This window comes from Hemicordylus capensis, chromosome 9 (assembly GCF_027244095.1).
Source record: "Hemicordylus capensis ecotype Gifberg chromosome 9, rHemCap1.1.pri, whole genome shotgun sequence".
Classification (NCBI taxonomy): domain Eukaryota; kingdom Metazoa; phylum Chordata; class Lepidosauria; order Squamata; family Cordylidae; genus Hemicordylus; species Hemicordylus capensis.
Window position 1 is genome coordinate 6751551 of NC_069665.1, and position 268441 is coordinate 7019991.

The 268441-nt window shown below is 46.5% G+C and overlaps 2 protein-coding genes and 2 long non-coding RNA genes across 5 annotated transcripts; 3 read left to right on the forward strand and 1 right to left on the reverse strand.

Annotated features, from left to right (window-relative positions):
* Positions 1–1983: 1983 nt before the first annotated feature.
* On the reverse strand, positions 1984–217972 carry NECAB2 (N-terminal EF-hand calcium binding protein 2). The gene is made up of 13 exons (XM_053271119.1): positions 217619–217972; positions 181744–181768; positions 140350–140458; positions 103735–103760; positions 95755–95852; positions 39826–39962; positions 32013–32131; positions 30523–30602; positions 17887–17943; positions 11704–11816; positions 10440–10517; positions 6491–6582; positions 1984–5148 (listed from the first exon to the last, which is right to left on the reverse strand). The coding sequence occupies exons 1-13, from the start codon at positions 217853–217855 to the stop codon at positions 5120–5122; spliced, it is 1200 nt and encodes a 399-aa protein (XP_053127094.1). The 5' UTR covers positions 217856–217972; the 3' UTR covers positions 1984–5119.
* On the forward strand, positions 7798–11912 carry LOC128334368 (uncharacterized). Its single transcript, XR_008311271.1, has 2 exons — positions 7798–9333; positions 9974–11912. It is a non-coding gene; the product is annotated as an uncharacterized LOC128334368 (long non-coding RNA).
* Positions 119177–136345, forward strand: LOC128334367 (uncharacterized). The gene is made up of 3 exons (XR_008311270.1): positions 119177–119365; positions 124466–124691; positions 135620–136345. It is a non-coding gene; the product is annotated as an uncharacterized LOC128334367 (long non-coding RNA).
* Positions 188221–195118, forward strand: LOC128334365 (nascent polypeptide-associated complex subunit alpha, muscle-specific form-like). Of its 2 annotated transcripts, none has more exons than XM_053271117.1 (5): positions 188221–188412; positions 189377–190060; positions 191616–191741; positions 192035–193533; positions 194373–195118. In XM_053271117.1, the coding sequence occupies exons 1-4, from the start codon at positions 188406–188408 to the stop codon at positions 193465–193467; spliced, it is 2250 nt and encodes a 749-aa protein (XP_053127092.1). In that variant the 5' UTR covers positions 188221–188405; the 3' UTR covers positions 193468–193533; positions 194373–195118. The 2 variants fall into 2 exon arrangements, with proteins under 2 accessions (XP_053127092.1, XP_053127093.1); XM_053271118.1 differs by having other exon boundaries at positions 192038–193533.
* Positions 217973–268441: the final 50469 nt, after the last annotated feature.

The following is a 268441-nucleotide window of genomic DNA, read 5'->3' on the forward strand; positions in this document are numbered from 1 at the left end:
GACTCTAAGTAGGGGGCATCTTTCCTTTGACTGAGAGATTCTTTTCTGGCGGTACTGAATAATGCGTAATAACAAAGTTGTATTTTTCGTTTGTATCGCGGCATTTTTTGATATGCTTTTAACCCATTTTTCCTTCTTACCACCAAAAAGAAAATGACAACCCTGTAGAGAATACTAGACTTTTGTTGGAAAGGACCCCAGAGACCTTCAGCCCAACTTAGTGCACGTAGTAGTACAGAAATCCCACTGCTACAGCATCTCAGACAGATGGCCACCCAGCCTCTGTTTGTTTGAAACCCTTTAGTAAACTAGAACAGGGTAACTTTTTCAGTTCTGTACCTAATAGGATTGACACTTGACTGGGGATTTGTGGGGCGGGGACCTCCTGATTTTGTGACCACCTAGTTAGAGGAGTTCTGAGTATGTGTATAGTTGGATTTTTGTGTGTGGAGGAGAGTAGAAGTTGAGAGAGCATCTTTTCCCACCTAATGCACATGTTGAAACTGTGTAGCCAGCGCATGGGCACTAGGGTGCTAGGTGTTTGAACTGGGTTTCACAACAGAACTGTATATGCTGCTGCATGAAATAGCTGAGGTGTGCGTGTGTTTTAATGGCTGCTCCGGCAGGCTGCACGGAGCCAAAGGTTCATATTACGGGGATCAAGGTGAGTCCAGCCCAGGCCTGCTCAACTTAGGCTCCCCAGCTGTTTTTGGACTACAACTCCCATAATCCCCAGCCACAGTGGCCAGTAGCCAGGGATTATGGGAGTTGTAGGCCAACACCTACAACATGGAGGAGGGCCCAAGTTGAGCAGCCCTGGCCTGGCCCATGCCTTCTGGGGTGGCAAAACTCTACTGCTGTTCCCAGGTTTTCCCAGCAATGCTCATGGAAAGGGCCCAGAGCCACCTCTCAAGAACTTGTTGCCTCCTTCCAGTCCTGGATCCCACTGAACCCTCCCAGGTGTCCTTCAGCGGTCTTCCCTCTCTCCAGGTCTTTTCCTCATTTTTCCAACCCAGCCCCTTATCTCTTGGCTTAAGAGAGAATTTAGACAGAGGGGTGGATTCAGACAACCACCAGAAAGTAATTTGAAGGGGACTGAAAGTTCCTCGGGAGAGCAAAGCTACTTCCAGAGGTGCACTTAAGTAAGTTTGGAGGCCCCGCTCCCACTACATGTTAAGCATCATACCCCACACACCCCATGACAAACACAGTATTTCTAAAACGTGGGGTATAATTTATACAGTAGCAGAAACATTTCAACACGCAACTTAACATATCCCCATCCCACATTTTTCTTTCCCCACTCCCTGCTCTGTCTCTCAAAAGCACCCGGCACAGGTCATAATCACACTCGGCCGCGTGGTGCAGTGCAGGCCAGCTGCAACCACACCACCCGCGACAGTCCAAAGAGGATTTGGGGGCCCCCAGGGGGTGTTGAGGCCCTGGACTTCAGCCCCAAAGTCCAGGGCTAAGAGTGCCAATGGCTACTTCCGTGTCCTCCAACCTGCCATGTTGAGTTGTCAGTGTCTGGTTCCCTTTGCCACCCGAAACTCCTGGGTGGCAGAGAGACCCACACATTGGCAACCCCACATTGGCAGGTTGCACCACCAGATGAATGTGTCCCTCAACCTGGGAGTGAAACCTCCACAGGGACCTCTGGTTCCCTCAGACTTACTTTCTGGTGGTCATCTGAACTCACCCAGAGAAAACTTTTCTAACTCACCACTTTAATCTCACTGTAGACAGTACAATGGATTAAAGGACGATTCGCCAAATCTATCTTGGTGCCCTCTTCAGATAGGCCACCTGGGCAACTGCCCGCCTCATCCACCCCTAAGACCAGCCCTGCTAACGAGTATTTACTAAACTTTCTGGTGAATTGTGAACCACCTGCCTTTCATGCTTTCCAAAATCCACAGCTTGTGGTAACTCATAGTCTGAATACAGGTGAGAACAAATGGAAGAGCAGCTCTTGACACAAGGTCAGTTTTCTGTTTTTTTAAATTTTATTTGGTTATTCGCACTTAGTCATAATTATACAGTAGCATATTTTCCTCTTTTGTTTCTTAATTGCTTACATGTTGGCTAATACGGACGTCCTGCAGAGTGCTACGCTGTCGAGCTAGGTAATCTTGTTTCTAAAACAGTACAGGTAAACTATCAAAGGTTACAGTCAAAAGTGAAGAGAAGCAAGCCAGCTTCCTGAAGAAAGAGGTTTTTGTTTTGCGTTTGGCTGCTTCTGTCCCAGTTTAGAAAAAAAGAAATCTAAGAAAGAAAATGCACAGAACTTGGTAAAGTAACAGTGCTACTTCCTACAGCAAAAAAAGGCATTTCTAAGTACATCAAGGCTTAAGTTTTTTTTTTAATTCATGCACTGGCGTTCAAGTGAAGGAAACGGAGAAGAACCAAAAGGGTGGTGGGGAAGAGAGGTACTGGAGGAAAATAATTTGAAATGAGGAGTTCAGTGGGCATACTTACCCTGTGCCCATGACGATTGCTAACCATGGTGTTATCTGCACCAAGGCTGCACAACTTCAGCCCTCCAGTTGGCAGGATTACAAATCCCATAATCCTTGACCTGGCCACTGGCTGGGGTTGATGGGAGCTGTAGTCCCCCATTTGGAGGGCTAAAGATGTGCAGATCTGATCTACACTAATGGTTTTGGCAAATTCCTGGAACTCAGGGGGCAGGTGGTGGCGGTGAAATCCTCAAGGGGGCACTCAAAGCTGGGTCCCCAGGCCATTGTGGCTTGGAGTTGTTACAGCTGGGAACCCAAGTTCGAGAAACCCTGCCCTATATCATCACTCACTGACCTACAATTGCCAGGATAATTTGGAGGCTGCTATGGCAGTTAATGGTACAAAAGAGAGATGCTGGGGTCTTCTCCACCCCTTGAGGTATTGGTATCCTGTGCAACTGCCAGCTACTGTAATGGCATCTTTATACAGTTATTTTCCTGGCAGAGGAAAATGTTGTTGTTCTCCTCTCCTCTCCCTGCAGCATTTCGCAGCTGCTGCTTGTGGGTGAACAGTTCTGTGCCAACTCTGAGTATAAAGGTGCTCTGGGGAGCGGGGGGAGATACACTTGCTGCTTTGTGAGGAGACTTCGGTGGGCGTCTATGCTACCAGTGGTGACTGGGCCTGCTGCTCAGGACTAGATCTGGTCCTTCCACGAAGCCTTCAAGTGGGGCCCAAAGGCCATGGTCTTCTCTTGCTGCTGCCCCCCAACTGGTATCCAGAAGCTTCCTCTCTCTGAACATGGAGGTTCTATCCAGCCATGGATGAGCCTATGTTATAGAGCTTTTGGCTGGCCAGAAGGTGTGGGGAAATGATTTTTAAACAAGCAACAACAACCCCCCGCCCCCACAAGCCTGGATGTGGAGCTAGGGTTGGGAGCAAATGTGCAAAAAGTGCATAGCTATTGTCAACATGCAAGAGTTCTTAGGCCAATTGAAGTGTCCTAGCTTCTTAAAACCATCTTGGGAACTCTGGTGGGGCGAAACTGCTGAGAATGGTTAGAGGGTCTCTTACCCTCTCATGGAACAACAGTTCCCACATTTGGAGGGGGGAGAATTTATTTCGCTTAGTGTGATGTTTCACCCTGGGATTGGCAATCTCCCACTCTTTCCTGCTCGATAAAACCACAAGTGCCATCTTTACCTCTCTGGTCTGCAGCTCTTTAAAGAGTGAGTATATATTATTTATTTATTTAATCTGTCTGTAGGACTGTCCAAAACGCAAGTCTCTTGGTAGAAAAGAAAGTGGGTAGGTTGTGTGGCTGGTGCTGGGTGAGCCCCATGTGCGGAAATGGGTGTGAAGTCTGCACATAGGCACACTCCAGTAGGCATGGCTTTTCCCCTCAGATTGCTCAGGGAGGAGTCCATGCTTGATACGGGGGAAAGTGCTTTTCTTTAAGCTTTAGTTGCCATGACGGGGCATTTAATTTGAACAGTAGAGGGCAGTGCGGGCTAAGGGGCAGCGAGAGGTACCTTGAAAAGGGTCATTACCTGTGATACCCCTACTGACTGGCCAAAGATGCACTTTTGAACGTGGTGAGCCTCTTTATTTAGCAGGGGGAGAGTAACTGGCCCTATCCGTCCCCAGCAGAGTACCTCCAGTGACTGCCTATCTTATGTTCCTTTTTAGATTGGGAGCCCTTTGGGGACAGGGAGCCATCTTATTTATTTGTTGTTTCTCTGTGTAAACTGCTTTGGAAACTTTTGTTGAAAAGTGGTATATAGTGGTTGTTACTGCTGGCACTTGCAAGTCACCGTGAGCAGCAGCTGTGGCGCCAGCTCTCCCCTAGCCTCTGTGCATGCATGGAGGCCATTTCTGTGGCCAATATGGTGTTGCCTGACCACGCAAATGGTCTGCGCATGCACAGAGGCCAGGTGAGTGCTGGTGCTGGTGCTTGCGGTGGCTTGTAGGTCCCAGCAGTGTCGCAGGTAATAGTTTTTTAAAGGTACCTCTTGCCCCCCACCCAATCTGAAAATGTAACACACAACTCCACTTGGGGCACCTTTCCCTTTACCCACAGAAGTAAAGGAACAACTCGTACAACTCATGGCAGCAAACCTGCTCAGTATTGCACTAGGCCCTGAGCTCGATAACTGACCCAACAGGAACCCCAGAATCGTCCCTTTGTTTTGCTTGGGCTCTGTCTGCAGTACTACAGTGGGACTGTAGGCCTATCCAGGCGTTATATTGCATGCACTCGCACATATGTTGGTGTGGATGACTCTACCCGTGTTGTTCGTCTTAAAAGTGGAACTGGGCGCAAAGGCATGGCACAGATTGGGGCTGCTGTCCCTCGGTTCAGCATAATAAGGTATGGAAAACTGTACACGCCGATGAGCCTCAACCAAATGTGCAGATAGGGCTTGTGTTTCTGGTAGGACCAGCAGGAGGTTGTGCTAGAGGTTTGGTTCTGATCGATTGTGTTCCTTCACTTCAAAGAGCAAGCAGATCACACTTCTGGAGAGAAATGTGTTCAAAAAGACAACACCTGTAACAAAGTGGTTAGAAAAGACAGGAGTTTTGTTCTCTGCAAACCACAGAAAGGACTGAGCGCGTCTGGAGGAGAGAGTGGCCTTCACTCCGCTGTCCCATCTTCTGCTGGTCAGTCTCTGTTGAGGGTGCACCAGGCAGCTGCCGGGAAAAGAAAAGGAAGAAGCGGTAGTGTGTGTGTGTGTGTGTGTGGTCCTTCTCCACCCCAAGGAGGGAAGAGCAAAGGCTCTTCCAGGAAGTGGTGTGTTCCACGATGATAGAGAAAATGAGAAATCCACACGATGCACAAGGATGTGGAATAATAGTCTTATGTGTGGATTGCCAGCACCATCTGCTGGCAATCGGGACCAATCCATAAATGAATTAGTTTTTAGTCTAATTTCCATATGGAAAGTACCTTTATGCGATCGCCTTGCATTCTGTGTATGTCCATCCATGTCTCTCCCCTAACAACTTCATATTGCTTGCATCGATTTGCACCAAATTTGGTGTGATGTTGTGCCACACAGGGGTAACTGCATGACATTGTTTGTGATATCATGTGCCCTTATCCAAGATGGTGGCCGCATAGAAGGTAGGTGGATCAGTTCTTACCTGAACTGTTCGCTTCCCCCCTCCCCCAAGGTAGAACGAAAGGAGTTTTAAAAGGCAGTTTATTCATGGATTGCCACTGATTCCCAGCAGGTGCCACTAAGAATATTGCACAATCTCCTTGTCCATGTGTGGATTTCTCATAATTTGGGCTGAAATTGGAATGTATCACATTCTGGATAAACCCTGAGAAGTGTGAGTAATTTTTCTGCCCATCAACTAACCCCTGGATTTTTATTTTTCCCATCCCATCTCTGCAGCTGTTTATTGAAGACAAAGTGTGTATATGCGTGAGAGACAATTAAAATGTGGAATCTAACATGGCAGTCTGCTTGCTCACTCAAGGCAGTGGCCGACTGCCTCTTTTATCCCGTCAGCTTGTAGGAGGAACCCAGGCATAAGAGAGCTTGCCTTTGGCCAGTTAGATCATCTCTTTATGGGCTCCCTGAGCCTGGAGTTCAGCTGGGAAAGAGTGGGACACTTTCATTTAATTCAGTGACATCTGATTCTGTTCTGCTTTTTGTAATCTACCCCAATAAGGACAAGAATGCTAAATAAACTTTAGCAGGAAAAATGGAGGCAAGGCAGTTTCTGAAATATGAAGGAAGCGGGGGTTGATGAAACCAGACCGCATAGCAACTGACAGTTCACTTTCTCTGGAACTGCTTCAGTACATGGCCATGAACAAACTCCTATGCAATGCTTGCCACAGTGAGCAAGAGTGCCCAACCTGGGGGCCTCCAGATGTTGCTGAACTACAACTCCCATCATCCGCAGTTACAATTTATTGTGGCAGGGGGTGATGGGAGTTCAGCAGCATCTGCAGGACCACCGGTTGGGAACCCTGATCTGCAGTACACTCATGCCCCCAGTGCATGCCCTGGATTTATACCTGGCACTGACACAGTGGAGACGGCTTCCGGCTGAGTCAGCGTGTCCACTTTCACATGCCGGAAGCTCTTGCAAGCCGGACTCTGCAAGTGCCTGTGGAAGAAAGAGGAGGAGAGTGGATCATGCTATGGGAGAAAGATACGACTAATATTTATAAACCACTTTTCAACAGAAGTCCCCAAAGCAATTCACATAGAGAAATAAAAATAAATTAAATGGCTCCCTGTCCCCAAAGGGCTCACAGTCTAAAAAAGAAGCACAAGAGAGACACCAGCAACAGCCACTGCAGGGATGCTGTGCTGGGGGGTGGATAGGGCCAGTTGTTCTCCCCCTGCTAAATAAAGAGAACCACCACTTTAAAAAGGTGTCTCTTTGCTCAGTTATTAGGGGAGTTTAGATTGCTTTAATAAGTTAGTCTTCAAATTTTCCAGTGCATTTCAGAAACCAGTGTGGCCCCTTCAGGTCCTACTCTGCACTTCTTTAAACAAAATTGAATTTGATCTGCTCTAGAGTTAGTGGCGTCACCTTAAGTGGTGCAGCAGGCAAGTGCTTGACTAACAAGCAGAAGGTTGCCAGTTTGAATCCCTGCTGGTACTTATATCGGGGATCAGTGATATAGGAAGATGCTGAAAGTTGCTGAATCTCATACTGCATGGGAGATGGCAATGGTCAACCCCTCCTCTGTTCTACCAAGGACAACCACAGGGCTCTGGGGGCGCCAGGAGTCGAAACTGACTTGACAGCACACACTTTAGAGTCAGTGGACTGACTTACTAGTTGGACAAGAAGACACTCTATACAAAGTGGGGCCATCTCTGTATGGTTCTTGCACTTGATGTAACATGTTTATAGCTGCTCATTGACCATAACAAAGCTACTCCCTGAATTTTAATCTTCCAGTCTTCTTGCCTGCAAGTGCAAAGGCATTGGGGCAGCTGGGGAATACGCCCTACTAATACTGATGATCGCCAGCACGCTGTGCAGCATGACAGCTCCACAGGGCTGTGCCTGGGGCTGCTGTGCAGACAGGATGCAGCCCGATGCTGTTATGAATGGGGAGTTGTGCTAGGTGGGCTCACACAGTCTTTCCCATGTGTGACAATGGGTGGGGGCGGGGGGGAGAGAAATGGTGCAAGTACCTAGCTGCTGCTCTTAACAGTTTTGAGGCTGTGCTCTGACTCCACAGCAGTCTCAGGATGCAGCACTCATGCGCTTTACTGGGTTTGCGTGAGAACGTAATAAGACCAGGGCCGAGTGACTGAGCATATGCGGGTGGGGGGGGGGGGGCTTAACATTTCATATGTAAAACACAGACGCAAGCATACACAATGTGACATTCTTGCATTCCAAACTTGAATTCCAAAACTGAATTCTCTGGCAATAAAAATCTCATTTGAAGGAAGACCCTTGGACTCCCAACACTTAACTCAAAGTTGGATGGCATCCACTGTGTAGGTTATATTTAAACAATCCATTATATATGTTGGATAATTGGTGGACCATGCAGTAATACTTCCTAATGATCTACAGCTACCAGATTTTGCATGAACAATCCTGCCACTGAAATTAGCTGAATGCACGACTATTTACACTAGAATATGCTGGGGTGGGGAGGAATGTTTTCTCTAATTTTTTTCATGTGCAGAATAAGTTTTGTTCTGAGCAGCAGTAACAAGGTAGTGTGTGCGCACCTGCATTTAGAATGAGACTTTTCCTGATTTGACCTGAGCGGGATATAAAATTAACTGAGTGGACATCAGAAAATGTCTGAGTGTGCACACCTTAGAAACAGGGGTGTGGGCGGGAAGGTTGAAATATAATTTGCTTGTATTCTTTTTTAGACGAAATCCTCAAGATAACAAGCAGATTTTAACTGTCATTGTTCTCAACAGATGTTCACTACTCAATCAGATCAGTAATTCCCAAACCACATCATGCCCCAAAGCAGCAGATCTTTCTCAGATTCACATTTACCATATATAGCCATTACTGAATAAAATGAAACATGTTTGAAGTTCAATCGTACAAATTTCAAACAGTTCTTTTACTTCCTTTTTGCAAGCACATTAATTAAAAAAACAACAACCCACCTGATTACCTATATTTAAAGTCATTTTGCATAGATTGTACTGATATACGAACTATGCAAAATGACCTTGCCTAATCACCTACTAGTTGAATATTATTGGACAGAAACCCAGCTATGATAGTTGCTCCCATCTTTAAACTGACAGAAAAACACTTTGTGAAGCATACAAGTGCATTGCTTTGCTTCTGCCACAAAAACAGGAATACCATGAAGAAAAATGGGCATGATTTAGCAAAACTTGTACACTCTGTTCACTGAAATTCTTTGTGTTTACCATTTTTGTTTGGTTAAATATAAAATTCAGTTAGATTTGTAGAGCCTTGCATTTGTGTTAAACTGTGCTGACATTGCAACTTTTATGTGGTAAACTACCTAGCGATGTGAGTTTGGGGCAATATACAATTATAATAAACTAATAAACTGTTGTTCTTGGCCCCTGTTTTTAAAATGTTGGGTCTTGTTCATAACTCTGCACTATGCCCTCTGCTGCCTTCTCTTCAACGGCCTGCTCCTCCAACAGCTGCACTTGATGCCCGTAGAGTGTTGTAAGACGGCTCATAGAGCAGGACTTCTGCAGTTCTCCATCGAGGAGAGCTGCGTCGGCATATCTTCAGAACAGGCCCTGTGCTCAGGTGGGAAGCTCTGCTGAGCGGCCGGGCACAAGGCCAAGGGCCTAAAGGAGCAGAGGGTGCCCAGCGCAACAGATGGCGGAAGAAGTGTGCAGATGGAAGGCTCTCCAGTGAGCCATCTTCCAGGTGAGATTTTTGGCACAGGATCTAAGCGCAGGGAGAGATGTGGCTTTGCTTTCTTTTTCAAGGAGCGAACTTGCAGCGGCTCCCTCAGCTATGTTGAGCCGGATGTCCTCCTGCCAAGTCGAATGATGGGTGTACCTACCAGAACATTTAAATGCTTGAACTGTGGATCTTACTTCCTGCAAGGAATGAATCTAAATGGGGGTTGGGGCAGGACAGCATTTGGCACCCTAGTTCAGATGCCAAAATGTCTTAGGCTTGGCCCTTCATCTCTTGCTTTTAATTAAAAGTATGAACATTTACTGCTAAACTTGAGAGAGAGATCTAAATCTAGGTTCACCAGACCAGAATGGTTAAAACGGATGTTTGGTCTGTGGCGAGGAGAAATTGGTTCTTAAATCCTTTCTGATATTCACTATGCTGAACATGTATATGTGAGAGTATAAAAAATGATGCAGCTTATGCTGTGACTATATTAGTGAGATATTCTAACATTTATTTAAACTGGAAAATAATCAGGTTTTGTAAAAAAATGAAGGGCTTGCTTTTCCTTCCCTGATGTTGCTCACATTCACCCCAGTATATCTAACAGTTGGCAAATATCAGCAAGGCTAACTTCTTTTCCCTTCCACCCCCTCAAAAGGTTTGTGGTGCCATAGGGAACAGCTGACTCAGACCACGTGGCGAACAGCTACAGACTGGAGCATCTGCATGAGAGCCAACTTCAGCTAGCCACCATGGCATGGCTTGTAGGTCCGGACTGAGGCCAGGTTGCCCTTCACAACGATGCCTAGGAAGCTGCCTTCTACCAAGTCCGACTCTTGGTCCATCTAGCTCAGCATTGCCTACTCAGACTGGCAGCAGCTTCTCCCAGGTTGCAGGCAGGAGTCTCCCTCAGCCCTATCGGGAGATGCCAGGGAGGGAACTTGGAGCCTTCTGCATGCAAACATGAAGATGCTCTTCCACTGCGCTACAGCCCCATCCCTTAAGGGGAATCTCTTACAGTGTTCTCATGTTGTCTCCCATTCAAATGCAAACACGGGCAGACCCTGCTTAGTGAAGGGGACAATTTGTGCTTGCTGGTGCACAACAAGACCAGCTCTCCTTACCTCTTCCAGTCCTCCTCGGTCTCCCAGAACTCATAGACAATGAATGTGACTCCATCCGGAAGCCTCACCGCAGTTACGCTGCAAGAAAGAGAAGCAAGTGGGCAATGGTCAAAAGCAAAAACAGTTGTTGAGAACAGAAGGGATTGTACATGGGCATGGGCATGATCTTCCATCAGGCTGTATCAGGAGGGCTCTTTGTCCTACATAGGAAGCTGCCTTATACTTCAGACACCAGATGCATCTGTAGCAACTGATTATGGATGCTATGCCCCTTGAATTTCTGCCTGAACATGTAATAGAGCAGATGGCATTGGGGGGGAAGGTGTAAATTAGATAGGTGTGGTATCTCCTATCCCTTGCCGGAGATGCACCTGAACAATTTTTGCCTCCACAGTCCACTGTAGAACTGGAAGCTCAAGAAAAGTAGGGGGTATGTGAAATCTGGTGCAATCCTAGCCTAATGTGCGAGATTGAACAAAGTTGCTCTTGTTTACATATGCAGAAAAACAAACGGGGTGCACGCACAACGAGGCAGAAAAAGCAAAAAGAAATCGTGCACACTGCTGAATGAGGGAAAACCAAACTAGAAAAAAACTGGAAAAGCACGAGCTGGACTGTAACCTAGGAACCTGTGTGGTGATGATGCCAAATGATACCCATAGGCAAAATGCATCTACCACCTCTCTTGTGAGCAAGAGGAGGCCCCCCCCAGAGGCAAGTCACATGACTGACTCCCCAAGCCGCGCACCCACCCTGGCTTCCTTCAGTTGTATTCATCCTCCAAAATTGATGTGGGTGTTAAGACCTGGAGCTACCAGAACAGCAGGTCTTTCTCTAGTACCGTCAAATGACTTGCATCCTCCACAATTTACAAAACCTTAAAAAAAATAATTTTGGATGATGTGCTGTTGTGGCACAGCTTTACTATGCTTACCACTCATTTAAGATTTCTTTACTTCATGAGCTGAGTTTCAGTGGGGGGGGCATTTTAAAATCTTGTCTCTGGGCCCCCTCCAACCTCGCTATGCTCCTGAATAAAGGTATATGTTTGAAAAAGTACCAAAATGAGTTGCTGTCAGGAAACATGCACCTATGGCGAGTTTTCCTATGTATGCCATTGTTTGTAGCTGTGGTTGTTTCTATATGTTAGGCAACAATCCAGTTCCAGCAGGATGATTCCAAAGGATGCCCTAAAAAATGAGGTTCTGAAAACTTTCTGCCCCTCCGCCCCCCCCTGCAGAAGAAAAACCGAAGTCCCACTTACTGGAAGCAGTCCTGTTCTCCTGCCACATTCTTCAAGTACTGTTTAAGTGAGCCACAAAACTCCCCCAGGTGCTTCTGGGAAACAGTCATCTCATTCCGTACCAAAAGAAGATACTGAAGAAAACAAAAGAGAAGAGAATGTAGCTAAACCTTGACATGGACAGGTTTTGTTTTGTTTTTTAATTAAAAAACGAACTAGTAAAAATGCCACTACCACTGCCGTAAATACCAGTGTCCATTGGGCTGTTAGGTTGCACATGCCTCCCCATGCCACTCTTGTGGGGTTTCCGTATGCCAAGAAGACTGATCAGACATTTGGTTGGATACATCTATGGGCTGGTCTTGAGGTAGCAAGCATGATTTGTCATGCCCTCTCTTCTGCTGTTGCTCCCTTGCACCTGGGATTTCGAGGCATCTTGCCTCTCAGGCTGGTGGTGGTCTATAGCCACCAGACTAGTAGCCATTGATAGACTAGTCCATGAATTTGTCTAAATCCCTTTTAAATCCAAGCTAGTGACCATCACCACAGCCCATGGCAGAGAATTCCATAGATTGATTATGTGCAGTCTGAAACAGTACTTCCATTTGTTGTATCCTAAAATTGTCTGGCCTTTCACTTTCATGGGATGACCCCTGGTTCTAGTGTTGAGAGAGAGAGAGAGAGAGAGAGAGAGATTCTCTCTCTCTCTCTCTCTCTCTCTCTCCACTCTCTCTACTCCATGCCTAATCGCCAGCATTTTGTTTTAAGAGAGATCTCTTTTCCATCTTCCTCACAAAGGTGGATGGAGTCTGAGCCTTCATGGATGAGCCCCAAACACTTTTCCCCAGCTGTGAGACAATGGGAAAAGAAACACTTCTGCAGAGAGAAGGCGAGTTATTTTAAGGCCCCGTTCTTCATACTCCAGTTGCTTTTTAATCACAAGTGACAGGATCTGATTAGAAAAGCAATCTCCCAGCTTAACCTTGCTTGCATCTGAAAGCAAACAGCAGTACCGGCAATGTGCTTTGAGGGCAATAAATACAGCTTCAAAGCACATCCGTTAGCAATATGATGGATCGGTTAATATGGGATACAAGTCAGGGCCGTAAGATACTCCTGGGGTGGAGGAGAGGTAAGGCAGAGAAAGGGACAGTTCTTAAGTCGCCCTCTGTGTGTTTCTGTCCCAGGGGGCGAGGGAACCCTGAGGAGGCTTCAAATCCAGCTGTTTAATTAGGGGCAGCTCCGGAACAATGAGTTTGTGGGGAATAAAGGAGTGGTTACCTTAAGTGGCACAGCGGGGAAATGCTTGACTAACAAGAAGAAGGCTGCCGGTTCGAATCCCCGTGGGCAGCAGCGATATAGGAAGATGCTGGAAAGCATAATCTCACACTGTGCGGGAGGAGGCAATGGTAAACCCCTCCTGTATTCTACCAAAGAAAACCACAGGACCCTGTGGGTGCCACGAGTCTAAACTGACTTGATGGAACACCTTACCTTGATGGAACACCTTACCTTTAAAGAATGGTGAGGATTTTTTCTATACATTAACTATGTTCAGAGGTAAGGTAATTAATGCTCTTTGTTTATTTAGCTTGTTAAGCAAGCTTGCTTGACATTTTAAAACTTATTCAAAAAATGGGCCATATTCCTCCTGGAAAATACTGCCTTTTTTGGATGTACAGATGCCTGTACACTCGCACAAACTTCTGTGTGAATGACTGTACCTGTTTCACTTAGAAATCGAACCTGTATAAAAGCCCTCAAATGCATGCTACAGATACGACAAATATTTATATACCGCTTTTTAACAACAAATCTCAAAGCAGTTTATGATAAAAAAAAAATAAAATGGCTCCCTGTCCCCAAAGGGCTCACTATCTAAAAAGAAGCATGAGATAGACACCAGCAACAGTCACTGGAGGTACTGTGCTGGAGGTGGATAGGGCCAGTTGCTCTCCCCCTGCTAAATACAGAGAATCACCACTTTAAAAAGGTGCCTCTTTGCTCAGTTTGCAGGGGACAAATAGGAAACATCTGTGTACTGCGGTACCTGTGTTCAATATAATATGTAAATAACTGGACCTATGTACAGTGTACAAGTTTTGAACATAACATGTGAATGGGGCTATCCCAGCCCAGTTCCTGGCCAGGAAGGAAGCTGAGGTGTTGGTCTGGCTCCTGAGAGGTAGGGTACCTCTCTATCTGGCTGCACCTGCTTCTGCTGCTTGTTTTGGGGTAGAGGAATGAGAAAGTGAGGCTTCCTTAAACAACGGAGGCCTTTAAAAAGAATTACTTCAAGCTATAGGCCCATAATATTCTATGACTGTATTGTCCGACACTTTGTTGTAAAGTTCCAGTCTGGTGGTTAGGGGACTGGGAAATAATTTTGGGAAATAATAAGCATCCACTACCCCATGGAGGCCTCCCGATATATAACAGCCCAGGTTTAGCAAAGTTTACCACTATAATTAATTTCCCTACCAGAAATCTGAACAGGAAGTGTGCATGGGTTTCCAGATGGCAATAAACTGCAGAGTGTTCACAGCTTTCATGCAGATTCCAAGCATGATCTCACGCCCCATACACATGCTGCGGCAAGTTTCTGAAATACTTCCCACCACGCTTTTACCTTCTGTACTTACACTGAGCAGGGACCTTGCATGCTTTTTGCAGCGCCACCTGCTGGCCAACTCTTGCATTGTGAAAAGAACCCACCTTGTTGCATTACGACTTCTGTGATGACTGGGGAAAGGAGTGGGTTCTCAGATCCCCTGCTAACTGGGCAAAGAGGCACCTTTTACCGTGGCGATTCTCTTTATTTAGCAGGGGGAGAGTAACTGGCCCCATCCACCCCCAGCACAGTACTTCCAGTGACTGTTGCTGGTGTGTGTCTTATGTTTCTTTTTAGAATGTGAGCCCTATGGGGACAGGGAGCCATCTTATTTGTAGGGGTGTGCACCGGACCGCGGACCTGCGGCTCGGCACTGGGGTGGGGGGGTCCATTAAGGGCAGGGGGGGCTTTACTCACCCCTCCCGCGCTTTGCTGCTTCGGCGCCATAATTACTTTAAAAAATGCGCCGCAGTATCATTTGCCGCTCCGGGGCTCCTTCTTGACTGCAAAATCGGGCGGCAGGATACTTCCCTGCCGCCCCCAAAGCCCCCTCAAGCCATTTGAGCGCTTTAAATCTCGCCCCGGACCGAGTGCTAAAGCGCTCGGGCGGGCGGCGGGGAGATGTCCGTCCGTCCGCCCGCCCCCTTCCCTGCCTTCTGCGAAGTGCAGGGAGCCTTCTGCGCGCGCGTGCGCAGACACTTCGCAGAAGGCAGGGAAGGGGGCGGGCGGACGGACGGACATCTCCCCGCCGCCCGCCCGAGCGCTTTAGCACTCGGTCCGGGGCGAGATTTAAAGCGCTCAAATGGCTTGAGGGGGCTTTGGGGGCGGCAGGGAAGTATCCTGCCGCCCGATTTTGCAGTCAAGAAGGAGCCCCGGAGCGGCAAATGATACTGCGGCGCATTTTTTAAAGTAATTATGGCGCCGAAGCAGCAAAGCGCGGGAGGGGTGAGTAAAGCCCCCCCCCCGCCCTTAATGGACCCCCCCACCCTAACCCTCCCGAACTAAAACCACCCCTTGTCCGGACCGGTTCGGAGGCCAGTAGAATGGCCTCCGAACCGATCCGTGCACACTACTACTTATTTGTTTGTTGTTTCTCTTTGTAAACCACCCTGAGCCATTTTTGGAAGGGCGGTATAGAAATCAAATTATTATTATTATTATTATTGTTATTGTTATTAACGTAAGAGCTGGGCAGCAAGTAGGAGCACAAAAACCATGCAAGGTCCCTGCTTGGCATGAATACGGAAGATATGATTGTACTAGGAAGGAGTGTGGAAGCTTGCAGCTGCATACGTATGGGGGAGTGAGATCATGCTTGGCACTTGCATGAAAGCTTGAAATCCCACCGTTTATTGCCATTTGGAAAGACCCTATTTTAGAATTTATAAGAGTACTGTATAATACTTTGATCTCCAGCTCAGCATTAAACATTGGTAACTTGAAACATTATTCTGTGTCTGCAGGCAGCACACCCATGGGGCTATTATGTGTGCCTTCCAGGCCTGCTCAACTTCAGCCCTCCTGCAGATGTTGGCCTACAATTCCCATAATCCCTGGCTACTGGCCACTGTGACTGGGGATTATGGGAGTTGTAGTCCAAAAACAGCTGGGGGGGGGGCAAAGTTGATCAGGCCTGCTTTAGACCATGCTCTGGGACACCGTGAAGGGACAGGGACTTGTCTCTGGAGTTTCAAAAGTTAGCAGGAATGTATCCCCTTGTCAGCAACTCTGGGGTTAATTCACAGCCCTGGTCTTTTCTAGCTTGCATCCTTCATGCAACAGCGCAGAGATGACAGCAAGAGCACAACCTCAAGGCTAATATTTTCAAATGCACCTGAGCTCTGCCATGAGGAACAAGTGTAGAGCCCGTGGCAGGCAAAGCCCAAGTTCTCAGGCTTTTGTGTGTGTTCAAGACTTAATCAAGTGTGTGACAAACATCACCTTATTTGCCTTGGTCTGCACGGCAGAGCTAAGCAGGACCCAGCCTGTCAACCTCATGACTGGGATACTTCTACACCAAGCTTTTCTTCTCTGACAGGCCCAGAGAAAAGAAAGGAGAAGGGGAAAAAAGAAAACCACTTCCCATACAGACTAGTGATTATTATACTCTCTGCTTAAAAAAAAAAAAATGTAAATTTTTGCGATATACAATCCAGTTCAGCATTGCTGAGTTTGAGCTGAATTCTACTAAACTTCCTTGATTTCTAGAAACTGAAATGGTTCTCTGCAGTTGTCCAGCACACACACACCCATGTGCCATCTTATATTAAAATGAACACAATCATGGTCATTCACACACACACAAATATGTATGAGTATACCTCAGTGTTCCCTGTAACAGGGATTTCCAGAAGCTGTTGACCACCGTTCCCATCACTCTCCGCTGCAATGGCCTTTGGCTGGGGATTATGGGAGTTGTAGTCAGCAACATCTAAGAATCCTGATTACAGGGAACACTGATGTACTACAGACATCTGTAGTTCGCTCATCCCAGCATAATGTCTGCATTACGTAATGTCTGCATTAAGAGAATGTCTTCTTCGCCATGAGCCCCACTGCCTGTTAAGATCATCCAGAGAGGTTTGCCTGCGGCTGCCACCAACCCATTTGGCAGCTACTTGGGTACAGAGCTTCTCCATTGCTGCTCCTGGACTTTGGAATGCACACTCTGTTGAAATAAGAGCCTCTCCATCTCTGGACACTTTTTAAAAGGTGCCAAAGACACATTTATTCACCCACACTTTGAATTCGATCTATGGTTTTAAATTTTAATGTTGGTTTTAAATGATTTAAATGTTTATTTATTTAAACTATTGACACCCCACCCCTCCAGTGCCCTCCTGCTTGGGGCAGCTCACAACAAGAAGACAGACACAAGATACAATAAAAGTAATAATATTAACTAAATTAAACAAAAAAAGGTTGTCAGATTAAAAACCACAATCATTATTAGGTTCAAATTAATCTTGTTTTAAAAGCTAAAAACTGAAAATTATAAAAAGCTTATAATAAAAGCATGTTTGTTATAAGCTTATTATAAAACCACGTTTAAATGATTTTAATTGTTTCATTGATTTAGTTTGGATTTTAATTGTTAATTGATTTTAATGGCTTTTATTTTGTTGTAAACCATTTTTGGAAGGGCGGTATATAAATTAAATAAACAAACAAAATACAGCTATGCTCCACATTAGAAGTCCATCCTTGTGCCATGGATGGGCAAGTGGGCCATCTCTCTCTCTCTCTAGTCTCTGGGCAGGCAGGATTTGACCCTGGATGTAAGGATGAAGGAGCAGCCTCCCCTCCAGCTCCTCAGGAAGTTCTTCCTTTTTTAAGGGAACCGCTCAATGACCATCTGGCTGAGGCAACGTTTCATGTGGATAAAGTGGGGACAGCGTGTGACAAACAACCTAGGAACCCACTGGAGGGGGACACTCATTAAGCTCTCCTCCTGGCTGACACAAAGCAGAGATGACCTTTCGAGTCACATTTGCAGCAGATGGAGGCTGAGATGAATGCAGGAAAAAGATGCCCTTCCCTGTTTCGTCTATTTGCATATGCAAATCTAGTACAGTCTAGGTGCAAGTACTCACCGCACAGGCTGTGTTTTCGCTGTCTGACAATCGTTGGTGCAGGTCGAACCAAAGAGTCTGTCGAGAAGGAAACGGATAGAAGTTAAAAATGGTGGTAAACAAAAGTGGGGGAAATTAAGCAGAGAAAGAGCCCATCAGAAACTCTTGTAGAACAAAACAAAGCAGAATATACAAGAAGCACAAAGTATGTTTCACACATGCAATATTTATTCAACATTTGCTAAGGCATAACAGTTAGATTTTACTGTATTTTCCATCGAGTACTGTTCAGGAGGAGAGCTGGTCTTGTGATAGTGAGCATGGCTTATACCCTTTGCTAAGTAGAGTTTGCCATAGTTTGAATTTAGGTGGGTGTCTACATGTGAGTGGTATTTGCTGTGAGTTATTTTCTTAGTGGGTGAGCCCATAGCTCAGTGAAAAAGAAGGTCCCAGCTCTGTGTAGAATATCTGTTTGCATGCAGAAGGTCCCAGGTTTAATCCTTGGCATGATCTTCAGGTAAGGCTGGGAGAGACCCCTGCCTAAAACCTTGGAGAGGGGCTGCCAGTCAGTATACCAAGCTAGACAGACCAAGGGTCTGACTCAGTATAAGGCAGCTTCCTATCTTCCTAAGATACCGTAGGACCAAGGAAATGGAGGTCTGCAATTTCCCCACCTTTTTGTTTATCTTTGTTTGCTTTGCCCTAATTTTAATCCATCCATCCCTTCACAAAGAAAACAGATGCAGGAAGAGAGTCAAAGGCGGGCTCTCCCCTTGAGGAAACTCAAAATGCTGCTAGCCAGAGAAGAAAAATGAACTAGTCTTTCATGAAGGCCTTCGGTATATTTTTAACTTGTTGCTAAGGATCCCATGACGTGACACTTCTCGCTGGAATGTTGAGCTGGCTTGCTTTCCAGTGGGCTGCGCTCCAATTTTGCCATACTTCTGCTTCCTCTCATCACACGTGGACGCCGAATGTGCCATGCTACTGCGTAACTCGAATCAATAACTTCATTAGCGGCTCCTGCAAAGATTCTCACTTCTCCTGTGGCTTCCAGATAGATAATGCCTTCATTGGCTGCGTGGTGCGAGTTGGAAGGAGGGAAATTATGATGTCCGACGGAGAGCGCCCTCCACTTTCCCCTGCCAATGAATTTCTTGGGCTAGTGTTAATATTTGAAAGAGGAAGGTTGGCATTTTCTTGATGGGGGGAAAGTTTCAGGTGGAGCTTTTTACAGGGTCATTGTGAGGAGAGAATACCAAAGCATTGTCCAGTGTTCCCTCTAAGGAGTGCGCACGTGTACACGCTCATGTTTTTTCAATGTCCGCTCAGTTGATTTTAGATCCCGCTCAGGCTGGATCAGGAAGGTCCCACTCTGAATGCATGTGAGCACACACTGCTTTGATACTCCTGCCCAGAACACAACTCATTCCGCACACAGATGGGGGGAAAAAAATAGAGAGAACACTGGTCCTAACTACTAACTGGGCAAAGAGGCACCTCTTTAAACTGATGATTCTCTTTTTTGAGCAGGGGGAGAGCAACTGGCCCTATCCATCCCCTGCACAGCATCCCTCCTGTGGCTGTATTGCAGCGCTTATGTCGCATCTGCTTAGTAACAAACATATAAGTTGAAGAATTAATAATAATAAAATAGGGTGCAGTTCCAAAAGACCTTGAAGAGCACCTCAACACCATAGGGGCCACAGAAATCACCACCAACCAATTACAAAAAGCAGCTTTACTGGGAACAGCCTATATTCTGCGATGATATCTATAACAAGTGACAATAAAATTCTGGCATCCCAGGTCCTTGGGAAGGACTCGATGTCTGGATAAAACAAACCAGTCAATAACACCTGTCTGACTGTGTAAATAAATAATAATAATACAATTTCCATACCGCCCTTCCAAAAATGGCTCACGGCAGTTTACACAGAGAAATAATAAACAAATAAGATGGCTCCCTGTCCCCAAAGGGCTCCCAATCTAAAAAGAAACATAAGATACACGACCAGCAACAGTCACTAGAGGGATGCTGTGCTGGGAGTGGATAGGGCCAGTTACTCTCCCCCTGCTAAATAAAGAGAATCACCACATTAAAAAGGTGCCTCTTTGCCAAGTTAGCAGGGGTGACCTAGAATGGGGAGGAGGCAAGCACATGGGCATTTGCAAATCTCAACACAGCCCCAGTCCCCCACAATATGTATGTATGTATGTATGTATGTATGTATGTATGTATGTATGTATGTATGTATGTATGAAAAAGTCCTGCCAGATCAGGGCCACCCAGACCAGCATCCTGCCTCACCAGGGCTGGATCTAGGGTTTTTGGCACCCTAGGCGAAGTTTGACTTTGGTGCCCCCCGCCGGCTGAGAAGTGCAGAGTCCCGGCTTTTATTTGAGCTGTGCAGGTGCTCATTTGTGAGGCCAAAGGACCAGCCCCTGAGGACGACCAGCAAATAACTAGCCTGCGCTGGTTTGAGGATACAGTGGGAGAGAGTTCCAAGTCTATGATGGGGGCAAAACTCCAACACTCCAGAGATGAAGAGATGCTGCTGGGAATTTGGAAATCCCATCCGAGACCCTTTCTTCTGGGGAATGAATGCTGAGGCGGGCAATTTGTCTTCAAGAGAGGAGGTGCAGCTTATGAGACTAGCTGTTTATTGGGGGCTGAGGTGCAATGAGCAAATAGGTCTGTGTGTTTCAGGGTGCAGAATGTGAGGGCCCTTTGGGGATCAGGGGCAGTTTTACACATTACATTCTCCCACCACTGTGCACTGGAGGACCGCTGGTCTTGTGGTAGGAAGCATGAATCGTCCCCTTTGCTAAGCAGGGTCCACCCTGGCTTGTATTTGAATGAGAGACGTGTGAACACTGTAAGATATTTCCCTTAGGGGATGGAGCTGCTCTGGGAAGAGCACCTGAATGCTTGCATGCAGAAGGCTCCAAGTTCCCTCCCAGGCAGTATCTCCAGATAGGGCTGAGAGAGACTCCCACTTGCAACCTTGGAAAAGCTGCTGCCAGTCTGTGTAGACAATACTGAGCGAGATGGACCAACCGTCTGACCCGGTAGAGGGCAGCTTCCTATGTTCAGTCCTTCATGGGTGCAATACAAGAGAAAGAATCATTGGCCGTGCTATATTCTGGCACTGTTTCTGTGCACCCCAAGAATGGGTGACTGCCCCATGCAGCATGTACCTGGGAAGTCCCCAATTGGGGGAAGAAGGAACCCGCCCCTTCTTGTTGTTGCTGTTCCAGGACAACAAGCCCCCTCGGATCCTGATGGAAATAGTGACCACGGCTAGTAGCCATTGATAGTCCTATCCTCCATGAATTTGTCTAACCCCCTTTAAAAACCATCTGGACAGGTGGCCATCACCACATCCAGTGTCAGGCATCAGCATCAGCATCAGCCAGCATGGTGTAGTGGTTTGAGTGCTGGACTAGGACCAGGGAGACCTGAGTTCAAAATCCTCACTCAGCCATGCTACTTGCTGGGTGACTCTGGGCCAGTCACTCCTCTCTCAGCCTAACCTATTTCACAGGGTTGTTGTGAGGAGAAACCTAAGTATATAGTGCACCGCTCTGGGCTCCTTGGAGGAAGAGCGGGATATAAAATGTTTTTTTAAAAAGCAAATTCCAAACAACAACATGCTGTTGCAGCTCCTCAAGGCTGCTTTTGCTGTCAGCCAACTTTAAAAAAATAAAATAAATCAGGTTTTCCTTCTAGCTAGATCCAAACTTCCTCTTTCCCCATCCTTGGCACACACACATGCCAGAAATGGTACTTGCATTGTCTGTCTTTTAAAAAACTACACTCAGGCCTTTCTGCTAAAATATCTGAGATGTTCAGTTCAGTTCAGTTCATGACGATCTTTGATCAAACATACAGATCTCAGACCCAGATGAAAAGAACCTTAAGGGTGAATATTAATTCAGCTATATAAAAACACACACACAAGCTATGACATAAAAGTAAAATAAGATAAAATTAAATTAAAAAACCAAATCAATCATTTCTAACACACCATGTGTGGATCTTAATCACAGCCTATCTAGAACTCATGTTAATTAAGTCCCTCCCTGAGGGAGGGAGGGAGGGAGGGCCATGATAAACCACACACCCCACCCCATGACAAACACAGTATTTCTAAAACGTGGGGTATATTTATGCAGTAGCAGAAACATTTCAACACGCAATGTAACATCTCCCCATCCCACATTTTTCTTTCCCCACTCCCTGCTCTGTCTCTCAAGAGCACCCGGCACAGGTCATAATCACACTCGGCCGCCTGGTGCAGTGCAGGCCAGCTGCAACCACACCACCCGCGACAGTCCAAAGAGGATTTGGGGGCCCCCAGGGGGTGTTGAGGCCCTGGACTTCAGCCCCCAAAGTCCAGGGCTAAGAGTGCCACTGGGTGCAAGGGGCCCCAATTTGTGTTGGAATAAATCGAGTTGAGGGGGGATAGTATTGTTATTGGTTTAAATGGTTTCTGTTTTTAATTGTAAACCACCCTGAGTCAGTTCGGAAGGGCGGTCTAAAAATAGAATGAATGAATGAATAAATAAATAAATAAACAAATAACCAATAGTACCATTTCCAAAGTGTGTCTGGGGCGTTTGCCCCATCACAGGTGCTGTGGTGACTCTCCTTGGTGTATTACACAAATAGAGGTCTTAGAAGTGCTTGGATGTGTCTTTACATTGGTGAAATGTTGGAGAATATGCAGCAAGCCTCTTTTGACGGTCCTACTTTAGGCTTCCATAAAAAGAGGCTCAAGCTATCCTACTTCGGACACATGATGCGAAGACCCAGCTCCCTGGAGAAGTCCATAATGCTGGGGAAAGTCGAAGGAAAGAGAAGAGGAAGACCAGAAGCAAGGTGGATGGACTCGATGACAACAGCAATGAAGGCACCACTGAGAGACCTTAAAGGCCAAATTGAAGACAGATCATCCTGGAGAGAATCTATCGATGTGGTCGCTAAGAGTCAACTTGATAGCACTTATGCATTCATTCATTCATTCATTCATTCATTTATTTTTTACATTTTATATCCCACTCTTCCTCCAAAGAGCCCAGAGCAGTGCACTATATACTTAGGTTTCTCCTCACAAGAACCCTGTGAAGCAGGTTAGGCTGAGAGAGGAGTGACTGGCCCAAAGTCACCCAGCAAGTCTCATGGCTGAATGGGGATTTGAACTCAGGTCTCCCCGGTCCTAGTCCAGCACTCTAACCACTACACCACACTGGCCCACTCACTCACTCACTCACTCAATCAATCAATCATTTATGGCTTCCAATCACCCATGGAATGACTTGACACTTGCATTAACGGAATGAATGGAATTAACACTTGCATTCATTTGGTTCCTATGTGGGAAAAGCACGGCCATGAAAATGCTGTGCACTGCCACAGCTGGGGTTGTCCAGTACCATCCAGGGTTTCCAATTCTAACCGGGGCATCTGCTTGGCTTGTTGCCAGAAGGCGCAAAGGTCTTGCATGAAAAGGATGTCGTTCCAAAAATAACGCCGAGGGAGGCACATATTCTCCAAAGCCCACCACGGTTGAGAGTTTGTTTTCTTTTTCAAAAACAACATCAACACACATATCCTGTTGTCTAGGCAACCTCTTTCCAAAAATATTGTCAGAATGATCATTATTTTTATAGAGGTGCCCCCCAAGTTGTTATGACAACATGAAAGGAATAAATGTGAGATTCCAGGATATGAATATTCCAAGAGAGGCTCTGCATTGCAACAATGAGTTGTTTGCAGTGCTTGAAAATTGGAGATCCCTGACCAGAGCTGGTGTCCAGAACTCCAGTGTAGACACCCTACTATATAAAAACAGGTATCAGCATCCTGACGAATGGTGTGCTTATGCAAGGGTACTGCACTTCCTCTAGGAGGCCACACCGGCCTGGAGATTGCATTCCAGGCTAGTTTTGCACTGGTACAAAGTCTTTGCACTTGGTCAACAAACTGCAAAATCTGTGGTGCACCTCCTGCTGGGAAACCTTTTCCTCCACCCACTTACGTTGCAGGGAATGTTTGCACAAGGTTGCAATACTGCGATGTCTGGACTGTGCACAGCTATGAGGTTTTCTTTGCTCTGTGAACATAGGAAGCTGCCAAATACTGAATCAGACTGTTGATCCATCTAGATCAGGATTGTCTACCCGGACTGGCAGCGGCTTCTCCAAGGTTGCAGGCAGGAGTCTCTCTCAGCCCTACCTTGGAGATGCCAGGAAGGGAACTGGGAACTTTCTGAATGCAAGCTTGTGGGTGCTCTTCCCAGGATGGCTCCTTCCTCTAGGGGTGATATCTTACAGTGCTCACATGTAGTCTCCCATTCAAATGCAAACCAGAGTAGACTCTGCTTAGCATAGGGGACCAACACCTCACTGATGAAAACATATCAAATGCTACTATGACCAAGATAAATATTTATATACAGCTTTTTAGCAAAGTTCTCAGTAAGGTTTACACACACACACACACACACACACACACACACACACACACACACACACCAGTGGTGGCTGGTGGTTCCTGGGACTGGGGGAGCACTAGGCAGGGCAAGTGATGGGTGGAGCCACAGGTAGTGAAAGGTGAAGCCAGTTGTGAGTAGCTGCGGAGGTGGAGCCAGGACTAGAGGTGTGCCTTAGCAATAACTGGCAAAATTGTAGCTACTGAGTGAGATCAAAATATAAACACACACACAATCACACCAATCTCAGTTGCTCATCTGCAGAGATACAGAGAAATATGGAAAGCATCAGCTGCTTTAGAGTGCTTAACAGGACTACAGTAGTGTGTAGATTTGTATCTAACATGACAGGATCAAACACAAGTGCACAAGGAAAAGAACTGTACACAAGCCACAAGCAAAGCATAGACCAGCTACAAAAGGCTGCTTCTGTGGAGAGCAAATGCATAGTGGAGTCACTTCAGTATGCAATGAATACTACTAGTACTAAATTAAAAACCAAGAAAGAACTCTGAGTCAGAGTGGTACAGTGCTTAGTTTGCTGGACTAGGCTGGGGAAATCCACGTTCAAATCCCCATTCAGCCATGAAACTCATTGGGTAACTCTGGGACAGTCACTTATCTCTCAGCAAAACCTTCCTCCTAGGGCTGTTGGGAGGATCAATGTAATCATGTGCACCACACTGGTCTTCTTGGAGGAAGCACATTATACATGCAAAAATAAATTAATCTATATAAACCACAGGTAAAGCAGAGACCAGCTACAAAAGTGAAGAAGCAATAGCTATTTCAAAAATGTATACATAAATAATAGAAAAATCACAGGTTTTTCAATTATGCTTGCTGCAGATACTGATTAATGGTTATGAGGCATAACTTGGACACTCAGACTGGGAGGGAAGTGCAGAAGCAATGGATTACCTCTAGCTCAGAAAGTAAAGGGTTAACGTCAGAAGGGAGAGGGGAAATTGATATGTTAATCAACTCCTGAATTCCAGCACATATACTGCCTTCCTTCTCCTTCTGTAAACACTTGCAACCGGCCTCCCGCTTTATTTTTAATATAGCTGTGTTTTGTTTATTTTATCAGGATGGTTTTCTTGGAATTTTAGTACTGTTTTTAATTTGTAGTTAACTACCCTGGGGTCTTCAGATGAAATGGGTATAAAACAGGAATAAAATAAAATAAACCCAGCCTTTTCATCCAGCATGATTAGTGTTTACTATGTTTTTCCTATTTTATGTAAGCTTAAAGTAAAGTTTTAGTTGCAGTCATGACCTATCCAGAGTCAATCTGGATTCTTCAGAAGCAGCTCGGCTAATAGGAAGAAGAGAAAAGATGATGCAATTGGGGCCAATTAGGAAAGTCACTCCACAATCACCCCACCTGTCATCTGGTCCGTCTAGAGACCATGGATTCTCAACGCTGGGTCCCCAGATGTCATTGGACTTCAACTCCCATAATCCGCAGCCCCAGTGGCCTTTGGTTGGGAATTATGGGAGTTGAAGTCCAATAACATCTGGGGACCCAACGTTGAGAATCCCTGGTCTAGACTATAAAAGTGACATATCTAGGTGCCCAAGTTAGGAGAATCACCCCACCTGTAAGGTGCTGCATGCATAAAGAACACCACACAAGTCACTGACCATGGAAATATACAGGGTAAAGAATTCTGCCAATTTCCTGTTGCTATTTGTGATAACTAAATTTCAGAGTAAATGCGCCTGGGCACAGGTGTTCCATAATTCACTGCATCCACTCCATGTAAACTCTTCGCTGGAAGGCTAATTCAAAAGGGAACATGAAGACAGACAATGACAAGAGCATTTCACTAGATGCTGGGATGCCAGGAGTTCAAGTGATCTCTGCTGGGATGAGTTGCTCATATCCTAGCCAAGGACAGGTCCAGTACCTTCCGCTTAATTCTGCAACAAACTGCATTTAATCTTATTGCGTAAAGTATCAACTTTCTTTTTTTTTGCCACCACAGCAGAAATGGCCCCACGTGGTGAACCAACGTTGCACCAAAAAGAATAAAAATATGTTGTGTTTTGACCTATGCAGTTGTTTGATAAAACCGAAGGCCATAGCACACAGCAGCAGACAAACAGAACCAGAGAAAGGTTCACGGGAGCAGAACAGGACCATGGACAGATCACAGGGTAAGAGCAGGCTGGGTAGGTGGCACCTTCAAGCAAGAAGCTAGGATGGCCCTATCCAACCCCAGCACAGCATCCCTCCAGTGGCTGTTGCTGGTGTCTACCTTACGTTTCTTTTTAGATTGTGAGCCCTTTGGGGACAGGAGACCATCTTATTTATGTATTATTTATTTTTTCTGTGTAAACTGCTTTGAGAATTTTGTTGAAGAGTGGTCTATAAATATTTGTTGTAGTAGTAGGATGTTGCTCCAACAATGGTCAAGCACAGATGGCCTAAATAGCCCTACCTTCAGACTGATACCCCAGCTCCACCCCTTCAGCAAGAATTGTTGGCGCTTATAGGAAAAACGTGCCCTGTTTTTTCAAATGCTGATTTGTTTTTCAAATTCTGGCTCCAGCAGTGCTGGGAAAGCTCAGAAGAAATTTCTGAGAGTTCTGAAGATGCCACATAGCCTTGGAGGAGGACAGTACTACCTCCTAAGAACATGTTAGTAAAGGCTTCTGGTGCTCCTCCTTCCTTTGGTGGTAACGTCTAAAGTTCCCTTTGGAGCTGGATTATGTGCCCAGCCTTTCCCATCTTCTGTGCCTTCAGCTTCTCCTCTGAGAGCAGAGGGTTTGATTCCCAGACCATGACAGAGATGCAATCACAGATCTCTCCTTCTCTCTTCTTCTTGTGCCCTATCTAGGACATCTTTATCCATTAAAGTTGCTGGCACCATTGAAGATGGAAGCCCTTTTCTTGGAAAGGAAGCAAAATGGCACAAATTCTAACCATGGGACCCCTTTCTTTTGCATGAATGCATGGGTGAGTGAATGAATGAATGAATGAATGAGCTAACCCTTGTAAAATACCATTGACTGGGCAAGAGAAACACGATAAACATTTCGCTCCGCCATGCCCACCCCAAGGCCTCTGATGTTTGCCCAGACACAATCAGATAGACAGCAGCCTCGAGGATATAACCCAGATGAAATGGATTTCATGGCACGGTGGCTCTCAGGGACTTGGAGCAGCTGCAGCAAGCAAGCAGGCTTAGGAAACATACTGAAGAAAATAACACAGGAATAAGGCTGCGTTAGAAGCTTTGACGAGCGGAAATGCAAGCTGGCCTTTTGTTGCCTCCTCTATTATGAATATGAATACGACAAATATTAATATACCGCTTTTCAACAAAAGTTCCCAAAGTGGTTTACAAAGAAAGAAAGAAAGAAGGAATAAGCAAGCAAGTTCCCTGTCCCTAAAGGGCTCACAGTCTTAAAGGCAGCTTCCCCTTGCTACAAGACAGTGGGCGTTTTCATCTAGACTGCAATGTGTGTGGGGGTGGGTGGGGAGGGGGGTACAGACAGGGAACAGGGGAAGGAGGAGTCCCCTTACCCCTCACTAGCCCCTCCCAGCAAGTCAACTCTCTATATGTCTTACAAGACCCTTCATGGCCTTTGCAATCTAGACCAGGCATTCTCAATGTTGGGTCCCTAGATGTTATTCAACTCCCATAATCCTCAACCAGAGGCCACTGGGGCTGGGGACTATAGGAGTTGGAGTCCAATAACATCTGGGGACCCAACATTGAGAATCCCTGGTCTAGAATACAGTCAGAACCAGAAACCCCCATTTCAGGGACATGAACCAACCTCCCTCAGCCATTAAGGAGCAGCTGTATTCCTTTGTCAGATCTAGGCAGTTAAAATATATATTTGCTGATGCTCTTTGATAGGAGTAAGGATTAAAAGGCTACAAGTAATAGTTAATTAAATGAGCACTTCCCTGTGGAAAAGCATTCCATGGAACTACTACAGATTGGGGCGGGGGCGGAATACTGGAGTATTTTTCCTCCCCCCACTTTCTCATATATCATTAAGAGCATGCACCCCATGTGTTCTATTCCTCGTCAATCAATCTACTTCCCCATCTGTGTCACAGGAACTTCAATGAACAGTCCTCTGCTCTTTGCAGCTGTGATATTGTTTCCTCCCTGAGTATCAGGGCTAAGGAATTTATGGCATAACTGCTTTGCACCAGATCAACATCAAGATATACAGCAGAGAATCTGCTTCTTTAATGCAGCTAAAAACGAGGCAATATTTGATAGGCACATTAAATGTCCTGACTGTAGGAACAGGGATAGCCATAAAAGCCAACTTCAATAACTGGTGGAAGAAGCCCTGAGGTAGGGAAAAGTATATACTTTGAGGGGGAAGGCTCTGAAATAGCTCATTTAAATTACAGATTTAAAATACCATTGAGGCAAACCATATTTCTTTTACGTGCAATAAATCACAGTTTCATTACCCCGTCGATACACATAAAAAAGAAGGGAGCAGCTGAATTAAGCTCTTTTAAGATCTCAGAAGGGAATGGAATAGAACAGAGTTGCAAACCAACAAAGTGCATGCCGATGCAGATGTGCAAAGGTGACTTGTCTGCATTGCGGGAATGTTGCACCCGCACATGTGGAGGGGGAGGAGCAAATTTCAATGCTTTGTTCTGCCTCTGAAAGTGCCCTCATCACCTGTAGGGCACTCCCAGATGGGAATTTATTCCAACATGAATGCAAATTGCAGCGAGAGATTATCCAAGGCATCCAGGTGATGTCAAAGGTTGTTGCACAATTTCTTAGCGCCATCTACTGGCTGACTGCTGACAATTCATGAAAAATCCATGCTAAAAAGTCCCTCTGAAATACCACTTTTAAAATATTATTTAAAAGGGATAGAAAGGTGGCTAGGAAAAGTCTGCTTTCCCCTTTCTCCTTTTGTTATTTTTCAGCTTAAAATCACCCTCTGCAGATTGCTTTTTCAGCTGGGCGCTTTCCAGATGGAGCCTGTGAGCTCTACAGCGGTAAAATGCCTCAGCTTGGCAGCATTGCATGGTAAACACAAATAAAGGGGGGAGGCTGTTTGATGCGCAAAGCCACCAGGAGGAGAAGCAGTCTCTTCTAGCTTGTGCAAACCTCCAAAGCCCTCCTGCAGCAGGAAAATACAGCTATTTTCCTGCAACGCACATGCAGCGTTGTAGCACTCAAACGCAAAGATAAAACCCGGAAGAAGGCATCGGAAATGTGAACGGCCCTTTGCTGACAGCGCAGGGGCTGCGATGTCAAAAGACAGGCAGTACGGAAGCACACTTAGCAGTCACGTGGTGACAAGGTTGTAGCGTGCAATCTGGAAAGTTCCCTGGAGTTGAACATGGGAGTACTTTCTCCTGTATGCGAAAGAGCAGCTTGGGGTGGATGATGTGGAGCTGAAAAGGGACTGGAGAGGAAAAGGTTAAGCAGCTCCCTCCATATTCCCTCTCCCCTCCCGAACTTGCATCCTGCCCAGGGCTACTTTGGGTGACAAAAGCTGGCGGAAGGAATTCAGAATCTTGCAGAGCATGCCATTTTTATTATCTTTTCTTGTTTACACAGTCAGACAGGTGTTGTTGTTAATCATCATCTGACTGTGTAAACAATCATCATCATCATCATCATCATCATCATCATCATCATCATCATCATCATCCCAGGTCCTTGGGAAGGACTCGATGTCTGGATAAAACAAACCAGTCAATAACATCTGTCTGACTGTGTAAACAAGAAATAATAATAATTTCAATTTCTATACCACCCTTCCAAAAATGGCTCAGGGCAGTTCGCACAGAGGAATAACAAACAAATAAGATGGCTCCCTGTCCCCAAAGGGCTAAAAAGAAACATCAGATAGATACTAGCAACAGTCATTGGAGGGGTACTGTGCTGTCGGTGGAGAGGGCCAGTTACTCTCCCCCTGCTAAATAAAGAGAATCACCATGTTAAAAGGTGCCTCTTTGCCAAGTTTTGAGCCTGACGCAAAGTGATTTGCTGCAGAGCACCCAAACACCCCCCCCCACACCCAAAGCCTGGATTTTTGCAGTTCACTCCATATTAAGAATAAATAATTGGCCAAGCCTTGAAACCCCTGAAGTTACACTTTGTCAAGACAGCACTTTCAAAACAGAGGCCTTCTGAAACCCTCCTCCTACCTTGTTCTCCAGTCTTCCAATCAGCTCTGCTAACCTGTTGATCTGAGCTTCTAAGTTCTCCTCCTTGGTGTCTGAAGAAGCTGTCGCAAAGAAATAGAATCATGGGGTGCAGAAAAGGATATCAACCCAGTTCAGGCAACAGCAAGCCTGTCATTGCAAGTAGGGATGATGCAGCAACCAGGGGCCCGTGACTAGGGAGTCATGAGGGAGAGGCCCATGGGGCACAGGCCCCCAATGAATTGCCCCGGGTCCCAAATCTCTTGAGCCACCTCCTTCCTTCATGACCTCTTCCAGAAAAGAAATGCAGCCATGGAGGCACCAGCATAGAGCAGGGAGAGAGCTCCGAGCCTGGCTCTCAGCGGATTCCATCTTCAGAGATGCTCGGATATCATACAGTATTAGAGACTTTTAAAATAATTATGATTCAGGGGCGGGGGGGATGATTGAGTTTGATTATCAAAAGAGGGGTCGTGGTCCCAGGATCTTTTAAGTGCCTAGCAACGCCCCTGGCAGAAATGTTTCACAGCATTTGGGAATCCCCCTTACGGTCAACCTAGGTGCCACTTTAGTTGCAGTTTTGAACTGCATGTCTGGGACCAGCCTTAGCAGGGCCTGAACTGGATGGGAATGGGTTATTTATTTGTTTGTTGCATATCTGTACTGCCTTTCTATCAAGGCAGCATATATACACACCCAGGGCAGCTTGCAATTATTTAACAAGAGTAAAATAAAATTTTTGAGACTCAGGGGGATTAACCCTTTCCCCTGTGCTACTTTGCCACTGAAAGATGTTTGTTTGTTTGGTTGGTTATTTATGACTGATCCTTTATTAAGTTCCCCCCAAAAGGGCAACTACCTCCCAAAGATGCTTCAGCCAAATCACAGCTAGAAACTCTTCACCCTTTATCCAAAATTCAAACTGCCAACTGTCTCAAAACTGCTTCTCTGCCCCCCTCTCAGTCGCTGGAGGGTATTGCCTTCCATACCTTTTCGTCACAGTATTACATTCCAAAAGGTGGAGAGAGAACCTCAGCTATCAGGAGAACCTTCCATCGTTAGTTTCCCATAATGATTTATCAGCCATCAACCCAGATGACAACTAGTGAGCCACCATAAGAACATTCTGCTCAGGAGGACCACTGGTATTGCATTATTGCATTATTGTGTACACTGCTCAGTATTGTCCACACTGACTGGCAGCAGCTCTCCACGGTTTCAGGCAGGAGTCTTTCCCAGGCCTGCCTGAAGATGCTGCCAGGGACAGAACCTTCTGCATGCATAGCGGGTTCTCTACCACAGAGCTGTGGTCTCCCCCCGCCACACACACACACACACACACACACACACACACACACACAGTCATCTTTGTGCAGAGGCCATGGTAACCTTCTCTCTCTCTCTCTCTCTCTCTCTCCCAGTTTTAGTGATATGCATCATACGAACGCCAGCCAAGCAAACGATGGTGTCCCAGGAGCTATAGCAACACTTACCAGTTTGGAAGCTTTTCCTGCGTTCTTTGGCCATAATTCTGTTATTGGCGGGGTAACTAGGCACCGGGTTGTCGTACCAAGTGTCCACGGCGCTGTGGCCAGATTTGCTTTGGAAGTGTCTGTAACCAGAGAGGGATAAACAAAGGAGCGGGAAAAGACGGGGGAGTTAATATTTGATGTTATTTCTCCCCAGAGACACACATGGGCAGTCATTCTGACTAACACTGCTGCACTTGCACAATTAATAAAGTGCAGGAAGATTGTGCAGAGGCATTCGGGGCTGTAGTGAGGGGCTGTAGCATAGTGAACATGGGTGGCCTCCCCTCTCACTCCCACCCCCCAGTCCTCCCCCCCTCCAGCTGTTCCCCTACTGCCAATGCTGCCTCCAGAACCCGGGCAGGCTCTCCTTCCATTGGGAGTGCAAGCTTCACAGAAGTGTGTGTGTGTGCCCTCCTTCCATTGGCCAGGAGCCCGGTTGATGGAAGGATGGGCGGGTCTGGAAGCTGGTGGCGGCCGGCGGTGGCGGCAGCAGTGGGAGACCCGGCCAGGGAGAGGGGGGAGCTTGCCGGCTCCTCCCGGATGCCCAGAGGTGCCCAGGTGCTTTTTTAAAACCCATCTGCCCGGTTATAGCTCCGCCCCGGCTGCATTAGAGCATGAGGGATTTCAGGACTCTGCTCTCGCACAAAGAGTTCCCTGCAAAAACATGCACAGCAGCGGGCCACAGCTCGCCCACCTTGTGGTCCAAATGCAAGCAGGTCTGCACGAGCAGCACACTGGGCTAGAGCACAAGCGCCAAACTTGTATTTATATTTATTTCTTTATTGTTACATTTATATACCGCCTTTCATTTACACAAAAATTCAAACAAGGCTATTAAAAAAATACACAATTAAAATACAAGCTAAAATATAAAAACATAGATCTGACTAAAAAAGTTTAAAATAAAAAGCATAAAAACTGTACAAAATACAAAGAAGCAGCAGTAGAGTCAATCATATAAAAGCCTGGGTAAAAAGCCAAGATTTAACACACTTTCTAAAAACTGTGATGGAGAGCGAGGAGCGAATAGCCACCGGGAGAGCATTCCAGAGTCTGGGGGCAGCAACAGAGAAGGCCCTGTCCCGTGTGCACAACAGCCAAGCCTCCCTCATTGTCGAAACGCAGAGCAGAGCCCCCTCAAATGACCTCATCAAGCGGGAGCAGGCGGTCTCTCAGGTATCCCGGGCCATAACTGTTAAGACTTTAAAGGTCAAAACCAGCACCTTGAATTGGACCTGGAAACAAACTGGTAGCCAGTGCAGCTCTTTCGAAATGTGCTTGAAGTGATCCCAGTGGGCAGCTCCAGATAAAACCCTACCTGCCACATTTTGCACTAGCTGCAGTTTCCGGATATTCTTCAAGGGCAGCCCCACATAGAGCACATTACAGTAATCCAGCCGTGACGTAACTAAGGTGTGGGTGATTGTGGCCAGATCTGTCTTCTCGAGAAAGGGGCGCACTAGCCGAAGCCGTGCAAAGGCACCCCTGGCCACCGCCTCCATCTGGGTTTCCAAAAGCAGAGCCGGGTCCAGCAATACCCCCAAGCCGAGTACTTAGCACAACTAGCAAGCACCACCGCCCTGGTGTGTCACTCAGGATGCCAGCCCGGCTTCCTCAACAGTTCTTCTTGAAAAGGTAAACGGATGCTGCCATGAGCTCAGCAGCTTCCACAAACAGAGTAGTGGTCCAGGCACAGAGGCTGGAATTGAGCAGAACCCCCCACCCCACTTTCAGGGCCAGCAATTCTTCTTGTTGCTTTTGTTTCCCTGTCTGTGAGAAACTTACCACAAGGCGTAAGTCACGTCTGAAGTGACATCACGGGCTGGGACGGGCCTTTCCTGGGGAAAGGCACCACCTCCTGTGGCAGATTATTCAGGAACCAGCTGGTCAGAAAAATGCCTCCCTCCCCACCATGGCCATCAGAGCAGCCCTCCGAGGCCCACCAGACCCTCTCAAGCCTTTCCAAGGAGTATCTAAACACCTCACACTCCTCAGACGAGGAGGCTGTTGGCAACCTTCCTTGCTTGCTGCCCCTTGAGTTACTTTCAAGCTTACAAGGGCCGGTTTTGGGAGGGTAGTGTGGTGTATTGGTTAGTGTTGGACTAGGACTGGGGAGACCCAAGCTCAAATCCCCATTCAGCCATAATACTCGCTGGGCGACTCTCTCAGCCTAGCCTACCTCACAGGGTTGTTGTGAGGCGAAACATAACTATGCCCGCCATTAACTGGGCTCCTTGAAAGAAGAGCAAGATAGAAATGTAAACAAATAATAAACAGACCACTAAAATTAAACACCTTGGGACCCTGATCAAGGGGTCAGCGCTTGGTGCTAAGATGAAATCCTCAATCTGTTTGGATAGTTCAGCTAATAGAGATGACCAAAGCTCATCCATGCTGATGGTAACCACTCCCTGATGAAAGAAGCCTGCTCCCAGTTCTACCTTGAGCTTGGCTACCAACTTGCAGTTGCCTGGAGACACTCAGCAAAGCGGTGTGTTCAGGGGCATAACGAGGCTGGAGTGGGCCCAGAGACAAAATTTTAAAATGGGCCCCTCGCTGAGACACACACACACTCACTTCACATGTGACTTGCCTCTGGGGGGGCCCTCGAGGTGTGGGGGCCCCCAGGCAGCCGCCTCCCCTTGCCTAATGGTAGTTACGCCCCTGGGTGTGTTACCTGCCGTTCAGCACCATTAACTGTCAAGGGAACAATTTCCTGTCTCCCCTTGTCACTGTGATAAGCCCTTGACATCCGCGGAAGATTTATGCATGGAAGATGGAAAACGGAGCTGTCGAATAAGCTCAAAAATAGGAACAAGGTGGAAGGAGGAACGAGAAAAATATGGTAAAAAGGGGGCCAAGTGGATGCTTCATAATTTCACAGCCAGTCAGTGAATAAGGCCCTGCCAATATGCTGGAGGCTTGGCGAAAACAGCATGTCGTTCAGTGCTGCAAAGAGTGGGCTGGGAAGGATCTCTGCTCTCCAAGAAGCCCCCCCTGCAGGAAACCCCACACCAGCAGAACAGAGGCAATGATTTGCTCCTTCCTTGTTATTCAGAGCATCACAGAATGCAACTAGGAACCAAGCGACCCTGAATTCTCTCGTTTGCAGACCCATGAGCAGAGAGAGAAATGTTTAGTTGCTCTATCAGACAACTGATTTCTTCTGGGTGAGTTTTTCTCTTCTGCTAATCTGCAACCCCACCACTGTGTTAAACACTTTTACTTTCAAACACAAGCTCATTAGGGGGATTTTCACTCTGGCATCTCAACTCAGGGTGAAAGCTTTAGCTGGCATCTAAACTGCCATCAACCTCAACACATATACCGGTCTGGAGAGATAAGGATACCTAGTATGGGAGTGGCTGGTGTGGACTGCAAGCTCAGCAATCCTTTTGTCATTCAGCACAGGGGTCTAACCAGCTCTGCTATCCTGTTCTGATGATTCCCAGACAACCAAGCAGATTACAGGGCTCCCGCTTCATGAAAGCATCCACTCAAATTCACAAGTTCCTACAGCCAGGGGCCATCACCGAGAAGACAGCTCATTGGTGGGGGTGTGCATGGAACTTGCTCGAATCGATTTGAATTTGAATCGATTTGAATTTGAAACCAATTAACAGAGTTGAGATTCACTCAAATCAATCTGAATTTGCTGAAAGCCAAATTGAATTTGGTCAAATTCAAACGAAATTGATTCGACTTTGGGCAAATTCGAATCGATCTGAGCAAATCTCCACACTGTTCAATGGTTTCAAATTTGAAAAGATTCAGATTGTTGAGTGAAATTCATGCACATCTCTACTTATTAGATGTGGAGCACCCACACTTTGAAAGGCAGATATAGCATGCCCATTACAGTCTGGTGGCATTCCAACAAAGGAGTCACTCAGCAAGTACTTTCTGTTATTGATAGCAGGGGATCCCAGCTCTGGGTTTCCAGATGCTGTTGGACTGCCACTGCCTTCATCCCAGCCACAATGGCCAAAGGCAAAACAAGACCTCATCAGATGTGAAGGGAAGTAGTTGTTCTAGTGGGGAGAACTTTATGATGCATTGTTAACTTCATTGTGAGGAGTGACAGTTTGTGAAAACTTAAAGCTGAGGAGGTGAACACATTTGTACAGTCTAATTCAGTTTATTGGAGGGGCTCTCAAACCTGGCTCCCGAGATGTTGCGGGACTTCGACTCTCGTAATCCTCCAGCCCCACTGGATTATGGGAATTGAAGACCAACAACATCTGGGGACCCAAGTTTGAGAAACCCTGATTTATTGACTGGGCCACTGATGAAGACTAGGGATGTGCACGAACTGAGGTTCATGCACTGGTTAGGACGAGGTCTGAACCAGTTCAGCACCGCAGGGAGGGGAGTGGCGAGTGGGATCTTTTAACCAAAACGAGAGCAGGTCCTTACCTGTTCTCTGCCACTGCAGGCATCTTCCTGCTACGATGGTACTGTCCCCAAGTTCAGCAGCTATTCACAAAGCACCGAACCAGTGCATGTGGCGCCAGACCGGTGCATGAACTTCTGTTCATGCACATGCCTGATGAAGACCAGGGAAGATAACCCTAACTGGCCAAGAGTTTACTGCTGGCAAAGAGTCTACTTATTTGGACAAGAACTTGCTACCATATATATAAGTAACTGCGCGCACACACACACACTTCTTCTGTTGTTGCAAACCTGGGGAGTATTAACTGATATTTTAAAAATCATCATCATCATCATCATCAACATAGCAATACCAGGTGATAGCAGAATAGAAGAAAAAGAAATAGAAAAAATCACCAAATACAAAGATCTACAAATTGAAATTGAAAGGCTGTGGCAGAAAAAGACTAAAATAATCCCAGTGGTCATTGGCACCCTAGGTGCAAAAAAGACCTTGAAGAGCACCTCAACACCATAGGGGCCACAGAAATCACCATCAGCCAATTACAAAAAGCAACTTTACTGGGAACAGCCTATATTCTGCGACGATATCTATAATAATAACAGCAACAAAATTGATAATAAAATTCAGCATTCCCAGGTCCTTGGGAAGGACTCGATGTCTGGATAAAACAAACCAGTCAATAACACCTGTCTGACTGTGTAAACAAGAAATAATAAATAATAATAATAATTTGATTTATATACCGTCCTTCCAAAAATGGCTTAGGGCGGTTTACATAGAGACATAATAAATAAATAAGATGGATCCCTGTCCCCAAAGGGCTCTAAAAAGAAATATAAGAGAGAGACCAGCAACAGCCACTGGAGGGATGCTGTGCTGGGGGTGGATGGAGCCAGTTACTCTCCCCCTGCTAAATAAAGAGAATCACCATGTTAAAAGGTGCCTCTTTGCCAAGTTAGCAGTTATTCAAACTACCATTTGAATAAATACTCTTGTTTATTAAGGCTATAACTTTGACCTAATTTTTAAATTTTTGCTTATTGTACTGGGCCAGTTTCCCATTGTTTTTGGTTCTGTAACATGGCTCATGTATTCTCTGATGTTCTCCCTCCTCATCAGTGCAATGTCTGTATGGGAGTTCTGAGCTTGGTACCCCTCCACCTCAGCATCTCCTCTCCCTCTGAGCACAGGGCAGCAGGCTGTCTCTTGCTTTGATGGTGTTTTTAGAAACCACTGCCCATTTGCTAAAGATGAAACTGCTGCATTGAAGACGCAGTCCTCCAGAAGTTATGGCCACACTTGCAAAGGAGTGAGTTGATGCATCTTTCCCCACCTGCAATGCAGGGAGCTCTATCCTGCTGCCCTGTTAAGTAATTCTCATGAATATACATTGTCTGCCAGTATCCGGAGGCTGATGCAAAAATCAAAAGCCTGCCAGCAGCAGCAACAGAGCAGGAACAGAGAGGGAAGAAGAAATCTAGGAAGAAACCCACTTGACTTTCTTACAGTAGAGTCCTTCTTGATGCCGTTCCTTTGTTTTTGCCAAAGAAAAGGAAGAAGCAGAAGATCAAGTTCTGAACTTCTATTGCTGTTTTGATTAGAACTGCAATGTTTGATCAATTGGGTTAATGGAAAAATGTTTGACCTAATTAATTTCGCCCTGATTAATCAAGCAGCAGGTTTTGTATTTTAAAAATGTTTATTTTTAAAAATACAAATGCTAATAGAAACTGCAGCTCTTAAGTATCATAACGGAAGAGGCATTCACCTTCTCTGATACTCATGGGAACATAGGAAGCTGCCTTATACTGAGTCAGACCAGACAATACTAGCTCAATATCGTCTACCCAGACTGGCAGCGGTTTCTCCAAGGTTGCAGGCAGAAGTTTCTCTCAGCCCTATCTTGGAGATGCTGCCAGGGAGGGAACTTGGAACCTTCTGCATGCAAAGCTGGAGTGAATGTACTAAAATGAATGACAGGGAATGCCCACTGGAAAGCCCTGGTTCCTTCCAAAGGACCATAGGAACGCAGGGAATTTCTGAATGGCCAATGGCCATTTGGAAAGTCAATGCATTCCATGGCCAGCTGGAACATAGTAAGCTACCTTCTGATGGTAGATGGAGTTAGTCCATCTAGCTCAGGATTGTTTAACTCCGACTGGCAGCGGCTTCTCCACAGTTACAGGCAGGAGTCTCTCTCTCAGCCCTACCTGGAGATGCTGCCAGGGAGCACGAGCGGAGCCAGGCCAGCCACAGCCCATGTCCGGCCACAGTGGCAGCCCCACTCGTCCCATCCCCTGTTCCTGATGCCAGATGCGGGTGTGTGTGTGTGTGTGGTCTAGCTCCCGAATGGAGTCCTCCATTCAGATGCAAACCAGGGCAGACCCTGCAGAGCAAAAAGGTCAATTCATGCTTGCTACAAGAAGACCAGCACTCCTCATTCAAAAGACCCCTGGATCCAGGAAAGCAGTCTGCTGGGATACTGCTGGGTGCCAGAATATGTTTGTGGATAATAATTTTGAACAATATTTGAAAGACTTTGGTGTCATTCCCCCCACCCAGGAGACATGTCATAATATCTAGCTTCAATGTGCTTTCTTGTACTGTATTTACCCGAATTGAACATGACTCCAAATTTAAGAGGATCGCTTTAAAAAATATAAAACTTATACCTTCATTTATTCAAAAGGAATAGGACTCTCAATTTGATGACCTCCTGATTTCTAATATTTAAAAACTTGGAAAAACTTAGTCTTAGATTCAGGTAAATACAGTAATTTCAACCCCTTGCTTCTAGTCCTGCCCTCAGGAGCAACAGAGAAGGTCCATGCTTCCTTCTAGGAGACAACCCTTCAGATAGTTGTGGATTGCTGTGTCATATCCCCCCTTAATCTTCTCTTCTATGAAACACACCCAGCTCTTACAACCTTTCCTCACAGGCCTCAGTTTCCAGTCCCTTCACCTTCCTCTGTTGCCTTCCTCTGAACCTGTTCCAGTTTATCAATTGCCTCCTTAAAATGCAAAGTCCAGAACGGACAGTATTCCGAGTGAGCCCTGACCACCACAGAATAGAGTGGAATGATTGTGTTTCGTAACCTGGACACTAGGCCTCTGTTAATGCAGCCTAAGATTGCATTCGCCTTTTTAGCAGCTGCACCACACTGCTGGCTTATGGTCAACATGTTGTCCACTAGGACCCCCAGGTGCCTTTCACAGGTCCTGCGGCTTATGCTTGAACAGCCTCTCCCAGAACAGACAGCATGTTGCACACAGCTTTTCCTAGCAGGACAAAGGCTGTATTAAAAGTGACAGCAAGGTGCCGAACAGATTAAATTTACTGTGGGATGGATTAAGGGCCCGATAAATGTAACTCACCTTATCTGACTAGTCTGCTCATCAATAGCATCGACGGCACTTTCCACTGAGCTGAGCAAGGACTGGATTTGATTCGCTGTCTCCTTCAACAGGAAACGGGTCACAAATTGATCTACGTTTGTTCCTCTTTCATACACCTGAAGAAGACATCAAAAACAGTTCTCTGAAAAATGACAAGTTCCTTGAATGAACATAACCAGCTGGAAAATTCTTCTTCCCTGATCTCAGGGGTTCTCAAACTTGAGTCCCCAGAGGCGGATGGACTTCAACTGCCATCATCCCAGGTACATTTATCATACACCAGGAGCCCCTGGTGGCGCAGTGGTAAAACTGCCGCCCTGTAACCAGAAGGTTACAAGTTCGATCCTGACCAGGGGCTCAAGGTTGACTCAGCCTTCCATCCTTCCGAGGTTGGTAAAATGAGGACCCAGAAATGTTGGGGGCAATATGCTAAATCATTGTAAACCGCTTAGAGAGCTCCGGCTATAGAGCAGTATATAAATGTAAGTTCTATTGCTATTTATTTATTTCATTTCATTTTTGTATATAATTGCATGTCACCACTTTGAGAACTTTTATTGGTAAGCAGTATATAAATATCCACAGCAGCAGCAGTAGAAGATGCCAGTTGATCACCTTTTACAAATGGCAACCCTCTTATTTTGCAGCAATCTTCCCAATCCTTGAGATTTTGGCATCCAGGACAGACACCAGGTGTGGTTAGGAGCTTGGAAGAATATCTTAGATTTTCTCTCCTGCTGCCAAGAGATCTGAACCCTTTCTTTCCCCCCTCCAGGGATTGATTCACTGGCTCAGCTGTGTGTGTGTGTGTGTATATCTGACATTTAAAAAGATATATACTGTGCATTCTGCCTTGCAAAGCCAGATTCATCAGACGGCAAGGCCAATGACTCTCCACAAGCTTTCAAGACTTGGTTACCCTGGCAACATTGTCCAATTGAGTTAAAGTTGTGATGGACATCTGCCTCTTCCTGAATTTCCGCGCTCTGTTGAGAAATGATTGTCAAAGCCCAGCACTACTTGATAGCAGCTGGGTCTTTTGCAGGATGCTAGGAAACGTATGTACGATATAAAGTTTAACTACAAAATATCGTGGTTGACAGCCGCAATAAAGATTCTGTTTCTGTTTCCAGTCTGTATGATACAAAGAACTTTTGCACAGGTGCTGCACTGTATTCCTAGCAATGAGACTTCAGCCGTGCGCTCTGGAAAGTTATGTTTGCTGCGCTGCGTGAAAGAAGATATGAACACTTGCAATGAAGTGGTGTGCAGAGCTGCCCTCCTGAAATCTGTGAGTGCAGAACTGTAATAGTGTAACCCGACACAGTAAAATAACTATTCATTATCATCATTATCATCAATAGGAATGAGGACTGCTAGCAGCAGAATGTCTCGATGGAACGATCCCCTGGAAGACGAGCTGAAATCTTGCTCCTGAAGCCACCTCTCTCTCACCACCAGTGCTCACACCCATTCATAAGGGGGTGGGGTGGGGCCAGCTGCCACTGCTCCCCTCTGCAAACTTCTTTGGCCAGTTGGATCTCCAGTGTTCAGTTCACAGTACCTTGTCTTAGTTCTGCCAGTTCCCTTCCTACTTCGTGGCCTGGCCAGTTCTCCCTTACGTACTCCACTATACAGAAGTGCTCCTAGGTAATTTTGGAGCCTGGACCTAAAGGCCTTTGGAGATACACACACACACACACACACACACACACACACACACACACACACACACACACACACCCAACACACACACCTTGCTGCAAGTTAAGCATCATCCCCTACACACACACACACATCGTGATACACACAGTCATTTTAACACATCGCTTATTGAGGGCACAAACCGCAACAGAACTCACAATAATGTAAGCGTATAAAAGGTATATTTATGCAAATATGCATGAGCAGAAACATTTCAACTTAACATATTCCCATCCCACATCTTTCTTCCCCCACTTCCCCCACCCGCTCTGTCCCAGCACAACACGGGCCGGTGTCATGGCGACCGCACCATCTAGGACAGACTACAGATGTTCTGGGGGCCGGCAGGGGGTATGGAGGCCCTGGAAGTCCACCTGGAAGTCCAAAAGGAAGAGCGCCTCTGCCATTATATATCTCTCCCATTCAGCCAGCTGTTTTGAGACACTGCTGGCCCATTTGGCGGAGAGCCGGTCTTGCAGTAGGAATCAGGAGCCAGCATGGTGTAGTGGCTAGAGTGCTGGACTAGGACCGGGGAGACCCGAGTTCAAATCCCCATTCAGCCATGAAACTAGCTGGGTGACTCTGGGCCAGTCACTTCTCTCTCGGCCTAACCTATTTCACGGGGTTGTTGTGAAAGAGAAACTCAAGTATGTAGTACACCGCTCTGGGCTCCATGGAGGAAGAGTGGGATATAAATGTAAAAATCATCATCATCATCATCATCATCATAATTTCCCTTTTGCTAAGCAGCATTTGCCTTGATTAGCATTTGGATGGGTGATGGCTGTAAGGTATTCCCCTAAGGGGATGTGTTCAGAGCTCAGTGGTAGTGCATCTGCTTTGCATGCAGGAGGTCTCAGGTTCGATCTCTGGCTTTTCCCGGTAGGGCTGAGAAAGATTCCCGAAGCGCTGCTGCCAGTCTCAGTCAGTGTAGACAAAACTGAGCTAAAAGGACCAGTGGTGAGCTAGATGGACCAGAAAGGCAGCTTTCTGTGTTCCTAAACTGATCTCAGCTTAGCTTCTTTACATCTTTGACTTGGCACGCTGACTTACCAATACCTAAGCAAGCACATATATCTGCCCTATTGCCGGATTCTCCAGAGACCCTGATCCTGCAGGGGGTGTGGCAGGACATGGGGCACTTTTACAGTGGCATCTGAAGGCATTCCCTGTCCTTCATTTTAGTACATGCCCTGGAGTTTACATGATCAGATGCATGGTGTCAGCCTAATGGACTAGGAACATAGGAAGCTACTTGATACCAAGCTCTCCAAGGTTTCAGGCAGGAGTCTGAAACCTTTCCAAGCCCTACCCGGAGATGCTGCCAGGGACCGAAATTGGGACCTTCTGCGTGCAAAGCAGATGCTCTTCCACTGATCTACAGCTCCATCCCTGAATTGTCCCCCCATGTAATAGTGCCTTCCTGTGTAGCCCCACTTCCTCATGGGTGATCTGAAGGCTGAATTCAAAGGATAGTTCCTCATTCTCTGGAAATGAGCTACGAACACTGCGTCAGTCATGGTGTAAGCCCAATGCTGGATGGCTTTCATGTCCAATCCACCTGCAGGCCATTAGAATGCTGCTCTGGTCCCTTGTCAATTAACATGGCCCATGGAGACCACCAGGGAATCAGCACGCAGCATGATGTCATCTTGTGTTTTGTTTGTCTAGACTGAGCATCTTTGCAGGGGGGCAGGGGCCTGTTTTATATTTCCTGACTATACATTGCATATTGCTTGCAGGGATGTGCGGACCTGTTTGAATTCGAACCAGTTTGACAACGAACAGGCCTGGTTCAAGGGCTTGATGTTGAGCCGGCCTCAAACCCAACCTGCCCTGGTTCAGCTTGAGATCGAGCCGGACACCCCTGGCCAGTTCAGGGGTTCTAACTGTTAATTTAAAAAATAACTCACCACCTCTGGGGGTGCTGCCGTGGCCATGGGGGGGTGTCTCCAGAGGTTCCCCTCCCCCGCCAGCCTCCCCCAGTATCATGACAGCCCAGTTTGGGTGGTTTTCGGCCTGTTCTGGGCCTTTGTGTAGTTGCAGCAGCCATTTTGGAGGTCACCGCACATGCGTAAAGGACAACTGCATGACCCAGAGGCATCCCCGGAGGCGGTGAGTTAAAAATAAACAAATTAACCCCTGAACCGGCTTGAACCCGAACTGAACCAGGGGGTGTTCAGGGATGCACAAAACCAGTTTGCCCAGTTCAGTTCGAGTCCAGTTCAGACTTGAATCAAACTGGGCAACAACAACAACAATATCTAAGATGCAATGCTGACATACAATTGCCCATTTGCACACTGTACTTCTTATTCAGGGGAACTTCCCTGACTTGGTGCTAAAGCCTGATGCGACAGGGAAGCAGGAACAGTGCACATAATATAGGTGTGTCCTGCTTTGAAAAATGTCTATCCTCCTTCAAATGGTATAGATGAAAAGAATGAGTTGCATCGCTAGCTGCAAGGACAGAAGGATCAAGGCTAAGGACTGCTGCAATCTCCCAACTGCTTGTGATTCTCTTGGTCAGGGCCAGAGGGCTCACCAGGGCACATCAGTCTACCTGGAACACTGATTTGTGCAGCGTGGTGATTGGCTGATTGGTCAACCATCTCTTGGAAGGTTTTGCAGAATTTAAAGCACTAATTCCTTCCTATATGTGTATGTGTGTGAACATACATACATACATACAGTTGATTAACAAACATAATAATGTGCAAAATGTTTTGGCTTCAGCCTTCTTCAGTTGCGCTGATATTAAATGAAAGGCAGGCCTGTACAAAATTGGACCAGTAAAACTGGAAATGGTCTGATTTTACCCCGACAGGAGGGGTTCGGAGAGAGTCTGAATTTGAACTTGCATAGCCCAGTTTGATTCAGACTTTTCTGACCCCATCTGGAAAAAAATGGAGTTTCCCCGAGCTCAAAATGGCAGCAAGTTCCTGCTCTTCAAAAAAAGAAAAGGTTTTTGGGAGGGGGGGGGGGGTTTAAGCAGCTGATGGGGAACAAACACATTTCCTGCCCTCTATCTGCCCGCCTGTGCATATCTCCTTGTTTAGGAAGTTTTGTAAAGTTTTTATCATCCTGTTTTGACTCATGAGCAGATGGTTTCCGGGATTCACCTGTGATTCTTTGGTGTTACATCACTTCTCCTTCAATTCTTTGAAGTCACATCACTTTCCCTGCAGCTCTCTGGTGTTAGGTTACTTTTGGGTTCACAGGGAGTAACCACAGTTAATTCTTTAAAAAATGTTTTGTTTGTCCAACCCCGACCCCAGACTCGACTCTAATCCCAGTTCCGGTATTTAGAAGGGTCCAAAGTACCCCAAACCAACATTTGTGGGGTTGGATCAGGTTGGGTTGGACCCGATCCTGACTTTTGTGTTCAGGCACAGCCCTAAAGAAATGTCCAGTAGCTTTAGTAACTGTTATAGAAATTTAAAAGCTCCCTTCTCTATATATATGGAGAGAAGGAGAGAGAGCAAGTTATGAATGAGTCTTTGGTTACTTAAATATACAAGCATCTCTTCACAAAAGAAGAGATGCGTCTATGCTCAATTGTCACAAGAACCCCAAGGTACATTAGGCTGAGAGAGCATAATTGCTTCAAGGTTACCCCAAGAGTTTCATGGCTTAGCAGGGATTTGAAAATCCATTCAAATTGGCAGCTGTGAGCTTATAAAAACAGCACCAGAAGACAAGCACAATGCAAGCTATTTATTGGCCAAACACCATCTGGTGCAGATATGTTTTACATTGCTTCATAAATAAAGGGAGATCTCACATCTAATACTTCCAAGCATCGCGACTTCCAAAGCTTTTTGGGGTTTTTAAAAATCTGTGGTTTGGATGTGCTGGGCTTTAATCTTAGTTTAATGAGCTCCCAGATTTTAACCCACTTTCCTGCTGCTCTGCTTCCCTACCCTTGTTTGAACTATTTTATTGTGATTTTTAGTACTGCTTTGTTTTTAATGTTGTCTTATTGTGATTTACTATGGCTGCAGGAGTGTGCTGAGGGGGTGGGATAGAAATATTTTAAATACATAAATATTGGCTGACATCCAGAGCACTGAAACACTTGTGGGATGAGCAAATTTGTGGTAGTGCGTTTGCTGAGTTGCACTGAGAAAACCACCCAGACCCAGAAGTTTGGGGCGGTCTAATAATAGATATAGATATATAGAAGATATAGGTATGATATGATATGATATAATATATAAAATGGAGTTTTATATATAAAATAAAATAAAATAAAATATAAAAAATGGAGTTTAGCACAAGAGCGCTATTGTGCAAAAGTTCCCCTTAAAACAAATGAGGCATGCTTGCAGCAATGTTACAGACATGTACTGTGGTGTTTTTGGTTAACCCATTCCTTGATCCAGGCCAGAGGGGTTTTGAATGGGGGTTTAGTTATGTGTATTCCAGTCCTGGAGTAGAGGTGGGGTTAACAAACAGCCAGCAATTCCAAACCAAATCAGCCTGAACCAGCTTCCCAGTTCCAGTCAAATCAAGTCCAAATAGATAGGCCAAATCGATTTGGAAGCAGTTCACCTCTGAAGTCCCCCCACCCCATAGCAGTAATTCCTGAAAAGACTACAATTCCCAAGAAATCCTATGCCTTTCCCAAGACTTCAGCTTTAAAAAAAATCCACTTCTTGGACTCTATTGGAAGCAGAAGTGACATGTCACAGCCCTTGCCTCCTCAGATGTGGGAGCACCCAGGCCCTCTTGCAGCCTGGACAGGCTAAGTACAGGAAAGGGGAGAAGGGCAAAGATTCCTTGGCTCCAAACTGAAGCCACTGCTATTTGCTATACTCCAGGAGTCAGACCCACACATCTTGGCCCTCGGTACCCTCTTAGGTGACAAATGTTCATAGTGATTTTTGGCCATGTCTACCCCCACCTCAGAGATGGAGAAAAGGTGATAGCATTGTTGCACTTACAGCTTTCTGTGTATTCTCACCCCTGCTTCTTCTTCCCCACCCCCAAATGATTAGGGTAAAATTGTTGTCATTTTTGCAAAGAGGTATAGTATTTTATTTTTTATTTAAAAAAAAACAACACTTTTCAAAGTTTTTAGGAACATAGGAAACTGCCATATACTGAGTCAGAACACTGGTCCATCTAGCTCAGTATTGTTTTCACAGACTGGCAGCGGCTTCTCCAAGGTTGCAGGCAGGAATCTCTCTCAGCCCTATCTTGGAGATGTGAGGGAGGGAACCTGGAACCAAGATGCTCTTCCCAGAGCGGCCCCACTCCCACAAGGGGAATATCTTACAGTGCTCACATGTAGCATCCCATTCAAATGCAACCAGGGTGGACCCTGCTTAGCAAAAGGGACAATTTACACTTGCTACCACAAGACCAGCTCTCCTCTAATGCACCATTGGACATTTGACTCCTGCATTCTGATGGCCAGGACAATAAAAGCCTAATAATAACCCACCAATAGCTGAAAGTCTTGCAATGTGATCACCTCTTTCCCATTTCTAGGGGTGTAGACATTTTCCAAAATCATAATGAGCATAATGGTGGGTGGTACCAACCACCCCAGTTGGTTCATAGATTGTTATGAACTGAGCCAAACTGAAGCTGCTTCCTAATTCGAATCAAGGGCCACCTTGGAGGCAGGCTCCGAATCGAATCTGTTAATCTTTGCACACCCCTACTAAAATAACTAAAATCCACTACACTTTTACAGCAAAAGCAAATTGAGCATTTAACAGATTTTGTCTATTGATCTACAGGCTAGAAACAGTTCAAAGGAAATGTGTTCCTCACTCAGTGTTTCAGATGCATTCAGAGCGTCAGGTCATTCGCCACCATCAGTGGATACAGTACATACACAATCTTCCCAGTCTTGGTTTAATTGCTCAGTGCTCACCAATCTACAGGCCATCCATCACCTCTAATTGCCTTGGTTTCTTCCACCTTCCTTGCATGAGTTTGGAGGTCTCCTGCAAGGTCACGTCAAATCCTTTTTACAGAACTATGAGAAAAAATGTTTTCTGTTCCTATGCATTTCGGAGACTGAGGAATACAGCTTTCCCTTTTCATTTATTCTTGCCTTTAGAGCAAAATGGCAGAGGTAACAACACTTGCAGCAGAACTCCATGCATGCTTATTTGAAAGTAAATTCCAGTAGATTCACTCGGGCTTATTCCCAGGTAAGCATGCATAAAATTCCAGGCTGAAATCTTTAAATGCACTCTATGTCATAATCTGTCGTATTCAAGTTGAGTCTTTCTCCACTTGTGCTCCAGTCATCTACTTTGCCGCTTCAGCCCCCGTAGATCTTCCATAAACCAAGGGGCCAGTTTTGAAATGGTTTGGAGAGGATGCTTAGGAACCATCATGGTGACTGCCATGGTGAATTGGCTATTCCAATTCTCCACCAGGGCATCAACAGGATCACTGGCAGAGCCAACACCAAATCCTTCCAAGTCTTCTTGGAATCCTATTGGATCCAATAACCGTTTTGGGCAGACGATTCTAATAGGCCCCTCGCCCCTGCATATGTGGCATGTGATTGTTAGTTCAGTCAACGGCCCATGTTATCTTGAATTGTCAGTTTTATCGAACTTTGTGGGAGAGATATAGAACTCCTTTTTTAACAGCATACCCCAGTTGTTCTGAGCAGTTCTATCTGGAATTACTTTTGACGGACCGTTGGATGCAGTATCTTATAACGTGGCGAAGTTTTGTTTTTCATTCTGGCTAACAAGACTAGGATAAGAAATGTTGAGCAGCGAGATATGGGGTTGGATTGAATTAAATTTTAGATTATTACAATGCATGGAGGGCTCTGTTTTATGTAACAGATGAACTCGGGTGTAAGGGTTCTGTTTTATGTTTCAACAGTTTATTATTTTATTTGACCAAGTTTGCTTTTATGTAAAGCTCACTTTTATGTTAAGTTTTTGTACTTTGTGTTTTGCTGGTCAAATGACCGTAACAATAAAGATTTGTAAGTCCAACCTTAACCAGATGGTGGTCCATGCATGACAGTGGGGAAATCACAGGGGTCCCCACCCACAGAACACTACCCTGATCCGAGTAAAAGACCAGATCAAGCGTGTGACCTGCAACGTATGTCAGTCCAGAGACTAGTTGGGATAGGCCCATAGTTGTCATGGCTGCTATGAACTCCTGAGCCACCCCGGACAAATTGGTCCCGAAGTGAATACTGATGTCTCCCAGCACCCAAAGTCTGGGAGAATCCAACGCCAGCCCCGTCAGGGATTCTGTTGGGCAGTGGGGTAATCGGTACACCAACAGAAGTCCCAGTCTATCCCTGGTCCCCAAACTTAAGTACACACATTCAATATGATCAGATACTTCAACAGGGATCCTGGTAAGGGAGATGTTATAGACCACAGTCACTCCACCTCCCCGCCCACGTCCCCTTATCTGCTCCTCTACAGAGTATCCTGGAAGGAGAAGCTGGGACCAGACTGGGCCACAACCCTCTCCCAACCAAGTCCCTATGATGTGCATCAAGTCAGCCCCTCTATGCATAATCCGATCATGGATGAGTTCTAATTTATTCTGGACTGACCTGGTGTTACAAAGGAGCAAGGTGAGGCCCTGTGGGTGGTTGGCAGTGCCCCCTGAGGTCAAAGAGCTGCCTGGACAGCCGGAAGGGCAAAGAGCTATTCCATTTTTGATTTCCCTTTCTATGGAACGGCCTGCTGTCCTGCCAACGTTACTTCTTCTATGCCCCCCCCCACCACCACCAGAATAGCTGCCCCATAGTCAATGGACACATCTCCTGTCTCCCCATCTCCAGGCAGACCCAAACACATTAAAGACTAACTTAACCCAAGACTCAGTAACGAAAGCTGGCTAGACAGCTGCTACAGCTCCTAAAATAGCCATAAAGGGAAATATTGTGCCCCAGCCCTCAGTCCCACACCAAAGGCTGGCCCCCTTTGGCGGCTGACTTTAGTGGCCACCTACAGGCCAGCCGTGCCACCAGCCACAGCCACCTTCCTTATAAACCTCCAGAACCTCTCTTCTCATGGGGGACTCTGGGCAGGGCTGGTGTAGTCAGTCAGTGCCCACAGGTGTTAGTGGTCAAGCACTCAGGAAGGGAGAACCCCAGTTAGGCTGAGGTGATCTTCAAGCTGTCCCAGGCAGCAAACAAAGGGTGGGGTGGTGTGGGGTGGGGTGGTGTGGGGCAGCCTGCTGTAAATCTCCTGGCAGTCTGGCAAAGGAGATGCACTGGCAAAAGTCAAGGCCTCTCACTCACCCCCTCCGGTCTTCTCAGATGCTGCCAGAAACATTGATAAAGTTTTAAAAGGGTAACCAATGGTCTCACTTCTGAGTCAAGTTGTGCCGAACTGTGCTGTTAATTAATTGGTTGCATTAACCGGCTCAAAAGTTTTTGATGGTCTAAAAAGGTGCCCTCAATTAATCAGGCAACACGTTTCACCAAAACGGTTTGATACAAGTCGTAATAGTCCGAAGTTGCTGGCTCACCCTGCCTTATTTTCTACACTGATTGGCAGCTGCTCTTCAACATTTTAGACAGGACATCCCAGGCTTACTTGAAGGTGCTGCTGCCGGGGATTGAACCTGGGACCTTCTGTATGCAAAGTGAGTGCTCGGCCTCTGAGCTACAGCCCTTTCCCCAACAGTCATGCAGTGTTAGTATGGATGTCAGCCAGTCCTGTATCCCTACCACAGCCCCTCAGAAGTCAAGGGCAGCAAGGCGGTGGAGAGCTGGAGTCCTCTGAAAAGGCACAACCGCCATGGATGGAGAGGTTTCACACAAAAAGGACCGCAAGGCTGGAAGAGGGGCTTTGTGTTTGGAGCGCCAGCTCTTTTTAATAACGAAACTAAGATAATAACAGGGTATGGCGATATCACTCATTATAATTTATTTGAACACACGCACGGGCAATCTGAATAATCAAAGTTCCATACATGCAAATTGCTTTGGGTTTATGACAGAGAAGATTAACGAAGGTCCGTTGTTATGGCAACCCATGGAGGCTCACGGATTTCAGAAGAAGCAAGGGCAAGTCTCCCACCTTTCTATTTAAAACAGGGCCCAAAAAGAAAGGAAGGAATTGCAACGCATACCAAGAAGTGCCTACACAGTCAAATTAATTCAGGAAGCGAAATGCACATCCTGTTCATTCTTCCTATTTTGCCACAAGATCTAACCTTAGATAACTATTACAATGTTGTTGCTGTTGACAACAATAAATTAAACCACCACCACAAGAAATAAATAATAAACATGGCTGGAGGTGGCAAGGTTAACCAGCCGTCCCTCCCTGCCAGAGGGAAGAATGCTCAAGAAGGCAGCCTTTTGTTGGCTTTTGATAAGAAAAGAAAACACCTGGCGGGCGGGGAATCCACACATCTGCTGAGCAGAGCTTGTTGAGATTGACTAGGTTGAGATTTGGATCAGGAAGAGGAGGGAAGAAAATGACACAGTCCCAAAAAGCCAAGGGGGGAAAGGAGGGGGGATTCCTAAAGACGCTGAATAAGTGTTATTCAATTCTTTATCCAGTTATTGCCCAATGCATTTCAAACTGAAAATGCTTTTCTCAGAGACAGTTGTACACTGTAGTATCTTTTGGGGGGATTTTATCTCACACCAGCAGGACAGACACAGATATTCTTGCTGATTATTTTTTTTAGCTCGAAACGCATCAGGCAATAATTGAATAAACAATTGAATAACATTTGTTCAGCATTTTTGGGAATTCCCTCCCACTAGAGATGTGCCCCAAACCGGCCAGACTGGTTCGGTTGAAATCACCAGATTTGAGCCAACTCAGCCTAGCTCGGTTTTGGTTCCAGTCGAACCAGACTCAGACTGGTTCGGGGTCTACTGGTAAAGGGGAATCCAGTGAGGCAAATGTGGTCACACAAATGGACCTCTGTGCATGTGTGGAGGTCACTAAAATGGTCCCCGCATGTGCACAGAGGCCCAAACCGGGCTGAAGACCTGAATCAGGCCACACTTTGGGGAGGCCAGTGAGGGTGGGGGGAAGCCTATTGGTTTACGAATATCTTTTTAATATATATTTCTATATACAAAGTTCATTTGAAATACATTTCCTGGCTATTCCTATTCCTGTTAATAGAAAAACACACACTTTATTTATTTATTTAAGTTTAGTTTTTAAGTGGTTTTTTAATTTCTATTTTGGGGGTGTATTTTTGTTGAAATTTTTATAAGGTTCACTGTATGTTTATTAAACTACTCTATTTTTGAAGACGAAAAGTGACTAATATATCTATAGAAGCTAGAAATAGAACATAGACGGTCATGAGACATTCAGATCCGAGTTTCAGGTTCCCCCTTTGGGTGGGGCTCCCAGCAATTGGAAAACTGTGAAGTAAGTGGTGTGATTGTTTTCAGGGAGGTTTCTAACACTTGATTAGCCTGTTGTACTTCAGGGGATTTAGCCTTTCAGGGGCCAACTAGCAAAGCCTAGAGAAAATTACAGTTGTTAAAAATATATACAAAGATAGCAGCAATTTAATGGAAAGGTCATTCCCTGATATTTGAAGCTTTAGAGTGTTTATGCCAATGAAGCAAGTCTGCTCTAACACTTGGCATTAAATCTCAAGGCTACAAATTCTCCATGATTTGTGTTTTCCAGAACTTCCCCATTTACCAGAGAGCTCCTTATGGATATTTAATTAACAAAACTTGTTTGCAAGCAGACGTTAACTGGAGAAACGGTGGCTCGTGCCTCTTAGAGTTGGCTCAAAACAAACTTGCTCCAAAAAGTTCTCTTCTGTGAGTGCTGATGTGGGATATTCTCTAGATATTCTATGCAAATATCCTGAAGTTTCAATATTTCATGAGACAATCTTTTTACAGTATTTGACAGCATATTTGGCAGAGCTGCTGCTGCAGCACAGAAAAGTTAATTGACTCAGGAAGGCCGTCGGTTGAATCTTGTCCCCGCAAGGAGGGGCGACACTTTCATGAGGCAAGGTGAGACAGTCACCTCTGGTGGCAGATTCCTGGGGCACCGTCATGTAGTAATCTCCCCCTCTCGTCCAATGACCATAGCAGCTCATTGGGACTGATTTGCCCCTTGCAAGGAGCACCTCCTTACACATCCTTTGGAAACATGAAGAGCCACAAGAGGGCTGCTGCAAACTTTCCCACTGCCACTCTTTGGACTGATTTGACCCTTGCAATGAGTACTCCTTGCAAAGCTTGCAAGAAGCATGCAGAGAGAAGAGGTGGCAGCTGGCAACTGTCCCTCCCCCCCCCCCTGTCATGACACTTTCAAAGCTGGCAAAGGTTGGTTTTGATAGGGGACTGGCCCCCACCAGGGTAGCACTGGGTGCCTTGCCTGGCCCCACTTCATTGTGGGTCACCGCGGCTGCTACGAACTCACTCGGAGACATAGGCAAGTCTCCCACTCAGCTACACGAGGATAAGAATATTGACCTAAAGATAACAAGTCAAATCTTTATCGTTACGGTCATTTGACAATATCGTGAGCATAAAGTGCTTCCAACCATCTGAAAATGCTGAAATAAGAGCCTCCCCATCTCATGACTTTTTAAAAGTCCCTAAGGACTCATTTTTTCACCCAAGCTTTTTAACTTGACTGTGGTTTTCAATGGCTTTAAGGTTTCCATTTTAATTTGTTTTATGTTGCAAATTGCCCAGAGAGGGAAGTTAGTGGTGGTCTACAAATCTGAGAAACAAACAAAAAGTGCTATATTGGTAATGATCAGTGACATATGCTAAATATTATAGCGTTTGACAGCTCAGGACATTTCTGAATGCAATATTTGGGACATAAGATGCTGCGGCAATTCTTTGTGCTCTTTTCTTTTCGCCAGTCTACGACTGTAAGAACAGTATTCATTCATTCAACTCATTCATTCATTTCAAGTGTTATGCCCACCAAAATCAAAACAGAGCCAGCATGGTGTGGTGGTTAAAATGCTAGACCAGGGCGGAGGAGACCCGAGTTCAAATTTGTGCTCAGCCATGAAACTCACTGAGGCTGTTTGAGCAGCCAGGCCTGGCCTTGGCTGCCCATGAGAACCACCGGGGTCCACACAGATCCCAACGGTGCCGTGGCGCCAAACCCAGTGCCAAAGCCCGGCTCTTAGTCAAGGTTGAGGGCACAGTTGCGCCCTTAACCCAGCTGCTGGGATCGTGTGTCAGTGTGGGCTACTTATAGCTTACGCTGACACAGGGACAAGAGTCTAGAGCAGGGATTCTCAACGTTGAGTCCCCAGATGTTATTGGACTTCAACTCCCATAATCCCCAGCCCCAGTGGCCTTTGGTTGGGGATTATGGGAGTTGAAGTCCAATAACATCTGGGGACCCAGTGATGAGAATCCCTGGTCTGGAGCATCTGACCCCTAGGGGAATCTCCCAGTGCATCACATTCAGCGGTCAGTGCTCTGCGGGATACTTGGAGGCTGGGATAACCTCAGAGCGATCCTCACTGTGTGGAGCAGCGTAGATCATGTGGGAGCACACTCCGCCCTCCCACCAAGCACAGGATGATCTTCTGCAGGGAAGGCAAGGGTTGTGAAACCTTCCCTCGGCCGCCTGCCCACCCAGGAGGTCATATGAATGGCCCCACTGAGTGACTCAGTCACTTATCCCTCAGCCTAACCTACCTCACAGGGTTGTTGTGAGAGGAATCGTAACCATGTACACTGCTCTGGGCTCCAGAGGAATAGCAAGATATAAATGTATGTATGTATGTATGTATGTATGTATGTATGTATGAATAAATAAGTAAATAAATGAATAAATGAGGAAACGCCAACCAGCCTAAACTACATCTAGCATTGCATCAGCATGCAACGAAGTCCTGACAGCTGCTTGGGGAGATTTCCCTACATTTCAAATATTTGCACATACTCATTTTAGCTACACTCCACAGTGATCAACAGATGTTAACCAGAAACTGCCTTTCATAGATGCCGCTTCTTGTTGCAGCTGCTTCACTTCTAACACCCAGCTCTGCAGAGCGATCTGTATCTCACAACTGGCACGGTGTCTTTCCGCCTCAACCTTCACTTTGAGTTATTTTCTCTGACATGAACAAGGCCCGCGCAATATTGCAAAGAGAAGGATTGTTACTTTGAAGCCATCGTGAGGATAAACAACCCATCCTTTTTCGCTTTGTAGAAGCATGGAGGAATATGCTGCTGCCACCGGCAATTAGATGCTTCATGCCAAGCAAGGTCTTGGTGAGTGCCTGTCACCTGCAAGGCATTTTGCATGAAGCTAGCCTTAGCTACCTTCAGAGACAGCTCATTTGAGATCATACGGATATTTCCAAGCATTCACTTGGATGTGCTGTGAGTCATAGTTTGGAGCAAGGTTGGAGGTGGGCCGTAGCTCAGTCATAGACCCCCTGCTTTGCATGGAGAAGATCCAAGCTTCGTTTGAAGCACCTCCACGTAGAGCTGGGAAGGACTCTTGCCTGAAACCTTGGAGAGCTGCTGCCGGTCAATGCAGACAATACTAGGCTAGATGGACCAAGGGTCTGACTCAGTATGAAGCAGCTTCCTATGTTCCGATGGAGCAAGGCAAAAGGTAGAGAGGAAGACGGCGAGATCAGAGCAGAGTTCTCACAGAGGTAAATAAACCCATGCCTGGATGGTACCCCTGGTAACTGAGCAAACAGGCACCTTTTGAAGTGGTGATTCTCTTGTACTTAGCACGGGGAGAGCAACCGGCCCAACCCAGCCCCAGCACAACATCCCTTTGTTGGATGGTTGTTGCTGGTGTCTACCTTGTGTTGCCTTTTAGACTTCTGGGTCAGAGAGTCATCTTATTTACTCATTTTTCTATGTCAACTGCTTCGAGAACTTCTGTTAAGATGTGGTATATCAATATTCACAGTCATACTACTTCACATTCCGGGTAGAGACTCATAGGACCGAATGGCCCTCCACCCCCGTAAAACTCCTTGCACATAGAAAACTAACTTGTCAGGGAGAAGGCTAAGCTAGAACCCTTGCTGCTCCCTAGCTTTCCATGCACAAGTAATTTGCTTTTAGTACAGAGTCACATTCAGCTGTGAACTCTAACCCTTGTGCTGTTTAAAGCAGGGCTGTGGTTGCACTCCCGTTGCTGTTGAACTACAGCTCCCATGATCCCCAGTGTCGCTGGGGATGATGGGAGCTGTAGTTCAACAACAGCTGGAGAGCCAAAGTAGCCAAACCCTGGTCTAAAGGTGTTGCCCACTCAGACAACAGCAGGCCTAGGGATGTGTGAACTGGCTTGACCACCAGCCAGTTCGCCATTGAACTGGTCCGGCTCAAGGGCTTACCTTCGAGTCGGACCGGGCCCGGTTCAGTTCAAGGTTGAGCTGAACCCAAAATGGCCACCACAAGTGCAGAGAGGCCTAGAATGGGCTGGAAACGGCCTGAACGAGGCCATTTTGAGACCGGGGGGAGCTGGTGGTGGAGGGGGAACCACCAGAGGCCACAGCTGCAGCCCCCAGAGGTGCTGAGTGTTACATTTTTTTTAAAAAAAACTTTAGTACCCCCGAACCGGTTTGAATTCTAGCCAAGCCAGCGGGGGTCTGTGCGGGAGGGCAAAACCAAAGAGGCCCAGTACTGTCTGAGTCTGGTTTGGACTCAACAAAACCAGGCAAACCGGTTTTGTGCGCAGGGGTGGCCCATCTGAACAGCTACATTTTCTCCAGCTTTCTGAAGCGCAGTAGAGAAGGAGCCTGGAGGGTGTTCTTGGAGCCCGATAAAGGAGCAATGATGAGGTGGAGAGCTGGTCTGGTGGCAGCGCGTCTCCTTGGCTAAGCAGGGTCCACTTAGGCTTGCATTTGGATGGGTGATGACATGTGAGCATGGTGGCATGGTCAGAGAGTCCCCTGAAGACAGAGCTGCTCGGCTTCAGCCCTCCTGCAGATGCTGGCCTACAACTCCCACCATCCCTGTTGATTGGCCACTGTGGCTGTGGATGCTGGGAGCTGTAGTCCAAAGACAGCTGGAGGGCTGGAGTTGAGCAGCCCTGCCTTAAGGGATAGGTCTGTAGATCAGTGGTATAGTATGTGCTTTACATGGAGAAGGTCCCGGCTTCAGTCCCTGGCAGCATCTCCAGGTAGGGTGGGAAAGACTCCTGACTGAAACCTTGGAGAAGCCACTGCCAGTCTGTGTAGACAATACTGAGCTAGATGGACCTACCGTGTTTCCCCGAAAGCAAGACAGTGTCTTATATTAATTTTAGCCCCCAAAAATGCACTAGGGCAATTAGCGGTACATCAGAAATTACTGCTAGGTCTTACTTTCGGGGAAACAGTATATTTATTTATTTATTTTATTTAGCATATTTCTACACTGCCCCAAACACAAGTTCTCTGGGCAGTTCACAAGACAATAAAAACAACCAATAAAAAGATCAACACACCTCAACAATTAAAATGTGAAAAGTTAAACCCATTAAAACACAATTAAAACACAATTAAAACAATGTCTAATTAAAAGCCTGGGTGAACAAATGCGTCTTGACTGCCCTTTTAAAAGTTGTAAGAGATGGGGACGCTCTTATTTCAGCAGGAAGTGTGTTCCAAATCCTCAGGGCAGCAGTGGAGAAGGCCCATCCCTGAGTAGCCACCAGACGAGCCGGTGGCAACTGCAGACGAACCTCTCCAGATGATCTCAATGGGAGATACAATTCATAGCAAAGAAGACGTTCTCTTAAATACCCAGGGCCCAAGCTGTTTAGGGCTTTATAGGTTATAACCGAAACCTTTTACTTTGCCTGGAAACTTAACAGCAGCCAGTGTAGATCTTTTAAGATAGGAGTGATATACTCCTACGCACACAGAAGTCTACAACTAGACTGTAAGGCTGTGGATTGCAAGAGGGGGAAAAACAAAGCTTTTCAGGAGCTTATTCAACCCATCCCTCTATTAAGGTTCCGACATACGGGATTTCCAAACAGACAGCACCTCCTCATGCAAGACTCCCTCCTTTGAAGACACATGAAAAATGTTTGCAAGCAAGACCAATATGCTGGGAAAATCCATCTGACTAAAAACCCACAATCCTCTGAAATCACATCACTGTGGGCACGATTATCAGGTGTGACTTGCAGCAATGAATCCTCTGTATGAACAAGCCAGAAAGGAAATAGAATTATCTCTGCTACAGAGAGCACCATACATATAGCCAAAGAAGCTACCCAGGGACAGAGCACATTTCTTGCATAGGCAGGCTCATATCTGGAAATGAAAGAAAAGAAAAATCTCCACCTGATCGTCTATGATTTTCCTTTCCCTTGTCATTGATGGAAACGCTGTGTGTGCATGAGAGGAGTAGCAAATCTACAGACACCAGTCCGTACTGACTGCAAGCACCTATGGTGGGGAAGGGGAGGTAACAGTGCACCTTTCTCATTACTTCTCCATAAGGCTAGTTCACATGACCATTTGGAGGTGGGTTGCAGGGTTGGAGAGCTCCTACTGCATTACCAGCACATGGCCAGAACCTCGGTGGAACATAGGAAGCTGCCATATACTGAGTCAGACGATTGGTCCATCTAGCTCAGTATGGTCTTCACAGACTGGCAGCGGCTTCTCCAAGCTTGCAGGCAGGAATCTCTCTCAGCCCTACCTTGGAGATGCTGCCAGGGAGGGAACTTGGAACCTTCTGCTCTTCCCAGAGTGGCTCCATCCCCTAAGAAGGGGAATCTCTTACAGTGCTCACACTTCTAGTCTCCCATTCATCTGCAACCAGGGCAGACCCTGCTTAGCTAAGGGGACAAGTCATGCTTGCAACCACAAGACCAGCTCTCTACTCCAACACACAGCTAAGCCAGTCCATTGTTGAAATTGGGAACTGCAGGCCTCAGCCCGCCATGAAGAATCCTCAGCAGCCTCGCATGCCTTCCCAGCATGCTTTGTACAGCAGGCTGGAAAGCTTCATGATGTCAGTGGCTGCCCTCAAGTTGGCCATGCAGGAGCGCATATATATATATATATATATATATATATATATATATATATATATATATATATCACACACACACACACACACACACACACAACATATACATACACATAAACACACTAGCTGGGCCAGGCACAGAACATCTGCGCCTCCGGCCAGCCCACCCACCACCATTTTTTCCTCCCCCCTGCTGGTACGCCTGGCTTTTTGGCCAGCCAGCCACTTCTCTCCCCGACCACCTGCTTCTTGCCCCCCCCCCGCTTTCTGGCCGGCCAGCCTGCTACCTCTCCCCGCACCCACTTATCGCTCCGCCATGCTTTTTGGTGGGCGGGCGGGCCAGCTGGCCCGCCTCCTCTCCCCCGCCTGCTTCTTCTCCGCCCCATCCCTGTGTTTTCTGGTTGGCGGGCTGGCCAGAAAGCCGGCCTGCCACCTCTTCCCACCTGCCCGCCCACTCCTGGTAGTCACTGCCAACTCCCGCCGGCCAGGCCAAGTCGGCCTGCTGCCGCCTTCTCCTCCTGGTGGCTGGGCCGCCTGTGGGTGGCTGGGCTGCCCGCCTGCTGCCGCCTCCTGTTCCCGTCGTCGGGCCCAGCCCGCCAGCATCCCTATTTTCTCCCCCATCCCCATCGCTAATGCTATCCAGCAGCTGCTCGCAAACTCTCGTGAGAGCTGCCACACATGAGATTAGTGACGGGAACGTCTAAGAGAAATAAATATATAGGAGATAGATTGTCTCTGCTCTGTTGGGCTTTATTGTTGCATTGGTGTGGTTCTATTCAAGACTGCTTTATAATAGTTCAATTATGCTTCATGTGCTTGTTCTTCTATTTCTGCTAAGCTGCACTGTGGAGCTGGATCGCTGGAGAGGCAGGGCATAAATATTTGAAATAAACAAGCCACCAAATTGGGACGTATTATCAGGACTTTGGCTGGCTACTATGCAGTTCCCGAGCAACCGATTCTACCCCTCACAGCACTAGAGCATAAAGCCCTGTCCATGGTGCTGAACCTCTAATCCTTTCTCAGAAATATATATTAGGGGTGTGCAATTCGGATTTTCGGTGTTTTGATTCGGATCTGAACTGAAACACCCCCGTTCTGTTTTGTATCCGAATATGGCCCGTCCGAATCACCCCTGATTCGATTCGGATCTGAATTAATCCGAATCCGAATTGATTTGGATTAAAAAAAGGGTCCTGGGGCCAAAAAAGTGGGGTGGGGTGGTAGTGCCTAATGGGTGGAAGCTACCACCCAAATTGCAGAGGGATTGAGCAGAGGGCTGATTTTTGGTGAATTTTTGAAGTTTTAGTGTCTTTGGGTCAGATTGGGGGATCTGGGCCAAAAGAGTGGGGTGGGGTGGTATTGCCCAATGGGTTGAGGCTACCACCCCAATTTCAGAGTGATTGGGCAGAGGGCTGATTTTTGGTGAATTGTTGAAGTTTATGCGTCTTTAAGGTTTTTCCCCACTAGGTATAATGGAGGGTGTATCGCTTCATGTCGGGGGGAAAGGGGTGGCCCAGAGCTGTGTGGGGTTGGTGGTAGTGCAGGGTAGGGGCAAGGAAGCTACCAGATTTTTTTCAAAGGATTTGGGCAGAGGGCTGAATTTTGGTGCATTATTGAAATTTACGCGTCTTTAAGGTTTTTCCTCATAAGCTATAACGGAGCTTTCAGCAGCCCCATAAGTGCACTTGGGGGGTGCTGGGGTGGCCCAGAGCGAGTGGTGGTGTAGTGCACATAGGGTGCCAACCACCCCCATGGGTTTCTAACCCATGGGGTACAGGGTTCTGTTGTTTCTGAGGTATTCTGAGTGTGGTTTCTATGATAGCAAATGAGATTTTCAATGAGACACCATGAATCCACTCTAATTTGCTATCATAGAATCCACACTCAGAATACCTGAGAAACAACAGAACCCTGTTCCCCATGGGTTAGAAACCCATGGGGGTGGTTGGCACCCTATGTGCACTACACCACCACTCGCTCTGGGCCACCCCAGCAACCCCCAAGTGCACTTATGGGGCTGCTGAAAGCTCCATTATAGCTTATGAGGAAAAACCTTAAAGACGCGTAAACTTCAACAATTCACCAAAAATCAGCCCTCTGCCCAAATCCTTTGAAAAAAATCTGGTAGCTTCCTTGCCCCTACCCTGCACTACCACCAACCCCACACAGCTCTGGGCCACCCCTTTCCCCCCGACATGAAGCGATACACCCTCCATTATACCTAATGGGAAAAAACCTTAAAGATGCGTAAACTTCAACAATTCACCAAAAATCAGCCCTTTGCCCAATCACTCTGCAATTGGGGTGGTAGCCTCCACCCATTAGGCACTACCACCCCACCCTTCTGCCCCAGATCCCACATTATGCCCCCAATCTGACCCAAAGACACTAAAACTTCAGAAATTCACCAAAAATCAGCCCTCTGCTCAATCCCTCTGCAATTGGGGTGGTAGCCTCCACCCATTAGGCACTACCACCCCACCCCATTCTTTTGGCCCTGGGACCCGAAATTCAAGTAGACATCACATCAGACTTTTTTGCATTGAAGTCAATGGGAGGCAAAAAGGCAGGAAATTCAAGTAGATGTCGTTCTGAAAATGGAGGGGGAAGAAGAAGGCACTTTTTGGGGCACAAAATGGAGGTCCGAAACACCGAATATTTCAGATCCGAAACAGGGGTGATTCGGTTCGGATCAAAAAATTTTCGGAAATCGTCGGGGGTGATTCGGTTCGGCTCTGAATCACCCGAAATTGGCCGTTTCGGGTACAGATCATTCTGTACCCGAAACGTTTCGCACATCCCTAATATATATGCGATAAACAGATTATGACCCCATCAGGAAAGAATGCTTTCTTCACATACAGAAAAAAGAAATTTTCCAGGTTTCCTTTTCCTTTTTGGCAGGTTGGGGGGTGGGGAGTACAGATTAGGAGACTGCCGAGAAAATCAAAGCAAAAAGTACATGGTCACAATGTTGCTAAAATAGGCTTATTTTTACAACATGCAGCTGTCCCAAAAGATGCAGCTTTTGGGACAGAGAAGGAAACGGAGAACAAAAAGGTTTGTGCACTACCACACAAAACAATCTTTGAAAGAGATTTTTCTGCACAAGGTCACACAACATATGCTTGGGACAGTGTTCTAGAGCACAATGAAGAAGCAAAATGATCCAACTTCTGGTTCTACATACACTGTCCATAAAATCTGGAATATTGGGGTCTGAAAAATTGAGGTTTTGCTGTATTGGGTAGATGCACAGCACTCTCCATTTTTGTGAGTTCACATAGTCATGCAAATGTGGGTAGTCCAGCTTATATCCTGTGAGAACCAGCCTACTGTCTTTCATGTACAGCACTCAGAATGCATTTTGAGAGAGGTTCTCCTTCTGGTCTACACCATACTACTGTGCCCAGCTGTACAATGGATTCTAGAATTACTAGGGCTGTTTTGTGGTAGCCACAGTGGAACAAAGAGCTAAATTATCAAAAAGAGCTGAAAAATAACTGAGAATGAAATCGCTCCTCAGAGTAATTCATGCACAATTCAGACATTTCCAGTATGTTGCACTTCATGCTAATTATGCTCCTCGTTGCAACTCCCTGTCAAACAGAAATTGCTTTTTACACTAGGAGGAAGGGATGGAGTTCTAAGACCACCAAATGTGCAGCTGCATAAACTAGGCCTGGGGTAGGAGTCCACTGTCTACACTGCAGTTTCCCCTGTGGTCGACAGGTCACCTGAATGCGTCATGGCAAACTCAGGAGACTTCAAGCTTTTGGCATATTCTTTCCACTTCTTAATGAAAAGCCTCTTTGACAACTGCCTCCTCACCTTGAAGATTGGTTTTCTTGTAAATTAACTCCTTGACGTTTTCGCAAATCCTTTGTTTACTAACTAGAGAGATAATGAGATTGTTCACAGCCACACAATTGAGTGGGAGGGGTGGGGGGCGGAAAGCTAGTTAAACTCACCTCCCCCCCCAGATGAGTGATCATATGTTTCTGGGAGCACAGACTGCACTCCCAGACGATCCATGCTGCGTGGCATAGCATGGATCTCAGGATGACATGTCCCAGCTTCCAGATTCCCACAATGCATCATACAACATGTGCAATGCATTTGGGACTCCCCCAAGAGACAGGCACTCTAGATGTCCATCTCTGTGTCCTCTGGGGCTGAACATAGCCCCAGCGAACACACAATCCTAGAGCCCGAGTTAAGGGCTTGCTTGAGGCCTCGACCCCGATTAAGAGCCAGGTTAAAAAGCAGGGCTAGGTGGCGCTTCCCCACTGGGATCGGGCCCAATCCCGGCAGTTCTCACACACGGCCCAACCCAGGCTGGGCTTCCCCAGCCTGAGTTAGGCTATGCGTGAGAAGAACGGCCTCAATAACTAACTGGCTTGTATCTAAAAAAGAACAAAACAAAACATATCTTACACTACAGTCAGGGGTCGCTGAACATAGACATCAGAAAAAAGGAATAGAATGGCTCCCTTCCCCCAAAGCACACACAATCTAAAAAGAAATGTAACGTAGGCACCAGCAACAATCACTGGAAGGATGCCAGGTGCTGGGGTTTAATAGGGACAGTTGCTCTCCCCACTAATAAATATAAGAACGCCATCACTTTCTTATATCTGCCCACTAAGTAAATATACCTGCCAGCTAAGGATAACAGCTGACATCCAGACTAAGCAAGTCAAAAGTACTACTCAGGACAAGAGTTACTCCAAAGTTACTTGAAAAATAACTTAATTTCAAAGTTATTGAAATTAAGTTACTCTTAATTTCAGTGGTGCTTCCATCAAGCAATTTAGTCAGGATGTCAGCCAATATTCCATGCAACTGTGGCTGACCAGCTCCAGACCCTCTGGGAGGAAACAGACTATCTAGAGCAGGGGTTCTCAACCTTGGGTCCCCAGATGTTGCTGGAGTTCAACTCCCATAATCCCCAACCAAAGACCACTGGGGCTGGGGATTATGGGAGATGAAGTCCAACAACATCTGGGGACCCAAGGTTGAGAATCCCTGATCTAGAGCCTTGTCAATCAGGCTCCAGGCCCGGCTTTGGAACAGAAACTGCTTTGGTCACCTTGTGGGATAACCTATGGAGAGAGAGAGAGAGAGAGAGAGAGAGAGAGAGAGAGAGAGAGAGAGGGAATGCAATCTTGTTAATTCTCTTGGATCTCTCAGCAGCTTTCGATACCATTGACCATGGTATCCTTTTGGATAGGCTGGCCGAGTTGGGTGTGGGAGGCACTGCTTGGAGGTAGTTCCACTCCCACCTCATGGCCCCTTCTCAGAAGGTGGTGCTGGGGGACTACTGCTCAACCCCTTGGCAGTTATGCTGTGGGGTTCCGCAGGGTTCCATTCTTTCCCCTATGCTCTTTAACATCTACATGTTAAACAGAGAACAATTTGTTATCGGGCAGCTAGCAAATAAAGTTTATTATTAATTATTATTAATTGTTATTAATAATAATGAATTATTATTAGTCACCCACAAGACGTCTTTGGGACAAGAGATGTGTTAGTCTTTAAGCTGCCACTAGACCATTGGGAGTTGCCTATTAAGCTCACGCCCATTAAGCATCAGCACATTCAAAAGGCATGGAAGCCGGGTCTCTCTTGACTGACAGAACAAAACCAGAAGCTGAAATGGGATGAAGCCAAGGCTGTGTTTTAAAGCAACAACAGTAAAGATTGCATTTCAAGTACCCAAATTTCTTCATATTCTTCTCTTAGCAGCCCTAATTTCAGCCTTGTTAGGTAGATGAGTATGAGCATCCAGGTTAAAATATGGCTTTTCCTAAGGCATTTTGGGGTGTGGCAAAGGCTGATGTAGGCTGGCTGGTCAGCTTTTCATTTCCCTGTTTATGTGAGTCTCATTGGCTTTTATGATTGTATCATTTTATACGGATGTCCTTTCTGAGTTGCCTTAGATAGTTTTGAAGGAGAAATGTGGGATAGAAATCTTTTAAAATAAGCAAACAAGTGATCATCCCTAAACTGCAGGGGTTCTCAAACGTGGGTCCTCAGATGTTGCGACAACTACAACTACAACTCCCATCATCCCCTGCCACAATGGCTCTATTAGATCCTCCACCTAACAAAACAGGACTTGCTGGAAGGGATGAATAAAGAAAAGAAGATGTCTATAATTTCCCATAACGCTGAAAAACTCAAGAAAGCACCTCCGTATGTGTGCACGTGCATGCACACCCCCCTACACTGATTTATGCCTTAATCGCTGGATGTTACATGTTTACCCTTTTCACCAAACCCATACAGTTCATTCCTTTAATCCCTGGCTATAGCATTTAGATGCTAGAACAGTATTTACATAAATATATAAAAATGTGGGGGTTGCTGTATTAACTGGAGGCATGCCACTTTGGCTCTGAGTACATGGTTTAATTACAAACAAGTTGCAGTTAAAATCCCACAGCCTCTCACATTAGGATAGCATTTAACTGAGACCAGAGGATGCCAGGAGCGGCCTCCCCACCTTCTAAAACAAAATGTCACACACTTCTTACTTTTTGTTTCACAGCGGGCAACGAACAACCCTTGTTGGGTTTGTGAAACACTTACAAAAACCAGCAGTTGGAAGTAACAGGAACTCTAGGGCACAGCTGCAGAACTTCAGCTTCCTGCAGACGTTGGACTACAATTCCCATCATCTCTGTATATTGGACAATGTGGCTGGAGGGCGGAGTTATGCAGCCCTGCTTGAGGGGGCAAGGTGTGTTGTCTTCAAGCAAGACAACTTGTGCAGACTTCCCTTGCCTTCGGATGGCAATTGTTCAGGTTGAAGCAAGCAGCTTCTGAGAAAAGAGGCATTCCCTATGAAAAGAAGCATTCTCTCTTTCGGAAAAGTGAAGGGGGCATCTTCTAAGATGGTGCCTGCCATAAGGCTGCGATCCTAAAAACACATTGAGGAGAAAATCTCACTGAACACAGTGGGACTTACTTCTGAGTCAATATGCATTTATTTTATTTATTTGGCACATTTAGTACAGTACCTGAACGAGCTGGGGTGGTCAGTACAATTTGATGGGACAAATGCTCATAGTGCTTTGGAGAAGGTCTTCAGCCCTAGAGATGGAAAACAGGTAATAGCACTGCAATACTTCGGCGTATCACCATGCTTTCATCATACTGACCATCAGTCCTGCAGCACTGAAATTTGCAATAGTGGTTTACAAGCTTTGGATTTAAAAAACCCCAAACACAACTACTATAAATTTATCTCGATGCTGTCCGAGGAATTGAAATGAAAATTGGCAGGAATGTTCTCCAATGCTTACTCCATGAAGAGAGTGCCACAATTTGTCCATTGTTACTCTAACCCCAACTCTTTTCTCTGTGCAAAAATGACTGCAATTTTACCCTCATTGTTTGAGGGTAGGGATAAAGAAGGAAAAAGCTGTAAGTGCAACATTGCTATTGCCTACTTTCCATTTCTTGGGGGATAGACGTCACCAGAAATCACTCTGAACATTCGTCCTGAGATGGTATCAATGGCCAAAATATGTGTGTCAGGCTCATCGACTATTAGGATTGTGTTGGGAAGTTGCAGCTCTGCTAAAAATGTGATGTGTCAAACTGGCCAAAGTAAATGTTACAGAACTGAAACCTCTGGAAAATCTCCTTGAATCTCTCCTTTGATTCCTATACGCCATTTCCCCTTTAGTTGCTGGGTCAAGGGCCCAGTATTCTACTTTTTACACTGCCCTGACCTTCTGTTTATATCGCTGCGTTATCAGATCCGACATATTAAAAATGTTCCAGTGTGGAACAATGTAGTACATTGCTTCCCAATGCTCTTTAGTGCACATAACAACAACACACAACCCATTTAAAAAAAAAAAAAGAATAAGAATGATACCGCTACATCTTGCAGAGCAGCAAGTCTGAGCTCTGGGGAAATGAAACTGACGAACGAATGGAACATATGAGAGAAAGAGAGATTCATTAAAAGCTCGCTTCTACTAATAAAGCAAGCTGCTTGCCAGCATTCGCAAAGAGAGGCAAACAGAGAGAGCTTCATGTTGAAACAAGAGAGTTTGGGTGTCTAATATTTGTATCAGGATTCTCAAATGTGGCGCCCCAGATGTTCTTGGAATACAACTCCCATCACCTCTGCCAGCCACCATGGACAATGCTGCTATTTCAGAGAGGAAAGGGGCATCCATAGTTGCAAAATAAGGTTGCCCTATGGAAGTAAACAAAAGCTACAACTCAGCATTTATAGCATTTTGGAACACTCTAAAGTATTGCAATGCTGTCACCTATTTTCAATCTCTAGGGCTGCTTAAGTCCTTCTCAAAAATGCTTCCCAACATTATGCAGATGAAACCCTCTTTGAGAGCCGTTTGCTGAGCAGAGATATAAATGCTAGCCTGTATCGGGACAGAGTCACCATTGAATGGGGCAGGGGGAGATAGAGGCCCCTCAGGCTCCAGTGCCCAGGGGCCAACTGGGGCCCTCTCCCCCTAGGCACCCCGTTGCTCCCCAGAGTACCTAGCTGGTGAATGAAGCACTCATAGGCTGGGAAAGGCAGGCAGCATGTCTTTGCCCTGATGCCTACCATGCCCCTTGCTGTTAGCATGCTGGCGTGCTTCTGACGCCAGCACAAGGGGCCAGCTGGCATTGGGACATGGATATGCCTCCGGTCAGCCTCTCCCAGCCGGTAAATACTTGGTTTGCTGGCTGGGTGCTTCCTTTTTCTTCCTCGCTCGCAAGAAGGGAAGCACCCAATCCGCAAACAAGAGCTCACCGGCTGGAAGAAAGGCCAGCAGGAGACACATCTGTGCCTTGATACCGAGCATAGTCCACACATTGGCTTCAGGGGCATAGGCAGGGGTAGAGGGGGCATTTTTCAAGGCTGGAGGTCCCACGGCTTCTTCCATCTTTGGGGCCCCCTGGCATGCCTGCCTGCATGAACCAATAAACAGCACAAATAAATGAACATAAATGCATCTGCAGGAAAAACACAAGAACAACCTGCTGGCCCAGACCATCCTGCCTCCGTGAGTGCTGCAGCAATGCACAAGAGGCAATTTCCATTCCCCACCAGCAACTGGTATTCAGAGGAATACTGCCTCTAGAGTAATTTAGCCATCATGCCCAATAGCCAACAGCAGACTTCTTTCCTGGAACCACAGAAAGCCAAAGTTAGGAGGGACCTTGGAGGTCTTCTAGATCAACTCCCTGCTCAGTACAGGAAACTGCAACAGCATCTCTGACAGCGCAGCCACTGTTTGAAAACTTCCGGAGAAAGAGAGCCCACCCCTTCATGGGACAGACTGTTTCACTGTCCAACAGCTCCTACCGTTAGGAAGTTCTTCCTGACGTCTAGCCTAAATCTGCTTCTTTGTAATTCCAACCAACTGATTCTAGTCTTGTCTCTGGGAGCAGTAGAGCAAATTCTGCTCCTTCTTCCACGTGACAGCCCTTCAGATAGTTGAAGGCAGCTATCATATGTCCCCTTAGGGCCCTTTTGAACATAACGTGAAACCGCAGGTTGACGAACCAGAGGTTAGTTCTTGAACCCGGGAATCTGAAGTTAGTTCTTGAACCCGCAGACGATCTCCCAACCCGGGTTGGACAACCTCCAGTTTCAGGGCAGAGGAGCCCTTCCCTTGTCCTGGTCCACTGAGGCTGCATCCCAGAAAGCTCCGTAGAGTTTGCATAGCCAGATTGCAGGCAAGGCGTCAGCATCTGAGCACCGTGGCAGCTGTTGCCTACGATCTTCAGAAGGGGCGTGCCCAGCGTGCCCATGCTTTTTCAGCATTGACTGCCCACCCCCGGCAGGGAAAGGACATTAAAAATCCTTCTAAATGGCATTTAAACCCTTTCCCTCACACCACTTGCACTGCTGCCCTTGCAAGAGCCCTGCAGCCAAACAGTCTCGCACAAGCAGAATTACTGGTTATGGGGGGATGGGGAGGGGCACTATTTTTCTGTTACTCCAGGAAGGGGTCGTGATGACTTCCTAGAATATGTGTATGAGGGCGGGCAAAGGATTCTGTGATATGGTCCACCGTGACACAGGATGCTCTTGTGATGGCAGACTCGGTCAAAGCAGTCCAGGAACCCCCCAAACACTCCTGACCCCGTGAAAAGCTTTCCGGCCAGGGATTAGCCCTCTCATGAGAGGGCCAGTCTGCTGGGGAGGACCAGAGGCTCTATGAACTTGGGGGCTCCGACAACCAGGTTGCCCAGTTTATGGTGTCACCAGGACTCCCTGTGCTTGTGAAAATACTTCTTCGTCATTTGATTTATATGTGCATACAGATCTGCACATGCACACACTGAACACAGATTGTACGCCTGTCAAACGTAATATATGAATCTCTATTGATTCCCATATGCTCCCATGTGTGAACATAACATGCAAATCCCTAATCCCGTGTTCCCAGTAAGGTAGCTAATACTATTATCAAAGTCAGATTTTTTAAATTTGCATGCTTATTTTTCTGATCGTGTTGATTCTGATAGATATTTCTGGTAATGTTACTACCTTGCTGCATTATTGCTACTTTCTGTTTGTGAAACAAAATAAAAGTGCTTTGTTGGTGCTTTCCCCCCACTTCCTAAAATTATTTTTTAAAATGTAGAACGGATTAAAAAGTAGCAAACAAATATACAATCTCGTCAGAGGCAAAAAAATAAAAAATAAAAAGGCAGAATAAAAGGTATCAATAACTAGGCAGTTAAGAATTAATTGCACTTGTCACAATTAGCAAAGTTTAAAAAGCCAAAATGAGGAATTCCCACTACCGATTCCATGAGAATTATTCACAAATCTTAATAGCTAAAATGCAAATTTTGCAACAGACTAGGTTATACGAGGCTGAACATCTATATTAGTTGAGGCTGAGAGATAGTGGGTTAAAGGTAAAGTTGTGCTGTCGACTCGTTGTTGACTTCTGGCGACAACAGAGTCCTATGGTTGTCTTTGGTTGTCAACAGGAGGGGTTGACCATTGCCTCCTCCCACACAGTATGAGATGATGCCTTTCAGCATCTTCTTATATCGCTGCTGCCCGATAGAGGTGTTTCCCATAGTCTGGGTTACTTAATGCCAAAACTGAAGAGCTTTGAACAGAGCATTACTTGGTTCACACCTCTCAGTTCCTACACTACAAGGTCACCTTGTTAGCATTGAGTTTTCATGCTCATGGATGGGATGCTTGAAACGTTTTGCCTAAAGAAACCCTCTTTTTTCTTTTGTTTTTTAAAAATCTCAGAAGTTCCTCTTCTGGGCATGAATATTTGGATGCCCAGCCAGATCTTAGCATGTGGAACAGCTTCCTAAAGATGGAGCTTGAACATAGAACATAGGGACATTGGAAGCTGCCTTGTACTGAGTCTGACCATTTGTCCATCTAGCTAAGCATTGCCTACACTGATGGGTAGCAATTCTCTGCCACAAGATGTGGTGACAGCCAACAACCTGGATATATCTAAGAGGGGTTTGGATAACTTCATGGAGGAGTGGTCTATCAACGGCTACTAGTCTGAAGGCTACAGGCCACCTCCAGCTTCAGAGGCAGGATGCCTCTGAGTACCAGTTGCAGGGGAGCAACAGCAGGAGAGAGGGCATGCCCTCAACTCCTGCCTGTAGGCTTCCAGTGGCATCTTGTGGGCCACTGTGTGAAACAGGATGCTGGACTAGATGGGCCTCCTTGGGCCTGATCCAGCCGGGCTGATCTTACGTTCTTAATGGCTCTCCAAGATTTCAGGCAGGCGTCTCTCCCAGCCCTACCTGGAGATGCTGCCAGGGAGTAACCTGGGACCTTCTGCATGCAAAGCAGATGCTCTGCCACTGAGTTACGGGCCCCACCTGTGGCTTCCCGCTCCCCCAGTTGGGTGTGGGGCATGCATTTCCATTTCAACTATGTATGACTGTAATTTCCATGCTTAATTGTGGAGATCAATAGATCATTAACATCACATTAATGAGGGCAGAAAAATAAGTGTTGACCAGAAGAGAAATATAGTAGGTTGGAGACATGCATTATTTTATGGGGAGTTATACTATTGATTTCCATCCTGTCTGCATTTTAATGTGAGAAAGTTCACCCAAATAGCACTTACATTTACTTACATTTAAAATTAATAAAATTAATGTACTAATAACGAAGATAATTTAGATCAGATGTCATTTCCAAAGTAAGTTTCTGTGTGCGCATGCATTTGTGCATGCAGAAGCAGCTTTTATAATTGCAATTAAGGCAGATAATAAGAAATTGAAAAATCTTGGCAGGATCAGCTGATGCTGTTGAAAAATAAGCTGCTATTGATGGAGACACAGTTGGGAATTAAACAGAAAAGTGAGTCCCCCTGCCTTGGAGGATGGCAAAGACAAAGCCTCATAGACATAAGTCAAGTGAATAATCAATATATGTATAATTCTTAGTAGGGATGCTTATCGATTTATGTTCCGCTTTGGGGGTTCTGAATAACCAAGCACTTACACCTTAGTAATCCACCATTCTGAAATCCATTTTTATTTCTGAACTTTGTAGAGACCTTCTGCTTCCCATGCAGAAGGTTCCCGGTCCAATCCCTGGCAGCTAGCTAGGGATGTGCACGGACAGGTTTGGAGGCCCTTTTATGGGCCTCCGAACCGGTTCGAACCTTGCCCGGCTCGTGGGTTTTATGGTGGGGGTGGGAGTGGCTTTAACGTGCACAGTCACAACAGTTGCAGCTACTACTTCCGGTTACTTCCAGAATCCGGATAATATTGGAGCAGGGCGACAGGGAGGTACGCTGCCGCCCCAACGGACTTTCAGGGAAACGTGCACCAGCGGGGGAAATGCAGCGGGGGGAGGGAATGCATCCTCCCCTACCCTTAAAGCCACCACCTGCCGTCGAACCGGCCCCCACCGGTTCCATGCACATCCCTACTGGCAGCATCTCCAGGTAGGGCTGGGGGAGACACCTGCCTGTAACTTTGGAAAGCCACTGCCAGTCTGCGTAGACAAGGCTGAGCTAGCTGGACCAAGGGTCTGACTCAGTATAAGGCAGCGTCCTATGTTCTAGAAAGTCCCCTCCAACTCCATGATTCCAAGAAATTTACAATTTCTTAAATGCTGCTCCAATTTTTGAACGACTTTCTGTTGCAGAAATGCGTTTTAACAATCAATATACTAAGACGCACCATGACCCGTGTGCAAATATGGGTTTTCATAATCCCCTGTTTCTGAATCTCTGTCAGGAGGTGTCTCACATTGTTAATGACCTGCACTTTGCAAAACAAGTTAAGATGACAATTACCGAAAATGTTTCAACCCTGGGTCTTATTAACAAATTTGTCAGCCTGTCCTAGGGAGATTTAATGAGGTCTGCTCAGATTAATTCTGCTCTGAATAGTTATTTCCTGCTTAGTTGGGTTTTTTTTTGTTTTTGTTTAAAGAAGTTAAAATATTTATGCCAGAGGCTGTACATCAAAATTGTTGGTCAATTGAGTCATTGTATAACAGAAAATTGAGGAGGGATGCATTTGGTTTTTTGTTCTATTCAGTCATTAGTTCAAGGCTAAGAAAATACTGTTTATAGCTTTAGCTGATGCCAATAAGACTGTAGAAAAAACCTTGGCAGGCAAGCATTGCTATATTTTGTGAACCGATTACCGCCCCCCCCAAAAAAAAACCCCCCACAAAAAACCATGAGCATGGTAGTTGTTTCGTAAAGACAAAACTTTATAGTAGGAATGTGCAGAATGTTCCAATTCTGAAACATTCTAGGTGAATTTGTTAAAAATCACCCCTTTGTCCAATTTCTTTGAAATTTGGGTGGTAGCTTCCTTTCACCCATTAGGCACTACCACCCACCCCATTCTTTTGCCCCCAGAACCCCTTTCTGGGGTGATTTGGAGGTGAAGATTCAGACTCAAAACAAATTGGGGGTGATTCAATTTGGGTACCAATCAAATAAAAAAGATCAATTTGTGTGCATCCCTAGTTTTCACTGGGAAAAATAAAAAATGGACTCCAGGTTGGGATCAAGTCTGATCCCAACATCCTGAAGGGTCCAAAAGACCCAAAGCCTGTATCTGTGGTTCCGATTAGAATCAAACCTGATCAGCTCCGAATTTTGCAATCGTGCACAGCCCTACTTGAAGGGCTCCCAGGGGTACTCAGAACCCTCCTTCCTCCCCACACTCATCTGAGGATCACTGGCTTGAAGCCAAGGAACCACTCTGAGAACCTTGGTTGAAGAGCAGTATATAAATATGCAATATAGTAGTAGTAGTAGTAAGTATGTGTCCACTGCAGTAGGGGAGGAGGAGGATGAAGTCCCTCCTCCTCTGCTCATGATTGGCTGGCTACCTGCTGAAGCTCAGCATACTCCTCCCCTCAGCCTGACTGACAGGCTTCAGATACTTAGCACTGAGTACTTCCATTGAAATTAATGGAACAAGATATTGTCCCTGGATTGCTGCAATGCACTTTACATGGAGCTGCCCATGAAGAATATTTAGACACTTCAGTTGAAAATGGGACATTTCAATGGGAATACTCATGAGTAACTCAAATCATCTTTATTACGGACTTAGACCAACCTAAGTACAAAGCATAAAAAGGGTTTGAAGGGCCAAATGTTTATAAGGTATAAAAGGCATAGAGGCATTAGGAGGCACCCCAAGACCTGAGGTTCCAGAAACCCAGTGACTTGGAATTCCAGGATCTGGGTAAGGACTATCATCCTGTAAAAAAACTATGTAGCTGTGGAAGCTAAAAACCATTGGATTTTATAGATTTTAGATAGTCTTCTTTGTGGCTATCTAAAAGCTAGAAAAGCTATAGCTCTGTAAAAGTAGTAAAAACTGCTAACGCTATAAACTTGTCCCATTAATTTCAATGGGAATACTAATGAGTAGCTAAGTCTGAATGTAAGCCATTGACTGGAGTAGTCTATCTCATAACCATAAACACACACACACTATTGCGGGGGGGGGGGCTAAGCTAAAGGTTTGTACGTGGCAGGGGTACACTTTTTCAAAATAGGTCAAGAACTCCTGCACTACTCCCGCATAACAAGGCACATGGTTTAGGCATGTGCATTTGCCTATTTGCTCAGGAGAGAAGAGGAAATCCACTCATACAATCACAATTTAACTTCTGGAGACCCTCGGGAAGAAATTAGAAGAGTGAGAACTCTAGCAGTCCACACGAACACACATTCACCAAAGCATTCCCAAGCAGCAAGAATAGGGACTGTGCTCTGGGCTGACATATGGAAAATAGGACAGGTCTTCCATACCTTTGGCAGATGCATGGAAAAGGGAGTTGCCACAGGTGCAGCTTGTAATGCAGAGGAAAGAGAAGCTGCACCTGCTGAAATTCCCTCTTCTGTGCATTCCTTAAAGGAATAGGAGATCTGTCCTCTTTTCCATATGGCAGCCCTAGACAGTGACTGATCAGGGGCAGGAAGGAACAAGAAAATAAGGGCAGCCATTGGAGCTATTGAAATGAGCCCTTCCCACCAGTTCACACCACCAGTAAATGTTTGCCTGACTAAAAATACTCTGCACCTTTTCATACCACAAAGCTGCTCCCACAAGAGAGTCCCCATAAGGAAATGAGAAAGGCCACAATCCTCCGTTAAAATACAGGGGTCTGTGTATACTGTCAGCAAGAGGTGCTACTATGACCTAGGCATCTGGATGCAGATCTCAGAGGCTTTAGCCTGCATTTGCTAAGTCTTTTTAGCATTCAGAATTCCAGGCAATTAAAAATGTTCCCTGACAAGAGTTTAAAGCTTCAGCACAGTTGAGGAGGAATACCCTGGAGACATTTGATGAGAATCGGATCAAACAGCAGCACCCATCTGGAGCTAATGTAGGCATTTTTTTTTTTTGGTCCTCTAAGCTGTGACAATCTAAGCATCAATTTAGGTGGTTTTCACACATATTCAGAGGCTAAGGATGATGGGAGTTGTAGTCCAACAACATCTGGGGACTGAAGTTTGAGAAACTCTGTGTTATATGATGATGCCTGAAGGCGAATCAGAGGGAAGTCCATACTTTCCCCTCTCGCTCTGTCACCTTATGGGTAAAAATTAGAACTAAAAATGCATACAGTGGGGAAGAAATCAGCCCTATTCAGACGTTGGCCACAAAAACATGTATGTGTGTATGGACCTCTGAATGCAGATACAACATGTCTGCATTCGCACGTAATGCGGAACCTTAGTTGAAGGGGCCAGCGGTTCTGCGAGCGTTATGTGCAAATGCAAGCAATTGGAGGTAAGTGTGGCAGCAAAACTGAGGGTGCAGATTTGGAACTTGAATCGGAACCCTCGGGTTGTAGTGAGTTTTGTCACTGCAACCCGAGTTTGGACACGGCCTGCGGTATGTCCGTATGTCCGAATGTGAAACCGCAAGCTGTATCCCCTCCCCCAACTCTGGGATGATTGGCTGTGTGGGCTGTCCTTGAGTCAGGAAGGAAGCCCACACAGCCAGTTCCCCCTCCTCTCTGCAGTCTTGGAGACTGTACTGCACAGAGGATGCTCTCTGTTACATCCAAATTAGGATGGGAGAGCCGGGGGAGGGAGCACAGAGCTGTGGGTCCATTGAACCCGCAGTTCCGCATTATGTGTGATTGAGGCCATTATGTTGTACCTGCATTCAGAGGTCTATACACACACATACATGTTTTTGTGTGAAGTCAATCTGACAGGCCTCTCAAATACAGGTTACAGATAGGGAGTGTACTTCTGTACACTTCTGTACACCTGTGTTCAACATTGCATGCAAATAACTATACCTGTGAATGGATCTGTATACAGATTGTAGAAGTTGAATAATGGGGCTATATTTTGCCCCATTTGTAGGCCTCCTCCGTTGCTGAAAAGGGGTATTCCTCTTTTTTTCTACAACAGGCTTGGGATTTGGAGGTATTTTTGCTTTAGCCCTCAGCTCCATATAGATGACCACAAGTGGTTCCCCCATCAGGAGATATCCAGATATCAACTGCTCAGCATATAATCAGTATCAAGCTGATGAGAATACAATTAAGGAGCTGATAGAGGAGGCATATTAACACATGAAAGAGCTTTTGTCTTTCTTGGGAAAAGTGTACATAAAGGAAAATGCAAGAGACACCTGGCTCCCAAGGAATGTTTCTGCTGAATTTCTTCAACAAATAAGAATCTTTTTTAAAATATGCCAGAAATCCTTTTCTTAGAAAAGTCTGGGGAGCTGAGACATTTGTCAGGTCTTTTCTCTTTGTAGAGATGTTTCAGGATTGTTTTCAGAAGTATGAAAAAGTTCACTTTCTCTCTGCCTCCTTTTCTTTCTTTCTTTCTTTCTTTCTTTCTTTCTTTCTTATAGAAGAACTAATTTCCATGTACCAAGTGCCCTCTGTGCATCTTCTGCAAACACACCTAGAATCAAGGAGGGATCATAATAATCACTCCTGATGTTATAGGTATTTGAAAAGAGGCTTGGATGGCAAAGGTTATGTCACCTTCATTGAAAATCAAGAGGCAGCAGGGCAGAGAGAGGCAAAAGTTCAGATTCCAACAACAACAATAACAAAAGGTGCTTCTTTAATAGAAAATATCAACTCCCAATGCATGTTGAGCTCAAGTGCTCTTTGCTGGGGATGCGAAGGATGAGGTGGAGGATTATTTTCCCCCCATCACACAGGCTCAAATTACACAGCTGCGGTCTCACAATCAGTTGTGGTTAAATCGGATTCAATCCTGGCTATCTATCTTGGTTAAATGCTGGGTAACCGGAGTAGTTTGTCCAGGATTGCCCTGAGATTCTGCATTCTCACAATCAGCTCTCACAATCTGCTCTAACCCAGATTAACGTTTTTGACCAGGATCCTTGCAATGGTGTGGATGCAGCCAATAAATATATGAAGTGAGATTCCAGCCAAGGTCTTCCTATCTCAGACCATTCTCAGCTTCAAAAAAGGTTCAACTTATTTTTGTGGGACTTGTATCCACGTAGGTGCTCATAAAATTGTAGCCATTAGCATGACACAAACAGGCCAGTAGCATCCTGGTACAAAAAATTGTACAAAAATTTGTCTAAAATCTGATCTACAGTGAGGGAAATAAGTATTTGATCCCCTGCTGATTTTGTCCGTTTGCCCTCTGACACAGAAATGACCAGGCTATAATTGGAATGGTAGGTTTATTGTAGCTGTGAGAGACAGAATAACAACAAACAAACCCTCAAAAGCCCAGTGCCCAAAAGTCAGCGATGGATTTGCATTGTAGTGAGGGAAATAAGTATTCGATCCCCTATCAACCAGCAAGATTTCAGGCTCCCAGGTGTCTTTTCACTATATGCAGGTCACGAGCTGAGATGAGGAACACCCTCTGTAAGGGAGTGCTCCTAATCCCAGTTTGTTACAGTACCAGTGTATCTTCACTTGGAAGCAAGTCTCGCTGTGTTCAATGAGCTTTATTTTCATACCTCACTGAAGCTTCACTTTCACAGGAACATTGTAGGAGGAGAGCTGGTCTTATGGTAGAAAGCTTGAATTGTCCCCTTTGCTAACCAGGGTCCACCCTGGTTTGCATTTGAATGGGAGACTACATGTGTGAGCACTGTAAGATATTCCCTTTAGGGGACTGGGCCGCTCTGGGCAGAAGGTTCCAGGATTCCTCCCTGGCATCTCCATGATAGGGCTGAGAGAGATTCCTGCGGGTAACCTTGGAGAAGCCGCTGCCAGTCTGTGTCGACCAGGGATTCTCAGCGTTGGGTCCCCAGATGTTATTGGACTTCAACTCCCATAATCCCCAGCCCCAGTGGCCTTTGGTTGGGGATTATGGGAATTGAAGTCCAATAACATCTGAGGACCCAATGTTGAGAATCCCTGGTGTAGACAATACTGAGCTAGATGCACCAAGGGTCTGGCTCAACATAAGGCAGCTTCCTATGTCTTTATGCTCTCTTAGTCCATCTAGCTCAGTATTGTCTATGCTGACTGGCAGCAGCTTCTCCAAGGTTTCAGACAGGAGTCTCTCCCAGCCCTTCCTGGAGATGCTGCCAGGAATTGAACCTGAGACCTTCTGTATGCAAAGCAGATGCTCTACCACTGAGTTACAGCCCCATCCCGTAAGACATTGGTGGGCAATCTTGGCTTTATTGTGGTTGTTTGGGATGATGGGGGTTGTAGTTCAGCAACAGCTGGAGGGCCAAGATCGCCCACCCTGCCCTAAGGGGGATATCTTACTGCGCTCACATGTAGGCTCCCATCCAAATGAAAACCAGGACAGACTCTGCTTAGCAAAGGGGACAATCATGCTCACTACTGCGGGACCAGGTCTCCTCCCTTCCTGTGTGCACCTTAGGAGGAGCCTCCATACGTTGTTGAGCAAGAAGGTCCTGGGAAGATCCTGGCTGCCCATAAATGCCTGATATGGCAACAGCATCAGCATGTCCACACAAGTCCATGGGGCACCTTTTCATGTAGCAATCCTCGCACAGAGGCTATATCCTTATTCTCTAATACAGGAGTAGACAAACATGGCTCTCCATTTGTTGTTGAACTACAACTCCCATGTTCCCCAGCCACAGTTTATTGTGGTTGGGGATGATGGGAGTTGCAGTTCAACAACCAATGGAGAGCAATCTTTGCCTGCCCCTGCTCTAACACATGAATATTCTGCTTCTAGTTTTTCTCTTGCCGATTAATTTAAAGATAGGACTTCACACCAGAAAAGGGAGGTATTGATTTTATCTAAGGGGGTGCATATTGTCTACCAAAGAACATGTTTTGCTGTATAGATGGATGCTGCTCTGCTGAGCAAGCCATTTGAGGCCCGGTCAGCAGTTTTTGGACGCCAGCAATACAGTGACAGCAATACCACGTAGACATCTGCAATGGTTTTATCCAGCTGTCTACGCAACTTGACTTCTCGCAGCCACTGCTGCTGCTATAAACAATCTGCAAGTCCAGATACAAGAACATAAAAAGCTGCTTTATGGTCCATCTAACTCAGTTTTGTCTAATCCAACTTGCAGCCTCTAAGGCAGGGGTGGGGAACCTTTGCCCTCCAGCTGTTTTTGAACTACAACTCCCAGCTGGGGATGGTGGGAGTTGTAGTTCAAAAACAGCTGGAGGGCAAAGGTTCCCTATCCCTGCTCTAAGGTTTTGGGCATTTTCCAGCCCACCTTAGAGATGCTGCCAGGACTGAATGTGCAACCTTCTGCATGAAAGGCAGATACTCTGTCATAAGCTACAGCCCCCTCCCCATAATGATAATTTATAGGAACAAAGGTAGCTGCCTCATACAAGGATCTGACCCTTGGTCGACCTTGCTCAGTTTTGTCTACACTAAATGGCAGCAGCTTTCAAGGATTTCGGAGAGAAATGTTTTCCAACCCTCCTTGAAGATAATGCCAGAGATTGAACCTGAGACCTTCTGTAGGCAAAGCAGATGCTCTTCCACTGAGCTACATCAGAGCATCAGAACTACTGATGCTCTGATGGAGCTACAGCCCCATCCCCAAAGGAACCACATGTGATCAGAGAGCACTCTTTCTCAACTGATAAATTTCCTCAACAGATCTGGCCACAGTTACCCATACCAGAACCAGCAGATCAAAATCATCTCCTGAGTCCCCACCCTGCACAATAAGTATCTCCTTCTTGTTTGGATCAAATCTCAGTTCGTTATCCCTCATCCAGCCCATCACCACCTCCTGGCAGGCATTTAAGGTAGTTATGCCTTCACCTGATGATATTGACATAGAGAAAGATCATGAATAGATTGGGCTGTCATCGACATACTGATAACACACTGCACTAAATCTCCTGATGATCTCTCCCAGTGGCTACTTGTAGATGTTAAAAAGCACTGGAAACAATGTGGAGCCCTGAAGGATACCATATAAAAGTTCACATTTTGAAGAGCAACTGTCTCCAAGGGACACCATCTGGAATCTTCCTGAAAGGTACGAGTGGAACCACTGCAAACCAGTGCCTCCCACCCCTAACCCTCTCAGATGCTCTAGAAGGATACTATGGTCACAGAGGTGCACCTAGGTAATTTTGGAGCTTGGACCTAAAGGCCCTTGGAGGGCCCGCCACCCCTGCTTCAAGTTAAGCATCACCCTACACACACACACACACACACACACACACACACACACACACACACACCGTGACACACACAATATTTTTAACGCGTGGGTTCTTGAGGGCACAAACAGCAACTGAACTCGCAAGAACGTAAGAATATAAAACAGGTATATTTATGCAAATATGCATTAGCAGAAACATTTCAACACGTCACAACATATTCCCATCCTGTAGATTTCTTTCCCCTTTCTATAAACAGAGGCTTGGCTGGGCCAACCAGCACAGGTCACGGTCATGCTCAGCTGCCCAGCACAGCACAGCGCAGGTAGGTGACGCAGTTACCACACCATCCGGGACAGACGAAAGAGGATTTGGGGACCCCCAGGGACTGTCGAGAGATCCCAAAGGACCAACAGATCCACACTCCCTCTGTCAGCTCCTAATTGGAGATCATCCATCAGGCCGAACAAGGCAGTCTCCAGCCCATAGCTCGCCCGGAAGCCAGTTTGAAATGGGTCTAGATCATCAGTTTTCTCCAAGACTCTCTGGAGTTGGGAGGCCACCACCCTCTCAATTACCTTGCCCAGCCATGTAAAGTTGGAGACTTACCTAGAATTAAATTCCTATATATGTATTATGTCATAAATTATGTTATATTATATTCAAATATAGAAAGATATTTCCCTTGGGTGATGGGACCGTAGCTCAATAGTAGAGCATCTGCTCACACACAGAAGGTTCCAGGTTCAGTCCCTGGCGGTATCTGCAGGTAGGGCTGGGAAAGATCCCTGGCTGAAACTTTGGCAAGTCATAGGAACATAGGAAGCTGCCATATACTGCCATGTACCCCTGCTAACTTGGCAAAGAGGCACCTTTTAATGTGCTGATTCTCTTTACTTAGCAGAGGGAGAGTAACTGGCCCTATCCATCCCCAGCACAGGACCTCCAGTGACTGTTGCTGGTGTCTATCTTATGTTTCTTTTTAGATTGTGAGCCCTTTGGGGACAGGGATCCATCTGATTTGTTTATTATTTCTCTGTGTGAACCGCCCTGAGCCATTTTTGGAAGAGTGGTATAGAAACCGAATGAATGAATACATACATACTGAGTCAGAGCATTTGTCCATCTAGCTCAGTATTGTCTTCACAAGCTGGCAGCGGCTTCTCCAAGGTTGCGGGCAGGAATCTCTCTCAGCCCTATCTTGGAGATGCTGCCAGGGAGGGAACTTGAAACCTAGATGCTCTTCCCAGAGCGGATCCACCCTCGAAGAGGACTATCTTACAGTGCTCACACATGTAGTCTCCCATTCAAATGCAAACCAGGGCAGACCATGCTTAGCAATGGGGACATTCATGCTTGTGATCACAAGACCAGTCACTGCCAGTCAGTGTAGACAATACACTGGACCAAGGGTCTGACTTGGTGTAACGTGGCTTCCTATGTTCAAACAGAGCAGCAGACCTGATAAATGATTGAGCCTGGACACAGATAACCTTTGCCAGTGCTTTCTTGTATTATCAAACAGCTTTGGTGCAAGAAGTGGCAGGCCAGGTCTATTAAGGAAACTGAAATATCCACAGCCTGTCCTACTTGTTCATCATGAATATTTATGCATCCTTCGGGCGGGTTCCCCAAAGCACTCTCCTCTTGAAATATAGATGAGTGAGGTGTAGGAGGCCAGAATCAATTGGGCCTGTAAAACTTGGACACTGCTCTTGAAGGAATCAAGAGCTGCTAAGACCAATCGCATTGAGAATCTACTGACATGCCATCCTCCTCCCAGAGCTGGTATGGAGATTTCGGAGCTATGAAGCATATCTGGCTCTAGAATCCTTTGGCTCTGTTGAGTACTGGGCTTGGAGGCACAGGACACATTCACACATAATGTGGAAACATGGGTCCAATGGACCCATGGTTCCGCTCGCCACCAGCCCCCCGTCCAAATTCGGACGTAATGGAAAGTTACCTCTCTGCAGTCAGCAAGACAGCAGAGATGAGTGGAAACTGGCTGCGCAGGCTTCCTTTTTGCTTGAAGGACAGCCCACACAGCCAATCATGGAGGGAGAGAGGGAGGAACTTCCTCCCTCAACTCCAGTCTGACCAAATGCAGCTTCCAGTGCTGAATTCAAATATAATGGCAGAAAAATGGAACCCTGGTTATAAGCAGTGAAACTCACTACAAACCAAGGGTTCAAATTGGAATCTGCCGAGGGAAACCTTAGGTCACTGGACGAGTGGGACCGGAGTTTCATACATTCTGACCTAATGGTAGGGAAAACTCTGCCCTGTGCAACTCCGGTTCCACGTTACATGTGAATGAGGCCACAATCTCTTGCAACAGAAAGATTTATCCCCAGCATAGTGTTCATTTTCTCTCATAGGTTTCAAGATTTACCCATCCAGAGCGTTGATTCCCTCCTCCCTTTGTTAGTACAGTTGTTTCCAGGTTGGGTCAGCTGGCTGGCAAAGGAAAGCAGATGGCTGATGGCGGTAGTTAGCAGGGGACACAGAGCATCTGGCTGGATGGGCGGGTGAGTGGCTGAGGAGGGCCAGAGGCTGGCTGGGGGGTAGGTTGTGGCAGAGGCATGGTGGCAGTGGTGGGCGGGGCTTCAGCAGTGGTGGCCTGCTGCTTGAAAAAGCCCCCCCCCAATTCAGCATCTATGGTGTTATAAAAAGTGGGGTGGGTGCAGCTCAAATCTTGCACATAGGGCCCTTCAGGGATTTTTAGACTCCTGGGTTTATCAATGGGGATGGGATGGATGTTCTGGGACATTCTGAAAACATGCTCAAAGCCAATTCAAGCTTTCCCTGAGTGGGAGAATTTGGTGGAGGAACACATGTGACGATCATGTTAACTTCTCAGGGATTGCGCAGGAAATACCAAGGAGGAGACAGGAGCCCTGGACCGTCTGGCTGAGATTTCTCCCTGCCAGGAATATTCTGTTATCTAGAGTATCACATTTACTATATTTAACAGCAATGCTGGTTAAGCACAGAAGGTCTTTAGCTACAACATAGTCTTCTCAGAGGGGACATAACATTTAAAAACCTGCTCTCTGAAGGCACTTGGTGTGAAAATGAGTTATTTTAGAGCCTGCTCAGCAGATCAGAAGGGGGAGAAATATATAAATAAGATGAAGCAAAGTAATCTGCCAAAGTGAATACAGTTTGATGAACTATTTTATCCCTACCTATTTGAACAATGGAGGTCTCATCAGTCTGGGGAAAGTGCTCAGCTTGGCAAAACCAGCACCTGGGTCTCATAAAGTAATCTTCAGGCTGTTCAGAGGATAGGAACATAGGAAGCTGCCTCACACCAAGTCAGAGCATTTGTCCATCTAGCGCAATATTGTCTACACTGACTGGCAGCAGCCCTCTGAGGTTTCAGACAGGAGTCTCACCCAATATGGACGTGCAAATAGGTTTGATGTTGAACGTGTTGGTTTGACTGTTTGGGGTCGAGCTGAACCATCCCTTGTCGAATCACAATTTCTTAAAAAAAAATTTTTTTTACACTCACAGTGGAGGTTCCCCTCCCCACACTGGCCTCCCTTATTCCAGAAGTTGGCAGTTCATTTTTCGGCCTTCCCCGCTCGGCGCGGTGGCCATTTTGAAGGGCACAAATCACATTTCAAGCCACACTTCATTGGTTGTATTCTATCATAGGGAAGTCAAATCAGAGTGAGGACAATGCTACCTGCCCTCACTCTGGAAAGACTTGCAGGATTAAAAAAAAGGGGGGGGGGGTTCTTAGCAGTAGTAGAGGCTGTAATTTCACTACCACCTAATGGCACAGCGGGAAATGACTTGCCTAGCACGCATGAGGTTGCTGGTTCAAATCCCCACTGGTACCTATATTGGGCAGCAGCGATATAGGAAGATGCTGAAAGGCATCATCTCATACTGTGCGAGAGGAGGCAATGGTAAACTCCTCCTGTATTCTACCAAAGACAGCCAGAGGGCTCTGTGGTCGCCAGGAGTCGAAACTGACTCCACAGCACACTTTAAGTGGTGAAAACAAGTTGCTTCTCTCTTCAGCCCACCCTGAAAATCACCAAAGCAGTGCCCTTATTAGCAGCCTACAAACAGGGTAGAGAAGAATGGAAGATAAATTTAGGACCGGCCCTGTGAGAAAGAGATTTATGTCCTCATCTGCTGTGTGTGGAAGTGAAATTGAATTTTGGAAGAGAAGGGGGGGGAATGCATAGTGATAGTAGCATTCCCACTGAAATAAGCACATGTAATAAAGACAAGTTTACCAGCCTAGCAATTTTGATTTCAGAAACCAATGACCGAGGGTGACACTACCAGAGGCATGATGAGGATATTACAGAGGTACCATCACATGGCTTCCTGATATTGATTTTTGAGACTTCTGCGGCAGAATCAAGAGCGGAAAACGGCAGGTATCAGGAAGCACTTTCAACTCAACATGCAAACTTTCCAAATGGGTCAAGCATCCCTGGGTTAACTTGCATTTTTCAGAGATAGGAAAATAGGAAGCAGCCTTATACTGAGTCAGGCTCTCAGTCCATCTAGCTCAGTACTGTCTACACTGACTGGCAGTGGCTCTCTGTGGTTTCAGGCAGGAGTCTTTCCTGCCTGGGAGTCTTTTCCTTTACCTGGGATGTTCTGCATGCAAAGCAGATGTTCTGCCACTGAGCTATGGATGTTCCTTCTGAGTCAGACTCTTGGTACATCTAAGTAACTATCATCTACACCAGCATTCTCAACATTGGGTCCCAGATGTTACTGGACCAACTCCCATAATCCCCAGCCAAAAGCCACTGAGGCTGGGGATTATGGGAGTTGAGGTCCAATCTGGGTCCAATCTGATTGAGGTCCCAAATCTGGGGACCCAACATTGAGAATCCCTAACACTCTTCTGCAATCGTGCTGTCAAATTCCCAGTTTTGAGGATTTTCTCCCGCTCTTGTATAGCCTTCTCAATAGCATAGAGTGGGACTTCAGGCAATAAAATGTGTGTGCACAGACAAGGAAAACACACTGGGGTGTGCTGTAGCAGTGCACGCTAGGTGCATGAATTAAACTTGCACACCATGGTCCTTAGTTCTCCCCCTCATTGAATTCTCACCCCATCACCAGAGGCTTCCATGGAAAAAGAGGCGAAGGGGCAGACCACGTTGCACCCAATGCCTAGTTTTCACCGAAGTGGTAAATGTGTGTCTGGGAGGACCCATCTGCAGGTGGGAGATGACAACTGAAGTGGTCCAGTGGTCCAACTTGGGGAGAATTGGGTCTACCAGGTTTGTTATCCAGAGAGCTGATTGCTGTTTCAATTCACTTCATTTCCCCATCTTTCTTGTGCTAATGGAAACAGATGTCCCCTGCTTGAATGCAATTATGCTTTGGAAGAAGACCACTGGCTCCATGGCTGCCCAGTTCAATTATTCAGTGGCTTGCCATCCCAACTGCAGTCTTAAAGGCAATACAAAGCCACTGGAAAGACATCAGGTGGCTTTCAGGTCTTCTTGTGGCAAATACCCTTTCGATAACCCATTACTCCTCAGACGCCTGGGAGCCTCTCTGTTCCAAGATGCCCTGAATATCTCCATGGCATCCTTCACTTTGCAGCTTTCATGTCACAACTGAAGATGTTAGACATCAGCAGGAAAGCTTCTCTCCAGCCACTAAAGCAATTAGGCAAACGGCATGGGTTACGTTAAGACCATGCATTTCTTCTTCAGCAGAGATTTTATTGGAACATGGTTAAATAAGTGGCTTATTTTTAGATCTTTTCTCTGCAAATGAGTGGGGGGGGGACACTGCGGGATGAACTAGCCCCAAGAAAACACACACTGACTGCAAAATTAAGTTTGCTTCAAATTCAATCAATCCTAGGGCTGCTTCAGCTCCTCACAACACAAAAAAGAAAATATCTGCAGAGCAGGTTTTGACATTTAGTTAGGATGCACCCCCACCCTTTCCAAAGAATGTATAAGTTATAACAGCATATTTCTCTGGATAACTTTCTGATTTAGAAACTGAGGTAGTAATGCTGTCAGTCTTGATAAAATGAGGGGCAGGTGCTTTTGCAGACAATAAAATACAGCAATAAGGAAAATATAGCAATTTCAGACTGCTTGGTTTAGCTGCTGTGATGAAGGTTTTCTGAGCAGTTCTTGCCATATCTTAGGAGGAAACAGGTGAAACCAGATGTGATGTTAATCATCTTGCCTTCCGTGTGTGTGTTTTTCTCCTGAAACAGCAGCTCAGAGTGTGTGTGTGTGTGTGTGTGTGTGTGTGTGTGTGTGTGTGTGTGTAGATAAATCATCATTTGATGGGTTTTCTTCCCAATTTTTAATACCTCTGAGATATCATAAAGCTGAATCGTTTATATTAAGCAGCTCATTTGCGACAATGAATGACAAAGGGATCTGAGTTCTATTCCACCTTAGAAGATCACTTGGTATACTTTCCAGAGTTTGAGATTTGCTCCAGTCACCTAACTCCAGAACCTTACGGTTCTGAAATACTGAAAAGCGTTTGCACTGACACACCATAATCCTGATCTGGTGTTATACAAAAGGCGATCTAAGTAAAGGTAAAGGTAAAGTTATGCCATTGAGTCGGTGCTGAGTTATACCATTGAGTCCTGGTGACCACAGAGCCCTGTGGTTGTCTTTGGTAGCATACAGGAGGGGTTGACCATTGTCTCCTCCCATGCAGTCTGAGATGATGCCTTTCAGTATCTTCCTCTATCACTGCTGCCCGATAGAGGTGTTTCCTATAGTCTGACTGGCATGCAAACTGGCTGGGAATGGAGGATGTGCAGGCACCCTGTGTCCATCAAGGCAGGTGTGCACCCTCCGTTCCCAGCTGGTTTGTGGACAAGTGTGGGCAGGCAGTAGGAGCACTGCCAAGAAAAACGCCGATGGTGAGCGGGGGGTGGTGGTGTGTGCACTGCCACTGAGGTTAAGATGCACTCCTCCTGGCTGCTTTTCCGCTCCAACAGGCAGCTTCCTGCAATTCCTTTTCAGGGAAAGGAAAATGGCTGAGTGTCAATTACAAATCTCTTGTATAGTGTCTAGTCGCACTGTTAGATTCTGAGTGTGAATTATATTTCCCTCCAGCATAAACAAAGAATAGAAATGGAAAGCGCATCAATTTTCATGAAGAGAACAAGAGAAAATGTCATGCTTCTTGATGCAGAGATTTCTCTGTAACATTTAACAAGCAATTTCACATCAAGGTGTTTCATTCCCAGCAACTAGAGATGACAAAACTTACTTGCCACTGTAAGAGAGTGGTCAAAGAGAAATTAACGTGGGCAGAAGCATAAGTCATAACGTCAGTTCACGTTGCTTGAGAAGTGATGCCTGCTAAGATCTGGTGCTGAACCAAATTTGGGGGACATTTTCAAATAAATTCTTCCCACTTGGACTCCCCAAATGTCCATTTATTGTCTCCTCATCTGAAGGTGTAACAAGAACGAAATGAAGCAAGTTTATTCTTTAACATTGCTTCTTTAAAAAGAGTTATGCATTGTTTAATGTAAGTACCAAGTGTTGAAACTTTTTTTTTAAGTGTCTCATGAGATTGAGTCTCAAAATCAAAACTTGAAAATGTTCACAATCCTAAAAGAGTCACATACTATCCTAAAGTTTTGTCACATTTAAAATTTGTGTGAATTTTTGTTTCAGCTCTAAGGTATCATGTACATTTTGTTTGGCCTTGCAGAAATTTATTTGTTGAAAATATTTATATCTTGTCCCTCTAGTGCTAATGGCACAGTGGGGCCATTAGCTTGAATAGCAAGCTAGAGGTCGCCAGTTTGAATCCCCGCTGGTACACCTATACTGGGCAGCAGTGATCTAGGAAGATGCTGAAAGGCATCATCTCATACTGTGCAGGAGGAGGCAATGGTCAACCCTCCTGTATTCTACCAAAGACAACCGCAGGACTCTGTTGTCTCCAGGATTCAACATTGACTCAACAACACACTTTACCTTTACCGTCCAGTGCAATACTGCTTGGGGTGGCTCACAACAATAAAACAGCAGTTACTGAAGATTTTTGGTGAGCTCAGATAGTTAGATTGGTAGCCAAATGTTCAAACTTGATGAAGATTCACTGATAGTTCCAGTTCATCAATGCCTTTCTTAAAATATAGTGCCCAGGACCGGAATCAGTATTACAGGTGAGGTCTAAGCTTACTCCTTCATAAAGTAAAATGATCACTTCTTATAACTGGGACGTAGGAACATAGGAAGCTGCCATATACTGAGTCAGACCATTGGTCTGTCTAGCTCAGTATTGTCTTCACAGACTGGCAGCAGCTTCTCCAAGGTTGCGGGCAGGAATCTTCCTCAGCCCTATCTTGGAGATGCCGCCAGGGAGGGAACTTGGACCCTTCTGATCTTCCCAGAGCGGCTCCATCCCCTTAGGGGAATATCTTCCAGTGCTCACATGTGCAATCTCCCATTCAAATGCAACCAGGGAGGACCCTGCTTAACTAAGGGGACAAGTCATGCTTGCTACCACAAGACTAGCTCTCTTCTCTTCACATGTAACACGAAACTAGAGGTCCCTTCACCTCCAGTTTCGCTAACCAAATGTCCAAATATCAAAATGCGGCAAATTACAGTTAAAGGAGGAAATGGACCTGTGGTTTCCCTCTCTAAACTCCATTTGTCATCTTCAGTTATCACTTGCTTTTATTATCCCAACCTACGGATTGGTGGTGCCCACATTACATCCGAACACTGGCACCACTGTTAGCCTTCTCCACAACCAGAGATGAGGGAGGAAGCTCCTCCCTCACGCTGACTGCTATTGGCTATGTGGGCTGTCCTTCAGGAAAGAAAGAAGCCTGCGCAGCCAGCTCCCCCCACCTCTCTGCAGTCTCGCTGACTGCAGAGAGGATGCTCTCCAGAACATCCGAATGTGGACAGGAGAGCCAGGGGTAGGGGGCAAAGAACCACAGGTCCATTGGCAAGGCAGCCTATGCTTTGAGATATTACACAGATCTTTGGTATTTTTTCCATATGACACATAATTAATCTATGGAATTCTCTGCCACAGGATGTGATGGCGGCCACCAGCTTGGATGGCTTTAAAAGGGGCTTGGACAAATTCATGGTCTATCAGTGGCTACTTGTTTGGTGGCAATAGGCCACCTCCAACTCTAAATACCACTTGCAGGGAAGCAACAGCAGGAGAGAGGGCATGCCCTTACCTCTTGCCTGCGGGCTTCCCAGAGGCATCATGGTGGGCCACGGTGTGAAACAGGATGCTGGACTAGACAGGCCTTGGGCCTGATGCAGCAACAACACTCTCCTTATGTCCTGATCCATCTTTTATCAGCAGTGAGATGGACTTTGCAAAGGGCTGTGGGTCTGTGTGAAAAGCGGGGGCTTTCAGGGTCTTCAGTAGCCTTTTGTGGAGTGGAAGCAGCAAAATTATGAACCCCGGAGTGTGGGCAAGTGTAGTCCCCATCCAAGTTAGCATCCTTGACCCCCTTTTCATGCACCCCTGAATCCTGCTGAATCCCAGCAGAGCTAAGATGGAGTATTTAAGACACTTCACTGTCCTAGGCGGGACACAGTTCAGCCCTGTTGCTACCTCCCTCTGACAGGCATGTCGTTAAAGCCAGAAGACAGGAAAAGTGCCTTCAGAGTCACAAGCTGTCAATTGCTTTCCGTTCCTCAAAAATGGATCAATCGCAAGGGAGCCTGTCAAAAGCCACAGCTTCCCCTGTGGGAGAGGCTCATTATCTTCCCTCCAAAGCTAAGACTCAGGCTCACAGTTTGCTTTAGCAAGGGAAGGTTCCCGAGGAGCACAGGAAGGCTGTTGTGCCAACTGTTGCTGCAAGAGACTGGTCTTCCCTGATGCATCTGGCATTTCTCCATCAATCCTATCATTTGGCCCTGCACATTTGGCTTTTGGTTTGTCAAGGAGCAGCCATGGGTAGGCATGGGGTTATGAAATAGCAGCTGCAGGATAGGGACCATGGTAAGGGTGGAAGGAAGCTTTAACGCGTTCTCTCTCTCTCTCTCTCCAACAAGGTCCTGGTCCAAACCAGGGGGCCCATGGCGAGATATGCCTCAAGAGTCTTCTGACAGATTGATGTCATTAACTTTGCGCAAAGACATGGTAAAAATAACCCCCTTTCAATCTAATATACGTTTTTAGCCAAAGGGTATCATTTTTGACAATTTAATTAGCATCAGCTGAACACTCACTTAACGGATGCTCTTCTTCAGAACCCCCTAAGAACCATCGCTTCTTGTCTTGCACAGGAACACGGCACAGATGGCGCCACAGAAGGACCATAAACGGAGTAATTGTCACTTGGCGCCCACCACATTCAGGCAGATTTTATTTAAAATACCACCAATGATGAATAAACACAACAGGCAAGCAGGGGCGTAACTATAATAGGGCAAGGGGAGACAGTTGTCTGGGGGCCCACTGCCTTGGGGGTCCCCCCCAGAGGCAAGTCACATGCCTGACTCCCCCAGCCGCGCAGCCGCCCGGGCTTCCTTCAGCTGTATTCATCCTCCGAAGTTGATGTGAGTGTTAAGACCTGGAGCTACCAGAACAGCATGTCTCTCTCTAGTACCATTAAATGACTGGCATCGTCCACAATTTACAAACCTGTTAAAAATAATTTAGGATGATGTTGTATTGTGGCACATAGGATATATATATATATGCTTTTTGTTACCACTATTCAGCCTCATTTAAGATTTCTGTACTTCATGAGCTGAGCTTCAGTGGGGTGGGGGCATTTTAAGATCGTGTCTCTGGGCCCTCTCCAACCTTGCTACGCCCCTGCGAGCGAGCCAACATCAAAGCAATTTATCCCCGGATGCTTGAGGAACTCTCATTCTCTAAGATTCTGTGCTGGCAGCATTGGGCAATGAGGCCACCTGCCTGCAAGGCTCATAGGAAAGACCAGCCCTGCATGCAGAGGCGTATCTAGAGAAAATAGCGCCTAGGGCAAGCACTGAAATTGCGTCCCCTGTCCAAACATCTGACACCCATCTTTCAGATAACTTTACCATAATATCAGCTGAAAAGTTTCCCCCTCCCCTCGCTGGCCTCTAGGGCCTTGCAGGGACAATCTGAGCATGTGCGGTGGCCATTTTAAAAAATAACTGGTTTTTTTAATGGCCGCTGAAAACAAAATGGCCACCGTGCATGCTCAAATGGCCTCTGTGAGGCCTGGCATGGCCTAGGGCCTCACAGAAGCCATTTGAGCATGCACAGTGACCATTTTGTTTTTGTTGGCAATTTAAAAAATAATAATTTTTAAAAATGGTGCCCCCCTTCAAGTGGTGCCCGGGGCACATGCCCTGCCTGCCCTACCCTAGATACGCCCCTGCCTGCATGGGCACCTACTGGACATTTTCCAGGGTGGGGGAAGCTCCTGATGGTGGCCCTTGGGCCTCTACCCCATTGTGAATGGGCGTGTGTGCTTGCATGTGCCCTCTAACCACACTTCCCTGGGTCAACGTCAGATGTGGGGAGGTATGGCCAGTGTTGGGAAGAGAGGCAGCTCTGTCCTTCTCATAGGAACATAGGAAGCTGCCATATACTGAGTCAGACCATTGGTCTATCTAGCTCAGTTTTGTCTTCACAGACTGGCAGCGGCTTCTCCAAGGTTGCAGGCAGGAATCTCTCTCAGCCCTATCTTGGAGATGCTGCCAGGGAGGGAACTTGGAACCTAGATGCTCTTCCCAGAGCACCTCCATCCCTGCAGGAGAATATCTTACAGAGCTCACACATAAAGTCTCCTATTCATATGCAAACAGGGTGGACCCTGCTTAGCTAAAGGGACAAATCATGCTTGCTACCACAAGACCGGCTCTCCCTAGCCTCTCAGCAGCCTGTGCTTCATTCAATGCCGACTCTGAGATTTTTTTTGGCAGAGAAAAAAGCTCCAGGACAGCACTGAACGAAGTGCTGCCTGCTGAGGATCAGGAAAGGGGAGGAAGCGCCCCTCTTTCTGATCCTGGCCACACCCTCTGCATCAACCTCAGATGCAGGAAGGCATGACCAGTATCGGGGAAAGGGGCAGTTCTGTCCCTCTCCTGATCCTCGGAAGCACTGACTGCCGAGGTTGGGGAGAGGGATGGAGCTGTTCCTCTTTCCAGTACTGACTGGATGCAGGGGGGCAACTGATCCCCTCGACCCCATGTGGATGCCTATGCAGTCTGGGGTGCCAGATACTCTGGAGGGCCCAGGGGAAGCCTGGGAGGGAAATCTGGGAGGGAACAGCTAGGGGCCTGCACGGAACCGCTGGGTTCTTTGAATCCATCCGCTCGATTACAGCTCCCCGCCTGTTCAGCATTGTCTGTATCCGGGAGGCACAACTCTAATGCCCCAGTGGGCTGGAACCAACCACAACTTGGTGTGTGTGTGTGTGTGATGGGGGGGGGGGGAGATCAATTTCCAGCACATTAAAATTGATTATTACAAATATTAATGAAAGTGAGGGGCCAGAGGCTGAAAATTTTATTTAAAATCTTCAGGGGGAAAGGGAAAGAGCGACAGACTCTGGCCCAGGGGCAGGGGATGCCTGGTCTCAAGTGGCCAACTGCATCGTGCTATGGTGGCTCGTCAGCAAGACGACCAAGAGCCCTTCATGGCTCCTGCTGTTGCGGCAGGAGAGTCCTACCTGCGGGTCAGGGAAAAGGTCTCTCTGGGCCAGATCCACCCCCTGGGACCTCTATTGTGCAGGCCTGGTCTACACTAACTGGCAGCGGCTTCTCCCAGGTTCCAGGCAGGAGTCTCTCCCAGCCCTACCTGGAGATGCTGTCAGGGATTGATTCTGGGGCATTCTCTGTGCAGTGCAGAGGCTCTACCTTGGAGCTACGCCCTCCCTGTCAACTAAGGGGAACACCGTATTTACCCAAATAGAAGATGACCCTGGATTTAAGACAAGCTTCCTAAAAAGCAGAGGTTAAAGACAGATTATTCATGTATTCACTTGAAAGGAACAGCACTCTGAATTTAAGACAGCCCCCCAATTTCTAACGTCAATGAACTTGGAAAAAATCTAGTCGTGGAGTCAGGAAAATTCAGTACCTAACAGCGCTCACATGTAGTCACCCATCTAAATACAAACCAAGGTGGATCCTGCTTAACAAAGGGGACCATTCAAGTTCAAATATGATTAGTATTTATATACGACTATATTTATATACTGCTTTTCAACAAAAGTTCCCAAAGCAGTTTAGATAGACAGATATAAATAAATAAATAAATAAATAAATAAAATTATTGTTCCTGCAAGACCAGCTCTCCTCCTCCTATTTGACAGAGTGAATTCCTACATATTCATACATTCACAGCGAATGTGCATAAATAAGCAGCCTCAGGAGAGGATTTGCCGTATAGTCCAGCCCATGAGCATCGACTCCAAATGATATCAGGGAATACATAGAGCATCCAGCCTGCAGTGGGGTGTTTCATAGTTGGCTTGACCAGCATGCATTTCTACACTTGAAAGTCAAGCACAGTCACTGGTGCATGACCTGGAAGTTATGCATATTGACCAGACAAGTTGCAGTTGCTTGTTCATCCTCTCAGTATGTGTATATTCACCATTATGTTTGGTAAATGTGCACATTGCCCAGGGTTTTTTTGGCCAATGTACAACTTTAGCTACGTTTTCCAATCAGCATGATGTATTTAAATCAGAAAGGTCCCTTGTGAAAAGAATGTGAGACTCTTGCTCTGCAGTTACAATATACACAGTCCACAAAGAGCTTCCCCTCTGGGTCTAGATTCTATGAAAAGAAAGGAACCCATACAAATTAGACTCACCCCATTTCAGGAATGGAGCTTTTTACGTGGCAAAGGACTGAACATATGCAACCTATGGAACTTTCTCTTTCACCTACCCACCAACACAACAACAATAGATCTCACTAAATCGGAAAGCAATTACAGCCCCACACTTTGTTTAGCTTGTAGACTTTAGTGCCTAATTACTGCAGATCGTTTACAAGCTTCCCCCACAGAAAATAATTGCCACATGTCTCCTTATAAGAAACAAATGATCAGCATTCTCTTAAAGGCACAAAATATAAACACCAATTAAAAATGGTTATACAAGCCCTTCACAAGAAAAACAGCCCTGTAGTGAAGATTTTAATAGAAGGAATCCAATATGCCTTTTTTAGAACTTAGCTGCACCTGTGCTTGCTTGAAAATTAAAAAAGAAGAGGGAAAGTAGCGTTTAGAGAGGATTTTCCTTCTAATGGGTTGGTGAAACCTCTTTAGCGATACCCGAGGCAGCGGTTGTGCAGAAACGCAGCTGCACTCAAGGGCACGTCAACATTTTCTTTTAAAGCAAAAAGCAATTTATTTCTTCAAGGATAAGAGAGAGAAAAAGAGGGGCAGAAATGCACTGCAATCACTAATGACAGCCTAGGTCAGTGCAGAAAGTATGCTTCCCGCCATGAGAGAAAGGGCCAAAGGATCTTCCTTTTAGACTGTTTTTGCCATCATTACAATTCCTCTCTGTTTTACAAGAAATCCCAGTCCCAGTTAGTGCCGGAGTCAGATCTGGATAATGGCTCATTTTCATTTTTCAAAAGAAGAGTTGCTATGGCTTTTGTTTCCCACCATGCCTCTGTGTAACATGTCATCCGAGATCAACATAGGAATGTAGGAAGCTGCCATATACTGAGTCAGACCACTGGTCCATCTAGTTCAGTATTGTTTACACTGACTGGCAGCTGTTCTCCAAGGTTTCAGGCAGGAGCCTCTCCCAGCCCTACCTGGAGGTGCTAAGAAGTGAACCTGGGACCTTCTGCTTGCCAGCAGATGCTCTACCACTGAGTAACGGCCCCTCCCCTAAGGGGAATATCTTACAGCAGACAATGCTCACATGTAGTCACCCATCCAAATGAAAACCAAGGTGGACCCTGCTTAGCAAAGGGGACCATTCATGCTTGCTACCACAAAACCAGCTTTCCTGCTTTTACACTTGACTTCCTTTTTTCTTTGAAGACAAAAACGATCTGCACCACAGTTGGTTAAAACCAGAAATATGAATACAATTAATATTTATATACCATACAATGAATATTTATATACTGCATTTCAACAAAAGTTCCTAAAGCAGTTTACAAAGATAATGAATGAATGAATGAATGAATGAATGAATAGCTCCCTGCCCCCAAAGGGCTCACAATCTAAAAAAAGAAACATAAGACAGACACCAGCAATAGCCACGGGAGGGATGATGAGCTAGGGATGGATAGGGCCAGTTGCTCTCCCCCTGCTAAATAAAGAGAATCACCACTTTCAAAAGGTGCCTCTTTGCTCAGTTAGCAGAAATACCCTTTTCTCATGTTTTGACTTTTTCTGTTTATTTCCAACCTCATGATGAGATATTTTTTACAACTACAAAGCTCTTTCTCACTTGATGAACTTGGGTTGCTTTCAACAAAGGCATTGCTTGCTGCCTTTGTTTGGATTTACAACCTTTTGTCTTAGATCATGATCCAAAGCAATAATGATTCCTACACAGAGTAGAAGGTTGGACTAATGACCTAAAAGGTCTCTTCTAAAAGAGACTCCAAAATTCTATAATTCCGCAGCAGAAATTAGTATTTGAAATGTTTATATATCACTTTTTAACACAAACTTCCTCAAAATGGTTTACATACCAAAAGGGATGGGAAAATGGCTCTCTGTCCCAAAGAGGCTCAGAAGCTAAAAGAGGCACAAAGGAAACCTCAGCAACAGTCACTGCAGGAATGCTCTGTTGGGCTGAATAGTGTCTGTTATCTCTCCCTGCTAAATATAAGACAACTACCACTTTCTTGCCTTGGCAACGACCTATAAGATCTCTCCATCTCCAGGGGGATGCTGCTGGAGCAACATCCCCCATCGCTATACCTGGCTCCTGCAGTTTCTCATTAGCTCTGATGGTGGTCCTGACTGGTTGCTCTGGGAGCTGTCCAGGGTCTGACCATCCTTAGCCCTTTGCCATAGAGCAGCATGTGACACAGCATACAACAACCCACCCTTTCAGACTTAACAATGTTTCTCATTTGATTTCAGAGATGATATTTAAAAATATTTCTATTTGGAATACCCGCTGGAGAATTTTCACTCTATGTCTATGGAAATGCATCCGAGAGCCACAAATTCCAGAATTATTCAATGAACAGCAAACTAACTGCACTACAAATATATAGACTCTATAGTGACCACTCACCCGCTTGGTATAATCCATTGCCTTCAGAATGGAGAGATTGAGTGTTTCCAGTGAAGCCAGAACATCTTCATAATCTCCCATGTGGTCAGTGAAATAATCTGGATACCCAACGACATCGCAGGATTCAGGGTAGGGGAGAAGGGAGAGGAAAATAAAATGGAAAAGAGAATATATGAGATAGTCATTTGTTTGCTTCAAGCTTGCTGCAAAAGACGATCTGAAATATTTAATTATTTACTTATTATTTATTAAAAATATTTACATCCCACCCCTCCAGCACGTTACTGCTCAGGGCAGCTCACAAACAAACAAAACAATACAAATTTAATAAAATTCAGTTAAAAACTGGACCCATTTAAAGTCAGATTTACAGATTAAAAATTTACTGGAACAGATAAAGAATAAAAAACAACAACAACCCAGAAAGCCTCTCTGAAAAGATGGGTTTTAAACTGTTTCTTAAGAACCCAGAGGGAGGAAATGTGGTGAAGCTCATCTGGGAGAGCATACCAAAACTGAGGGGCCATAACCAAAAGGGCCCTTTCTCTAGTCCCCACCAACCAAATCTCAGTCAATGGAGGCGCTGTGAGCATTCATTCATTCATTCATTCAATTTTTATACCGCTCTTCCAAATAGCTCAGGGCGGTTTACAATTAAAACAAAACCACTAAAATCAGTTAAGAATTAAAACAAAATTAGAAACAGTACAACAATAAATACAATTTAAAACATCATAAAACAAAATTAAACTAACACAACAATTAAAAACCCTGAAAACTAGGTTAAAAGCATTAAAGCCTATTACAACTATTTAAAACCCTGGAAGGCCAGGCCAAACAGAGAGGTTTTAAGGGCTCTCCTGAAAGCCAGGGCTTCAGATGTAGAACGGGGGGCCCTAGCAGATTCATATGGGCAAATGCAGGCTGACAGATACCCCAGCCCCAAGCCCTGTAGGGCTTCACAGGTCAAAACCAGCACTTTGCTGTACAGTTCGACAGATTTTCTGCTACCAAGTGACCGAGCAGGGCAATTATCTGTTCTTTAACAACATTGGATCCCAGCTTTCATTAGCTGGAGGGGTTGTGAATATTTGAAGAAACAATTCTTCAAATAATGGCAAATTGTCTTCTTGGAACATTAAAGAAAAAAAGCAGGGGAGGGGGTATTTACCAGGGTGCAGTGCTAGTAATTTGTTCATATTTATGTGTTTATACATATTTACTCCATTTCATTCAAGGTGCTGGTTTCCACTTTTAAAGCCCAAGCTGGTCCAAAGACACTTCCTGATATCTTGCACTACCTTCTGCTATTTGAAAAGAGAGGCTGCCTTGCCCAGTCTCCTTAGCAGGGCAGTGATGCCAGACAAACACAAAAGAGAAAAGAGAAGAGCAGGAGATGAGGGTTTTGGCTCACTGTCCAGAGTCCCACTGCTTAGAACATAGGGGCTTTCCCTTCATTGAGACATCAGAGGTGCAAGGGTCATGTTCGCAATGGTAGGAAAATTCAGGCCAACTGTTGGCCCAAATGCACAAATGAAGGGTCCTTATCATCCCGTTCCTGATGAAGGGCTCATAAGACTATTAGTGCCACATTGGCAAGGATATCAGCAGGGAACTGCTCAGACAAATGGGACTAGAAACAACTCACTGGACTAGAACAGGACCATGGACAGATCAGTCAGTAAGAACAGGCTGGATATATGACAGGCAAGAAGCTAGGATGTTGCTCCGGCAATGGTCTAGCACTGAGCATGTAAACTGTTCTGCCCCCCAGACTGATACCTCCAGCCAGGGACATAGCCACCACTGAATGTGGGGTGGAACAAATTTCCTCTGGATGCTGGTATCAAAAAGGGACTGCCTGTTCGAAGTTTGCATGCAAGCTCCAAGCATGATAGCGTTCTCCATACACATGCTGTGGCAAGCTTCTGTGCTCCTTCTTAGCAGGGTCTTATCCTTTCCATGCAGGCTGAGCAAGAGCCTTGCATCATTTTCATAGCGTCACCTGCTGGACAGCTCTGACATTCTGAGAAGCAGCCATTCTTTTTCCCTGTCACCACAAAACATGAAATTTTTAAAAAGGGTGAGTCCTTCTCCGAATGCAAGAGCTGGCTGGCAAGTGGCTCTGCGAAAACTATACTGCCGTACCTTACAGAGGATAAGATCATGCTAGGTAGGAGTGCAGAAGCTTGCAGGATGTGTGTACAGAAAGTAAGATTGCACACAGAACTTGCAGAAATCCTTTCCACATCCCACCGTTTCTTGCCACCTGGGAAGACTTAGAGCCACTCAGCTGAGCAGCTTTGGAGTATCTTGACTGCAGTGCTGTCCTTGGGGGTGGGGGTGGGGGAGAAAGCAGGGCAAGCATCCAAGCCCCACGCCTTTCCCTGCCAGTGGAAGTGCAGAGATTCCTGCAGCTACCAGCACCAGGGAAGGCACCTCAAAGGGGCAGAGGAGCTGATCCCCACCATTCCACCTTTGCTGCCTGGGATGCACTCCTGCCAGGAGCCAGTCCAGGTCTCCACCCAAGAGAGAAACTTGGCTGCGGCATGCAGTGAAGCTCGCACCCAGCACCATTGCCACAGCGCAGTGCCGCATGGCCCTGGCAGCACAGAGAAGGAACCTGAGGGCTCCAGGGATGGAGAGGAGAGGAGTGCAGCCCAGACAGAGCTGCCACCATATGCAGCTGAGCATGGCCTGCCACAGGTCGGTCAAGGCAGAAGGCAGCCACGGGCCTACTGCGGCAAGTGGGAGCCACCATCTGGGGTGGCAGCAGTGGGGAAAAGGAGATCCCAGGCCAGAATCTCTGCACTGCCACCAGTTCTCACCAGGACCCCTCTCCATGGTCCTGAACCCTGCACCCCACTAGAGATGCCTCTGCTTAAGGGGGCTAGGTTTGCTTTCCTTTAAAAAATGCAGAGCTTCGTGCTACCGCCATCTCTTTTTTAAAAAAGCAGCTATTCATATTGAATTGACATTTCTTACAGAACTCTTCTATAAATAACCTCAAGAGACAAGACCATTAATTAGCTTTCCTGGGCTTAATTAAAATGCCATATATCTCTCTGAGTAGCGGGAGGATGAAGGGAGCGATAGCAACAACCGGAGAAGCAGCAAAGTGACATCCGTCCGTGGTGATCTACAGCAGCTTGCCACCGATAAAAACCCAGCGCCTTCATTTTCGGCAGTGGCAGATCTTTCCCCACCATACAAGGGAGTGGGAAACAAATCACTTTATTGAGTCGGCTTTTAAGCGAGAAATGGATAAAGTAAATCCTTTTTCCAGAGAGGATAAAGCAAAACCTATTGCACAGTCCATAAATCTCATGAATAAAAACAAGATTGCAATTTTGACAAGGGTTAGTGATGAAAAGCCGTACATTGAAAGGGGATTAAATTGTAATTTTGATTAAAAGCCTTTGCAAACACAAGGCATATGTTTGCTCTTCAGCCAGCTGGAGATTTGTGGTACCTGTAAATAAGTATTCAGGATGGTCTGTGCTGATGGTGCCATGAGTGCAGCATCACCAAATGTGACTCCTGTTGTTGGGCACTAGGGATGTGCAAAATATTCAAACAAATCGATTCAACTCAAAACTGCTTGCACATTCGAATCGATTCATATTTGCCTGAACTTGAATCAAATTCAAGTGAATCAAATTTTGATTCAAGCTCAGGTGAATTCATATCAATTTGAACAAATCCCATTCTGTGCAAGCAGTTTCGAACAGAACCAATTTGAATTTGGTTCAAATCGATTCGGTCGAATGTTTTGCACATTCCTATTGGGCACTATCAGATTGGTTCACACGTGCATGTGCATCGCATGAACATTGTCAGCTAAATGTGCGAACAGACTAACACATTTTTCATGCCTGTTCGCATATATTCGTGTCTGCACAGCAGACGACATTGGATGCTGTAAAACCTATTTGTGATGGCTCTCCCATGCACACGTGCATATCAGGAAAGGAAGGAAATTGTGTGTAAAGCAGTCCACACAGGGCCACTGTGCAAGCATGTCTGGGAGGTGCACCAAACTCTTGTGCTTGTATACATTAACAGGGTTTTGCAGTGCAGAGGGGCAATTTGGGTGATCATCCCCTCACGCACAATTAAAGGACGTGCCAAGAATGCATCAGCACATCTTTGAGTGATGTCGGGGTGGGTGCGTTTTAGACAGGACTCAAGTCTTATCACGTCTAATAGGTGCAGCAGGCCAACATTCATCTGAATGGGCCTGATATCTTTTCCTCAGAAAAACCCTTTGCTGCCATGTTATTCTTGGAGGTCTCAGAAGATATGCAAACATTACTAAAGGGCACAACTTCAGAAGCACAAGAGGATGCAAGGGCCTGGAATGCACGCTTTCCTGCATTATTTCTGATTTATGCTTGTGTTGCCTACAAAGACTTTATGTATGTTCTTTGTTGGTCATTATTGATAGAAGTTATACAGCCTTGAATAGGTTCCGCTTTAAATTGACCTGTTCTTAGCTACTTCACTGATGGAGCTGCATCCACATTTTTGGTATTTCACATGGTTTTTCTTTGGTTATACTGATGATTCATCAGCATGATTCATCTCTGAGGCTTTAGAGGAATGAAGTTCTGATCAGCCTTGACCACTGCTTAGAGAATGGGATGATAAATCTCCTGAAGGAGTTCTGGAGTTTCAATACCCAACATTTGCCTCATGCATTTTTGTGTATTAAGTCTCTGCCTCCTTCAGATCTTAAGGTTTATAGTCTTTCGACTGAGACATTTGGATAATGCACTGAAAACTTCATAAATTGTGTAGTAGTAGATTTTTATTTGCATTTAGTCATCAGACCATAGCAAAACAAATGGAATAAATCCAATAAAACAATTTAAAATTTTGTTTATGCAGGCCCAGACAAAAACTTAAAAACTAGTACAAATACAAAAATAAAATAAAATCCAATTACATACATGCAAAATAGCATAAGGGTCCAAATGAAAATGAACCATAACTTAAAATTCGGAACCCCTCTAACAAGCAACAACATTTTCCTTCAACAACTCCTCTCTAACACTAATTACTGTGGACAGAAAATGTAATATATGTGCTGATGCCTTGAGAATAACTTTGTGTGGGCTATCTGGCTGTTCTGACTGACCTCCTGGTACTTGTAGATGGAATTACTAGCTGGTGGAGATAAACACATTAGTGCTCTGCAGATGTTTGTGTTGCAGTTTTGGGTCAAGGGTGTATTTTTAGGAAAGCTCATAAACATTTGAAGATAAAGTACACTTGTGTTATCTCTTCCCACTTGCCCACAATTCTGATGTCCTAGTTACAGGCTGACCTTATAAAAATTAATTTTACTTTGGCTCCCTTCTTCTTCTTAGCAGACCGAACAGGAGCAGCTAAAGAGATTGTGGTGCCCGAGGTGAGGCAGCAAATGCTGCCTTGCTCCATGCCCCTGGTGGGGCCAGCCCCATTCCAAACTGGCTCCTTGCAACTCTGAAAGTTACATGGTGGGGGGAGCTTGGCAGCAGCCTCCTCTTCTCTCCTTGTGCTTCATGCAAGCATTGTGCGGAGTGTGAGAAGAGGCACTCCTTGCAAAGTTTGCAAGGGTCTGATCAGTCCCAAAGACCTGTTTTGATGGCAGTAGCAGAGGGCATCTTGCCACCCTGCTGGCGCACCCATAATCTGCCACTTGAAGCAACTTTCTCACCATGCCTCATGAAAGGGCCGCCCAGACTGAGAAGCTTCATGTAACCTGTCTGTGATGGTAAAATCCTCTTCCCCCTTCTCCGTGGGAATGAAGAGAGGCACCATTAAAAGGTACAGGCACACAGCCTATAATACAACCACATTTCAAGCCTAGTAAATCTCACCCAGAAACAAGGGACCCCATGCTGTCAAGTTCCCGGCCACTGAAGATTCACCAGGGCTTGGAAGCTCAGGATGGTTCAGGGGAAGGGCAGCTAAAATGGGACCGTTAAGGATTCAACCTTGTTGGAGATGTGACTCCATAGTAGTAGTAACTTTATTACGGTCCTTAGGCCAGCCTAACATTTATAAATGTGACTCCATAGGCATCGACTCTTAACACCCAGACTTCCTAGTGACCACTAGGGACATTATTAATTAATTAATTGATTTGATTTGTATACCGCCCTTCCAAAATGGCTCATTAGGTGTAGAGTTAGAAAACTGAGGACTCCCTCTTCTTTTTGTATCTCTGCTGTCAGCCTCTTGTGATTGGTAGACTGAGGGGCCATTCATGCAACCTACCGGGTGGGTGGGCGGGGCAGGGAGAAGGCTCCCCAAACCTTGCCTTTGCCCCAGTTGTGTTGTTGGTGGGAGTGCACTGCGTGCTCCCACATGAGTGCACTGCGTGCTCCTGCAACGCGGAGCAGGGAGGATTGATCTGAGGCCGGGACTCATTGTCCCAGCCTCTGTGAAACCCACAAAGCAGCATGGGCATTCTAGATGATTGCCTCTGTGTGTGTGGCCAGGCTGGAAGCAGCCCATGCTCACACACAAGCAAGTAGCCGCTGCGGGGTAAGGGAGCACTTGATTCCTTAACCTTGGCTAACAGGCAGGGTAAAATAGTAGGGCTAGGCAGTGCTGCTCCACCAGGATCGGGCCCAATCCCAGCGGTTCCCATGAACAGCTGCACCCGGGCTGGGTGTCCCTAGGCCAGGCTAGGCTGCACGTGAGGACAGCCTCTGATGCTCTTAGGACACTCCCTTCTTCTGTGCTCTCTCGGTTCTGTTCTTCCTTCCACCATGAGGTAGCTAATACAGGATGCAGGCTTTCTATCTAACTTTGTAAATTCTTAAAATAAACCTTTACTTGTTTTTGACCGTAAGCAATTGCCTCCAGATCTCCTCCCTGAGCTCTGTTCTCCTCAGACTGGGTTTCTCTCCCCTACAAACCATGGATTATCTTAAAAGACTCTGGACTATCTATCATTTCTGCTGTTGTTGTTTTTTACTGGATTTGGACACATACCCTCCAACATTTCACAGATGAAAACAGGCACACCCTTACAGTATAACACTCCAGTTCTCATTCCAAGGTTGCTGTCATCTTTATAGTATATGCAATGAATCTATGGTCTCTGTGTGTGTATATATATATATGTGTGTGTGTGTGTGTGTATAGAGCTTAATATTTTTATTGTCTTTTATTGTATGTTTTAATTTTGTAAACCGCCTTGGGGTTGTCTTTTAACGAAAGGCAGTATATAAATGCAACAATAAAAAAAAAAAAAATATAATTGTCTCTGTGAGACCCGCTGTGGCTGGGGGTGATGGGAGTTGTAGTCCAGCAATATCTGAAGGCCCATGGTGGGACCCCCTGACTAGAAACAACCCATTTCCCCTCCATTCACTAGCTACCTGCTGGGGAGAACAAAAATGTCCCTACTGGATACAAACATGCCAATGCTACTTCTGTATTTACCCAAATAGAAGACAACTCTGAATTTAAGATGACTCCCTTAAAGATACAGGTAAAATAGAGGTTGTACTTGTATTTACCCAAAAGGGAGAGGACCCTGATGGATCCCCACCCCCAAGGAGAGCTGGTCTTGTGGTATCAAGCATGACTTGTCCCCTTAGCTAAGCAGGGTCTGCCCTGGTTGCATATGAAAGGGAGACTTGATGTGTGAACACTGTAAGATATTCCCCTCAGGGGATGGAGCCGCTCTGGGAAGAGCATCTAGGTTCCAAGTTCTTTCCCTGGCAGCATCTCTAAAATAGGGCTGAGAGAGATTCCTGCCTGCAACCTTGGAGAAGCCGCTACCAGTCTGTGTAGACAATACTTAGCTAGATGGACTAATGGTCTGACTCGGTATAGGGCAGCTTCCTATGTTCCTTTGCCTACAAAGAAGTAGGGGGAAAACCTTTTCTTGGATTCAGGCAAATGCAGTGAAATCAAAGAAAGCTGAGGATGGAATGAGTTGAACAGAATGTTTCGAGCAAGCAAAAGAGAAATACTCACCACATAATTCCTTAGTATCCACGTTGCTTTAAAATGAGGAAAAGAAAGACATGGGAAAAATTAGAGGAGAGAAATCAGAGGAGAGGGAAAGTGAGGATTTCATTGTGGAACATGTGGAGCAGAAAGAGGCCATTGTCAGCATTCAAAGGTGTCCTACTACTGTTCTCACTAAAACATGCATTTCAAAAGTCACACACCAGGCCTTTGTCAACGCAGGTGTTCCTAAACCTATTGCAATTAAATATCATGAATTATACTCAGCACACAGTATAATTTGCGATCTTATGTAACCATGTAAAGAAAGGTAAGCACTTGTGTTGTAAAACCTCATGCACACAGATAATCTCTGACACAATTTTGCTGGGTAAACAAATAGCACTTCGGGGGCCCTGACAGCACCCACCCTATAATCTGGTTGAGCTAGAAAACAAAACGGGCTGGGGAGAGGCAGGGAAAGAAGCAATTTATTTGCCACACCCATAGTGGGCTGGCCATATGGCCAATGTCCAGAACTGAAGGTCCCAACTGGGTCTTGGATTTCGACCTCTATGTTTTCAGGGACCTCTTGCTGGAGCTTGTGGTTGCCCCAATCCCTCCCTCATACTCAGTGTTGTTCTAGCAGGCAAACACAAACTTGTGGATGCCTCCACCATGGCCACCCCAAGCACAACACTACAACAAGAACACACCACACAGAGACGAGCAGTGTTCCCTCTAACAGGGATTCCCAGCTGTTGTTGACTACACCTCCCAGAATCCCCAGCTGCAATGGCTTTTGCTTGGAGAGGAGAGCTGGTCTTGTGGTAGCAAGCATGACATATCCCCATAGCTAAGCAGGGTCTGCCCTGGTTGCATATGAATGGGAGACTTGATGTGTGAGCACTGCAAGATATTCCCCTCAGGGGATGAAGCCGCTCTGGGAAGAGCAGAAGGTTTCAAGTTCCCTCCCTGGCTTCTCCAAGATAGGGCTGAGAGAGATTCCTGCCTGCAACCTTGGAGAAGCCAATGCCAGTCTGTGAAGACAATACTGAGCTAGATAGACCAATGGTCTGACTCAGTACATGGCAGTTTCCTATGTTCCTATGTTCCTATGATTACATTTGCTTGGGGGTTACATTTGCTGGGAAATGTAGTTCTTCCAAAAGCCTTAGGATGGACTATATTTCCCAGTACTCTGCATGTGCCTTGCTGCGCACCTTGCAAAACATAACTGGGGCTTCCCCACAACTTCCAGTCTCTTTAAGGGCCTTTTGTGAACCTGTGCAGAACAGTCCACTCTGCAGGGAGGTAAGCCCAGTTAATCACCATCTACCTATGGGGCCAGTGGCAATGTGCAGATAATTCTGGTTTGATGCTTCCCCGCCGAATCATTGTACAGTACTACTAGCATGCCCCAATTATTTCAGAAAGGGTGCATTTACATGCTGAACTTTGGAAGACGCTAATTCCTCCGTGGCTAAAAGAGGGGTTTCTCAGCTTCACAACTCTGTTATGGGCACGTAAGGTAAAGGTAAAGTGTGCCATCAAGTCGGTGTCGACTTTTGGTGCCCACAGAGCCCTGTGGTTGTCTTTGGTAGAATACAGGAGGAGTTTACCATTGCCTCCTCCCACACAGTATGAAATGATGCCTTTCAGCATCTTCCTAGATCGCTGCTGTCCAATACAGGTGTTCTTCATAGCCTGGGGAAGATACCAGCGGGGATTTGAACTGGTAACCTCTGGCTTGTTAATCATGTCATTTCCCCACTGTGCCATTAGGTGGCTACTTTATGGGCATGTAGGAGTGCCTAATTTTATCCTCCGCCCATGCACACTCTTGTACATTAGTCACATCTCCATGTATTCAGGCAGACGTCCATTGGTTGCACTAACTAGCCTATTTGTCATCGGGAGCCTCCCAATCTTATTGCAACTGCTGCCTTAGCCTCGGAAGGCAATAAAAAAATACTCTCCTAATAGAATTTTTTTGAAACCAATTTTATTGATACGCCAGGGAGCTGTTTGATTAACTCAAACTCATTCTTGATCTGCTTGACCTGTCAGCTTAAGTGGGTTATGGAGGAAGAGTAATTTAAAACCGTTCCTCATTGGAATTAGTTAGCCCGTTTCGTAACTGCAGAAAGCATACTTTGGGCTTTGAGATGGCTCTTGTGGGACAGATGGATGCCTGAAGGCTCACCCATGTCAAAAGTCCCATGCTTACGGCAAGTTGCACATCAGAGGAAGGGACAGACTGCTGTTGTGCCTCTCTATCAGTACCAGCCAGTGATGCAGTCACAAATTCAGAAGTGCAGGCACACTCCAGGAATCTCCCCTACTCACTGAGCAAAGGGGCACTGTCCATCCCCAGAACAACAGAGAGAGCAACTGGCCCTGTCCATCCCCAGAACAACATCCCACCCAGTAGCTGTTGCTGGTGTCTTATCTTATGGGTTTTTTAAAGATTGTGAACCCTTTGTGGACAGGGAGCCATTTTCTCTTCCCTCCCTCCTTTGTAAACTGCTTTGGGAACTTTTGTGGGAAAGTAGTATATAAATATTCATTGAATTCTTATGTCAGCCCCTGTAGCTGGACCCACCATGACAGCCAAGCCCCATAGCCATGCCAACCCCAATGACAACATCCCCACTTAGATATATGCAGTCTTGGGGTGTTCTGTTACAAGAAGTCAAGGATAATGTAGCAAACTAGAGAATGTGATGAAATGAATTTATTTATTTATTTATTCATTTATTTATTTATTTAATTTTGACATATTTTTATAATGCCCCAAACTTACGTCTCTGGGCGGTTTACAACATGGTTGAATGACAGGGAATGCCCACTGAAATGCACATGTTCCTCCCAAATGGCCATAGGAATGCACAGAATTTCTGAATGGCTGTTGGAAATTAAATGCATTCCATGGCCATTTGGAAGGAACATGTGCATTTCAGTGGGCATTCCTTGTCATTCATTTTAGGATGTCCTGACATTACTCCACCATAGGATTTGCATGCTGATGGTCCCAGGTTCAATCCCTGGCACCATCTCCAGGTGGAGCTGAGACAGACTCCTACTTGAAACCATGGACAGTCAGTACCAATCAGTGTAGACAATACTGAGCTAAATGGATCAAGGGTCTGACTCAGACCCTTAGTCCATATGTCGAACGCAGTATAAGGCAGCTTCCTATGTTCCTAAGACAGGTAGCATGGTAAGAAAATCAACTGTAGTCTGATATTCAATTACATAACAAACTGTAGGAATAGCAAGAGCAGGACATGATTTCCACGTAGAAAGCCAAGGGTTTTGCATCCCTGCTGAGTCCCAGGATGGGAAAATGATCCAGTACTGCCCATCCCTGCAGCACTATACAACTGGAAGCAGCCCAAAACCAGAACTGGATGAGACCACTTAGGAACACAGGAAACTGCCATGTACTGAGTCAGACCATTGGTCCATCTAGCTCAGTATTGTCTTCACAGACTGGCAGCGGCTCTCCAAGGTTGCAGGCAGGAGTCTCTCTCAGCCCTGCCTTGGAGATCCCAGGGAGGGAACTTGGAAGTTTCTACATGAAAACATGCAGGTGCTCTTCCCAGAGTTGACCCATCCCCTGAGGGCTCACACTTCTGGTCTCCCATTCCTATGCAGCCAGGGCAAACCCTGCTTAGCAAAGGGGACAAGTTATGCTTGTTACCACAAAACCAGCTCTCTTCCTTGGAGGAGGCCAATGCCACAGTTAACAGCAGCACATGAAGACCATGGAAGGGCAGTAAGACCTAACATACACTCCAAGATCACCACTCTGGAAAAATAAAACCTGCTAATTGCACAGTTGACTCCCCTGCGTAGCAGCCCAAAGTGTAAAGTGTAATCAGCGAGATCCAGCTGAAGTCCAGCATGTACCTGAGCTATACATTCATCTGGTGGCAGAGACTTTCTGGGGCAGCAACACTTCTCACAAAGGACATCGATTGCCTCCTCATCATGTAAAACAGGGCTGTGCAATTTCAGCCCTTCAACAGTATTTAGACTACAATTCCCATCATCCCCAGCCTCCATGGCCAATGGTAAGGGAAGAGGGGAGCTGCAGTCCAGCATCTGCAGGACGGCCAAGCTGTGCAGCCCTGATGTAAAAGAATCCCCTGCATGTAAAAAGGTAGCGTGTCGGGAGCAGGGGTGCACCTAGGCAATTGTGGCCGCCTGGACCGCTTCTGCTGTGAGCCCCCCACCATGAGGCCCCTCTGAAACAAACTCTGGGGGGCCTCCTGCTGCACCAAACCTCCAGGTTTTTCAGCCACCACGTGGCCGAGGGGTGACTGCCGGGGGTTGAGCCAAGCAGTCCTCCCCCACTGACGCAACCGCTGGGCCTGTCCCGGATGACACGGGCTTGCGATGACCTCTCTCATCTGTGCAGGTGCGCCTTGCAGTTAGCAAGAGCCAATGGGCCGACTGCTCCGCGGTTGCTCCGGCCACCTGCTGGGTGAGGGAGGACTGCTTGGCTCACCCCCTGGCAGCCACCCTTTGGCCGTGCAGTGGCTGAAATAAAATTTTAAAAACCCTGGAGGTTTGGTGTGGTGGGGCAACAGCGGGGCAGGCGCGGGGTGGTTGCAGTAGCCCCACTGGGCATTTGCAGCCCCCCCGGACCTTGAAGGCCATGGACCCGGGCCCCAACGTCCGGGGGTTAGTGCGCCTATGGTAGGGAGGTTCAAGTTCAGTCTTTTTTCCTGATGTGCAATATTTTTGTGTGTGCAGAGTTAGGGTTAGTTTTAGAAGTGTGATTCCCTATTGGTAGTCTGAAGCAGGGTTCTCAGGCCCGGGTCCCCAGACAGTGTTGGTCAACGGCCATCATGGCTGGGGATGATGGGAGCTGTAGTCCAACCACATCTGGGGACCCAAGCCTGGAGATTCCTAACCTAGAGGCCTAGAAGAGTGTTCCAGTTGCTTGAAGAGCGACTCCTCACTTATTTTTGTGTGTGGGAGGAGAGGAAAGACACTTGGCGGGGGCGGGGGGAGAGAAATATATTAATAAATAAATAAATAATAATAGCACTTAGCAATAGCAATAGCACTTACATTTATATACCGCTCTATAGCCAGAGCTCTCTAAGCGGTTTACAATAATTTTAGCATATTGCCCCCAACATTCTGGGTACTCATTTTACCGACCTCGGAAGGATGGAAGGCTGAGTCAACCTTGAGCCCCTGGTCAGGATCGAACTTGTAACCGTCTGGTTACAGGGCGGCAGTTTTACCACTGCGCCACCTGGGGCTCTTCATAATATAATAAAATAATAATAATAATAATAGTTGTTGTTGTTTTGTTTTGTTTTGTTTTGTTTTATTTGTTAGCCACCCCATAACAAATTGGTCTGTTTTGTTTTCCACCATGACCTTACAGTTCCTCTGCAAAAAAGGCATGGAGAAGAGAAGGTGGCAAGGGGCACATATCTACCAATTGTCCCACTCCAACCTTGCTATGCCCCTGGACAGAAAGTACTATAAGCCATCCGATGCATTATGCAGGTTGGCTAGTTTTAGGCTTGCATGGCCTACTCTCCCCACCACAGTTCCCATGGTCCACTGATGTGGTTTAGATTTCCAAAGCAAATTCCGGTTGCTTAGTGGTTACAGCAGAGGAGCTCACCTGTGCTCAGCTTGCTTCAGAACGTAAGCACCCCTTTGCTGCCCCAGAGCACAGACCATCTAATCCAGTCTCCCTTGCAAAAATCCCAGCACCTGGCAAGCACTAGATGGTTCACTGAAGATTGGCCCAACAGTTGATCTTCTGCCCTTCCTTGAACTATACGATCCGGAGAGCAGAAATCTGCAGTGACTCTCTGGACACAGCTTCTACTCCAGAGATATAGCTCACCTGTGAGTCTCCTTTCTCAAACTGAATTCAGTATCACCTCTTCTTCACCTTTTCGGGATAAAATCAGCAAACTGTTTCACATGGATTTTGGATAAGTTGGGGTTTCTTATCAGCGGGCTAAGCGGCTAGCTTTGCCTTTGGATTTGCTTGTCATATTTTTACAGAGTTTTCATCCCGATAAGGTTTCCAAGGCAGCAGGTGATTGACAGTTCTCCCTTGCAGAACCAAAGGGGCTCTGATTCATACAACTGTTTTTTGAAGCCCCAAAGCTACATCATTTTGTCATTGTTTGGGCTGGTTTTTTAACATCTCTCCTGAACCTGGCCTGGCTACTGAGCCCTGCCAATCCTTCGCAGGGCTACCGAGAGTTAATTTCCATGAGCATATTTTATTTTCAGATTAAAGAAGCCATTGAAATGCTAAACATGCAGATACAAAGCTTCCTAAATGCAGTCTAGCCCCCTTTCACAGGGAACAGTTCAAAGCACTTCAGGAGGAAGCAATTGCTTGATCAGAATGTACAAGGAGGCCGACACAGGCAGAAAGCTACTTTCTGGAGAGCAAAAGCCATTCAAAGTGGATGCAGAAATTACAAGGCCTTCACTGAAAATTCACCAGAGTTAATTAATTGGCTTTTTGGTCAGAGGGGGCCACCTGGCCTTTCTGGAGGGATGTGGGATGAGCCTGCACAAGCCTAATGATATTTTCATTTGCCACTGGGTTAGATGACGCCAAGAACCTCTCTGAGCTGGCTTTCTGAGGCATGAAACGGGTTGTTTCTCAGGTGCATAGAGACAGGGTCAAATGTTCCTGGGCTGCTGTAGACCCACAGGGCTGCCAGGGTGTCCCTTCCCTCCAGTAGCTGTTGCTGGTGTCTATCTTATGTTTCTTTTTAAGATTGTGAACCCTTTGGGGACAGGGAGCCATCTTATTTATTTATGTATATCTATGTAAACCTCTTTGGGAACTTCTGTTGAAAAAGTAAAGTTGTGCCGTCAAGTTGGTGTCGACTCCTGGCGACCACAGAGCCCCGTGGTTGTCTTTGGGAGAATACAGGAGGGGGTTTACCATTGCCGTCTCCTGTGCAGTCTGAGATGATGCCTTTCAGCACCTTCCTGTATCGCTGCTGCCCGATATAGGAGTTTGGGAAACATACCAGCGGAGATCTGAACCAACTGCCTCCTGCTCTCTAGGCAAGTTTTTGTATTTTCTTAACATGATGCTGAGCTTTTCACCATTCATAACCTCCTTTGACTGCCTGTTGCATCACTTATGAAGTCTGCAGCAGCAAATGTTACACAGCTCCTGTCTCGGGTGCTACCAAAGTGTTGAGCCCTTGACCAAGGCATTTCAGAGCTCAAGCTGTCAACAGATTGCATTAAGAAGCAGAAGCCCACGGGCATACACAGCAAAGGCGGGGGGGGGGTGCGGCGGCTCCAAAAAAATGTTCAAGATGATGAAAACACATCAAAGTCTCTTTAAATCAAGTGCATCTCATGCAAATTATGTCCCCAAGGAGTGTTCAAAATGCCAGTCAACACCTGATCAGCTGCAGCTAATAAGCTTCCTCTGCTGAAAAGTTTCATAGCAGCAGCCCGCACTGCAGGGAAGGCTGGCTTTCTCTCTTTGGCAAAGAGAGCACTTCCACCAAGGCTGCTCTCTGGTGTGTAGACTCAGTGCCATGTTTCATGTGGCATCCAAGCAGAGGGGGCAATAACTAGGGAATGTCAACACCTGATGCATGTTGCCAGCAGATACGCAACTGGGACTTGCATCAAAGGTTCCAGGGCCATCAAAATGCTCAAGGGCTTGACGCTGGTGCAGCCATTTGATAAAGGAGCTCCTCGACAGGCACTTAGCAGGGATAAAATGGTTGAAGGGGGGCGGAAAGGAGGTAAAATAGGGATGAAGTATGTGTGCGGGGTCGGGGTGGGGGGGTGGGGAGAGCGTCATCATTGCAGTAGATTCTGCCACTGGCAGAAACAACAAAGAGAGAGCCAGCGTGGTGTAGTGGTTAGAGTGCTGGACTAAGACCGGGGAGACTCGAGTTCAAATCCCCATTCAGCCATGATGCTAACTGGGTGACTCTGGGCCAGTCACTTCTCTCTCAGCCTAGCCTACTTCACAGGGTTGTTGTGAAAGAGAAATTTAAGTATGTAGTACACCGCTCTGGGCTCCTTGGAGGAAGAGCGGGATAGAAAATGTAAACAACAACAACAACAACAACAGAGTTGTCCTGTTTCCAGTGTCACTGGCTCCATGACTTTGTGTGCACATTTCTGCAGTCCTGAATTGTTGCAGACCTCTCTTGCTGTGCCCATCTTGACATCCCATCCTTGTGCAGATTGACAAGCGGGGGACCATAAGATGTAGTGGGAAACAGGCTTTCTCCAATGTGGTCCTCTCCCTTTAAATGCATTGAAGCCAGGGATGCAGCATCCCTGTTGCCAGGCAATGGCAGGAAGAGTGCAGAGATGGCAGAGGGCAGGGCATCAGCACTGAGACACAGCCAGTGACAACTGGGGGCCACCCTAGAACCCACGCAGCTCTGGGCTGCTCTGAGCCAGCCTCTCAATGGTAGTGGGTGGAGCTTGAGCACGAAACCCAGGTTACAGCCAGCAGAATTTAGACGACACAATGCCACCTTCAAATCTGAGGTTTCAGCAGCAAAACACATAGGAACATAGGAAGCTGCCATATACTGAGTCAGACCATTGGTCTATCTAGCTCAGTATTGTCTTCACAGACTGGCAGTGGCTTCTCCAAAGTTGCAGGCAGGAATCTCTCTCAGCCCTATCTTGGAGATGCTGCCAGGGAGGGAACTTGAAACCTTCTGCTCTTCCCAGAGAGGCTTCATCCCCTAAGGGGAATATCTTGCAGTGCTCACACATCAAGTCTCCCATTCAGATGCAAACAGGGCAGACCTTGCTTAGCTATGGGGACAAGTCATGCTTGCTACCACAAGACCAGCTCCCCTCTCACACTACACACTACAAACTCAGGTGTGGGAGTCGAAAACTGAGCCACAGTTGGGTGACGAAACTGCGATTTCACACATTCAGACGACCACAAACTTGGACTTCTGGCACGTTTGCCCCATGTTGGTGTTACACCAAAGGCAACCTCTCTGTAATGCTAGTTCTTTTTCTTCAGATTCTGATTGAGAGAGTCTGTGCCTGATTGACCAGCATGTCTAACTAAGAGATTGATTTGCTGATTTACAACAGTAGCTGACCTTCACAGAGCTTTTTCTGGAGTACTCCAGTCTAGCTTAGATCTACCAGCTCCTAATGAAGGCAAATGGAATTTCTCTGTTTAGGATGGAAGTATAGATTTTTCTTTTGGTGCACCAGAAGTTCATTTCTTTGCATGCCAATAAAATGTTTAACTGCATTCTCTTCCTATGCCAACTTCTCCCTCCCTCCAAGACACAGTTTACACAGAGGATCTATCTGATTTGCAATCAAAGTTGAAGGTCAAACGTCTGCTGTGCCTTTGCAGGGTTCTGTGATGAGAAACATTGGCCGAAAAAGCTCCCCCAACAAAATATGCACATTTTTTGTGGGGGGCGAGGGAGAGGCCTCTCAACATATTGCAGCTGTGAAGAACTTCCTTAGAAGAGCTTTATAAACTATGTTTCACAGGGGCATAGGATGACACAGAGGAGAGCTGGTCTTGTGGTAGTGAGCATGAACTGTCCCTTTTGCTAAGCAAGGTCTATCTTGGTTTGCATTTACATGTGAGTGCTGTACGAGATTCCCCTTAGGGGATGGGATCCTAGCTCAATAGTAGAGCACCTCCTTGCATGCAGAAGATCCCAAGTTCCCTCCCTGGCAGCATCTCCAAGGCAGGGTTGAGATAAACTGCTGCCTGAAACCTTGGAGAGAAGTTGCCAGTCAATGTCGAAGATATGGACCAAGGGTCTGACTCAGTAAAAGGCAGTTTCCTATGTCCGCATGTTTGTGTCTTACTTTCAGTGGGAGAAAACTGAGCACAGCTTCACTTTCATTGGAAAACCTATGATAATTAAAAGTGGCTGGATCATGCCCCATCTTTTACTCGCCATGAACACATCTTGGGGACAGAATTAAGTAGGGGTGTGCATTTTGGAACTTTCTTGTTTCGATTTGAATCCGAATTGAAACATCCCCGTTTTGTTTTGTACCCAAATTTTCTGAATCCGAATCAGCCCTGTTTTGTAGCCAAATTTTCCGAATCCGAATCAATTAGGATTTTTAAAAAGGGTCCCAGGGCAAAAAGAGTGGGTGGTGGTGGTAGTGTCCAAATGGGTGGAAGCTACCACCCAAATTTCAAAGGAATTAGGCAAAGGGCTGATTTTTGTGTGTGGATTTTTTAAAGTTTACACATCTTTAAGAATTTTCCCATAGGGAATAATGGGGATTCCAGCAAATGTATCGCTTCAAATCAAGGGGAAAGGGATGACCCAGAGCAGAGTGTGGTGGGTAGTAGTGCCCAATGGGGACAAGGAAACTTCCAGAATTATTTCAAAGGAATTGGGCAAAGGACTGATCTTTTGTGATTTGATGAAGTTTACGTGTCTTTAAGATTTCTCCCATGGGGAATAATGGAGGTTTCAGCAGGCCCATAATTCCACTTGGGGGGCACTGAGGTTGCCCAGAGCGAGGGGTTGTGTAGTGCACATAGGGTGCCAACCACCCCCACCCCCACAACCCTGTGGGGTACTGGTTTTTGTTGTTTCTGAGGTGTTCACTGTAGATTCTCTGGTAGCATATGAGATTTTCAGTGAAAAACAAGAATCCACTCTCATATGCTACCAGAGAATCTACACTCAGAACACCACAGAAACAGCAGAACCCAGCACCCCATAGGTTAGCAACCCTTCCCCTGGCCAATGTGGGGTCAGTAAAGAGTGGGAAGAAGCAAAAGAGCCAGTGGGGAACAAGGAGGGAATTGTCAGCAGGTCAGCCCATGAGTTAGGTCACTGATCAGAAGTCTGGAAGGGTGGGAAATTCAAAGAGATGTCAAACACAAAATGGAGACTGACTCAGAGATCACCACAAAATGGAGGTCCGAAACAACAAAACGTTTTGTAGCCAAAACAGGGACGTTTTGTTTTGTATACAAAACTTTTGGATCTGGAAAATGGGTGTTTTGTTTTGTCTACAAAACACCCGAAACAGGCTGTTTTGGGTACAAAACATTTTGTATCCGAAACGTTCCGCACATCCCTAGAATTAAGTGCCTTTTTCTTCTTGCTTGGAGCACAGTATCAAAATATCCTGCTTGCTTCTCCCACCCTCCTTCCTTCCTCCATGTGAGTCGATGAGCTCCAAAGGCAGGTAATATGTTTTAGTAAATTGTTTGTTAGACCACATGAGGGAGAGCATTTCCCCTTCTGCTGGATTTGTTCTTCAGAAATTATTTCCCCTGTCTCCTCACTGCAGAGTCCTGGGGCATGAAATCCAGGAGTTTTACAAAAAATGCCATCAGAAGCAGAATACGGTTCAGCTCTTTCCCAGGGACTAGCTTCAGACTAAGCATCCAGGCGCATGAAATTGAAGCACTGCAGCTCTTTATAAAAGCAGCCCATGTATAAGCTCAGTGACCAGGAATATTATATGACAAGGTATGGGGGGGAGAGACTTGCTAGTGCAGGAGGAGAATCCCAGGGGCACAAACCTCAGATTTCTTTCAAGGCACTATAACATGATTGTGTCAGGCTGCTTTATGGACCATTAGTCCGTCTAACTTTGTACCACTTACTCTGACCTACGAGAGCTCTCCAGGGTCTTCGGCAGAGAGAGGTCTTTCCCGGTCTGCCTACCTGGGATCCATTTAAAACTGAAGGTGGCAGGAACTTCCTGAATGTTTTACCCTAGGGGTACCCTAGGAATATAGGAAGTTGCCTTCTATCACGTCAGACCACCGGTCCATCTATTGCTGACACTGACTGGCAGCAGCTCTCCAAGGTTTTGAAGAGTCTTTCCCAGGCCTACCTGGAGATGCTGCCAGGGATTGAACCCGGGACCTTATGCATGCAAACAGATGCTCTTCCACTGAGCTATGGCCCCTTCCCTTAAGGGAATATCTTACAGTAGACAATACTCACATATAGTCAATCGTCCATTCAAATGTAAACCAAGGCAAACCCTACTTAGCAAAGGAGACAATTCATGCTTGCTACCACAAGACCAACTTTCTACTCCAGGGTTTCTTAACCTTGGGCCCCAGATGATGATGATGATGATGATAATGATGATGATGATGATGATTTACATTTTATATCCCGCTCTTCCTCCAAGGAACCCAAAGCAGTGTACTACATACTTAGGTTTCTCCTCACAACAACCCTGTGAAGTAGGTTAGGCTGAGAGAGAAGTGACTGGCCCAGAGTCACCCAGCTAGCATCACGGCTGAATGGGGATTTGAACTCGGGCCTCCCTGGTCCTAATCCAACACTCTAACCACTATACCTGGGATGATGTTGTTGGACTAAAACTCCCATCATCCCCAGATATGGCCTTTGTGGTTGAAGATGATGAGCGTTGTAGTCCAACAACATCTGGGGGCCTAAGGTTAAGAAACCCTGTTCTACTCCATTGTGGGGATGATGGGCAGTATATAAATCTGCTAAATCAATCAATCTGGGGACCCAAGTATGATAACCCCTGTATTACCCAAATCAAAGCACATGGATGTGTCAAACTCTAGTTATCAAGCAAATGGCTTGGATATGAGATTAGAGCTTTTTTCAGTATTTTGGCATTTAACTGATATCAATCAGCCCAAATGAATGAAGTTGATATAACGTTTTCTAACATTTCTACGTCTTCTAAAAAATGCTGTCAAAGGTTGTTTGCTGCTGCAGGTCAGCTAACTGTAAGAACTTTGGATGTCCAGTGTGGACAGAGAGAATAACACCTTGCTGCCAGAAATTTGGAGAGGTTCTGCCCAACCAGAGAGTATTTGACAACAAACTTTGCACAGGAGTATTTCAAGAATTGTATGTGCAAGTCCTTTCCAGCTCTTCAAGACAGTGGGCAAGAATTCACTAATGGATGGCAAAGGCAGTTCCAGATATCCTCACTCTCCAAGGCTGGGTTCAGACATAGCATGGAATTGTGGGTCCAATGGGCCGCGGTTCCACACCCCTTCCCCATCCATATTTGGACATCGAGGAGAGGGACTTCTCTGCCTTCTGTGAGACTGCAGAGAGGCGGAGGGAGCTGGCTGTTCGGGCTTCCTTCGTGGCAGAAGGACAGCCCGCACCGCCAACCAGGCCAGAGTGAGGGAGGAGCTTATTCCCTCAACTCCCGTCTGATCAGGCCCAGACTACAGTTCCAGCGTTTGAACATAGCGCTGGCACCACAGAAATGCGGGTTTGTAGCAGCAAAACTCCATTCTGACCAAAGGTTCAGAGTGGAGTTTGTCAAGGGAAACTACAGGCTGATTTCCCCTGCAAATTCCATTTTCCAAAGTTTGGACGTTTGGGTTAGGAAACCAGAGGAGAAGGGAGTTCCGGTTTCCTATTTTGTCAGAACTCGGCACAAGAATTCAGATGATTTGGGAGATGTCTGATTTGCTGAGTCAATATGCTGGATACTTGAAGGGGGTAAATCAGTAGTATCTCTTCCTGGTCCAAAGGCCATTGGCCATTCAGAAATTCAATGCACCAGTCGACCCACACAGAGCATCTGTGCACTCTTTGGGGCCGGCTGTTCTCCCCTCCCTCCCGCCCCACTCTCTTGCCCTCCCTCCTCCTCCCGCCTAACTCTGTGGCCAGTCCCGCCGCTGCCTCAACTCTGCGGCCGGGCCCGCCACCACCTGGTCTCCATAGCCGGGCCAGGCCTGCCGCCGCCTCTGGCCTCCATGGCCAGGCCCACCGCCGTGGCAACCAATCCTCCTGGGTGCTCCTCAGCCAATCAGACGCCTCCGCCGCCCAGCCAATCAGCTGGGCACTGGGATGCACATTCTAAGACGCACCCAGGATAATTAATAATATAGATTCTATGGTCATTACACTGAGTCAGTCCATTGGTCCCTCTTACTCAATAGACTTGTCTCTCCACAGATGTGAAACTGCAATGCAGTCTGCAATAGTGCTCTACTCGCCTCACCAGAGAGCAACAGGCCTATTTTGAACAGTATTCAGCATTGAACAAGCGATTCGTATTTATGACTTAATAATGGCTCCTTGCAGCTTTCGTGTCTGATTGATTCCCCTGCATCTACACTCCAGCTCCAGGTGAGAATAGCAACATAAATCCCACACTGCTAACTAAAAGGCTGAGTCAGTGTCTTGTTCCTGTGATCTATTTTGCTCTTGCAGCCCAAGTAAGGCTCCTTTAGCATCCACAAAAGTTAAATAAATGATGACAAATGCGCTTGCTACATTGGGAAAGCAAAGCAATGGTTGGTTAATGCTCTCAAGTATCACACAATTTGTTTGTGTTTGGGATAAAGTTAACAATGAGTTTGTATAATCAAGCCTACCTCAGAGGCAAGATGCCTCCAAATACCAGTTGTAGGCGTGCAACAGCAGGAAAGAGGGCATGCCCTCACCTTTTGCCTGTGGGCTTCTCAGAGGCATCTGGTGGGCCACTGTGGGAAACAGGATGCTGGACTAAATAGTTCTTGACCCTGATCCAGCAGGGCTTTTCTTATGTTCTTAATTTAGGAAACCAAGGGCCAAATTTGAGGCATGTCAGTATTCAAAGCAGCAGCTGAAATAAATATAAATTTCAGTGACTCTCTCTAATGTCATATCTACATAAGGAACATAGGCAGCTGCCATATACTGTGTCAGACTATTGGTCTATCTAGCTCAGTATTGTCTTCACAGACTGGCAGCGGCTTCTCCAAGGTTGCAGGCAGGAATCTCTCTCAGCCCTATCTTGGAGATGCTGCCAGGGAGGGAACTTGGAAGGAACCTTCTGCTCTTCCCAGAGTGACTCCATCCCCTGAGGGGAAGATCTGACAGTGTTTACACTTCTAGTCTCCCATTCATATGCAACCAGGGCAGACCCTGCATAGCTAAGGGGACAAGCCATGCTTGCTACCATAAGACTTCTGCTCCCAGCAGAGGTGCACCTAAGCAATTTTGGAGCCTGGACCTAAAGGCCTTTAGAGCCCTCCCCACCCCGCCGCACTGCAGGTTAAGCGTCATCCCCCCCCCACACACACACACTTTGACACACACAGTATTTTTAACACATGGGTTCCTGAAGGCACAAACAGCAACTGAACTCAAGAATGTAAGACTATAGAACAGGTATATTCATGCAAATATGTATTAGCAGAAACATTTCAACATGCAACCTACCTAAACAAATTCCCACCCCACACATTTCTTTCCCCACTCCCCCCTCTGTCTCTAAAGCAGAGGTCACGCCCACAGGCGCGTAACAAGGATCGGGCAAGGGGAGACAGTTGTCTGGGGGCCCCACTGCCTGGAGGGGCCCCCCAGAGGCACCTCACGTGACTCCCCATTGCCCCCTGCCCAGCCCCAAGGCCCCTCAGCCACTTGCCCTGTTCGCCCTCCTCTCTCCTGCTTGTTCTCCTGGCCGGCAATGGAAGCAGCAGACAAGCTGCAAAGAGCTCCTTTTCTCCCACCTCTCAGCTGATCGGCGGGTGGGCGGTTGGGCTTCCACGGAGGCCTCGTGTAGGCCTCTGTGAAGCCTGAACTCCAGTAGGGCCCAAGCCAGCCAGGAAGGAGGAGGCAGCCAGAGTGGCCACCACTGCTCTCTGCAGCAGAAGACCCCTTGCTGCCCTGCCGAACCCAGCATTTGCCAGGTAGAGTGTGAACTCCTTTTTGTGGTTACCTTCCTTCCCCCCCCCCCCCGGATATATAGGCATCTGCTTGCCATAGGGCTTTGATATGGGGGGGAGGGACTGAGAAGTCTCTGAATATTTATTTTTAAACAGCTTGGAAAATTTGCTGGCTTAAAAAAAAACTATCTAAAAAGTCCTATAAGTGGCTTGTTTCATGGCAGAAAATTACAAAAACTTCTGGAAGAAACAGTATTATATTTATTTTATTCATTCATTTATAAATGCACTTATGTTCAAGTTGTTTTGCAACCCAGAAGGTCTGAGTGAGAACTGTGAAGCATGTGTGGTGCTTTTATTTTATTTTATTTTTCTTGTGTGTGAACTGCTCCCCAATAACTTGCAGGGACTTCAGGGTCAATCTGGCCAACATGTGAATGCAGCACCGCCATTCCAGAGGAGATGTGTGTTAAAGGGCTTTAAAAGCCTCTTGTGAAAAACCTCCTGGAATCAAACTTGACTGAATTTGTTCAGAATTCTGAGAAAACAAACATAGGCTCACCCTGCATGGTTGAAAGTCTCCTTTGCTAATCTGCAGCGAGGGGCCCATTTTAATCATTCATCTTTCTAGTGTGTTCTAGGCATTAAAAGTAAAACAAATGTATAGTACTCAATGTATATCACTATATATTGTGACATGTGCGTGTGTGTATTCAGTGAAATGTATTTCCAGGCAGCATACTTATTTTGGAATATCAGACTTAAATCCTTGGGGGCCTGGGGTGTGCGGAGGCCCTGGACTTTGAGGGGGGGCCCATTTTAAAATCTCGTCTCTGGGCCCACTCCAACCTTGCTACGCCCCTGCACGCCCGGTTGAGGTCACAGCCATGCTTAGCTGCCCAACTCAGTGCAGGCCAGCAGCACGGTGACCACACCCCCTGGGGCAGACTAAAGAGGATTTGGGTGCCCCCATGGGGTGCGGAGGCCCTAGACTTCTGCCTGGAGGTCTAGGTGGCAGAGCTCCTCTGGCCCCCAGTTTCATTAATAAAAGAGAAATTACAATACCCTTGTTACAGAACTCAACTTATAGTACTCAATTTCACCCAAAAACATTCACTGCAAGGGTGAGAAAAAAGGAAACTGCCTTATACTGAGCCAGACCATAGGTCCATCTAAGTCAGTACTGTCTTCACTAATTGGCAGCAGCTTTTCAAGGTTTCAGACAGGAATCTCTCCCAGCCCTACCTTAAGATGCCAGGGAATAAACCTGGGAAATGCTGCATTAAAGCATGCAGACGCTCTTCCACTGAGCTATGACCCCCATCCCCTAAGGGAAATATCTTACAGCACTCACATGCAGTTCACCCATCCACGTGCAAACCAAGGCAGACCCTGCTTAGCAAGCTTGCTATCAGACAACCAGCTCTCCTCCTTCAAATTCCTCATTTTGAACACAACAGTGTGGTTAAATATAGTGATGGGGTGGAATATGAACGTCCCTGTTTGGAAATCAAGGGCTCATTATGAGCGAAAGTTTGGGCTGGTCTTGTAATCAGTTTGCAGCTATCACCCAGCCCTCTTTTCCCTTGATGAGGTTGATTGATCAGCAGCAGGGAGGGGTTGCTTGGGACAAAAAAATCTTTGTAGACATCATCTTTAAGACTTTGATGCTCTGAAGTAAATATGCTCAAGAGCATCGTTTCCTGCTGGGATTCATGGCATTTCTTATGGCTCCTAGTCCAGTTTATTTAAGCAGGAGGCATGGGAAAATACAGTTCCCATGCACCCCAGCAGGAGAAGATACTGCCTGCTGCTGATTTCGTTATCCACTTTCACGTGGATAAATTTGCTTGTGGCCTGAGGAAAAGCTCTTCCCAACTTCCCCCCTGAATTTTCTTCAACTTTTTCCTGAGAATTGTCCAAGAAGCTTGCCCATCACTAGAACTTCAGTACTATCAATGGAATGTATATAACTGTGTATCATTACAGCTTTTCTGGCCTGCCCTCTGAAGAAAAAGGAGGGGAGAGGCCTTATTTTCTGCACAGACCACCACCAATTAAGGCAGGCCTGCACAATATAAGGGCTGAGGGCTGGATCCAGCCTGCAGGGACTTTTTTGCTGGCCCCAGGGCTGGCCCAAAGTATTGTGGTGCTTGAAGTGAAGTGCAAAATGCCACCTTGCCCCATGGACCTGGTGGGGGTCAGCCCCCTTTCAAAACTGACCTTTGAAGGCGTTGAAAGTGTATGGGGGACAAGGAAGAGGAGAGGTTGCAAGGGGCCTCCTCTTCCCTCCGCATGCTGTGGGTAACTAATACTTGCTTTCATTAATATTTTTAATAATTAATTTTAATGTAATCATTAATGTGCTGAAAATTTACCTCAGCCCCTGCCTACCAAGTCATTGTTGGTTCCAGCCCAGCAGGGTATTTGACTTATGCACCCCTGAATTAAGGAAGGCATGAAATTGTCAGGAAATCTAGGACCAACAAATGGAAGTACTTTTTCACACAACACATAATCAGCTTGTGGAATTCTCTGCCACAAGATGTGTTGACAGCCAACAGCCTGGATGGCTTTAAGAGGGGTTTGGATAACTTCAGGGAGGAGAGGTCTATCATTGGCTATTAGGTGGAGGGCTATAGGGCACCTCCAGCCTCAAAGACAGGATGCCTCTGAGCACCAGTTGCAGAGGAGTAACAGCAGGAGAGAGGGCATGCCCTCAACTCCTGCCTGTGGCTTCCAGCAGCATCTGGTGGGCCACTGTGCGAAACAGGATGCTGAACTAGATGGGCCTTGGGCCTGATCCAGCAGGGCTGTTCTTATGTTATGTGGTGGATTAAACAGTCTTCTCAATGTGACTGGAAAAACTGATGGACAGAGAATGGACTATGTCAAAGGGTTGCAATAGAGGCCATAGTCCAGGGCTGTACAACTTTGCCCCTCTTGCAGATGTTGGACTACAACTCCCATAATCTCTGTTGGCCATTGTGGCTGGGGACGATGGGGGTTGCAGTCCAACAGCAGCTGGTGGGTTAGGCGTTGGAGTTGTCTAGCCCTGCCCTAGTCCTTTCACCTTTGGATAAGCCTTTATGTGAAAATTACAGAAGAAATTAGTGCAATATCACCAAACACAATGGTAAGTCCAAGTCACACCTGACTTCTCTATCCTCTCTACTGAAGCTATTTTAGGAATTTGATCTTTAAAAAAAAAGTTTGGTTAAACTTTGTTTCAGTTGTAGAAGTTACACAAAATAAAATTTTGACTGGAGAAGTTTCTGAACATGATGATAAAGCAAGAACAAGGTAGAAAAAATATTACTGGTCCATAGAGTTATTTTAGACTTCTAGAGCAAAGTCTCTATTACTGGAACAAGTTCTTATTATAAAATGTTTCTGATGTTAATTATACAAGAACAAAATTACTGACTCTTTTTAGTAAGACTGTAAATTGTTTGATAGAGTAGAATTTAGAAAGAGAGTTGCCCAGTGAGGGTAATTGGCTGATGAATCACAACTAATTGAATGATGGCATTTGAAGTATAACGTAAGATGCAGGAAACAATAATTAGCAAAGGCAAATTGATTATTAAATGAATCAAAGCTGAGGAAGGTTTTCAGTTAACTTGTTAAATTGACTTTGATCCAAGCTGAACTAAATAAGGTTGAAGAGGAAAATTGTTAATACTAGCAGTAAAGAAAGGATTTCTGCGATCTTTGTTCAAAATGATTAGTCCAGAGAAAGTTGTTTTCTTCCTTCAAGTCCTGTAAGATCTGCAGCACTATCCTGCACATGGTAACTTAGGCAGGAATCCCGTTGTGTTCAGTGATGCTCACTCTTAGAAAAGGATGCTGAGGTTTGCTGCCCCAGAATCCTAGTCAGCAGGATTCCCAACTTTGGGTCCTCAGATCTTGCGGGACTACAGCTCCAATCACCCCTAGGCAAGCATGCATGCACTCCAGCCATGCAGCAAGCCTGCTACTTCTTATTGGATCCTCAAAATAAACCCCTACTCCTTAGAAGAAAGGTTCCAACCTTGGGTACCCAAGCGTTGTTAGACTACAACTCCCATCATCCCTAGCCACAACAGCTCAGCTAGAGTTAGAATCAGAGTCAGAGCATCAAGGAACAAATGGTTGCACTCTCTACATGGAGTAATCTTTGGAGGCCAATTTTCATTTCCATTCCTCTGAGAAATCAATAAAAATTTATAGTAGATTTATGTGTTTTTAAAACTTTTTGAAAGCTAATTTGGCTGCTGCAGGCCTGATGGTCAGGACAATTAAAACATAGCACACTTGAGAGCTGAAAGTATTGCAATGCTGTCATCACCCATTTTTCATCTCTGGGGTGTAGAAGACTGTATCGAAGATCACAATGAGCATCCATCCCCCACAGGGGCATAGCAAGACCCCCAGGGGCCCAGGAACAAAATCTTTATGGGGGGCCCCTATTGTGTGCGCAAAGTGTGCATGCAACCACAAGCCATGCACCCTGCATCTGACATCAGATGCAAGAAGCAGGGCAACAAACATCTCGCACCTGCCGCTGCTTCCCTTGCACCACCGCTCATGCCCTGCCGCCCCTTCTTACTTTTGCCCCCGGGATGGTGGCGGGTGCTGTGGCTGGGCCACGCCTCTCCGCACGGCCTGTGTGCCCCCCCCCTCACTGGCTGGCCAAACTGTGCACCTGCGCAGTTCGACTATGGATGTCGCATGCCTGCAGGCGTGCAGTGTGGCTGGCCAGCAAGCGAGAGAGGCATGCAGGTGGGCCAGAGAGGCCCAGCCCAGCCCAGCTACAGTGCCCACTGCTGCCACTGCACAGGAGCAAAGATAAGAAGAAGGGGCAAGGGCATCAGGGCAAGGACGGTGGCGTGGCATGGCAGGGGTGGTGGGGTGTTCTGGAAGGGGCCCCCTGACCCTCTGGGCCCAAGGACACTTGTCCCTGCTTGTCCAATGGATGCTACGCCCATGATCCCCCCCACCCCAAATGGTACTGAGCACCCCAGCTGCCTCATGTGCGTGAGGAGGATGCAAGAGCTCTAAGTGAGAAGACCCTGGACCTCCTTCGTACAGAAGTCAGATTATCTGTTTCCACTCCACACACATCCCCATTTATTTCTGCAGATCCAAGAAGATCAGTGTGAGGCAGCCAACGCAGCTGTTCCCATTTTCTTTCAACTGACGCCTCTTTTTCAAGTCACTTCCAATTGCCTATCGCTCGCTGTGCATTTGGGAAAGAGAATTTTAAATATTATCTGAAGCCACCTCGAGCGAAGAAATGATTCTGGAATGTGTCAGATCTGCTGCTTACAAATTAAACAGCTGAATAGCTTGGAGCTTCGTTGCCAAGGTACTGTATTTTGTGCACAACAAGTGTCTGTCAACAATTTTCATTTAGAACACCAAAATATACCAGGGGGCAGGAGGCGGGGGGAGGGGAGACCTTGCAGAACCTGAGACAGTGAAAGGTTTCCTTGAACAGTTTTATTTTTAGGCTGATAACAGATAAAGAAGATATCTGTAGGATAAATATATGGCACCAGAGGATGTTGCTACAGGCAATAACTCTGGGGGAAGTACAAGAAAGTCAATGCTGAATCTCTGCTTTTAATACATTTCCCACTATTTTGGTTGCAAACTTATTTTCCTTTATTTGCTAACACCGTGCTCAGTATTACAATGGGGGCAAGGGCTGGAAGGAGGAGGGTTGGCATACTGCAGAACATAAACAGAGGCCAGTCCGATCAGGTGCAAGGTTCATCTAGCCCCAAATCCCTGGTTCCCACCACAGTCAGCCAGATGCTTCTGGAAAGCCTATTTGAAGTATGAAGGCAAAAGCCCTTTCTCATCCCCTCTCCAAGCTACTGGCATTCAAAGATAGACTGTTTCTGTATCTGGAGGCTCCATTCTGCAATCATGGCAAACCACTGTTGCTAGATACAGCCTTGGTGAATTTGACTTAATGCCCTTTTGAAACCATCTAAGCTAGTGGCCATTACCACATTTTCTGGCAATAAACTGATGTGTCTTTTGGGGGAGAAAAGACAGCTCTCTGGGCAGGTTAAAGGACTAGGACTGCTTAGCTTCACCAGTTAAACACTGGCCTGTGACTTCATATCCTTTCTCTAATAGGCTCTTCCACCTCATGTTGACCCTCTGCAACAAGCCCATTAACATGCTGGAAGGATTAAAAAACAAACCAAAACCCTGAAGCTCTTCTCACAAACTGTGAGAAGAGCTTCTTCCGGGTCTGCAGGGAGAGCAGGCTTAGCCCGCTCTCCCCACAGATGAGCAGCTGCTCATAGCTGGGGGGCTGGATTGGCCGCCCACACAACTGCCAGCTCTGTCACAGAGCTGGTGGGGGCTGTGGGGATCGGGGGCTGCACAGCCCCTGGAAGTTCCAGGAGAGACCCCCGAGAGACTGGAGAGACCCCCAAGCCTGGGAGGCTCCTGGAGAGACCCCCTGAGCCCGGGAGTCTGCTTGCAGCCTCCCGGCCAGCGGTCTACTCATGTGTCACTGCACACCGCGGCAACACACAAGCAACAAAATGCGGTGTTAACGGAGCGCTCCGAATCTTTTAATTTAAGGGGAGGGTGCTGTAGGCGGGCTAGCCGCCTTGGGAGCACCCAAGTGGACTTTCCGTGGATTGTGGGAATATTCTCTCTGTGTTTTAGGTGGCCTTGATGACTGCTTGTTTGTATTGCAATTTCATTGCATTGTTTTAAATTATGGCCAAATTCAGAAGTAATAGGAGACCAGAGGTCCTTTCACCAAGCTGCACATCTGAATTGAGGAAACCAGAGTTAAAGGCGAAAAGGGACCTGCAATTTACCTCGCCAAACTCCACTCTGAATCTTCGGTCAGAGTGGAGTTTCGCCGCCCTTAACTCCAGTTCTGCGGCGCCTGTGTTGCATCCAAAGGCTGGCACCGCAGTTTTGGCCCCATGGAACCAGAGTTGAGGGAGGAAGCTCCTCTCTCACCCCGGCCCAATTGGCTGTGCAGGCTGTCCTTCTGTGAAGAAGGAAGCTCACACAGGCATCTCCCCCTGACACTCTGCAGTCTCGCTGACTGAAGAGAAGCGGCTCTCCTGAATGTATGACTGTGGACGGGAGAACAGGGGAAAGGGGGCACAGAACCGCGGGTCCACTGGAACTGTGGTTCTGCATTACGTCTGAAGGTGACCTATGTGTAACCTGCCTTCAGAAATCTTTGGACTGAATGGCGGCGCAGAAGTGTTATCAATCAGTCTGATCTGCTTGCATTGCATTAGGATGCTGACAGGTGATAACGTGCATCTATCAAGTTCCAAGGGAAATTGGGAAGTAGGCAAGCCAGCAACTTTCCCAGGGCAGGAGAGTCACAGCATTAATGCAGAATTGTTCCAGAGCTGCTTTCACCAGTACCTAAAGATAAGCCCTGTGCACATCACCAACAAAATTTAGCCCTGAAGGATGCTCTGCCTTGAGCCAGCTGCTGAGGCCCAGATGAAAGAGCATCATGATGGTTTCTGCAGCTCCTTTCTGCTGTGCAATTAACCTACTTTCGTTCCTTTACGAACACTGTTTCTTCTGAAAGCTTTGCTAGCTAGCATATTAGGCAAAGCAAACATAAGAACAGCCCTACTGGATCAGGCCCAAGGCCTATCTAGTTCATCATCCCATTTCACACAGTGGCCCATCAGATGCTTCTGGGAAGCCCACAGGCAGGAGCTGAGGGCTCGCTCTTTCCCCTGCTTTTGCTCCCCTGCAACTGTATTTAGAGGCATCGTGCCTCTTATGCTGGAGGTGGCCTATAGCTCTCAGACTAGTAGCCATCGCTAGACTTGTCCTCCATGAATTTATCTAAGCCCTTCTTAAAACCATCTAGGCTGGTGGCTGTCACATCTTGTGGCTGAGAATGCCATAAGTTAATTATGTGTTGTGTGAAAAAGTACTTCCTTTTTTTTGGTAGGGATGTACACAAAACCGGAGAAGCCAGTTTGGCTAGAATCCAAGGAGGATTCGAGCCAGACCGGCCTGATCCAGTTCTGTGAACACTCGAACCGAGCCTGGTTCGGGTTTGAACCGAGCCGGTTCTATAGGCTCAGAAATCTTCTGGTAAAGGGAATATGGTAAAGATGGGGTGGGGATTTAAAAAAAATACCTTTAAAGTTCTGCCACCAGTGGTGGCTCCAGCAGCTATGGGGGATGGGGGGGGCGGCTTCTCCCCATCCCTGGCAGCCTCCCGCTGGGCTGGTTTGGGCCCAGTTTGGGCATCTGCACAGGTCAATAAACTTGCCTCTGCCATGCATGGAGGCCATTTTATTGACCTCCATGCCTGCACAGAGGCCCGAACCAGCCCTGACTAAACGGGGAATTTGGTGGGGGTGGCAGATGTTGCTGCCCCTGCAGCCCCCAGAGGCAGCACTTTAAAGGTAATTTTTTAACCCACTCCCACTCCATCTATGTTTAAGGAAGCCCTCCTGCTCCCCCCTTTACTGGCAAAGGGGGATCGTTACCAGATTCCCCTTTACCAGTAGATTTCTGAGCCGGCTCAGCTCGACCCGTACCTGGTTCAACTTGAACTGGGGCCAAACCGGGTCCAGTTCAGTTCTAATTGAGCCCTTCAAGCCAAGCCGGCTCACACGCCCCTATTTTGCTGGTCCTAAATTTCTTGGCAATCAGTTTCATGGGATGACCCTGGTGCTAGTGCTATGTGAGAGGGAGAAAAATTGCTCGCTTGCTCTCCACACCATGCTTAATTTTATAGACCTCTGTCATGTCACCCCCTCAGTCATCTTTTTTTTTTTTGAAAGTTAAAAAGCCCCAAGTGGTGTAGCCTTGCCTTGTAAGGAAGGTGCTCTAGGCCTCTGATCATCTTGGTTGCCCTCTTCTGCACCTTTTCCAGTCCTAAATGTCTGTCTTAAGATATGGTGACCAAAACTGTATGCAGTACTCCAAATGTGGCCACACCATAGATTTGTATAAGGGCATCATAATATTATCGTTTTAATGTTCAATCCCCTTCTTAATGATCCTTAGCATGGAATTGGCCTTTTAAAAAAAACCAAAAAAACACTTCTGCTGCACATTGAGTTGACACTTTCAACGAGCTGTCGACCATGACCACTAGGTCTCTCTCCTGATCAGTCACCGACTGCTCAGATCCCATCACCTTATATCTGGAGTGGGTGCTTTGTTTTGTTTTTTGCCCCAAAATGCATTACTTTACACTTGCACTGATCAACATCTGCTATTTTGTTGCCCACCCCCCTAGTTTGGAGCAATTCCTAACCATTTCAGGGACCGATTGCCTTTTTCTCCTAACCAGAACTTGAGAAATGAAGGCATGGAGAACTCATTTGACTCTGCTGTGGGGTGTTTCTCAGTCCGCATCGCCCAACTTGCATCACCTCTTCCTCAACCAACCCCCTTCAGTGCCACATACACACTCACAACTTTAGGTGGCGACCTGAGGACCTCCCAAGCTGAAAGCAGCCCACCTGTGATTATGCAAGAAAGCTCCCATTGGCTAATGAAGGATGCTAAGTAAAGTCAGGAACAAGACGCGTCTGTCAGTTCTGCAGATCCCATTGGCTGCTGGGCAGGTTCTAGGGGTCAGCAGCAGCCCAGGTGATCCCACCAATGGCCTCCACACAGTGACTGACCTCTGCAGCCCATGAAGCCACCCTGGGGGAACAGGTAAGGGGAGCTGAACTCTTTTCCTTCTTCAGTCTTCCCCTGCAACCCTCTGGTGCAGAAGGCCATTTCCCCCTCTAACTGGGCTCCAACATGAGACATAAAGCACACCAAGGACTGCTTTCAAATATATTTTTTGGTTTAAAAATTATTATTTTTTAACAAAGACAATTATTATAGTTTCAAACAAACAATTGTTTTTAACCCTTTTACAATAATTCTGATCTGCTCTAAAAAGAATAGTAATAATAGCAATAAATTGCCCAAAGCCATACAGAAAGGTCCTAGACTTTGTTACTTAGTACCAGTCTCTGCGTCGGGGGAGGAAAGTCATTTCTGAAGCAACCTCATGTAGATAAAGCTGGTTCTCAAGAGGATTTCACGCTTCTCTGAGGATTGACCTTGATATGTTTCTCAAGGTGCATTTCTTTACAAGCCACTGGCTGCTTAGAAAGAATTCATCGTGGCTCTAATTTGTACATTAAAATGCTCCTTTCAGTACTGCTTCCCCAGATTTACTGTCTAGGAAATGGATAGGCAATCTCTCTCTCTCTCCCTCTCTCTCTCTCTCACACACACACCCTTTATTTCTATTTTCAATGGGGGAGATTTGGGCACATGTTGAACTCTCTCAGTGAAATGATTAGGGCTTAAATGTGTTCAGCTCTGGCTGCATTTTGCCCTCTCGTTCATATATCACTTTTCCTAAATTGTCAGCTTTAGTTTCAAATTGGCATTGTGAGCTATAGTAGTGTAGTAACACCGTAGTAACATTGACTGAGGTTTCTCAGTCTCATACTTGGGGAATATGTTTTACCTAAGCCGTAGGCTGCATAATTATTCAACTTTGAAACTTCAGCATGTGCACATTACTGCTGGCTCTGTGCAGAGGTGGCTGTTCCCAGCACTCACATCTGTGCAGGATGATGCCACGTACAGCACCGCAAAGCTACAGCTTAGGGGGTCACATTAGGAAGGGCCTTAAAGAGCTGCCTTAAAGCCAACCTTAAAGAGCCGCTCCCCCCACCCCCATGGTTCCATGCATACCACTAGCCAGGAGTTGAAATCAACTTGATGGCACACTTTACCTAGTACTTCTAGTAATGAAGTTATGTCCTATCAAGCTGCCAGCCTTAGGAAACTCAGCCAACTAATATTTTCCTATTCATCACAATCTTCCAATACATTATAGCATTTTTAGGCATTCTTTGGGAATGGATAAGACATATTATATCTACACTCTCTGGGTGAAGTCCCATTATTTTTTACCTCTGGAGACAATCGCATACTTTAAAAGGTAACGCAATTAAAGCCATCCTAAGCCTAGCTGAGAGTTAGTTAATAGGAAACACTAGCACGTTAATGCCTTTTTCTGGATTCATTTTATTGAACTTGTCTGCCCCCATCTCCAAAGCTTTGTTTCAATGAGCAGATCTCCCACGGTCTGGCTGCTTTGTTTAACCAAGACAGGATGAGATTTCTTTTCTGGACTGAACTTCTCTGGCCGAACACCATGTTTTTGCCTTTTTCTCATGAGAATTCATGCTCCCTGGTCTGCAAGGCGATTCAATTCCTCTTTGCTTCTGACAGAATGAAATGCAGCCTAGGCTAAGTAGCCCAAACAGAGAAATTGAAACGGGGACATCAGAGATTTGAAGAAACCTACCCAGAACTCTTACATGTCTTCTAGATGCTCATTTTGATTCCTTTCAGAGTTTTGAGATGCTTGCCCTTGGGGAGAACCCTCAAATTTGCTTTTATTGATTGATTAAGTGCCGTCAAGTTGGTGTCAACTCTTAGCGACCACATAGATTCTCTCCAGGATTATCTGTCTTCAAACTGGCCTTTGAGATCTCTCAGTGGTGCATTCATTGCTGTTGTAATCAAGTCCATCCACCTGGCTGCCCTCTTTCCTTCAACTTTCCCCAGCAGTATGGACTTCTCAAGGGAGCTGAGTTTTCACACTATGTGTGAGATAGTTTGAGCTTGATTATTTGTGCCTCAAGTGAAAATTCTGGATTGATTTGTTCTATGATGCATGTGTTTGTTTTTCTGGCTGTCCATGGTATCCTCAAAAGTCTTCTCCAGCACCAAAGTTCAAAAACGTCAATACTTCTTCTATCCTGCTTCAAAGTCCAGCTTTCGCATCCATAGAGTGTCATGGGAAAAACCATTGTCCAAACAATTCTAATCTTTATATGTATAGACATGTCACTGCATCTAAATATCCTTTCCAAGGCCTCCTTTGCAACCCTACCAAGTGCTAGTCTGCGGCGTATTTCTTGACTGCTGGATCCTTGACTGTTGATGGTCAATCCTAAAAGGCAGAAGCTATCCACCACTTCAGTGTCTTCATTATCATTGAGGCTGGTTGCTGAACCCATTGTCATTAGTTTAGTCTTCTTGACATTTAGTCACAGTCCCATTTCTTCCCTGTGCTCCTTGACTTCCATTGCTAGAGCCTGCAGATCATTCACATTCTCAGCTATCAGAGTGGTGTCATCAGCGTAGCGCGCGTTATTGATGTTTCTTCCTCCAACTTTGAAACCATGCTCATCTTCTTCCAATGCAGCTTCTCTCAGTATATGTCCAGCATATAAGTTGAATAAATAAGGAGAAAGTATACAGCCTTGTCTTACTCCTTTGCCGATCTGGTACCAGTACCAGTACGTTTCACCATGTTCTGCCTGGACTGTGGCTTCCTGTCCTGTGTTTAGGTTTCTCATAAGAACAATGAGATGTTCTGGGATGCCCATTTCCCTAAGGATTTGACTATTTCCTCAAAATGTGGTGCCAATCCTCAGGTCATGCTACGTATGGGACGGGGTTGTCTGGGTTCGGATGAAACTGTAAGGAAACCGTGGGTCCCTCCAACTCCAGTCCCTCATTATGTGCAAATGCAGCCAGTGACTCCACCCCCAAGCCAGTACACAGACACATTCAAGTGCCCCATAAAAAGAACTGAGACAACATCCATGGAAAAATCCCAACAGTGGCTACAGAAGAAGAAGGGTCCAGGTCTTGTGAAGAGGACAAGTAAAAAGCTGAAGATTGGTTTTTTGTCAGCTGGAGAACAGTGTGTTTGCTGTTGGGTTTTATTACAAGATCGATAGGAGCTGAATTATTGTTATGTTCAATCCTGAGTTAGCTGGAATTCTAATTTATAGCTCTGATTGGCTGGGGGGGGGGAACAAATAGGTAGGCAATTCCTTCCCTGCTCAAGTCAGGAAACGAGCTTGTGAGCCTCCTTAGAAACTAGGCTCCTGATATAGTATTTTTATTTTTTTACCTGCCAGAAGTATATTTTTACTACCTTTTAAAAAACTTATATTAAAACAAATTTACAATGCTAAGCAATATTGATCCAAGCACAAACAGCAAAACATAATATGACAAACCCTGATTCATCAATCCATCCACACTCTAATATTGTCTGGGGTAGGAAAACAACTATAATTTCCCCAATTAATGTAAAGAATCAAATAATTTTTGGATGTCACTTCTGTATTGACATCAGAAAACACATTTACTAATGTCAGCTGGGGGAATAATCTTATTTATGGTTTTTAATCCTGCACATCTCTGTGAATACCTCTGTTGAAAAGGATGAGACCCTAGGACAGGTCCACCAAAGATGAAAGTAGTTTCCCTTCATCCCACAACCATTCCAGCAGAGCTGAGAGCAGGTTTTGGGGATGTATGCTATTTATACTGGGGCCAGGTACCATCTATGGAAAACTTTGATAAAGTGATGTAGTATTATTATTAATATTTATATAAGCCTTTGGAAGAAAAAGAGTTCTCAAAGTGGTTTTCTAGCAAAAAAAGAATGAGAAAACAGTTCCCTGCCTCAAAGGATCTCACAGTCTAAACATACACACATACACTCACACAGAAACACACACCTCACCACCACCAGAAACAGCCAGTGGGAGAAATGTTAAGCTGGGATGAACAAGGGCCATTTTTATCCCCTTGCTAAGTATAAGAGAGAGTTGCCATTTTTAAAGGTGCCTCTTTGCCCAGTTAGTAGGGCTGTGTTGCCCAGGAAGAACTGGCGTGAGTTGGTAATGGACTGAACATAAAGAGCAAAGGAGAGGGAGGAATGAAAGATAAAGTGCTTAAAATAAATTAAGCACTTCAAAGAGAATTAAAAATAAAAAAGTACATCCTTGTCTGCAAGGTCAAAATTTTAAGTATGGATGAGAAAGAGGGGAAAAGAGAGGGCAGAAGGGGGAAAGGGAGACTAGAACATGTGAGATAATGCACAACTTATAAAGCATGACTCAGCAAGAGTGGACGGTCATTCTAATAAGAAGGTGGACACTTTTTTTTCCTTTTCAAAAAGCAGGAAAATCTTAATGGAGGCAAGTTGTTTAAAATAGGAAAGAAAAAAGATGTGGCAGAAAGAAGTCCAGGCATGGGGAAAGAATGTATGCCACCATCAATGTGGTGTGGAAGATCCTCAACAGGGTTGAAGCTAGAAAACTCTTACCTCCAGTTAGATTTCATAGCAGATTTTTAAGGCTGTGCATCAAACAAAACTGAATGCAGTTCTAAGTTCCAACGCACAGTGGGTTGGGTACATCAAATCGACCCAGCACATTGGATTGGTTGGATGCATTGGTGGGGGGTGGGGCCTTATCTGACAGGTGATCAGCGGGCTACCCCTTTTGACAAAGTTCCTCATCAACGAATCCTGAGGAAACTTAGCGGTCATGGGATAAGGGGACAAGTACATGTGTGGATTGCTAACTGATTGGAAGACAGGAAACAGAGGGAAGGTATAAATGGAGAGTTTTCACAATGGAGGGAAGTAAGAAGTGGGGTCCCCCAGGCATCTGTACGGGGACCAGTGCTTTTTAATTTATCCATAAATGATCTAGAAGCAGGGGTAAGCAGCCAGGTGGCCAAATTTGCAGATGATACCAAACTCTTGGTAGTGAAATCCATAACTGATTGTGAAGAGCTCCAGAAGGATCTCTCCAAACTGGGTGAGTGGGCGACAAAGTGGCAAATGCGGTTCAATGTTGGCAAGTGTAAAGTGATGCACATTGGGACGAAGAATCCCAACCAAGTATACGCTGATGGGATCTGAGCTGTCGGTGACTGACCAGGAGAGGGATCTTGGGGTTGTGGTAGACAGCTCGTTGAAAGTGTCAGCTCAATGTGCAGCAGCTGTAAAAAAGGTCAATTCCATGCTAGGGATCATTAGGAAAGGGATTGAAAATAAAACTGCTAATATTATAATGCCCTTATACAAAACTATGGTGCGGCCACACCTGGAGTACTGTGTACAGTTCTGGTCACCACATCTAAAAAAGGACACTGTAGAACTGGAAAAGGTGCAGGAGAGGGCAACCAAGATGATCAAGGGCCTAGAGCACCTTTCTTATAAGGCTAGGCTACAGTACCTGGGGCTTTTTAGTTTAGAAAAAAGACGACTGAGGGGAAACATTATAGAGGTCTAAAATCATGCATGGTGTGGAGAAAGTGGAGAGAGAGAAATTCTTCTCTCTCTCCCATAACACTAGAACCAGGGGTCATCCCATGAAATTGATTGCCAGGATATCTAGGACCAGCAAACGGAAGTACTTTTTCACACAATGCATAATCCACTTGTGGAATTCTCTGCCACAAGATATGGTGACAGCCAACAACCTGGATGAATTTAAGAGGGGTTTGGATAACTTCATGGAGGAGAGGTCTATCATCGGCTACTAGTTGGAGGGCTATAGGGCACCTCCAGCCTTAAAGACAGGATGCCTCTGAGGACCAGTTGCAGGGGAGTAACAGCAGGAGAGAGGGCATGCCCTCAACTCCTGCCTGTGGCTTCCAGCAGCATCTGGTGGGCCACTGTGTGAAACGGGATGCTGGACTAGATGGGCCTTGGGCCTGATCCAGAAGGGCTGTTCTTATGTACCCCTCTACCCTGGAACTGGAAAACTGATAGATAGTCTTTATTTTGGCCTTGGACCAGCACAACATCGGAACAGACAAAAAACAGTTCAATCTACATCTACAAAATAAAAGTCTCTGTAAAGTTACTTAGAGTAATAAATGGAAGACGCTAAAAGTTAAAACTATGGAGATAAAACTACATATAAAGGTTAGTCAAAACTAATGTCAGAGTGACACTGATTACAAAGGTAGCGAGACAGCAAAATTATATGATTAATACAGAGCGGTGTTAAATCTCATAGAATATTAGTTCTTAATGAGCTCTGATCGAATTTTGCTAGCTATGAGGCAAAACCTAGCCACATTATAAGACCTAGAGGTCATTCACACAATTGAAAACTGTTCTACCTGGGTTTGAGAACTGTGTGTACTCCCAATTTTTGTTTGTGTGGAAGCAAGGTTAGAGGAAAACCTAGGTAGAAGTGATTGTGTGGAAGCAAGGTAGGAGAAAAAGCTACCCAGGTTTTCCTCTAACCTTGCTTCCACACAATCACTTCTACCCAGATTTTCCTCTAACCTTGCTTCCACACAATCAAAAATTGAGAGTACACACAGTTCCCAAACCTGGGTAGAACACAGTTTTCGATTGTGTGAATGACCTCCTAGAGTCATTCTGATCTGATTCTGATTTATTCCTAGATAAAAGGAATCAGTACAGCCTGGATATGGACTAATATCTAAGGAGATAAGCTTATGCCGGATATCGCGACAATAGTGACAGTAGAAGAGAATGTGAGCCGTCATTTCAATCTCACCAGAGCCACAGGGGCAAGTAAACTCTCCACATGGAATTCTTTGGTATCTCCCTTCCAACACAGCTGTACACAAGGCATTGCTTCGGGCCAATGTCAGGGCTCTGCAGTACTAACTGGGGAACTGCTACCTTCTGGGCAGCAGCAGAAGAGCTTTCAAATACTGCTCCCCCCGCTCCGGGAATCACCCAACATGGCACAGAGAAGGGGAGCAACATCATGATGCTGTGTCCTTTCCATTGCTCAGGGATGGATAAGGGTGGATATTGGTTGCCGTTGCTTTATATGTTTGGGGCGCTAGGACCCGTGAAAGGGCCTTCTCAGTTGCTGCCCCACTTCTCTGGAATTCCCTTCCCCTGCAGATTCGTTTAGCTCCTTCCTTGTTGATTTTTAAATCTTTATTGAAGACTTTTCTCTTTCTCCAGGCTTTTACCCTGCAGTTTATCTATTTGGTTCTTTCTTTCTTTCAGTTACTTTAGTTTTCTTTAGAATGTAATTTTAATGCTGTCTTGTTTTGCATGTTTTTGTACACCGCCCAGAGTCTTCGGAGTGGGCAGTATATCAAATGTTCCAAATAAATAAATAAATAAGTGGATGGGACAGTAAACAAACACTGAGAATATCAACTGCTGCTGATTCCCCCCTAAGTATTAATTCTGAGCTCATCAAGAGCCGAAACATTCAGCAGCATAGGCAGAGGGGACTTCATTCAGCTCGCGGAAAGGTGGAGAAGATCCTCCTGAGTTCAGTCCCTGCCTTCCCAGGTCAGACTGGGAAAGCCGTGTCTGAAACCCTGGAGAGCTGCTGATAGTCAGTGTAGACAATACTGAGCTAAATAGACCAGTCGTTTCACAATACGACAACTACATTCCTAAATGACAAAGTGCCAGTATTTGGTACCAAAAAGTCCCTGTGAGTTCCCCAGTGCTCATGCAAGGATCCTTGGTTATATTCACTTTCCTGTTCTGCTTTTGCTGGATTGAATTTAATGCTTAAAATCTGGCATCTTGTTCAGACAGACTGCAATTCCTCTTTCAGTAACCTTATTCAGCTGAGCTGCACAGCAATGTAAAAATCCAGCTGGCTTTATTGATAGTCAAGGTGGACACAGGCTGAAGTTCTGTTTATGTTGGGCAGAGAATCAAATATTTACCTGAAGCAAGAAAAGGGGTGTGTGGGGTGGGGGGAGAAGATGCAGAATGATATAAATAAGCAGTTCAGGTAAGGATTAATCTGCTTACTTTCTGTGTGGCCACCATCCTGGGGTGCATGACATCATCTCAAACCATAGGAACATAGAAATATAGGAAGCTGTCATATACTGAGTCTCAGACCATAGATCCATCCAGCTCAGTATTGTCTACACAGACTGGCAGTGGCTTCTCCAAGGTTGCAGGCAGGAGACTCTCTCAGCCCTATCTTGGAGATGCTGCCAGAGAGGGAACTTGGAATCTTCTGCTCTTCCAAGAGTAGCTCCATCACCTAAGGGATCTTCCAGTGCTCACATTTCTAGTCTCCCATTCATATGCAACCAGGGTGGACCCTGCTTAGCTAAGGGGACAAGTCATGCTTGCTTCCACAAGACCAGCTCTCCTCTACATGCCATTCAGGTGTCCTAATGTGGCATGACATCTGTACCAAATTTGGTGCAATTCAGTGCAGGCATTGCAAAGTTGTTAGGGACCCATAGACAGACAGACAGACACACACACACACACACACAGAGCGCAAGACGATCTAATAAGGGTACCTTCCATGTGGAAAGCAGGCCTAAAAAGCAATTAAAAGATTCAACCAATGAAACTATTTCTGATCATACAGAAGAGGGCTATCCAGCTTGTGCATATTCTCACCTTGCCAGAAACAAAGATAAACAAGGGATGTTTGAATTCCAATGATCCAACAACTCGACACTCCAGTAAAAATAATTGGCCTCTCCAAAGACCAGAACACTTACAAATAACCCTGCAGCTGACATTGCTGATTAAAACCATGGGAGTGTGTATTGCTTGTGATAAAGCTAAGAAAAAAACAAATGTAAGTATTCGGCATCTAAAAAGGGAGAATTCAGATTATTTCCAGACTTCTCCTGCAGTTCTCAGTTTTGGTGCATTCCTCAAGATGTTACTATATCAAAGGTCCCTTGCTCACTGAGCAAAGAGGCACCTTTTAATGTGGTGATTCTCTTTATTTAGCAGGGGGAGAGTAACTGGCCCTGTCCAGCCCGAGCACAGCACCTCTCCAGTGGCTGCTGCTGGTGTCTATCCTATGTTCTCTTTTAGACTGTGAGCTCTTTGGCGACATGGAGCCATCTTTATTTATTTATCTCAAGATGTAATACGCTAAGGTCATATGTGGCAAGCCCCACCCACACAGTGCTTTACCAATCGGAGGTAACAGAGCAGAAGCACCGTGGTGATTGGGCAGCAGGAATCCCATATGCAAATAGGGAAGAGGAGTGGATAGTGGGTGAGTGAGCGAGTGAGTGAGCAGCAGGGAGTGAGTGAGCAGCAGGGAGTGAGTGAGTGAGTGACGGGGAGGGGGCAAGCAGTGGGGAAGAGGTGAGTGAGCGAGTGAGAGGCAGGGAGGCGGCGACCAGTGGGGAGCAGGCGAGTGAGCAGGTGACCAGCATGGAGGGGGCGAGTGAGAGTGGGCAGATGAGACTGAGCAATAAAGCAGGGGCTGTGGCGGGGGGCAAGGAGAGCAACAGAGCGGGTTTAGCTAGTATCTATGTACATTGCTTTGGGAACTTCTGTTGAAAAGCGGTATATAAATATTCATATTTGTATATTGCAGTGTAGTACTTCTGTTGTTTTACAGTTTCCTAAAAAGTGAGGGCATCCAAGGTTCTTTCACCTATCAGATTTATTGAGGTGTCCTTAGACGTTTCCATTTTAGACACCCAAACTCAATAAAATGCTAATTTAGCCTTCCTCGAGGGCAAATAAATGTAAAAATAAAATAAAATAAAATAATAATAATAATAATAATAATAATAACATCAAACTCTGTAATTTTCTGGTTTGGAATGCAATTTTTGGTGACTCCTAAGGGCGGGTTTTAAAATGACATAACCATCACGGCCCTCTGAGTTGATCTAGAATTATAGAATATCAGAGGTTGAAGGGAGCTTGGATTGCAATACAAGCTGAAGAAGAACTCCCTCCTCCTCTCCCCTCTGCTGTCTTTGGGATTACCTGCCCTGCTGTCAGTGGCAAAAGCAGCAGCTGGCTGGAGACCTTCCTCCCTGCCTGACATCCCCTAGACCACTGCTAAGGTAACCCTCAGGCACCAGGGACCCTGGGAAATGTAGTTCTCTCACAGTACTTGAGTCCTTTGTATGGACACCAGCCATCCTAGAAGCTATACATCCTAGGGTTTAGCCCGAGAAAATATCAAAGATGCCATGGAAACCCAATTTTATTTTTAAACTGGCCTGATACATTTTAAGCTTTACAGCTCTTTTTCAATAGTGTAACAACATAAAAACAAACACAAACATTATAATGGAGTAATTACTCCCACTGCTATATTCCACAATGCAGTTGGCACTAGTAACACAAAAAACCAATCTTTTCAAAAGACAATGCAATTGTACCCATCAGATTCATTTTGATTTCTAGAGGATTCTATTAATACTAGCTGGCCCAGCACAAAGCATCTGCATGCTAGTTCTCCGTCTCCCCGCCCCCCCACCGCCCACTCCCCCGCCGCTAATCCCGCTCCTTGCACCACCTTGTAACAGTTGCAGAGGAGTTGCAGGGGAGTAACAGCAGGAGAGAGGGCATGCCCTCAACTCCTGCCTGTGGCTTCCAGTGGCATCTGGTGGGTTACTGTGCAAAACAGGATGCTGGACTAGATGGGACTTCTTGGGCCTGATCCAGCAGGGCTGTTCTTATGTTCTCTCTGCCCCAGCCAACCCATGCCATCTGGGATGGCAGTGGAGGTGGCAAAACCTCCTTCCTGGCCCCATTCAACCCCCCAGCTTGCCTCCCCCACCACTTAAGCTGCCCCATGGTGGTGGAGAGGACGGGCGACGACAGGGTGCTGTCAGTGGAGATGGTGGCAGACGCACGTTCCATGGGCCCACCTGCTGCCCAAATGTCAGGCCAGGCTGTTTACAGCACATTTTGGGGCACTCTTAGAGAGCCCCAAAATGTGGGCCCATGGAAGGAGCTTTTACAGCCCCCTCCGCCTCCGGAGCAGTGCCCTGTCACCACTGTCTCCACCATTCCTGCCTAGGACAAAAGTTGTACCTGCAAGCCCCGCCCTCACATTTTCATTGGTCATATCTGCAGCGGGGGCAGGGCTTGCCACATATGACCTTAGTGTATTAGATAGATAGATAGAGCCTTTACACAAGGCTTAGTGTATTATAGATAGATAGATATAAATAGATAGATAATATAATATTTATAGTATTAATATCCCTTTGGTGTCTAGCAACACCACCTTGCCATAGTCCGGTCACTGTGGGCTTAGTGATTTCTCAGTCTACCACCTACACACCAGATTGTTAGGCAGTCCTTTGTGCCATTTTTGATGTGGTTACTTAGACTAGGAAGAAGACAGTCCCTTTATGGGGCAAAGCAGTCAAGGAATCCGAGAGAAACTTACTTGGTGTTGTCAGAATCAATGGTATGGAAAAGTTTTTCGAGTTCTTCTTCATTAAGAGTCCCATCAGAAAAGAAGGCCTGGAATTCTTCCAAGGACAGTTTCCCATCATCTGTAAACAATGAAACAGAAGGTGTTACAAGCACATTTAAAAGCATGAGGAAATAAACAATTCTATGTGAGTAACTAATTTGCTACAAGGCAGGGAAAGGCCATATTTCTTGGCATTCCCAAAGTCTTTAAACAGATGGAAGGATGTCAATGTTTTAGGTTCCAAGACGACACTTTTAGGGGCCTTGTCAAAGCTGCCGTCAAAGTCATCAGGACTGGAACTGGCACTGAAATTTTGTAAAGCTCAAATTCCAAGTGCCTTTCATGGTGCCCTCGAAGGTGAAACATTGAGAATTTTCAAGGGAAATCAAGCAAGGTGTTATAAGACAAGACAATTTCCCTGGGGAAGTCAGAAATGGTAACCCAACATTTCCCAGCATTTCTGTTGGACCAAGTTAAATGGCCAGTGAGCTGCTAAGCTGCCTTGTAAATGGCCTTTGTGGTGCCTCAGCTGAGAAGTGTCTCTCTGGCCATGCAACTACTCGGATGGAATTCCACCACAACAAGGAGAATTTTAGTTGGAGTTCCAATTGACGGGGTCCCTCTTGTCATTACAGAACTCTTTCCTATAATGCCCAAGAAGACATATTGGTTCCGCCATGCCTCTTGGACCAACACGAATGCACAGCCCCAATCCCTAGGGTTGGTACTAAAATTTCACACAAAATGAAATTCAAGGTTCCTCCTAGAATGAAACATCTGAAAACGTTCAAGGGAAGCCAACTGAGGCTCTTTAAGAAGTGAAATTTCTCAAGGGTTTATTTTTGTACATCACCAATTGGTCTCTTTTTCAAAACACAAAAGTGTGAACCAGGGGAGGGGGGAAAGGAATTTGTAGTAAAATGCATGCTTCAAGGAGGTCAGGAGAGTGTGCATGCTCATTGCTATATATATATTGTTTATTATTATTAAATTTTCATATATGAACCTTTTAGAAAGCATGAGCACTGATTCAGCAGTGAAACCAATCCCAGTAGCCTTCCTTTAAGAAGCTAATTATACTAAATGTTCTTCTTGCAGAATGTTTTGGCATTTCCCCATAATATATTTCACAATGAGTCTCCAAAGCAGATTAACAACTTGCAATTTATAAGATAATCTCATACAAATAGTTAATTGTACAAGCATCATTGAAGCTATTCAGACAATTGCTCAAAACTGGGCTGGGCTCTCCATAGCCCAGTTTCGAGCAATCGTGAGAACCACCAGGCTCACGGGCGAGCCTGGTGGTTCTCTGGCGGCTAGCCCGCCTAACTACCCCTCTCCCTAAACAAGGTTAATGGAGCAAGCACTCCGTTAACTTTGTTTATTTGATCGTTTGTCAGCCATGGCTGCTTGAAGCTGAGGCTGATACACTGGGGTTGGGGGGAGGGGGGACCTTCCTGGGGTTTGGGGGGCATATCTAGGGAAAACAGCGCCTAAGGCAAGCACTGAAAATTGTAGGGGGGCCCCCAAATATCTGACACCCATCTTTCAGATAACTTCACCATAATATCAGCTCAAAAAGTAAAAGTCAAGCTTATTAATCTTTTAATTAAAAAATTATGGCACTACCTGAAAATTATAACTGCACCTTACTTGCTTTCACTGATGCAAATTGCTGAGGCAGCACAGACAGAGCCTTCTTCAGAAAGCAGGAATCACACCTATCAGCTATTCAGAGAGGTACTGGAGACTGGATGTAGTCCTTATACTCCCTGATCAGCATGTTCATTGCATTCCAAATCCAGCATTGTGTATTAGCAACCCTCCTGCCGCCCCCCCGCCCCCAGCTGCTATCTGCCAGCAAGCAGTAACATTCACATTTTTTATATCCCGTTCTTCCTCCAAGGAGCCCAGAGCAGTGTACATACTTAAGTTTCTCCTCACAACTACCCTGTGGAGTAGGTTAGGCTAAGAGAGAAGTGACTGGCCCAGAGTCACCCAACAAGTCTCATGGCTGAATGGGGATTTGAACTCGGGTCTCCCTGGTCCTAGTCCAGCACTCTAGCCACTATCAAGGCAGTGTGTGCGCACCTGCATTCAGAGTGGGGCCTTACAGCCTCAGTGCCTCCTCCAAAACACAAGTCAGCCTACATGCACATACAGCTACAACATGCAATAAAACAAACAAAAAACCCACTCCCATCTTAAGAGTAAGATACACAAAATGAGCAGGCAGGGCTATTGCTGGGGAATCTCAAGGTTAGGGCACGGAAGAGAGAGAAACTAATAAATTAATTCATAAGGGGTACACTCATGAACAATTCTGGAATGTTAATCAGACTGTCCCCTCCTTTCCCCTTCCAATAAATTAGAGCAAACAGCAGAGGAAGAGAGACTTCGTTTATCCTTCTGCAACAATCAAATCCATGTGCCCATGAGCTGCTAAGTGCCTACTCCCCTCCCCTCTAACCCCCTCCAACAACAGAGCACAGAGCAAAGCCCACCCAAAGAAAGGAAGATTGGATTTGAGCAGGATGGGGAGAGCAGTTTGTTTGTTTGTTTAACTTCTATACTGCCCAAACTTTCATCTGGGCAGTGAACATAAAAACAATTAAAACACATATAAAAGTTAAAACAATGCAACAATTTAAAAACAGCCATAAAATTAAAGACAGACAATTCTTAAAAGCTGGGAAAGCTTGGGTGAAAAGATGGGTTTTCAGGTGTTTTTTAAAAATTGCCAGAGATGGCAATTTTATTAATAATAAACACATTACTACTATGGGCTTTGTTTGGTCTTTGCCTAATTCCCTTGGTTGAGAATAAATGTTGAAGAGAATGAAAAGAACAGGTGCTGTCTTTAAATCTAAAATGATCTCTCACTAGTAGCCATCACATGCTGGAAAATCTCAGGCCAGGGGACTGCTTAGTCTGCATTCTCATGACTTAGGACAAGTCAGTTGTGCACCTGACAAACGCTACTTATACTTATACAGCCAATTATTTTCACTCTTCATTACTGCATGAATATCAAATGGTTATGTGCCACAACACCTTCCTTATAATGAATCTGACTTAGAACCAAGTTAAATAGAATTTAATGGAATTTCCATAGGTAAGGCCTGAAATTTAACTGGGTAATCCTTTGCAGTTTTATGATCACGCATGAGATCTTAGATCCTCACAAAGGGAGCTGTTCCTTACAGAAGACATTCCCAGCCGCTCACACCTATTCTAACTAGAATCAAATACCTACAGTGAGCCCACATGATCCATTCACCAAATAACTTGAAGAACACACCTTGGATTGAAGAGCTGCTTTCACACAGCTGCCCTCAAATGAGACTGAACTGAAGAGCTCACTCCGGCTCTTTAGAGCTCTAGGCCCCCCCTTTACATGTGATGTATCACATGATGACATCATATGCAAAGGGGGTGTGGCCTCGAGCTATAAATTGCCGGAGCGAGCTCTTCAGTCTCATTTCAGGGCAGGCTTGCTGCCTGAAAGCATCTATTTTCTCTGAAATTAATGGGAAAGTCAGTGCTCATGGAGGCTCCTGGGGGCGTGTGTCCCGGGACTCAGAGAGGAGGGCAGGATGTGATTTTCAAATATATATATATATATTTTAAATCAACTGTGGTGGGTGGGGTGGGGCGGGGGGCATGGCAGGCACTTGGCACCCCTCTGCAACTGGTGCCTAGGGCACGTGCCCTGCCTGCCCCACCCCGGTTACGCCTCTGGGACACTAAACAGTGGTGCTCCCCTTCCCCCAACCCCCAGAGCTCCCGATGGAGCTGTAGCCAGGCACAGGAGCACCTAACCAGAGAAGCTGCTCATCTGACTGGCTGGTCTGGGCCGGCCACCTAGCAAAGAGTGCCTGATCGTGTGCAGGGAGAATGGGCTAAGCCCGCTCTCCCTGCACAAACCCTGTGTGGCGCTTCCACCTCATTGTCTCCCAAATCTTAAACCACTAATCACTTTTAGTGGCGTAGATAGAGCCTTTCAATGTTTACCAAACACTAGTCTTGCTGTAGTTAACAAATACAAAATTACCTCCCAATATACCATAAGAACCCTCTGCTGTACATCATTCAGCGATAACACACTAGGATCCAAGGGAAGAGAGATTTTCAACATTTGGCTGTCAATATCACCACCAATAATATTTTTAAAAACCTATATCCCACTTTACCTCAGTTTGAAAATAACTCCAGGTGCAACAAGGTTTAAGCACACCATATATCCAAACAAAATGCACAAGCTTACTTATTTATTTTGGAATTCTAATTTTCTGAGATTGTGGATTTGGGGTTTTCATGAGCTGTACGCCATGATCATCACAATTATAACAAATTAAGGCTTGACTTATCTCGCTTTGCATGTAATGCGTCTGTCTCATATATCAGTTTCACTTTTTAATTTGCATTACTGAAATTAATGGACTTTTGCACGATATTCTAATTTTCCGAGTTTCACCTGTACCTGAGGCATAAGGTAAGGTGGCATTTGATGCCTCTCCTGGGGCACTGCAATACTTTGGGCTTCCTCTCTGAACCTAGCATGCACTTCTTCCCCTTCCAAATAGCTTGCTTAGGGGTGCCATCTGGATAAGGAACATGGTGGTGGTGGTAGGAGGCTTTAACGCTATCTACTGCCAATCTCAATCCTGACCTGCACCCATGCTTAATGTTCAGTGGGGGCCCCATGGGGAAGCTCATGTGGGAGGCAACAAAACCCTCCCTCCAGAGCAAATAGCATGCACCGAGGAAACAATCCAGATCAGGACCACAGCAATAAGGGAGGATTAAAACATATCACCTGATATGTTTCCGAGTGAAATACAAAGTGCTGGTTATTACCTATAAAGCCCTTAATGCCTTGGGTCCAGGCTATTTAAGAGAGCGCCTCCTTTGTCATGAACCCTGCCACCTGTTACGATCTTCTGGAGAGGTCCGGTTACGGTTGCCACCAGCTCGTTTGGTGACGACCCATGACCGGGCTTTCTCCCTGTGGTGGCCCCCCGGGCTTTGGAGTATGCTCCCTGCTGAAATAAGAGCATCTCTTTCTCTGTTTTCAGGAAAACCCTCAAGACTCACCTGTTCTCACAGGCTTTTAAATAGAATTAATGTTAATAATTTGTTTTAATAATTGCTTTATGCTACTGTTTTAATTGTTTTGTGTATTCTAATCTGTGCTGATTTTTAAATATTGTTTTAAATTTGTACACCGCCTAGAGATGTACATATCAGGTGGTATAAAAATATGATAGATGAATGAATGAACGAATGAATGAATAATAAAGTCCTCCTAATCCTCCCACTGTGGTCCCAATCCAGATCAGCTTCCTCATACACATGCTATTTACGAGAGAGGAGGAAGCAAGTATGCCTTGACTAGTTGACGTGATTAGTGTCATCTAAGTGGTTTCTTCTTTTAAATCTATGTTTGGTGGTTAACCATATGTCTATTTTTTAAAAAATAAAACACTTTTAATTAAGTTTTATACATTAAAAGAAACAGAAAATAGTGCACGCGCGCACACACAAAGAAGAAGAAGAAGAGAAAATTTGAGTCTAATTCCAGACAGGACATTATTTATTTAGGGAACATAGGAAGCTGCCATCTCCTGACCTGGTCAAATTAGTCCATCTCTGTTAACTTAATTGCAAAGTTGCATAGCAGACCCTATTAAAACCATGCAGTTAATTCCAACACTGTGCAAACTTTAAGGTGTGTGTGTGGATTAAAAAAAAACACACACACACAGAACCATTAAACCATATATTGACAGAGCACAATAGAGGAGCAGGCCTGTAAGAAGCAAGAGGTTTGGGAGATAAGATAGGCCAAGATCACAGCAGGAGCTTGGAAATTACGATTAGAGACTTAAAAATCCCCCCACACACACACTGCCCAGCAACTGGTGGAACAGCTGTAACATCCTGCTTATACAACCAGAACAAGTTAAGATAAGTGATGCTGAATTTGAGAGACTTTGTATCCTAGAAGTCTTATCAGGCGGGGCGCATGAAAATAAATTTGAAGAAGCAGAAATGTACGGATATGCTCTGGGCAGGATAAGAGTTTAAGCCTGCCTTGTTATAATTTGATGTCCAAGGGTTCTCAGATGCTGCAAATGGACTGTCAGATTGGGCACCATCAGAAGTGTTAAGTCCCTCTGCCTCAATTCTATTATGGATAAATTGATTTAGGGCTGGGATTCAACATGCACTTTGAAACAGGAAGTCTTATCCTGCATAAAAGATACAGAAACAGAGAGTGTGTACACAGAAGTTTTCCTCCTTCTTTCATAATATTAAAGCTCAGGTCTCCCAGTGAAACTGATTAGAAGTACGCTGAGGATGGACAACAGAAAGTCCTTCACACAACACATGGATAACTTCTGGAATTCACTTCCAAGAGATACTGGGATGCTTAGTAGCTTAAATTCCTTTTGGGCAATTCCATGTGTAACGGAATCAGGCATCTTACCACATTTTCAATTACTGCGGCCAAACTAGCCATAAGCAAATTTTCAAGTTGGTTTAATAAATATCCACTGGCAAGACATCTCTCCTAGCATAAGGCAATATCTTTACAAAACCCTTAAATAGTATAGTGTCTGAAAGGTGCAAAATACATCAGTAATGGAATCAGAGCTTTTGGACATTGTTTTGGATTCCATTACTGATGTATTTTGCACATTTCAGACACTGTAATATATGACAAGACATTCTCTTGCCAGTGGGTACTACAACAACAAATATTTATATACAGCTTTTCAACAAAAGTTCCCTAAGTAGTTTACCTATAGTAATAAAATAAAAAACATGGCTCCCTGTCCCCAGTAGGTTCACAATCTAAAAAGATACACAAGACAGACACCAGCACAGCCAGTGGAGGGATGCTGTGCTTGGGATGGATAGGGCCAGTTGCTCTCGCGCTGCTAAATATAGGAGAATCACCACTTCTTTTTAAAATTCCTCTCTGCTCAGTTAGCAGGACCATATATTCAGGGACTGGGTATATGATATCAACTTGAACATTTGCTTATGGGTACAGTCATTAAAAAAATGGTAACATGCCTGATTCTGTTACCCTTGGAATGCCACTTCTCGCCTCCGTGCCCGAGCAGGTGAGGCGGGAGGCGGGGTTGTGCACCTGGCACCAGGAAGCAGACACGGAAGCGCCATCTTGGCCCCCTCCACATGACCAGGGATAGCCCAGTCAGGAGAGGGGGCCGGGGGAAACAGCGTAGCCCGGCAGCCATCTCATGAGCAGTCTCTCTGCTGCCGGGCACCCACCCACCCTCCCTCCCTCACTCAGGGAGGGATAGCCAGTCGCCTACGGGGACCAAGTAGGAATTTTTTGGGTCATGCCAGATTGGCTGGGGCACGGCCTTTTTTCGCCTACTTCTCACTGAGGCTTAGGAGCTGTGCCAGTGGTAGCCATCGTTACCTATGGGCACTGGGTGGCAGGTAGGCATTGAGAATTGATCGGTCACTTGGCAGGAGAGTGCGGGTGTTGGGTAGGTAGATTCAGGGATCGGTGTTTGGCTGGAGGGCCAGTTGGGTGAGGGGGGGTCAAGGAGCAGCCTTTCAGGGCTTTGACGGCCCGTAAGGTTAGGAATGGCCCCCACTCGGGGGGTGGGCGCGACTCACCGGCTCAGAGCTTTGACGGCTTGGGTTGGGGGGGTGTCGGACCACCCCCCCCTTGGCGGGTTGGAGTCCCGCGGTGAGAGGAGGCCAGGACTTAGAGCCTGGCCAAATCAGGACCCGGCCCTTCGCCCTGGCGTGGGATGCTCTTCACTAGGAAGGGCCACCACGCGAGAATAGTACCCGCACTCTAGTGTATTTGGACCTCGTTGCAAGTGTCGCTACCTCTGTACAATAGTAAAAGTGGCCCTTATTTACCCCAACTAAGAGTGTCCTGTCTTCATAGGGGGGCCTGGGGGTGAAATCACCTTTTCCTACAAGGTTAGACAAATTAACTACAAATAGGTCATGACTGACCTACTACTCCAAGGCAGGCACATGTGCCAAATCTGAAGTGGAGGGTTGGTCTACGCACTGGTCCCAACTGGGAGACCAGCTCTTTCTGGAAAAAGGTGCCATTTTTAGGCCCATGTCCCCAGCCAAATGAGCCTCAAAATGGTGTTCAAATAACCCGAATCGGTGGGGATTCTCTTCAAACTCAAATCAGGCCCTCTATTTTGAGGGCAATTTGATTCAGGGTCAGATCAGTGAATTGCCCCCATCAACCTGAATCTATTTGAGTTCAAATCAAATTGCACACTCCTAATTCCTGTGTTGTGTGGGCTGATATCAAAGCACTATTCTCCCAACACCACACATTAATTGGTTCCTTCCATTCCCGACTGCTGAGGGGACTTCATTGGTGTGTTCCTCCAACACATGATTAGTTCGTGCCAGTAGTATTGTCATGGACATTCCAGGAATGGCCGAAAGAGTTGCCCTACCTTGTGATTTTGCAGTGCTATTTCTTCTTTTCAGTTTTTGTGCAGGGCACGTAGAGGATCTCAGCCAAGTTACCCTGACATTGCACTAGCTTACTAAGATCATAGGAACATAGGAAGCTGCCATATACTGAGTCAGGCCATTAGTCTATCTAGCTCAGTATTGTCTTCACAGACTGGCAGCAGCTTCTCCAAGGCTGCAGGCAGGAATCCCTCTCAGGCCTATCTTGGAGATGCTGCCAGGGAGGGAACTTGGAACCTAGATGCTCTTCCCAGAGCGGCTCTATCCCCTGAGGGGAATATCTTACAGTGCTCACATGTCTAGTCTCCCAATCAAATGCAACCAGGGTGGACCCTGCTTAGCTAAGGGGACAAGTCATGCTTGCTACCACAAGACCAGCTCTCCTCTCCATCAAAGGTTTCCCCAAGTTTATGAATCTTGTTTGATTGAGCAGGCCTCTTTTCAGGTCCTTATTAATCACCATTTGCTCAGTGATAGCAATTTCCTAACTATTTTGAAATAATCCATAGGATGTATTGAAAGTTTGAGTGCGTTCTTCAGTTCAGTTGTTTTCTTTTTCCTGGTTAAAATTGATTAGCTCATCTAAATGATATTTTGTTCCAAATGGTTTCTGATTGGGAAATGCTAGTGGAGAATCACATTTCCTGAACAGAAAGGTCAGCAAGTGCCTTTTCATCTGATTTATGAAGGAGGCCTGCAAATTCTATGACCCATTAACATGAATACAGCCCAGCAGGGTTCAGTAAACTTCCTATTTTTCTTGCCCGAGATTGTTAAAAATTGGCTGGGTGGGGGTGGAAGCTCTCTGGTAGGCCTCACAATATACAGATGATGGGAGCACTTGATGGGACACAAGTTAGGAGCACAGGAAGCTGCCTTATATCAAGACAGACCACTAGCCTAGTATTGTCTACACTGACTGGCAGCGGCTCTCCAAGTTTTCAGGCAGGAGTGTCTCCCAACCTTAGCTGGAGATGCTGCCAGGGAACCTGAGACCTTCTGTATACAAGCATGCAAATTCTTTCAAACTATGCCCACAAAGGGAGATTTCATAAACTTCCAGTGGAACAGCACCTTTGTCCCTGTGGTGCTGGCCAAGTGGAGGAAATTATGTCTTTTTGTCACTATGTCTTTTACTGCCCCTTCTATGATGTGATTAGACGAAAAACATCGAGACACATAATAGATAAATTCAAGGGGGTCAGATGTGGGATATCTGATTCACCTCCTTGCAGATGTAATCCCCTGTGTTAGCTACCAAGTTGCCACATTTGCCTTGCTTTCCTTTAAACTTAGAAATTAATTTACTTCTCTCTGTTGTGCTTCATTCCAAATTGTAGTGCTGATCTCAGCCTAACTGATTCTGTATCATTAGTTGCTGAATTTTATTGTATGCTGAGGGTTTTTTAAATACAGAAAATTGGAAACCTATTTTCCCTTTTTTCTTTTTTTTAATGTTGTGTTACGACCAGTGGTTACAACAATAAACTTGTTGCTTTCTACTAGCATGCAGGTTCTACTGAAGTGTGGACCCATTCTTACTGCAGACAGTGTTCACATGTAGTCTCCCATCCAAATACAAACCATGGCAGATCCTGATTAGCAAAGGGGACAAGTCATGCATGCTACCTCAAGACCAGCTTTCCTCCCCAAGACACGCAAGTTCTGTAGGCCTGCTATAGGCATAGCTGGTATCATTGTTCAATTGTGGAGGGTCCAGGACCCTCAGGACCCTGAGACAACTTCTGTGCTCCTCGTTTTTATGTGGTTGTAGCACCCAACCAGATAGAAGAGAGGCCCATAGAGGACAGTTTGCTGAGGGTCTGGATAGTGATGTCACTGAAACTCAGAATGATCCAGCTCAAACGTGTCCAGTTTGTAATACCCTTGGCTATGCGATGAAGTGAGTGCCGTGTCATTGGGACCACTCAAAGATCTGAACTTCAGAACTGGGTTCAGAAAGAAACGTGCTGTTTTGCATTTTGTGGTTTGCTAGGCCCAATTACAAATTAGGTGAGGTTTGCCCACGAATTAGGAATTAGGTTTGCCCATTGCTAGCTATGGAGGTCTGAGCAGAAGCAAGCACACCTCATTTGACTCACAGGCCGCTAAATCATCTCTCTTGTCTGGGGTAGGTAGTGAACAAAGACACCACTTGCTGTCCAAACATAACCAGTGGTGTCTCTGTGTGTCTTGACCTACCCTCTGTGCTGAGTCTGGGATCTCCCCAAGGCTCCTGGGTCTGTGCTGGAGAGAGGAAAGGTTTACAGCACCTTGTCCCAGCCGGTCGTCACCTTCAGACTCACAGGGCAGTCTACACATCCCTCTTGGTCTTGACGGCCCTCCTCTAATGCGGCCTTCATCATTGGACAGACAATGCTTAGATGTCTCGGAACGTACCGCAGATGCTCCCCATGAGGCAGGACCTCCACTGGAAGCACCTTCCGCCTCCACAGGGTCACACACCGTGCTGCTCTCAAGTGCTTCTGCTGCTAGCCACCCTTGGGTCTGGTTCTGGGAGCAACTGTCTGCTGAACCTGGCATGTGCCCCATGGTGTCATGAACCAGGGATGCCAGGAGACATGCCTAAGGCCTCAGGTGGACATGTCTGGCTCCCTGGGCAAGCCTGGCTGCCTCCCTTTCCTACTGACCCCCAACACCAGCTCATCTCTCTATCAAATGTGAATACGCGCCTCTGTTCAGCACTAGGCACACCACTCTGTGTGATCTCCCCAGGACACTTCAAGACCTTGCCAGTAACGAAGTCTAGCTAAACGCCTAAGACAGGAAATTAGAATTGTCTGCCATGAAGCTTCCTCCATCTCTCAACTCTCCACTGAAGTGGGCACAGTCCAATTATAGTTTTACAGGGTTATTCACAACAGGGGAAAAACAAATATATATATGCAGAGAGTCAGTTACTTACTTTAATTGCCACTAAACGTGTGCTTGCACATTTATTACAATCTGCTGCAAAGTGCTCTCTGTGACACTCATACCAAGAAATCCCCGGTTGAGAAATGTCATCAGCAAATTATCTCTGAAAACTAGTAATTGCTTTTTAACCAGTTTTCAATCATGACACCCACTGAATTCAGTGGAAACCTCTCAGAGCAAGACCTCTTCCATTGGTCTGGGACCAGTTCCCATTTGGTTCCTCTCCTCCCACAACTGTCTCCTTGAGTGTCTTAATTAGCTTATTCTCTCCTCCCCTCCCTGTCATTTCTCCTGCTTCTCTCCTTCCCCCCTTTGGAACATGTCTATTAAACTGTAAGCAATTACAGTTTCTGTAATCCTGGTCTCTATGGGAGGACAGCTGGTCTTGTGGTAGCAAGCAAGAACTGTCCCATTTGCTAAGCAGGGTACACCTGGTGTGCATTTGAATGGGAGACTATGTGTGAGCTCTGTAGATATTCCCCTTAGGGGATGGGGCTGTAGCTTGGAGGAAGAGCACCTGCTGGCTTGCATGCAGAAGGTTCCAAGTCCCCTCCCGGGCAGCGTCTCCAAAATAGGGCTGAGAAAGACTCCTGCCTGAAACCTTGGAGAAGCCGCTGCCAGTCTGTGTTGACAGTACTGAGCGAGATGGACCAATGGTCTGACTCAGTATATAGCAGCTTGCTGTGTTCCTATGTACTTCAAGCTGTGAACAATATGGGGTGTGTTGGTGGAAGGGCAATATAGACAGGCCACATCCAGACATACCTCTAGTTGCACATGAAATGTTTCTCTGTGGCGAGATTCCAAAGGCCACTGAGGCTGGGGCTGATGGGAGTTGTAGTCCAACAGCAGCTGGGGACCCCCGCTTGAGGACCCTTGCCTTCATGTATGCACAGAAATCTTGCTTTATGGTGAGGCATCCCGCTCTGTTTTCACCCACACTTACACAGAAGGGGTCTAGCCCAGAGACCTTATTTGCTGGGTGAGTTTTGTCTTTGATAGCAGAGATCTGTGGATCAGAATAATGCCTCTGTCCTGGAAATGAGGTCACAGCCAATGAGCAGCCACACAGGTGCATAGATGGGGAAAGGAGTCCCACCTGTGTGGGTAATTTGTGTCAGCATGAATAATCGCTCCCTCCCTGTCTTGCCCTGTGTTCTGGTTACTGCAAGGAGCCAGGGAAGGCAGAGAAACTTCTAGAGTATGAGAAAATAATGAAGGTGGGTGTCACACACACACACACACACACACACACACACACACACGTAAGAGCATAGTACACCATTCCTCACAGAGTCAGAATTTCAAAGAAGCCTCTTGAATTTTTAATGCTCGTACTACTTCCACTTTTGCTGAATGCACACTTTTCTCCCACACAACCATAATGTTATGTATTTAAAAAAAAAAAACGACGAAAGAGGCCTTTTATCTGCTTGTTGCAGCTATTAAACTGGAGCACTGGGCTGAGTGCATGCCAGAACAGCTGACGTGACAACCCAAAGGGCTGAAGAGCAGAATACCAGCCATCGAAGGGCACATACAAGGGTTTGAGAGACACATACTCAAGCCTCATTGGATTCCAGTAAGACATGCTCCTTCAGGAGCTTGGACAAAAGTGGGTGTCCTTGCTAGCGTAGATACGATTTGCAAAAGGCAAGGAACTTCTCACTGCTCTCTGACCATTGAGAAAGAGCTAAACTAATCTTTTACAGTCCAGTACAGAGCTTCCCAGATGTTTTGGACTACAACTCCCATCATCCCTGGCTGCAATGGCCGTTGAATGAGGATTATGGGAGTTGTAGTCACCAACATCTGGGAAGCTCTGTTACAGGGAACACAGGCCCAGTCACTCTGTCAAGGGTGGCTCCAGGTATGGTAGCCCCTGAGGCAAGGGGTGTAATACTGCCTCCTGCTGGTGGGGACCAGCCCCCCATTCAACAGTGGCAGCACCAGAAAAAAAACTGAGGGGCCACAGAAGGGGCAAAGTGCATATCTGGGTGGGCGAATTGTGTCCCATGTGTTAGGTTTCCGAAACAGAAAGGGGGGGCAGTTGGGGGAGGCAACTACACAGGGGCATAACTATAATAGGGCAAGGGGAGACCATCATCTGGGGGCCCCCATGCTTCGGGGGGCCCCCCAGAGGCAAGTGGAGCTGACTGCATTAGGGATATGGAGGAGGAAATAGTCCACAATTTACAAAACCTTAAAAAAAATTAGGATGATGTTCTATTGTGGCACATAAGGGGTGTGTGTGTGTGTGTGTGTGTGTGTGTACATTTTTACTATGCTTATTCAGCCTCATTGAAGATTTCTTTACTTCATGAGCTGAGCTTCAGTGAGGAGGGGCCCATTTTAAAATCTTGTCTCTGGGCCCTCTCCAACCTTGCTCCGCCCCTGCAACTACATTTCCGAGTGGGCACTTTCCCCTCCTCTCGAGCCACCCTTGTCTTTCAAAATCAACCCTTACATGCTGAAAATGGTAGAGGGAGGGGAGGTAGGTAGACATAGTCTAGCAGACCCGGCTCGCTTCCTCTCCTCTCCTGCAAACTTTGCAAGGACTGTGAGGACATGTGGTCTTCACAAAGCTTGCAAGATATCTCGGTCCCTGCTCTGATGGTGGTGGTAGGGAACTTTTGCTGCCGTGCTGCTGCCCCAAGAATCTGCCACCAGAGGCACCTGCTTCGCCTTGCCTCACGAGAGGGCCGCCCCTGCACTCCACAATTCTAAGACATGTAGAAAGGAACACAGGAACAAGGGAAACTGCCATATACTGAGTATATCTAGTGGTCTGAGTATATGGTCCATCTACTGGTCCATCTAGCTCAGTATTGTTGACACAGACTGGCAGCGGCTTCTCCAAGGTTGCAGGGAGGAGTCTCTCTCATGCCTATCTTGGAGATGCTGCCAGGGAGGGAACTTGGAAGCTTCTGCTCTTCCTAGAGCGGCTCCATTATCCCCTAAGAAGGGGAATATCTTGCAGTGCTCACACTTCTAGTCTCCCATTCATATGCAACCAGGGTGGACCCTGCTTAGCTAAGGGGACAAGTCATGCTTCTACCACAAGACCAGCTCTCCATCTGCAAACATGCAGATGCCCTTTTCAGAGCAGCCCCATATTCCCTAAGGGGGAATCTCTTACAGTGCTCACTCATGTAGTCTCCCATTCATATGCAACCAGGGTAGACTCTGCTTAGCAAAGGGGACAAGTCATGCTCACCACCACAAGACCAGCTCTCCTGCTGAAAACAGGCCCAACACTAACCTTTCAATAAGAAAACAAGCCAAGGTAGGGCTACCTATTTCACTTACTATGGAAGTGGCGACCCAGTTCTGCCCATACAGGACACTGAAGGCCCAGGAGCGTAGGGAGGCTGGCGGCGGCCCGTGTGTGGCCACTGCTCTGGCTCCCTGGCCCCTCCCCTGCACCTGATGTCAGACGCAGGGGCCTGGCTAGCCATGCCCCCGTGTCTGCCGTCAGATGGAGGGGATGTGGTCTCCCTCCCAGACAGGGCCGCGTGGCCCCGTTTGGAGGGGAGATTGGCCCGTGCTCCATTGGGAAGCGTGGGCCGGAGCACCTCTGGCAGGGAGAGGCGTTCCGGCCACGCGGCCAATGCAGCGCACGCCAATCTCCCTCCTAACGGGGGCCGAAAGGCCCCCGTTAGGAGGGAGGTTGATCAGCCCCACTGCATTGGCAGCGAGACCAGGAGCTACTCTCTCTGCCTTTAAGGCAAGGAGAGTCACTCTGGCCGCACTGCCAATGCAGCGTGGGCTGATTTCGGCTCCAAACGGGGGTGCACGGCCCCATTTGGGACCGAAATAACGCCCCTGCATCTGACGTCAAATGAGGGGGGGGCGGTGTCTGGGGGCTGCGCTCACGGTCCCTGATTGGTGGCAGCCTGGGTTCTTTGAACCTGCCCTCCCAATAGTAGCTCCGCCCCTGTGAAGGCCCCCACCCAACAGGAGCTGCTGGCTGGCTTTCATTTTCTGTTGTTTAATAGCACATCTTCCTCATAAGGAAGACAAGAAGGGAAGATCAGCAGAACAGAGGGAAGCAGAGAGAAATACCAAAAGCAGGATTGAATGCATGTTCTACATTCAGGAAGTCCCAGGTCCAGTGCCTGCCTTGCATCTCCAGTCAAAAGGATTTCAGGCAGCAGATCCTGGGGAATCGGCTTCTTTGAAGATTCCTTGAAGATTCTTTTGGGGAATCTTCCAAAGGCCTCCTATGGAGAGCTTTTGCCAGCCTAAAGCACCTGCTCTCCATTTCCTGTCTCCGCTGTGCACCTCCGACAGCTTCAAATTGTCCTCTTCAGTAGGTAATGGCTCCAATATGTCATAGGCCATTGTGGCATGCGATGATGGGAGTTGTAGTCCATCACAGCATCTAGGGATTCAAAGTTGGGAGCTCTTGGGCTAGACCAGGAGTTCTCAATCTTTTATTTTTAAACAAATGTACCCTTTCTGTGGCAAATCTTCAGCTCAGGAATGCAGAATCCAAGGGAAGGAGTTCTATGGTGCAAGGACAAGGCAGTGGAGTGGAATCAGGAATATTAACCATTTCATGAAACAGATATTAAGTACAGAGAGACAAATGCAGACCAGTGTTCTCTCTAATTTTTTCCCCATCTGATTGTGGAATGAGTTTTGTTCTGGGGAGTATCAAGGCATTCTGAGTGGATGTGAATTCGGAGTGGGACCTTCCTAACTTAGGAATCTAAAATTAACTGAGTGTACATAACAAAAAAAAAACATGAGCGTGCACACCTTAGAGGTAACATTGGTGCATTCTGCTTTTCTGGGCTCTTGCTGCTGGCTGTTTGTTAGCCCCGCCTCTACACCAGGACTGCAATACAAGTAGCTAAAGCCCCATTCAAAAGGTGGCCTGAATCAAGGAATGGATTCACCAGAGGCAAGTGCAGACTGCTTTTCTGGGCTCTTGCTGCTGGCTGTTTGTTAGCCCTGCCTCTACTCCAGGACTGGAGTACAAGTAACTAAAGCCTCATTCAAAGGCTGGCCTGGATCAAGGAATGGGTTAACCAAAAACACCACAAGGAACTCCATAGTGAGTGAGTGTACACACACACGTACGTTACAGTTATGAGACAGGCTAATCCAGTCACTGACCAGACTAAGTTACTCATGAGTAAGGTAAAAGGTAAAGTGTGCCATCAAGTCGGTGTCAATTCCTGGTGACCACAGAGCCCTGAGGTTGTCTTTGGTAGAATACAGGAGGGGTTTACCATTGCTGCCTCCTGCACAGTATGAGATGATGCCTTTTAGCATCTTCCTGTATCACGGCTACCCGATATAGGTGTTTCCCATAATCTGGGGAACATACCAGCAGGGATACGAACCAGCAACATCTGGCTCCCTAGGCACGTTACTTCCCCACCACGCCATTAGGTGGCTTACACCTATTGAAATATAACGGGACAAATTTACTTGTCCTATTAATTTCAATGGGTTAGATTAGGGTGCTAATTTTCGGAAGCCTGTCAGTCAGGCTGAAGGGGTCAGGGTATGCTGGGATTCAGCACCTACCCTGCTGCAACATAGGGAGGCAGGAGGACTCTGAACTCCCGCTGGGGGACTTCAGGCCCCCTAGGGGTTCTAGTACCCCCTGTTGGGGACCCCCTGGAACTAGACTATTGAGTTTCTTCCATTCAGAGGGTACAATTTATATTTAAAAACTGGAAATGCCTGATAAAAATTAATGCATCTGCGGAGGGGGAGGAAATTTGCCACACATGCTGCAATAGGGAATGGACTCAATTTGCAACAAAACGTGAAGTTAGTGGCAGTTCTGCGCCAATTAGAAGAGCTGCAATTCAGTTCTTCTGCATGTGTGGTGTATTTTCGAAGGTCATTCACTTACGAGAACAGAACCCCTGGTGAGATCAACACACTTTCCTGAAACGCTAGCCACTTTAGTCATTAAGACACATGCTCTAAAGTCTTGGATCCAACTCCTTTAAGAAAAAAGGAACTTCATTAACATGAGGTGTCATGTCGCCGAAAAGGTCAGTTTACTCACTCAGGAATGAAGCTGCCTAATTGATGAGCAAAGTTAATTTTTAAACAGCATACAAGGATCCAAGGATAATATTCAGAGAGTCGTTTTTCTTCATTTTTCAGAGCTCTGAACTGAGCCCCATACTGGAAAATCTTATGAAAGAACTAGCCGGAGACTATCCTAGGAGTTTTGCTTTGCTGGTTGATACCACTGACCACCGTTGGTTTGTTAGGGCAGCTATTGGTTTTTCAGGCAAGAGCTTCAAAATAATAAGCCAGTTCACAGAATTGTGAATGGGGTAGGAGTAGGACAAGCATCCTACCCAGCTTTGGGAGTCCTCTGGGCATTCCCGCTTTGTGATCATGTGTGAGGGAGAAACAAGGTGGGAGGCATCAGCAATGATAGTCAGCTAGTCTCCTGGTAACTGAGCAAAGAGACACCTTTTAAAGTGTTGATTCTCTTATATTTAGCAGGGGGTAGGGATGTGCACGGAACCGGCAGGGGCCGGTTTGATGGCAGGGGGTGGATAACTTTAAGGCCAGGGAAGGGTGCACTTACCCCTCCCTCCACTTCCCCCCTGCTGGTGCTGCCTGGAAAACCAGTCTGGTCGGGTGGCAGCTTACCTCCTTGCCGCCCTGTCCTCTCTTCGGACTGGAAGTAGGCGGAAGTAGCAAGCGCATGTGCGCATGTGTGCACGGATGTTGCGCGCCCGACCAATGTGTACGAGCACAAGTGTGACTTGCGCACGCACACACGTGCACGCTATTTCCGGTCCAAAGGGTGGACGGGGCAGCAGGGAGGTTTGCTGCTTCCCCACCGGACCAGTTTTCCAGCCAGTGCCGGCGGGGGGGCGGGGAATGGAGGGAAGGGTAAGTGTACCCTCCCCTGCCCTTAAAGTTACCCCCCCCCCGGCCATCAAACCTTTGAACCGGCCAGTGTTTGAACCTGTTCAGAGGCCCATAAAAGGGTTCGTGCATATCCCTAAAAGGGGGAGAACAACTGGCCCTGTCCAACCCCAGCACAGCATCCCTCCAGTGGCTGTTGCTGGTATCTGCCTTATGTTTATTATTATTATTATTATTATTATTATTATTATTATTATTATTATTATTATTATTTCAATTTCTATACCACCCTTCCAAAAATGGCTCAGGGCGGTTTACACAGAGAAATAACAAATAAATAAGATTGATCCCTGTCCCCAAAGGGCTCATAATCCAAAAAGAAACATAAAATAGACACCAGCAACAGTCACTGGAGATACTGTGCTGTGGGTGGATAGGGCCAGTTACTCTCCCCCTGCTAAATAAAGAGAATCACCACGGTTAAAGGTGCCTCTTTGCCCAGTTAGCAGGGGCAAAGTTGGGGGCAAAATGTTTCTTTTTAAGTGGTGAGACCTTTGGGGACAGGGGCGCCATCTTATTTATGTATTTATTTATAAACTTCTTAGAGAACTTTGGTTGAAGAGTGGTATATAAATATATGTTGTAGTAGTCGTCGTCATCGTCTCCCTCTGGGTAGGATGGCTCTGTCCAACTCAGCAGCTGTTCCCCAGTATAATATTCAGCCCTTAGGTGAAGGCTGTTCTAATCCCTTACAACCTTTTAAGGTCTTTGCCAGACTGACTTTATTAATTAATTTATTTTTGTTTTTTATGCAACTTGTAAGTCTTTTCTTTTGGTGCCAAAAGATGGGATAAACAAAACAAAAAGAAATCATCAGGAAAAGAATAAATCAAGCCATTCAAACTAGAGTTTGTTTAAAAAACGGTTGAGAAAATTCCCACTGTGTACATTGTCTGTACTCTTCTCTATACAGTATGTTTGAATGTGTCTGTGTACTGGTTTGGGGGTGGCGTCACAGTTTGCTTGTTGGTTGTTCACTTGCTGACTTGTATTCAGACTGAGAGGCTCCCTCTCTCTGCATAAGAGGCTGCTACAGTTTTTAACACTCTAGTTCAAACAACCTTTCCTTTATTGTTTTCTTACTTAGTTTACTTAGTTAAAGCTGCTTCCTGTAATTTCTCTGCAACAAAAACCAGTTCCATTCCTTAATTCTATGGCCGCGTCCACATGTAACATGGAACCACAGTTGAAGGGGTCAAAGGTTCCTTGAGTGTCACATCCAAATGTGCGCAACTGAGGTCCCAGTGATGATGTGCCTGAGGGTACAATTTTCTGCCTCCAATCTGAACCCTCGGGTTATAGTGAGTTTTGTCATCACAACCTGAAGTTTGATGCAGCCTGCTTTTTGTCCGAATTCAGAAACCACAGGCTGTGTCCCTTTGAACCAGAGTTGAGAGAGGAAGCTCCTCCCTCATCTCCAGCCATGATTGGATTTGTGGGCTGTCCTTCATGGAAAAAGGAAGCCCACACAGCCAGTTCCCCCTCCTCTCTGCAGTCTCGCTGACTGCAGAGAGGGAGCTCTCTGTTACATCTGAATTTGGATGGGAGAATGGAGGAGGGGGAAGCAGAACCACGGGTCCATTCGACCCGTGGTTCTGCACTCTGTTGCCAGATTTGGCTTTTTAAAAGCCAAATCTTGGGTTACGGCCCATTTGACTCACGAGTATACCCCTGAGGTTCTGGCCATCCTGCATTATATGCAAAAGCAGCCACTGCCAACATCCAAACCTACACCATTAGTCACAATAGTTTTAACTGAGGTCCATGCCTACATTTCACGGGGGCAAAGAAATGCCCTTTGTGTCTCCTGAAGAGTTTTAGTGACCGAACATTGTTGCCCACAGGCCAAAGAATGTAAGGCGTTCAGAGGCAGGCCTTACATGAGGCACGCTGGGGCAGTCACCTCGGGTGATGGAATACTGGGGTGCCAGCAGGGCGGCAAAGTGTACCCTGCTGCTGCCATCAGAGCAGCTCTTCGGGCCCAGTCTGACCTTTGCAAACTCTGCAAGGAGGAGAGAGAAAATTGCCCTTCTCTCCTCACCCTCCTTACAAAGCTTGCAAGAAACATGGCAATCTTCCCTCCTCCCCATCCCTCGCTTGCAAGGGGACTGGCCACCACCAAGGGCATCGGGGGAGGCAGCATTTAGCCTCTCACCCCAGGCAACACAAGCACCTTGGGCTGCCCCCAAAGGAGATGGCAGGAGAGGGGTATGCTGGTGTGAAAAGCCCCACACTCCAGATTTCGGCTCAGAGACATCTCAGCACTTCTAACAAATGTGATTACGTACAAACGATGACAAATGTACAATGTATAAATAGCGAAGAGAAATCCGGTGTTTGCTTTCAGTGACAAAGGACTTCATTCTGCTTCTCTGATCCCCTTCCTTTCTTCCTAGCTTTCAGTAGAAAACAGCTTTCCAAAGACAGAAAACCTTGTCAATTAGGCAGTGGTTTGCCCTGTTACCAGTGACGTAGCTGGCCACTAACAAGGAACATACAGTTGGACTTTGCTCATCAGAAATGTCTTCCCTTCCCCCACATGACCTATAAAATGCCAAGTGCCTCATTTTGCCATCACAAGCAAGTTTTAAAAACCAAGCATCTCTTTAGTGTTAAAGCCACATAGACATCAAGGGGAGACTCCTTTGCCCTGGTAAGCTTCCTTCTGCTCCAGTCCCTTCCAAAGCATTTTTGCATTTATCCCCTTTCAGTTCCTGGTAGTATAAAGCCACAATTTTAAGCTAACGGCATTGCCTGAGTCCACCTAAAAGAGAATTTGGATAGAGAAGTTTTGCTAATATGGAACTCTGTCATGCTGATTAAAATCCACATTGCTTTCACTGGATCTGCTGCTGCACACTCATCCAGGAAGGGCATTTCGTATTCTTCACATATGTTTCATTTTAAAGCAATTATAGCACACTCTCTGCCATAGAAAAATGGAACTCAAAGCAACGTACACCACCCCTGAATAATAATGATAAGATCACATGAAAAACAACCAACTCTAAACCCACATAGCAGACTAAAAGTGCACCGAAGTAAGATTCCACAAGAGTAACAGTGAATCCCCGAACTGTAAAAAATTTCTTAGAAGATTTCCCCTTCCTAATGATTCTAGACTTTCCTGTTATTTTATGTAAACAGGTCATCCACATTCCATTCGGCACTTTTGTTAAATGAGGATGGAGGAAGACAATGTTTCAAAATAAAAATATATTCAATGAAGAAGCACCCACACAGCTGGCATCACACAAGTGACTGACTGGATGTCAAAGAGTCCTATCACCAGTCAGGTAACAATTCACTAAGCGAACACCACCACCTCCCCCCCACCCCACGAGATCTTTCCGGCCCTAATTCTATTAAACTCCTACAAAAAGTTAAATTCGCAATAGACATTTGGTCGTCTCTGGTATTCCCCAGGGCAACTTTTGCAGGGAAATGCAAATGAACCACGTCAAAATCATTTAAATCTTAACAGTCTGAAGGGGTGGCGGGGAGCCAGGCTCCAATTATAATGGCAAGTTTCTCCAAGCCAGCCACACAGAAAAGAAGCACCTGTTTAAACAGCAGAGGCATTGACCAGCATCTGCATGGTGAGTTACTCATATGCATAATTATATTGCCTGACATATATGTATTAATTGATTTGCATGAACAATGGGCAAATAGGCTTTCATACACCCTGCATTTGGAAATTCTACCCATAATGAGTAATTAGGCACACAGAACTACACAAATACTGTAATTAGAAATCTGCATGCCACCCTGGAGGGGGGGCTTAGGTGGGAAGACCGCTGCTAGTGCTTTCTCTCTGACTCACAGCCAAGCAAAGAAAATGCCCTTTGGATTTCTGCTTGCATGTTAACAATCAAAATCAAAACCATTTGATGATGTCTTCAATACGAAGGAAATGGATTGCTTCACAAGAAACCAGTGTGAAAGTTGGCTGTGATGTAGAATCCTCTTGCTATGTCAATGGTTAAAGTTGCAGCTGTTTTCAGTATTGTGCAAGCATATCCCTGGCATCTTATTGCTTCCAGTTCCTTTTTTGGCTATGATGTCTCACAAGAGGCACCCACTCCATCTGCTGCTGTTAAAAAACAGCTTCTCTAGAGGACTTGGAGCTAGAAGTTTGAAAAAAAAAATTGGAACGTTAAGTAGGAAGGCACAGTCCTACCCAGAAGACACTGCAGAAGCATTGCTTCATAGCAAGATGTCATTGGTCCATAGCTCAATATTGCAACAGCTCTCCAAGGTTTCAGGCAGGAGTCTCTCCCAGTCCTATCTGGAGATGCTGCCAGGGATTGAACTTGGGGCCTTCTGCAGGCAAAGCAGATGCTCTACCTCTAAGCCAAGGACCCCTCTCCTAAGTGGAACATTTTACAGCAGACAGCACTCAAGTGTAGTCACCAATCCAGATGCAAACCATGGTTGATCCTGCTTAGCAAAGGGGTCAATTCATGCTTGCTACCACAAGACCAGCTCTCCTTCCCAATTCAAGCTGGATACCATCAGAGTGAGTGCAGAGGAAGGGGAACAGAGAACCTTTAAAAAAAAAAACCAACAACACCATGCAGCTAACTACGGTGGGGAGAGTGAAACTGTTGCCAGTATGTGGGGCAGGAATATTGCCCCATTTGGATTGTTGCCATTTCGAATCCCCACTGGTACTATATCGAGCATCAGTGATATAGGAAGATGCTGAAAGGCATCACCTCATACTGCGTGGGAGGAGGCAATGGTAACCCCCTCCTGTATTCTACCAAAGACAACCACAGGGCTCTGTGGGTGCCAGGAGTCGAAATTGACTTGACGGCACACTTTACCTTTACCATCATTGAAATGTCTCCCAACTTCACAGCCTATATAGGTGTGGTAACATTTCACCACCTTCAGTCTTTTTTGGTGCAATTGTTTCCCCTAGCTGTTGTAGTGGTGCCAATTTTTCACCGAATGATTGCTTCTTTTCCAATCTTGCATAGGTAACATGGATAATCCCAGATCATCAGGGATCATAAAGTGCACAGGATGATATTATGCTATCTAGACAGATATGACAGGCCACATTAGCACATAACAGGAAACTAGAGGTGAAGGAGCCCGAGGTTGAATTCCTTGTACGTCTGAATGCCTGCAACCGTGGTTCCATCAGAAAGGCGACCCAAGGTTTCCCTTCCCAAACTCCAATTTGAACCCTCAGGTTGTAGTGAGTTTCGCCGCTTCTACCTGAGTTTGCATTCGGCAGTGTTACGTCCGAAGGCAGAACTGGCGTTACAGCGAGCTGTAACTGGAGTTGAGGGAGGAAGCTCCTCCCTTGCTCCAGCTGTGATTGGCTTCCAGGGCTGTCCTTCATGCCAGAAGGAAGTCCACACAGCAAGTTCCTTCTCCTCTCTGCAGTCTCTGAGATGGCAATTTTGAACGTCTGAGAAGCGTGTGGGCTGGGGGTGACTGCTGGTCCAGTGGGCCCACCGTTTCCCGTTACATGTGCATGTGGCCACTATATGATTACATCATTAAAGGCTAATCAAAGCCAATTGACAGTGAGGACAATGCTTTATGGATTAATCACATGGGTGATTTCAGCCAATCAGAGATGAAAACTTTGCCACACTACAAATTTGGCTATGGGAGGACATCAGCGAGGACATATGAAGTCCAATAAGAAAAAGTACAAGGAGAAAAAGTGTATATTTTCAGAAGCCACATATAGAAATCACCTCAAGGGGAGGTGTCTTGACAGAACCACATACGTGCCTGAAAAACAGTTAGTGGCTGATATCCAGACTCAATTATTCAGTGAAGGTAATGGAGTTGGATGAAACAAATAGGACAAGCGAGTCAATCAACAGGACTTTTGTTGAGTTATTTAGTTAGGATGTCAGCCACTAGGTTTCGCTCAGCCCTAATTGCCATTGTATTTTAACAGGATAGCTGAATTTTCCAGTGTTACTGATTCTTCTCCCGCGGTCTATAAAGGATCGTCTCTGCTGGGCAACCAACCTATTTGTATTGAATGGGAACTATTCATCAGCTTTGGCAAGTACCCTATACTTTTACATTGCTCCCATCGGGAGAACTGCTCCAGTTTTATTCCACTGACTGGCAATGACCCATAATCTTAAATGAGCTAGCAGCCCCATAAATGTTTCATGCAGCCCTTTCCACGCTGCCGTCACCTAACAACAGTAAGGTCAGCTAGGTGATAGCCAATTAAGCATTTCAGCCAAATATTGTGGCCCTTTCCCATCATTTCAGAAAAAGATTTCGTTAATATGTCATCTTCCACTAAGCAAATGGCTTCTCAAAGCCTCCGACGGGGGAAGGTGGAGGAGAGGATAGATCCTCTCTCTTTCTGGCCCCTGCAACTCATGCCAAAGCCATTAAATTCCACAGCCATAACAAAGTCTCATTCATGTCTGTTGCTCCCGATCTCGCTAATGAGGATTAGGAAAGAAAAGGCACATCTCTCAGGCGACACAGGAAGCGAGGTGGCTGCTCTGGGTTAACACTGGCGATCAAGCCATAATTGGCCAACTTCAAAGCAAGTCCGGAATGTCTGAAACACACACACTTTATGGATCAAAACAGCTGTGTTTCCCTGTCTCTGCTGCCCCAAGATTTCTGTCTCGTTCTGCCAGAGAGCAAAACATGCCATTGCCATCTGTCTCCCCTTCCATGAGGTTTCAGGTGTTGGTCATGGGCATGATCCAGGCACTCTCCAACCTGAAACCCCAGATGCTTTTTGGACTACATCTCCCATCAACCCCAGCCACAATGGTCTTCAGCTCAAGTTCGGGAGCCCCTGGCTAAATTATAGGAACATCAGAAGCTGATCTATACTGAATCAGACCATCGGTCCATCTAGCTCAGTATTGTCTACCCAGATTGGCAGCGGCTTCTCCAGGGTTGCAGGCAGGAATCTCTCTCAGCCCTATCTTGGAGATGCTGCCAGGGAGGGAACTAGAAACCTTCTGCTCTTCCCAGAGTGGCTCCATCCCCTGAGGGGAAGATCTTCCAGTGCTCACACTTCTAGTCTCCCATTCATATGCAACCAGTTTGGCCCCTGCTTAGCTAAGGGGACAAGTCATGCTTGCTATCCCAAGACCAGCTCTCCTCTCCAATGGACTCTTTTCTCCCCTGCATGGAGCATTTACAGGGAGACGGTCCTTGCAGCATGAAATCCAACTCATTAAAGTCCCAGGCCTAAGCAATATTTAAATGGGGGGGGGGCTCCCCGCTAGAGCTCCACTGCATATTTACTATTTGGGCTATTTGCTTGGAAAATCACATATTTGACACAGCTGAACTAATGACTGACAAAAACAACAGCAACTAGCGATTGGGCAAATTCCCACCCTCATGCTTGGAATTGGGCTCAGCAAAACCAAACTATTTCCCTCAACACTTGGTAAGCAGGGGCACACCTAGGTAATTTTGGTTCTCGGACCTGAAGGGCTTTGGAAGGTCCCCCCCCACCCCACTAGTTTTTAAAAAAGTTAACGTTTTTTAAAAAGGGAACTGCGATGGGATTCCCAGAAGCATGTCGCGCTGCCCCGCGGTGCTGAAAACCTGAATAACTGCAGCCGTCATGTGCGTGGCCAGGGAAAGGGGTGTGCGCACAGGCTTGCGACACTCTATTCTAATTGCACAGGGGCACCGGAGCGCCTCGCAGTTCTCAAGGGCCTCTGGGCCAAACAGCCCAGCCCAAAGGCTGCTCCCGCTCCGCCTGCTGACACCGCAACCACCATGAGGGTGGGAGAGGCCTGCTCAGCTCACACACACACACACCCCACACACACACCATCCCCTGGTCATGAACATGGCGGCTACAATTATTCAAGTTTTCAGTGCCATGAGGCAGCAGTGGGGTGGGCATGGGGTGGGCATGGGGTGGGGTGGCAGCAAGAGAGCCCTCTGGGCCTTTGGAGCTGCCCCACCCCCCACCCCGGGCCTTGGAGGCCTTGAATCTGATCCAGCAGGGTTGTCAATGTTGTTATGTTCTTGAATGTTTCCTGTCACAGTTCCAAAGGTGCTTGTTAAAATCAGAAAGACTTCTTGGCAAGTGTTTGCAGTCAGTATTTTATATGATATTATTTTCTGTCTGAAGTATAGTTAAATTCCAGCACTATGGTTCTACGTAAATACCATTATACTCTTTTCCTTAGCCTTGGACCTGACTGGTGCACCTTGTAGATTTTGTACTTTAAAAAATAAATTTAAAAAATGCCTGTGATAATTGTTATAATGCATGGTTTACATAATTGTATTCCCCGCAAAATTGTCTTCACTGCTGCATATCTGGTATCCTCAGATTCTGACGGCAACTGAAGAATCCTTGTCTATCAAATGATGATGCTGAAGATAAAATATTTGCAGATGGAATTATTCTCATGACCAGAGAATATCAATATCTGCAGAGAAGAATTTGGAAGGAGCAATTCATTTCAGCTCTTGCACATACTGAAGTTATGGAGTCGCAAAAAGGGAAAGGGAAGAAGACCTTCCTTCACCCTCGGCTTTAGGGCAAGAGTTGCTGTGTTGGCTCTCCTCAACCCTGGAGAGGGCCTGTTAAAGTTGACCTTTCAGAGTTAGAAGCACCACATGCTGCTGCACAGAAGTGTGATCCAGCAGGGCTAGAATTCCTCCAGATGCCTAGCCCTCCTCTCTCCTCTGAATCCTGCCTCTGACATCCTCTCTTGCCTTCATCATAAAACATTTTGCCAGGTTATTCTGAACAGATGAAGAATGATTCACCAGAACTACTCCAGTTATGTGGGCGACTGTCAAGTTGTTAGGTCCCCCCACCATGCAGGAATAATTGTAAACATTCTGAACTGCTGATTCATTTAGAGACAGTGCGAGAAAGTGTTATTTCTCCTCAAAGCTTGAGGAGAAGTAACACTTCGGAATATGTGCCAAATGGGATGATTCCACTATGCAAGGGTGTTTTCTTGAGCTTTTCGCTGCCAATGTCGCCTGCCAAACCAAGAAGAAATGTAGAGATCAGGGGTTTCCAACCTTGGGTCCCTCCCTAGATATTGTTGGACTACAACTCCCATCATCCCCAGATGCATTGTCTATGAGCAGAATCATAGAGTTGGAGTCCAACAACATTTGGGGACCCAAAGTTGTAGATCCCTAAATTAGAACATTTAGTTATTAATACAAAACCGATACACCGATTCCTGGGTTCACAAAGATTGCATGTCCAGCTACCCCATTCAAACATGAATTTGCTTACTATACACTGACTTCTGCAAAGAGGACAGGTCTGCAGATAGGTCTAAGATTTACAAGTCTATGCCCCTAACTCTTAAAAATAAAGGGCTAGACAAAATCTTGGAGACTCGATCTATCAATAGCCATTACACAGAATGGCTAAGATTGGACAAGTTGGACATGAGCCAGGAGTGATAGGCAGTGCCTTAAAAATTTAATGAAATTTTAGGTTGAATTAACAGAGGCATCATACCATGAGAAGTCAAATCATTCTGCTCTATTCTGCGCTGAACAGATCTCACTTGGAATATTGTATCCAGTCCTGGGTACCACATTTCTTTGAGAAGAGTATGGATCAACTGGAATGGGTTCAGAAGAAGAGAGCAACAAAGAGGGTGAGGGGTCTGGAGCCATGGTTGGTCTCTGGTCTCCCTCCCCTCCCCCTGCCAGCCTCCCCTGGTCTCCTGAGGACCATTTCGGCCCTCTGTGAGGGTGCAGTGGTCATTTTTTAGGTGCCCCACATGCACAACGGCCTCAAAAATGGCCACTGCACACTCACAGAGGGTAGAAACGGGCTGTAGGAGACCGGGGGCTCTATCTAGAGATGCCAGAGAGGGAACTTGGAACCTTCTGCAGGCAAGCATGTGGTCTCCCATTCAAATGAAAGCCAGATCAGACCCTGCTTGGCAACAGAAACCATTCATGCTTGCTACCACTAGACCAGCTCTCCTCCCATACATAGGTAAGGGAATGGGGAGAAGTCAAGAGAAGGGAGTGGGAAGGGACAGAGCAGTGAAGGAAGTTCTGACAGGTATGTCAGAAATACTATAATGACGGAGGGGATTTTGGTGGAGTTCCCCCTGCTGGTGCTCCCAACGGTTGTTACAGAATTCTTTCCAGTAGTGCCTGACATTGGGTCCGACATGCCCATTGGAACTATCCAACTGCAGAACATTAGGAGACAGTACTAAGCTAGATGGGCTAATGATCCAGCCCAGATATTTCTTACAGTCCCCAACTTGAACTAACATATGTTGCTTTCTTTGGACATATTCTTGTAGGACTCCAAGGTCATTGCATCTAAAACAAAAGAGGTGGAGATGTGAAGCCCACATGCAAAAGCAGGCTGCAGATCCTGTCCATGGGGTAGAAGAATGGGTTTGCCTCCCACTGCTCTGCTGAGTGTGTGCCCTGCCTCAAAGCCTTGCATAAGGGATCCATATTCCAGCCAGTAAGCTGGCATGCTAAGTCCTTGCCAATGAGTATATATGTCCAAGTATATCTGCCAACAGAAAAAATAATAATCTACGCAGTCTCAAATTTAATGAAAAATTAATGTACTTAAATTCTAATCAAGCAATTTTCTGAACGTGCTCCTATAAAATTAGAAATATAGTCAGTCACTGATGCCTGCAGGGATATTTTTAAACTTGGGTGAGAGCATATTTTTCCTTCTGGATGATCAAGTAGCATGTAAGAGACTGGATCAGGCTGGGAAGGTATGGTGAAAAACACTGTTTGGTAATGTAAGCAACGCAAGGGCTTCTAGGACAATGTTCATGCAAAACATATTAGATGATGATGATGATGATGATGATGATGATGGTGATGGTGATGGTGATGGTGATGATGATGAAGAATCTATATACCACCTTTCAACAACAAAACATTCTCCAAGTGGTGGTTCACATAGCAAAAAACAAACAAGAATAGACTACTAGCATCCAATAATGTAATTTGCATCACTTCTGTTCTGTCACTTCTGTTCAAGTGAACAGCATCTGGGGCTCTTTACCTTGGAAAAGAGGCGACAAAGGGGAGACATGATCGAGATGTATAAAATTATGCATGGAGTGGAGAGGGTGGACAGAGAGAAATTTTTCTCCCTCTCTCACAACACTAGAACCAGGGGTTACCCCATGAAACTGAAGGTCGGGAAATTTAGGACCAACAAGAGGAAGTACTTTTTCACCATAATTTCACCATAAGGTCCATAATTGATCTATGGAATTCTTTGCCTGGGATGTGGTGATGGCCACCAGCTTGGATGGCTTTAAAAGGGGATTAGACAAGGTCATGGAGGACAGGTCTATCAATAGCTACTAGTCTGCTGGCTGTGGGCCATCTCCAGCCTCAGAGGCAAGATGCCTCTCAATACCAGTGGCAGGGGAGCAACAGCTGGAGAGAGGGCTTGCACATACCACTAGCCTGTGGGCTCCCCAGAGGCATCAGGTGGGCCACTGTGTGAAACAGGATGCTGGACTAGATGGGCCAATTTGTGCCTGATCCAGCAGGGCTGTTCTTATTTTATGTTCTTATGTCCTGTTCCCACTCCCCACCGCAAACACAGTCTTCCATTGTCTCCAGGCCTTGCACAACCACAAAATGAAGGAGGAAAACTTGGAGCTGAGCTCAGTAAAGGTTCTTTGGGATGAGCTACTGGACAGATTTTGCTGACACTCAAAGCTGGTTCACAGATACATTGACTGTTGCATGAATGGGTGATCGACAGGCATGAAAACTTCGTTATGAACCCTACCGCCCACTGAGGTCATCAGGAGAAGTCTGTCTGCATTTGCCACTGGCTCGTCTGGTGGCCACTCAGGGACGGGCTTTCTCCGTTGCTGTCCCGAGGCTTTGGAATGCGCTCCCTAGTGAAATAAGAGCCTCCCCATCTCTGACAGCTTTTAAAAGGTCCATAAAAACACATCTGTTCACCCAGGCTTTTAACTGATACTGTTTTGATTATTTTTAATGTTTTAGAGCATTGGTTTTTTTAAAAAAAATTAAATTATTATGTTTTAAATTTTGTTTTGTTTTGTTTTTAACTAATGTTTTAATGTTGTTTTTATCACCCAGAGACATACGTTTTTGGCGGTATAGAAATATGTAAATAAATTTAAAAAATAAAATAAATGAATGAGTCACCACTATGACATCAAGCACCAGACTTTCATGCAGAGTTCTGACTGTCCCAGGGATGATCCGTCCATGAGACAAAGTGAGGCAGTCGCTTTAAGTGGGAATTATTAGGGTGTCATTGGGGCAGCAGGATGCTCTCTGCACCTCACCTATCTCCTCTGCCACCCACCCACCCACCATCTGAGCAGCTCTTCGCCAACCACTGGTTCAAACCAACTCCTCTCCTCCTGACCTCCTCCTCTTCACCACCACTTTCAGCAGGTCCTCTTCTGATTCTTCCCCCTTCTCATTATCAGTCAAGCAGTGAAGGAAGAAATGGGGGAGGGTGTGCATGGCAGCTGCTATTGCCGCTGCAAAGAGGAAAAGAGTGGCAGCCAACCAGCAGAGGGATAGGGGTGTGCGTGTGCGCATGCATGTGTGTGCATGTACACTCACAGGTGCACATGTGAAATCAAGCTTTGGGAAAAGGAAGAGGTAGCATTTGATGCTTTGCCTCAGGTACAACGAGTTCTTGAACCTCTGCCTCATCTCAAAAAAGGATAACACAGAGTTGGAAAAGTTGCAGAAAAAGGCTCCCTAGATGAGAAAAGCCCAAAGCGTTTGGGGCTTTCTAGATTAGTTTAGAAAAACACACTACTAAGGTGGCCATATCTTGTGTTGTAAACATGACTGTAATTTTACCTCTGGTCTATTGGCCATCGTCCACTGCGTACATCAGGGGAGGCTCGTCTGTGGCTACCTTCATGTCACCTGGTGGCCACCCAGGGACAGGCCTTCTCTGTTGTCGCCCCGAGACTTTGGAATGTGCTTCCTGTGGGAATAAGTGTCTCCCCGTCTCTATCGGCTTTTAAAAAGTGTCTGAAGACTCATCTTTTTACCCAGGCTTTTTAACTTTTTAAATTTTAGATTGTTTATTGATTTGTTTTAAACTGTTTTTAACATTTAATTGATTTTAATGTTTTGTTTACTGTTTTGTTGTGAACCGCCCTGAGACCTTGGTTTAGGGTGGTATACAAATACGTTGAATGAATGAATAAACAAATAAATAAATAAATTGACCAACTGACTGAATGGGAGGGGACTTTGGACATGGTAGAGCTTTAAAAATCTCATGAAAGCTGTAGAAAGAGGGACTTTTCACTTCTAGAACTCAGAGTCACCAAGTGATACCGGCTGGTAGCAGATTAAGGACAGTCAGAAGAACATATTTCTTCACATAATGCCGGGCAGTAGCGCACCTAGGTAATTTTGGAGCCCGGACCACTCCCACTGTGAGCCCCCCCCCCCGCTGTCCCCCTGAAACCTGCTTTTGGGGGCCTCCTGCCACCACTACGCACCCGCCCCACCACTGTGCCAAGCTGCTGTTTCCCCCACCCCATAGTTTCAGCCGCCATGTCTGTGGCCAAGGAGTGGTGGCCAGAGGTGAGCCGAGGAGGCCTCCACCCCTGAGGTGGCAAGCAGTGGTGGATGGAGCTTCCACTTGGCCAGTCCGTCCGGCCCAGCAGCTCTTGAGAACGGTGAGGCACTCCGGCCGGCCTGAGCAGTTGAAGCAGATTGTTGCAAGCCTGTGATGGCACATGGCAGCTGAAATTATGGGGGGGGGGAGAGGAATCAGAGGTTCAGCACAGTGGGGCAGCGGAGTGACATGCGCGGGGTGGCGGCAGCAGGAGTCCCCCTGGCCAATTTGGACCGGGGCCCCAAGGTCTGGGGGTAAGAACGCCTCTGATGCTGGGATTCCCGGCCTTGAGCCCCTAGATGTTGTAGGACTACAATTCCTATCACCCCCATAATGATCTTCAGCCATGTGGCCGGGGATGGTGGGAGCTGTAGCCTGAGATTATCTGGGGAAGGCGGGGAGCCCCTGCTCTGGGACAGCACACATTCTCAGCCGTGTTGACTCAGATGCCTTTGGGAAGCCCAGAAGTAGAGCAGAAAGGCCTGGCTGCCCAAGGCATTGTTTCATGACCTGGATTGCCAGACTGATCAGGAGCTATTGGCCTGTAACCTGCTCTCCACTTGTCGCACACTGTGGTCTTCCTTGTGTAGGCTGACCTGTGCGATCTTGTGAGTAGGTGGCCTTACCTTTTCACTAGTCTGCCCTTATTTATTATTATTATTATTATTATTATTTAATTTATTCGATTTTTATACCGCCCTTCCGAAATGACTCAGGGCGGTTTACAATTAAAACAGAAACCATTACAACCAATAACAATTAAATCAGAAATATAAATATCTATTTGCATCCCTTCCAATGTTTGTGATTCTAAAACAGAAACAGTACCTTTCCTTGTACTCTCTCTAGGTCAGCAATATTCATTTGGGGGCCTGGAGGATGTCTTAAAAAGTTTTACTTATGGTCCTTATGGTCCCACTGAAGTATGAATGATGAACATTTCCCATTTTAACTGTGTTCATTTTTAATATCTCGACGCCAGAAATAGTCCAAGAAAGAATTTGATTATGGTTTGGCAGCTCAAATCCTCACAGGAAATGAGTTTATGAATTATAAACGCCACTGTTCTATTACTTCTATGCTTAATTCGGCTTTCAGACCACTACAAATTGTACCTGACTTTCCTTCCATTATAAATTTTTATCAAGATCTCTGGCTTCCAAAGAGAAAGTAACTGAGTATTCTCTCTGATTTGGGCAATGATTTACATAGCTATTCTTTTTGTTTAGGAGATTCATGCTGGCATGGCCTGGGTCCTGGATACATCACACCACTGGGGAGTAAGATGTGCATTTATCCTCGTCCTGAATTTTGTTGTGCTAGGAACACAAATGAACCAAGCATATATAGATGCATATGAACTGCCTGTTCTGGATGGGGTCACACTTCCCCAGAAGGAACAGGTACACAGTCTGGGGGTGCTTCTGGATCCAAGCCTCTCCATAGTGTCCCAGGTTGAGGCGGTGGCCAGAGGTGCCTTCTATCAGCTTCGGCTGATATTCCAGCTGCATCCGTTTCTTAAGACAAATGACCTCAGAATAGTAGTACATATGCTAATAACCTCCAGACTGGATTACTGCAATGCACTCTATGTGGGGCTGCCTTTGTATGTAGTCTGAAAACTACAGCTGGTCCAGAATGTGGCAGCCAGGTTGGTCTCTGGGTCATCTGATTGATTGATTAAGTGCCGTCAAGTGAGCGTCAACTCTTAGCGACCACATAGCGACCACTATGGCGCTATAAGACCACATAACGACCACCACCTGGGTAATCTAGGTTTTTTAAAAATAAAATAAAATAGGGTAATCTAGGAGAGAACATATTACTCCCATTTTGGAATATCTACACTGGCTGCAGATATGTTTCTGGGCAAAATACAAGGTGCTGGTTATAACCTATAAAGCCCTAAACAGCTTGGGCCCTGGATATTTAAGAGAACGTCTTGTTCGTCATGAACCCCACAGCCCATTGATATCATCAGGAGAGGTCTGTCTGCAGTTGTCACCAGCTCTTGCAGTTATCTGGTGGTTACTCAGGGACGGGCCTTCTCCGCTGCTGCCCTGAAGCTTTGAAACATGCTCCCTGCTGAAATAAGAACCTCCCTTATTAAAATACTCACTTATATTCTTTTGTAGTCATATAGTAACAACCTAGGACCATATTACAGTTTTTCCTAATCTTTTGTATTGCTTTGAATATTTGCTTAAGCCAGTTCAAGTGAGGTCAGTGAGACTTATCCCAAGTATTGGGAATGCAGTTTCATGAACCCCATCAAACTAACAAGAGATCAATTGTACAAACCCACCCATAGGATTGAACTGAAAAACTTCCAACTTTAATTGCAAGACTTCCCAGTGTGAGTTGATCTTTAGTAATAGGAAGAAGCAAGTACTGACGGGTTTTATGCTGTGCTTTGTATCTAACACAGAAGAGGAGAAGGTTCAAAGAGGTTCAAAAAAAGAACCAAAAAAGGTAAAGCACAGACTAGAACCTCAATCAAAAACAAAATTATAAACAAACATATAGAAAGAAATCTGTATTATTACAGCAAGCAACTACAAATGCAGACAATGACCATTACTTACACATAAAACATACATATATGATGGGTTTTCTGGATAATCATAACTCATTCCTATACTTTATCAAATGTCAAACGTATATTCTTAAAAAACACAAACATATGGGATTACTAAAGCAAAACTTATGCATCTACCATTATAAAACGAAGGATATAGGAGCCTGCATTTCTTAGCTTAATGATAAAATGGTATCAAAATCAGCCAAATTGATCCTGCGACAAGTTCTCTCTTTGGCTCATGACTACATTCAAGAGCGAGAAGAGCTTTATACGTGTTATATATAGGAAATGGTCGTTGTTTGCTGTAATAAATACAGACTCCTTTCTACATGTCGGTTTATATTTTGGTCTGTGACTGAGGTTCCAGGCTGTGGTTTACCTTTGGTGCTTTGTACCCATACACAGTTCTACCCACTCTGAGCAATCAGGATTGAGAAAAGGTTACACAACAAATTCATTAAAATGGCAGAGCTGTGTCTATTAGAAGCAGCCTTCTTGGGATCCAAATTCCAAAGCTTACTGTACTGCATCCAACTCCAATTAAATGCAAATTCAGTTAGTTTATTAAAGCTGAGACACAGGGTTATTTGGTATTGGGATGGGGGAGAGTTTTGAATGGGGAAGACTGTCAATTAGTCCTTTTGTGACAGATGTTCTCTTGAGAGGGGGGCGACAGCTGGCCACAGACAAAGAGGAAAGCTCTGGCAATGGTGGCACAGAACCAGTCCTCCAAGAAAACAGCCCAAGTCATGGAAATGACAAGCTGTGCGGGAGGAAATGTGAAAAGCAAGTGAACGGATTTAATTTGTCGTTCCTAACTTAGCACAGTGGGAGTCAAAGTGGGCACTGAATTTTCTGCTTCGAACTGAAAGCTTTTCACAAAAAGCTAGTGATGTCATCTACGCCCTTTAGAGACAATTTAAAGACCACCATCTCCTTACCTGTGGAGGAGTGCCACCTTTGCCAATGGACTGAACAATGGGCAATAAAACTGACTTTGCGAAACGTGTGGATCTCAGGGTTTGGGATGCTGGAGACCTGGCCCCTCTGGTGTGAACTACACCCAAGACAGATGCATGTTCTTGAATAATCCCTACAGCTCTTCACTTACATTTCCATTTAATTTCTTATTCTTCCTCCAAGGAGCCCAGAGCGGTGTACTACATACTTAACGTTTCTCCTCACAACAACCATGTGAAGTAGGTTAGGCTGAGAGAGAAGTGGCTGGCCCAGAGTCACCCAGCAAGTATCATGGCTGAATGGGGATTTGAACTCGGGACTCCCCGGTCCTAGTCCAGCACTCTAACCACTACACCACGCTGGCTCTCACTTAGGATAGGATTAGGAGATATGACTTTTGGCAAAATTACTATCCAGACACATCTTGGATATCCAATCTGTTTATGTTTTATTTTACCATTTTATTTATGTTTCTGTTTGTTTATGTTTCAGCTTTGACAACTTTGGTTGAAAAGCAGTATATAAATATGCACAATGGTGGTAAAGGAGTCTATGTCAACTCCTGGCGCCCACAGAGCCCTGGGGTTGTCTTGGGTAGAATACAGGAGGGGTTTACCATTGCCTCTTCCCGTGCAGTATGAGATGGTGCCTTTCAGCATCTTCCTATACCACTGCTGCCCGATATAGGTGTTTCCCACAGTCTGGGAAACATACTAGCGGAGATTCGAACTGGCAACCTCTGGCTTGCTAGTCAAGTCATTTCCCCACTGTGCCATTAGGTAGGGTGAGTATATTGGATATCCCTCACCCTACTACCATTGTACATATTAATATACTGCTTTTCAACCAAAGTTTTCAAAGCTGAAACATAAATAAACAGAAACATAAATAAAACGGTTCTTGTCTCCAACTAAGGTCTCACAATCTTAAAAACAAAAACATAAAGTAGACACCGGCAATAGCCACTGGAGCGGGGGAAAGGGGCCAGATGCGCTCCCCTTGCAAAATATAAGAGTGGATTGAACCTGGAATTTTCAGTATATACTCTACTTAGAGCATATACTCTACACAGAATATTTAAGAGTACTACTACAAATATTTAGATACCACTTTCAACAAAGGTTCTCAAAGTGGTTTACATAGAAAAATAAATAAGATGGTCCCCTGTCCCCAAAGGGCTCCCAACATAAAAAGAAACACAAGGCAGCCACCAGCAGCAGCCACTGGAAGGATGCTGTGCAGGGGCTGGATAGGGCCAATTGCTCTCCACCTGCTAAATTTAAGGGTCACCACTTTAAAGGGTGCCTCTTTGCTCAGTTAGCAGGAGTAACGCCTTCATTATGAGCAATCTCAATATGACCTATTGAGATCAACCAGGAAGATCCTTCTGCCATTGTCACCAGCTCTTCTAGTGGCGACAGACCTTCTGTGTTGCTGCCCCAAGGCTCTGGAATGCACTCCCTGCATTCCAAAGTAAAAGCCTTCATCGCATATCTGACAGCTTTCAAAAAAAGACCCTCAAGACAATTTAGTCATTCAAGCTTTCAACTGGATTCAGCCAACTGTGGATTTGTTTAAAACTATTTTAATGTTTTAACTTCTGTTCTCATTTATATTTGTTGTCAACTGCCCAGAGAGAGGGTGGAATACAAATAATAAATGAAAATTTTATAGCACATCGCTCACATGTACGAAGAGCTCCTTAACAATTCATTGATGTGCATCTTCAGATTCCACAACAGGATCACAGATGCCAACTCCCCATCTTCCTTAATATTATGACAACTCAAGTTTTCACAGCAGATGTTACAACTGGTTAGCAATCAGCTATAAGCTGAGGAAATATTAACAGGGTTTGGGCGTGTTTGGTTTTTTTGCTCTGTTGTAGAAATGCTCATTATCAAAACCGTTTGACTATCTGCACCCAAAGCTGGTTTTTAATTTGGGGGGGGGGAAGCACATGAGGCTTAAACGAGTTGCCAGAAATTGCTGGGATAACATCCTTGATCTTCCCCTCTGAACAATCCACTCACTGGACCATCCTTGGACCTCAACAATAAATACACCTAACCAGCTTTACAAAGCCCGTAGATTCAGTCTGCTGTGGCTTTTAGGCATTCCTTGCAAGACGTGTTCAGGGATGAATGCATTAAATCCACATGTCAGGTTAACTCTGCAAAAACCCTTCTTAATAAGAGGTGCCCAGCAGCTGCATACAGAGAGAGAAGCTATTAAGTAACAGCTCAGTGCATAGAACCTATTTTGACTTGGCTCCAATTTTAACTTACTTTCTCCGCTGCGAGTTCAAACAAAAACACGTAAAGGCTTTTAAGGGCCTGGCTATGTTTTAACACTCTGCCCTTCTAGTTGTTAATGCAGACATAATTTGTCAACTTGAATTATTCTTTGCAGGTCAGTGGTTACCGTGGCATCAAAAAGGACAAAACATCACAGCATGTGGACAAGTCCATTGGGTTAAAGCAACTATTTCTTCAGCAGGGCAGGATTAATCATAAGGCTAAGCATGCTATATGAGAGCCGGACGCCAGTCAAGCTAAGGATGCCATTAGAAATCACTTGTCCCCATGTTCTTCCACATCTGTACAGTTGTGCACCTCCTGTTTGCACTGGGCATTGCACAACAGAGACAGTCTAGTCCCCTCTGCTTTGGGGACTGGAGTATACTGGTGCCTTGTGCAACCAGTCCTTCGAACTGGGATCATTTGAAATCTGACCCTAAACTTGCCCCTTACTGATGCATAGCATGTGTGAATCCAGTACATGTTATCAGTATTGTGCGGTGCCAAATTGCACATTACATTAGGCCACTCGTGGCCAGTGCCACTGACTGGAGTGAGGTGCGGGGAGGCGGGGACCACGGCAAGTGGGTGCAGAATAGGCCCCAGCTGCGTCTCTCCCTCTCCCTCCCCATCCTGGCTGCCCCTCCTCTCCTCTCCCTGGTTTTAACTTGAGCAGTACAGAATAGTCATTTGCTGGTTTGGAGATAAACTCCAACCCAGTGACTCACCAGCCCTCATGGCTCAAGTAAAAGCCAGGGCAGGGTGAGAAAAGGGAGCAAGGGAGAGAGAGGCAGCTGGTCGGGATGTTAAAAAAAAATAAAATGACCCAAACGATTTGAATTGATTTGACTTGAATCTGCTTGCATAGAATGGGATTCGTTTGAATCAAGTCAAATTCACCTGAACTCGAATCAAATTCTCTCACATTCCATTTGAATTCGATTCGAATTCTCACTAATTCCAATTGATTCAAACGAATCCCATTCTGTGCAAGCAGATTCAAGTGGAATTGATTCAAATTTGATTCAGATTCAAACCAATTTGGTCAAATGTTTTGCACATCCCTAGCAGCTGGGGGGGGGGGCGGGGAGGCGGAATATGCAGCTGCAGCCCCCAGCCCCAGTGGCACCCACCACCATTATATTAGGCACATGCTTGACACTGTTCCTACTTTTTATTCTTTAAATAAATAATAAAAACAGTGCCTTGCTATGGATTGGAGACATGTCATGTGGGGAGTGGGAGCAACTTCATAAGTTCTAGTGGCCGCCTATAGGAAAGTTGCCGTATTCGGCACAAATCATGAGCACACTGGCAATCTCTGCTGTTATTAGCAAGCCAATATTGACTGATTTTTTAAAAGGTCCTGTTGCTAGATATGAGCATTCAGGTCCTCAAGCTGGCAGAGCTTTTGGGAGCCCGAGTTCCAATTCAAGCACCAAAACAAAAACCTACTGCCAACTTGTAAGGAGCATATACATGCCGCTGGAGGCATTTTGTTAAAGGAAATATACAACTCTCCAATTATGTAACGATAAATCACTCACGCAGCTGCGATTTATTTTTAAATGTGAGGGAGTGAGGGCAAGTTTCCTACTTGCATATTACTAGAGTTTATGCAATGATTCCCTGGATCGGCCAGACTTCTCCAAACTCCCCCTTTGTGCCATCTGGAGCAAGTTCCAAGGACACTGCAATTAACAGTCTGTTTCCAGGGCTGCTTCAACAGGACAGCGTTCTCATTTTCTCGCCTACCCTAACTCCTGCCTCCCACCACCCCTTTCTCTCTGTGTTGCATTTATTTCCGAGACCAGGAGGTTTTCTACACATGGCTCTATGCTTCTGGGGATCTGAAGACCGAATCTGCTTCGCAGCAGATTCGAGGCATTTTAATTCGAGGGATGAGATGGACCATTCACATAGCCATCAGCACCTCCATCAACACCTTCAGAGAAAGCAGAAGCCCCGGAGGTGTTTCCCCCCCCCAAAAAATCTGCTGGAAATAGAGGGTTTTTTGGGGTTTTTTACCATGGACATAACTCGGGCTAAGCCAGAATTCGCAGCCTCCATTCAGTCCAATAAAAGTCCTGTCTGTCCTGTTCCCTGATAGCCCACAGAGAGGTTGGGTTAAATGTGGACAGGCACATTCCAATCAGGAGTGGATTCGGGGGGGGGGGAGCCCTGTCTGTAAAACCTCCAGGTTAGCAAGCAATGCAGGATGAGTTGCAACATCAGTTCCTGCCATTCTTCCCAAGCAACTGCAGGTTCTCAGGGCTGTATAAGCCATTTACCTGAAAATCTAAGGCAATGTGGATTGTCACAGTTAGGTATTGCAATTATTCAGCATGTTTGGGTTTCTAAAGCTTCGTTCCCCAAAGGGCATCCATCCATCTTTAAATACAGTGAAGACCACAATTCATGACTGAGCAGCAGAAAAGTACAACTAAAAGTACAGAGTTCTAAAGCCAGATTTTTGGAGAAGAAAACCAGGAGGAAAATGAACTGTTCATCTCAACAAGACAATGGCCTGGTTCAGAAATCACATCAGGTTCTCTCAGCCTCGGGGCCCCAGAAGATGTTGGGCTATAACTTCCATCTGGGCTATAACTTCCATCATTCCCAGGTTCTCTCAGCCTTGGGTCCCCAGATGATGCCTTCAGCCACTCTGGCTGGGGATGATGGGAGTTGTAGTCCAACAACATCTGGAGCTCCAAGATTGAGAACTTCTGCACTAAACCAGGGTTTAATCATAATTTAGAGAGATCACCATAGACCTTGGACTCACACTCTCCCCTCTACACATGAGGGAAGGAAGTTTTCCACTTCTGTTGATGGTTTAGAACAACCCAGGGTTTGCTGATGTCTGAACCCAGCAAATCCCAGCTTGCTCTAACCACAGAATGTAAATACGAACACAAATACAACAAATATTTATATACCACTTCTCAACAAAAGTTCCCAAAGTGGTTTATATAGATATAAATCGATAAATAAAATGGCTATCTGTCCCCAAAGGGCTCACAACAATCACATAAGAGAGACACCAGCAACAGCCACTGGAGTGATGCTGTGCTGGGGCTGGATAAGGCCAGTTGCTCTCCTCCTGCTAAATAAAGAGAATCACCACTTTTAAAAGGTGCCTCTTTGCTCAGCATCTCTAGGTAGGGGGCAGGGCTGGAAAATATCTATCTGAAACACTAGAGAGCTGCTGCCAGCCAGTGTAGATAATTCTGAGCTAGAGGGACCAGTAGTCTGACTCAGTATGTGGCAGCTTTTGATATCATGATAAGGCATACTGAACTTAGACTGTTGCATTTTAGCATTATAAAGAAACTGAAGAAGTGAAGGAATGTTTGTTAGAAGCTGCTTGACAGATATTTAACAGCCAACAGGATCTTTCCCAAGAGTGAAACTACATTTCCCCTCAAACTCTCCTGAAATTACAAATTCAGTCTCAAATTCAGAAAAGTGGAGATCAGAATGAGTTACCTGCAACAGACATTTTCTCTTATATGCAAAGCAATATGTACACACTCACACACACCATTAATATGGAGACTTACCATTTTTGTCAGCTCGTCTGAAGATCTAGAATCAAAGAAAGATACATATTTACTTTTTGTTTTAATAGCTTGGCTGCTACATTTCAAACAAAAATGTTCTTCACAATACAAATGTAAACCAGCTGATATATTGACTTTTCATCTACCGCTTTGAAAACGTGGCGCAGGGGTCAGGGGAACCGATATAACAAAATGTCATTTTGCTAACTATAAACTCATTATAAGGACCATAGCTCAGTGGAAGAACGTCTGCTTTGCATGCAGAAGGTCCCAGGTTCAATCCCTGGCAGCATCTCCAGGTAGGGCTGAGAAAGACTCCTGCCTGAAACCTTAGAGAAGCTGCTGCCAGCCAGTGTAGACAATACTGAGTGAGATGGACCAAGGGTCTGATTCTGTTTCCTGTGTTCCTACCTTTGATGTCCATTTTGCACCCCTGTCCAGGTAAACCTCAGTCAAGAAACTCGATCAACCCACCCAAATCACACAGTTATAACCACTTTGTGAGTTGGTAGTCTATATCATTCTGCTCATGCGTAGAATCTCATTTCTGCACCTCCTCAGAGATCTGGGGGAGTGGTAAGATTCCACTCCTTGCCCCCCTCTCCGCAAAGGGACAAAAAGCAAATAATTTGGGACACTTTGGTAAGCTAGCACCTGGGAAAGAACAGTCTGTATTCACTTAGCTCAGGGGCTGCCAAACTAGAGTTGTTGCACTACAAATCCCATTACCCCCAGCCATCATGGATGATGGAAGCTGTAGTCCGACAACAGCTTGGGGCCCTAGTTTGACATCCTCTGACTTAAGTCAATTGGCAATTGCTAAGAATTCTGATCTTTATCAATGGCTTTGGACACTGCGTATTCCTCAATGGGGGCCAAAACATTGTTGCTCCAATAATCTGCCACCTGAGATGACCGCCTCGCCTCACGACAGGACCGCCCTGGTGGATGGCTCAACAGGCTTTTCTGCCGTCTCTGTCATCAGGGGCACAACAAGGCTGGAATGTGACTTAGGACAAAAAAATGAAGCTTTGAGAGGGAAGAGCAGAGAGCAAACTCTCACCTTGCTGAGCATAGGCATTGATCCCCCTTGTTCAATTTTAGCTACATCTCTAGGCCCATTCACACGTTATCTTCAACACTCATACGAGTGTACCACAGATCGGTACACAGGTCCAGTCATTCACATGAACGCAGGTACAGAGGTACACTTCCTCTCTGTATCATGCATTTGAAGGGCCTGTATCCAGGTTCACTTTTTAAATGAATGCGGGTATAGTCATTCACACAAACACATGTGCAGACATCTGTACACTTGAACAGCATAATGTCTGAATCAGGCTCCTGTCTTGCATTCGGACACTGCCTTCCATTAACACTGACTTTCTTGCAAGTGTCCATTGCAATGCCTAGACAGACACCATCAAGAGTAGCATTTCCTACTGCGATAAGACACACTGCTGTGCCCACATGTGAGGGGTTTATTTGCAAGGAGGCATCCCTACTGGATGCTTTAACTGGCACACTGATATTTCATTATTCCTTTGCTGGTTTTTCTGCAGATGTACTGCCAACAAGCCGAAGCAGCAGAGGAGCAAATGAGCGACAATAAGCAGCAGGAAGGGAGCAATCAAAGTGAAACAAACAAATATAACCTAACTGCAGCAGAAGGGCTGTGGCATATACCTGCCCCCATCTGCAACATAAAAAGGAGGCAAGCAAGGAAGAAGTAACATGATACAAGAGCACATGGCTGAGCCCAGGGGAGCTAGGGATCCAAGCCAGAAGACAAGGGCAGCATTGCTCTTGAAATGAAATTTGATCCTCCGGCATAAAAATAAATAATAAATAAATAAAAGGGTTGTCAGCAAGAAGATTTTCATGATCTTGCAGTGCCTGTATAATTAATGTACAGTAGTAGAAGGAGAGATGCTGGTTCACCCTGCGTGGGAAGGAGACAAATTTAGATCAAACAGAGCAGGGAAGAGGGGAGACAAAACGGAGGGAGATCTCTTGCTGGAAATAATATTTGGGGATCAGAGGCAGCAAACCCTCAATGCAAATCCATTCGAAAAGCTATGAAGATGGTCGTCGTGATTCATCAACTGATACTTAGATTACAGATGCTTGAAAAAGGCACCTTTGTTTGGGTTTGCCATCTGCAGCCACCCACCCACTGCAGAGGCGCCCCAGTCCCAACACAGGTTTTGTGCCTTTGAAGCTACATGACATGTGGCGATCCAAGAGGAAGGCACTCTCTGCATGGGGACATGACAATGCATGCGGGCTGACAGCCAGACTAAATTACTTCTGAGTAGTCCTACGGAAATTATGTAGCCCTTCAGAGTAATACCGTTCAGCAAGATAGTCTGGGTGACAGCCAGACAGTTTCAGCTTAGATGACAGGAGAAAGGGGGGAAGTGGAAACAAGGATGATGTTTATTATGGCAACCCCATCTCTTCAGTTGCATCTAGCAGGCCACTTTACGATGCCAGCCCTTCCTAGGGCCATTTTATCATGAACATCACTAGCCCTGGGGAGCAGAATCCAAACATTCGCCTTATTTGAGCTCAGAGAATACACCAAGTTTTGCAGTTACATTATTCCTCATTCAGTTTTGCTCAAATGCTGGCTGCATTTGCATGTATTGTGGAACCATCAAGGCAAAAAGCACATGGTCCCAAAAGTTGCTAAAACAAAACAAAGCCTTAAAAAACAAAATGAAACACAAAAAACACAGGTTTTGGAACATGGAATGCAATTTGCATTTGAATGGGAGACTACAAGTGTGAACACTGTAAGATACTCCCTTTAGGGGATGGGACCGCACGGGAAGAGCATCTTCCTGCTTGCATGGAGAAGGTTCCACGTTCCCTCCAGATAGTGCTGAGAGAAACTCCTGCCTGTACCTTTGCAAAAATAGCTGATTGTAGACAATACTGAGCTAAATGGACCAATGGTTTGACTCAGTATATGGCGGCTTCCTATGTGGAGAACCACCACCACATCACACACACTTTGGGACACAGAAAGTGATTTTTCTGCATGAGGTTGCACAGCAGATGGCCAGGACAGTGGTCAAGAACCAAAGGAAGAAGCAAAATGGCTGGAATTGCGAGGCCTCGAAAATGGAAGCTTCTCTGTGCAGTAATTCCTGGACTCTGCATGCATATTAGTGAGACATAAAGCCAGTTCAGACAGTACATCTACTGGTCCGCTCATGCGTGGTGTGCATGATCTCCTTCCACTCTCTGGCATGCCAACGAGCTAACTGTGTGTGCATGAGTCATCTGAACCACCCCTTAGCACATGGATAAAATACTAAATCAAAACACTGCCTATAAGTACTGCAACACAACTGCTTCAAAGGATTATATCACCTGTGCGCTGAGGGGTGGTTTGGATAAACCAATTCCTCTGCAGGAGGTGGCCGCAAAGATGAGGAGGAGGCTTACACACCCACGGTCCACCCTCACGTCTTGGAGGGCCAGCAGATTATCGTCTGAACCAGCCCATCACCCATTTAAATGAGACAAGCAGATCAGCTGTGTCCCAGTTCATCATCTCATACTGCGCGGGAGGAGGCAATGGTCAACTCCTCCTGTATTCTACCAAAGACAAGCACAGGAGTCGAAATCGACCTGACGGCACACTTTACCTTTAGGAGGCATGAGAGGCATAACAGCAACCTTGCAAATAGTACAGCTATGACAGTGTAGAACTATAAAGGCGGTGAGAGCTTTAAAATCAGGTTAGAAAGGCAGGGGAGGCATAGAAGGCATAAGTAACATGACAACAAACAGCAAATACTGGGCTACGAAGCTATAAAGCTGCAGTAGTATAAACATTATATATCAACTATTATATTAAGTTTATTTATTCTGCCCCCAAATAATAAATCAGTAACCTGCAGATTGATTCATTATGTATTTGTTTAAAATATTTATACCCTGCCCCTCCAGTGCAATACTGCTCCGGGCAGCTTACAACAACAACGTAGACACAGATACAAGTAATAAAATTAATTTTTTTAAAAAAGATAGTGTAGTTATGAAATTGTAGAAGTAGAAAGACTGTACAGGCTTTAAAAACCACGTTAAAACATTTGTATCAAAGCAGAAGAGGCATAAAAACATAAGTTTATTCTTATATTATTAATTATTATATATTATTTAATAATATTATTATTTATTATATTATTATTATTATTACATTTGTATCCCGCTCTTCCTCCAAGGAGCCCAAGGAGCCCACTACATACTTGGGTTTCTCTTTCACAACAACCCTGTGAAGTAGGTGAGGCTGAGAGAGAAGTGACTGGCCCAGAGTCACCCAGCAAGTATGGCTGAATGGGGATTTGAACTCGGGTCTCCCTGCTCCTAGTCCAGCACTCTAACCACTACACCACGCTGGCTCCATGCTGTTGCAGTGATAGAACTGCAACAACAGATACTAGGTGATGAAGCTATAAAATTGTAGAAATATAAACATCATAAAAGCTATTATATTAATAAAACAGTCAATGCATAGTCACAAAGCTGTTAGGCTGGTGGAGCACATGTCTTTCATGAGGCTGAATATTACATGGTCACTAAATATTGATCTATATCCCAAAGAAAGACTTGTGTTCTCTGCTCTCTGGTGGGAAATAAGGTGGTGAAGAGCTCTTCATTCTTGTGCTCTACAATTACAATCCATTTAGCCACATGGTTTCCCCTGCCGCACTGAACTTCCGTGTGTTTATACACCCTGGAATTTAGGGTACCCTCCCAAATTCTGGCTGCGAAATTCCACCTGGATTTATGTGGATTTCAAATGCATTGCCTGGATTGCCCGGATTTACTCTGGATCCAATCACATGGAAGGGCAGAAAAGGAGGGTATACAAATCTGTCACATAAATAAATAAATAAATAAATAGCAAATTAGTTGCCACCTAATTTGCAAAATATGCAAATTAGGGCACCTGGATTTGGGGAGCTTGAATATGGTAACCCTAAGTGGTACAGTCCTTCTTTTCCACACTGCCAAGCTCAGAAGGGAATTGACAAAGGAAACAGTGCAGACAGAAGTGGGGTATTTATTGCTAAAGTGACTACGGCAGTCAACTACTTCTGTTTGAGAGAGTAAGCTAGGTCACATGATCCCCAACCACCTGTGTAGGTGGAGCACCCAGCCAAGGTAAGAGAGCCAGGTGCACTCCCGAACCAGGGTTGTGTGAACTCCAAAAGCTAGGTAGGAGAAGAGGGGAGTGGTCAGATGGGAAGTGAGAAAAGGGTCAGATGGATGCACCTATCCAGATTCTCTCACCGGCATTTGGAACCTTGGAAAGATGCTGCCAGTCAGCGTAGATGATACTGAGTTAGATGGATCAGTGGTCTGACTCAGTACAAGACAGCTTCCGATGTCCCTATCAGATTGGGGTCATTTGGGGTGGATGACATCATCATTAGACAGTTAGATCTACCTGTAGAAACTCTTGGGTGCAAGTCACATCATGAGTGTTTGACCCACCTAACAGCAATCCAGTTGGTGGGGACTAGAGACAGGGTCTTCTCGGTCTTCTCAATTGTCTTCTCGGTTGTGGCCCCTCGGTTTGGAATGCCCTCCTGGAATGCCAGCTCACTGGTTAACAGCCTGCTTGCAGGCTAGATTCAAGGTGTGCCTTTAAAGCCCTAGACACCTTGGGGCCGGGATACCTGTCAGACCGCATTCACCCATGTGAACTTTTCAGGATCCTCTGCTTATCCTGTCAGCCCTAATTCATGGCCCCACCACTAACAGAGGTCCACTTGGTGGGGACTAGAGAAAGGGTCTTCTCAGTTGTGGCCCCTCGGTTTGGAATGCCCTCCTGGAAGAGCTTTGCCATGCTCACTCCCTCAGTGTTTAAAAAAAACCATACCCAATAACATCTTTTAAAAGATGCGTTTTAATGTCTTATCTGCTGCTTATAGTCTGGTAGGTCCTTTAATTTTTTAGTTCTTAGTTTTTAGCTGTTTATTAATAACCTTTAATGTGAAACTTTTAAAATCTGTCATTATAAATGTGGTTTTAGCTTGGTCTTTTCACTTCTTCAATTTTATTAATCTTTTACTTTAGATTATATCTATTTTACTAACCTGAGCCACCCCAAGCAGAAGTGTACTGGAGGGATGGGGCAAAATATAATTGATTGATTGATTGATTGATTGATGCCAAAGAAGAAACCTGAGAGCATGGCTGGACTTCCATTCAAGCCCCAAAGAGGCTTCCAGTGGCCAAATAGACTTGAAATGGACTCTGCGGAACTTGGGTCTGGTCTCCCCTTCTGAACGTCTAAGTGAAGAAGATGGATGGTTTGATCGATGGTTTGATATTGGTAGAGAGCCTGTGTGAAGATGGCCATGACATCATCTTGCATCATCACGACCCGCTTCCGACATTCTTCTGACCCCCACCCCACCAGCTGCAGGTTGCCATAGGGACCGCGATAAACAATGACGCATCATCGGGCTTCAGTTGCCCACTCCCTAACCGACTTTCCAACGGTTAAGGACGAGTACGGACAGCAGGCTCCTCTCACTGGAGAAATTGCCTGGTCTGCTCTCACCAGAGAGATCATCTTCTTGTCATCGTTGTTGTTTTAGTTATCCAGTGGACTTCTTTAGACGTTGACAGTCATCATGGCAGGTAGGAAATTGTGCCATCCAGGAGGAAAAAGAAAGGGAAGGTTGTGAGTTGGTGTCGATTCCTGGAGACCACAAAGCCATGTGGTTTTCTTGGTAGAATAAAGGAGGGACTCGGTGGCAACTCATTTGGATGGATTGTGCCCTGTGTCTGCTCTTGGGTCACATTTCCCTTGCTTTCCTTTATCTTATTTTAGACCACACCTTCCTGTTCCTGTTTGTTCTACCTTCTGTCCAAAGAGGTTATCCCCTTTCCCCAGCCTTTTAATATAGTTCATTCTTATCTGGAAACATCAATGGCCCCTTCCAAAGTCTTACAGGCACGAGACAAGGAAGTCAACAATCTAAATTTTGCCAGTAGGGGTGACCATGCATAACAGAGGCGGTAGGGGGCAGTGTTCCCTCTCACAGGGATGCCCAGATGTTGTTCAATCCCCAGCCACAGAGGCCAATAGCCGGGGTTTATGGGAACTGTAGGCCTACATCTACAGGAGGGCCAATGTAGAGCAGCCCTGAGTAACACAGACTTGGAGTTGGGGGAACCCCAGGCCTTGGAGATCGACTCTTTTTTATTGTAGACCATGGCTGGGGAGAGACGAGAGCCCTGACTGTGGCAGCTGCATGCACATCATCCATCTAATCTGGCCTGCTCAAACTCAATGAGATGCAGGAGCCCCTCTGGAAGTCCTCCAGGACTAAGAGGCAGAGCGGGGCATGAGTGCCGCTAGTTCTCCACATCAGGGTTGTTGGGCTTCCTCACCTGAAGAGTGGTACAATACTCCGAGCGTCCCAGCAGGGAGGTGGGTGCCTCCTTCCAAGTGACTGAAGCCATGGGTTCAGAGGGAGGCCTCGGGGAAATTGGGTAGTTGCCTCTTCCCTTCCCATCAGAAAGGCGTAAGTTGGGCCTCCTTTGCAGGGCTGTTGTAGGAATGACAGAAATCAAGGTGCCCCCTTCCTTTTTCTTACAGATGAGTCGACTGAAAAGAGGCCATCTGCTGGCTCTGCCTGTACGAGCGCGAGCTCGGCCGGGGAAGGAGGAGGTTCGCCCAGCAGCTTCCTCGAGACACCGACGGCGACCATTGGTTCCACCTCCATGCGGTCCTCTGTCTCTGACCTCTCCCTTCAATCCATCGAAGGGAGGGACAGCAGGGACCACAGCGAGCCAGCAGAGGGAGATCTGCAGAAGCCACAGCGGGGGCACCAGTGGCCTGGCTTGCCGGCGGCATCCCCCTACCATCTCCCCGGACCCTTCTTTGGGCCGCTGGCCCCCAGCCGTCCCACTGCGGGCCCCATGGCCCAATTGTTTGGCCATCCATCCATTGGCCAGCTGCGACCTCCAGAGCCGGAAGAGTTCCCACCACTCTTGCATAGGGTGAGGGAGGCTCCTGGCTACAGACATGCCACGCTTGCCCCCATCCCTCCTGCGGAGACAACATCTCTGGCCCAGCTTGCCCCCATCCCTCCTGCTGCAAGAACATCTCTGGCCCAGCCGGCCAGGGCGGACCCGGCGCACAAGAGGAATCTGGTCCTGCTGGCCCACCGGCTGCAATCAGAAGGCAGCACCACCACCGCTGCCGCTGGGGGGTTCCGGCCAGCCCCACCGGATCAGCCCAGGAGCGGCAAGCCAATGGACATTCGACGTGCGTCCAGAGGTGTGTGCTGATGCTGGGAAAGGGGCGTCCTGCCGCCTAGGGCTCCCTGTGTCCTTCCCATGTGTCTGGAGCAATCCTTCTCCTGAGGCCATGGTCTTCGAAATATATTCTTCGGAGCCCTAATCTTCTCCAGGGAGGAAGAAGATCAAGAAGCATTCCTCGGCTCTTTGCCAAGAGGGCCAACAATTCTCCCCATAGACAGCTCTCCCACCACTGCCCCTCATGGATTCTATGATAGCATATTAGAGTGGATTCATGGTGTCTCATTGAAAATCTGATTTGTTATCATAGAATCCACACTCAATACCTCAGAAACAACAGAACGCTGTACCCCATGGGTTAGAAACCCATGGGGGTGGTTGGCACCCTATGTGCACTACACCACCACTCGCTCTGGGCCACCCCAGCACAACCCAAGTGCAATTATGGGGCTGCTGAAAGCTCCATTATAACTTCTTATGAGGAAAAACCTTAAAGACGCGTAAACTTCAACAATTAACCAAAAATCAGCCCTCTGCCCAAATCCTTTGAAAAAATTCAGGTAGCTTCCTTGCCCCTACCTGGAACTACCACCAACCCCACACTGCTCTAGGCCACCCCTTTGCCCCCAAAGTGAAGCTATACATTTGCTGACACCTCCATGCTTCTTTATGGAGAAAAACCTTAAAGACGCGTAAACTTCAAAAATCACTTAAAAACCACCCCTTTGCCCAATTCCTTTCAAGTAATTCTGATAGCTTCCTTGCCCACCTAGGAACTACCAGCCACCACACTCCACTCTACGACACCCCTTTCTCCCCCGACGGGAAGCTATAATTTGCTGAAATCCTAATTATTCTCTATGAGGAATTCAAAAATACTTTAACAATTCACCAATAATCAGAGGAGTGTCCAATTGCCTTGGGATTTTTTGGGTGGTAGGCACCCTGTCTGTCTACCACCCACCCTGCTTTTGTGCCCCTAGGTCCTCCACAATAGGGGATATGGACTGGTTCGGGTCCCATTATACTCAATGAGAAAAATAATTAAAAATATTTCAAATATGCATAAAAAATCATAGGGGTGTCTGATTGCTTCAGGGTTTGCATGGTTGTTGGCATCCATGGGTGCTCCACAATAAGGAATAATGGCCTGGTTCGAGTCCCATTATATCCTATGAGAAAAAAATAAAAATAATTTTCAAAAATTCATAAAAAATTGTACGAGTGTCCGATTGCTTTGGGGTTTGGGTGACAGGTACCCCTGGGTGCCAGCTACCATCCTACCAATTTTTGGGTGTCCGAACTGGTCCAAACCAGCCAGAACCGGTCCGAATCAAACCACCCCCAGTTCGGTTCAAATTTGAACCTGCTGCCCGAACCTGAGGGCTGGTTCGGTTCGGATCCGAACCGCCCCGGTTAGGATCCGAACCGGTTCAGATCCAAACCGGTTCACACATCCCTATCCCTCGCCCTCCCTCAGGGGAAATCCACCACCTCCCCTTACCACACGGCAGGGCTGGCTCTGGATCTGATCCTGACCCATCCCCTGGTCATCCTCTGCCCTTCTCTTTCAGTCTTGATTCCTGCCACTGAGCAGCCACTAGCCATCCAAATCAAGGAGACTGCAACTAAGAAAGCAGAAGGCTTCAGCACCAGTGCTGCCCCAAGAATGAAGATCCCAGAGTTGGGACCATACAGAGGTGGGTGTGCACCATTGTGGGGGAAGGACAGTCCCATGACTGGCCCCACCAGCCCTTCGAGAACCTTGTGCTGTGGAGGTCTGATGTGGGTGGGGGGAATGCCACTCCCTCAGCATCTGTGCCTTGGGATGGGGAAAAGCTGCCCACAAAGAATGAGCCCAGATCCGGCCTTTGGGAGCCCATTCCTTTGCAACTCTTCTCCACTGAAATGTTTTCATTATTAGAACTTGCCTGGAAGTTACAGACTTGCTCCGTCTTTTCCCAAACAACTGACTTTTCTTCTTCCTTTCTAGCAGGGACCCAGGAGCGCCACCCACCATCTCCTCCCCAGCTGCAGGGTCGAGGAATGGCCAAGGGAGGAATAGCCCCGCCCACTGGGGAGATTCAGCTGCACCCTAAGGGCCCTCCAAATCGGAAGAAGCTCCTTGTTCCCAAGCAGCAGTTGCTTCCGGAATTCCTCTTCTCGCCTCCTCCACCAGAGACAACCAAAGTGCTCGCCAAGGGAACGGCTTCCCACCTGGTAGCCCCAGGAGAGAAGGACACCCAATGTGCCAAGCCAAGGCTGCAGCTCTTTGACTTTTTGCCCCCCATCTGCTTGGCGCCCAAAAAGGCCAAGGACCGCTCATATGGGGAGTTGGTGGGCAGGAAACTCCCTGCAGAGAACAATGGAAAGAGGGCAAAGGCAGCAGGGGCAGAGAGCGTGCCAGCACCCAAGGTGCCACGGGGAAGCCCAAAGGCTGAGGGGAGATCTGGAGAGACGGCCAAAGCAGCCCTTGACCACAAGGAAGGGAGAACCATGCAGAAGATCCCCACTTGCCATCTGGAGCTGGCCGTCCAACCCCATCTGCCAAGGAAACCAGCAGGAATCATGCCAGGCCAGAAGCTGCTGAAAATGCCTCAGGTCCTGCCAGGAAGGGGGAAAGCACGGCTGCTACCACCTGAAGCCAAAGCTGGGGACACAAAGAGGAAGAAAGTGGGGCCAGAGTCCAGTGGATCCGCCCAGACTGTGCCCCCGACTCCGAGGAGCAGCCTGGCCAGAATGATGCGGGACTCCGTGCAGGTGTTCCATGCCCTGGGACCCCCGGCAAAATCCAAGAGTGCAGAGGGACATCCTGGGCAGAGCGTGCCCCAAAAGACACCAGCCATGTCCATGGGAAGGCCACCGTCGGGAAGCATAGCCGAGCCACCACCAAGGCCTTTGGCAGCCCTGCCAAGCAGACCAGCGGGGAAGGCACCGCCCAGCTCCATGGCCAGGCCAGCAGCCATGCCGATGGCCAACCTCCCCCCTAGCTCCCTGGCCCACCCACAATCAACGCCAGTGTGGAGGCCGCCGGGATCCCGTCCCTTCATGCTCCGGCCCTCCTCCCTTGCGCAGGCAAATACCTTGCGGATGCACAGTCTTGCTGGGAGGACCTTTGGCCAGCCCCCGCCGGCCCCTCAACCACAGCCACAGCCTTGGGGTCCCACACCAACCCACCGACCCGTCCTCCCTGCCCACCAAGCCTCCACGGAACATCCGGTCCTTCCACCTGGTCCCCAGAGAACAACAGCAGAGCAGGAGTTCAAGGGGGACACGTTCATCCCTTGGAGGACGCCCCCGGCCCACCTGGAAGTCTCCCGGCCCATTACGGAGGAGCAACGGCCCGTCCGGGAGCTGATGCGGCGGCGGGCACAAAGAGCGAGGGAGGAGGCGGCTCAGTGGACATCAGCCGGACGGAAGCAGTAATTCGTGGAGCGGGAGGAGGAAATGAACATCTCCCTTCAGTCTGGCTACCCCTGGCGCCACTGAGAGGCAAGTCTCGTCTCTCGCTGGGTGTCCTCCTAAGCAGCAGGACTGGAGATGGCCTGGTGGGGAGAACTCTGACGGGCCCGTCTTCACCCTTCCTCCTGCCGCCCTGAGAGGGAAAGCTGGTCTTCTCCTTCACGGGCAATGATGGGGGCTCTTCTTTCCCTGATTGCTGCCGGCAGGGGGCAGGAAGGGACTCCTGGGCTTTTGGTGGCTGGAGGGATGGTGGATTGGGGCCAGGGATGCAGTTGCAGCAGAATATTTCTACATGTGGGCTTTGGAGGCCTGCTGTAGATTGACAAGCTGCCTGAGCAATCATAGCTCTGTCAGAAGCAGCCCTTGGAAAAGGTGGCGGGGCAATTAACCCACTTTCTAAAAGGGTCCGTCCTTTCACTTCCTCCTTCGGCTGGACCTTTAAGGCTTTCCTGGATTCCATTCTTTATTGCAGCACCTTTTCAACAGCAGGGAGAAAAACTGTGGCTGTTATTCTCTCTATTATAAGCTCTTTTCATGATCTCAATTCTCAATTCCCAATTCTCTTTCTTCAACCTCTCATGTTTCTTGAGTCTATTTTATGTCGGCAATGAATGAAAAGAATTCAGCTTACTCACAGTATATTACATCTCTCCCCCCCACCCCAAATATGATCGCAAGTTTGTATAACTCCATTTTTAAAATCAGTAAATCTTAACTTTGTACTTGTTATCTTCTGGTATTGATAACTTTTTAAATGATGTTGTTTTAACACTAGCACGGATTGGTTTGAGGGTTCTGGTATAGAGGTTAAGGCTAGAGTTCTGCATCTTCGATGACAAGAGTATGTCTTTCTTTTGTATTTGGCTTAGGTCCTTTTGCGAAGAGCCAGACAAGCTGCCCCCAAGAAAGAGAAGCAAGCCACACCGAAGCCAGACTTCTCTGCTGCTGCCCAGGTCAGTTTGGGGGGCGGGGCTTTGGCCGTTGCTGGGTTTTCCCCGCCCCAGCTCTTCCGTTTGGGCCGAGCATCCCCTCCCTCCCTTCCCTGGAGCAGAGCGGGTCTAGTGACTGGTCGCCCTTCGGGGGCCGAGTAGGAATTTTTGGCTCTCAACGCATTGGCCACTGTTGGGGGTTTTTTCGCCTACTCCGTTCTGCGTTTGGGTTTTGAGTTAGAATTAGGCTGGTCACACTGGCAGGAGCAGTGCGGGCTGGGTGGAGTTTGAGGGATGGAACATGGGTGAGCACCCTTGGATATTTCAGAGGTGGGTTGGCAATCGCTCCCTTGCGGTTTGTGCGGCCCAGGGGGGAAGAGTTTGCCATGAAACCAGCTTCAGGGCTTCACCAACCCTTGGGCTGAACAGTCCGGGGTGGGTGAATCTCAAGAAGTATCCAGACCCTCTTTCTTAAAGGGTTGGCCTTGAAGGAATTGGGCAGCTGTTACTTGCCTGTTTCCTGAGCCAGGGTGTGTCGCCCTCAAAGGTGCAGGGAAGGGCAAGGAGCCCTAACCCGGCCTTCTTAGGCCCGCACTGTTGTTTGGGGGGGTGACTAATCCCCTTGGATCCAGTCCATCATGCTTGGTTGTGATTAGTTAATAAAGTTGTGGCCCTTTTCACCCAAACTATGTCTCTGTGTCTTTTTGGGGCTGGGGGCTGGGGACAAGCCACGCTTCTCTGCAGCTGCCGGGGTCCTGGCCTCTGGATGGAGCTCACCTTTTCAGTCCACAATAGGTTTCATTGGTTAGCACCAGTTAGCACCCATCCCTATGGATGAGGCCATCAGTGATTAACTAGCCAACTCATTGGATTGGCTTCTAAACAAAGTTCTTGATACATTTGTGGTAGTCTTTTTCTTATTCTTAAATTCAATTGACCAGAGAAAAACGGTATTTAATTACAGATTCCTTTACTCCACTGCTTTCCTTAATCTTTTCCCCCACATCAGTATTCCTTGAAGCAAGCATGCAATACTTTTTGGTAGATAATATGCTGGACACCCACACGATATAGAAGCCAGAGAGATTCAGGTTAAATTTGATGCTCAGAATTGACAGGGTTGCCACTTTTCCGTTATCATACCTTTTCCTTTGGACTTTACTTAGAAAGGACATTTCGTCAGATCAGATAAGCCATAAACCATAAGCCCCCACCAAGACCCAAGGATACAGCCCTTCCTTCACTCTATGACTCGGGCGATTCCCCAGAGGATTAGTCAGCCCCATTCGAGGTCCCCAGCCCCACCAGAACTAGACCTGAGAAAACTGAGTAAGGTCCCTTGAAGCAACTGAGCCATCCCCAGGGGAGGAGAGGGGCCAATCCACTCTACCTGGGCAGCACCCAGAAGCCTCCCCTTATGTTGCTATAACCAGCTCTTCTAGGACCATGTTTGGGGCTAGCCAAGGTCCTGAAGCTTTTGCCCTCGGAGCTGTCCAATGGATGTGTCCTTCCTGAATCCCTGCCATGCCGGAGACCCCGGCTCAGGAGAGAAATTCCCTCCAGAGATGGCAATGGATTGGGGCCTGAGGGGACATTTGTACCAATAAGCCAGGAGAGGGTTTGGGCCAGTGGGGTAAAAAGGGGGGCCAGGGAGATCGCGGAGGGTGCTGCCATGAGAGCGCAGAAGGGAGAAGATCAAACCCACCCAGTGGACAAGCCAGGAGAGCTTCATCAGAAGCAGAGAAGAGGCTGATACCACTCGAAGAGGGTCAAGCAGCCATGTGAGGAGCTGTGGAAGAGATTCTCCTGGGCTGGGTCCCAGGAGGGGCTACCAGATGCACATTGTCTGTATCTGCTCATACAACCATCAATAGCAAATGAAATACATCTACATCAACCATTTATTCTACTTATTGGATGTCAATCAAGTGCTTTCTTTTGGGTCCCACTCATTTCTGTCTCTGTCTGCTTGTTCCAGCCTCACACTGACTTCACCAAGCTACTGGGTTTCCTCAAATGATTTTGAGCTTCTGTCCCTGAGTGGATAGATGGTGGCCGTAGCAGATGACGTTGAGAAAGATTGGTGCGGAGGTGGGGTGTGTGGAGAGGAAGACTGGGAGAGGGAGAGGTTTGGAATCTGGTGGAAGGCGCCCACACTTACCTTACACTTACCACACTTACATTACCCCCAGCAACAGCTGTGGAAACAGACACCATTTCCCAAACCTAATGCTCAGAGTGAACTAAGCTTGCATCCTGTGGCAGGGAGTTCCATATGGTGGGTGCTGTCGCAGAAAAGGTGGTGCTGTCTCACGTGGCCCTCTCAAGCGAATCTCAGAAAGCAAAGGAGCATGTCAAAGGGTCTCCTCTGAGGAGCGTCATGGGCAAGGAGCCTCATATGGGGGGAGGGGGCAGCATTCCTTAAAGTGCCTTGTCACCAAACTGGTTTTATTTTATTTCGTTCTGTTTTATTTTATTGCATTTATACACTGGTTCCAGGTGAACCTCCAAAGCGGTTTACAAAAATCTTAGCTATAGAACAATAGATCAAGCCACATGTTTCCATCTTTAAGGTGAACGGACAGGATGGCGTCCCGGGGGCGGGTCATGGCAGAGGAAACAAGTGAAGAGGCTCAGGAGGCAGAAGTGTCCAGTGGCGGTGATGGCAGTGGTGGTGGTGGCGGGATAGAGTGTTCTCCGGTGCACCCTGACTCTCCCAGAGGTATTCCCTGCCCCGCTGCCTCCTTAGGGAACACTGAAAATCCTGATTGGCACAACCGCTAATTGGCACATTGCACGGTCAGCAGTTCATCCTTCCTTGTTCTCCACAGTGCTGAAGGGAGAATGAGGATGTGAGACTTCCTTGGGCGAAAAGGATGGGTTAGACAGGGATCTGAAACCTGGGTCCCCAGATGTTACATAGGAAGATAGGAAGCTGCCATAGATTGAGTCCGACTCTTGGTCCATCTAGTTCAGTATGGTCTACCCAGACACCCAGATTGGCATCGGCTTCTCCCAGCTTGCAGGCAGGAATCTCTCTCAGCCCTGTCTTGGAGATGCTGCCAGGGAGAGAACCTTTCTTGGGACTACAGCTCCCATCACCCCTAGCCACAATGGCCAAAGTTCCCAAGTTTAGGACGCCCTGAGTTAAAGCATGAAGAGCTGGCCCACTTTGAAAGAATCATGGTTCAAAGGCACTTCCAGGACTACGAAACACACAACCAACATTCAACATGCAAGCATTTAAAACGGAGCCTAACTGACAAACCTCTCCTTGCAGCTCGCATGTGTCCTAACCGGTGGATTTGCTAAGAGATCCGTGAAATTCTCTCCTGATTTCAAGGTCCCAAGGAAGGAGACAATGGGGAGGATTCCTTAGCATTTCTCTGCAGAGTGGTTGGTCTGCATCTCTCCCTGGAGCGTGCATCCCCCCTGAAGGTGTTGCAGTGCTGAATCCATGCACACTCCACCCCTTGGGACGCCTAGAAGAGAAGGAGCCCAGCAACAAGGGGCTGCTCTTTATTTATTATTTTCATTTTTATTCCACTTGTTTGCATTTCTAGCCCGCCCTATACCCAAAGGTCTCAGAGTGGGTTACAATAAAACCAATATAAAACATCATTACAATTCACATCATGAATTTAAAAATACAGTAAAAAAAATACAGTGCCTGATAGGGGAAGAACCACTACATCTCTAGTGAAGGTAAAGGCCAGGCTAATGACCATTCAAAACAGCAGCCATCACATGATAGACAATTACAAAACTTTAAAAGCCGCTGTGAACAAGTCGATTAAAAAAACTCGCCTTCTTCTAAGAAAAATGGATGAGGCCCTTGCTTATTGGGGAACCATCTTTCCTATACCATTGAGAAGACTTCTCCCCGGTCACCACCCTCCTGATTTCACCTGGAGACTGAAACTTGGTTCATACAGGAGCCATTTACTGGAGGGCTTCAAAGGCGGAAATCAGCACCTGGAAGTGAGCCTGGAAAGGCCGTGACAGCCAGCTCTGACCTTTTACGATCAGAGTTATAGGATCCCCCTTCGGGCAGCGTTAAGATGGACAGTTTGGCTCTCCGTTGCCCCACTCCCTCCTCCCCCCCCCCGAGCTCTGGTAGTTGAAAGCCAAGTCTTTTCTCTCCTTGAAGCCTTAACTTCAAATCTCCAAGGGCAGAGACAGGATTCAAGGTCCGGCAGTCTGCTCAGGCTCAGAGGCACTGCTGCTTTCCCTGTTCCATCTGTTCCCTCTAAAGAGAGAGGGGGTTGGACTTGGACCTGGGAGAGCCAAGTTCGAATCCCACTCCAGCCATGGAACTCACCAGGAGACTCTGGACCAGTCACTTATCTCTCAGCCTATTCTACCTCACTCACAGGGTTGTTGTGGGGAGGAACAGAACCATGGACACTGCTCTGGACTCCTGGGAAGAACGAGCGGGATATCAATGGCAATCCATAAATGAAGGCAATGGGCAAGGTCCAACGGAGAAGGCCAGATCAAGCCCAGCTTACACTCTCTCTGCACAATTCCTGTCTGGAAGTGACAAGCTGACCAGGAATCAGAGCAAAGGAGAAAGGAAGAGGTGCGTCCATGCACACTGCCCCTTCTGAAGCGATTCCTGGAGATTCCCCACCTGGGGACATTCTTGTCCAGTATTTTTCACCACATCATGCCATAAAAACCTCCAGGGTTGCGTTCAGAGCTGATTCTGGCTCCATCCTGGAGCGTTGGCAACCCCAGCACCCAGCAAGAAGCATAGGATTTAGCAGGGGGAGAGTAACTGGCCCTATCCACCCCCAGCACAGCACCTCCAGTGACTCTTGCTGGTGTCTATCTTGTGTTTCTTTTTGGATTGTGAGCCATTTGTGGACAGGGATCCATCCTGTTTGTTTATTATTTCTCTGAGCCATTTTTGGAAGGGCGGTGTAGAAATAGAATGAATGAATGCATGCATGAATGAATAAGAGAAGGATGGAAGAAAGGGTTCCCAAGCATAAAACTAAGCACCTTTTTAAACACTGCGTTCAAAGCCACTGCCTAATGCAGGAGCTCTCAACAAGGCATCTCCAGATTTTGTGACGCTACAACTCCCTAGCTGCACTGGTAGGCCACAGCACCTGGGGGTGATGGGTGTTGTAGTCCAAGAACATTTGGGGCACCAGGTTGGAAACCCCTGCACAAGTGTCTTTCAGATTGAACCACACACACAGGAATGACTGGATTAATTAATAAAGGAGGATTGCGGGGTAATGGAGAATAGTAATGGAGGGGTGGAATTGGGAAGAGCAGAGGATTCGTTTCTAATTTACAGGATGGGGCCATCACTCAGCTTCCTAGGTTCCTATTTCTGGAGAAAGGTCCCAGGTTTCATTCCTGGAAGCATCTCCAGGTAGGACAGGGAAGGTTTCCTGCCTTGAAACCTTGGAAAACTGCTGCCATTCAGTGTAGAATCAGATGATACTGAGTTAGATGGACCAGTGGTAGCTTCCAATGTTCCTATCAGATCAAGGGTTTCCAGCCTTGCATTCCCAGATGTCGTTCGACTACAATACCCATCACCCTCAGCCAGAATAGCTTCAGCCAAGGTTGAGAACCCCCAGATTAGATGAGGAATTGGAACATCTGACTGGGCCGGATGTTTCTCGACTTCACTCACACTAACCCATTAACAGGTGGCTGAAAAGTCCTTGCCAGTGAACTGTGCAGGAGCAGGATTTCACCCCATTTTCTCTTCCGCACCCCGCTACCTTTGACTTGCCACCACCAAGAATATCTGCCGCAAAACAAACTAGACTCTGTCTTCAGGTTTTCATCTTCTGTTGTAAGCAGAACTGCAGAAACCATCTGTCTTTATCCACACATTTTATTATGAATTAAAATGGATCATGAATGACCACAGGTATGAATTGTTTTTGAAATACCAACTGCAGTTGTACAAGGGGGTGCGGGTGGGGAAACCCTATACATGTGCTGACTCGACACAGGGGCGTAGCAAGGGCCCCAGGACAAAAGGTAAAGATGGGCCCCCTCCCCATCTTCTTCTTCAGAGAGGGGGGAGGGAGGGAGCAGTTGCTCAGCAGCCCGGAGGGGGGCCGGGGGGGGGGCTCCCTGATGGTCCCAGGGACATTTTTCACCTCCTGTTCCCTGTTAGTGACCCCCCAGACTCCACATAAATATCAATCAATCAATCAATCAATCTTGATTATGATCATAGACCAGTACAAAGTATAAGGCGATTTACAAGTATGGTTAGAGGCGTGGCACAGCGGGGAAATGCTTGACTAACAAGCAGAAGGTTGCCGGTTCGAATCCCCGCTGGTACTATATCGGGCAGCAGCCATCTAGGAAGATGCTGAAAGGCATCATCATACCAGTAAGGTATTCAGTCTATCATCAAGCTTAAAGGGGTGGGTGGAGAGCAGAACAATCTACAAGCCTGTGGGTCTTTTGCCTTATGTAGTCACCCAGTCAGACAATGGCCATGGCCTCTGGTGCCATCTGCCAAGGGAGGCGCGGCAATCTTTGGGCAAAACTAGACACTAAAACGTGCATTTGTCTCGTTGTCTTCTTCACAATCACTCATGCAGGGTATGCTGATCCAGGCAATGGCCGCAGTGCAAAGGTGGCATTGCCCTGATGTTTCCCCACCAAAAGTGACCCTCCCAAGGAGAGATTACTCTTCCCCAGCAAAGGGGCCATTCTACACTGGATTACACCCGCAGAATCACATGAGTGGTCCTGATCTGGTTCACTCACGCACCTCACATAGCGATTTTATTATAATATTTTACACCATATATTAACAAAGCACTAGGTAATGATACGTCTAATGTCACATTAAGTTTGGCCCTTGGTCTTTGCTGGGATATAGAATTTCACTGCTGGGATGCAATTGTCTGCCTTTGGAAAACTCCTGGTTTTTGGTGAGGGTGTTTGGTCTATTCTACAGCTTGCTTTTTGTTTTGGGCCGTTTATCATTTTCTTTTGAACTAGTTGCTCTGTTTCACAGTGGCTTTATGTCTCTGCTGTCCTGAGCTCTATGGAAGGAAGTTGGGCTATACCATTCCATTTGCAAGCTTAAGTAGGTCAGAGTATTTATGCCTGCTTTGTATGTTGACCACACAGGCACAGACCTAGATCCCATAGTTGTCAACTTGCAGTGGGGGTGAGCGGGGGGAGCATGGTGTGGATGGAATGTATGTTGCAATTGGGACAGGGAGCTAATCTCAACTCCTGGGCAATTGAGATGCTGTACATAAATACAGGTAACGTGTTCCCCAAAGAGATTTATTTTAATGCAGCAGCAGCCCTGGGAAACTGCAACTCAGGGTGGAAGAATACATGAAGGAATGAATAAACCTTTCTATTTTACCACTCAAAATCCTTCCAGCTGTTTTCCCCGCTATCTGGGGAGCTGTTCATGTACTGAAATCATACTGTTGGACTCCCACACATTATGATTTATGCATACACATAAAAGATTTTACTGGTAGATCCTAAAAAACTACACAACATATTAAGATACCACACACACACACACACACACACACACACACACACACACACTTCAAATGCACATTTTGCATATAGAGCTGACATAAGGGTAAAGTGTGCCATCAAATCCATGTTGACTCCTGGCGTCCACAGAGCCCTGTGGTTGTCTTGGGTAGAATACAGGAGGGGTTGACCATTGCCATCTCCCGCGCAGTGTGAGATGATGCCTTTCAGCACCTGCCTATATTGCTGCTGCCAGTGCCTGATATAGGTACCAGCAGGGATTCGAACCGGCAACCTCTGGTTTGCTAATCAAGTCATTTCCCCACTGAGCCATTAGACATACCAGAATATAAAATCTTAAAGGACTTGACTGGTTTAAAGCTTACATTAAGCACCTCATATAGGTTTTGCTCATTTAAAAAAATCACATTATTCTATAGCGCAGAAAAGGAACTTTTCTGAACTGGATTCATTCACTGGAATTAAGGAAGAAACTGAATAAGCAAACACAAGACTCATGAAAGGTTCCCTCCCTACCTCCAAGGAGGGAATAAAAGAACATAGCAAAAATAGCTTTAACTCACCCAGATAAACAACATTCTCTATTTTCTAGGTCATAACTCAAAATATTCAAAGGTAACAATGCGGTGTGTGTGTGTGGGGGGGGGAGACTGCATGAATGGATTGAACTGGAAAATATTTGATTCATAAGAAATGTCTCTGAGTATGGCTATCATGGACACAAATAGGGCAATTTGCTTTCAGATTCTCAACAAAGAAAGAGAGCAGAAACGATGGCTGCATTCGGAGACAATGCCAAATCAGAAGCAAACGTGCCAGAGGTTCAGGTTTGTGGTCATCTGAATGTGTGAAACCATGGTTTTGTCACCCAACCGCAGTTTGGTTTTCGACCCCAAGACCCCAAATTTGAACCTTTCGTTTGTAGTGAGTTTCGCTGCTGAAAGCTCAGGTTCCAGACAGTGTTCCCTCTAAAAGGCATCCCAAGATGTTGTTGACTACAACTCCCAGAATACCCAGCTGCAATGGATTTTGTTTGGGGATTCTGGGAGTTGTACTCAACAACATCTGGGAATCCCTGTTAGAGGGAACACTGGTTCCAGAGGGCCATTGTTTTGTCCAAATTCTGCCGCCGCCATAACCTGAGTTTTGTGCTGTGGCTCCTCCTAAAACCATAGAGAGGGCAGCTCAGAGCAGCCCAGAAATGGACCAGCTCTATGCAAGCAGTGCTTCTCACTGGCCACCTCTTGGAAGTGTTGCCCCACCCTACCATCTCGGCACTCCCCCTGCCATTGCATCCCTAGCATTCATCCATTTAAAGGGAAGGAACCACACTGGAGAAAGCCTGTGTTTCCCGGGTCTTACGGGCCCCCATAAGACATATAAAAAGGATGGGATGACAAGATGGAGACAGCAAGAGAGCTCTCCAGCAAAACAGGACTGCAGAGATATGTGTGCAAACACATGAAGCCCCTGTAACAGCAGAAATGGAGAAATTAGGTTGTTTCCCCACAAAGGGCACAAATGCCAGGATGTTGAGGGAGTTATACCACAGCGCTACGCAGAAATACTAATGTGCCGGCCCTGTGCATAAACCTATGGAAACCCTGGCCATGGCCACCTTCCTGTGGCCCAGTTACATAAAGAAAGAGACAACATGTAGCTCCACAAATCTGCTTTCTGTCTCTGTCCATTGGATTGGATGTGCTGAGCAACCTGCAACAAACACCTTGGTGCATTGCCAGGCATGCAGGACCTTGGGATTGTATGGCAATCCCAAGTAGTGTTGGCACCTGCCATCCAGGGAAGGGGAGGAGGAAGCACATGTGCAAGGAATACACACACCTGATCTTGTGCGGCTGCTCAGCAAGTGTTGCATGTGCACTTTCAAAGGTGTTGCATGTGCTGTCTGGTTGGGCAGCAGAGTGTTAATGCCCCAGGATGCCTGGACACCCAGCCTGGATGCTAGATTCATGCAAGCCCTGCAGAAGGGTAACCCCACAACACCTTTCCTGGCCGCAGTGACTGCTGTGAAGCAGGAGTCCAAGTACCACCTTGACAGTCTGGTCTCCCTGCAACACATATCTCTGTGTGTGTTTGTTAGTTTGGCCCCACACAGCCACCTGGCTTGCTAGACTGAAATCTGCAGATGCCCTGCCCCGGGATGCCCTCTGGTGGCCAATTTACATATGCCACAATACCGGGCCTAGCCCAGCCTGTTTGGCCCTGGACGTAGGAGCCACCCCCAGTCCTTCCCAATTCTGCCCACCGGAAAACTACTCGGACCTTGGAAGCCTGGAATGGTAGAGTGGAGAGAGGAAGGTTTGGAGTTTGGCTTCTATTATTAACTGGGAGCCCACATCAGTGAAGCACACAGGACAGAGCTTGCTAGAATGCAGCCTCAGCAGACCAGGAAGAGGGAGGTGTCCCTCTACCCAGAAGCCAGAGGTTGTGAAACTGCAGTTGTGAAACCGCAGTCTGTGGCACAATCCCTGGATTCAAAGATTAACCACAGGTTCGTCTACTCAAGGTTTCACGCTATGTCCGAACGCACCCAACATTTCAATCCAAGTGAAAACCAGCTTCAAAAGAAATAAACAAGGACCATGTCATATAACATCCACCCTCCGAAGCACCCGGTTTCAAAGGGTTGGCTCAAAGCCATGTTTTCAGGGTCTTTGTGCAAAATTGACTCCAAAAATTGACTCTGATGGTATAATTCAATTTCTCATTCAAAAGGCCTTCTTTGATCCGAGGACTGGGAAAACATGAAGTGCCTTGTTGATGGAAAGATGATGGGCTTTAGAGCGTAGGAGCCGTGACCTCCCTCATTTGCATCTAGTCACTCTATTGCAAAGAAGATTGTGAAATAGCACTGACCCACATAGTACCCCTCAATTAACTGGCCATCCTGACAAAATACCCATAAATGCTCAAAGGGCACTGTAATTATACTGACTCAAAGTCGGAATCAAGGTATTAAGCGGTTGCATTTGAATGCCGTTCTCAGGAACAAGAAGTGACAAACAGAAATCCAGGACAGGGGCCATTTTATATATGAACACTGTAAGAGTTTAACCATTCAAATACATGTCCTTTCTTTTTCAGTCTTGCCTGCATAATTTATAGTGTTTGCAGCAGCAAAAATTTCAGTCACGTATCCCACAGGAACTTGAGGGAACAATGCACATGGAACATGCCTAAATTCTTCATGGCACGGCAGCTTTGGAACTACTTCCTCTTGGTTCCTTCGCACATCATGACATTAATATTTGGAAGCCAAGATCAAGTGAATGGAGCCAACTACAGATTCTTCCCACCCAATCGCTGCCCTCAGTCCTGGCCAGGTGACAGTCTGGTGGAAGCTGCACAACTGCACCTATCCATTTAAGAGAATGCCGTCTTCATTATGTGCCCCACCGCCCACCGAGGGCACTTGAGGAGGTCTGTCTCCAGCTCATCTGGTGGCCACACGGAGACGTGTGAGTGAGCCTTCTCAGCCGCTGCCCCGAGATTGTGGAATGCGCTCCCTGCTGAGATACGATCCTCCCCATCTCTAACTATTTTTAAAAAAACATTTGAAGACCCATCTCTTCACCCAAGCTTTTTCAGCTTTTTAAATGTGTAGGTTTTAATTTTATGCTGTTTTTAAATGGTTAAACTGTTTTAACTGTTTATATTTGTTTTAATTGTTTTTATGTCACTGTTAACCGCCCAGAGATGAAAGTTTGGGCGGTATATAAGTTTAATTAATCAATCAGTTAATTAATTCTGGCTTCCCAAATTCATTCATTTGATTTACTTACCGCCTGACTCCAAAAGCTCTAGGCGGTTCACAAAAACAAAACAAAAACAAAAGACAAACTTAAAATAATTTAAAACACTCAAAGATTACTAAAAGCCTGACTTAAAAAAAAGTGTCTTAAGGGCTCTTTTCAAGGCTGGTAAAGATGTTAAACGACGAATGTCTATAGGGGCGCATTCCACAGCCCAGGAATGATTACAGAGAAGGCCCGTTCCCGAGTCACTGACAGATGGGCTGGTGGCCTCCGGCGTTGGATCTCTCTGGATGACCTTAATGTGCGGTGAGGATCATGCAGAAGAAGGCGCTCAGATAACCTGATCCTAGACCATTTAGGGCTAATTACCAGCACTTTGCATTTTGCCCAGAAACCTATTGGCAGCCAATGCAATTGTTTTAAGACAGACATAATAAAGTCTCTCCAAGAAACCCTAGAGACCAATCTAGCTGCTGCATCTTGGACCAACTGAAGTTTATAAACGACATACAAAGGCAGCCCCACATAGAGCACATTGCAGTAGTCAAGCCTAGAGGTTACCAGAGAGTGCACCACAGTTCTGAGATAATTATCTTCAGGGCATAAGAAGCCATGCCTTACCACAATGGCATGAGAAGCCATCACAGGCTTTCACAATATTGTAGAACATTTATGAGATCCACCTTTGACCAAAACATTATGGGCAAGACGAGTACCAGCGAAAGGAACTGAGGCAATGGGATTCTATCATTCTCTTACGTCTGCCTCCCATAGTCTTCTGTTCTCCCAGATAAGCATATCTAGCCTAGGGTTTGTTTACACACACACACTCTCTTACATCCTGCTCCTCCTCCAAGCAACTCAGAATGGTATACATGTATATGTTTATCTTCACAACAACCCTGTGAAGTCGGTTAGGCTAAGAGATAAGCAGAGGCGCTCTAACCCCCGGACCTTAGGGCCCTGGTCCGTAGCCTCCAAGATCTGGAGGGGCCTCCAAATGTCTGGGGGACTTCCAGGAGCCACCTCACACCCACCCCGCCAAACCTCCATATATATTTTTCCAATTACAGCCACTGCATGGCTGAGGGAGAGCTGTGGGGGGTGAGCAGGACTCCGCTCTCCCCTTTCTCCCTCTGGCGGCGGCAGCAGCTGGAGTGACGCTGGGCCCATCCGCTCGGGCCAGCGTTCTCTGCCAACTGCGAGGTGCACCTGGGCAGTTGAGAGATTGTCACAAGCCCATGATGGTAGCTCGGCCCTCAGCCATTAAGGGCTTTAAGGGATCAATTAAGAAGATCCACGCTCAGTCTTAGGGCCATGAGGCTGCTTCAAGCTGGGGTGTAATTGCGTGACAAGAGTTCAGCTTTTGGCTCAGAAGCAATAATAATAATAATAATAATAATAATAATAATAATAATAAGAAGAAGAAGAAGAAGAAGAAGAAGAAGAAGAAGAAATGCCTGCATTGTAGGCCAAGACAAGAGTTCAGCTTTTGGCTCAGAATTAATAATTAACAACAACAACAACAACAATAATAATAATAATCAGCTGTTGTAAAAAGATCGCACAGACTGACTACAAACAAAGGCATGACAAGGTAGCAGTGATGATACACTGGAACATCTGCAAAAAATACAAGCTACCTGTAGCCAAAAACTGGTGGGACCATAAAATTGAAAAAGTTGAAGAAAATGAAGATGTAAAAATATTATGGGACTTCCGACTACAAACAGACAAACATCTGCCACACAATACACCAGACATAACTGTAGTCGAGAAGAAAGAAAAACAAGTCAAAATAATTGACATAGCAATACCAGGGGATAGCAGAATAGAAGGGAAAAAAATAGAAAAAATCACCAAATACAAAGATCTACAAATTGAAATGGAAAGGCTGTGGCAGAAAAAGACCCAAATAATCCCAGTGGTCATTGGCGCCCTGGGTGCAGTCCCAAAAGACCTTGAAGAGCACCTCAACACCATAGGGGCCACATAAATCACCATCAGCCAATTACAAAAAGCAGCTTTACTGGGAACAGCCTATATTCTGCGACAATATCTATAACCATTGACAATAAAATTCAGCCATCCCAGGTCCTTGGGAAGGACTCGATGTCTGGATAAAACAAACCAGTCAATAACACCTGTCTGACTGTGTAAACAAGAGATAAGAATAAGAATAGGAATAGGAGGAGGAGGAAGAGGAGGAGGAGGAAGAAGAAGAAATGCCTGCACTGTAGGAAGGGGGAGAGCCCATTCCCACTGCAGTGGTGATTGGCTTTGGCTTAAGAAACTTGTGGCCCTTAATTTCCAAGAAAACTTGCCTCCTGCCTTTTGTGGTGTGAGGACACTAGGCCTGCTAGCATTCATGACACACAGACAAATACATGGACACAAATCTGATGTTAACAATTATGGCACTGAATAACCAGGGAGAAAACCTTTTCAGTCTTCTGGAATGCCTCTGTTGCTGACCCCACGTAACACTCTTCAAGAAAAGGGTTCCGTAGCGTGCCCTAGTGTGAAATCCTTTCCCTAGAATCTATCAGTAAATGCTACTGCATTCAATTTGGGCAATCAGGGCTCTGGGTTGCTGCAGGGATTAAAATAAGAGTGAAGATAGTGTTAGATTGCCAATATCTGTTGCGAAAGTAGCTATTCTGATGGGAAGAGAAAGCAGAAAAACAAGAGGCAAAGCCTAGCGCAGACCCGTTCATTTGGAAGTCTCAGGGGAGGGAGCATATCTGGATAAAACCAGCACTCCAGTTAGCTGGATTTAGGCTTCTGCCAGTGTTGGCTGGTGTCAACAGTTTCAAGGACTGTTAATACTGACCCGACTCACGGCTATGTGCTTCAGAGCAGCAGGGTTCTGCTGGGAGCCGACTGCTTTCAGAGGAATGATAAACAAGTTACACTGCAAAGGAGGAAGGGACTTGACAGTTCTCCTTTAGCTGCAGTTTCTGCAGAGGGAAAACTTGGTTGCGGGCTCTCGGAGGAGGTGCAGTTATGTGGCTCATGGCATTCCAAACTTGGAAGCAAGTCTGCTCAACTTAGCCAAAGCAAGGACGCCAGGGATCAATGGTTTGCTCCTCAATGCCACTCAAACTTAGCCAATTTTAGTGGGATTGCCCAGTTTAAGATACAGGAATATAGGAAGCTGCTTATCCTGGGTCAGGCCATTGGTCCATCTAGCCCAGGATTGTCTACACTGACTGGCAGCTGCGTTGTATTCCATTCAGCAATCTTTGGCAGTTTGATTGGACATTTGCCCCATCCCAGGGGAACATCCTGTAAAGAGTGTGGGAGAGGAGTTGGGAAGGGAAAGGGAGGAGAAGGAGAAAATGGAGTTGTTGCTGAATAAACTTTTAGATTTTATCGTATGTAGATTAACTACATACGATTTCCTTGTGTGTATCAGGGAAGCAGCTATAAAACAAGCAGCTTCTCCGAGGTTCCAGGCAGGAGTCTCTCCCAGCCAGGGATCGAACCTGGAACCTTCTGCATGCAAAGCAGCTGCTCTAGGGAGTGTACTAAAATGAATGGCAGGGAACACTCACTGAAAATAAATAAAAAGTATGTTAAATAAAAAAATAAAAGCCCTGGTTGCTTCCAAAGGGCCATCAAAATGCATGGAATTTCTGAATGGCCATTTGGAAAATCAATTTCTTTATTGTTAAATTTATATACTACCTTTCATTAAAACTATCCCAATGCATTCCATGGCCATTTGGAAGAAGGAACACAGAAAGTTGACATCTTGGGTCTAGCTGAGTATTGTCTACACTGACTGGCAGCAGCTTTCCAAGGGTTCAGGTAGGAGTCTCCCCCAGCCCAACCCTACCTGGAGATGCTGCCAGGAATGGAACCTGGGACCTTCCGCATGCAAAGCGGGTGCTCTTCCACTGAGCTAAAGGATGCTGTAGGACGACAATATCAAAAAGGCCCTGCATATCTGGGGGAAGTTCCTCTCAAATATTAAATTTTCATATCCGTGTTACGTTGATTTTCATATCCTACTCCCATTCATACACCATCAATGTACAAGATACTTAGAAGCAGAGGTTCTCAAGCTTCGGTCCCTAGATGATGTTGGACTACAGCTCCCATCATCCCCTGCCACATGCATTGTGATGGGGATGATGGGAGCTGTAATCCAGCATCATCTGGGGACCCAAACATGAGCATCCCTACAATATGCCTCCTCTCCCAATCCATACCCCAGCAATGCTATTAATAGTCCTGAGAGCAAAGTATCCTTATAATCAATTATCTAATAAACAAATTGTAAATGTAGAATAAAATCATGTACAGCTTCTACAATAATGCAATCGATGGACAAGAGCCAAAAATATAGAACTCCCAGACAAATTAGTAGATCATCTGAGGGGGGAAATCATAACTTCCACAAGACTTAACAGAGAAACAAACTAGAAGGGAGGAATCAAGTCAGAAGGCTGAATCAATAGACCATTACATAACAATTGCTTTATTAATGAGGGCTGCTAGCAGGCACCAGGGATGAAGCAGCAGCTCCAGAATTTGGCATTGCTGCTTATTTGAGGGGCTGATCAGCATTAAAGAAGCCCAATCACACCCATGAGCTGCATTTTAAGATTGGGAAGGAAGGGTTGACCGTGGCAAGCCTGTAAGCAGAATTAGGTCATCACTTCAGTAATCAGGAGTCTACAAAACTAGGAAAGGAATATGTTATGTACAGAAGTCACATCCGGATAGGAGAAGCACCAAGAGACACAGAACAATATGTGGCTCAGTTTATAAGATACAGCACAAAGCAATCACGATATCTCCCAGTTCTCTCATATTACTGTCCTCTTTTGTAGATCTCCACCATTCAGGCAACTCCAACAATGGCTTTTTTGCAATGTCGAGGCAGCATTTCCCGTGCCCATATGAATGATAGTTTGGAAGGATGTACATTAGGTTTGCAGCCAGCCCTCCTCGGCTTTCGTTGTTGAATTAACAATACTCCCAAGCGATGGCTCAGATTAAACATCTCTTCTTAGAGTCACTGGCAAAAATGTTCTGTGAGCAAGAGAATTAAGGCCACGCTTCACGGTATGCTAAATACAGTTTGGCCCTGGTGTGCTTGTTTTTCTAGGAACCTAGGAAGCTGCCTTCTACTGAGTCAGGCCATTGGCCCATCTAGCTCAGTATTGTCTACACTGACTGGCAGCAGCTCTCCAAGGATTCAGGCAGGAGTCTCTCCCAGCCCTACCTGGAGATGCTGCCAGAAACTGAACCTGGCTGGGACCTTCTGCGTGCCAACCAGCTGCGCTGTCACTGAGCTACAGCCCCATCCCCTAAGAGGAATACCTTACAACACTCACATGTAGACTCTCATCCAAATGAAAACCAGGGCAGGCCCTGTTTAGCAAAGGGGGCGATTCATGCTTGCTACCACAAAACCAACTGTCCCTGTTCTAAGTGATATAGCAAGTCCTGGTGGAGGTGGGAGGCAATCAGGCTCAGGACAGTGGGGGGCCCCATGCTGGATTGGGACCACAGCAGGAAGGGAAGTCGCTTTAACTCCTAAGTTCTGCAGTCACACTGCTGCCACCTAGTTTTATAAGTCTTTCATACAAAACCAGTGGATACTGTTTACTGGGGCAAAGGTGAGGTGGGATGGCTATATCCTAAGCAGTGACCACCTTCTGCTTCAAACCACCTTCTGCCCTCTAGGGGGGAAACTCATTTATTGCCCCGTTTTTATAATGTCATTACAATGCCCTTATGATTTCATTTGGCCTCTTTTATTTCCCAAACTAATGGGGTGTTTTTTAGGCCACGAGCCCCCTGGAGACAGGATAATTCACATTTGAGGTGGGTGGTTTGTAGTGGGCAGCCTGCAAGCACTGAAAGAGTTAACAGTAAAAAAGCAGTTGACTTTGATTGACATACTGGAGGCCCTAGGTCATGACCCAATCGGTTAACCAGGTGGGCAGGACGAGAGGGCTCCAGAGGGGCTTCTGGGAAGAAGGGTGCCCAGGGGAGAGAGGAACAATGGGGTCTTGCCAGATGCTCACAGGGTGAGTTCTGCAAATCTGTGAGGGTCAAAGATTTCAGGGATTGGTCCCACCTAGGTCCTGGTGAGGTCCAAGGGAAGGAAGTCAAGGCTTATGGCTTCAGAAACTTAAACTTAGGAGAAAGTGTTTTGGTAAGACTTGTGGTTAGAAGTTGTGTGTGTGTGTGTGTGTATGTGTGTGTGTGTTGCTTTCTATCCCCAAGTATCTGCTCTTGCAATTACTATCTTCAACTTCAGTCTAGTAATGAACAAGTTAAGCACTGCCAGAGAACATCTGGGCGCTACTACGCTAATTTTAGATCCTTACCAGACTCCCCTTTACAAGCAAGGCAATCGAACCACTTTGCCCCAGCTCGACAGCTCAAATTGAACTGCCGTCGATTCCAACGAACCGGCTCACGGTCTGGGTGCGGTGCAGTTCGGGTTTGGTTTGAAGTCAAACCAAACCGCCTGTGCTGGTTCCGTGCACACACCCTGTGCACTCCCTCAGAGCTGTCATTCTCGAAGGAGCACACCCCACCGGGAAGAGGCACTCATCTCTCCAATAAACCATAAGGCACCCTGTGATGAGCTGCACCCCCTTGAAACTGCAGATGCAGCTTCACCTAATTAAACACAACACACAAAAATTCCCTCTACCCAGACAGCTGGCATGTCAGGCCTTGTGATCCCAAGGAGGGCTGAGGGCTTCCTCGGAGCCAGTCCTGCTGCCCTGCCCAGGAAACCAGCATGATAGGATGAAGGCAGCCCTCTTCTACTGCTATGTGAAGCAGCATGCCTGAGAAGAAACTCAGCATCTTCCATAGCAAGGACCATTAGCTAGGCCCACAAATTTTGCCCACCACCAGGACCATCTCAGGCGACAAACGCTCAACTCAAGAGGACTTTTGCAAACGTCTATCCCCTTATTGATGGCAAACATGTGATGGCATTTGTGGCACTTATAGCTTTCTCTCTTTTATCACCTCTCCTTTATCCCTACCCTGCAAAGCATTAGGATAAAATTGCAGTCATCTTTGCGTGCGTGTGTGTGTGTGTGTGTGTGTGCATGCGTGCGCGTGTTAGGGCAGCAATGAACAAATCAGTGTAGTTTCTCCATGGAGTAATCTTTGGAGGTCATTCCTGACAATTTTCACTTCCATGCCTTTGACAACTTTTATACAAATTTTTGTGTTCTTGAAACTTTAAAAAGCTTTTAGAACACCCTTGAAAATTTACCTGCTGGAGGCCCGATGGTCAGGACAAGAACAGCACAATAACACCCTGAAAGCTGGACGCCACCACATCTGTAGAGGTGTAGTACTTGTCAAAAATCATGACAAGCATTTGTCCCTCTAGATGGTACTGGTCATCTCAGCTGGCCCATGGACGACATTTGCTTTTACTACAGTTTCCAAGTCCTTCTAGACTAGGAAACCACGTCCTGCCAGACAAATAAGTAAATGCGCGTAATAATGTTTACTCAGCTCTCATTTGGAGCCACTTATAAGGCCATTAACAAACAACACATTATAGCAGCAACGGCAACATCAACAGTAGCTGAAAAGCTAAGCAGATCTAGGACGGGTCAATGCCTGGATACAGGACCGCTCCAGACCCTGCCTTGACTTCCATGCCTAACAAAGGTGGAAGATAAACTGCGCAGTTTGTAAGATCTTTCCGATCCAATTAAGGATCAGTCCGCTTCCCCGTGATCTTCTAGGGCCAAATGTGTCCATTTCCCACCAGACGTTTCTCATTCCAAGTAACTGGAGAAGATATGCATTTGTGTCTCATTAGACCAACAATGTAGTGCCGTTGATGTGGTGCAGCTATAGGAGGGCTTGGTTGATGGATGCCTGTGTTAATTAATCCACCATGATTCACACAATAGCAGGCAGATATTGCATTCTGCTGTTAAGGAGCCAAACCTAAGGAAGCTAAATATACACTCACTACATTAACTATCAATTCAATGTCTCATTTTTTAAAATCATCATTACTTCCTCTAAAACAATTGTGTAAAACTCTCTCCAAAGAAAGAGATTCTAGACACAGATTCCGTGTGTTCCCCAAACTTCTGAATGCTTGAAATACATCTTTTTAAAGTTAAAAGTTGGAAGCACACCTCTACAACTTAAAAGACTGCAGGGAGGCATGAGCACAGTGATACGGAGCAGCACCCAGAGATGCCGAGGGCAGCCTCCTCAAAGGGCAGGTAATTCATCCTGGGCGCTTTCCAGATTGCACCCTCAAACAGCAGTAAAATGATTCGGCTTGGCCGGATCGTATTGAAAACGACCCCCAGAATCTCAAACTCCTACGACGGGAAAATACAGCTATTTTTCTGCAACAGACTTGCAACATTGTAGCACTATAACACAAAGATAAAACCCAAAAGAAGGCATCAGAAATGTGAACGGCACCCTGCTGTCAGCACAGGGACTGCGGTGTCACAACACAAGGAGCACGAAAGCACACTTAGCAGATCCGTAGTGACACTGTGGTGGGGTTAAATCTGGAAAGTGCCCTGGTGCATCTTCAGACTGAGTATGGTCAGATCGTGATCAAGATCTGCAAGCCTCACAGGAGCCTCCAAATATATAATTAATTCAGTTTCTACCATGCCCTGGTGGCTCTCTCAAGTCTCCCTATAGTGGCACACAGTTTGGAAGTGGTCATTCGGGTCGGAGCCCAACAAGCCAGTAAAGAGGATTTATGCGTCACAAGCACCACTCGGCAAATGCAGGGAATTTGATTTATTCAGAACATTTTCCATAGCATCTTGATTTAAAAGTTGCTGTCTTTATTTGAAACAGGTGCTGGATTAGCTAGATAAAAAAGACCAAACCCACCTGGATAAAAAGACCCAGTGCTGAATTACTAAAGGTTTTGCAGGCTACATCCTGTAATAAAATATGGATCCATCCTTGTATCTGATCCATATAGTGTGCTGTGGAGGGGAGATCGAATGAGTCCCATTAATGGATAACCAGTTTGACAGCATAATGACACTGATCGTCATTTCTAGAGACCAACAGGTACAAGTTCTTGTGCACACCGCTGAATGTTGGTTTTTCATTTCATCAACCAACTATAACTAAAAGTGTTTGTATACCTCTTTTCAACAAAAGTTCTCCTCCAAGTGGTTTACGGGGGGGGGGTGGCAAAAAAAATAAGATGGTTCCCTGTCCCCAACTGGCTCACAAACTTTTTTTATTTTAAAAAAGGTAAATATCAGCAGCTCTGGACTCGATTGCGACAGCAATGAATGCACCACTGAGAGACCTCAAAGGCCAAGTTGAAGACAGATCATCCTGGAGAGAATCTATCTATGTGGTCGCTAAGAGTCGGCACTGACTTTATGGCACTTAATCAATCAATCACCAGCAACAGCCACTGGAGGGATGCTGTGTTGGGGTTGGAGAGGGCCAGTTGCTCTCCCCCTGCTTAACATAAGTGATTCGTAATCACTACTTTAAAGGGTGCCTCTTTGCTCAATTAGCAGGATGTAACCAACTTTCAAGACTGAATGCTGTGGAGTGTAATGCATCAACTCTAGTGGGAAGGAAAGAGGGATTCTGGGGAGTGAATGGGAAAGATGACAAAGTTCTGTTTCAGAACTGTAAAGAATACTTCCTGAACTTCGTTCTCTTTGCTGAGTACAAAGTGGAACCAGCAGCATCAGCTGTTATTTAACTGTTACCAACCCATCTGCCCTGCTTGCTGTTCAACTTAAATAACAAGATCATCGTCTGCCAAGCACCAAATGGGATTACCCATCTGCTAAAGGCTGAATTTGAAAGGATGTCCACTTTAGTGTCACAGAGAGATTCCACCAGTAACACTGCATAGGCATATAAGCAAGATACTACATCTTCTGTCTCCAGATCCCCATCCAAATTTAAAGAAAAGCCCTCCTGAAAGGTATATCATCGCATTATTAGATGAGCATTGCATTGCAAACCACAAATCGAGTCTTTGGAGTTGGTTCCCCCCCAAAAGTTGCACTGAAGCACAATTCTGTGGAAGGCGCACAGAATAAATGGATCCACCAAGGAAAGTGGAGATGAGCAGAGGAATAATAACCACACAACAAATCTTATTCTTCCAAATTCCCTACAATGCTGATTCACACCAAAAGAACTTAAGACATTTCCCCAGCTCATCAAACCACTCATTCAACTCTGCAGAACGGGGAGAACTGCATTGAACTACTCTATAGCTGGTGGCGGGGGGGGGGGGGGGTCAGGATCACTGAGATGTGTGATTATTTTGAACATTCTAAAGTGCTACAAACATTCCAATTAATTTTTCTGTAAAGGTTTTAGAGCCCGTTTTATTTCTTCTGCGTTCTGTCCATGCCCAGGGATTTCACACACACTCACTCTCCCCCCATAATATATGTACATAATTGTTAATTCTAAACACAACAATGGCTGAAAAAACAATTTCTTGTAGCAAGGGCCAGAGATATCGAGAGGGACCAAGATGTAGTCAATTCAGTTTTATATTGGGATTAATTAGGTGTTTTGTTTTTTTAAAAAATAATCTAACTTCTTGTATAATTTGATGAGATTCATGATTTTTAGCTTTTTAACGGAGCTTTGAATTTCAAACCAAGTGTTTGTTGTTGTTTTAGAATCTGCGGGTCCAAATAAACTGGCTTTCAATTTAGTTAATCGTTGTGATGACTTTTGGGGCTGTTCCCATCACTCCCGCCAGTTTGCTGATCCTTGTCATCTGTGCTCTGAGCTTGCTCTGTCTGAAGTTGCTCCATCCACACTTGGATGCCAGCCTGCCCTGTCTATGAGCACGAAGCGTTCCCTCTGCCCAGGGACCCGAATGGGCGATGCTGCCTGCCTTCTGCGGCGGCTGCTGCTTCTCGTAGAGGTTCTTTTCCCGAGTAAAACATACCAGCACACGGAGACCAGTTCCTGATCGCTTAATGGGCCACTGTTGGGCTCCCACCTCTGACCATCTAGGGAGAAAGTCTAGGGTTGCCAACTCTTCTCTCTGGCAGAGCGCCTGTGGTTTTAACAGAGGCAGAAGCGCCGGGAGCAAAGCTTCTTTTGCATGCTGCAGGAGTTGAAAGCAAGCCGCTAAGTTTCTGCCTTTCCGGCAGCCGCTAATCGCGGGGGGAATAGGTAACCTTTCCTTCCCTAATCCTGTAGACAATCAGTGGTGTAGGAAAGGCACTCTGCACAAGCTCAGAAGCACTGCAGGATTGGCTCTAAGAGCAAGCTAAGCTCAGGCACAAATTAAGTCTTTTTTGGTCCAAAATAAAGACGAATGGACTAGAAGTCGAGTGTTCCTGCCCAAATAGAGCCAAAGAAGACCAGAGAAAAGCACAGCTTTCCTCCTTTGCCTGGACCTGTCTGTCACCAAGCACGGGCAGCCCTCCAGGATCAGACCCGACCCGAGGCGGCTTCCTCTGCCCCTGCGTCCTCGCCCCCACCCACCGGGGCCAGCCCGGCTGCCTCTGGGAAGCTCCCGAGCCCAGGCAAGAAGACAGACAGCCCTCTCTTGCGGCTCGTCCGCCTCGGCGGGCTTCTCAGAGGTAGACTGCCTCCGCGCCTGGAGGCTCCACCGGCAGCGCCAGAGCCGCCATCCGGCCGCTAGTTCTTCTGGAGGGGGTTAGCGGCGCGCGGTGGGGGGGGATCGCCAAGGGGGCCGCTCCAGCAGTCGCCTGGCAACGGGGCGCAGAAGAGCCGGCTAGTGGCGGGGGGGGGGAGAGGAAGGCTCTTCGGGCAGCGGCAGCGGCAGCCGCCCCCCTTGGGGAGAAGAAGGGCTGCCCCGCCGCCACGGAGTGCTGGCCCCGCCGCCGCCGCGCCCCGCGCCCCTGCCCGGCCCCGCCGCGCGCCACTCACATCCAGGATCACCGAGGCGCCCTTCCGCTGCTCGGGGACGAGGAAGCCCCGCTCCGCCGCCGCCTCCTCCTCGGGCAGCAGCTCCCGCTCGGGCAGCAGGCTCTTGTTGTCGCTCATCTTGGTGACGATCCAGCGGAGCAGCCCGTCCAGCCCCCGGGCCCCGAGCTGCGGCTGCGGCGGCTTGCGGAGCAGCTTGTGGACGCTCTCCCGGCAGTAGCGCGCTGCCTGCTCACACATCTTTTACGGGCGCCTTCATGCTCGAGCCGGGGCTATTCCCTCCCACACTGGCTTCATCATCACCCCGTTGGCAGCCGCTCCTCCGGCGCCCAGCCCCACCCTGGCGGCGGCGGCGGCTGCTGGCGCGCGCTCTCCCGGGGGTGGGGGGCGTGCAGGCACAGGCAGGCAGCAGCCCCCGCGCTCCCCAAGGATGGGAAACCGGGGGCGGCAGAGGGTGTGTATGTGTTTGTGTGTGTGCGGGGGGAGGAGAATTCTCAAGAAACAAATCCTCCTGGCTCCGGTACTCTTTCTGGCAGAAAAGGGCATTCTTGCTGGTGCGCGGGGCAGGGGGGCATGCTTGCCCCCCAACCGCCGCCCCCCCTTTCCATTTCAGAAATCTAATATGCAGGACACAGCTGAGCTCGCCCACCTGTAAAGGCACTTTGCCTCTTAGGTGCCCCCCCTCCATCCCCCCCCCACTGGTGGACCCTGGGGCAAAAAGCAAAAGTGCCTCCCATCCTCTCCTTCAGTTAGGCACAAAGGTTGGAACCAAAGGGGCTTTCTGGGGGACAAGGGGAGCGGGAATACTGCCCCCTCCCCCGTGTTTCAAAAATCTAACACAACTCACCAATCTAGAAATGCACTTTGCCCCTTCTGCCCCCCCCTTTTCCTGGTGGGCCACTGGGTAGAGCAAAGAGCAAGCTGTCTCTCAGCTAGCAGCCCCCCCACCACCACCGGGGCCCAAGGACATCTGTGCCCTTCAACTCTAGCTACACCGCTCTTGATACAGCTATTGTAGCCCGATTCACATGTACACTCATAGGAGGGTGCAGTGTACCTCTCTCGCACAGATATTCATTCACACACATGTTGAACACAGGTACAGCAGTACACTTCTTATCTGCATCCTGCATTTCAGGGAGCCTACACCCAGGTTCCCTTTTAAATGAATGCAGCGGGGAAGTAACTTGCCTAGCCAGCAAGAGGTTGCCAGTTCGAATGCCCGCTGATACTTATATTGGGCAGCGGCGATATAGGAAGATGCTGGAAGGCACCATCTCATACTGCGTGGGAGGAGGCAATGGTCAACCCTTCCTGTATTCTACCAAAGAAACCCACAGGGCTCTGTGGTCGCCAGGAGTCGACACTGACTCAATGGTGCAACTTTACTTCACTTTAGTCAGTCACGGGGGGGGGGGGGATGTATGGTTGTACAGACACCTGAATGCAACAAAATGTCTGGACGGGACTTGTATTACCCATGTGCTGTAGAGACACAACAAATAGATCCCTGAACAAAGGAGCTTACCAAGTCCCAGACTATTTAAGGCTAAAGCCAGGGCTTCAAACTGAACCCAGAACTAGTGAAACTGAAAGAAGATAGATGTCATGTCTACCATATTAATATTAACCTCTCCAGGGACTTGGACACACAGCAGGCTTTACTGAGAGTTTACTGGGAGGCTTTACTGCGAACTTGTAGTTGTCCCAAAAAATTGATGCAAAAAGTGGATTTTTTTTTAGCCCGGATATAAATCGGACAACATTCTTAACGTGCAGTGAAAAACCCAAATTGTGTGCAAACTGCTCCCTGGTAACTTGCAGGGATTTCAGGGTAAATCTGGCCGATATGTGAACACACACACACACACACACACACACACCCATTCTAGAGGAGATGCAAGTTAAAGAGGAAAGCTGGCCTTGTGGTAGGAAGCATGACTTGTCCCCTTAGCTAAGCAGGGTCCACCCTGGTTGCATATGAGTGGCAAGGGGGAGCTTACTGGAAAGTTGGCTAAAAATGAGTAAAAGTAATTTCCAACTCAGGGAAATAGCTCCCAACTGGTAATAGAGCTGGGCATTATCTGTTGGAGACACGGCTCCAGCAGCATTGACTCTACACCTTCTCTCCTTTTGTTCCCCACTCCTGTTCTGCCTCTCTCTGCTCTGGTTTCCTCTGGAAGACTGCTATTATCAGGTCTCCCCCCTTCTCTTTCTACCTACTTGGTGCTTGCTGCATTTTGCACTTCCTCCTTCCTTGTTCTGTTCTAACACTGTGAAGACTATGCAACTTCCGTAGTAAACCTTTACAAGTATTTGGACTTTAAATGTCTGTCTCAAGGTATTCTTAATGTACTTAGTTCTTCCCACACGTGCTTGCTCTGTTATAACTGGGATCATGGAAATCCCTTCCCTACAACAGTATGCACTGAACAAAATCCAGATTTTTTTTCTGAATTACTAACTTGGAGGTTTTTCACACATGGCTCGATGCCTCGGGGTATCTGAAGAGTGAATCTGCTTCGCAGCAGATTCAAGGGATGAGAGGGACCTTTCGCATAGCCCAGGGGCGTAGCAAGGTTGGTGTGGGCCCAGAGACAAGATTTTAAAATGTCCCCCCACCCCGCTGATATACACACACAAACACACTTCACAATATATAGTGCACTCACACTCACATCCCCATTATGAATACGGTGAATACTTAGTTCACATTGAATTGAGTTTCTTTTACTCTCTGCTCCTGCCGATCTCCAAGAGACACAACATAATTCATAGGGGGTGCAACACGGGTGGGTGGGGAGTCATGTGATGTGCCTCTGGGGGGCCCCTCGAAGCAGTGGGGCCCCAAGATGACTGCCTCCCCTTGCCTAATGGTAGTTACGCCCCTGGCATAGCCATCAGCACCACCATCGAAGCCCTGGACTCCCCCCCCAAAAATCTGCTGAAAATAGAGGATTTTTTAAAACCACAGACATAACTGGGGCTAAGCCAGAATTAGCAGCCTCCCTTTGGGAGGGGAAGGGGGGAACAAAGCCCGGTCTGTCCTGGTCCCTGACAGCCTGCAGGGAGGTCGGGTTAAATCCAGCGAATATGTGGACTGGCACACTCCAATCAGGAGTGGATTCGGGGGGCAAAGCCTGGTCTGTAAAACCTCTTGGGCAGCTCTACCCAGAGTCTCCATCTGAATAGCAGATGCCTGCGACAACCCTCTTAAGAGCCGGAATGCATACCTTGAAACGGAAAGGCCATTTCTTCTTGAAGATATTTTCCCCAATTAAGAAAATGGCCTTTCCATTTCAAGGCAGGCACTTTAGCTCCCGAGACCACCAGCTGGCCAACCGGTTCTTTGGCTGCCCTCCTGATCACCGGCTGCACTTTGGAACACCAGACCAGCTAGGAAAGGTCTCACCGAGAAATGCCGGAGAAGGATCAGGCCTGCTCACAACAACTCCCCACGACAGACCGAGTGCGCCACTTTTCCTCTCCCGTTGGAATGGCACCGCCCTCCCCTCTCTCCCCCTCAGCTGGGAACTTCAGCTAATTAAAGGCACCCAGCAGGCAGCGGCCACCGTGCCTTTTGGAGCCAAATGTCAGAGATGACTGACTACGGTTTGCTAATGAACGGCAGATTGTGGTTGGCCCAACCGTTTCGGATCCAAAGGAGGGCCAAGCGACAGCAGCACCGACCCATCGCCTACGAAGCTGCTCAGCTAAATGCCTGGTCCATCGATACTAGGTGGCGAGTCTTGCTTCTCCTGAGTTACAGGGCCTCTCCGTGACCTCTTAAGATGAGAGCATCTGCTTTAAAGGCAGAAGGTCCCAGGTTCAATCCCTACCCTGGCAGCACCTCCATGTGGGGCTGGGAAGGCCGCCTGCCTGAACCCTGGCAGAGCCGCTGCCAGTCAGTGTGGACAGTTCGGATTCGCACACACTCCTACCCTTTAATACATACACAGGTTAAAATCCAGACCCACACTCCGGAAGGAGAAATGGTGGCAACATCAGCAACCTTTAGAGAGCAGCTGGGGCTGGGAGGCAGGAGTGCCGGTGGGTATATCACCACATTTCAGGCACTATTTTTCAACTTGGAAATTTACTTACGGCTATAGTGATTGGAAGCAACATGCCTGATTCCATTACCCTCGAAATCACTCAGAAGTACATTTCCTTGTTCTTCCGCTAGAGATCAATGCAAAAAATCTGTTCAGGGGGCAAGAGAATATCTCCAAGTCCATATTACTACAAAATCCTTACATATTAGAGAGAATGTCTGAAACATCCATAATATGTCAGTAATGGAATCATAACTGGATACTGCTTCTGATTCTGTTACTGACATATTTTGCATGTCTCAGACAGAATTTATAATATTGAAGGGTTTTATTAAAAATATGGCCTTATAGTAGGAGATGTTCTCTTGTCAGGGGATATGGATAATATCAACTCGAGAATCTGCTTATGGCTACAGTCACTGAAAAAGTGATAACATGGCTGCTTCCGTTACTACTTCTACTGTTACTCTTGGAATTGCCCTCCTATCTCTTTAATGTATGCCCGACACTCAAGTTGGCCATAACAAAGTATGTCATCATTTTATAGTCTGTACTTGCAATGCCTGGAGTGTTCCCTCTATTTTCCCCCCCATTTGTGTACAAAATGAATTTTGTTCTGTATCAAGGCAGTGTGCATGCACGTGCATTCAGAGTAGGGCCTTCCTGATTCAACCTGAGTGGGATCTAAAATTTACTGAGTGGACATCCAAACACTTGTGAGTGCAAATACACATGCACATCTTTGAGGGAGCACTACTGGAGACCAGCTTGATCATGCCTCCTTAAGCATGCCTAAGCTCTTTGATTTCGGTGTGGGCTTAGGTACACCTGACTCTGTATGAGTCCAAGTTGTCAAATTGGCTTACAACCACTACCACCCCTAGGGTCAAGTCAAGTATTTTACTAAATTTCTAGCCACAGAAATTCAGCCTAGGTTTTTTTGAGGGGTGGGGTGGGGGGCGACTTTGAATTGTTTCTGGGGAGAAATACACAGGCTCAGACTGTGGTGAGTCTCCAAGGGAAGAGAATTCCAAAGCTGAGGGGCAGCCACTGAGAACAAGAAAGAGGTAAACTCTTTATGTACACAAGCTTTTCAAAACTACCATGGCGGCGGGGGGGGGGGGGAGATTATTATAAGATAATCATTGGCTAGTGCTCCCTAAATATGTGAGGGAAGGGCAATGAGGTACAAGTACCTTGTATCCGACACCACCTTGTATGCAGTGGTAATGGCTCACCTGCTTTCTGCCGCTCTGCAGCGCCACCACTGCAGATGGCCAGAGGGGGCATTGCAGCTTTCAAGCCCAAGCAGCACCAGGTGACCCAAGGAGATAATAGGGCTCCATGTCAGCAAAACTTTGCAGCCTGAGCAATTCATTGCAAGATGCGCTGGTATCGACTGCCTAAAAACTCTGCCTGGCACCAGCCTGAACATTGTGTTCAGTACCAATGTGTTGCAAGACTGTGATAAACAGCTTACTTCTACCGTGGGGGAATTGTGGTCCAATTATCTGGATTACTGTCATGCTGCTAACAGAACTTGCAAGCTTTGTTAACATATGTCCTTGTTGGTCTTATACCGAGTCTTTCTTTGCCTGCAGAGGAGGCTGAATGGTCCTTTGGAGGCTTTGACTCACTGAAGCCATTGATCTGGTGTCAGCCCTGACCTCCCCTCACTCATCCCACCCTTAGCTTCAGCCCCAGTGGGCAGATTATGCTTGCACTACTCGGTTCTGGTGGAAACAAAGCCAGAAACGATCACAGGACTGAGAAATTATTCCCTGCCAAATCTCGGTGAGGTGGTGAAATGCAATGAATACTCCCTGGAACATTTTGGGCAACCCAGAGGAAGTCAAATGAGCAGAGCCAGTGTGTGGCGCGGAGGAGACTCTCTAGGGAGCTCGCCCAGATTCATTTCCTTGCATCTTGATGGTGCTAGAAGCCGGAATATCTCAAAAGGGAAGATTTATTTATTTCTACATTTCTATCCTGCTTCCTCCAAACGAACATAAGAACAGCCCTGTTGGATCATGCCAAGGAGACCCATCTAGTCCAGCATCTTGTTTCACACAGTGGCCCACCGGATGCTGCTGGAAGCCCACAGGCAGGAGCTGAGGGCATGCCCTCTCTCCTGCTGTTTTTTCCCTGCAACTGGTATTCAGAAGCATCCTGCCTCTCTGAGGCTGAAAGTGGTCTATGGCCCTCCAACTTTTAGCCTTTGATAGACCTTTCCTCCATGAAGTTATCTAAAGCCGTCCAGATTGTTGGCTGTCTCCACATCTTGTGGCAGAGAATTCCACAAGTTAATTATTTGTTGTGTGAAGAAGTACTTCCATTCGTTAGTTCTAAATTTTCTGGCAATCAATTTCATGGGATGACCCCTGGTTCTAGTCTTATGCAAAAGGGAGAAAGATTTCTCTCTATCCACTTTCTCCACACCATGCATTATTTTATATTTGGTTATGATTTCAAATTTGGTTTGTTTTTATATTTTTAGTTTAATATTTTATTGTCATTTTATTGTATGTTTCTTAACTTTTGTAAACTGCCTTGAGATTGTTTTTAATGAAAGGTGGTATATAAATTCAACAATAAATAAATAAATAAATAAATAAATAAATAAATAAATAAATAAATAAATGACCTCCATCATGTCTGCCCACAGTTGTCTTTCCCCCCCTTTTAAAACTAAAAAGCCCCAGGTGTTGTAGTCTTGCCTCATAAGGAAGGTGTTCCACGCCCCTGATCATCTTGGTTGACCTCTTCTGTACCTTTTCCAGTTCTGCAATGTCCTTTTTTAGATGTGGTGACCAGAACTGTATACAGTACTCCAGGTATGGCCGCACCATAGTTTTGTATAAGGGCATTATAATATTAGCAGTTTTATTTTCAACCCCCTTCCTAATGATCCCTAGCATGGAATTGCCCTTTTTCACAGTTGCCGCACATTGAGTGGACACTTTCAATGAGCTGTCCACCACAACCCCAAGATCCCTTTCCTGGTCCGTCACCGACAGCTCAGATCCCATCAGCATCCATGTGAAGTTGGGGTGCTTGGCCCCAATATGCATCATTTTACACTTGCAAATATTGAACCGTATTTGTCATTTTATTCGCCCACTCCCCCAGTTTGGAGTGGCTCCGCACCATGGCAACACACGAGGAGACCACTGACCGGGAGGCTGCAAGCAGCCGGAACTTCTGAGGGCCACACGGCCCCCGATCCCCGCAGCCTTCACTGGCTCCGTCATGGAGCCGGTGGTCGTGTGAGCAACCGATTCGGCTGCCCAGGGCTGCCTCTTGATCGTCTGCGGGGAGAGGGGGTGAAGCGAAGCCCTCTCTCCCCGCAAACCTCCTCTCGGCGCTTCCCACTGATCATGAGAAGCGCCTCATTGAGAAACTTTATTCAAGCCTGCAGTTCTACATTATGTATTTGTGAATCAGATGGTTGGATTTTGTATCAACATTTTAACAGTATTCATATGGATGACTATTCCGAGGATTTCTGTTTATTAGGATTGCACTATTTATAGACAACAGTACTATGGCTATTAATTCCTAGCGAATAAATAGATTTATTAATTGCATTCCTGATCTTCCTTGTTTTATTCAGTCTTCCTGGGAGTAGTTTGATTACTTCTCTGGGGTTGGATAGGGCCAGTTGCTCTCCCCCTGCTTAATATAAAGAGAATCTCCACTCTGAAAAGGTGCCCGTTTGGCCATGTTAGTAGGAGGAGACTTGGTTGATTCTTTTTTTAAAAAAACAATCCAAAAAACCCACACCACGCACCACAGTTCCAGGTATCTTGCAAAATTAAACTAAGCATGCTACAAAGAATAAAATGACACTATAACTATCAAAACTATCATTTAGAAACATAAAACACGTCTGTCAGTTACTAAAATCCTCACTGATTCAAACATGAGGCATTTGTAGTCACTTCAAACCAGCGTTCCTTTACTTTTTTTAAAAGGTCAGTAGAGCTGGGCTTTGATGACAGGGAACTCCATAATCCCTGGGGCCACCATGGAGAAGGCCCTGCTGAGAAACTGAGAATGCTGTGTATTGATGATATTTTTAGCCATCTCAGGTGGGAGCATGCATACAGGAGGAGGAGGAGGAGGAGGATCTGCTGCTCCCACAGTTGCTCAACATGCACCTGGAATTTGGGGCCTTCCAGACAGGGATCAGTCACCTTCCAGGTGGGTCTGAGCCCCACTGCCAGCCACAAAGCTCTGGTGGAGGCACAGAATCCCTCATCCGTGCTTTGTACAGACAAAATTCAGTGACCTCAGAATTGCATATGAAGAATCCAATTAGAATCCTCAATTAATCTTGGGACTTTTCTCTTCACTATACCCAATTACAAAATCCTGCTGTGACTTCCTACTGCTGCTTTTGAGAATTAACCAGAGCCTTAAATAGATTCCACTTCTAATCTATATCAAAGGGAAGCATTCCTTTTATTTATTAAGTGGGACAGAGGATGGTGGGTTTTTAAAAAAGAAGAAATCTTGCTTCTTTTGCAATTGATTTCAACGAGTGAAGTTCCTCCTTGTGCTCCTGCTAGAATCACTGCTTAAAAATACTTCTTTTAAATCATAATAGTAAAATGTTATCAGGGGAGGGAGTGGAGGAAAAGACACTATTGATAAAGCACTCCAGATAAAAGGTGTGCATAAAATGACCATTTACCCATATTTATGTGAACAGACGGCGACTGAATTTAAGACAAGCCCCTTAAAAAATACAGGATATATTTGTATTTACCAGAGAGTAAGAGGACTCGGAAATTAAGACAAACCCCCCCCCCCCAATTTCTAAAATCAAAGAACTTGGGGAAAACCTAGTCTTGGACTCAGGTAAATACAGTAAGATTATTTATTATATTAATTAATTATTATTATTATTAATGCAATTTCTATAGCACCCTTCCAAAAATGGCTCAGGTCAGTTTACACAGAGAAATAACAAATAAATAAGATGGAACCCTGTCCCCAAAGGGCTCACAATCTAAAAAGCAACATGAGATAGACACCAGCAACAGTCACTGGAGGTACTGTGCTGGGGGTGGATAGGGCCAGTTGCTCTCCCCCTGTTAAATAAAGAGAACCACCACGTTAAAAGGTGCCTCTTTGCCCAGTTAGCAGGGGCCATGCCTTACCCATCACCACTAAGAGCTCTAGGAACTATCAACCTGTGATGGGGTTAGGGATCTCAGAGAATCTCAACAAGAATCTTATGGCAACTTAAAGATTAAATCAGGGGTTCTCCCACTTGAGTCCCCAGACATTGTTGGACAACTCCATCATCCCCTTCTGCTGCTGTGACTGGGGATGATGGGAGTTGAAGTCCAACCATCTGAGGACCTCTGGACAAATATGTTTATTGTAACATCAGCTTCCATGGCCTAGAACACTTCGTAACAGGGATGTAGTCAGACTGAAGGTGGTCCTTAGGAACCTAGGAAGCGGCCATATACTGAGTCAGACCCTTGGTCCAGCTAGCTCAGTATTGGCTACACAGACTGGCAGCAGCTTCTCCAAGGTTGCAGGCAGGAATCTCTCTCAGCCCTATCTTGGAGATGCTGCCAGGGAGGGAACTTGGAACCTAGATGCTCTTTCCAGAGCAGCTCCATTATCCCCTAAGAAGGGGAATATCTTGCAGTGCTCACACATCAAGTCTCCCATTCATACACAACCAGGGCAGACCCTGCTTAGCTCAGGGGACAAGTCATGCTTGCTACCACAAGACCAGATCTCCTCTCCAAATGCATTCACAACCCACGGCCCTTGCCTTGTTGAGGGTGGGGGATCCTGGAAGGATGCATACATTCATCTCCAACCCCAGATCAGTTGAGTTCTACTTGTGGTGTATGATCTGTGATGGTTGTTTCACACATAGGAACATTGGTAGCAGCTTTATTCCATGTTACTCTGCTTTTAGTTTTTGTTCTTTTTTTGCCTGCATACCCCTGTGTGCACTCCAAATACAGAAATCTGGCTTTTTGCAGGCCATGAAAAGGGGAGCCAATATAGCCAGCTTGCATTCCTAAGATTCAAGGCATGGAAGCAGGTTGTTCTGACTAGGTGTTCTTTGGTATCCCAGGTCATGAGTGTCACTGCAAGCGACTGGGATTGCCACTCTGGCTGTCCCCAAGACACATGCAGAAAGCCAGAGCAGACAACCCTAAAGTTTCACAGTGGAGGTGACTGGCCATGGAACGTGGCTTCCTTCTTTTAACAAGCTGGCCTGCAGGTAAGTTAAGCATCAAAGACAGCATTTCCTCCCTTTTGCAGTAGTATCAGGTGAGGCATGCCTGGGAAGAGTGTGCCCCCTCCCATCTTTCTTTTCAGTCTGCCTCTTCAGCAAGACCCCTCTTGAAAACCCTTTTGTTTAAGAGGAAGACCTAAGTGATCGCCCACAGGATAAACACACGGCTGACCTAGAATCACATCCTATCTGGAGTCAAGTACTCAAATCCCTTTTGTAGGTGCTCATGTATGCATGCCCTCCGGCCCTGTCATGGACGGTAAAATCCTTCCCCCCTGAGGTGAATGGGTTCCCTCGCTCATTTTGCTCACACCCATCCACGCTTTCCCCCTTGCTTGCATGCGCACCCACGGAGAGGCTCCCTCGTGGACTGATCACAATCCCCACAAAGACAGCAGGTTGCTATGGATGCAACTTTGTACTATCCCTTTCACTAAAAAAGAGGGATGCTTCTAAAGAGGTTTTGCCCCAAACCTTAGCATTCGCCCCATTCCTTAGCATTAAAACCTTGATGAGGACATAAGATTAGATGGGCCTCCTTGGGCCTGATCCAGCAGGGCGCTGGATCAGGCCCAAGGAGGCCCATCTAGTCCAGCATCCTGTTTCACATAGTGGCCCACCAGATGCCCCTGAGAAGCCCACAGGCACGAGGTGAGGTCTCCTACTGTTGCTCCCCTGCAACTGGGATTAAGAGGCATCTTGCCTCTGAGGCTGGAGGTGGCTTATAGCCACCACCAGACTAGTAGCCATGAATTTCCTCCATGAATTTATCCAAGCCCCTCTTAAAGTAATCCAGGCTGCTGGCGGCTGTCACCTCATCTTGTGGCAGAGAATTCCATAGGTTGGTTATGTTGGAAATTCTCTGTGGTGAGAGAATCCCTTTCTCATTCTAGCAGAGTGCACAGAGGCACAACACAGTGGAATTTGCGTAGGCATGAGTGTATGCTGAGAGTAAAGTAACTTGGAGCCAATTCATAGTTTCAAATCAATATATAAGGCATTTATTAAGGAACTCCATTCTAGATAGGAAAGTGAGGAGTTAGGATCTCTAATCTATCTATCTAGCTGGATGCAGATGGATTCTGCATCTTCTCTGCACACATGGTGCAGGGAGAGGAGCTTGCCATGTTGCAAGGTAGAAGGGCAGGTAGGGAAGAGAGAGAGGAAGGAAGTTAATCCCTAAGAGTAGCAATCTACATTTCAAAGGGATAGTGTCAGAGCAGTGGAGAAGGGGTGACCAATGTCTTGACCCTCTAGCCCTCTGACTCACTCGTCTGTCCTCCACTGTCTGAGACAAGAGACAGCGCAAAGTCCTTTAACTTCCAACAGGTTAGGCATTGTGTGAAAAGGTACTTCCTTTTGCTGGTCCTAAATTCTCTGGCCTTCAGTTGCATGGGATGACCCCTAACCCTAGTGTTGTGACGGGGTGGGGGGGGAGGTGGTGGTGGTGGAATTGGTAAAATATGGTAAATGTGTATTCGGGAAACAGATTCCATTTCCAGAGAGTCTGCAGCCTCCTTGTGGGAAGACCATTTTTTCAGCACCCCACGGAAGCGCTAACTCCTGCTTTCACTTTGTAACCTCATCCTTCAAGAACCTCCCCACCCGCCCACCCCCACCAATCCCATAAATATAGTGCAAGATAAAACTACCAGCGGCGGGGGTGGGGAGAGATCTGTTTTTACAAGAAGCTGAAGCTTTGTAGCCCTCACAAACAAGACCAGCCAGCATTACAAACACAAAATTTGCAGGTCTTCCCTCCATGATGGCTGCTGGCAGGGCTGATGTTAGAGATCCCTGGTGGGGTCTGGGGTCTGGGGCAAATCAGCCAGTGCGGGCCCCTTCCAGTTAATTCTAACAGGGGTTAAAAGAGCGAGGCTGGGGGCGGTCACCCTGCTTGCCCTGTCCTAGGGACAGCCCTGGCTCCAGGCCCTCTTTGGGTTAAGGAGCTGGAAAACGTTGACAAAAAAAACAATTAGCACCTCACAGATGCACAGACGCAGGTGAGCTACTCTGGAAACGGCTTGCAGGCAAATGCCTCTTGTGTGTCCCTTCCATATTCATTGGGACGCTCAGTTTCAAAGACCAGGCTTCTGGACGAACTGGCGCTCTTAAGAACGCCACTGGTTCCAGAGTACCCTACCACGATCTGCTTCCCTGGTACCTTAAACTTAAACACATTACTGTAAGCAGGTTTGCAAGAATTGAGCTCATTCCCCCCACTTCCGTCAAAACAGAGTCATGAAGGGTTGTGGTTACCAGACCTCAGAGCAGGCAGGGCTTTTTCTCAACCTGATCTAGAGTTGGTGGGGATTGAACTTGGGACCTTGTACTAGAGATGTGCATGGCAGGGAGGAGGTGGCTTTAAGGGCGGGGTGGATGCACTCTCCCCTCCCCCCCCCGGTTTCCTCTGCCAGTGCAAATTTCCCTATAGGCCCGTCAAGTGTGTTTGTGTGTGTGTGGGGGGGGGAGCGTACCTCCCTGCAGCCCCAACGTGATCTGGAAGTAACCAGAAGTAGTAGCTGTGACTGCGCATGTCAGGTGTGTGCGTGTGGCATGCGCGAGACGCACAGTCACAGCTACTGCTTCCGGTTACTTCCGGATAATGTCGGAGCAGGGCAGCAGGGAGGTATGTGGCCGCCCAGAGGGGCTTTGATTTTTATTTATTTATTTATTTATTTACGACATTTCTATACCGCCCAAAATGCAAGTTCTCTGGGCGGTTTACAGAACAATAAACACAGCCAATAAAAGATTAAAACATTTCAACAATTGAAACGAAGAGAGTTAAAACTATTAAAACACAAACACAATTAAACAGTATCTAATTAAATGCCTGGGTGAACAAATGCGTCTTGACTGCCCTTTTAAAAGTCATAAGAGATGGGGAGGCTCTTATTTCAGCAGGAAGTGTGTTCCAAAGCCTTGGGGCAACAATGGACGAGGCCTGTTCCCGAGTAGCCACCAGAAAAGCCAGTGGTGACTGCAGACGAACCTCTCCGGATGATCTCAATGGGCAGTGTGGTTCATTGAGGGAAATGGACACCAGCGGGAGAAACACAGCGGGGGGGGGAGTGCATCCTTCCCCCCTTAAAGCCATCACCTCTGCTGTCGCTCAAGCCGTGCAAGCTTCAAACCTGTTCCTGCACATCCCTACCTTCTACATGCAAAGCAGATGCTCCACCACTAAGCTATGGCCCCATTGGTCAAGTCAAATCAGGAGTGCTTATGCAATTCACCTCATCTCAACTTCCTAAATTGGAAGTTGGTTCTAAATTTAGGGGTTCCAAACAACCTGGTCTTGTCTGTAGAGCAGCCCCCAAGAGCTAGTATCTGCCATTCTTGCATTTTGGCTGTCTGACTACTCTGCAGACACTGTTCGTCATAGCTCTTGGTTCACATTTCTCTCCCTTTCCTTATAGGTTAACACAGGAAGCTGCCATATACTGAGTCAGACCATTGGTCTATCTAGCTCAGTATCGTCTTCACAGACTAGCAGCGGCTTCTCCACGGTTGCAGGCAGGAATCTCCCCCAACCCTATCTTGGAGATGCTGCCAGGGAGGGAACTTGGAACCTAGATGCTCTTCCCAGAGCAGCTCCATCCCCTGAGGGTAGTATCTTACAGTGCTCACACTTCTAGTCTCCCTTTCGTATGCAATCAGGGCGGACCCTGCTTAGCTAAGAGGACAAGTCATGCTTGCTACCACAAGACCAGCTGTCTTGACTGATGCACAGAAGTGCATATGTGCATTTAATTTATTTTATTGCATTTATATACTGCCCCATATAAAATCTCTAGGTGGTTTACAAATTTAATCAATGCATGTCTGTGCTCATGCACACTGGTAGCCTTTATGGGGGTGGGCGGGGATGCGACATGTACCGCTAACTATATGCACCAATTCCGAAATTAATTTTAGTAAATCTCCCAATTAAGTGGGAAGAGGGAGGGATGAGAGGTCAGGGCAGAACCAAGCCACAGAATAATATACTGCTTCTTCCTGCCCAGTGTTACAGCCACCAAGCCAGCAGTTCCCAGCTCTGGATTCTTGGATGTTACAGGACTGCAACTCCCATCAACTCTACTGTGACTTGGGATTTGTAGCCCAACATCATCTGGGACCCCGGGTTGAGATGGTCAATGCTGTTATTCCATGCCTCACTTTCTGAATCTTTGCTCTTGGTTCAAAGAAGTTCATGGGACATAAATAACCACGCCACAGGATGTTATTCACAAGAAATAAGAGCATGGTTTACGAAGGAAATTGTTAATAAACTGCTACAAGTAATCATCATTCATTCAACGCAGCCTTGCAAACGTGATCGCATCTGGAACTCTGTGGAGTATACTTCCACCTGGTGGTCACAAAGAAGACTGCAGACAGATACGCAGTGAAAAGAGGCTGGATGGCATAATTGGTTGGTTTTTATCTTATTTCTATTAAGTTGTTAACCAGATTTGAGTTGCCTGAAAAACTGAACAAAACAAACAATTTTTTAAAAATGTACTGCTGCTTTTCTAGGCTATCGGCCTGAAGCACAAAGACAACCACATTTATTTCACTTTAATCTCACCCTTCCTCCAAGAAGCTCAGGGTGACAAAAAGGTCTCCCAATTTTCTCTTCACAGTCCTATGTGGTAGGTTAGGCTGAGAGAAAGTGACCGGCCCAGGATTACCCAGCGAGTTTCATGGCTGAATCAGGATTTGAACCTGGGCCCCACTAGCTTTAGTGCAGCAGTCTAACTACTACAGCAAGGGCAGCCAACATGAGGCTTCCAGGCTGTTATTTATTTAACATATTTTTATACCACCCAAAACTTGCATCTCTGGGCGGTTTACAATTAAAATCATTTTAAAAATTAAATCAATTAAACTATTAAGATCATTTAAACATTAAAATCATTAACAGCCAATATTAAAAATTAAAACCATAAATCTGATTAAAAGCCTGGGTGAATAAATGTGTCTTCAGTGCCTTTTTAAAAGTTGCCAGAGATGGGGAGGCTCTTATTTCAACAGGGAGCCCATTCCAAAGCCCAGGGGCACCAACGGAGAAGGCCCGTTCCTGAGTAGCCGCCAAGTGAGTTGGCAGCAACCGCAGACGAACCTCTTCAGATGATCTTAGCAGGCAATGAGGCTCATGGCAAAGAAAACATTCTCTTAACCCAGGGCCTAAGCTGTTTAGGGTTTTATAGGTAATAACCGGCACCTTGTATTTTGCCCAGAAACATATTGGCAACCAGTGTAGTTCTTTCAACACAGGAGTAATCTGGCCTCTCTTAGATAACCCAGAGACCAACCTGTCTGCCACATTCTGGACCAACTGCAGTTTCTGGACTATGTACAAAGGCAGCCCCACATACTGCGCATTGCAGTAATCCAGCCTAGAGGTTACCAGCAGATGTACCACCATTTTGAGGTTGTTCATCTCAAGAAACGGACAAAGCTAGCATATCAGCCAAAGCTGATTAAAAAAACCTCTGGTCACTGCCTCAGCCTGGGACACCAAGGAGAGGTTCAGATCCAGAAGCACCCCCATACTGCGTACATCCAGAACCAGCAGATCAAAATTGTCTCCTGAGTTCCAACCCCACACAATAAGTACCTCCATCTTATCTGGATTCAGCCTCAGTTATCCCCCATCCAGCCCATTACTGCCATTGTAGGACAACAATGGTCAGAGAGCCTTATGCTGGCCACATCTCATGACACCTTACTGGGATATGACCTTAAAAAGCTGTTACCTGCATGTGTGTGTGTGTGTAAGCGTTAAAGCATTATATGGTGGAATAGTCAACAGCCACAAGAGGGAGCCATTGTTCTAAATCATGGGTTGAGTGAGAGTTATAATTTTAGAAAGATGGATTTCTTTTGTCAATTTTATTGACAATTCTAAGTCCACTTATACTAGGCCAGAGTGATTAAGAATTATATTTACTGTGTGTAGAATCTCTAAGTTTGAAATGGTAGGGATATTTTGTGTGTTCTTTTGGATATTAGTAGTGCTAAATTTGGTTGCAAATGCTAGTTTTATATTGCACATTGTTTTAAATTAAAAAAAACCAAATAGTAAATTTTCATGTAATAGCAGCAATGAAACTGCTCGCAAAAATCTAAAGTGATGTTTCCCCAGTTCATATCCCCACCTCATTTTCAGTTGTAAATTCTGTTGGATTGGGGTGTTTCAGAATAATATAGAATGACTTGACAGGTTGAAAATTACTACTTGAACATATATATTCATTCATTCTACTATATATCTATAACATCCCTCAAATGTTACTTTCAAAAGTGAAAGGTGATCATTTGACACTGAAAAGGCCATTCATGTCCTAACATGTCCAAATATTCAGTTGCTAGTTGTGGGGAACAAGCAAAAGCGAAACAGAGTACCAGCCCTGTCCCGCCCTGGAAGGGAGAGACTCACACCAGCTAGCCAGTTTCTGGTGCCACCTCCGTCTAGACCAGGGGCGAGCCAGAGGGACTGAAATCTCTTGGACACGTCTGAGTTCCAAATGTGCTGCCAGGATGAACACTGCCATGCGAGGCCTCTTGGCTTCAGAAAAGATCTTGCCTCTAGCCCATCTGAGCAGCTGATGGTCTGGCCCATCGCCAATTGCTTCTCATGTCTCCAGGGGCTTTCCCAGATAGGCGGCTTTACTGTGACCGGAAGTGCCTAAAGTGAAGCCATTCTGAGCACTGCACCAGAATTCTACTTTTTTAGGATGCATATAACTGCAGATCGTCAGGAGCAAAGCTGAACAACATGGTTGGCTGTATGAACAGCATCTTCTGTTGCCACCCTGACATCATGCTAAATAGTTTCCCCCTATCCAGCCTAAGTGTAGCAAAGCTGCATTTAACTGCCATTTGGAAAAGCTCCTGGTCTCTACTGCTTTCCTGCCATGCCCAAATTAGACCTCCTGAGCACTAGTTTTGGGCCCTCGCTAAAGCACAACACTCAACCACAATAAATCTTCTTCTGCTACCTCTCTGGCTTTGGGGGGCAGCGTGAGCAAAGATTGCAATACTTTCTAGAATGCCTTTGCATCCATAAGAGCTAGAAACTTGTTCTTTTACTTAAAAACCAAGATTCTCAGGCAGTGGCGGAATTCTGTGGCCAGTGACACAGAATGCACTCTTTCCTGTGGAATCGAAGCACGTGTCTTGATATAAAGCTTCTATGGTCAACCTGAAATGGCTACTAGTCTGAGGGCTATAGGCCACCTCCAGCCTCAGAGGCAAGATGCCTCCAAATACCAGTTACAGGGGAGCAACAGTAGGAGAAAGGGCATGCCTTCACCTCTTGCCTGTGGGCAACTCAGAGGCATCTGGTGGGCTACTGTGTGAAACAGGATGCTGGACTAGATGGGCCTTCTTGGGCCTGATCCAGCAGGGTTGTTCTTATATAAATTGTTCTGTTTGTGCAGTTTTCTCCCATCACAGCTGATGCTAATCTGGCCTGTCCATATTGGCAGACTATTTGGTTCTTTGATGTCCTTTCCCAGGCATTCTTCTACCTAGTGGGAATTCTCATCCCTTTTCATCGTCCTTAAACATGAGCCTTGCAAACATAATTTGGGTGGCACCTATATCAGTTGCCAGATGTTCTCGAAACAGTCCCTGCAGCTGTGGATCGAACTAACTTCAGTTCCTCTTTCGGTTGGCATTAGCAACTTCTTGGATGTGTCAGCACATAGAGCAAGGGAAAGTTCTTCTTCCCAGTTCCCGTGACATTTTGCTGGTCTCATCAGCATTCACTTTCGCTTTAAAATGATAGTTCGGGAGAACACAATCTCATTGCAACAACCCCTGGCTTATTTTACCCTATATAAGTATAAAGGCAGAAATGCCATCCCTTGTAGGGACTTTACACGCACTCTTGGCACCAGCAGCATTTATGGGCTCTGTGCAAAAACATGGAACTCTTGACTGAGCAGCCCAGAACTCACAAAGCATAAACTCTCAAGTGGGAACAGTCAGCACATGCATAAAACCCCACGTGCTTTAACTTTATGGTTTTTCTCTTTTTAAAGTCATTTTAAATGTGGTTTTAGCCTAGTTTTTAACTGTATTTAACTTCAGTCTGGGTAACTTTATTACTCTTATTTTACATTGTATCTTTTTATTAATAATCCCTAGGCTGGGGATAATGGGAGTTGTAGTCCAACAACATCTTCAGACCCAAGTGTGAGAACCCCTTGTTTAGATTTTTAAAAACAAGTCATTTTCTGCATTTGGGGAAAGTGTTCCTTTACAAATTCATGACAAATTTTTATATACTGCTTTTCAACAGAAGGTTCCCAAAGCGGTTTACAAAGATAGAAATAAATAAGTAAAATGGCTCCCTGTCCCCAAAGGGCTCACAATCTAAAAAAGAAACATAAGATAGACACCAGCAACAGCCACTGGAGGGATGCTGTGCTGGGGACGGAGAGGCCAGTCGCTCTCCCCCTGCTCAGTGAAGAGAATCACCACTTTATGAAGGTGCCTCTTTGCTTAGTTAGCAGGGGACTTTAAATTGTATTTTATTTATGGTTTGTTGCCTTGAGGGGCAGCATGGATGGAAAAGCTGGGCAAAAATATTTATAGAGGGTGCATAATACGTCATAGCCATTTTGGCCCCCTTTCTGCAACAGGACAGAGTTCAGTTTGTCAGATTCCCTGTGCAACCTTCTCTTCCTCCAAGGAGCTCAGCAGGGCGCACACCTGGCTATCCTCACAACAGCCTCAAGCCGTGAGCTAGGAGGGGAATTAGCAGCTGGCTCACTCAGTGAGCTTCGTGGCTGAGTGGGGATTGAAGCTGGATCTGCCACTCCTTGCACCACCCTCAGTACATCACGCTTGCTCCCAAGAACTGCACTGTGTTAGGGTAGCAAACCGTGCAAAAGCAACTGACTGCTTCCCCCCGGGAAGAGCTACTTCAGGTCCACCGGATCTCTCCGACGTGCCCAAGCTCCCAGCTGCAAGTCTGGATCAGCAGAGCCAACCCCTTCCGACAAATGCGATGCCAGCTCGTTCATTTCTCTGCAAGCAGCCTTCCTAGGGGGCCCAGGAAGCATCTAACTCAGGCCTGCTCAACTTAGGCCCCCCCCAGCTGTTTTTGGACTACAACTCCCATGATCCCCAGCCACAGGGGCCAATAGCCAGGGATTATGGGAGTTGTAGGCCAACATCTGCAGGAGGGCCGAAGTTGAGCAGGCCTGCTCTAACTGCACAGTTGTCCAAGCCCATCTGAGAGAGCCCATCGCTCTTGCATGAGGTCATGCCACCGCTCTTGGGAACAAAGGCACACACTGGGACTACTGCCCTGCCTGCTGCCAAACACCTTGCAGGCCCGTTAACTGAGAGGGCCGCAGCCTGTGGCGCTCGGAAGCGGGCGTCCATGTGGAGCACAAAGAGAGGAGTTGAGATGCCAAATAACAAGAACAAGAACAACAACAGTGGACCACCTGATCAGCGGTTGTAAGAAGATCGCACAGACTGACTACAAACAAAGGCATGACAAGGTAGCTGGGATGATCCACTGGAACATCTGCAAAAAATACAAGCTACCTGTAGCCAAAGATTGGTGGGACCATAAAACTGAAAAGGTTGTACAAAAAGAAGATGCAAAAAATATTATGGGACTTCCGACTACAAACAGACAAACATCTGCCACACAATACACCAGACATAACTGTAGTGGAGAAGAAAGAAAAACAAGTCAAAATAATCGACATAGCAATACCAGGGGATAGCAGACTAGAAGAAAAAGAAACAGAAAAAATCACCAAATACAAAGATCTACAAATGGAAATTGAAAGGCTGTGGCAGAAAAAGACCAAAATAATCCCAGTGGTCATTGGCGCCCTGGGTGCAGTCCCAAAAGACCTTGAAGAGCACCTCCACACCATCGGGGCCACAGAAATCACCATCCGCCAGTTACAAAAAGCAGCTTTACTGGGATCAGCCTATATTTTGCGACGATATCTATAACAACTATTCTGGCATCCCAGGTCCTTGGGAAGGACTCGATGTCTGGATAAAACAAACCAGTCAATAACACCTGTCTGACTGTGTGTAAACAAGAAATAATAATCTATCCGAGCATTCATAAAGTAGGATTCTCACAGGTTTGGTTTAACTTGTGAGAAGGAATGTAGGACTTTAATTATTTTTTTAAAGGAAAACTGCAGGGAATTGTTATTTGCACATGCCACGCCTGTGCATTCTGGGTACTGAACTCTGCTGATGTTCAGAGACTCTTTCCTCCAGAGAATCTCGTACGGTCAGGAGATGAAAGATACATAAGCACAGGGCTGTCCTTAGGGCATGGCAAGCAGGGTGACTGCCCCAGGCCCCACTCTTTTAACCCCCATTAGAATTAACTGGGAGGGAGCTCTGCACTGGCTGACTTGGCCTTGCACTCCATCCAGGACAGCCCTGCATAAGCATCCTTAAATATGTTTAGCTTCAGACATCCCCTCATGGTAATGGGCTTGCCTGCAGGATCAGGGCCATGGGAACATAGGCAGCTGCCATATACTGAGTCAGACCCTTGGTCCATCTAGCTCAGTATTGTCTTCACAGACTGGCAGCAGCAGCTCTCCAAGGTTTCAGCCAGGAGTCTCTCTCAGCCCTACCTGGAGATGCTGCCAGGGAGGGAACCTTCTGCATGCAAAGGAGCTGCTCTTCCACTGAGTTATGACCCCCATCTCTTAAGGGAAATATCTTCCAGCATTCACTGGCCGTCTGCTATCCAAATGCAAACCAAGGGGGACCCAGCTTATTAAAAAGGGAACAATTCATGCTCACTACCACATGACCAGCTCTCCTCCCCGGGGACACCAAAGCAGCCTGGACAACTGATTTTACTTTTCATACTATCAGTCACATTTTAAAAAAATATTGGCTAACATGTCTTGCATTTTTGAATTGCGTCCATGTTCTTTTGGAATGGCACATTTAGCGTCTGGTTGCACATTAAAAGAAGCCCTGAAGTATCTTGTGTCTTCTCCTCTTCTCACAACACAAGAACCTGGAGTCATCCAACGAAATGGATTGGTCGGAGATGCAGCCCCAATAAAAGGAGACTTCTTTGCAGGGTGCATAATTAACGGCGACCACTAGATTAGATAGCATTAAAAAAGGATAAGACAGATTCATGGAGGAACAGAGGTCTATCAATGACTATTAGCTATTATGATGGCTCGGAGGAACCTCTATGTTCAAAGGCTGTCTACCACTGAATGCCAGTTCCTGGGAAGCCACTGGCCTGCTTGTGGGCTTCCCAAAAGCCTCTGGCTGCCCACCGTAATATGCAGCAGTAATATTACCACTGTAATATGCAGCTCTCCTCCAGCAGGACTCTTCTTAGGCTCTTAACTCATGCTCTCAACTTCCACCCCAGGAAAGGCAAGTGTACCAAGACCACTAGTGCGATCAAAGCCAACTTTCGTTTGATTCTAGATTACTTTAAGAGAGAACATCACAAAGCTAAGGTTGACTGGTCCACCAAGGGCTAAATGGTACCACCATGGTCAGAGGCAGCATATCAGCAGGGAGAGCTATTGCCTTCATGCTTGACTTGTAGGCTGCCTAAAGCTTGGCCACTCCAGGGAACATGAGGCTAGTAGGAGAAGTTGGCCTTTGGTCTGATCCAGCCGGGCTTTCTCATGTTAAGAACATAAGATCAACCCTGCTGGATTAGGCCCAATGCCCATCTAGTCCAGCATCCTGTTTCGCACAGTGGCCCACCAGATGTCTCTGAGTTGCCCACAGGCAAGAGCTGTGTTCATGCCCTCTCTCCTGCTGTTACTCTCCTGCAACTGGTACTCAGAGGCATCCTGCCTTGGAGGCTGGAAGTAGCCCACAGCTCTCTGACTAGAAGCGATTGATAGACCTGTCCTCCATGAATTTATCTTAACTCCTCTTAAAGCCATCCAGGCTGCTGTCTGTCACCATAGCTTGTGGCAGAGAATTCCATAGATTAATTATGCACTGTGTGAAAAAGTACTTCCTCTTGTCGGTCCTACATTTCTTGGCAATCAGTTTAATTGGGTGATCCCTGTTTCTAGTGTTATGTGAGAGGGAGAAAAGTTTCTCTCTATCCACTTTCTCCACACCATGCATGATTTTATAGACCTCAATCATGTCTCCCCGCAGTCGTCTTTTTTCTAAACGAAAAAGCCCCAGATGTTGTAGCCTTGCCTCATAAGGAAGGTGCTCCAGGCCCTTGATCATCTTGGTTGCCCTCTTCTGCACCTTTTCCAGTTCTACAATGTCCTTTTTTAGATGTGGTGACCAGAACTGTATGCAGTACTCCAGGTGTGGCTGCACCATAGTTTTGTATTTGTTCTTACTTCACAGAGTAAGTTGTAGCAAGTCATTCTTGTCAAGTGTGGGGAAAAAACCCAGCCCACTATAAATCTTCCAGTGAACCCTGGGTTAATGCACAGCTAATTTTCAGAATGTCTTTCCTGGGGTAGAAAAAAAATGGGTTTAGTGAGAAATTTCATCAGGAAATTCATCTCCCACTTCAGTGCACTCCAACAATGCATTGAGATAGCAACTTACTGTGGCAATTAGTTCCTTTGCAAAGTAGCTACACATGCCTAAGAAGGCGTCTGTGATTTGTTGTAATTAACATGGGCAGAGAGCATTCCTTAAAGTAATGAACATCGGCCCTAATGACTCGGGATGCTGGAAATATAGCAAGAGATGCTACTGGGACAGACAGACTCTCCTTTCTTGGGTGTGTGTGATTTGCTTAGATGTGCTCAGTCTTCAGATAATTACAGCTTGGTTTACAGACACTTGGCTTCACATCTGTAACGGCAAATTAAAAGTACCCTGAAGTGAATCTCTTTAAGCCAAACAAGAAGCGTACAGGCTGTTCTTAATCTCTGCATTCTTGTTTTGATGAGCTCTCTCAAGAGGCAAGTCCCATTGACAGAAAGGCCTCAGGAGGCCACGGAGGCCGAGGGCTCTCAAACCTGGCTCTCCAGATGTTGTAGGTCTACAACCACCATCATCCCCAGGCTCAATAGTCCAGCCACTGGGGCTGGGGAAGATGGGATTTGTCATCCAACTTATCTGGGGACCCAAGTTGGGGGGTAAAATTTTATGGGGAGGTAGATTGAAGGGGCCTGGGGACAATTGTCCTCCCTTGCTCAATGGCTGCTACACCCCTGCCCCACCCCTACTGGGCTAGGACTAAAACAAAAAACATACAATTTAAAGCAAGACAAAGGCAAAGATGTGTTTGGAGTTTTGACACACACCTCACCCCGTGATGGTTCCTTCATCTGCCACCACCCTTTTACTACAACAATCTTCTCTCATAATATTACTGCTCTCAACAATACTATGGGGGATACTATGGGCATGGGGTGTTACCCCAATAGAGAAAGGTCATATGCTGTAAAGAGAAAGAGGATTTATTATTGTTTCATCCAAACAAAAAGCTGATCCTCTCCAAGGAACACACAGTCCATAACACTACCAGTTACAGTTCACTCTCCTGCAGTCTCTACTTCCTCTAAGCTTCTTCCTTGACAGTCAACGTCCAGCTGATTCTACATCTACAGAATATCTACAAAACTCCTCCTGTCTTCAAGTACTTGACAACAGTTGCCATGCTTAACTCACTAAGCCCTCAGGCCAAGCCACACATAGCAGTGTGAATAATTTTTAACTAAACCCTTTATTTTGGATAGTCAATTCTTCACAGGTCCTGAAAGGCATCTGGGATCTGTACCCATCCAAATGCAAACCAAGGTAGAACCTGCTTAGAAAAGAGAACAATTCATGCTTGCTACCACAATACCAGCTCTCCTCCCCAAGACACATAGGAAGCTACCTTATACCAAGTCAAAACACTGCTGGTCCATCTAGCTCAGTATTGTCTACACCCGGGCTGCTCAACTTCGGCCCTCCTGCAAATGTTGGCCTACAACTCTCATGATCTCTGGCGATTGGCCACTGTAGCTGGGGATTATGGGAGTTGTAGTTGAAAAACAGCTAATGGTCTGACTCAGTATATGGCAGCTTCCTATGTTCCTATGCTGCTAGGGACCTCTCCAGTTAATGAAACTCTGAGAAGCATCGCCTGGTCTGGGCCTGTCTGCCTCTGTATTTCCAGGTGAGCAGACCCCCTGATTTCTTGCTTGCTGCTCCTCCTGCCTGAACACAGGATGTCAAAAGCTGGGATTTAAATGAGTGTAAACTGTTCCCGATTTCCCACATTTCCAGGAATGCCATTAAAACATCACTGGTATTTGTGCTGTTGGGGATTTGGTAGGACACACCCTCCATTAATAGACTGCCATGATGTAAATTGCCCTGCAATTAAACAGGCTTTTAGCAACTTGTACACCCAGCACCCCAGGGTGTGGGCCCCATTGCTAAACAACTCATGTATAATTAACATCTTTAAATGACTGCAAGATGGAACTAACTGGAGCTCTCCAAGATGACATGGGCAGGAATCACCCGCAGGAATATGAAGCGGTTGAGATTACACCTGCATATAGGCATTCTTTTTTGGATAAAGATCCCCTTGATATAAGCAAGCACACTTTGCAAATGCTGCTGCAAAAGGAAATGTAATTTTTACAGTGGGGCCCCGATGTAGTCAGTGTTCTATATTATGCACTAAAACCAACTGTTTCCAGCTTGGTAGACTGGATCCTAATTGGGACGACCTGGGAATATGCTGAGTCATTTGGCAAACACAGGAGTCAAGCGGGGCGGTCCTTAAAGAGTCCTGGTGAGGAGTGAGGCCCGGGGCAAATCAGCCAGTGTGGGGCTGCCTTCCGGTTAATTCTAATGGGGGTTAAAAGAGCGGTGCCCGGGGCAGTCGCCCTGCTTGCCCTGCCCTAAGGACAGCCCTGGAGTCAAGACAAACCTGACTGACTCACAAATTCATCTGCCCTTAGGGTTGCCAGGTCCAGATGGTGAAAAGGATAAGTATCCATGACCAAAAAACCCCCAAAAACAGAAATAGAGGATGCTTTACTTTTCACACAAAAGAAGTCTCCCCAAAAGTCTCCACTTTGCATAAAATTTGCAGATGCTTATTGGCTTTATATATGCATATTTTCATTAAAAACTAGATACTTTGAGATTATATACAGCTCACCACTGGGAAGCTGATGACCAGGTGAGCTGTCTGTCTGCTCAGTCCGCTGTCTCAAGAGACCTGCTTCTTCACCATGAATTCATCTCCTAGCTAGCTGTACTGCGCACACAGTCCTCTGTCCTCCTCCCCCATGGGCAACCCAGCCTGCTCTCCCCAGCCAAGCCAGCAACTTCACCTCTTGGTTCAAGGCAGGGCAGCCAGCCAGCTAGCTATCAAGCCAGACGCTTTGCATGCTGGCACAGGGGTGCATGGACAGTCTGCCACTTGCTTGCTGTTCTCTGTGATGATGACAAACATTTAGCAAAACAAAACATTGAGCTTTTCAATTCAACAGAAGGTTTCAAAGAAAAATAATAAGATGCTCCTTTGTTCCCAACGGGCTCACAGTCTAAAACGAAATGCAAAGTAACACCAGCATCAGCTACTGAAGGGATGCTGTCCTGGGGTTGGAGAGGGCCAGTTGCTCTCCCCATGATAAATAGAAGAGATTTTATTTATTGTATTTATTTATTTTTACACTTATATCCTGCTTTTCCTCCAAGGAGCTCGGAGTGGTATACAGGTGAAACTTGGAAAATTAGAATATCGTGCAAAAGTCCATTAATTTCAGTAATGCAAATTAAAAGGTGAAACTGATATATGAGACAGACACATTACATGCAAAGCGAGATAAGTCAAGCCTTAATTTGTTATAATTGTGATGATCATGGCGTACAGCTCATGAAAACCCCAAATCCACAATCCCAGAAAATTAGAATATTACATGGAACTAAGACGACAAGGATTGTAGAATAGAACAATATCGGACCTCTGAAAAGTATACAGTGTACTGTGCTTGATTGGCCAGCAAACTCGCCTGACCTGACCCCATAGAGAATCTATGGGGCATTGCCAAGAGAAGGATGAGAGACATGAGACCAAACAATGCAGAATTGCTGAAGGCCGCTATTGAAGCATCCTGGTCTTCCATTATATCTCATCAGTGCCACAGGCTGATAGCATCCATGCCACGCCGCATTGAGGCAGTAATTGCTGCAAAAGGGGCCCAAACCAAGTACTGAATACATATGCATGCTTATAGTTTTCAGAGGTCCGATATTGTTCTATTCTTCAATCCCTGTCTTCTTGGTTCCATGTAATATTCTAATTTTCTGAGATTGTGGATTTGGGGTTTTCATGAGCTGTACGCCATGATCATCACAATTATAACAAATTAAGGCTTGACTTATCTCGCTTTGCATGTAATGCGTCTGTCTCATATCAGTTTCACCTTTTAATTTGCATTACTGAAATTAATGGACTTTTGCACGATATTCTAATTTTCCGAGTTTCATCTGTACATGCTTAAGTTTATCCTCACAACAACCCTGTGAGGTAGGTTAGGCTGAGAGATACATGACTGGCCCAGAGTCATCCAGTGAGTTTCATGGTTCAATGGGAATTTGAACTTGGGTCTTCCCAGCCTTAGTCTGCTCTAACCACTATGCTACACTGGCTCTTTAAAAAGGTGACTTTTTTACTCAGCAGTGGTAACTGCTATTTCAGTAAAGTTAGTTAGCAAACTGCTGACTTCTCGAACTGCCTATGTGAAGGACACTGCACCTGGCGGGCCCACCTATCCTGCATCACGAGGCTCTGCAAGCTGACACTGAAGCAGAACCTCCCCTCTGGCTTCCCCACTGGATGGATGGTCAGTAGGAAGGGGAAGGAGACACAGGAAGACAAGCTGCTCATGACAGCAAAGTGTTCTGAGCAATGAAAAGGTTCCAGCTGCTCCCCAGAACTTTGGACACTACAACACATGCAAAAGAAGTTGTTTGCTCCCCAAAATAGTCACATGTCCTCTACACAAGTTCCTCGTTGGAAACCCTAGCTGTAGGAGTGGAACCACCGTTGAGCAAATGGGTTCAAAGAACCTGGGCCATCGCCAATCAGGGGCCGCGCATGGTGCCCCAGCCACACTGCAACATATGTGCCCCAGCCACACACGCAGCATGCGACAGGCACAAGGGGTGCGGTTTCATTCACAAACGGGGCCACGTCCCCCGTTTGACAGCAAATACCATCCAGTACTGCAATCACGGCATGGCCAGGAGCTGCTCTCCCTGCCTTTAAAGGCAATGGATGGTAAAAGTGGTGGATGGTATTGGCTCCCAAATGGGGAGCGTGGCCCCATTTGCGAGGGAAACCACACACCCTGCATCCATCTAATGTGCGAAAGCGGCCTATGATACCACAACCAGCCACCCCAAACAGCATCACAGCTCTCAGCACCACCTGACTGAATGCTCCTTCACACACACACACACACACACACACACACACACACACACACACACTTACTTTCCTGTGTATCGAAAAGGTTTAATTGCATAATGGCTGTGCTTTTGATATGGGAAATTAACAGATACGCCCAGCAAATATTTACCACCTGGACATGTGCTGATGGCAGTGGGGGCAGGATGGAAAGGAAGCTGTGCTATGGCAGGAGAGCATTGTTGCTAGAGTTGAGGATTGGGACTGAAATTTCCCCAAAGAGAAATCTGTCAGAGAGTTTCAGAGATCCTCCAGGGCTTCCTAAGAGAGAAATTCAGAACTGCACAAGGGTAGGAGAGTGTAATTTGCATATGCAGTGTGCACCAACACAACACACCCCTGTGTATTTTCCTGAGTTGCCAGGAGTCCCATTGCAGGACATTTAGAAGCCTACCCAGAGTGGGAGAAAATCATTTAAACAAACTAGGAATTGAGCAGCACTATGTCAGGAGAGTGTGAGATTCCTTCGGGAAGATGAATCACCCCATAGCCCACTCAAAAGCCAGTTTGAAATGGGTCTAGATAATAAGTTTCCTCCAAGACCGCCTGGAGCTGAGAGGCCACCACCTTCTCAATCACATTGCCCAGCCATGGAAGGGTTGAAACAGACCTCAGACTGAGGGATGTAAGGCAGGCTTCTTCAGAAGCAGTCTAATGACTGCCTCTGAAGAGGCATCCTGCCCTCCCTCAGAGAAGCATTTATAATGTCTACTAGGTCCTCTACAACAGCCTCCCTGCCAGATAATATAAGCCATGTCGGGCAAGGACCAAGAGGGCAGTGCACCATTCCAAACCACTTGTCCACATCCTCAGGAGTCACAAAATGGTACAGATCCAGGGTCATCACATAAAAGGAGCTGCCGGACACCTGGGCATCAGGCGCTGTAACAGTTGTGGCATTTGAATCTAAGTCAGCCCGAATACAAGAGATTGTGTCCACAAAAAACTCATTAAAAACATCACAGTGAGTAGCTGTTGGTTCCAAACACTGATTCACGGGGGCAGGGGCACACACTAGACCCTTCACGACCCTGAACAACTCTGCTGGATGAGAAACTGAGGACGTGACACGCACAGAAAAGAATTGCTTCTTTGCCTCACGTGATTCCTGAGCATAGATCTTCAAATGCTCTCTGTGTAATAATCTGTCAGATTCGAGTCCAAGTCTTTCTCCACTTGCACTCTAGTCATCTACCTCACCACTTCAGCCCCCATAGTTCTTCTGTATACCAAGGGGCCAGTCTCAAAGCGGGTCAGAGAGTACACTTAGGAGCGATTGTGTCCACTGCCCTAGTGAGTTGGTTTTTCCTGGTGGTCATGAGTTCAACCTTAATCAGATGGTACATGACAATGGGAAAATCACAGCAGTCCCCACCCATGGAACACCACCCTGTTCAGAGTGGAAGACCAGATCAAGTGTGTGACCAGCAATATTAGTCGGTCCCAAGACCACTTGGGATAGGCCCATAGTTGTCATGACTGCTATGAACTCCTGAGCTGCCCTGATGGCAATGGTGGCAACCCCCCCGCCGGTGGCAACCCCCCCGCCACAGGCAGTGTTCCTATAAGAAGCCCAGAGCTGGGCAAATGGTACCAGGAACTGCTGAGTCACTCACCCCTGGCCCCAGTCCTGCACACATTCCCCACAGATGTTCCACAGACAGAGGCGTATCTAGGGAAAATAGCACCTAGGGCAAGCACTGAAATTGCGCCCCTTGTCCAAACATCCAACACCCATCTTTCAGATAACTTTACCATAATATCAGCTGAAAAATACAAGTCAAGCTCGTTAATCTTTTAATTTTTCAAAAACAATTTAGAAAACTACAAATTTCAGTATGCTGGGGCTCATGAAATACCCAAATACTATGTGGAGGTATACACGGAAAACTAATGTCTAATAGCATCACTATTACATAAGTTTTTAAAAGAAATTGAGAATTTGACTTTTCCCAGATACTCTGAAAATAATTAAAGGATATGCAGAGTAAACTGTGTCACTGCTTGGAATATATTCTAGTCTTTCAGAAAGACAGTTAAAATGAGAGAAAGAGAGCAAGAAACTCCCAGTGGGCCTTAATACTAAGGATTTCACACTCATTCAAAGACAAACTCACCATTAATAGCCATATTAGCAAGACATCACATTTAACTCACTTATCACAAGAAGCAAAGTAAGAGCAAATGAATACAATCCTAGCTCATCAGCATCAGCTCAGTATTCACAAGCCCTGATTCTCTGTATATAGTGCCAAACTGAATATGTGTACAGTGACTTATATTATATTAATTAAAAAAAAAAAATACCTGTAGCCCCTAAAGGCTGTGGGGTGGGTCTGCAAAGGTTCCCGCTCCCCTCGCTGGCCTCTAGGGCTTTGCAGGGACCATTTGAGCATGTGTGGTGGCATATATATATATATATATATATATATATATATATATATATATATACTGAAAACAAAATGGCTGCCACACATGCTCAAATGGCCTCTGCGAGGCCTGGCATGGGGGCCTCACAGAGGCCATTTGAGCATGCACAGTGGCCATTTTGTTTTCAGTGGCCATTTTTTTTAAAAAATAATTTTTAAAAATGGCGCCCCCTCTTCAAGTGGCACCCGGGGCACGTGCCCTGCCTGCCCTACCCCTAGATACGCCCCTGTCCACAGAGGCGGCAGGCCACAGTCCAACAGGGGAAGCAAGGAGTAGGCAGGTAACAGCAGAAGGAACCAACAGCACATACAGTCTCTCACCCCGGGCAGCACCGAATGGAAAGTAGATGGGCTCTTCCTCTCCTCTGCTGGGCTTCTAGCCGGTATTAACAAGGATATCATTATCCCAGAGATAACAGGCACCAGGTAGTGGTGTCATTACACTGTGCTGCTGCCAGTAAAGGGAAGCAGGCCACGGCAGTGACAGCAGCAGTTGGCAGGGTCCATGGAGACCAGCAGAGACTATAGTGGAGGCAGTGGGGTTTTTGGCAGCCCATGTTACACAGCACTCAATGGTGGATCCGTCCCTGCTGTGGGGAGTAGCAGTGAAGTGTGCAGGAAGCAGGATGAATGGGTACGCTTAATCAGGGTCTGGGTTCCAGAACAGGCTAGACAGCTCAATTCACTTTTCTCATGGCTATCATACAACTTTTGCATGACTTGAGTTTTTGAACTGTACAAATGCCCTTTTAGAATGGTATGTGCATGTGTGTGTGCACGCACATTAAAAAAAAACTTATTTTAAGAACTGCACATTTTGTTTCTGTTTGCACATCAAAAGCAGCTCTGGGTTCCTTCCCAGGAGAAACATTAGAGACATCTCAGATAGATGAGTCTCCACATCTCATATCACAGAGATCGAAGTTCTAGGGACACTGGAAAGGAGACAAAACATGAAAAAAAAATCTAAGCATACTTTGTGCACAGTCACCATTTTTTGTAAACCATTTTTATTTTTATTTTTTACATTTATATCCTGCTCTTCCTCCAAGGAGCCCAGAGCGGTGTACTACATACTTACGTTTCTCCTCACAACAACCCTGTGAAGTAGGTGAGGCTGAGAGAGAAGTGACTGGCCCAGAGTCACCCAGCTAGTTTCATGGCTGAATGGGGATTTGAACTCAGGTCTCCCCGGTCCTAGTCCAGCACTCTAACCACTACACCACGCCATGAAGTAAACAATTTCTTAAAAGGCCTTCCTAATGCACCTCCTATGGGCAAAACCAGGAAGAGTGTTTTAGCAGGAACAGGTAGCAGAAAATGGTACCCTGGGAAAGAGGGCCACTGATCAGTAGCGCCTGGCCCTTCCTGCGGAGTTCTCTTCTTCAATTGCTCTCCCACCTGCTTCCTTTACAATCTGGCAGCTAAACAGCCCACGTGATACTATTTTTAAAAAGGAGCCTGTCGATATGTTATGTAACACTTTGCTTTGCATGAGTCAGTCGCAATATAAATATTAACTAATCTGCAGACTAAAATTGGAAACACCCTTACATGGATTCCTGACAGAGATCTGCTAAGGGCAGGTCTTCTATTCCTTATTGGTGGGGTGCTGCAGAGATCACAAGCAGCTAGTCCAAAAGCAAAACATGCATTTATTTATTCAGGCCTGTTCATATGGAAGCAGCCTTTTAAAGGTCAAATAGCTTTTCTCCCGGAGGGAAAAGTGTGCTTACATTAATGCTTTCTTCCTCTAAACAACCACCCAAGAAGGAACTGGTCCTGTGCAGGAGCTCAAAGACCAAGCTGCAGACCACGAAGGGCCTAGCTAGCTAGCAAAAATCTCATTTTTGCCAAAACTCCCTAGAAACATAGGAAGCTTCCTTATATCGAGTCAGACCATTGGTCCACCCAGTTCAGTCTACTCAGACTTCCGGCAGCACGCCCATCTTTCAGGCAGGAATCTTGTCCAGCCCTACCTGGGATCTGCGGCTAGGGAATGAACCTGCGACCCTCTGCATGCAAAACAGGAGTTCTGCCACTGAACTGCCGCTCCATTCTCAAATGACAGGGACATAAAGTGTGTTGTCAAGTCGATTTCGACTCCTGGAGCCCACGGAGCCCTGTGGTTGTCTCTGGTAGAATACAGGAGGGGTAGACCATTGCCTCCTCCCCAGGGGCGTAGCAAGGTTGGAGTGGGACTAGAGAAAGACCTGCTGTTCGGGTAGCTCCAGGTCTTAACACTCACATCAGTTTCGGAGGATGAATACAACTGAAGGAAGCCCGGGCGGGTGCGCGGCTGGGGGAGTCAGTCATGTGACTTGCCTCGGGGGGGCCCCAAGGCAGTGGGCCCCCAGATAACTGTCTCCCCTGGCCCTATTATAGTTACGCCTCTGCTCCTCCCACGCTGAACAAGATGATGCCTTAATTTCAGCATCTTCCTGTATCGCTGCTGCCCGATATAGTACCAGCAGGGATTTGAACCGGCAACCTTCTGCCTGTTGGTCAAGCATTTCCCCGCCGCACCACTTAAGGTGCATTGATAGGAACATAAGAAGCTGCCTTATACCCAGTCAGTCCACCTAGCTCAGTATTGTCTATATACTGACTGACAGCAGCTCTCCCAGGTTTCAGGCAGCCCTACCTGAAGATGCTGCCAAGGATCGAACCTGAGACCTTCTGCATGGAAACATGTAGATGTTCTCTCACTGAGCTACGGCCTCATCTTCTTACAGTCTTCACCAATAGTCACCCTATCCAAATGCAAACCAGGGCGGATCCTGCTTAGCCAAGCGGTGCGGCAGGGAAATGCTTGACTAACAAGCAGAAGGTTGCCGGTTCGAATCCCCACTGGTACTGTATCGGGCAGCAGTGATATAGGAAGGTGCTGAAAGGCATCATCTCATACTGCGTGGGAGATGGCAATGGTAAACCCCTCCTGTATTCCACCAAAGACAACCACAGGGCTCTGTGGGCACCAGGAGTCGAAATCGATTTGATGGCACACCTTTACTTGATGGTAAGCTGTTCCTCTAAGCAGTAGGTGAAATACTACAGCAATACAAGCAGGTTATATTTCATCGTGTAGGTTTGTCTGACCTTATATTGCATCTAAGGTTTCTCTCTTAGGTCACTGTGATCCCAAACCACATAGTTGCCTGTCCACAGTTCTCTTTGCTTTCACTGGCAATTCGAATAGATTCAACTCAAATCTGGGTGATTCAAATTTGAATCGAATCGCCCCTTAAAAGGGCAATTCAATTCAAATTCAAATTTCAAAATTAGATTTGAATTTGATTCAAGAGCCATTTGGCACCTTTTAAACATTATTCAGCCCCCTTGATTTGTTAAAAGAAATGCCAAAACAGTGTTGAATTGATTTGAATTAGATTCTAATTGAATCTTTGGACCAGATTCAAATTCAAAATGAATTTTTGGAATTTGATTCAAATTCAAAAACGAATTGAACAATTCATTCCGTGCACGTCTCTAATAACCATGCCTTGGAATGCCTTCATTTGAAAGACTTCCCAAGCATAAACCAGTATGGCTCTGAACTGTACTGCTGCTTTATTCATAGCAGATTAAGAGGGGAAAGAAAAACATGGACACCACAGAGAATTGTAGCTTCCACTACTTGCCTGTTTTGCTGTTGAACTTCTATTTATGATGCATCTGCATCAGCACTTCCTGTGGAAAGTGTGGTGCTGGATTAGCACTTAGCACCAGAGCAGAAGTGCAGAGTCATGGTCACATTCATGACTATGCTTAAATCACTGCTGTCTCGAGAATGCCTTGAAACAAGTCCCCTACAAGTAGTTGGAAATTACTCCAAAATCAGGAGTCAGGCAAAACATAACAATCTGACAAGCACTTTCATTTTAACACCACACCAGATGGTTCATGATTTCGGATACAAGTAATGCCTTTAAAGAGGAACAATAATAATCTGTCGAATCTAAACAATTTTGTGACATTTGCAAAAAATAAGTGAGCAGACATTGTGGTGTAGTGGTTAGACAGTTGGACTAGGACTAGGGAGACCCTAGTTCAGATCCCTCTATTCCACCATGAAACCCATTGGGTGACTCTGAACCAGTCACTTATCTCTCAGCCTACCCTACCTCACAGGGCTGTTGTGACGTACACCACTCTGAGCTCCTTGGAGGAAGAAGAGGACAGAAATGTAAAAATAAAAATAAAAATAAAAATAGGATCTAGCCAAGCAAAAACAGGTTGTAACTGACAATAGACTTTATCGATGAATCAAAACCATAGATCATTGTCCAGTTCAAGGAAGTGTTGTTGGCTGAGCCAAGAGTCTGGATGAAGACGAGATTCCTGGGAGATTTCAACCTCAGACAGCTCCGAGGGAGAGCGGTTGTCAAGTAAGGGGGCTCAGGACTTCAGACAAATCTGAGCAGGAAAGGTTAAGCTAGAGAGTCAAACCAGAGCAAGTGGGGTGTTGTTCCAGCAAAGGAGTCCACTGAAGACTTAAGTAGGTTATTGGCAAGTTTGGATGGTTAGCCCCACCCCTTCGCTGGAGGAGGTTTCTACAGCTTAAGGTGGCATTCCCAATTTAACAGGTGTTGACTCAGATGGTGCTGAGGGTCCTTCACTTCAACTATTGGGTCCTCAAGGAACTATTTCAAGTAGGAGGGTGGAGGTAGAACCATATCCTAGGGTTGTGGAGGGGTGTTGGAACCAATTACCCTGGTTTCCCTGATGTCAGGGATTACGGCAGAGTTTGGGTCTCCAGGGCCTGGACTGTGGAGGCTTCTCATATCTCAGTCCCCGTCTTCTTCTTTGTCTCCGGTTTGGGGAAGATTCTGACTTCAGGGTCATGGCATGTATATGCAGCCTTCCTAGCCTTGAGTCAACAAAGTTACCTGCATCATAGCTGGACTGGTTTATCATGTCAGCTGTGCTGACAGCACTAGATAGGCTGACAAACTAGTGATGGCACCGAAATTCAGACACCGCCCCCTCCAATTCTGAAAGCATTGGGCAATTGTGAGCTAGAACTAAGGTTTAGATTCAGATCTATAAAGAATTTGCACACACACCCTTACCACCAGACAACTCTCAACGCTGCCAGTTTCTGCTCCCTTTTCCAGAACTTACCCTTACAAAGAAAGGAGTCTGGGGGCAGAAAGTTAACAGCAGCATTGGGGGCCTCATATTTAAGGACCAGGAGCTCATCCATTGCTGCCTCTGGGAAACTGAGCTCCCCTGGCCTCTTTGCTCAATCTATTGGATATCAGGTCCCAGGTGGAATCAGTGTGAAAATCAGCACAGACAGCAGCCATGTGCTTTCCAACTGTTGGGTGTACTGAATGCCTCTCTGGGCGTGTCTGTCGATGCTCAGAGGACACCTTTCGATAAGCATGTACATGGGCTTGTTCCTTTCTTTGGCCATTACACAAACCCTTTCAGTTTAAATGGCATCTTCTAGACTAGCGTCTACATAAAAGGATTACATAACTTTATGGCCTGAGGTTCAATAGAAACAAAGTCCCAAACCGGCCCTAAACATCTTGCATGTGAACTCCCTTCATTGCATAACTTAACCCCCAGAAGACATTGCGGCAACATTCCCAAACACATGATTAAAAGTTCGTTACTGCACCCTTTGCCAGTTCAGTCATAATTGCCTTGGAACGACACAGCCTGGAAGCAAGGAGTTTTTGATCTGCTTCTCTTCTTTAAAGAGTCTATAGTTAACATTCCCCAAATGTGTTCATTTCCCAGACTTCTGATTAAAAGCAACCAGCACAGATGGACAATTAATGCTTGGCACATAGAGTAATGCTCCTCTTTTTAGGTATTCAGGGGTCTCTTTCCAGGGATGTCTTTCATGGAAGGTACACCACAATGCAGCTCTAATGCTTGGCATACAGTAGGGGTTATTCTAAAATCTTTCTATTCTGGGCCAGGAGGGAAGGGGCTCAGCTAATAGTTCCCACACTTAAAGTATATCAGGACAAAGTAGTTACGATGCAGCCTTTGCATTTGGGTAGAGATCTGGTAGTGGCATGAGAAAGTGGTTGCCCAGTTGGAAATAGTCTGGAACAAAAGGAGATTGTGGGTCTTCCTCAGGGCTGCTGCGCACCTAAGAACAGAGGCAGGGTTGCCCTCAATCTCTGTTAACGTCCATCTGGCATTGCTGAGATATTTCAAGAAACTCAAGAGCCTCCCAGACAATCATCTAGTCATATCTTGTTATTTGTGCTACTGGGAGGGGAATCCATGGGCAAACATGCTGTCCCACATTCTGTAATTGTATTCTTTGTCTGCAATAGAAGAACTTAAGGCTTGGAGGGAGGGGGTTGTGACTGCCTCCTTGATGGGATGCTAGCTGAGAAGTTGGTTTGGTCCAAAGCTCACTATGGTCACCTCCCTATAGAGGTCCAAAGACTCTATAGACTTTGGTCCAAAGTCCTCACTATACTAGCCTCCCTATAGATTTACTTTGCAGTATATGCTCCAGCTCACCAGCCTACATTTTCAAATGGTGTATCTCAAAAGGTAGATTTCACAAAGTCCCCATGGAATAGCACTTCTGCTCCTGTGGCCAGGAGCATGCAGAGGACATTATGTTCCACACTGCCCTTTTGACGATGTATTATGAGAGAAAATTGTTGAGGCAGATTATTGATAAATTCAGGGGTTCTGAAACGGGATGTGTAAACAACCTTCTGGAGGACGCAATCCCTTATGCCGCCATCTTTGCTTCGTTGTCTTTTAAACTTTGTACCTGCTAAACCTTCTAGACATCTGGCTGAGTTGTAGATTTAGGATTGCCTTATACTGTGTCTGTCATATTTATTCAAGTTGCATAGTGTCTGTTAGAACTGTAACTGTAATCAGGCATTTAAGGGTTGTCATTTTATTTTACTAATTAGCAGTGGGGTTTGGGGGGGTTTCTTTTTAGTGTCCTATATTATGTTTTTATGTTCATGTGTTAGGATAGGTGGTACTAAAGACAGATATAGATATATAACACAAAACAAAGTACCTAATAAATAGAGACTTATATTTCGATATCGAAGATAACAGAATGTATAACAGATTCCTGAACAATATAGAAAATAATAAGTAATTTATATAAAGAACAAAATGCAAGGACTAAAAGATGACTAATAATGGAGTATCAGGATATAGGAATGTACAAGTGCAGACTCGCTGTGCTATTGCGAAGTTTTGGATACTTCTTCAGTTCACTCTTCAGATAACTTCAGTTAGGATCTTAAAGTGAAAATACAGAATGATAACACAACTACCACAAATGGAAAGTTATATAAGTTACTTATTGTCTTCTATATTGTTCAGGAATCTGTTATACATTCTGTTATCTTTGAACGGATATCGAAATATAAGTCTCTATTTATTAGGTACCTTGTTTTGTGTTATATCCACTGTTCCCTCTAACAAGGATACCCAGAAGTTGTTGACTACAACTCCCATAATCCCCAGCCAAAGGCCACTGCAGCTGGGGATGCTGGGAGTTGTAGTGAACAACATCTGGGAATCCCTGCTAGAGGGAACAGTGGTTATATATCTATAATAGGATAGGTGGTAACAATAATTTCTATTCTTGTTGAATAGTGTGGTGTTTTTGGTTAATCCATTCCTTGATCCAGGGCAGCTTTTGTATGATGGGGCTTTTATTACTTGTATTCCAATCCTGGAGTAAAGGCGGAGCTAACAAACAGCCAGCAGCAAGAGCATGGAAAAGGCAGCCTGCACTTGCCTCTCTGTACCTAAGAGCTATTTCATGAAACCATGGATATTCCTGATTCCACTCCACTGCCTTGTCCTTGCAGACCACAACTCCCTCCTCTGGATTCTACAAATAGAAGAGGGGATCTTAGATGGCTCCATCGCACCAAGATAGGCCTGATCGCAAGAGGACCTGAAGATCCCAACTCAGAAAGCCGAATTCTGGTACAAAGAACCAGTTCCAAAACCAAACAGGCAGAGTTGTAGCTGCAATTGAACAAGGAGTGGGTGCGGGGGAGACAAGTGTCCCTTGAGGGCTGTCCTGGGGGAGGATGGCCCACTAGCTGTGTGACCAATTACATTTGGTCCTCTCCACCCCTCTCTGAAGATGATGGGGGAGCAGGGGCCCATCTTTAGTCCCCCCCCACCAGGGTCTACTCCAACCTGACTACACCCCTGCTTATAGGCTCCAGACTCTTGCAGTAGAGTGGGCAAGTATCCCCAAGATGCTCACACACCATTTGATAAAAGATATCTCTCAGGAGAGCCACCTAATGGCGCAGCGGGGAAATAACTTGCCTAGTGAGCAAGAGGTTGCCGGTTCAAATCCCCACTGGTATGTTTCCCAGACTATGGGAAAAGACTATATCGGGCGGCAGCGATATAGGAAGATGCTGAAATCTCATACTGCGCAGGAGATGGCAATGGTCAACCCCTCCTGTATTCTACCAAAGGCAACCACAAGGCTCTGTGGTTGCCAGGGGTCGACACCGACTCAATGGTGAAACTTTACCTATCTTTCAGGAGTTGCCGAGACCAAGAGAGCCAGGCAGCCTGTCAGGACCCAGGTATCAAAACCAATATTCAATGGGAGGTCAGGAACATGCCAGAAGTCAAGCCGAGCAAAGAGTCCAAGGAGGTAAGCAAGAAGACACCAGCAGCAAGGAGACCTTGAAACTGAGGCAAGTCAGGAAGCCTCTTCTATTTTTTCTGTCTGCAAGGAAGCTGATAAAAGGTCTCATGGGCTGGGACCAGCATGGTACCTGGAGACTCAAAATCTCATGCCATGTGGCAGTGAGGAGCCTTCGGGCCTGTAGGTTGAGAGCTCCCAGGGAAGTCAAGGCTTCATGCGCTTTGGAGTGACCCCACCCACCCAGGATGGCCATTGGCTCCCCCCAACCGGGAAGGACTACTAAGGCTTCCGATTTAGAGTGGAACTTCCCCTGGGCAGCCATAGTTAGTGCAGGGATTCTCAAGTGTAGGTCTCCAGGTACTGTTACACAGCAACGTCCATCCCCATCAGCCACAATGTCCTTAACCCAAGGTTAGAACCACCCTCCCAAATAAGCCCTGAGTTAGTGTTCACTGTATTTGACGCTTGCTTGATATCTGGCTGTGTTCCAGCCCCGACAACATCCATAAAAGACATTCCTGTTCTTACTCAGTATGCCAAAAACAAACAATCAAAATCCCCAGGCAGCAACTAATTTCTAACAGATGCCATATTTTCTGCCGAAGAGCCAGTGACCTTGGCTCCATCCACTGATTCACTGCCACACAAGCCAAGTCAAGCTGCCAAACGAGTTGTAACACTGAACGCCTCTGCAGGAGGCTTGATCAGCCATGGGACCACACAGTGTATGATCTGAGAGGGGGCACAGAGGAAAAAGTGGGGCTACGACTAAACATAAAGACGACTAAACTAATGACAACGGGTACAGCAACCAGCCTCAGAATTGACAATGAAGACCTTGAAGTGGAGGATAGCTTCTGCCTTTTAGGAGTGACTGTCAACAGTCAAGGATCCAGCAGTCAAGAAATACGCCGCAGACTAGCACTTGGTAGGGTTGCAATGAAGGCATTGGAAAGATATTGAGATGCCGGGACGTGTCTATACCTACAAAGATGAGAATCATCTTGACAATGGTTTTTCCTGTGACACTCTAAGGATGCAAAAGCTGGACTCTGAAGGAGCAAGATAGAAAAAGTATTGTCGCTTTTGAACTTTGGTGCTGGAGAAGACTTTTGAGGAGACCGTGGACAGCCAGGAAAACAAACAAATGGATCACAGAACAAGTCAGTCCAGAATTTTCACTCGAGGCACAAATGACCAGGCTTAAACTATCATACTTTGGACACATTATGTGAAGAGACCCAGCTCCTTTGAGAAGTCCCTCAAAGACAGGGACATACCCAGCTAGCCAGTGATATAAGATGGATGTGGAGCCCGCACGATTGCCCTGTGCAGGCTCAAAGGATGAGGAGAGCAGGAGCGAGCCCAGCAGCCTCACCCCACTCTCCGTGCTAATGGGGACCCTTGGCTATCCCCACATTCAGAAGCCTGTATTCATCATATTTCAATACCACCTGATATACACATCTTTAGGCGGTGTACAAAATTTAAAACAAGATTTAAAAATCAGCACAGCTTAAAATACACAAAACAATTAAAACAGTAGCATAGAGCAGAAATAAAAACAGTAGCACCAAACAAAAATTATTAAAATAATTTGCCTGTAGAGGCAAATGCTCAGTATGGGGGAACATGACAACCCCGGGGTTCTAGAATGCGGGAAGAAACCTTTCCTGCCAGGGTTGGCCTATGACATTTTGCTGCCTAAGGACAGTATGACACTCTCTCCCCCCCCCTTCACGCATGGGGTGTGTGTGCTCGGCATTCTGAGGTCATGTTGCTGTAGCAAATACATCTGGAGGCAGCAAACGGGAGGAGTCAAGAGTGACTCAGCAACAGTCGTGAAGGGAACTAGAATGCGGGGCGGGGGGAGTTGAGAAAGGATGGTTGGGGAGAGGAAAGAAAGGGAATGTATTAAAGTGAGTGAAGGGAAACAGAGTACATACAACTGAGACTTTAACACGTGGAAGGAGCTGTGTGCCTCTGGTGGAAGCCAGGGCCAGAGACGCTGAAGACAGGCGGAGAGAACCTGCAATCTGCAGGACAGAATGGCCGTGAGAAGCAGGGACTTGGCAGCTTGCAACACAGACCAATACTGTGGGATCCTCAACTTGTTGGGCCACCTGGACGCTTTCCAGATTACACCCTGCAACGGGGTCATGGCGGATCTGCAAAGTGTGCTTCCGTCCTTCCTGTGTTGTGACACCACAGTCCCTGCGCTGACAACAGGGTGCCGTTCACACTTCCGATGCCTTGTTTCGGATTTAATCGCTGCGATATAGTGCTATGACATCGTGTATCCAGCATAAAAAGGTTGCTGTTTTTTCGGGTTGTTAGTTTTCACAGGACTGCTCCCCCGCTGTTTACGTTTCGAGTGCGATTTTCCTGAACGGAAGCTTTTTGCTGCTGTTGAGTGGCTAATCTGGAAAGCACCCTGGACAACAAACAGGACTTCTATAATCTAAACTAGAGATATATTGTGAAGGGGATGGGGGGAGATCCACTGCATAGGAGAATTTAGGTGTTCGGTTTAATTTACTATCATTTCTTTGTTTACCCTGACAAAAGTTCGTTAAAGCTGAAGTGTTTGACTTGGGTTCTGTATGTGCTCCCTGCTGAAACAAGAGCCTCTCCCTCTCTGACAGCTTTTTAAAAAGAGTCTTAAGATGCATTTATTCACCCAAGGCATTTTAATGTTTTAATTGGTTGCAAACCTCCCAGAGAGATGAAATAACATCCAAACCGACTGTGCCCCATAGTCAAGGCAGGGGCAGCAACACATGGGCATCCTCTGGACTATGCTGCCAGGGCAGGGGCATTTTAGTTGGCATGAGGGGAAGAGGGGAAAGGGAGGGGTGCGTCCCAACAGGGTGAGGAAGGGGAAACAAAAGGCATGCCCAAGCAGGCTGAGGAAAAGCGGTGGGCCATGGGGTGGTGCCTGCCTGTGGCGGTGGCAGGACAGTGGTGCTCGTCCCCCTGCCTCTCTCTCCTCACACCTGAGTTGATCGCCTCATTCTGCCTAATGGAAGGACCACCCACTCTTTCCAGCCTGCATGCTGGTTCCTGCAGAAAAGTGCTGAACATGGGGAGAAGCCGAGGGGAGGGCCATCGCTTGCATTGGTGTGGAGGGCATGGCTAGCCAGGGTGCCCCATTTACTCCCTTCATGCATATGAAGAAGGCTTCCGTTACTACTCCAAAGTCAACATGTTGGGGGTTGTAATTTTTAGCTCCAGGTTATTCGCAGAGCACTAGGGAATGCACCCAACTCCAGTTAGGAAGCAGAATGCAGAGTGTAGTTGTTGCAGCTATTTAGAGAAGACACCTGGAGATTCTTGTAGAACTAAATTCTAAGTAAGTATTGGTGAAGTACACTTTGGATAGGAAAGGCCTAATCCTAACCTATAGAACTACAGAATGAATAGGGAGGGGTGGGGGGAGAGAGAGAGGTTTCCATCTGCTCTCTAAGAGAAAAGGAAGGGATTCTGACCCTGCACAGGAAATACCTGAAGAGTCATATCAAGGGTCATAGACAGGTAGAACAGCTAGGGAGACCCTCCCTCACTATCTCTACTCCCACTGCCCCAGTGGTCATTCGGATAGTTGGTGCAAAAGGTTGACGCACTGGAACTCCAACACAACACACCTGCCACCGGGTCCAAAGCCCTGCAGTGAGAGGGGGACAGTGGGTTACATAGGAAGCTATCTTGCGTCGAGTCAGCCATTGGTCCATCTAGCTCAGTATTGTTGACACTGACTGGCAGCAACTTTCCAGGGCTCTCCAAGGTTCCAGGCAGGAGCCTTTCCCAGCTCTACCTGGAGTGGCTACTAGTCAGAGGGCTATAGGCCACCTCCAGCCTCAGAGGCAGGATGCCTCTGAGTACCGGTTGCAGGGGAGTAACAGCAGGAGAGAGGGCCTTCCCCTTTCAACTCCTGCTTGTAGGCTTCCAGCGGCATCTGGTGGGCCACTGTGCAAAGCGGGATGCTGGACTAGATGGGCTTCCTTGGGCCTGATGTTCTTATGAGAGGCTGCTAGGGATGGGAGTGAACCTGGGACCCTCTTCAATGCGAAGTAAATACTCTCACTGGGCTACAGCCCCATCCTCTAAGGCGGGGTAGGCAACCTTGGTTCTCCCACCAGCCCTGGCTGCAATTTATTGTGGCTGGGGATGATGGGAGTTGCAGTTCAGTAACAGCTGGAGGGCCATGGTTGCCTGGCCCTGTCCGGAGGGAAACGACTTGCCGCTGCAGCCCTTGCATGGAGTCACTCACCCAAATGCAAACCAAGGCAAACCCTGCTTGGCAAAGGGGGCAATTCATAGTTGCTGCCGCGAGACCAGCTCTCTCCCCCGGTTCTGTTAGCCCTGGCACGGCGTCAGCCTTTGAGTGAATACAGATGGACGGTGTGAGAAGTTCACAGCACATTCCTCACCCAGAGTGTGCGTCCCCTCCAGCTTCATCACTTCCATGGAAAGAAGCCATGCAGAGAAGCAGGCCAAGTGCTGGTTTAGCCTCCGGTTTACCATCTTAAGTGGCGCAGCGGGGAAATGCTTGACTCACAAGCAGAAGGTTGCCGGTTCAAATCCCCGCTGGTGTGTTTCCCAGAATATGGGGAACTCCATATAGGAAGATGCTGAAAGGCATCATCTCATACTGTGTGGGAGGAGGCAATGGGAAACTCCTCCTGTATTCTACTAAAGAAAAACCACAAGGCTCTGTGGGCGCCAAGAGTCGAAATTGACTTGACGGCACACTTTGCTTTACTTTCCCCCAGCCTGTTTAGAAACCCTTTTTGCAAGGTGAAGCATGTGGATCAGCATCCTTCACCAGAGCAACCAAGGAAGGCAGAAACCGAAACATTTTGCTTCGTATCATCAAGAAGTGGAACCCAGGACAAAAAATAAAAAATAAAAAATCTTGTGTTGGATCCGAACTCTTGTGAACTGAGTAAGCAAGGAAAGAACAAAACCTCCAGGCGTTCGTGGGCAGCTGGACCCTCCGACCCCTACACTGGATCTCCCTGCTATCCCTCAAGGCCCTCTCTCACCCCCTCCCCGCAGTTCTCTCTCACACCATCCTCCTTCCCCCAGCTTCCAGTGTTATTGGCTGTACCCTGTTAACAGACAGGAGGGAAAGGGCCTTCTTTGGGAAACTTCATTAAGAAAATTCTGTGGCTGGAAAGTGTTGCATGCATTGCTCTCTGCTTCTTCAGGGATGGTTTTTCGTTTGGGAGCGGGGGGGGGGGTCCACACGCCACCAAGTAACATTCTGCAGCATGCCTCATGATCTCTCCCAACACCCCCAAATCCCCCCCACCGCCACAACTTAACAGGAGCTTGCAAAGGTTCTCTGTCTATCCACCAGGAGTCAGCAATGTATTAATAAATACGTCTATTAAGCTAATCACTGCTAATAAAGAAGGAATTTTCTAGAGCTGTTAACTGCATCTTTCTAGGATCCACAAATTATTTGTCTGAATACATGTTCGATGCTTTAGTTTTCATCTCTGTTTTCCCCTGCCCCCCAAGAGAAAACCTTGCAAATATTCTATACAGTGTGGCATATCTGATCTCACTGAGGGGAAGTAATGACATCTTCTTGGAGGGAGGTCCCCGGTTCAATCCCTGGCAGGTCTCCAGGGAAGGCTGGGAGAGACTCCCACCTGAACAACTAGAGAGCTGCTGCCCGTCAGAGTAGACGATACCGAGTGAGATCAATGGTTTGACTTGGTATTTATTTAATTTATATACTTCCTGACTCTGAAGGCTCTAGGCGGCTCACAAAAGTAAATACAATAAAAGCACAACCAAACTACCATTCAAAACAACAATTTAAAACAATCTAAAACATTCACAGCTTACTAAAAGGCAGGCTACCTGCCTAGAGATCGAGAGCCTGTTGGTTTGAATCCCCACTGGTGTGTTTCCCTGAATATGGGAAACTCCTACATCGGGCAGCAGCGACATAGGAAGGTGCTGAAAGGCATCCTCTCATCCTGTGCGGGAGGAGGCAATGGTCAACCCCTCCTGTATTCCACCAAAAGAAAACCACATGGCTCTGTGGTCGCCAGGAGTTGTCGATGCCGACTCGACAGCACAACCTTTCCTTTTCCCTTTATAGATGGTGAATCTCGAATTCCAGTCCCCAGGAGCCATGATAGAGAAGGCCCCCTTCTGAGTCGCCACCAGATGAGCCTGCGGCATCCAGAGACGGACCTCTCTCGATGACCTTAATGTGTGATGGGGACCGTGCATGCATAAGACAGGTTCCCATGTAAGCACCCACCACAGGCAGTTCTTTCCCCCAATCCTTGAGAATGCTTCTGTCTCTAAAGAGCTTGCTTCCAAGCCGTAGAAGCCCACAAGTATGCAGATCTGGGGAAACTGCTCCTGCTGGCTCTTTTGTGCCCAACATTTTGATGCCAGAGAGTAAGCCCAAGTATCTCCTCATAGTGGTGGGGTGTGAGTGGGGCAGGCTGGTCCTATGTGGGACACATCAATGCCTGTGGCTGGACCGGAGATTGTTAAAAGCCTGCTCCCATCTCTCTCTCTCTCTCTCTCTCTCTCTCTCTCTCTCTCTCTCTCTCTCTCCGCCTCCAATTAGTCCCTTTGAGCACCATCCAGCTATGCGGCTGCTGTTCATATTTCTCGCTGGCTGCCAAATTTGTGTCATAACCTTTTGCGCTGGCTTCACTTCAGTGCTCTCGCTAGGCCTACCCTCGAATGCCTTTCTACTGGAGGCCTTTGCTATTTGCCGCGCCCCCAGCCAGGGCCTCCTGGGATCTGCTGTCCAGGCCTCTTTCCCCACCCCCATCCATTCCAGGCCCCACAGCTCCCTTGCCAGCGGGGCTTTTCCGGGAAGCTCAGTGACAGCCCACGTAGTGAGCGCCAAGCTCCGTTGCAGCGATTGTACTAACACTGGGGCTGCCACTGAAGGTCTTCCAACAGAGGCTGGGCGCATCCATCAGGGATGTTAGAGCACACAGGTTGGCAACCGTGGTGCTCCAGCTGTGGTTGGACTACAGCTCCCATCACCCCCAGCTGTGGACTCCAAGGGAAAGAGTTGTAGTCTGCAAGGACAAGGCAGTGGAGTGGAATCGGGAATATTAATAGTGGTATGAAATAGATAGTATGCACAGAGAGGCAAGTGCAGACTGCCTTTTCCATGCTCTTGCTGCTGGCTGGGTTTTTTTAGCCCCGCCTCTACTCCAGGACTGGAATACAAGTAGCTAAAGCCCCATTCCAAAGCTGGCCTGGATCAAGGAATGGATTCACCAAAGCCACCACACCAGCCACAATGTATTGTGGCTGGGGATGATGGGAGTTGTCGTTCAACAACCACTGGAGATCCAAGGCTGCCAACCCTGTGCTCCATGCACTGAGCAGAGGGGTGGACTAGAGAGCCTTCAGGGGACCTTTCAACTCCGACAGTCTATGCTTCTATTCGTTTCAGCAACATTCAGGTTTGGACTCGTCCAGCGACCCAAGGGACTTCAGAACTTCTAGGGCAACCTCTTTGCTCAGCACTGGGGCTCTGGATTTTGAAGGGGGGCTTATGACCCTGTTCCTATGGCAGCTGGCAGACCATAAACCTAACCTTCTCCCCACAACCCCCATCCCAGTATGAAAGGGTACCACTCAAGTCGGCCTGAAGTATGGCAGCATCCGAGGCAAAGGGCCAAATGCTGCCTTGCCCCATGCCTACGGTGTGGACCAGCCCACTTCCACATAGGCAGCTGCCATATACCGAGTCCGACCCTTGGTCCATCTATCTCAGCATTGTCTACACGGACTGGCAGCAGCTTCTCCAAGGCTGCAGGCAGGAGCCTCTCTCAGCCTTGTCTTGGAGATGCTGCCAGGGAGGGGACTTGGAGCCTTCTGCAGGCAAGCAGGCAGGTGCTTTCCCCCCAAGCTATGGTCCCATCCCCTACTCTTAGAATGCTCACACATGGAGTCTACAAATCCCATCGGCCATCATTTTTGAACCATGATGATGGTCCAAAAACATCCGGCGTCCCAAGGTTGGGAACCCCTGGCTTAGGAGATAAACGCTGACAATACAGACTTTGAAAGATCATAGGAAGCTGCCGTATACCGAGTCAGAACATTGGTCCATCCAGCTCAGTTTCGTCTACCCAGTCTGGCAGCGGCTTCTCCGAGGCTGAATGCTTTTCTCCGAGATGCATGCTCTTTCTAGCAAAATCTGGTGAGCAGCGGTATGCCCTTGCTTCCTGAGCAATGTCCCATTCCCTGTTGAAAGATGAAACCTTGGAGAAGCCGCTGCCAGTCTGTGTAGACAATACTGAGCTAGATGGACCTATGGTCGGACTCAGTATCTAGTCGCCTCCTATGAACCTTCTGCATGCAGGTGGTCTCTCCCGAGTGGCTCCATCCCCTCAGTATCTTACAGCGCCCACACATGTAGTCTCCCATTCATATGCAACCAGAGTGGAGCCTGCTTAGCTAAGGGGACAAGTCATGCTTGCGAACGCAAGACCAGCTCTCCTCCCACAAGATGCCTGCCCTTCGGCTGCATAGTTATTCATTGTTTCAACAAAGAACTTGTGCTTGTTTTGAAGAGTCACCCGCTATGTTCTGACTAATGTTGCCTTGCAGTGTTTCTTTGCTGGCTATGCAGATGGCTTCCCATCAATGAGGCTGCCGGGTCTACCATATGACTTGGCCTCTCCTCCCGCAATGAGCACACACACACACACACACACACCCATGCTGGACTTGAAAAGCTCTTTTGTTGCATTTGCCTAGATTGTGTTCTGCGTCTCTTGAGCAAAATCAAGCTGGGTATTGACGGAGCTTTTCTAGCCTCCCTCACCCTGCCATAAAAAGCACACCCATTTGGTATCAAGCCCCTTTGATTTCAACACTGGATGATTTGTGACCACCAAATTCTCTTTTAATCTGTCCCTTATTCATATCTGGGCTGATTTTCATTTTTTAACACACATTATATAGAAGTCAAGATTATCAGGGACCTGGAGCATCTTCCTTGTGAGGCAAAGCTAGGCTACAATATCTGGGGCCGTTTAATTAAGGGGAGATGTGACAGAGGTTTATAAAATTATGCATGGTGCGGAGAGAGTGAATAGGGAGCAATTTTCCTCCCTCTCTCACAACACTAGACCCAGTTTTCCCATGAAACTGAAGGCCGGGAGATTTAGGACCAAGTACATTTTCACAGAATTTTCACTCGAGGCACAAATGACCAGGTTCAAACTATCATACTTCAGACATGTTACGTGAAGATCCAGCTCCCTTGAGAAGTCCATAATGCTGGGGAAAGTTGAAGGGAAGAGAAGAAGAGGATGACCAGCAGCAAGGTGGATGGACTCGAAGACGACAGCAATGAATGCACCACTGAGAAACCTTGAAGGCCAAGCAGAAGACAGATCATCCTGGAGAGAATCTATCTATGTGGTCGCTAAGAGTTGACAGCACTTAATCAATCAATCAATCATTTTTTAACACAGCACATACTTGTTCTATGGAATCCTCCCACACAGGAAGTGGTCAACATGGCTACCAGCTTGGGTGGCTTTACATAGAAAGCTGCTTTCTACCAAGTCAGACCCTTGGTCCATCTAGCTCAGTATTGTCTACACAGACTGGCAGCAGCTTCTCCAAGGTTTCATATTTCAACAGGGAATGGGACATTGCTCAGGAAGCAAGGGCATACAGCTGCTCACCAAATTTTGCTAGAAAGAGCATGCATCTCGTATGTGCAAGAAAGCACTACTACAGAAAGGATGCGAAACACCGCAGAATTGCATCACACACTTGACCGACTCACTTAATATACCTCTAGAATTAGCTTTTATATTGCCAGATTTGAAACTGCAGTAGTAGTTGGTTCATGAAAATTAATAAAGTGTTAGTTCATAGGAGGCTGCCCTATACTGAGTCAGACCCTTGGTCCCTCTAGCTTAGTATTGTTGACACTGAATGGCAGCAGCTCTCCAAGGTTTCCGTCTCTCCCAGTCCTACCTGGAGATGCCAGGGAGTCAACCGGGGACCTTCTACCTGCAAACTTGCAACAGCTATTCCACTGAGCATCACCCATCCAGATGCAAACCAAGGCAGACCCTGCTTAGCAGAGGACAAAAATTAGCAGCGGACAAACATTTTTCAGACCAGCCTGTCTGAAACTTCCTCTTGGTTTCACTTCCTACAAAGCTGGCATTTGAAGCCCCAGCCTAGAAAAATCTGACGGGCCATGTACTGAGCTGTGCAAATGAAAAGGCATTCAAGTTACTAGGAGGAGAGGAACCAGCAGTTTGTGGGGAATGAGGCTTGGGGAAACAGTACCACTCAAAAAACCTTGTATAAAGAGGATGCTGCCGTATACTGGGTCAGACCATAGGTCCACCTAGCTCAGTATTGTCTACACACAGACTAGCAGAGGCTTTTCCAAGGTTACAGGCAGGAGTCTCTCTCAGCTCTCTCTTGGAGATGCTGCCAGGGAGGGACCTTGGAACCTTCTGCATGCAAGCAGGCAAGTGTTCTTCCAGGTGACTGCCCCACCCCCCCATCCTCTCAGGGGAATATCTTCCAGTGCTCACACATGTAGTCTCCCACTCAAATGCAGACCAGGGTGGGCCCTGCTTAGCAAATGGTACAATTCATGCTAGCTATCTCAAGCGCACCTCTCCTCTCATGTCCCACAACCTTGGTTGTGTCTTCGGTTCACACAACCAATGCCAGTCTAGTGGCAAACACATTCCTTCTCCCCTGAGAAGCGGTCAGGAACAGAATAGCCGTTGGAGCTCCCCATTCCGCACATCGTCCATCATTCCCCCTCTGCGGAACTCTACGCACAGAATTGAAACAGACCTGAATCCAAACCAAAAAGCAGTTCAGCCACTTCTACCCAGCGAACCAGACCTGAACCCAAACCGAAAGCCTGTTGGTTTCCTTGACCCTGAAGAGGGACCCCTTATGGAGACCAAGTTATTTTGGAGAAGTTCTCCTTTTTCAAGGGCACCAAAACATAGGCAAACAATGAACGTACCTAATTCAATATAACAATCGAACCCAAGTGCAAATAACATATAAAAGGCTCCTTAACAGGCAGGGCTGCCAAGACCACCCACTAAAATAAATAACATGCAGAGCTCACCACTCTTTCCAAACTCTTGTATGTTATCTGGAGGCTCTTGGTTGTAATCCCTGCTGGTATGTCTCCCAGACTATGGGAAACTTCTATATCGGGCAGCAGCGATATGGGAAGATGCTGAAAGGCATCATCTCATACTGCGTGGGAGATGGCAATGGTAAACCTCTCCTGTATTCCACCAAAGACAACCACAGGGCTCTGTGGTCACCAGGAGTCGACACCGACTCGATGGCACACATTACTTTAGAAAACAACTTTCTACTAGACAAAACCCTGCTTACAATAACTATTCAGTCAAGTTGTGAACAGGCACAAAACCCATTCTTGTAGAAGGGATCTGGCCAATTGAACGGCATACTCTCTTAACTGAAAAACAGCATTGCACCCTCACAGAACAATCTCACCAAAAGGCACCCAATAACTTATAAAAACTAAATCCCTCCATCTCCTTTCATTCCAAGATGATATGAGAATTGTATTCAGAGCCCAGCCTTACCTTTCAGGACTTAAGATTCCTGTATGGTTAGCAGAGGCTTTCTTCAGAAATCTCACCACAGCTTTGCTTCGGTTGAACTGCTAGCTGACACAGCTGGGACTCCTTTCACCTGACGGGCAGCTCATGCTGTGGCAGAAGGGAACACCTTGAAAAAGTCTCGTGCACCTCACTGCAGACACTCCTGCTCACATTTACCACCAATCTCTGGACCAAGGGGTTTATGCTGCTGCTATGCACATTTATATACTGCTTTTCAACAGTTCTACATAAGGTGGCAACAGCAACTGGATGCATGCTGGGCTGGGATAGGGCCTGGTGCTCTTCCCTTGCTATTATAGAAGTGATTCACCACTTTAAAGGATTATT

Excerpts from the sequence above, each read along its gene's own strand:
- LOC128334365 (XM_053271117.1), top strand. Across the intron at positions 190,061-191,615 it reads CATTCGACGTGCGTCCAGAG|TCTTGATTCCTGCCACTGAG; the intron begins GTGTGTGCTGAT and ends CTTCTCTTTCAG. Across the intron at positions 191,742-192,034 it reads AGAGTTGGGACCATACAGAG|CAGGGACCCAGGAGCGCCAC; the intron begins GTGGGTGTGCAC and ends CTTCCTTTCTAG.
- NECAB2 (XM_053271119.1), bottom strand. The coding sequence starts at position 217,855 with ATGTGTGAGCAGGCAGCGCGCTACTGCCGGGAGAGCGTCCACAAGCTG. Across the intron at positions 140,459-181,743 it reads CAGACGAGCTGACAAAAATG|ATGATGGGAAACTGTCCTTG; the intron begins GTAAGTCTCCAT and ends CATTGTTTACAG. Across the intron at positions 17,944-30,522 it reads TTGGAAGACTGGAGAACAAG|ACTCTTTGGTTCGACCTGCA; the intron begins GTAGGAGGAGGG and ends CCTTCTCGACAG.